This window comes from Nipponia nippon, unplaced genomic scaffold, assembly GCF_047370975.1.
Source record: "Nipponia nippon isolate SJK-2023a ecotype South Korea unplaced genomic scaffold, ASM4737097v1 scaffold_4, whole genome shotgun sequence".
Classification (NCBI taxonomy): Eukaryota; Metazoa; Chordata; class Aves; order Pelecaniformes; family Threskiornithidae; genus Nipponia; species Nipponia nippon.
Window position 1 is genome coordinate 28339254 of NW_028262358.1, and position 243793 is coordinate 28583046.

Genomic DNA, 243793 nt, shown 5'->3' on the forward strand with positions numbered 1-243793 from the left:
CGGGCTTTTGAGGAGCTGATATAAAAATTGAAATTGGAATAGACTCAAAGGCCTCACTTGTCTCTCATTTTTACAAGTGACAATCCAAATTAACCTCCAAATGCCAAATAAGCAATCACAGAGTAAAATCTAGTGTGACGGAAGGCCAATTAAGCCACCTTAAAAAGTTAATTTTAACAGGAGTAGGAACTTAAGAAAAAGCCATTTTCAGCAAAACAAGTTGGTTGTAATAGTATGTTGTTTCAAAACCCAGTAACAATCATCTTTGGATAAATATGCTGTAAATATGTTCACAGAACCAAAAAAAATAAAAAAAACAAAAACAAACAAACAAAAAACAAATGCAAACAGATTTTCTTGAGAATACACTGTGAAAATGGTGTTTTCAACCAGCTGGCACTTGTCAATAGGCAGCTCTACTGTCGGAGCTCAGGCAGTCTTATTCCTTAGGTATGCACAGAGACCAGACTACAGATACATCCACTCTGAACGCTTCCACGATTGCCACTGGCACACGTAACTCTACTGTTCCTTTAGTTCCTCAGGCCGATGTTTCTACAACAAAGTCGCCCAGATAATGCAGAATTACAGTAGGATTTGGTGGTGCTATCCATACTGCATCTGCCATTCATCTCCAGTAAGGAGGCAGGACACAAGGTAACTGCAGTCCAAAGAGGCAAGCTTAGTGGAGATCAAGGGTGTAATGCAACAGAACTGGACAGCTTTTTTGGCTTAGATTATTATTGCTGGCCCTAACAGACCTAGTGATCCTGCTCTTGATTTTTTTTGAGATCTTTGTAAGTTCATCCAGCATGTACTTCAGAGGGCAGACTGATATATACCCAGCTTAACTGCAGAAATCTCAGGATAACTTTCCTTCTTCAGAGGAAAGTTGTAGCAATGCAAGGGGCAATCCCTGGGCTTCATCTCAGCTTCCCGCTTCTTTTGCTGATATATTTGGTGAAAAAAGTGAGAGGGGATGAGAGAAGAGAGAAAGAAAAAATTAAGCTAATGGAGGTCAGATAGATAGAAACTAAAACAGATGTAGTGTTTTTTTCACTTACTTCACAAGTTTTGCTTAAAACTGTTTCACTCCCTTTGGTACATTTTAATCTCAGATACAAGGCCAACATACACAAGCCAGCTAGAAGACAGGAAAGGGGCAAGAGCTGAAGCTTTTCACCCAAGATCAGCGACGATCAGTATCATGGCTGCAACTAGAACTCAGGTTTGCACAGTCCTGGTTTTGCAGTCACGTTTCTGGGACACATTGTTTCCCGAATGAGCCTCTCTGACATTCTCTGCATTACTACCAGAATAGCCTTTTCCATCTACAAGGGAATCTGATTCTCCTGCGTCAAAGAAAAATCAGGGTCACATTTGCTGAAATTAGAGGGACATCAATTTGTAGCAGGTCTTAGGAGAACCAGGTTTAGCATTATTTTTTTCTCTTGAGGAGTCATTCTACAAGATAACAATCTTCTGAAGTTTACTCCTGAGGATTATTTTTGGTCTATTAGAGATTAAACTCAGTTGGGCTAACCTAGAACAAACAGGTTTGGGTTTTTTTCTAGATTGTCTACCAAAATAGAGTAGTACCTGGGTTCAACAGTTCATGAATTTAACTTAAGCAATCGTGCTTGTGTAGCATGACACTTCATAAGCTGTTTAAACAGACTTGCTCCTAGATATAGAGAAGACATTTAGGGAAACGTTGCTTCTGAATGGATTACATAACACTTTATAAACCTTTTTCTTAACTAGCATCTTTGCCAAATAGCACCTCATTGTAGTTCTTCAACCTTACAATAAAAATATGAAGAACCTGTCTGGCCACTAACAGCATTCACATAAGGGGATTTTCAGTCTAGTTCTATATAAGCATCCTCTAAGAGGTTTAAACCACAAACTTTTACTGCAATATAAAAAAGGACTGTGCAGGACTTTCTAAAAACATTTATGCAGAGGTATGAATAGCTGCCTTGGGGAAACTCCCCCATATTAATAGAAATAGCTGTTATTGCCCATGCTGTGCAAAGGCTCAGAGGGAATAATTACAAATATTCTTGTAACTTATTCCATTTGAACGTAGTGGTTTTCAGAAAGACATCTCAGTAAGTGGGAAAGTCAAAAAGCAAGCTGGTAAAAAAAAAAAAAAAAGCAGTGTTTACCAGTGCAAACACTGGCAGTAAGGACTGCTCCCCAGCAACATACACGTTTCAGCCCAAGGGGCCACCAGCATTCTACCCTCCGCTCCATGAGATCAAATTGCTCCTTTCCCTTAGGATTTGTAACTGAAGCAAGACCATTTCTCATTTTCATGGACTGCACTCTAATTAGCAAAGTATCAGCCAAGACCTTAGGATGTCTGAAAAATTTAGATCTAGGATAAGTAGGGAAAAAACATGCAGCCACCAATGTAAGCCTATGGATTCTGATGTTAACACATGGCATTTCTCAACTGCGATCAATTACAGCAGAGACTGCAACAGAAACCTTGTACTCCCTGAAGGCTTCAGCTATAGCATCTTTTCTTGTCCTCTTGTCCCCAAAGGCTTCAAGCTATAACATCTTTTCTTGTCCTATTAGTCGCTCCAAAATAACAAATGACAGTCAGTCAATCCATTTTTATAATGTCTCCAAAGTACCAGGTGTAAGAATGGCAATTTAACAGTGAGGGATATTTCAATTAGCTCTTATTTATCCTTATGTAAAGTTACTGTTGCTACCAAATTTTCTCCAGTGTTTCCTGGACACACATTCTCAGCTTTCTAGAAATTTGGCTAAGGTTATCAACACCAACAAAGGAAGCAGCATGAGAAAGAGAAAACCTGAAACAGCAGAGATTATGAAATATAATCTATTTTGTTTCATTTCTGAGAGAGCCATTCACAGTAAAACTTAATGCTGAACTCAAACTGTGTGCCATTAAATCTCTCAACAGTAAAGCCCTTTACAGTTTCCAGGACTTCTGACATACAACACTGGCTGCCTGGGGAAGAGAAATCCAACTAGTTTTGACACTTAAGTTGCTGTTTACTGATGCTATCTGCTTACATCTTGCACAGCAGTGAAAAGAAAAAAAAAAAAAAAAAAAAAAAGACGTTCTACTGCATGGATATCACGCAAAAATTTTAGTGACCTGCCAGGAAGTCTCCACTTTTTTTTCATCTTGAAGTCGTCCAAAAGAATAACCTTTAAAGTCGCTAGTCTGTTGGGCGCCCAACCTGAAGTCAAGGAGTAATGGAGCTCAGTATTTTATGAGGAAAAAAAATAAATCAAGGAACTTGAATATGACTTTCAGAATACAAGGCAGAGTCTGAAAAGTATAAACTTAGAATTTGCAAATTTTTTTGGGGAAAAAAAAAAAGCTAGGCTTAGAAGATGACTACTTTTAAAAGCTCATGGGGCCAAATGGTCAATCTAAGTACATATACATACACAAACATCCCTCCATCCATCCAATCAGTAACCAAAAGCAGGAAACTGGGATGCAAGAAGGTTTTGTTCTTTGATTTTCTTTCTCTTTCTAGTTTTACTTAGCTTGGAAGATCAGAAGAGATATTTACAACAGTGAAGAACATAGTCCTATCTTTAATTATATCCAGAGCCTTCTCTTTACAATGAATTGAAAACAAATTTCTAATTTTGTAACACTAACAAGGCTGAAGATTTTCCATGCCATGTGTTTGACTAAACCAAATTTGGAGGGGGAAGAAAGAGAAGAGGAGGAAGAAATTCAGTCAAAAGCTCAGCTGTTTCTAAGAATGAGGGGCATCAAAAGTAAATTGGTTTTGCAAAGCTCAAATTCTATCAAACTTTTCTTTGAGCATCCCTAACATTTCTAGACCTTGGAGTAGGAATATTACATTTTACAAGAGAAACCTTTGCATCAAGGATGGGCCTTTGTGGTTCCTGGGTACATTTACCTCAATTCTGCCACACCAAGCTCTTGGAAATGAAAAACACAATAAAGTCTCCACTTGTACCTAGAGATATTTTAGGAGTTAACATTTCCTAGTCCCTCTTCATTTAGCAAGCTGCCATCTCTCATCAGTTCAAGCTGTGTATACTGTTCAAACCAGGAAATTTTAACATGCTCCATTCATTTAAAACTTCTGCTTGCAACTGCCACAGAATATCTGAATTCATTCCAGCTTAAGAAGCAGATTAATCTGGATTTATTTTTTCATTTCTTAATGTAATACCTCTTTCTGCTTCCTTTGCTTGGGAAACTAATGGCAGGGATCTTGTCTGTTCTTGGTAAACCAGTGAATCCCTGAAGGGCTTTAATATGTCTAAAAAAATATTCCTTTGAACTTAAAACAGGAGCATGCTTGGGGGAAGACAGGGGGACACGACCAAAGAAGTAGGAGGTTCTGGTCTGGAGAAAGGATGCCTTTTGGGTCTTAGTGTAGCAGGAGTCCAGTGGTAAAGACTGGGAGGGGCTCAGCACAATCTAAAGACCTGCAGAAGAAATCAGGAAAGTGAAGGTGGACACAAAAATAAGCATTAGACAGTCCAAGGTCTACAACTGACAGGTCCAGGACACAGGAGCAGCAGAGCAAAGGAGGGAACAGGCAGCACTGGACCTGGGTGGGCAGTGCATTTACAATGAGAACACACAAACCACCCAACTGAACAGAAATCCAGGAAGGGATCTGTGACCTGAGAGCAGGCAGAATGAGAAACAAGGAGGCAAGTTGGACAAGGATCTCAGAGCCAGGCTGACCAAGGGGTGGCTGCAGGGACTGACACATGAAATTAGGAGCAAGTTAAGAAAAATCTAGTTTAAAGACAGGAGAGATCTTGTACATAAACGATGCAGAAGAGCTTGGGCTTGCTGAATGAAGCCCTCTCTCCTCCAAAGCCTGAAATGAGATCCCGGGTACCCACATTCCCCCTTGCTTCCATATCCATCAATATTGGCAGAGCTGACTAGCAAGGTTTAGATTTCATTCCACGCTTGTACTTGTCCAGACAGAATAACAACCTGCTATGACTACCAGTTAGTCCAAGGTAGCTCCAAAGCCCTGCTGGTGAGTCATCCAAATTGCCTGCACTAAAAGGATGTTAACATTACAAAAATAATAGCTAAGAAATGCAGAAAAGTATCCAATACAGATCTGGCATATGGAACAGAGATGGCACTCGCCTTTCAGTTTATGCTGATAACACACACCAGTGGCTGCACAGCAATACAGCAAACAACACAGAAGATTCCTGTAGGGAAACCCTGCATCAACCTGCCTTTAGAACAGGGCCTGAATATTGTATGTAAAATAACAATGACTTTAGGTTTAAGAACTACCTCATAATGGCTTTGCATGGATGTAATTCATCCTACGTGCATTCCCTCATTTACCAGGCACTGAATGCTTCCCTTTGCAATCTTGATCTAGAGCCCCTATTTTTACTCAATTATTTGGCAGCAAGTTTATATACATGGCATCTGAATACATACAACCTCCAGTTTTCCACTGCCTGAAAGTCAAGGGCAGTTTCACAAGAAGCAGAAACAAAGAAACCTATGACCACTTGGGCTGATGTCCTGCATAAACTGAGAAGAATTTTACCCAGCAAGTCCCACTGCAAGTCCAAAACATCTGACTAAACTAAGCATATTTTTCAGAAAGGCATCCAGTGTGGAGGTCAATATTTCAACTGATGGCAAATCCCCTACATCATTGTATCAGCTGCTTTTAAATTGAACTTCTTCATTACAATTTTGCACTCGGTATTTTAGTATGAACTCACCTGACTTGTTTTTTCTTACCAACGTTCACCAATACCAATGAATACAAAGCCAGAGATGGTGAAAAATAGTATAGATGAAGTATGTACCATGCATTATTTTAAATATTTTATTTTCTATTAACAATAGAAAATAGTTCCAAAGGAGCAGCTTACCTATGACCCAACAGACCTTTAGTGAGCACCACAGGCCTGATTCTTCTTTTAACTACTTGAAAAATGCAAGTTACATCGATTTTTTTTTTTTTTTAAAGAACTTTCTGCTTTATTTCCTTATTGCTTGGATATTGAGGTTGAGTGTTTAAGAAAATTTTAAAACCAGCACTTTCATTTTACAGTGTCAGAGCAGGACAATAAACAATTATATATGCTTTAAATATTCATTAGAATAAAAAAATTACATCCTTTTATTCAAACAAAACTCCTACTCGAGGTCAGCCAGTTTTGCTCAGCAAAGAGCTTGAGGCTGGCCTACAGGTTTCAAGGGCAGAAGCCTACCATATTTTAGAGTTGCTCAAGGAAAATAGTCTTGTTTCTCTACTGATAGTTGAATGGAGAAAGCTGCCACAGAGACATGTGCTAAGCAAAAGGAACAATAACAAAGGTCTGTTTACACTCTAAGCTCAAGTTAGAAAACAGTAGAAAAACAGGAAGGCACATTCTGAACCTGGTACCCATTTGGTTTCTGTATGCGGTTTCACACTTCTGAGGTAATGGACCAATGTTAAAACGCCATGTGCTTACACCTTGCTGCTCATGGCACAGTCACACTTGAGGAGCTGTGGCGCGCACTGTATAGGCACACGGCGGTTCTTGTACAGTCTCTACCAAAACAGCAATAAAAATTAGAACTGTACCAGTTGGTGGCAACCATGTGGTATGAATGACAGAATATAGCAAAGGTAAAGGTTTCGTATAAATGTTCACACGCAGACAACAGGAGAAGAAATGGAGAGTTGTGGAAATAAAAAAAAATAATATATACACTCAATGAGAAGCCAGAAGTTACATGTTTTATATTCTGCCTTAGCAATCAAACAAACTGTAGTTCATCCAGTGCTGCTACAAATATTGCTGTTTTAAAAAGAATCACCCCATGTGGCCCAAAGCTATTGGTTACTCCAAACTTTCAAATCTTTCCCCCAAAAAACAGAAAATTGAGCAAGGGGATGAGAGATTGGGGGTGACTGCCCCCCCCCAACTCACCCACTTGTCAAATGACAGTGCTGAAATTCTGAGCTGCCTGGGGTACAATCTTGCTTTCATTTATTCATTTGCACAGCAAATAGCACTAAAAATCTCACCCTCTCGGGGATTTTCTAGAAGTAGGTGATAATAGCTTCAGAACATATCATTAATACAAGGATATAATTAAGACAAATATAATCCATTAAGCAAAGCAATTTTTCCATCAGCTTCAGTGGAAATAGGGTCAGGTCTATTAGATGTACACAGATTGAAGAAGGCACTAGGGCACATGGTCTCGTTTCTGACTTCCTGTTCCAATTTCTCTTCAGCTGAGGTTTTGAGACATCCTCACATTGTCTAAAAGAGTGAGAGATCATGAATTTGCAGTTGGGTGCTTATAGACTGCAAAGCAGCTGCCAGCAAGCTTAGCTATTGTCCATCTAAAAATGGATGACAACAGCAGACTGCCATACCCAAAGATCTGCTCGACAGGGACTCCGAAACCCTCGTAATAGATTCATCAAGATGATAATTCTTTTGCATACCGTTCTGCAGTGTCCCAGTATTACTATTTGAAAAGGGGATAAAATACTTGGCATTTTTATATAAATGAATAGATAGTCAGCACGGTGCATAACCACAGAGCAAAGAACCAGAACTCTTACACCAATGGAATAAAATTTACCAGTTATGCCAATACACCCCTTCATTTTACATGATGGAGTGGAGTAACTCCACTGAATTCAAAGACATTACACTTAAAACTCAGGATTCAAAAGCCTTATCCAAAGCCCAGGAAGTTTCTTCAAATCTTTACAGTTAGTGCTTCAGATGAGCAATTTGGATAGAGTTTGGTCTCCAGCATGTCATGAAGTTTCCTCTCAGAGCTTCAGAACGATTTTCCTCAGATTAATCCCTTGGCAGTTTTCTCTACTACCTCCATAAGCAGGGAAAATACAAGAGTGCTCTAACACACAAATAATCATGATGCAAGAGCACACACAAAAAAGCACACAGTCAAGGGAGTAAGCAAGTTTACAGAGCCAACACGTCTTTTCAGAGAGAAATAATAGCCAAATGGGAGACTAAGCAGCAGGGGACAAAACAGATTGCACAGTTTGAAGAAAAACAGGTGGGGTAAAATGAAATTCAGTCCCAATTGTGTCTGGTTCTGAATAATATAGATGAAAACTCTAGACACAGCAGTACATTTTGTACTTGCAGTCAGGTATGCCAAAAGGACATGTGTTTGTCCACACATGTTAAGCCACTCATTATAATGAGAGATTACTAAAGATCTTCACCCTCATCTTCTAACAGTGCCTGAAACCTTGACCTTTCCTCTGTCGTTTAGAACAGCTACAGAAGTTTTTGTGCATTTCCCCTTCAAACACACCATCTATAAATCTATGGAATAAAAGTGTCTCAGCATCTTTTTCCTGCCCAAATCCATACATGGAGACCAAACTTAGCTTGCTATTCCTCTGTTCCAGCCAAAGTAACTCTTTGAAACAGTGTGGGTTAAAACCTACACTCATATTTATCCTGTGACACAAGCTTCTACAGAAAAGGTTTAGCATCATTACCTAAGCCTGATTGACATTTTTATTACCCAAATCACTAGGAAGACTTATATTTTCCAGTGTACTGCTTCTGCTGGAGCTGGGCTTTTGGGCAATACACCAATTACCCATCAGGAAGTGAAAAAGTAGGAGCACACATTATTTATGTATGTTAGCAGTCCTGTCATGAGTACAAGCAGTGATTTTATGGATTTCAAGGGACCATAAACCACCACAAAAAATTCAAGCATACCATGTAACCTAACATACGTAACCCCTACATTAGCCAGATCTTGCAGCAAAATGTTCTGTTCCGAAACGATTGCCTTAGAGTAAGTACAACTCAAAATACTGTAAGACAGATTAATGCAACATAGCATTTAAGTATCCTATTGATTTGGTTTACTTCCAATCATTCCAGAGCATTCTAATGAAAAGATTACCACAGCAAGATAAGAAAAAAGCATACTGTATTCAACATAACACTGTCATTGCAGAGATATGTCAAGGCCCTGGAAGAGCTGAGAGGCAACCTCAAGAAGTACTTAGGAGTCTCTTATTTTAAATTTAGGTCAGTGCTTTGAAACTCCAACTCACAGGATTTGGAGAAAGGCTAGCATATATCCAGGACTTCAGTACCTAGCAACACAAGAGAAAGCATGTAGATTTACAGAGCTTTAGTCTCAGTAAGTGACAGCTGAGGATAGTAAACACAGCTCAAAGAACTATAGCATAGACATCTGCTTAAAAATTATACCAGTTCTCGAAGATTATCACTATAACTAACTCATTGTGTCATCTCAGTCTCAGCTCATAGTCCTGAAGAATGACAATAGTGCCCTGCTCATAGCTTTCCTCACCTTTCTTTTCATCCTGCCAAGCAGAAGTGCCATGCGTATTTTCCCAGCTGCACTATCTTCTGCAGCTCCAGCTCCTTGCTGTGTCAACTGCAATCAACACATTAAGCTTCTATCTGTGGCTGTCTCAGTCCCTCTTTAAACATAACCTCTCCACTTGTTTCAAGGGTGGGAGTGGGGTGATACTAGCAGAATAACCTCTTACTCTCAAAGGCTATCTTTTCTTTCCATCTACCCTAGTCTTCCTTGCAACATCCCTTTACCTTTTTCCCCTCAAGATCTTTGTTCTTTAGTTCTCTGCTGATAGAAGTGTGAGGGCCACCATGGCTGCGGCACTTTCCCAGCCAACAAGAGGCTGAAGAACCCGAACTTGCTCAGTCTGGAGAAGAGCTGGCATTGGGGGAAGCCAACAGGAGTTCCCCAGTGCCTGTGGGGAGGTTGCTGAGGGGATGGAGCAATCCCTCCTCCCACAAGTCAAAATATACTGATCTGTGAAAGCAGTAGCAGTAGTTGCTTTACAAAACAAAAACAGTGGAAGGAATCTCTAACCTCTTTAACCCCAAGTCCTCAGAAGCAGCATATTCATCAGTGGAAACAAGACATGATCTTTTATTAGGTATTAACATCAGTTATTGATGCACTAGGTGGGGTTTACAATTTTGCCCTTGTTCAAAGTTCCTGATAGCTGTCCAAAAGCAAAGCTGTCACCTGGCTAGACTTTGCAAGCCAATGTCTTGCAACAAAGTCTTTTCAGACTGCCAGAACCATGTCATCAAAGACAGGCCACATCCCTAAATCTTACACCAAGCCAGGTGCCCATGGTGATAAAACATTCTCCCAAAGACAGCCTGACCTTGGCAGCCGCACAGGTGCAGTTATCAATCAAGGTTTATAAACACAAAGCCAGTCCAGAGTCTTCGTCCTGGACAGGCAGAATAGGCGCCCTGGTGCCGGATAGGCAGGTGCTGATTGCTTCACCCCCTAGCACCCACTGCTGGCCAGTCCAGAGCTGGAACTCTGGGCCAAGAGAGGAACAGATGCACAAAAATAGGTGCCTTAAGTTGTGTTGCTAAAGGACCAGCAAGGTGACAGATTGTACAGCTGGAGGAAGATCCAGAGAAGAGAAGTGGATCAGGTTGCAATTAGAATTTAAATGGTGTAGCTAGTAAGAAATGTCATCCATTAAGCATCTGCCTTAATTTCTCCTTTAGAAGAAGTAATTAGATTCCTGAAGTATTGCTCTAGAATTTATACAGAAACTTCAAAGTATTTTGTCTCTATGGCACAGGAAGAAGAAAAAAAGTTCAAAGATCTAACAGCCCCATATTGACCTCATCTGTTTTAAGGCAGGTTTCCCATGGCCTAAACTGGCCTAGGTGATTCCAAATTTTATATTTAAAGTGGGCAGCTACGTAGAGCAAAGAGGCCTACTAAAGATCCCATCTTTTTTTAAAGGCAATTAACCTAGAAAAGTGACTTAGCAGTAGTATTTTTCTTGCATACATGGGACATTCCCTTAAGGAAACAGGGACACTTCCTGGTAAACATTTTAATGGAAAAGCAACAATGAGCTCACACATTGTAAGACACCCAGGAATCTGCACAGAAAGGAGACAGTTTATGAACACACAGTGCACAAAAACTTTCCAAGCCATATTAACAAGATAAAACCATAGGGCATCAGGCTTCACTAATCCTAGTGCTCCTAGGACTACATATTTGAATACAATCCACCTCAATGAAACAAGCAGAGACATGGTAGAGTACCAACACTAAAACCAAAACAGAGTATCCAAAGCATTTACAGGTGGTAAAAGCATGTCCATATAACTAATCAGAACAGAGGATAAGAGCTTCTCTGGCGGTTTTGGAAAGGAAGACTTGTTTTGCATTGGCAGAATGCTAAGACTGTACACAAATTGAGAAGTCATTAAAAAAGCCAGAGTAGAAGCAACATTTTTCATTCGCCCCACATCAAAAAGGGACATTTCAAGCAAATACGTTAAGTTTTGATAGAGAGTTCTACAAACATTTCAAGAGTAATTAACAGAATAAATACAGATCTGTCTTTTGATAATACCAAATTTGCTTTTGTTACTGAAAAGCAGTCAAGGCAACATTTTTTGGGCCAATATCTACCTATATTCCTTAAGTATATCTTTGAAGTATTTTCTGTACTTTAGCACATGTATTTCAAGGCTTCAAAGTCAGTTTTAATAGTATTTTTAATATACTTTCATGTTTTTTCTCCATGCCAGTTTGAAGTATTCAGATACAACAGCTCAATTACTCCAGTCTCCTGTTTTACCGATAGATTTCATGTGCCTCAGTTTTCCTAAGTGTATTTCCCAGACCTGGAGGCAGAAAGTTTCACAGAGTCAGGAACAGGAGTTAACTCTCCTGGTTTCCTGTTCAGTGACTTAATGAAGAGGCCATCCTGTCTCTTTTGCACATGTACATTGTATAATTCCTTTGGGGACCAAAGGAAGAGGAGATATGTGTGCATACACGCACCCATCTGCATCAAAACGAACTACTCTATGTGCTAATGCAGACCATTTTTCCATAGGATCCCTTACAAAAATAAACAGTTGGCAGAAGATGTACATTAGTATGTGTTCACCCAAAAATTCACATCTAAACACTGCACATCTCACTGGGCTTTGCAGCCATTGGATTGAGGGATATTGAGAATAGCACCAAGATTCAAATCATAGCATTTACGGAGCAAATCTTGATCCGTTCACAAATGTTCCATTTAACGTCCCACCTAATGGTTTGCATAATGGTCAGGTACACTAAAATAAAAATCAATTTACAAAACAAAAATAGGACCTATAATGGTGTCACAAAGCATTTATTGCAGATAGTTCATCTAGCTCTAATCACAACCAGACCACCAAGATAACCTGTTCAGTACAATACTTTTAAAGGTTTGTAGGTCCTTAAAAATCAGATAGGAACCTAGAGAGCCTACCTATGGATGTTAGTCACCCAATGAGATATTCAACTGCATTATTACATACTAAAACCCTTAACAAAGTTACTTCTTTGTTTGCCTATGGGCTGAATTGTAAGAGGAAGCTAATCAAACTTTTCTAAATCACATGGGTGCTGTCAGAATTTATTAATGTTTCTAGCAAGTGCTTTGAACATGTAAAGCTGCTATTCAAGTTCTAAGTATTCAGCAGGTCTAGGTTTGCTCAGAAATTCTTGAACTCTCAAGGAACCTGATCTGAGTTTCGACTGTAAGAAAACTTGAAACCAGTTGAGATTTGCCTGGTCTCACGTTTCACTGAGCATTTAGCATAACTGATAATGATCCCTTCCGATATATGTTCCATTTCCTTGAATCTTTTTTGTTTACTTTCTAATGGCTGGGCAACATAAGCATGTGACACTGCTTTTGCAAGAGAAATGTGCCCCTAGCAAGTTGCTCTAGGTATCTTACACATTCATGTGTTTCATGTATTGTAAGCCCAGCTAGTTCAGACATTTCTGATACTTAAAATATAGCTTCATTAGGAGGCATCTTAGAGTACGGCCACTGTGTTGAGCAAAAAAGCTTACAGAAATATATACCTTGTTGACTGAAACAGTGATAGAAATGAATTGAGTGCAGAGCCTTTCACATCCTCATTTCATCTGTCTTTCATAAAGGACTTTCATCCCTGAAAAGTCTTGAGGAGTGTGGGGAAACTTTCCAGAGCTCACAGAATTGAACCTACCTCTGGAGACCCAAAGCCAGCAGCAGATTCCCATTGAGTCACCACTTTAGACTTTGTCACTCAGCTGACGGCAAACAACTACATACCCACAGCATTACAGATGCATTTCTGACTGTCCTATTACAGCTAGGATGCACATTTTGTGACCTCCCTCCCCCCATCTAAATCTAGCTCTGTTTAAAAGAGACATTCAGCTAAGCGCTCACATATCTAAGTAAACTCAGAATAGGACCTTGTCTCTTAACTGCATCCATTTAAAACTCTCGCAGAGCACAAGCTAACACAAAGTTCAGCAACGCTTAGACATTAATTACTGAACAGTTCAGTCAAAGCTACATGTCTCTGTCTAAATCACCCTTGTGCACCACAGTCTGAAAAAAAATAAGAGGCAAAAATATGCATTTTTCTTTAGCAATAATAACATCCAACCTAATGCTAGAAATCTTGGCATTATCCAAAAACCACTGAAGTCCAGAAAAGTCAGTAAGGATCCCTTTTTCCATATCCGTTTAAGTTATAGATACGGTGCTTGAAGACATGGTATAGTGATGGACTTGGCAGTGATAGGTTGACAGTTGGACTCTATGATCTTAAGGGTCTTTTCCAACCTTGACGATTCTATGATTCTAATTTTGCACCTCTTCTCAGGTTCAGCTTGTCAGGTCACACCCAAATGCAGTATCTTATAGAACCTGCGTATGAAGGACTTAATATCCAAACAAACTCTAAACATCATATCATACCATTTTGAAGAAATGTCAAGTACAAACACATGCCAAGATTTTCCTTCCATACACCCAGTAATTTTGCTAGTATTTTTCTACCAGTTACAAATATCCAAGACAGCAGGCAAAAAAGTTACAATATTCTGAAGAGTAATTAAGAATGAGCAAACCTCCATACAAAACCTGATGTTTAATGAATCACATGAGTATCTTTGACACTTCTTTTTCTCTACAGGGTGCCATTCCTCAAGCCATGCTTCCTTGGCCAAGCCTTCTCCCGCTAGGAGAAGCCGTCTTCCAAAAAGCCATAAAACCTCAACCTCACAGCACACTTCCAGTCAAACATCCCTCTCTTCCTCCAAAGTCTAATTCCTACCATCAGTTTTGTGGCAAGTAGTCCTTTATTTCTTCCTTTATAAGGTCAGGTCTCCTCACACATCTCCATACAATAGCACCTTCCTGAAAACTTCACCCATGTGATGATGATTCCTTCTCCTCTTTATATGACCTTCCCCTGAGTGTTTTTATTCCCTTCAGCTGTGCTCCTTCCTGCACCTTATTGTCTGCCTTCTACCCTTTCCCTGCCTTGTGTGGTTTTTTTTTTTACCCCCCACCCAATCAGGACAATTTGCCTGTACACAGAATTTCTTCTTTTTCCTTAGATATTTGTTTGCTTGTGTGATTTATTCCTCCTCTCACCTCTAACATTACCAAAGTCCCCGAAGATATTCAAAAAGTGCTGTTGAAAAAGTTAATAGGAATGACCTGATTTGTACTTCTTCCAAAACAAGGTTGATGTAAAGTGGTTGTTGCCATCTGCCATCAAATAGAGGGAGAACTCAACTGCCTCTGAAGCATCTGAACATAATGAGGAAATATTAAGGATTATTAACAACAAAAAAAAGCTATGAACTGCTGCATCTTAGCTATTGCTTTGCAGTGCATTAGCCTTCCCTGCAGCACTGGCAGAAATGTCAAAATTTCTGAAGGGGTGGGCAGACATAAAGGAATATATTCTTTATGAACTAGGGCCTTTTGCTTCTAGCCCCCTACTAAAATTAGGGACTTAACTCAAGACACCTTGAAGTTGCCCAGTTCTCCACTAAGTTCAATCATTCACCTCTAACAAAATCACTACCCTTTTTGGTGTGTCAGTTTGGGGTACCTGAAACAGAGAAAAATAAAATCTGCTGGTCACTTTAAAATCTTTATCCTATAATGACCTGAGATGAGAAATGACTCGCTTGGGTCCCTAATCCTGCAGCCTCTGAAAAACTGAGGTCTTGACTTTGAGCTCCTTAATAACCACACCAGCTGTAGTTGAGATGATTCATAGATTTTTCAACCATTATGATAATTCAATCTGTTTGAGTAACACAACACTTGAAGTCTTACACGGTAGTTCATGCAGCACAATGGATCACAAACCATGCTGTAATTTTACTATTTCTAGAACAAAAACCAATTAAGCAAAGGAAATAAGTTGAAGTTATAAGGCACGTGCATGTACAGTTGTCTTTAAACAGAATATCCCTTGGCAATGGCTGAATTCCAGCACAGGGGTTCATTAACGAGTATTTTTAAAAGTCATCTGACTCTGAATTATCATCTTTTCCTAATCTCAGATTCTAGCCTGCAAACAGTCACACTGGGGAAGGACAAATAGTTTAAGTTTACACACTCTCCGGAGTGTATAATCTTGGTAGGGCAGCTGCGTTGCAGTAAGCAGGCTGCTCTATTATATATCACAGATTGGTCCTGATCTATGCAAGTCCTGTCACGGGAAAAAAACAGTCAAGCAAGAGAGGATGAATGTAGAGCTTTCAGCAGAGGGAGGTATTGACACAGCATATAACTCCAGGGGAGGGGATCTGAGACTGACTGTTTCAGTGCTTGGCTACAATTAGAGGCAATATATCCCTCCTCCAGCAGTATTTTATTTTTTAAAAAGGGAATAGCCTGCCCTTAAACAGCTTTGCTGATGTTGTTTTCCTGTTTGCAGATATTGAATTGCATTCTGTTGTTAGCAGAAAAAAAAATAAATGAGAGGGTGGGGGGAAAGGAAATAGAGACATAAATTTAAAGAGAGCAGCCTTTAGTCAAAAAATAGCCACAGCAGATAGTGTAACTAAAACCTGCCTAGTGCCTACGCTGTCAGCACAGCGCACAGGGCAAAGTTACATAATATTTTCCACATTTATTTCAAGCAGGGCAGCCTGCCAGCTTGATAGATTTCTAGAAAGGGTGGGAGAGAGAGAGTGGTTTGATTCACAGACTGCTGTATTTACAGCTCACCCCACAGCCACTGCCTTCCCCTCTTTGGGCGTTTACCTTTACAGTTTGCCAGACAGCAGTGGGAGCATAACCCTGATATAGAAAGTAAGTCACCCTTCAGACTGTCTAAAGCACTACAGCTGCACAAGTTAACTTTGGTTTTCTTGTTTTGAGGGTGCTAACGTGCACTGATTTGCTGAAAGCTCAGTCATTGTCAAAGTCCAGGAATTAGCAGTAGGAAAAGCGCCTCAACAAAAAGATGAGGAGAGGGGAGCTTCAGCTTCTGTTCCTTTACTGTCCTCACCCTCAGCAACAGAGTCCAAAAGTGGAGTCTTCAGAAAGGAAAGGTTTCTGCAAAACTATCAAAACAAAAGTTAATCCATGGCTGGTTAAGGTTAGAAGTAGGTGTGAATCTCCAAAACAGACCTGAATTTTCTCAGAAAGCAGGGCTGCTCTGATCAAGTGCCTGGATAAAACCAGCTACCTAGTTTCCTGTGAGGAATTGCTAGGAAAGGTGTAATTATATGAAAAACATTCGTCAAGAACAGTCATACAAATGACTAAATAAACAGTTCTGTGTTATGCGTGACAGGACAATCCATAAAGCAAAGCATTGGTCTGCATATTTCCTGCATTTATTCTATATTTTATTTACATGTGACAGGTTCTCCATTGGGACTTCTCAAATACCTCATTAAGATTTTACTGTTGCTGGCAAGCAATAACATTGCAGCTTCCCATCAAAGACAGACAGGAAAAATTACTAGAAAAATGACAAACAAAAAAGTCTGTTTCCTATGTCCAACTTGCAGGATGAGAAAAAGGGGGTGAAAGGGAAAAACTAGAACACTGATATCACTGTAATAAACCCAGTATGTTGTCCATAAACTAGACTACAGAAAACAGAGGTTAAGACTATCCTTCCCTCTCCCAACCATAAGGTATGCACAGCACCATATATGACTCTGTAGGGATATTTGAATGGGAACGAATGGAAAAATGAGCTGGGCCAATTCTCACCAAACTGAAATGTACCTACACAGCATAAAAGTTGCTAATATGTTTATGTAGAATATTAGTGCCAGTATCATTAAATCAAACTATTCCTCCAAAGCAAGTTGCTCTGACCATGTTTTTTAGATGAAGAAAACAAAAGGATGCCAGCCAGATGCCAACATGTCACAATTTTAACCTGCAAAGAAGAGATGTTCCCACACCAGCAAGGAGATAAAACAAAAGTGCAGTTCATGAAACAATGCAATGATGTCAAGTGAGGTGTAATATTTCCTGTTGCTAGTAACATTGTGTGCCTTGAGAGCAATGCCTTTGAGCCTGAAATCATCCTCCAAAACCAACTTTCCTTTTAATGTTGGTCTAATCAATAGTTTACAACTGGAGTTTACTGGCTTTTGTTATAACGACCTCCCCCAAAAATGTAGGGGACAGAACATTTTTAAGATGACTTTTGTTTCTTATGACCATGCTTAAAAGGAATTCTTCAACTTCTTTTCTATCTTGGATGACATTTTATCATTTCCACATTTTTTCCAGTCCAAACTTGGAGAGTCTGCACACTAGCAAAATCTACAAATTTACCCAGAGAGAACTCAGTATCCTCTTCTTTCCCCCTGAAAAGGAGCCTAATTTCAATAAATGAAAATAGATAGTACTGAACTTATGGGATCAATTGTGAGCTAAACAAAACACATCCTAGTATTTGGAAAAGGGTAACCTATTCACAAGCTGATAAAACAGAATAAATTGTCACTAACACAATAAGCAATGAGATTATGTAGCATCATCCAACTGTAACAATTTTTTACACAATGTTATATTGCCATTCATTGAGTTTTCTGCATATTTAAAGATTGAAAAATGAAGAGTGACAAAAAGGGAAAATAGAAGCAGAGGCAGAATTTTGCTGGGGGGAAGAACACAAAATCAGAAAAAAAAAAGGAAAAATGGAAATCGGGATGTTTGAGGAGAGCTGAGTCAGACCCCAAAGAACAGAGAGTGACTAGGACAATAGACTGGGACACCAAGATACTGGTTCAATTCCAGGCTCAGCCACAAACTCTGAAGCAAGTTGTGTGATTTACTTGGAGCCTCAACAAGCTAGTGGTGAAAGGGGACAAAAACCTTCCACCTCAGGGAAGAACTAGCTATGACTATGAGGCACAAAGTGTGTGTACGACCACCATGCTATGAGGTACGCCAGGTACATAACCCATTTGGCTCCAGACAATAGCTGAGGGACAAGATGCAGCATCTGCACAGTTCCACACCAAAGTCAGCCAGCTCTCCTCAGCACCAGTGTTACCACTCCAATACAAAATTATTGCCAGACAGTAATACGCACTGCAAGTTCAGCACAAAATTTGGGGTCACTATGTTGGAGCTTCCTGAACACCCAGAGTAAAGTTTGCCAAAGCTCAGGTTTTTTACTTCTGCTGCAGAAGCACACTAAATTGTGGTTCTCTTTCTGGGAACTGAGCTAATATATCAGCCCTGTGATATACTCTACCATGTAGAATTAAAGCCACATAATGAACCATTCAGCTCAAAGGAGCTTAAAAGTACAATATATACTGTATTATCTCTCAAAGAGAGAAGAATTTATCACCCCAGTTCCTGAGGCACTAGTAAATACGTTGCACATCGTAAGTACACACTTGCCTTTGCTTTTGGCAGTAATTAGACAAAAATTATATAGAATGCAATTTACCTGTTTATATTCCGGTCCTTTAGAGTTCATATTCCTCACTCTTCAGAAAAGGAAATTCAAAAGCTGTAGCTAAATGGAAGGATGCAGGAGGGCACCGCAGTTCCCAGAGGAGGGCATGCCCTTTCACCACATCCTGACCACATCCTTGGGTAGGACCAACCTGGGCACTGCTTTCCTCACCCATCATACGCTCCTACCTGGCTGTCCTCAGAAGGGAGGTGTATGATGAGAGCCATGGTGTTGTCGAACAGGCCCTGGGCTGGACAGGGAACTGGGACCAGCTGAGCTGCAGCCAGTGTGGTTCACTACTGCCCCTTTCACTGCCACAGTCTTAATGCTGGGACATTGGGTACTGGGTTTTGACATGGCTGGATAATGTCATTTGCATTTACTACAATTATTAATGTAGGGCTTTCTAATTTAAGTACAGAAACATTCTGTTAGCCAAAAAAGCCATTACAACCTTTAATTAAATTCTAAAATTGAGGAAACTACTTAAACGTTCACAGGCAGTCTCCTTCTTTTGATTGAGAATGAACTTGGGTCTTCTCAATGGTGTGGGGAAACTCTTTTAAAAGATATGCCTCACTATTGAGGCTGGTTTTCCATTATGTATTTATTTTTATTACAAGGCAATATTGCCATACTAAGATTTATTATTTAAAAAATGCTATAAGGCACTTCAAAAATTATAAAGCAGAGTAGCCCCAAAAGCTCTTAATTTATTGACACAGTGTTGCAAGGTGACAAGGGCCCTGAATTTCCACTGAAACTATTGTGTAATGGGAGTCCTCATCACCTTGTAGGAAATGAAGGATATGCACACTAACTTAAATACACTGCATTATATCGCTATAGCAGGTAATTTCATCTAGGCCAGCCAACAGAATAGTTTACAAAGAGATATGAAAAGTTGTAACTCAGGAGGCAATAGGGGTTATTTTGACAGTTGGGGCAAATTTGCCTTAGACATAACTGAGATGCCAGCAGCTTTGTTACCTCCATGTTTGGCAGGGTGCTGTTAGCACGGCTCCACCACTGCAGAGGAAGTTGAGGAGATCTCTACTGTACAGTCAATCACAGCACAAAACTGCTCGAAACCAGAGTGCTTAACATCTTTAGTGCACAGTCATAATGACCTCACAAAGCAGTATCTGTCAAGATCATTCAAGAGTGGTGTTATCCAGGTAAGGCAAGTGCTATCTACTAACAATGATATTGTACAACTCTAATTTCCACCAGAATTCTGCTAGAAGAAGAAAGTAGAAAAGATGTCTTTTTCTGCAACCAATAATGGCATGACCTGAGATGACACATAACTCATAATCGAGTTATTCCTGCAGCATTATCATAAATGCAAAATATACATACTGTAAGACTGCAGAAAACTGCCTTGGGCAAGGTACCTCTCTGGTCTCTAAATTTCTAAGCAAATGTGCTTTCACATCTACCTCTGTGCTAAGGGTTAAGGGGTAAGGTAGGAAGGTTTGTTCCTAGAGCAATGTGAAAGTTGGATGCCTCATGACATTGGAGGTGTAAGCTGATCCTCTTCACAACTGGTCATAACACACTGTTACAGCGGTCCAAGACAAGGCAATGGTTGGCCTTTATGTGGTTTCACTGCATCACCAGTTTAGCAGGAATTACAGAGCTTTCCACTGCCCAGCGCCTCTTAAGTACAGGACCCAGGCCTTTCTCCTTCTGGGCCTGAAGGTTCCTTCAGATCTTCCTTCAGAAGATCCTTCAGATCTTCTCCCAAAGGGTGTGCAGGCACTGGCACCATCTCACAGACCAGTCTGGACACCTTATGGAAAAGATGTCGCATATATGCAGCTCTTCAATACACATAGAGCATTTCAAGAAAGGGATATAGCAACCACAAAACATAACGGCACAGTCTAGCCTCAGCCTGACTTAAAATGTTACATGCTTTCTTTAGTTAGGGTTCTCTGTACAGAACAGACTAATACGCCAAAAAAACAGAAGAGACAAATGTGGTAAGGAAAACAACTGACAATGGCATAGAAGTATGTGTAAGTTAAGACATAAATCTCACTTCAGCTTTGCACCTTCCCACTAAGTATAACACAGTTATTCTCCCTTCTCCTGGCACAAGCTGAAGGATTTCATACATTAGAAGTATATCAAATTGCTTTTTCATCTATAATCAGTTTTCATTTTCTCTTTGACAGTGACAAAATTCCACCTGGAGGAAGCACTTCACTGCAGAAACGTGGCTAGATTCCTTTTGTATCACAGACAAAATAATTTTTCCAATGTGTCAGAAGATCAGAAAGGTGCAGTTAAGTTTTTTCACTCAGTTGTTCTACTATACATTTGAGATTTAAAAGGTACATATGGCCACACAGAGTTAGGGGATACAAATTAAACACAGATATTAGATTCTCCTATCACAGTTTGCAAATTAATTCAACCTCACTAGGAAAAGAGCTTTGTAACAAACCAATGTAACCACTAAAACTGAAAGGAGATTGAAACCCACAAGATCCAGAGGATGTTACAGGCAGCATTAGAATACATCAGAAGAAAGCACTGAAGAAACAGGCCCCCCTCTCTGCAACTTATGAGCGGCTACCACCTAGACTAATACAACCTCATGCAGCTGAGGAGGTAATTTTCTGCACAGTTCATCAGCAGGTTCAGTGGGCAGCAATAACCATATGGCAGCAACAAGTCCTGGGTACCATCCCAAAACAAATGAAAGTACAGATCCCAACCAGACTCTTATTCCTCTTCTTGGTTCTGCAAAATTGAGATACAATCCTGTAGACCATTTTTGTGGTTCTTCGCACTTAGAGGCTCTCAGATTTCTTGGGAACATGAAAGCACGTGTGCATTTTTTGAGAGGAAGAGGAAAAAACCAAACCAGCCAAGAAAAGAGAGACAAAAACTACCCATATACTTATATTCAAAAAAAGTGTGCAAGAACTAGCATGTGCTGCAGTGGGTAAGCAGGACAGTCTTGGTCAAAACTCTTCTTTACAATGCAGTTTTCACCACCTAAACACTCTAAACTACCTCTGCTTGGATTTAGTGGCAGGTGACCCTTTTCCAGACTGCTCAGTCTGCAGAAAGCTGTCACAAAAGGTTCCCTCTGGATTTACAGCTACATGTGCAAAATGAGCTCTGTGACCTCCTGCCTTTGGGCACCCCGTGAAGTAAGCACTACACCACAGCCCCACATACCCCGAGGCCAAACTACAATGTTACCTTTGTTAAAACTGTTCTTTACAATTTGTCAAAGATTTACATTTCACAGACGAGGAACCCAAAGCAAAACTGGACCTTTAGGTACAGTCCTTTCATTTGTGGCAGCCGAGTCCCATTCCTAAACCAAAACACATTCTCAGGGTGATACACTCAATCCAGAGAACATCTTGCTATAAGTAGTAAAATAGCATGGGTAGGCACATCTACAATCCCTGAGGTAACACTGCTCACACCTCTTTTTCCACAAAGGGAACAGAAACATCCATCCCTCTTCTGATTCCATGTAGTACAAGACGTATTACCTATTGCCTGATCGTGGAGATGGCAATTTTCTAAATTGTGCAGAGAAAAACAATAGCTTGGCAAAGTATTTAAACCCCCATTATTTGTAATTACTGCAGACAGTGGGGAGTGAAATCCTGCAGAAGGCACAACTCCTGAACGCAAATCAGAAAGGAAAGAACACATATCTCCTAGAGAATCATCAATGCCTGCACCAGGGTGTCTGAGAACTATTTCTTGGAGCAGTGGATCATAACTCTACGGAAATGGTCACTACTTACTGAAGATCTGAACAAAACAAATGTACGGTTTGTATGCACCAAATTCAGAGGCAGCAATGAAGCAATGACAGAGGCTCGCTGTGCAGCGTGCAGCAAGTGTGCCACAGAGATCAAACCTCAGGTGCTACTGGAACATGTTGTGCTCTTCAGCCTCTCATCACCTGCTGCTATTGGCTGACTCTAGGTATCAGATGGAAATATCACACCGCAGCTCACCCAAAACTGCACCCACTCTTTCACGGCAACAGACATTTATGACTTGCAGTTTGCGTCATTTATGCCCCCTAACAACAAAAGCCTGCAAATCTGCCTGCATTTGCAAAGTAACCAAACTGCCTTATCTAGAAGTGCATGCTTTCTTGTGGCTCTTAAGAAAATCTTTATTCTGGCATCTTTTTTAAAAAAAGGTGCTTGATTTCACAGCGATGATAGTATTCTTTTGAGAGACATTTTGTTCATAAAATCCTGCTTTAAAAAATCTGCTTGCTAAAAGAACTGGCAACAGCAGGACCGTATTATCCTCAGCATAGATGGCAGTTTAATGGGTTGAGATAACTTGGACAGTTTGTTTTGGCAATATTTGCTAAAGTACTGGAAAAATAAAACAGAAATCTGTAATTTCATTCCAAGGCTAGACGTCTTTAGGCCCTACGTTGCTCAGGTTCTTCTGCATATTTTCTTCCAAAGGTTTTGCGTTTTTGCTCTCATATGCATTCCCAAGGGACACCAGTTCAAAATTTTCCTCCACCTGACAGGAGCTAGAATCCTTCTCTTCTGGGACAAATTACACTTTAGAAATGTAATTTGTAAAGCCTGGCTTTATAGAAACAGCATAAATTAGGTAAGTCCTCCATAACTTGACACCTGCAACATTCACTCACTAGAGAGGGAACCTGTGCTCTAGTTTCTATGTTGATAGGATTTATGTCCACTGTGGCAGGGACTGGGACCTAGATCTTGCTTCTCCCTCCTGTTATGCAATATTAAGAGGAAGTTGCCAGATGAATAAAGCAGCAGAGGCAGCATGCAGAAATCACCTCCAAAAATAGTTTCAGGGTCACTTTTACATAGCATTCGCTGGGGAGGATCCTTCTGAGAAGTGGAGCTATGTGCTGATATTGTCTCTACACACCAGATTTTCAATTACATGGGAAGCTACTGCTGAAAATTTTACATTTACTATCAGAACTACTGCGATCCAGACTCTTTTTAAAATCTGCTTATAATAATGGGAGCTGATTACCTAAAATGCACTCATAAATTCTTCTTGATGCCCACACTTTCATGGGAGGTAAAGGCAGATACCTGATGGTGGGGAAGAGATCTGAGCTGAATTAGTTTGTTCCAAATAGCTCAAGCATGTCATTCAGTTGCTAACCAGCTTTCATACAGCATCTTTCCATGTACTCTGCGCACATGAAATAAATAAGGATCATGCAGTCTTAGAAATGTTTTGAATTCTAAAAAATAAAATATCAAAGCTGTACTGAGTCATTTACTATCATAGATTCAACTACAGACAAACTGTATTTCCAATGGAAAGCAAAATAACGTTTCAAAACTTTAAATATTTCTCTTATAACAGCTTTACATACGGAACGGAGCATTGAGCATTTTGAGCATGCTTGATTTACTGAAATATTTGGCGTCACAGTTCCCATTAGCAATTACTTCTATCTCCCTTTTCACTGGTAAAATATGCTATCTTTCCTAATCCTTCAGGTTTGTAAGATAACAGCCTTATTTCTACTATTGGTCCAGATGTTCCTCTAGGCACTGGAATTCAGTAAAGCAGATTCAGAAAAAAAATGGCTGCTGACTGAGGCCATACTAAGTTTGCAATGTTAGAAAGAGCCCCAAGGGACACCGTTGTGAGCAGTGTGCCAGATAGGCATCCAAAGGTGCAAAATATGTTATCGTATCACTGGATGACAGTGACAGGATATACACAGTGACACCCAAACCATTCTGGATGTTTCCAATACCAGTGCGAATTGCGGAAAGCAAGCTTTATTGTTGGTGAGGCTTGTGTGTGTTTTGCCTCAAAGCACCAGCAGATCACAGGTCCCACCACCTTCTGGAAAGCTTTGACTGACCAGCTGCCACAGCCATGGCTCAGCCTTTGTCCTACCATTGTCCCCCACTTGTCTGTGGAGAGCTGTGCAAGACTCAGGGGCAGGGGGCAGAGCTTTGGCTCCTCACCAGTTTAGAGAAAGCCAGCCCTGCGGTGACACATTCAATCATTCCCAAACTTAGATAAGCCTTTCCATTCTTTCCCTTGTGCAAGAATGGAAAACCAAGCAGGTTCCTTGCACCTTTGCCTCCCCATCCAGTGGCCTCACATGCTGCTGAGCATGCTCATCAAATGCCTCTGCACTGTGTTTCATGGAGTGATCCATTCATTCACAGTACAGACTAAAGCTATAAATACACGATGCCATAAAAGGCTTGCGTGTAGGCCTTTCTCCTGGAAAGAAAATGTATTTTGAAGATGGTTTGGCTGATAAAAGTTTGGCAATTTTATCTGCAACTCTAAGCAAACCACTGTTTGCTAAACCTACAGAACAGCAAGGTGGCAGTCCTTTGGAAGATACCAAGAATTACCCTTGATAAATGAGGAACAATTTTAAAAATCTTTTTACCCAAGACATAAGTATGTGTAAAAAACAGCAGTCTAAAAGTATCCAATAGATTTGATAGATAAGGCTGTGATCTGCAGTAGGCAACACCTTGCAGCACTTCATAGTTTGCTTCTAGGCTTTCTGAAAGCACTGTGTATCAGGAGGATACATTTATATATCCCTATCTAACAGCTTCATGTAACAGCCTTCATGTAACAGCTTTCTGCAGCTCTTCGGTAAGAAATCTGACGAAAAAATATGGTATGGTGGTGGTGTGCAGGACTAATATCATAAGTTTAATATTTTGATATTATACCCTCCTCCTTGTAAATCCATTCCTTAATTCATGTTTGTGCTTTGAAACTGAACTTGTAGCATTCATATAACTCTCTGAGGTGCTGAATATCTCCACTGAAATGCTTGGTATTGTGGCGGGCATGACTTGAGGTGTTGTAATTATCATGATCCAACTTCTCCCTCCTCTCTCCATATTTAGAATAATGGGCCAATAACTACAGGGATTTGTTTCTGGTATATAGCTACTTTTTTGATCTTTTTTAACACAGACATGTAAAGTATTTGTCTTCTGCCATGCAATCTGAATGCCTGCCAGTAGTTCACTAGGAAATTTGAGTAACATACAACTTTTGTTCTCTCCCCTGAAGTAAAAAGTTGCATGTGTTAGAATGCCCTGCCTGGAGGTCTGGGAGGACATCTCCAAGCCTGTGTGTGCTGCTAGAAGGCAGCTTGTTGGGCTATTAGAAAAGTCAAAGGAGGAGCAGCCTGCCTTCCACTGAGACTGGAAGTAAGTGAGCTCAGTCACAGCAAGCAGTCCCTGTGGATGTTTGGTCAGGAGCTTTGGAGTGACATCCAGGAAAGCTCTGTCTCACCCTCCACAAAGTGAAACTCGCAGTATCTGAGGGGTCGAACTGCAACCACCATCGTCACCCCAGAACTTCAGTCAATCTTCCAGATACTGGGCTCTGGCCATAGTAGAGAAGCTGCAGACAGGCAGACAGACCCCCAGTTGCCTTGCTGGGATTGCTTGCCAAGCAGTGGATAAGCTAAATCTTCTGTAGTGTGGCTGAAACACAAACTAACTTATGGGGAATTTGCATTTCTTTCCTTTTCTCTCATGCTGCAGCAGAAGTTGCCAAATGCTCAGGATTTATATGCAAACAGCCCTGGTTGTTCTCTCGTTGCAGAGGAGAAGCAACGGGAGCAAGGACTGCATAACTGGAGCTCATTGCCCCTTTTATCAAGCACAGTTCAGGCATACTGATGGTTAGATACACATCAGACTTTCAAACTGTGGTTTATATAGCTGCTAAAACTCACTAAAACAGCACATACAAATTTCCTTCTCTTCTGTCAAATCAAGAGCCCCTGACAAGAATCAGTGTTAATCCTAGGTTGAGAGATGGTTTTTATCCATCGCAGAGACAGTTTATACTGCAGTCCAGCACTGTGTAAGCCTCAGAGACCTCTTATGTAACGTATCTCTTTCACAGGGCGGTGTGTATTTCGCTTAGGCTTGCAGTGTGCATTGAAAACCCTGTCAGACTGGGACCCACAGGAGATATTGAAGCAAAAAAATATGGAATACAGCTTTTCCTTTGGAAAAAAAAAAGCTACATGCCAGGCAGGAAGACTTTCTGCATGAGGAGACAGAAGATGGTGTGTTCCACCACCTGCGACACCACCACCACCACAGTATCTACTTCGTATAATGGAAAAAAGTCCACCCTTATTTATTTCCTATGGACCCAATAACTGCTAGAGACCCTCTAATACAGCTGTTCTGCCTTTTATCACAATGCAAAATACAGTATAGAATCAGAGCTGGTCAAACCCAGAGCGCAGTTACAAAATCTCCTAGAATTTGGAAAGATTTATTTCTGTAGGTATGCCCAGAGCTATCACCACAGTGAATTAGCCCCTAGACCAAGTATAACTAAGCATATATGAAAATCCATTTCGTTTCTTGCTACTGGAGCTATGCTCCACCAGCATCACTTTCTTGTTCCAGTGGTCTGGAGACCTAATACACTTGTCACTTGAAAATGATTCCCGCATATTCTTTTCCTTGTATTTTTGCACAGAGGCCACCATTGCTTACAGCCTTGGAAAAGAAATTCCTACAGCAGAAAACGTCTCAGGATCATTGTTAGAGCCCATGCAAAGGTAGCGACTGCATGTTGCTAAATTAGGAGTAGCTATATTCACTTGTGCCAACAGCATAGATGGGGGAAGGGAATGGGGAGACTCTCCAGAGCAGCTGAGTTTGGACATAGCAGTGAATACAAGAGCCTTCAGTGCTGACTCACTTTTTCCATTTTTAAAATAAAAACACTAGCAAAGATATTTTTAAGTGGTTACTGTGCTTTTCTGCTGCGAGCGAAGCCTTTTCATAAGTTTTAACTATCCTCACCCCCCTCAGCAGTAACATACTTTAGTAATCACTCCTCTCTTATTAAATCCTTTTAGCCATAAAGCCCAAGATAGTTTTAAATGGAGCAGTCTTCAGTCCATAACTTACTGGTTTCTAAGGGAAAACTATTGTCCAGAGAAAGCGTAGGAGCCTGGGAGCCAGGATCCCTTGGCTCTACCCTTCATGCTTCTGCTGACATGCTGTATTACGGAAAAACGAAACAGAGTCCTGGTTGCGCAATTAGGGCCTGAGCTGTACAAGCAGATTTCTGTGCTCACTGAAGTTGACAGAGGCTCAAAAGTTCAGCCATACAGATCAAGATTCTTCAAACATAGCAGGTTTACTTATGCTACATACCCCACTTTCAAGCATCAATAACAGCAGCAGTTGCAAAAATCTTGAGTCAAATCACATTTTAAATTCACTCCAGGAAAAAGAAAAAAATACTCCAGCGCTTCCAGAAGAAGGACAAGCATATGACAGGATAACACCATCAGACTTGGGCTGGCAAGTTGTGAAGTACTCTCCAGCTAAACTAAAAGGATTTCATCAGCAGTACTCAGAAACTCACAGGTCAAGCCCTCGGGAACACAGCAAACCTGAAGATTAAGTAGCAATGAACCGCATCTGTGATCTACAGTCTCAGACAAAGTGGAACCCAGAGAGTGCAAGAGAGGTTGAGTGGCATCTTTTTTGACATTTGGGGCAAAGAGCAATTTTTCACATGTTCCACCACTCACAAGTGATGCCTCATTACGCAGCTAAAGAAGGCTCAGATTTTTGAAAGTGTTCAGTACCCAAAAGCTTACAGCCAGACACTTAGGGTCTGTCTTTTTTACAAGGTACGCTAAAAGATTTTGAAAGTTTGTCACATATCTTAGGATAAAAGTGGGAGCAAAATTCTTTTGAAATTTGCCTTTTAGTTATGTGGTTGTAGGCTCAGAATTAGCATTTTCCCTTGAAAATAACTGCAAGTACAAAGCAACAGCCTTAAAAAGAGAAATTAAAAAAAAAAAAAAAAGAAGGTCCTGTTTAACGTTCAACTTAGGAAGTCCCCACTTGGAAATCCCCATGGTTTTATGTCCCGTGACAACAATTTTGGTAAAATACTCTTCCATGTACTTTTTAATTAGACAGCATCAAGAAGGCTCACAGATTAGAACAAGTATTTCTCCTGTAGTCTTGAAATTACCAGCACTATCCAGCTGATTTTGAGATTTCTCTTGCTCCCTCTTTCCCCCTCTTCACTTGTGTATTTGTCTCTGTATTCTTCAGCGTCATATTTTTTGGTAATTTGAGAAATTCTCAGCTATTGTTTTAAATAATATCCATTTCATGGAGGGGAAGTCTATTTTTCCTATTCCTCTCTTCCCTTCCACCCCCCACCCCTCCAATTGTGCATTCCTCTGCTCAAACTGATCCTGGAGTTTATTGCACGGCAGTCTGTCTCTCTCTATTTTCCCCACAGTTCCCACAATATTGTATTCCTGTTTCCCATCCTGTCCCAGACTGTCTCTGTGGTTGCCATGTACTGTTTAACAGTTGCCACATTCCACCTAAAAAGTGGAACAATTTCTGAAAACACTCAGCAAGTGATTTCAGTTTGCTCAATACTTCCAAACCTTCCTTCCCACGTGACTGGTTTACAAATGCATTAGATATAGTTTTGTGGTCCTTAGAATGATTAAGGTGCAGAAAATGTATACTTTCTTAAGCTCACTCACCCATTATGTGGCTAAAGGCTCAAGTCCCCCCTGGGTGTAATCTGGCAGAAATGCAGGCACAAAATGTAATAATGAAAACAAAAATCCAGATTTGGGATTAGTTTCTGTCAGGAGAGAAAAGAAATGGTTAAAAAAATTCAGAGTGCATAAATTCAGACTATCGGACTCATGAAAACAGCACTTTCCCAAAGGATTTAACTCTGTCCCAGCATTCTAGATTTCCATTCTTGAAGTAAACACAGAACAACAGCTAGGACTCAGCTCCCAGAAAATGGTGCATCCCCTCTCCAAAACTCACATCTACTCAGCTTTGTAGCTGTAAGATCAGCTCACCTAGTCACAGGGTGCACAGAAAAGCACGATGCTCCTCTCTGCTTTCAGCATGCCAGAGAGCCTAAGAATAACACTGAAGGCTGTATCCTCAGCTGCTAGGTCCCGAGTGGGGCAGCTCCATTGACTTGGGAAGAGCTGTGCCAAACTCGCTGAGGATTTGGGCCCAAGCATGCACAGGAAATGAGGCTGTATAGGCAGAGCAGACAGAAAATCACTTCATTCCTGGCACACCAGTGGATGAGTGCCCTGTAGATGGGAGGGAGAAAGGGAGAGGTTTCCCCTCCATCTCTCTGCTTTTATAAAGCTTTCCCTAGACCCTTTGAGAGATGATGTCTTCACAGTGTTTGCAGGAAGCTCAGACCTTTGTCTGACAGCTGCAGAAGCAGAGGGTCCAAAGGATTATTTTTTTTTCCTCTCTCAGTACTGATCCAGCGACAGTAATGGCATGGCAGACACAGCTGTCTTACTTGGGTTCAAAGCCAGTATCTTTTCCTTTTTTCCAAACACACACACACATACTCACTGTATCTTTTGATAACAGAGAGGCTGACATCATCTCCTACCCAGTTGTATTTCCCTCTCTGTTTCAAGACCATAGAGGTACAAAACAAATACACTATGTGAACCACTGTTGAGAAGGGGGAAGTGAGGGTTCAGATATACCCCAAGTTGCCAAACACCTTTTAGATCTTAAACTTTTTAATTCACAATAGTCACTATTTGGAGAATATGCTTAGCACACAGATAAATTCACATTTTCTTTTTACGCACTGAGAATTACAATTAATGCTACTGCTATGAAGCTCTGATGAGTCTTTGCAAAAAAAAAATACATTTGTGAGACAAATTAACTGAGCCTCTGTTTTATGATTTATTGTACAAAAGCCACTTCAACTGCACATCTCTACACCTCTATACGCGAAGTGAAGAAATGGCAAGAGAAGTGTGTCTGCAGCATAAGCATGAATACATTTTAAGAATGAATCCCTATTGTGTAATTGTATTTCTTTGGACTTTCCATTTACTAAAAAACTTTTCCTCGTATCTCTGTTTTCTACTAAAGGTCATATTTGCTTACTGCTGATAAAAATGTCTCCTAAGAAACATGGGTAATCTCCATCCTGGAGTCAGAGCAGTTCAAGTAAATTTGTACTTTCCTTCCTAGAAAACAAAACAAAATTCTCACTTACCAGGAAATCTCTTAACTCACAATATTGTATATTCTATACCTCACACAAATTCCACAGCCTTTCCAACTGAAGATAGCTGTTAGCAAGAGCAGGAAGAAGGCGAAAGGAAATACAAAGACTGGATCCCATTCTCCACATGCGTTACACCTTGTGCAAGGTGAATCTAAAACAATACTAGATCCAATCAGTGGCATTTTGTAATTATACTGTACTCAGTATACAGTCACTAGAAAAGAGGAATGTATATCATGACTTTTTTCCTGAATTGTTTGCAGACACAGTGGGAAAGAAAGAAAGGCGAGTTCCTTTTGGGGAATGCAGGCCGGGCAACAGCAGCAGTCGTAAAGCTCTAGAAAGATCAAGTATTTGTCCCCTAGAGCTGTCTTAGCAAAAGACAGCTTTTATTCCTCATTACACGGCAATGGAATGAAAACTGAAATTTGAACTCGGGGCCACGCTGCATGGAAACACTCCCTATGACTGCAAGCCTGGAGTCTTGTTCTGATGGGATCTTACGGTGCAATTTTTTATTACAAAATTTTGTTATGCAGCTCTTTGATTTTTTTTTTTTGTGAGTAAATACATATCTATTTTAGACTCCTCCTTGTCATGCATCTTGGCATGACTTCGCTGTCTTTAAACGAAGACAGTACTACCCGACTTTGCAAAAGCACCTTGACATCACAGATAAAAAGTATTATACGAACACAGGCGTAATTTTAGACGTTATGTGACAAGCTAGAGGTGAAACGACCTCTTAAAACCATCTAGTCTACCTCCTTCCTTGCCTTAAAGCTTGGCTTCTTTCAGTATGTTTTTCTGCTATGTTATGCACACATTCTCACAGCTCTGTAAATAGAGCTCCTCTGCTTTCCACTTTTACGCTTACATGAAACTTTCTTATTTCCATTCTGATGGAGCTGAACATACTTGATTTTAGAAGCTTGACCTGCCCTGCTGGAGAGAGGGTCACATAATAATTGATAATGCCACGCCTAGTAAGACAAAAATCCAAAGAATCACAGGAGAACACCAGATACTGAAAAATTGTTTAGCTGAGAAAGGGACAGAAAAGTCCATACTCCTGACGTCTTTCATATGCTATGCAGAGTAATGTTTCTTTCTGCTTGGTATTTGTAGCCTTTAAAAATGTTTTTTGAGCTGCTACATAGTGTCTCAGCTGGTCTTTCTCTTTTACGCCATCATGATACCTGTAATACCTGTGTTATTCCTGTAAGGGTTCCCTTGCGGTTGACTACATCTCCTGTCAATGGAAGGCCCAGAATGGAACACAACATTCGTGGTAAACTGCTTGGATTTGGTCCCACTTAAAATCATTTTTTTGTTCATTTGGGTTTTTTATTTTTATTATTTTTTAATGTGATTCCAGTTATTTGAGTATGTTTCTCCCAACTAGAGTGGTTTAACCAAATGAATGCTTCCAGTCTGAAGTCAATAGCTGTATCTTCTCCATGGGGAGACTAGGCAGTTCAGCTTCTTCTCTCTGAAGGACTGTAGCCTCTCTGGATAAAAAGACCACTCACAGCCCAACATTTTGATTTGATTTCAGATGACATCTGCCTGCTGGGGAAGCAACTGTGACACAGTCAATTCACAGTTCTGGACTCTGGTTTTGTGGGCGGACCAGATGAGCTATGGTGGACATTACAGGTTGAAAACTGCTAGTGCAACAAATAGATTTTATAATTAATAGACATGACACAGAAAATATTGAAACAGATATATGGGAAATTAATCTATACTATACCAAAATCACACTGGGGCATTTCCCTAGGATAAAAGCTTCCTCTAAATACACTAACACTTTTTTTTTTCTTTTTCCCAGCAACAGCAGAACTGTTTCACAGCTTGTAGAATAACCTTTCTCCTGAATTTTACCCCATCCCATATGTCAGTCTGATCTGACAGAAGAGTACATAGCACACAACCGATGTTTCAGATGTAAGGAGAAAATCATCAGAAGTGAAAAGTGGTTATACATTACTCTGCCTTCTGCGTCTTTCTTCCCCATTCTCCTCTTAATACGAAACATCTGTAGAGTTTTTATGAGAAGATTTGGGTTATAGTATGATTAAACTTCATCATAATTACCAGATTTTCAGCCAAAAAACAAATCACAGTGTTCATAAGATGCAGTCACAGGTCCAACTCAGACTGCTTGTTGTGGCACTAAAACAAACAAGTTAAAAGTAAAAGGAATAAAATATATGTTAATGCACATGAGGTCTCTTTATTGCCTTATACAGTGAAGAAGGAATTTCCTACGTGTGAAGGCAAATGTCAGCTGCTCAAAATGCACTGCCAGCTTTGGACATGGCAATAGATAGCACTTTCCACTACAGGCCTTTCTTTTTTAGACCAGAAAAATGTGTTGTGTGTATGGGTATACATATTAAATATAGAGATGCAGATATCAGGACAGTCACATCAATTTCTATCACAGACTACTAAGGCACAGATAAATAGTCACACAGTTTCTTAAAAGCGCATCACATAGTTGCTAAAATCTCAGTAACTGTTCTTATTTTTCAACATCAAAAATAGATTCAGACATTTTTAATACCTATATTGCTTTGACTGACAGTAACCAACTCTGAATTACTACATCTATATTTAGAAATCTCTGTACACACAGTTTACTGCACTGAGAGTCACACTCAGCTATTCATACATGGTTTCCAGAGGTGATGGGTTGTACCAAGTGCTAGGATTCATCATATAAAGTCTCCAACGAAGTTTTTCATTGTGCTTCTCATTGCCCTTAATAAGCAAGTCTCGGAACCCAAGATCCTTATGATATTTTGGGAAGAAGAAATTAATACATATGCAGGCTACATACATACATATGCATACATAGATATTTACTTTCTATGTTTCTAAACATTGTAACTTTCAGCTTATTTTAATTATAACGATACTGACGAGTAACTTGCTGTTTGCAAGTAAATCTTTGCATTCAAAAGATAACTCAGGATATCTGCAAGCAGCTTCCATTCTTGAGACCTGTCTGTGGAGTCTTTCTTACATGTAAATCTAAGAATTCCAGAAAAAATTCTTTTTCAGTTGGAAAGAAGATAATCATAGACCGAAGACCAGGGGACAAGAAAGAGAGTTACAGTGGGAAAACAAAGGCAGCTGGGTTTTCAAAAGTCAGAAAGTGTCTGAAACAAAATCAGACAGAATGACTCTCTATCCCTTATTTTAAGAACAATCCCTTATCAATTTCTTGTCTTTCTCTGTCTTTAAAGATCAAAACAAAACATAAACACTAAGTAACCTTATTTTCAGTGTAGAATTTCACTGCAGGAACTTATTAACAATAACAACCAAAAAATAAAAAATTGTTAAAAATAAATTATCTGCATTAATACAGTAACTTGCACATCTGAAACAAAACTCAATTATCTAGTTTCATCATACAAATTTTACTCTTTATATCTTGATGTTACCCCAGAATTCTATTTTTGTATATTAAGGTACAGAAATAGCACATAAGGAAAAAGAAAACTTCTGGAAATGTTTCATTTCCCCTCCTTCCAAAGAACTGTTGTTTGAAATTCAGTCAAATGTACTCAAATGTTCTCCAAAAGAATAGTTTACACTTTTGCAGTACCTTAAAATCCAAATATTCTAAATTAATTTATTAACTCATTTTAGAAATGCCACTGAAATGCAAAGGAAAACAAGTGTGAAATACATTTCTAGAATAGCTCTAGTCTGCCTTAAAATTAACTTAGCCAGGATTTTCCTGTATGCTTAATCATTTAGTATTTGAAGATTTATCCTGCATACTTTCTGTGGGAAAGATTCTGCATAGTGTCTAGCGTCTACTGGCCCAACGCACTGAAAATACAGAGCAAAGCGATCAGGACCAAAAATTGGCTCTAATTGGAAATTTTTAGCTTACTGTATTCCTTTCACAGATCATAGACATGCTAGCGATTCTAATGATTACATCCCACCAACATCCAATCCCTAAAAAGACAACTTCTTTCCAGAGTAAGTTGGAAGATCATTTCACATAGCTCAATAAAGACAAACTTTTGCCATGGGGCTGCAGTTCATGCAGATGTTTCTCGGTTGTTCACAGTGGAGTCTCAAGGACAAGTATCAGAACAAAGAAAAAAAAAACAGTATAGGCTGACAAAATTCTTCTTTTTTCAAAAATGTTAAATTATGTGAAAGCTAAGTGCTACAAAAGCAATAAAAATATACCAGTTTAGTCTTACACCATTCATACAAACCATTTGATTGCAACAGTAAATTAAGTACTATAGTTCTCCAAGTTTCACTAGATTTAAAATTACATATCCTATTAGAAGAAAGTTAACTATTCTGAGCACTGTATTAGCTCTTCTTTCAGCAGTGTAAATAACTGAAAACTTAGTTTAACAGAGCTTAACTTTCTGTTGAGACTGAGGTCTCCAGTTATAACAATCTCAGTGTAGTTTTGAAAGCTGTTTATTTATATGTATTTGAAAGGTTCATAATTAATTTTTAATTTGATCTTTTTCAGTCAACAATGAACATAACTAAAAACATTTGAAAATATAGCATAAACTAAAATTCCACTTAGTTCAACTTTCACAATGTAGCACCATTTATAGGTAGTTGTATTACTGTTAGCAATTCTGCTCTGCCTACAAATTAACTGAAAATGAGCTTTCAGTTAAATAGCCACCAAGGTGCATTATCAGTAAGTCATCCTTCAACCCTGAACAACGAGTGACAAAAATTTGTCAAAATTATTTAAGTATAATGTGCACTTTACTTTGAGCATGTAGAACTGTTAAAGCACATCCCCACAGTTACTGAAAGAATACTAGAATATCTTCCAGTTCATAGAAATGGCTTATGACTATTAAGAAAGGATACACAATTGTAGTTTTTAAGTTCTATGTGCTGGAGATGATGGAGAGAGTTTCAGTGGTTTTTAAAATGTGCAAAGAATTTTTATAATGCAGTCTGAACTTGGATGTTTTATTGTCCTCACATTTACAGACAATTAAAGAAATGAAGGCTAATTTTTGAAGAAGAGACAGGTGACCCCCTTCCTTGATTTGACTTCAGACATTCTCAGCCACTGAAATACCAATGGCATTATTTCCTTCCTGTAGCTCTTCCAAACACAGCTGATGTCTATGTTTTTCCCCTAATACAGTCCCTGCACTTCAACCTGTGATTATCCTCTTCACAGATTTTCTGAAATTCCTGGATTTCTTTGTGAGACCAGGCATTTCTTTAGTCATCGTTTGTGCCATTTATTCCCAACCAAAGCTAAACAATTTACATAAATTATTTGATCAAAAAAGGTCTGCTATTATTTAAATACCTATCTAAAAAACAAATCAGAAAATTTAAAATTCAGATTGGAACTTTAGCAAATGGCACTTCCACAATCTGATTCAGCAATTTTCTCTAACAAAGCAGACTCTTCATGAAGTTATAAAACTACAGATGGAGCTTTGAAAATGAATAGACATGAAACACTCGTGTCAAGAGTCATGCACTAAGTAATTATGTAGCGGTCACCTTTAAACCTTCGTTCTCTCAGTTTCTTACCACTTGTGAAATGATTGATGTTTTTTCCTATCCAAATAGGACAGCGGAAAGAATATTTTCCTCATTTAAATAGATTTAGGCAGACCATAGAAATGTGCTGAATGTTGATTAGGTTAGTAGTCAGCTTGAAATTAAAATGAAATTCAGCTGTAACTGAAAAGAGTTCCACAGCACAACTTAAAAGAGTAAAGATAAACTGAAATGTATTAAAATAGACAAATATATTTTTTAAAAGAAACTGGAACTAATAATAGTTGAATTGTGTATTTGTCACAAATACCCATAGACAAAAAAACATTGTATTTGCATAATGCAGTACTGAGACAACATTAAACGAAGGCCAGTATATCTATTCTTCAGTGCATCCTATGTCCTTCATAGGAAATTACAAGCTAGTACGGAATACGTAGTAGCACCTCAATGTTCATCACATCAGACCAGAGGAATGATGCCGTGCAGCTCTCCAACAAATCACAGCTAAGCAACCCTGTTTAAAATTAGATTTTCCATGAGCAATCTGCATAGTTAATTTTTTTAACATCATGAATCTATTGAAGAGATTTTAATCTCCACGCACATACTCCACAATTCACAGTCACAAACTATGTCCTCAATGTTACCAGCTAGAAAAACAAAGAAAAAGAAGGGTTACAAGAAGACCTTATTGCAGCTTGGGTCTGTGAGAGTTGTGTACTCTTCTCCTCCCCTCCCAAATCTCCCCTCCTCCTCTCCAAAAAATCCCTTTAGGTATCTGTTTGACTGGGTGCAAAAATTATCAAAGCACAAGTAATTCTAACCCTTCAGGTTTCAGGCCCAACCGTCAGCTAAAACAGAGAGAGCACCGGGTTCGAGTGCCATCATTTCCCTACATTGCAGACGGGCAAGATGTTAGAAAGCCACGATGCTGCAGCACTCAATATGAGATCATTTTCAGAAGCTACAAAATTTACTTTTCTGTTTTGGGACTGCCAGAGCTGAAAAGTTTCAAAAATCAACTCCCAAGAAAACTCTTGCGCTTGTCACTGGTTGTCCCTGGAGGGCCAGGCCCCGAGGGTACCTGCAGCCCTGCCTGCCCCTGCCCGGCCCCCCCAGGGCCTCTCCCACCCTGCCCGTGGCCTAGGACTCCATTTCAGCCCAGCCTGGGGCCATCAGCCCCTGCCAGGGCTCACTGCCAGGGTACTGCCTGGGCCGTCAGCTCCCTGAGAGAATCCCCCAGACAGGGCCTCACCAGCTGGGGCCTGTCCCACCACCCCAGCCAGGAGCGAGCACCCTGGGGGACACTGGGGCAGCTCCCTGGAGACAGGGCCAGGCCGAGGCCTGTGAGTGGGCCCGGCTCAGAGGGACCCACAGCCCAGGCAGGGCAGGGCCATGGGGAGCTGGAGACCGGCCCTGCTGCGGCATTGCTGGGGCAGGGGCTGACAGCCCAGGGGCTGACATGGCGTCCAGGGCCGTGGGCAGGGTGGGGGGAGCCCCGGGGGCCAGGCAGGGACATTGGGGCCTGTTGGTGCCCCCAGAGCCCTGAGATAGGAATCCTGAAAAAAAGGTCATTATTTGAGCTGTACAGTCACCCAGCCAGGGCTTTAGAAACAAGCAGACAGTGTTTTTCCAGCAATATCCCTGGTCTTTTGGCCACTTAACCTTTTTTCTGACTCAGCTGTCCAATTTACAAAATAAGCATAACAATATCTACTTTTGAAGAAATTTAACACCCCTGGTCATCATGTTCTCAAAGCGGTAAATATTATTATGTTGCAGAACTATGAATGAGAGGCCAAAAAGATCATTTTATTTTATTCTGACTAGTTGTGTCATTCATCGGAGATATATTGCAGATGGAGAAAGAAGAAGAACATTTTGTTGTCTTTCCCTTCTCCCTCTCCCAAAATTAATACATTTACAGGTGCTGTTGAAATATAATTGACATCTTTTAACCTCCATCTGTGTCATCTGCAGGAGTTATGATAACACTTCAGCAATCCTCTACTCCCATCCCCATGGAAACTGCCATCAAACTGCCAAAAATGGGACAGAATGCTTTAAACTAATCACTTTTCAATGGAGGAAGGCCTTTTTTTTCTACAGCCGTTTCCATGGGATCAGAAGCCATTGCTGGTTGCCTAATTGTTTAAAATCTTGTCAAGTGCACAGGCAAGTGCTCAGCCTTTTTAAACGTGACTTTTTTTTTTTTAACCAGGCTTCTAAAGCAGAATTTGTGAGCCTGGTTCTTCTCCTGTCCCACCATTTGTCAGCCATCAAAAACCTGAGAATTCAGTAGAGTTTCACCAGTTTGAAACCAGCAAGGGAGAAGTTCCATCATTTAATTTTGGAAGAAAGTTTTCAGTGGGATGAATGAAAGAGAGAATAAATATTTTTTGCATTCCACAAGGTAGCTCAGCACCGTTGTGAAAGGAAGAACTCCTGGGCTGGTACCATCGGCAGCACAGGAAAAGGCTATGTATCAGGAGACAGAGGCTACAGTCACGACGACTTCCTTTGTGACTTTGTGTTCTCACCTATGCCACCTTTATGTTTATTTCCTAATTTACAAAAATAAGAAACATTAGAATATCAGGTTCCACTGAGAAGAAGTGAGAAGTAATACCAACAGGCAACTCTTCCGGCTGCTGTGAATTCATAAGGCATATTTTGCTATGTAGTTCCTTGAATAAGTGCTGCAAGGCAAATCTCTGTTATTTCTAGGTTTATAGATTAGCCCTGTGCTAGGAAATCTCCGTTGGTGTAAATGAGAATTCTCACGTCAATAACACCTTCTGAATCTAGTTTTTGTGTTAATGGTAAAGAGCTAGATTTCAAACCAATTATTAAAATGATATACGTATGCCCGTGAGAATGTATATGATTGGGTATGTCTTTGCTCTGGTCAGAGCATCAGGTTCTGCAAAAATCCAATCATTTAAACTACTAAAGGCACAGATTATCATTAAATTGGACAGTGGTACTAGCCAAGCAGAGGAGCACAGAAAAAGTTCCAACTATATCCCAGTGTTTTACAAAGAAAATATTCTAGGAAAAAATGTTAATTATACAATAAAACTTTAAAAAGATGAAGTTATTTGGAACCTACAGTCCTGTATTCAGAATTATGACAAAGCACGGCACTCCTATTAAAACATTTGGTAACTTGTGAACAGGTCTGTAGATATGCAGCCAACTACATGGTTCTCCCCTATCGTAAGATTATACTGTCTTTTATTCCGAATGCATGAGAAATAGGATTTGAAAGTAATACGTATGTGACTAAGTAAATGCCAAGAGAGAAGAAAAAGAGGAAAAAGCATCCTCACTTTCCACGACTGTTGCAGAGTTACGCCTTGCATGCTCCTGGAAGGATACAGTAATTAGGAACTCAATTTTTCAGAGGTACTAAATATCCCTTAGTGAGACCAGTTGCAATCATTAAAAACTTCAGCAGCTTATGGGGGATGGAAACAGAAATGAGACCAAAGTGTCTAAAACAGTTAAGGTCAACAAATTTTTTAACTTAATGGATATGTGACAGTTTTGTTGAACAGAGCTTTAATCTTGTTGTTTAAGGGCCAGGACCTCCTGAGGTGCAGAAATGGAGTAATCAGGTTGAGAACTTTGCCTGGAGCACCTTGCTTTGAGAGGTTGGGCTTTACATCAGGATACGACTTTCTCCTGTGGATCTCCTGAAACCTTTGCATTGACCTTAAGACCAGCAATTAGCTCTGGCACAGGACAGGTGCTATCCACATCCGAGAGCCAAATTCATTGGAAACAGCTGATTTTGAAAACAGTTCTTCAGAATAGTTCAGCACATTCTTATTTATCCTGGTAGGTTTAATTGTCAGAGCAGTGACTCAGTTAACAAAACTGCTCTAACCTTGGATTGTTTAGCAACAAAAATCAAATCAACTTCCCTATTGACTCTTTTATAACAAGTTTTATAAAGATTTTGTCTTCAGCAAAACCCAAAACACTGTTGTAGGAAAGCACTGTTGAGAGCTTTTCAGATAAAAGCAAAAGAAAACCAAAGAAAGCCAGCCCTGCTTTCTTCAAATTGATATTACATGATCAATTCAGTTTTTCTGGAGATACATGACCACTGGCTGTATCAGGCTCTTTGCTCTCCTCTCTTGGGTCTTTTCTGGCCTTTCTTTCAAAGTCTTCATACCTTCATTCAGCCTCTTCCCAAACTCAAAATACCATGGCTCACTCTTTAAAAACTGCTCTTTTTTTCTGGAAAGTGCACAGGAGCTGACAGAAACTTACACTCCTGACTTATACTTCAGCTTGCCTCTGGATATTGGTTATTTAGCCTGTAAAATGCCACACATCCCAATTCTGATGTACAAACTGCACAACAAAAAGCAATGCATTCTTTTTGCTTTCATGGCTTCCCTGGAGAGGAAAAATAGAACAGCATTACAATCCCCTAGTCAGTATTAAAAGTGGGGTAAATACTGTAATATTTACTTTTCAGTTATTCTATACTACTTCTGTGATTCTGGAAAAGCTGATATTGAAGTAAATTAAAATTTTGCTCCAGGACTTAGTGTCAGAGGTTTTGCTCTTTATATTTCTTATTATTCATCTGTATGCTCCTAGCAAGAATGCTGGTATTGTTTGCAGAAGTCATTTTTCTGAGTCTCATCACTATGAGTCTTGATACTGTTTTTATTAATTAGTAATCATTATGTATCGGGGTCTTACTCATTTGTTCCATCTAGGAGATAATTCCTGTCCTCAGATGCCATTGGTTTGAATGGGAGTCTCTTGCATACATCCAATTTTTTGTTCTTCCTGTTTGTGGGTTTTTGTTTTGTTTTAGTATTTGAAAAAAAAAAACAACAAAAAAACACTCTGGAAAAATAAATTGCACATACATAATGATAGAGTTGCCCCCCCCCCCCCCCAACTGGGTTATTTTGGGTCACATTTCATTTTCACATCAAGAAAAAACTGGATGAATAGTGAATGGGAAAGTATCATTATAATTGGAATCCTGCTGGTTTATGCAGGCCTGCACATCTGGAATAGGGTGGGAAAAGAGAAACAGAAGAGTGGGAAAAGCTGGGTTCGTCTCACTAGACAAAACCAGGGAGTCTGGAATGCACATGTAGTCTGGTTTCTTAAGTTACAGCGAAAGTTAGCACTCAGAAAAGAAAACGTTCAGCAATAAGCCCTTTCTCCCCACATCTCTCATGTTTAGAAGTGCTCCTGTTCTCTCTTTGAAGCTATACCTCAGCCACGTCCATTAGTTACTTTCTATGAATGTGTGGGCTATTCTCCTCCTCTGCAGGCCCCAGTGAACACTGAACTGAGGTGGCAAAGTGATTCTTCTCCAGCCAGCCTCCTAGTTACAGATTAACAGGAACAGCCCTGGTACCATACAGCAATTTAGACAGGCAAACACATTCATTCATGTGACTGATAAAATGTGTTTGCTTTGTGTTAAAGAATCTATAAAAGCCTTTTCTAACACTGCTATTGAAAAAGTTGTGGAGGTTTCATTAGCGGTAAACAACTTCAGTGCCTTATCTGGGTCACTGCAGTGTTACGCACATGGGTCTGCGCCCAGCAGCCTTTACAGCTCTCTGGAGGCTTCATCTTGGACTCCAGCTGAGCCCCCAGGCAGGGAAAGAGCAGAGGCATGGCTAGTCTCCGTAACTGTGAAAATTACCACCCGGTCTCACAGATGAGAAGGATAGCACATTGACCCCAAGGATGCAGGTCTGCAGTATTCTCCTCCAGAGAGGACGAAATGCCTGCTCACTCCCACCTCTCCAAAGAGCTCCAAAGCACGCAGCCAAGCCATTTGTACACTAAAGTCCAGAAGAGAGACAATGCATGCCGTTTACTAAATATATGCTACAGGAAGAAGCCACAAGGCCACATTAGTATTCAAAGACAGTGACAGTGTGGTGATGTACACAGCCAGGAAGTATCACATAACCCAAGCACTATTATTTTTATCACCATTATTTTGTCATCTCCATCTTATTTAGCTCTCCACTTATACTTCCCAATCCATCATACAGCATAATTACATTCAATGAATCAGCTCTCAAGTTACATTACAAAAAGAAACTCATTCTTAGAAGTTTCTCAACTGAGTCGTAAGCAATTAAAAACATCTCTGAGTGCTTCATTTAATTTTCTTGAATGGGAGAAGTCTTAGAAGTAGGTAGAAGTAATTTCCTTTGCGGAAGGGCCATGAATTCATATTATGGCATATGAATAATGCATTGTTCCATTTAAAACATCTGAAGAGCCAGCGCGGTCTGCTGAAAGCTGGACCTACTGGCAATATAAAGCAGGAGACTGAAGTTCTGCAAGTAAGTCAAACACAAGTAATGCAGTGCCGAGGAACCCTGGGGTTGCCTCATCTGTCAGACACAGGGGGCTTACAGAAGAGGGGACCTTGTCTTGTTCCAAGCACAAAGTTGGCTGGAGAGATGTTTAAAAAAGTAATTCAATAAAACTAGTCTATTTCATGTAGGGCAAGTTATTTGTGTTTCAGCCACTTGACCATGAGCAAGGTCCAGATATTTCCCACTGAGAACAGAGATCTGGTGAAAAAAATACTTCCCTCAGTGCTAGTGTCGCTGAAGCAGCATATTCGTCATAGTCACCACTGCAAGATTTTATAACTTACCCTTTCTAACCCATTTTTTAACTAACCCTTTCAGGTCTGAGAACAGAAAACACATCAGGTATATTAACACTGCAGCTGCAATTCTGACTGTAGCTTTACCACCTTTAACGTCACTTTGTCTTTGCTGGGCTCAGTAATCCCTGGCTAACAGGCTCACCTTAAATATATGGCCAAGAGACTGGGGAATTTGATGCAGAAGTGTGTTTAGGACTGTAACGGGGTTTGGGATCTTCTCTTATTTCTGAGAAACAGTGTACTTGTTAAAAAAACTACAGCTATAAAAGCAAAATCTTTGTTCTGAGTTGATGTTTGCATAATCAGGACTGACACTTTTTGGTATTTTTCTGCTCTGGCTAATCTCAGTGCCTTCTGCAGAAAATATAAAGTGATTCTCCATGATGTCTATTGGCTTTCTGGACAAAAGGTTCTTTGTGCACTACAGGACCAAAAACGTTACATACAGTAAATATTTGAGCTGAAGGTGTACTACTGATAGGTTTGTACCCACTATCGTCATTTTTTGTTGTTTATGTTGCTGGCTTGCATCCCACTTTGTGGCACAGTAAAGTAAATGACTGCTCAGAAAGCTGTTGAGCAGGAATGAATCTACTATATAATATACAAATTGCAACAGATGATTGCCACTTTAGACAATAAAAATATTATTTTTAATAGCTAGGAGAATGTAGGTTTCTTAGAATACATTATACACTGTAATGACTCAGGCTATTTTTGAATACTAGAATACCATCTTAATTTACTTCAGCTCCACCTGGAAAGGTCAATATATAAAAATATGACCAATTCTGCAAACAGAAGACGGAATTCTACCATGCTTACAGTGGGGATCATCTCATTTAGCCTTAACTAACTAAAAGGTGAACAAACTTTAAGTTAGTCGACTAGATATTCCTGCGATGGGATGATCAGCTTTGATAGAACACCTATTACTTTGCCTCAATTTTAGAAGTAGCCAAAGCAACTGCTTCAGATAGGTGCAACTTTTAGACAGCTAAACTATATGAGATTATTTCATTCCTTTCTGGTGTTTGTGTTTCACTGCTAAGTACCTTACTACAGTTGGAGTACAATACCATTGAGAATGAGAAAAAGAGGCAGGAGATGGGCCTTTGTTGAAAAGGAATATACTTCATAGAATCATAGAATACTTTGGGACGGAAGGAACCTTTAAAGGTCATCTAGTCCAACCCCGCTGCAATGAGCAGGGACATCTTCAAATGGAGCAGGTTGCTCAGAGCCCCATCCAGCCTGACCTTGAATGTTTCCAGCGATGGGGCATCTACCACCTCTCTGGGCAACCTGTGCCAGTGTTTCACCACCCTCATTGTGAAAAATTTCTTCCTTGTGTTTAGTCTAAATCTACCCTCCTTTAGTTTGAAACCATTACCCCTTTTCCTGTTGCAGCAGGCCTTGCTAAAAAGACTATCCCCATCTTTCTTGTAGGTCCCCTTTAAGTACTGAAAGGCTACAATAAGGCCTCCCCGCAGCCTTCTCTTCTCCAGGCTGAACAACCCCAGCTCTCTCAGCCTTTCCTCACAGGAGAGGTGTTCCATCCCTCTGATCATTTTTGTGGCCCTCTTCTGGACCCACTCCAACAGGTCCATGCCCCTTCTGTGCTGAGGACCCCAGAGCTGGACACAGTACTCCAGCTGGGGTCTCACCAGAGCAGAGTAGAGGGGCAGAATCACCTCCCTCGACCTGCTGGCCACGCTTCTTTTGATGCAGCCCAGGATACAGTTGGCTTTCTGGGCTGTGAGTCCCTACACACTTCATGGTGTAGGGATAAACAAGTTAAATTTAAGTTACTTCTGCCACCATTACTTGCCTAAATCCTCCTTTACCAAATCAATAGCCTTATTGAGATATCAGTGGTATTAGCTGAAGACTTGGGTAAATAAAGCTGGAAGAGTTGACAGTGTGATATAACCCTATTCTTTTTTCAAATACCATGTGAATGTGATTCCTATATTGTTCTTCTTCCAGTTAAATGCCAAAAGCAAGCCAAAGATTTCAAACTTTTATCCTCTCACTCATGACTTGAATATATACCCAACCTTGTACACAGTGAATAAAAACTGAGCCATGTGCATTAGATCATTTCAAGATCCAAACAAAAAGCATGCTTGAATTTCTAGCATGGATTTAACTCAGAGAATTCCTAATAGATATCTTGGAACTATGTCATGCCATTTGTTCTCCTCTTGTAGTTTCTGCAACTTCATTTCTGTAATATAATATAGCATTTCTAAGAATATAAAAATATTTTCCTCCTTGACTTTTGCAGACACAAAAAATTGGTTATTCTTGAGTATTAACCCCTAAAATGAGATGATGGGAACTTCCAGCTGCCAGTCCAATGTATGTCGGAAAAGTAATGTCCCCCATGTGGCCCATAATTCACCCTTATTCTACAAGATGTGTCCCAATGACTTAGCAGAACCTTCTTTGAATAAGAACAAATGACATTGCCCGTAATTTAAGGACACAAACTAAAAACACGGAAATGGAACCAAAGATTGGACCAATAAATATTGTCCTCTATATTGGTATTTCACTTAACAATCAGGGGATTTTTTAATTCTATTTTGGTACTTTTTCTGGAGAGGACGGAGGAAGAGAAGAAAAGCAGAGAAGGGGTAGGAGGTTTTTGGTTTTACTATGAGTTTTGGAATGAAGAGTTTTGAGCTAAGCTGTTATCTGTTTTTTAAACCACAAGCATAATTAACAAAACAGTATAACAGGATAGAATTCTTTAATCAAATAATTTCTAAGAGATGTATGATTCCACTAAAACAAAATGTATCTACTTCCTCAAGAAATTACATGGTAAAGTTCTGTGGTGTAAGTTGTCATGAGATCAGAGGATACTTTAGGTCGGAAGGGACCTCAGGTTGTCTCTAGTCCAACATCCTGCTCAAAGCAGGTTCAGCCATGAGGCCAGACCAGAATGCTCAGGGCGATGATCTACTGGGTCTTGAAAACCTCCAAGGACAGAGACCGCACAACCGCTCTGGGCACTTGCTCCACTGCCTGATTGCTCTCATGGAGAAAAGGTTTCTCCCTGTGTACAGTTTGCTCCTCTCTTGTTTCAATAAATGTCTGTTGGTTCTCATCTTCCCACCATGTGCTGCTGTGCATAGCCCGGCACCACCCTCTCGATAACCTTCCCACAGGCACTGGTGGGCTGCTGTTGGTCCACCCTTGAAGCTGCCTCCACCCCAGGCTGAACATCCATTATTTATTTGCAGCAAATCCATGATCTGTAATACAAATCATCATAAATCCTCCTGCATTCAAGCCCACACAGAGCTTCAGCTGACATTGCCCCTAAGAATGTCAGTCAAGGAAAAGGCTTACCATTGACATGGAAGCTCCATTCTGTCTGCTTCCCTCAGATGGACTGTATGAACCAAAAAAGTACTCTAATTCCTGATTTTGCTTTCTTTCATTGCAGCCTGCAGCAGCACCTCAGGCATGCTGTGAGGACTAATGACTTTCTTGTGCTGCATAAAAACATGCTGCAACTATGAGGCATTATTATGGCTATAGGAGTAGCGAGTTGATTGTACAACACAAACTGTCAAGTATCAGATTGCATTACAGCTGCCGAATACCAAGAATATGCACCCAATGAGAGAAAAGGTAACACGAAAAGTCTGCTAGAGTTCAGACAGGTACATTACCCATGCAAAAATGATCTTTTACTATGAGTGTAGTATAATGCACAATTTCACACCTTTCTAGCCACCTCTAGAGAGACTTCAAAGATCTAAAAACTTTGAGATCCTTTGGAGGATATGAGGAATGTAATGATGAGTTTTCTAATTAGTACAATTTTTTCTAGCCTATTGTACAAGATCATAGTATATATTATAATGGAAATGGTCTCAGTGAATGCTTTTTGACTTGCTCCACCACAACGTCAGCCAGCCACCCTTAGGTAATCAGCTCCCTGCTAAACCAGACACAGGTGGCTTCTGCACTGAGACAGACGAGGCACTTTCTGGCATCCCATTCCACCACCTGGTTCAGGAATATGGTAACAAGCAGCCAGGGATACAGTCACATCTGAATTTGCCACAGCCATTTTTTCTACCATGAATACTTGACTACAATTCAAGTCTAACCAAAATATGGATACACTCATGCACATAAGAAGCACAAAGCAACAGTGAAACAAAAGTAGTTTGCATTCTGCTATTAAGGCACTGACCTGAAATTTCAGTTTAACTCCACATTTCACATTTTTTAGCATGATCCTATGTAAATCATTCAGTCTCTCTATGCATTTGACTCTTACTTGTAAAAGTGATTTTAAAATATCCCTTTTGCTGCCCACTATTTGTTTGCCGTTGTTCTTTTATACTGTCAACCCTTTGGGGAAAGTACCATCACTTTCTCCTTGTAAGAGCTACACAGTATTCAAGAATAAATCCAGTTCAAGTAGATGTTAATTTGGAAGGGCCTTAGATCCTAAACTTAGGCAGGATAACTGCATAGCACTCAGCAGAAACGAACTGCCTGAGCTTCCATCCCGGTTTTTGGGCAGGGTTTTTAGTCTGCTCTGAGCAACACTTCTCACTCTCCACAGCACTTGGCTTTATGCTCATACCTACAGGAGCTGCAGTCACCGTTCAATTGGTGCTCTAGGCAATAATGTTACACAAGGTCACAGCACCCTTTATACCTAAAGCAATGTGGAAACCTGAAGATAAATGTGGAAACACAGGATACAAGCAGTGTAGCAATGGCATAAGTTATCTGGTAAGATTAACTCTACAGTTATAGCCTGTCAGCATTCCACTGGTCACTTAACAAGAAAGGACAATTTAGGAATGTTGTTGGCATTCACAAAGCCATTTGTAGTTCTGGATACATTTTTATTGGAGTTATGAAATAAAGTTACTCTGCAGCAATACTTCAAGAGAACATAATGAACAAATAGGGTGGCAGGAGCAACAGGTTTTGGTGAAATATAACATTTAACACTCTTTTGATAGTCTGAGCACACATAAGGAAAACAGAACTTAGCCAAGAAAGCAATTAAAGCTTCAAGCCAAATCCTCTCTGGGCATAAATCAGTTGCACTATTTTATACAAGGTGAAGAGCTGGCCCTGAAATGAATTTACCCTGCTGCTGTGTTATCAAAGAGCTTCTATTCGCCTCTCTTGCTCACCAGCGCTTGAAAGGAAGCATCCCATGAAGTATATGCCAGAATCCACACGATATATCTCGTTGCATTTCCTCATCATATCCCCTCTGCTGATGACCTCTGGACCCTTCCTTTCAAATCCTCTGTGTTCTGATACCCCCACTGCATAAACATGGTTACCTATTTCCTACAGAAATAAACTTTTCTCAGTAACCATGGACATAGTTTATCCAGTCAGGAAAACACACAAAACAACTGTCCATTGTGAAAAAAATGAAAACGCTCCTGTTCACATTCAGTGACCCCATCCCCACTGACACCAGAGAGGCAATTTTTCTTATCTGAGGAAACATGACCACATGGGAGAAGATTACGCGCTGGAATATTGCAGTCACATTGAGCAATGCCTTTCTTTTTCCTCTTCTGTAATCATAGTACTGAAGGATAGATCTGACAGGATTTTATTGACACAGACTTTTTATAGATCCAGTGAAAAGGTCCCCAGACACTCATTCAGCTTCCTGTACATATAGTACAAAAGCACTGCAGAATCATTGTTAGTGAAAATACATTTTGCTGTGAATAGGCAGGGGAGAAGAGAGGGGAATTCCAAAAGACCTTAACAGACATCACTTCAGTATAGCACACTACCTGTGTTAGTTTGCCATAACCAAACAGAAATACTTTCTCTTATCATTAAGGGAATTGTAAGACATGGCTTCAGGTCTTAGCCTTAATCTATCTGATCTTTGGCATATGTCTCCTTCACCTCATTTCCCTATCTCAACAATAAAGACTGGTTCCTTCACTTCATCTATCTTGTCAAATTAGACATGTACACTAACCCTTTCACCCTGCATAATGTGGTTGGAATAATATGAGAGAGCCCTAAAAGGCTCATATCCAGCCACAAAAAGATTCCTGCAGTGAAAGACAGAAGCCACAAAGCTACTTACAGAAGTAACATACTACATCACGTAATAGCCTGATCTCAGTTGAACCTCCAGAAATACATACACTAATTATATCTTTAATTTTATGTACTTTGAGATCCTTAGCTGAAGCATTCAGCCAACTATCACAGTAACAGCACCAATACTAGTTAAAGTTGGAAAATAATTTCTTCCTTAGCCTCTTGTTTTCACACATTCGTCCACTTTTGAAGCTGATTTTTTTAATGCTTTAGGGTAAAAACAAAACAAAACACAACACCAGTACATCTTGCTAAAATGGGAGCAAATTCCCAACAGCTTTTGTGCTATGGAACAGTGGGAAACAAATATACACACACACTTTTCCCATTGTAATGAAATTCTAACCATACTTGTTTTTGAATAGGGCAACAGCAAAAACAGCTGAAGTTTGAAATGTGACACTCAGCACACGTATTGTCCTTAATAAGAAGTACATGGTGTGCTGTGTTTGAGGAAGACACGGGTTTTGCTTTTTTTCTTCAGTACTAATTGGCTGGAAAAAAATCTCTTCCCATTTTAACAGAGCCTAATAACGCTGTTCCTTTTTGACATCACAACAGTTACCTCTGCCCAGATTGACAAGCTCACGGGCTGCTGAAAAGATTTGTGTGAGGGAAATGTTCATACATGGATAACATCATACTGTCTGACTCATAAAATGATAGAAACCTGAGTAAATTCACCTAAAAGTGGCCACTGATCCATAACACAGACCAAAGATTGGCTCTAGCAGCTCAGACTTAACTCAGCCAAAATCTCAGATGAAGTCAGAACACCCATTTCTTCTGGAAAAACTTGTGATCATCTGTGTACTTCACTGTGCCCTGAATTGCCTTTGCACCCAGCTGGAGGCCTTTCTTCCCCTTCTCCAGTCATGAAAAATTTGGAAATGATGTTTCTGGATGTCCTGCTTCCTTTGTAAGTAAGTTCAAGGCCCCTTTCCTACTGTTCCATGTGGAGAAAAATGCTGGGCTTCACTGGATACTGCTGCTACCACCTTCAACTACACACAGAGTGCAACTCTCCTGCAAAACAAACAACAACCTCTACAGTGCTCTTCTATCCTTTAACATATTTATGGCCACATTTATGCCTTCATCTCTGTGACCACTTTAAGGCCACAGCTGTAATGTACAATGTCTGATCTGTCTCACTGTGGGAGTGATCCCAGGGAACTTCCTTTTCCTTTGGATCAAGGATTTGCATCAGAGCAGCATGGCTATACGGGCCATTTATGTGCTATATGCCATGTGGACCATCAGGATCCCAGGCCATTATTGGACCAAACCACAGGCACTGAAGGTTACATGCAAGACAGCAAGCCAAAACAAATCCTTAAAGGATTTGGAGCTTGGTCACGTGTAATCCAGGAACATGGTCATATAAATCTCACAATTTATGGGCACCTGCAGGAAGCAGGCTGGCATGGCAGATATCCAGGGACAGATATAGTTTTCAGACAGAAATAGGATAGATGCCCAGGGAGTGGAGGGCCACAGGTCCAATATCTAGGACCTATGTATCTCTAGAGAGATCAAGTGCAACTCAGATGAAAAGGCAGACAAGAGCGTTCATTACAATCTAGATGAGTCAGAGCCATCTGTCCAGGCAGAAACAGGAAAGGGGACATATTTACAGGGTTGTGAGTGTATATATCAATCTTCTTTAATCTTGTCTTTTAGTCATGGAAGCTCCTCAAGCCTAGTGATGCTCCATAAATAGTTGTGATTTCCCTCCCCTACCCTGCAACCAGTCTAACAGCACTTCGCAAACTCCTTGTTTCTCCTGGTCCGTGCAGCACCACAATGAAACCTTGACGGCACAAGGGTCTCTCCCAGGTTTGAGTCTCTCACTCCCAGGTTTTAGCTGGTTAAGTTTTCAGTTTAGCAGATTTAAAAGATTACTAATACTCATACTTCAACATTGCAGCAAGCCAAAACCCAGGTTCTAACCACAAAAACAGACACCTCATACACGCTGCCCTAGCTTTCCAGCTCAAATAATTGTGTGTGACTGCCAGCACAGGACACTGGCAATGAAGTGAGTACTGCAAGATCAGTTATCAGGGTTTGCAAGCTTTTCTCAGCAGCAGGGAAGGCAGCCATCATTTTCCATCTCTGCAGGATTTCAGCAGAAACAAGCCTCTTTAACTTCATGAAGAAGAGAGAGCTTTTCAGCCTTACACAAGATGTCATGTATATCATTATAGCAGTGCTGCATGAATGCAATCGAAAAATGTAGAGATAAGTGTGCACTGCCTCTCTCTTCCCCATTTCCCATCCTCTAGTCACTGACAACTTTAGCTAGTCATAGGTGCTCTCTCTTGGTTACCTTTGAAACTGTTTCTAAGAAGGTCATGTCCCATGCCATCATTTGGCCTTGACCAAAATCCTAGCACCTCCATGCAGTCCTCAGTCTTAGACGTGTGGTATTGCTGTGAGTCCAGGATAACAGTCCAAGTCCTGATCCTTATGATGATGCTTTCCAAATTAAGAGAAAAAAGTTTTTTTCTTACCCATAGATCTTCCCAAGCCTTAAAAATACTTGTGAGGACTGCATGTCAGAAAAGTATCAGGACTTGAATCTCTGAGGAATGCTAGAGACAACTGCATTCTTCATCTGCTGAAACATGTCATTCTAAGCCATCCACTATGGCACTGCCCTTAGACAGGCTACAGGTTTAAAGGCAAGAAGTGGTACCAGGGATGCTGGCAGGAGGTGTCCTAAGGCTGTGTCAGAGAACACAGAAACGGCAGCTTTCTGAGATGACAGAGGTGACCTTTGACATCTACCATTCTCAGTCTTCAGCCAATACCAGGTTGGTGGCAACACATGACAAAAATCCTGGGGATGAAATACAGTGCTGTAGCAAGTACCACAACTATCAGTTGACATGTTGATTTTTGCCAGCAAAATACACACTCCACCATGATTCTACAGGTTGTAGCTGCACCGGGGATGCAGAAAAAAAGTGTAGGCAAGGTCATCAAGGAGAAAGATGTAGTCTACTCATTTCTGTGATCTCTACAAGGCCAGCTAGAAGGGATGTCTCCTCTATGCAAGTTTCCATGGCTACAAACAAGTTACTGAAGCTCAGTCATCATGCATCCTACCCTATCTGCCATCACTGAAGGATACAGAAAGAGCAGAACTTTTTTGCAATGGCTCACAGATCGATGAAGAAAAACACTCTCCTGTTAATAGAAAACCTCACCAAGTCTGCAGTAGAGAGAGTGGAGATGTGCATACTTTCAGTTCCCCTGCCTTCACACATCACTGTTTTGCAGATAGTTTGGGCAACTATCTTTTACAGCTTTCTGTACTTCTCAACAGGCTCTAACCCTTGACGTCATGATATTAAGTCTTGTCCATAGACAGTTAGAAGTCAGGAATTGCTAGCTGCTGTTGCTGAGTGACAACTGCATGGTCAATGCCATGAGCACAGTGCTTACCACCATAACAGATACAGAGTAGGCTGTCATGCACATCTTTCAGCATTCTCAGTAATTAGTCCAGCCTTCAAACACAGAAGCAAACTTTACTAGCTAAATTTTCTTTATATCATCTTCCCCGTTCATCTTTACCTGACACAATTAAAAATTCAGAGTATAATAGATCCATACCTATGTTTTTATCCATTGGCAGAAAGCTTAATTTGCTGCACACCTGGAGAGACACATAAGTGTTACAGAAATGGTAAGAAGTATCCTATAATTCTCAGGTCTACTCCTGTTGATGATGGTTAGTACCTCTGTAACACAGACTGAAAGCAGGGAAGTCTCAGTCCTAACGTACTGCATAATCTGCAGAAGGCATTAGTCTTGTCTCTTCCTGGTTTTGCTCTTGTGCTGACTTTGGAAACAGAAAATTGGGCTGCAAAGGCAATCACTTACACTAATCAACCCCAAACTCATAAAGCAGAAGAACACTTCTTCCACCAAGCACTACTGAAGCTCAGATTCATATATGTCTCAGTACCGAGCTCTTGCTGCCGTACCAAGCCTCTTCAGTTCGGGAAGCTGGACCTGTGTCTTGCTTTTAATACCAAAAATGCCCATCGAACTGTACATAAGTCCTTACATAGAGCAGATTTCTCAGAGCCATGGAATCACCTGGGCTTTTGCAAATCAGTATAGCATGGTGTCTTTTTTTTAAAAGACAGCTCCCTCATTGCTGAATGAGAGCATTTTGATAAGGTCATCTTGACAATTCTGAATTGAAAGTTCTTAGAAAGAGATATTAAAGACTAACTAAACTCTGGTGCTTCTTTTTGAACTTAGCGAGGGACAAGGATGCTCACCACTTTGCAGATTTCCCCTTATTGTACAGACACAACTGAAGAACAAAAGTGCGCTCACTAAATGATTGTAAAACTTCATTGTTCTTTACAGAGTTTTAGCATGGTTTTCACAGAGAGGGATTGAGGGGAAGGTTGTTAGGTTTTGGCTGGAAAACCATATTTCAGAACAATGCTAATCAAACTGCTAATGACTATCCCATGAAGAAGCATGGCCAGTATTGTTCTTTGCAAAAAAATGTACCAGTATTGTTCAGAGACACTAAACCAGGATTCTTTTGGCTACAATTCACAGTGGAACGTGTTGGTACATAACACCATTCTGATGGAGAAGGCCTAATGCTTTGGATGTTTACCTGAGCATTATTGGTGCCTCCTCACTGGAAACAAAGTTATCAGCAATGCCGCTTTCTGCCAGCCTTTCTTCCTTCCAAGCAAATAGGATAGACTGCAAGAATAACTTTTCAGTTCTAGCTAAATGAGCAACAGGTCAGCTCTAAGTATAATAACTATAAGCTTTAAGCATAATAATATAATAAGACATTTCTAAACATCCAGAAGATTGTGTTTCATGAATAAGCTGCTTTAAATGCTATTTAAACAAACTTCACCACCACTAATACCAATGTTGACATTGCCCTGGATTTATAAGGCATTTTCAAAGCTCATTAATATTGTCATTACCAAATATCCAGCATTTCTTCTCTGAAAGGAGAGGGTTGGTTTTTTTCTTATATTTGATCTGATAGTATCAAAGAGAAACATTTCAATTCTTTTCTGCAAACACTTTTGACTCTCTGTTCTAATTCAAGACAAAAATAAACTACACATATTCTGAAACCTCAGGCATCCCATCAGGCAGGAGCTCAGTTTTTTAAGCAATCTTCATCTACTGTAAAGACAAACTATTTTGAACGTTTCTAGGAAGATTTCTAAATGCAAGTTAGCCTGTGCTACCGGAACACTTGTTATGAGAAGAGAATACCAAATATAAAACAGGCAATTTTCCATGTGCACCCTTTTCTTCCTTTCAAGATATGGCAAATGCTTCTACTCTCTCCACCATACTGGCACCATAACTTCATTCTGGGGCGTATTCAGCCCCAGAGCATCAAAGCAGTTGCTGGGCTTCTTTTATTTGCTCCAGCTATAAAGGAAGAAAACATTATTTCTCCTATTGATGTCCCTAATGAACACCCTCTAAGCCACCTGGGAGGATCCCAGGGATGCTGGAGACGGAAGCACGGAATGCCTGGAGTAGATTGTAATGGTTGCTATTGTGGCAGGTCTAAGCACAGATGGTGGCATCAGGTTCCTGTAGCCTCACATCAGACTGATCCTGAACACAGACCTATTTATGAAGGCAATATGACTTATTTTCACATCAGTTCTCACTCCCTAATCTAATCTCTCCTCTCTAAGAAGGGTGTTTCCATCTGGAGTCCTCTGACAGGTCACATGGTAGCAAGGGAACATATTCATTTTAACATTGAAATTCTACAATAAACCAGATGCACTGATGAGAGTTATCACTAAGTGGGAGCACCCAAGGCCAGTAACTTAGCATAATTACCCTCAGTACTGTGGGTAGCGGCACTCCCATCTACCTCCATTCTGATCTCTAACTTGTTTACAACAAGTAGTCTTACTACAATTTGAGAGGAGTGGCCGTAACATCTACAGAACAAGACTGGACATATCAAGTATTTACTTTAAAACCATTCTAAAAGGCATTAAAGGTGAGAAAATCTGAATAGGATATCCTAACGACTTCAATAACTACTGAAAAAAATCAGCTCTAAGGGAAACAGGGTTAAAATTTGAAAATGTAAGTTCTTTCCCTGTGTTTTCAGGTTGTTTTAAAATCAAATTTAAAAAAAAAAATCTTCCTGATCACTTTGAATAGTTTAAACCAAAACATCATGGACATCCAAGACTCATGGACATCACCAGTTGAAGACTGGATTAATTTTCTGGTATTTTCCTTGGAACTAGGATGAAGTTGAAAATTAAATGCTCAACAGCTTTGCTCAGGAAGAGAAAGGTCTCTGGGACTTAAAGCCTAAAGCATTAGATGCTCAATAAAGAGTTGTAACTGAGATGCCCACTTGACCACAGACCTTTGGCTCACTCAATGAATACTGGAAAAGGTATTACAGAACTTGCAGACTCTTGCAAAAATTCTATTTTGGAAGGCAAACACCTCAGCCTCACACAAGTTTAGAAAAATAACTAGGCCAGTACAAAAGGATGTTTACTGTATTATATTTCCCTTTTAAACATGAGTGTCGTGGTTTAGCCCGTCAGGCAGCTAAACACCACACAGCCATTTGCTCACTCCCCCACCTCAGTGGAATGGGGGAGAGAATCGGAAAAAAGGTAAAACTCGTGGGTTGAGATAAAGACAGTTTGACAGGTAAATCAAAAGCTGCACTGGCAAGCAAAGCAAGACAAGGAATTCATTCACTACTTCCCATCGGCAGGCAGGTGTTCTGCCATCTCCAGGAAAGCAGGGCTCCATCACGCGTAACAGTTACTTGGGAAGACAAGCGCCATCACTCCGAACATCCCCCCTTTCCTCATTCTTCCCCCAGCTTTATATGCTGAGCATGACATCATATGGTGTGGAATATCCCTTTGGCCAGTTTGGGTCAGCTGTCCCAGCTGTGTCCCCTCCCAACATCTTGTGCACCCCCAGCCTACTCGCTGGTGGGGTGCTGTGAGAAGCTGAAAAGTCCATGACTTAGTGTAAGCACTGCATAGCAACAACTAAAACATCCATGTGTTATCAACATTATTCTCATCCTAAATCCAAAACACAGCACTATACCAGCTAGTAGGAGAAAAATTAACTTGATCCCAGCCAAAACCAGCACAATGAGCTTTGTTTCTTTCATTAAAATAACAGTATGTAAGGGTTTTATCTAGGTTAAGTTATCATCTTATCAACAAACAAGTGCTGTACATCCCGCCTGCCCAACTTTGGAAGTATCCCAAGTTAAAGAAAATAACAGCAATAAAGAAACATCTCAGCTTTATTATTTGATTTTTCTGAAGCGCATCTTTTGTGTAACTCACATGCTTTGCCCATAACACCCGTGGGAGCAGTCAGGGTGGCTACAAGAATCACAGAATCTGTCTCACGCTTGCTTTCACCTACTGGCTGTCTCACAGGCAAACCAAGCCTTGACACACCAAGTATACTCATGAAGTCCAATAAGCTCAAAAGGGCATACTCCAGCCGTTTCTGAAGCTGCTATTCTGGCTTACTTTCAGCACAGCAGGTAAGTCAGGTTTTGATACTATATAGCACAGAAATATATGTTATGTGTGACGTGAAGCTGTTGTTCGTGAAGACACAGAGAATGGCCATCCACACAGTACTTAAGTCATTCATACCGCTAAGCTTTCTTTATTGAGAAAGGTGTCACAAGGCAATAAAACAGGAGAGTACGGGGCCACTTCAGCTAAAGAAAAAGGTAATGCAAAACCTGAAATAAAGCTCTAATCTAAAATGCATAAGTTGGTGTCTAAGGAGCATTATGTACATCCTATTGTACACTATACCAACTGGAATTTTCTTCATTCGGAAGGCTCTTGCTCAGTCACATGAATATATCTCTACATGGTATTAACTGGGGAGGACCACACTGAAGTCAGAGGAACTCCACTGAGGCAATGGAGTTACACCAGTTGAATTGTGGTGTGAGACTGACAACAGGGTCAAGCCTTGTGTTTAAATCAGTCCACCACAGAAAACCTTGTGCATAATAGCCAAGGGTACAGCACATTCAAAATACATTGTGAAAAGATAAAAAATGCTGTGCTTTATTTTGTAGCTACCAAAACCTGCTTTTTCTCCTTTGCCATGTGCAAGTCATTGCTAGAAGAGCCTCTTTGTTCAGGCCAAGAAGGCTGGCATGAGGAAAGGGAGGTGCCTGGTCCCTCAACATGAGATCCCATTAATATTACTGATAGACTATTCTTTAAAGAGATCCATCTGTTTCTTATTTGTTATATTCAGAATAGTAGCTTGTTACATTTTTACGAGAATCTGTGTGATCCAAGAAAAGCAAAACTTCATGTAATGAAAGAAAAAGAGAGAATGCTTATTAAAGAATCCCATCCATGCTGTACAACTTAAATATCCATCTCCAAAATGGCTTCAGCCTGTTCCATTCGCAGCTGTCAAATTTCTTTGCTCCAGGGGGAAGGAAGTAGAAGGCTACTTATTTCCCTTCAATTTTCCAAAATATGCGTAAAAGTTACATCTCCTAAGTCCAGAATAAATCTTCTCTTCTTGCAAGTCAGTATGAAGCGCTGCCCTTCATAGCTGTATTACAAACAACAAGTTCCTTCAATCAAACTCCTAAGCTGCTCCTGCAAGAATTTAAGCTGAAGGCAGGAGCTGAGGTGTGATGAAGTCAGGTCACGACCAATCTATGATAATAGGTATCTTCGTCTGGATAACAACAGCGGCCAATATTATTCTGAGCTGAGTGTGAAAGTATAGAAGACATGCTGCCAAAGGTGGGAAAGAAAAAAAATGTCCCAATGTGCAGACTGGGTCTTTCTTCAAGTATTAAGTATATGATTTCCTAGCAACAGAAAGGGCTTGTATTCAGCTTGCAGTGTATATATATATATGTATAAGCTTGCTCAAATGCCTGAAATAGTCAGGGGCATCATTTCTTAGTGAATGCAGCCAATATAAAGTTATTCAGAATCCAGTGCTTCTGTTTTATCCTAACAAAGAATTAAACCTAACTACTCAATCTATTTATCAGCACTGCCCCTTCTTCTAGCTGGTACTTAAATCAACATTACAAAATGTTATATGCCTTCCTGGTATATAAAGTCATTTAATTGCATTCTCAATTTTGAGGATGCAGATTATCTATTGACAACATCCATGCATAAGTATTTATATAATATTTAATATACTAAGTAAGTAATGCAATGACAGGATGTGGTTGCAACAACCAAACTTACTTCTGAACCAACAGGCAGTGAGAATTCAAGACATAAATATGATCAGAGTAAAAATTTAGTACTAAGACTAGGCTCCTGAGAGGCCATTTGATTTTTAGAGGCAATATTATTTTCAACAAGGTTTCTGTGTACTATGATGCCTACCACTCGTTTTATGCAGCTGTAGGTTCAGGCCATGAGTCAGCTGTAAGCAGGGAAAGTAGATAACACAGTTAAGTGCCATTACCATTAACCTCCAAATAACTGCCTTTTTTTAATTGCCATAGAACTGTACACAAGAAGCTTTCTTCTTCTTTTTTATAAAGATGTACTTATCCTGTAGTTACGAGAAAGATATTAAAACTGACGTCAGATAGAAGCTGCTGAAATTTTCCTGAGTCTGCAGACGCTCCAGACTAACAATCAGCAAAATCAAACGATCATCAGGATTCAGGAACAAGAATTGTCATTGACACAAATTAATTTCGCAGCAGAACCACAAGCTGATGTGCTTTCTTTTCAGTTTCAAAATGAAAGAGCAGTAAGTCACTTTCACAGTGCTCAAGAGGTGCACAAAAACCAAATGTCCTCTGCCTTCAACTGCAAAGGGCTTGTGCCCAACAGAAAGCAGTGTGCAGTCCTGTCCCCTGTCACAAGCCTCCACTCCTGCCTCAACTCCAAGCACAAAGGGCAGCACCACAAGCCCCTGTTGCTCCCTACTCCACTGCCAAAATCTCTCCATTGATCTTCTACAATGCACTGGTGCTCTGTCAGTCCAAAAATAACACTGGTGTTATGCTTCAAATTTAGGACTTGAAACAATACAAAATGAACTGGATAGCAAAAGAGTGCTACTGATTAGCACAGACAGCAAGGGATGAAACTTGGAGTGCTCTGCTACATGAAGGCTAATACATGAGTAGGACATTTAATTTTGGTAATACATTTGGCTAATGGGATATTCCACTAGCTGCTCTTTGTGTGTTGCCGGTTTGCAATATGGGTGGGAAGGAAGTCTTGGCACAGAAAATAGAAAAGAACTCTGGTTTCCTAGGCTGGAAGGGTAATGGGATGCATCTTTCAAAACGATTACTTGGAAAAAGATGCATCATGAAGCACCATCCTTCTCTGGGACTACAGAGAAGTGCTGATGCTTTGCAGAGGCCACTGCTAATTCCTCCAGCTCAGAATAGTGCTCCTGATAATATGCAGGATATACAGACACACTGAAATGGAGAAAATGTATTTCCCTTCAGCTGTCTAGCAACAAAAACATCTTGATCCCAGAGACAGTGTTAATCAGTCTCCAGATGGACCTCAGACTATTTGTTACAATTTCAAAACTTTGCTTTAAAAGAAAAAAGAAAAGAAAGAGTAAAGAGAGACCTGAGAATACATATATATCTTAAAGTTTATCCTTAACGCCATCTGAGCTTCAGAATGGGTTGTACTGGAACTAACTGTGACTAACGCAGTGGAAGCCCCATTGAAGCCAGGAATCCCCACACAAGGCCCACACCATCTTTGATGGAAAACTTGTCATATGAGCTATTACATAAAGATATCATCTGCATTAGGAAATTTCAGCTCTTTCTCAGCTAAGCCTGAAACAAAAGAATAGAGCTATTTTCAAGTCTGAAAAGCTGTAAACCTGTACTTAATTTCAGAAAGCTGATGATTTAAAATTACACTTTTGGTCCAGCTGCGTTATTGTCATACAGCACGCCAGAGTCATGTACTTCAAGTGAATACACTACAACAAAAGTAAAATAAAAGGCAGTTTCCAAGACCTGTGTTCATCAGAAACGCAGTTCATTCCTGAGAATGAAAGACAGCACCTCTGCCATGAGGAGCCCTTTCCTTCTGGAGGCCAGTGCTGCCTCACAAGAATATATTGTTAGAAAAGGCTGCGTTTGCTGTATCTGGACACAATGGCAGTATTTCTACGCACTGTGGGTAGCAAGGGCTCACCACAGACTCTATGTCAGGGTGCCATGCGGGATGGTGGCTCCCTGGAGCAGGGGCACCGGTAGCAGTGGAGGGCTCTCCAGGGGTCCATCAGGGCAGGGCCTCACCAGCCAGGACCTGTCCCACTACCCCAGCCAGGAGCGAGCACCCTGGGGGGCACTGGCGCAGCTCCAGTCCCTGGCACTGGGCTCCTCCCTGGAGAGCGGTACAGGCCGAGGCCAGGCCGGGCTGTGGACCTATGAGTGGGCCCGGCTCAGGGGGGCCCACGGCCAGGCAGGGCAGGGCCATGGGGAGCTGGAGACCGGCCCTGCTGCAGCATCACTGGGGCAGGGGCTGACATGGGGTCCTGGGCCGTGGGCAGGGTGGGGGGAGTCCGGGGGGCCAGACAGGGACATTGGGGCCTGTTGGTGCACTCAGAGCCCTGACACTCTAAAGGTGTACTCATTAGCAATGCCTATGGAAGTATACCTGAGTAAATTATGCAATTTTATGAATAAAACACATTTAAAATACTACTAAACAGCAAGATTATGAGCTATTAAAGCTATTAAAAATGTCAGTACTTTGTTCACATATAAGGTAACATACATTTACTTAACTGGTGACATTATACAGTAGCACTCAGTTAGAGGAGGGAAGGGAAGGGAAGGGCCTGCTGAGTGCAAGGCCTTTTTGGTGCTTATTTGGTAACTTCCTTATTCAATACTTATGAACCAACTCCTCTTTCCAGAGCTCTGAACTTCGATTTCTCTTCTCACACAGGAAAGAAACATAAGGACTTTCACTGGAATAATTTGGCAGTATTTGTGCAGACCTTACCCAGCCCTTGGTGTTTCCGTTCCACCACTGGTGCCTCCTCCATCTCCAGCCTGCAGAGTGGCTCCTCTAGCTGCAGGGAAATTTGTGCCTTAGTTTCTTCCTAGCAGAATAGATGGTCCATTCAGTCAAATCATGAAAGGAATTTATTTCTAGGGTAATGCAAATATACACAAATATTGCCATCAAAAGTGAAAAAAAATCCAGTGTTCATTTCCAGGTATAAGAGCCATCCAGACTTCTTAAAGCAGAGTTCATTAATAATCTTTCACTGAAGGCATCAGATTTTATGCCATCAACACAACCATGGTCATTACTTATAGGAAAATAATCCTCCTTGACAGATGTAATGGAAAAAAGCACTCGGTGTGTTAATAAAATTACTTCCTAGCATACGTGCATCATATCTAATTGTTAACAAATTGTGAACCAATAATTGACATGAAACAGTATGTATGTGAACCATAGAAATGCAAAACGCAGAATTATTACAATCTGAAGTACTTGTAGAGGAAGAAGAATCCCAATTATGATCATCGCAACACTCTCGTTGTTGTCTTATTGTACCAGTGGATAAAGATAGTTGCCCAAAATTTGCGTCTTACTCTAATGCATCAGTAAGGTAACTAAGGCAATCATACCTTAGACTTCTGGAAAGTATTAGAAGACTGGGTTTAGAGTTGGGAGTGAGAACAGGGCTTTCATAGAGAAGAAGAGAGATGATCACAACTGACAATTCATCAAAACTGAAATTATTCCCAGAAGAGCTTCCTGTCCTCAAAAAAATTGGAAAAACAGGTTTTGAAATTCTAGAAATGTGCCATTACAACATTTTTAAAACAAAGTCTTGTTTTTGCGGTTAAAAGCATCTTCTCCTGTTGAAACTTAATTTAGTTTATATTAGAAGGTTAAAAAAGAAAAAAAAAAAAGGTCAGCATTAAAATGAAATATGTTTGTTTGTTTCTTAAGGCACTCATATATTCACTGAGCCCCATGCCAGGCCTAAAATTTCAAAATCAACAGAATCCTTGTGTGACAAGAAAACTGTTTTCTGTATATCCACACAGCAAAGGGAACATTAGCAGTTCAAGCTCTTCCCCGTTTCCTTGCAGTGTGGCTCAAATATTATTTCTGAAAACCATCTTGATGAATGGAAACGTAGTCTAGACCTCCAGCCTTTCAAATGTTTAGCGGCTTCTTATTCCCCTTCCCTTTTTTTTTAATTTTTATTATTATACTTTTTAGAAGAGAGCCACACAGATAGTCTTTAGGGGACTAAAACTGAGGAGTTCCTTCAGCCAAATCAATCTAAAATTGTTCTTGTAGATTCATGAAATCAAAGTATTAAATGTACATACTGATATTTTACTATGGTCTTTGCATGGCAAACAGATTAGTCACTGTTGATGCTGAAACTGTTCTGACAAACTGGTTTGTTTGTTTTTAAAGGATAATATATTTGAAAAGCTTAATAGCAGAGGCCACTCCTGTTTTTCAGCATCCAGCTTTTCCAATTCTCTTTTCTCAACAGTGCAAAACACAGTAGCTGAGAAAGTTGAACTTATTTGAATCAGCACAATTTATAAATTTATGGAACTTAAGACCAGAAAAGACTGCTTGATAAAGCAATCTGAATGCCTATATATGACAAGCTATCAAATTTCCTCTGGGATCTCTTATATTGTGCTCCCTTCATTGTGTCTGAGTGACACACTGTGTTTGGCTAAAGCATGTCTTGCAGACAGCCCTCCAGCTGAGGGACAGTTGAGATATTTATTTAGGCACAACATGCGTATATAGAAGTGAGCCATGAAGAGAGTTTTAGACAATCACAGAAACAAGGGTAACTAGCCATTGACTACAATCTAAAAATCTGCCTCTGGAATTATGCATATCCATTCTGGACACAAAATCATCAGCTTTCCCTGAAACAGTTGAACAGCTATACCATTATTTTTTTTCAGATCTTCTAGTTTTAGTTAGGACATCCCAACTATGCTGTCCTAGCTATGCTGCCAAACCCACCTCTGTGAGTGGAAGACATACTGGCACAGGAGTAATTTTGTTTCATGATTAATGAGACGGTTTAACCATACTGAAGGAACACCTTTGATGACCATTGTGATCGCCAATAACAGCCAATAACAGTATATGTTATACATATAGTCAAAACCCCTTGTTGTGTAGGCTATAAGTTTTTTATCAGAGAAACAGTTCAATGGAGTTATAAAGGTAATGTCTGAGAGCCATCATGAAATGGCAAGGTCTTTCTTCCAAGCATGTAGTCGCTTAATTCCTTCTTTCTTTATAGTAAGAAAAATACATCTCAAAATCGAACAACTATTTCTTTTCATGTCCAGCTGTTCAGTCAAATATAGCTTTCCCAAGCTACCAACTGTCCCACTAGATTTAAGTTTCTGCAGCGCCCAATGCCCAAAACCACTGGAAATCTGGGGAAAAAAATGGTTTAGCTGCTCTCAACTGGAGGACTGCTGTGGGAAAAAAAAAAAATCTTCTTTGAAGGTTCTCTTTTAAACAGTGTGCAAGATCACCCTACAAGGAGGAGAAAATTAAAGTTTAGCTTTGAAATGGCCCACAATAATTGGAAGTGTCTTAGAATTTCCGTCATGGATTGTCTTTTATTTCACTGAGTGAATCTCACTTACTTATTTCAGATTTTAATGACTGAAATACATCAGGTAGGAAAGCAGCAGCATGTATGCTTACTTGTTTATACACTCTTTCATGAACTGAAGTACATTGAGCCGTTTGGGGGAGAGGAAGAGTCTCTTTAGTCCTCAAAAAGGGATTTCCAATATTGTAAAATTATGCTAGTAATATGACTTGTAGTGACAGAAACATGTAGAAACAATACTACAGCCTGTAATTTTTTTAAATACTTTGGAATAATCTACCCCAAATCAGGAGTAGATTGCTGCTATGGTCGTCACTACTTCTGAGGAATTCTTTGCAACGGTATTTGTGAAATTATAGACCTATAGTTTTTAAGGGTAGAAAGGACCACATAGAATATCTCATGTTCCCTTCTCTTTAGTACAACCATATAATTTCACCCAGCTGTGTCTCCATTGTTTGCTAAAGCATACCATCCACTCTCAGTTTGAAGACTTCAAGAAATGGTAAGCTCACTGTTCCTCTTAATAATTTGTTCCAGTGGCTGATAACTTCATTGTTAGTAACTGAGGAGTATAACACTAATCTAGGTGGCAACCAAAAAATACTGGGAATAGCTCTAGCTGTTTAAACAATGGTATTCAAGATAATTAATATCCTTCTCGCCAGGTCTGTTCATCATAAAAGCAACAGGGCTCTAAGAATTTTTTTTTTTTTTTTTAGCAACCACTACTTTTGTGAACTTTTCGCATTTGTTTCTCATCATTTGGGTTTCTAGAAGCTTATAAAATTTGGAGGCAAATCCACATTCTGGTTTCCATCTCCATAGGCCAAAATGCTTTCAAACAATGACTGATACTTTCTTCTGTAGCTTTCCGTGATTTCCATGCAGCCTTTTTTCATGATAGAATGGAAGCCTTCTTCTCACAATGAAATTATTCCCATATGGACTCATTGCTGAAAATTCATGAGAACTCCTGCACATGCACAAAAAAGGAATAAGAAATGTGAATACTCTTTGGGATGCCACAAAACACATTTCCAGATAAAATAATACTTCGCATTTTTGCAGACCTTTCCATCTTCAAAGCATTGGACATGCATTCATCATCAGAAAAGATTAGTGAAATTAAATGTCATAAACATTATTTTACTAAGGTTCTGCTTCACCATTACTGTCAGATTTAGCTGCCACAGTTCAAGGGGTGATAAAACTATTATGTATGACTGACAGACTTAGCCTCTGTAGTGCACCCAACTTTGACGAGTACATCGCCAGCACAATTCTTGGAAATCAGACTCCCTGGAACAGGGTTAGGATATGGAAAGAGTGTGTCGCACAAAGGCTGACTGCTACCATATATTAAGACCAGGTGGTCTTAATGGGTGGGCTACAACCCTCTTATCTGCCCTCCCTCTGTAAATCTGTACTTACTTTGAAGCTTTACCCTTACAAGTTCCGAGTCCTTTATTAGAATCTGAGGCCCAGCAGCACAGAGGATTAGCCTTTATTGTCTCATTCATGGCCAGGCCTGTCTGAAGGCCCTTTTTTCTGTAGGAGGTGCTTATTGATGGCAGAAGTCCTGTGGAGGATAATTCCCAGAATACAGCCATACATGGCAATGGACCACAGTGCAGAGACTCCTGAGCAAACCTGACAGCTGAGATAGTCCCACAGCATACTGCAGCACTATGCAGAGAAGCTGTTAAGGTCCCAAAAGCAGCTCAGCCGTGTTTTTATGGCCCTGCACCCAACCAAGTCATCCCTAACTCTAGTTCAGTGTCACCTTGATACAGCTCTACCAGTTTAGTACCCGTCTCAGCATGACTGCAGCACATCCGTAACAATGACACATGGCTGGGAACTGCCCACTGCAGTGGATTGTTATAGCAGTCAGCACTTCTGAAATGAATGCAGAATAATGCTGAAAAGAAAGCAAGAAAGTACTTTAAAGTTTTACATTTATCATCTGTTCTACTGAAAGAGGGGGAAGCCTAAGTTTGACTGATTTGATCAAACTAAGCAATTCAAGCATCTTCTACCTAATTTTAGGCCAAAGAAAATTGCAGCAATGCAGAAGCAGCTGATAAATCAAAAGCAGAAAAATAGGAATTAAAGCTCAGTTCAAGCCTTTCATCTTTATTACCCTTCTTTATGTGCATATGGTAGGTGTTCAACACTTTCCAAATCTGTATGATATTCCCTTGTGCTTCAGGAGCTGTAGGGCTGTAGTTGTCTATAAAAAGGCAACCTAACAGTTTCCTGTGACCGAGAGTTGAATGTGTTATTTGTTACCAGCTGGTTCATGCATAGATTGAACCCAAGTCTTGGCTTTAAGTGATCAGACTTGCTTTAAACCACTCACTCACAGGGTGAATTCATGTATAGAGAGAATTCTGGCACAATATTTTATTTCTGACTTATGCCATATGACTCTTTTTCTTCTTTCCTAAACCAATATTAAAACCAGAACCTATAATATGCCAAACGCAGACTGCACTTTTTGGAAAGCTGTTACCAAATGTAACAGTAAATGAACCCTTCTGAAAGGTTAAAGTTGCTTTCATATAAAACATTTTCTACCAGGAAATGGAAGTGGAATGTTGAACTAAGCATTTAACTTGAAAGAACTGCACACAGACTCCAATGGTTGCATTATCCTTTAAAATAAAAAAAAGCAAAAGCTTTTTACAAGCATACATAGCTCTAGTTTCATAAAAAGGGTATTATGGTGACAAGGTAAAATGAATCCCAGTATTTTGGATGCTTCTTTTTACCTTCCAACAGCTCTCTCCCTGTGCATTAACCATTCTAGGGTGAGGTTGTGCAGTATGGCTGAATTCATAGAACCATTTAGGTTGGACAAGACCTTTAAGATCATCAAGTCCAACCGTAAACCTAACACTGCCAAGTCCACCACTAAACCATGTCCCTAAGTGCCATATCTACACATCTTTTAAACTGTGATTCAACCACTTCCCTAGGCAGCCTGTTCCAGTACTTGATAACCCTTTCGGTGAAGAAATTTTTTCTAATATCCAATCTAAACCTCCCCTGGCGCGACTTGAGGCCATTTCCTCTCATCCTAAATGTTCAGCTCCTATCCAGGACAGAGTTCAGTTCTATGCAAAGGACATAAAAGAAAGCTGTTGAGGACAGGATCTGCAAAGAAGATTCCCTGGCAGAGCTGATTGCAGGAAACAACACAACGCTGCCAAGAGACGGTTGAGTACTAGCTAGGAGAGTACACTGCTGGGGTCTCATCTTCCCCATGAACACAAATCTCACTCTTCAGCAGCTGACTTCACTGTCCTAGGGATACTCATTACAGAGGGACAGCAAGCAGTGTCCTTGATTAGGAGTTAAGGCCATTTGTGCTTTAGTCCGCAGCTCTGCTGTGCCAACACAAACAAGTTGCATCACACCCTCGGTTACCCTACCTATAAAATGAGAACAGTGACATTCACTTTCCTGGGTAAAGTATTTGAAGGTACATCCCATGACAGAGGCTTCTATTTACAGTATTTTTATTATACGTTTTTTTCCTTCAACTGTTGTAGATAGCTGCTGTGCACAGGAGCTGCTCATCTAACAGTCCTGCTTGCTCTACTTCTCCCTGCATCCTTCCTTCCCTGCCATGTGGGCCCATTCCTTACCTTCCACTTTCTCTGATTTTCACATAGCTCCTCAGTGAACCCAACTGGATTACTAAACCAAGAGAAAACTATTCATGTTTTTATTTTGCTTAGTTTTTTTACCAGCTGGTAAGGTGAACCAGGTCTAGGGGTGATACAGAAATCAGAGCTGGTGCAGAAGAAACAATGGCTGAGAACAGCACTCCTAGATTTTCTTGGGAGACCTCAAACCCTTAAAGAACCCATTCTAAATAATGTGATTGCCTCTTAAAAATACACTTACGATGTTAGACTCTGGACCTGTTGTGCTAGCTTCTGCAAAAAACTACTGAAAGAAAGTAATCATACCAAACAGATTTACTACTTACAGAGACAACAACAATAAATGGCAAACAGATGTACCATAGGGTGGTTGCCCATTCTCAGGAGTAGACACTCCTGCATGAGGGCAGAGACCCATGCATCTTTATATTAAGCGATCAAAGAGTGTCTCTTTACTGGATACAATCTTCTGCTTCAAGGAAAAACAAAACAAAACAAAACAAAAAAACTTTACACAGTTTCCTTGATTCTTGATTTTGATTCCTTCATCCTTTGGCGGGGGGGGAAGCCATTCAAATGAGCTTGGCACATTGAGCTACTGCTGATTTGCCAGATTCCAGTGTCCTCAAGTGTGACACAGCATTATTATTCAGTGTCCTGTATTTAAAATCAGAAGTGATTTAATCTGGCTCTCTGCCATCCCACTTGCTGACATGTTGACACCATGTAAATAATGCATAGCCATGTGACCACACTACTTTCATGCCACATGCTGAGAGAAACAGACAACACCTGCTATTATTATTAGCCACATCTTAGATACCTTGGAAATCTGAAAAACGAACATCAAAATTAATTCAAACATGTTGTGGTCTCCAGCTCCAAATTCCTTCATTAGGACTCAAAGGGAACCTGTGCATCCACTGTGATTAAAAACAGAGATTACTGATTTACATCTCACATCCTTTAAAATTCACCCTTCTAAGACTGTTACTAAATATCTAAGTTTGTTAACTGACACAAGAATTTCAACCAGCAAGTTTTTTCTTTGTACAGTGTTGACTGAAAAGGCTGCCATTTTAGAAGAAAGCTTAAAGAGCAACAAAAACCCAGTTCTAGACTGCAAAATTCTAACTACCTAATTAATTTCAGACACTGCTCCCTGCTAACATCAGCCATTCTACTTCTACTCTTCTGATCATGTCAAAATGTAAACCTAGCAATGTCATCAGAGCATAGTCATTAAACCAAAGTGAAATTGTTGTTTTCACTGGGGAACATTGTAAAGCAAAGATAGCACATCTGATATGTCACCTACTTCTTACATACCTGTCTTTTGTCACCTAAATGTCATACAACCTCAGTCATATTGAGAGCAGACAGCAATATACACTGCTTTTCACAGGGCATTTAACAAGGTTGAAAGTTATTATCTCTATCACTGGTCTCCAACTATTGCTACATACACCTTCCTTTCCAAGCTTATGACTGCCAAGCAGAGAAAGTGACTGATTATATTTTTACCTTTCCATGGTGTACAACAGAAGAAAACTTGCTTGTCTTCTTCGTTTCACTGAGCCTATGCTGTCAGAGCAGGACCGTGGTATGTACTCTTCCTGTGAAGACACACAAGAGTAACCGATAAATCAGGAAAGACAACAAAATACAACAAACAATGGAAAAGAAAGATGAAGTCTTTATAGTTTAGAAGTTGGCATGGCTGTGTTGTTGTGGAGGACTCACCTCAGTCCTCACTCTGGGGCCAGCACTAGGGAATTGCACCTATGTAGATATGCAGTTCTCTAGTGACTTCAGATTCCCAAAGCCTGAAATAAAAGAATATCTGGCTCCAAACCACTGAACTGTGCAACAAGATCATAATTTATCAGGGAAAATCAGATATAGAGCTCAAAATGCCTTGCCCAAATAAATTCCTTTAGAAACTTTAGAAACTAGCAAACATAAAAAAGAAAGGGAGGGGTTATTTTTTTTTTCAGCTCCTATGAGACAGTCAGAGCACACAGAAATTTGGTTTATTTTTGCTCAAGGATGAATACATTGGACAATATTCTGTACTTGTCCACATTGTTCAAAAGAATCAGCATTTTGAGAGTCCCAGACTGAGACCAACTCTTTCTGTTTTCTCCATTAAGAAGACCAGGAATCTTGTGGTCTCTTTTCAAAGGAATGTCTTTGTCCAGAATCTTGCCTCAGAGATTTATTTGCACTATGTTATTTAGAACAGAGAAGAACGCTGGAATGACTTCCTAATTTCTTTAGTAAATCTGTTCTCAATCTACTTTATTCCAAGCATTTTTATAGACAGTTTCTTACGTGATGTTCTACTCTGAAGCTCTGTAATTACACACACACACTGGTCAAACTTTCTCTTGACTGGAACAGGCTTGTAGTAACTCCAGTAAACTGAAAGGAAAAGTTTGGGGGAAAGAGTAGGTTGGTTGAGAAGATAACTTACTGCTCAAGATGTGATTTCTGTTCTGACAGTTGCTATGGGTAATGTAGATGACCCTCATGCAGAAGTGAGAAAGCCTGTCTTGTGGAGGTTTTGTACACTTTTTGTTTTGCCTGGGGTTTGGATTTCACAAGGCTAACTAGACTGCCCTTGTCTAGGAAACCCCGGGGGTAAAGCCAGATGGTGTCTGTGTGCAAGCTGGAAAGAGTGAAAACTGGGAAAGGGTAGTAGCTGAAAACCAGGGAATAAAACCCACTGAACTAGATGAGTGGGTAAAATATAAAAAGTTAACATGAAGTTATGAAGTGGCATGACAAGGGTAATGAAGTGTGCTCGCCACAGGCAAAAACGTGAGTATTTTGAGGGGAATGTCAAATGTATTTGGACCTTTTTTCTAAAGTTCATTCAAAGCCTCTTTCAGCAAGGTTTTCTCTCTCCCTCCTCAATGGAAGTCTTGTGAGAATTCTATTAGCTTCAGAAAATTCCTCTAAATTCTTGTTGCCAGATATATACCTGTACATGCAAGAATAAATTAATTATTCCAAACAAGTCCAGTGCTAGACAAGTAACAAGTAAAAACAGCACAACTTGCACATTCTTACTAAGAGCTAGCTCAGCAGTCAGCAGCACTGCCTGAATAGTCAACTATAAAAGCTCCCGTTATGTGCTAACCTGATTTGACTGTCTCCTCTACCAAAATGCCCTATTTAAGTGACTTAAAACGTACAGGTATGTCTCATTTTGTGCAGCTGAAAGTGCGTCAACACTGAAAGAGCATAATCTGGTTAAATGTGAGCTAGTGACACCAGTAATGAGTCTCTTCAAGAGGAAACGGTGCACTCTTCCTGTCGTCGTGGTTTCTCTCTCGATGGCGGAGGGGGAAAGAACGAGGAAAACAGAGACTTTGCCACATTCAAAGGCAAGATCTTCCGATGGTGAGGCTTTCTTGCATTTTATCTGATGTCCATATTTACAAACTTGAGCACATGTGGTTTCACAGAAACGTTCAGAAGGGAAGATAGAGGCGATGAACAGCATATGCAAGACCTGTTTCCTGTGGTGGCTGAGAAGGGTGTGCTGGATGCCAGGCCAGGCTGGCGGGGCAGCAGCGAGAGCTGTGGCACACGGTCAGTGACGCTGTCAGAGTGGTGGCAACAAGCTGGGTGTGAGGGCACAGGATGCACATACGTACATGAGCCCAGTCGCAGTCCAGTGGCAGTTAATTTCCATGCTTGTAAGTTGTGTCATTCGCAGACCAGTTTCAAGTGACACACAAGATAGCATTTTTTTATATGCATGACTATTATTGCCCCATCCATACAGCATTTTGAACATTTTCTGTGATAAACAGTGCTAGGGTTTTTTTTATTTTCTACTATCAACTTTTTAGTTTTCACATTTAAAAAGCATGCACAGTTCCACATAGAGGTGTAATCTCTGCTTGATTGTTTACAATTCCAGTGTTATACCCTTTCTTATCTGTTCACTTTGGCTAATGTGGCTTGATGATTTCACTCTGTGTTTTCCCTTTTCAATTGTATACATCAGATAGCAGATATTCGTACTTCCCTTCCATCATATGACACATTTTCATAATGCAGAGTGACAACGTGGCAGACTTACTTTTGCAAAGAATTAGCCTTGATCTTCTCTACAGCATTTCTTAGAAACTAGCACTAATTTTTACAGTACAAATTAGGGAATGCAAGGTATGGACGATGCTGTGCTTGCAAATATTAAATTCTATGTGTTACATTTCTGCAGATAACCAGTACTCACTCAATTAGTCTGAAGATTCATTTGTTATTTAAGGCTAATTCCATTTCTAAAACAGCCCCTTTAAACTGTATTATCTGCTTCATCTCTGTGCTAGCCTGCTATCTCTGGTATGACTGATGCTTTGGAAGACATTGCCGTGAAAGGAGACTACGCTTGCAGCAGTATACTTGAAAGCTAACGAACTGTCATCCATCTTCTCTTTTACAGTATGTGCTGGTATGAACAATGGGGAAATCAGAGGCTTATTGAGGCTGCATTGAAAAGTGGTGAATCAGAGTTTCATTGAAAATTTGTTGAGGGTGCTAGTCTATAATTTTAAAGGTGTTCAGTGATCCAGAGAAATGTCTACTTGGCTTTCCGTAAAGAGCTTAGGTACCTGAACTCCACTTACTTCAGCTCAAGATGAGTGCTTTCAAACTGCTCAAAATTGCAACAGGCAACTACTTGAATGTTAAAGGCCTAGATACCCTTAAAAATCTGAACCCCAGTTCTTAATGACCAGTAGTCTTAGCCTGCCAGCTCAAATCAGTCTTGAACACTGTACTGTATGATTGTTACCTACCCACCCAGTAGAACTAGGTCATTACCACCCATCTGAACAGTAACTCAGAAGTAATGAATGAGAAATATCTGTATTTGAAGTCATGACAGAGGTAAAAAGCTAACTATACCATTATAACCATCCTAATCCTCCAGTCTTACCATCCTTCATACCTCTAATTCAGCATGCAAAAATTTAAATAGCTTCCTGACAGTCTTTCCTCAGGCTTGGTATGAGTGATCTGACAACGTCCAGAAAATTGTTATGAAAAGATGTCATGAAACAATCTTTCATTCTAAGAGCTATTTTTTTATCCTAAAATAGATTTTTTTTTTTAAATTTCAATAAAATCTAACAACATTCTAAGCTAGGATCAATGTGTCTGAAACTGCAGCAAAGCCTACACATTCCAGTTACAATAAATATTAAAAAAAAAAAAAAAAATTACTAGTAATTTTGTAAAAGACAGAAGAATTTGTGCTTTTAAGATTATATCAGTGAAAGATCTAGCAAGCCAAAGTGCTTTCCTTTTCCATTCCAACTAAATCATACACTATTTGGGATAGAAAATTGGCAGGGGACTCTGTTGGATCATCCCTACATTGTGGGTGGACTGATTTCTTTATCCTTTTTTGATAGATGGATGTCTAGCCGAGCCCTGAATATCTTCAGTGGTGCTGATTCCAAAGCTTCGTTTGGCAGCTGGTTTCTTGGCTATGAATCCTTAAGTTTATAAACTTTTCCCTAATATATAATCCTAATTTTCCCCTTACAATGCTTAGGGCCACTTTTTTTTTTTCTTTCTTTCTTTCTAACTGATGAGAATAACCAAATTTTTTTCATTTTCATTTCCTTTCTATTGTGGACAATACGAGGTCACTTTAAACTTCCTGGAATTAACATGATTAATTCTGTCAACTTAACATCATACCGTGGGTCTTATTTTGCAAGCCTACCATCACTTTTCTTACGTAGCTCAAGATTTAGCCAACTTCTTTTTAAACAAAATATCTAAAACCAGTTACGGTACTTCAGCACATGACCATAAATGACCATAAACAAGGCCAAAGTTTTCCCTTCTCATTATGTATATTTCCATGGATTGTGCTGTATAAATGGTTACACTAGCTGATTATGTGGACCTTTCATCAGGCTAGAAAATGCAAGAGTTTGTAGAGCTGAAAAATATCAGTGCTGCAAAAAGACTGATCGTTGAGACAACAGTTGGAGAGACTAATTCTAATCAGCAAAGAAATGAAATAGGAGATCAGTATCAGTGTTAGTCCCACTGAATTGGGAGGCTGGTGTCTCTGTAACCACTACAAGACAACTTAAGTAGGGTCAGGGAAGGAGAGATTTATTTTAGAGGGAGTAAAGACAATGTGAGAAAAGGAGCAGTGGGCTGCGAATTAACACTTTGAAAAGCTGCTGAAAAGGAGACTTTTTAGGAGCTCAAGAAGGGCCTACAACTGGCTAAAGAGTTTTGGGGAGCTGTTTGTGCATTGGGAAACTGCAGAAGATCATGTTAGCCATTCAGCGCCGAGCTGCATCACTCAACAACAGTTCATGGCTGAGGGCCCTGGGAGGAAGGAGGCTGAACTGCATCCTGAATGCAGAGAAAGGTGAAGTAAGGTAAGTCCTATCTTTCTTCCAAACAATTCCTACCTGCTATCAGTTGCTTCCTTGGTATGCACAGAGTTTTGTGCATTCCCTCCCAGGGTGCCCAGGCATGGTCCTCAGCACAGTATAGTACATCTTTTCTGGATAAATTCCGTTAGGTGCATTAGACCACAGAAGTTCTTTGGTGGACCTAGCCCTAGGTTGGATTTTCATAAAATCATCATTAAATCAAAAGTAGTAAGTATCTGATAGCTTCTGGCAATTCCACTAAACACCTATTTGCCCTAAGTGTCTTTGAACAACTGACTGCAAGTGCCCTGACCAGGCATTGCAGCTTCATAGATCAGACAACAGGATGTGTGAACACACACGGAAAAATGGATCACGATGGTATGACTCTGGGAGTCTTTTCTATTAACAGGATGAGCACTTGGTTCAGACTGTGTTTGCTCAAGCTTCTGGACACATCTCATTCTCATCAAACATGCTCGTGTGAGCACCTCATACGAGTGCTGGGCCATCTCGTCTAGATTGTGCTAGAAAGGTTGGACCAGATGATCCTCGGGGTCCCTTCCAACCTGGTATTCTATGATTCTATGATATGACTAATGGGAGCTGTACCAGCGTGTCTCCCATGCAGTCATTAATCTAATTTGCCAAGGCATTCTCAGACTACTAACCTAGCATGCATCTTTCTAGTTACCATAGATACCAAAATGTATCATTTACATTTTGTCAGTAGTTACACAGTACCAAACGTGCCAAGACCATTCAAATATTTTTGACCATCTCTCTAGTTCAGTTCCAACCATGAAAAGTAACTCAGCCAATTCCAATTATAAAAGAACTGCTTCATCTGGGCATTCTGCGCTTGTAGTGAAAATTAAATAAGCTTTTTTAGAGTAGGAGTGTTATGGCCACTGAGTATAAAACTCACAATAGCCTCAGAGCTGACCTCGTAGCTTTTAGCCACTATACCATTTCCTCTGAGCTGAACCCGTTAACCCCTACATGTGCATCTGCATCCGTGTGTTCATGGAACACTTACTTCTGCATCTCACTGACCCCTATCATCAAGCTGAGGATTACCAACTTGTTCTTTTCACTATAGGACTGTCGCTTTTAGGACGTGGGAAATGTGGTTCCTTTTTTAAATAAAGGAAGTGTGAGTAATTCTGTAAAGCCACGAAGACCAGACTCTGCATACACATTTATTCCAACACCTTACATCATTTCAGCTTCTGAAGTTCTGATGTCCACAATAACCTTATTAAAATCACAGAGCTTTTAAGCAGCCAAGTCCATCTAGGGTAATTGTTTTCCTGACACTGAGGGCAAAATTCCCCAAATCAGAATACTGCACTTGAGAGGTTTCTTGAGACTATAAGAACTTGTTGTGCCTCCATCTGTCTGCGCAATAGTTTGCTGCTAAGCATTGCTACTGTATACAAACCATTTGGCAGCATTGCTCCCAGGCTGAAGACCCACTAGATTCAGTCTGACATTGAGAAAAGTTCTGCCTTGCTGGAATACTTATTTTTGCATTTAAATTTGCATCTTCCACTGACTTGCTGTAGGATGCTACATACCTAGTTTGCTATCTGGAGCCTGCAACTGCAGTCTTTGATAGAAGTAGACAGACAGGCCTGCTCTCTGGTGGAACTGTTCCCATTGATGTGCAGTCTAGAGGAATGCCACTTTGAAATCATTCCTGCATAAAATGTTTGCATGGCCATTAGGACAGCTAGCAAGGCAGAAGGAGACCACATGTTCTTGGGCTGCTGCTGGTGCCAGTTATCATTCAGGTCCTATCTGCTTCAGCCCATACCAGAACATTGAAGCACAGGCCAGAGCAAGCTCACTGGAGTTCAACAAAAACAAAAGTTGAGGAGAGTGACCTTGAGGAAGCAACTGGGGACTATCTGCATAGCTGTGGCCAACCCTCTGGCCATACAAGCTACCCACCTGAGCCTTCCAAAGCAACAAAGTACCTACTACCACCTTAGAAAGCCAACAGGTGTATAGGAGATGCAGGATCAATTAGCAGGGGGATATAATCAGCTCACCACTGGTCCATAGACAAATATGTAGATGCTGAACCTGTCAAGTCCTGGGACAACCTGGCAGTACTAATTCACATTTCAGGCATGAGCTGCTTTTTTGATATGGCTTTGAGGATGATGGAAGGTATGTTTTTAGATGGATGAAAGGGGAAGAATCAGGCCAACTAAATTAATTGCCTGAATACTTCCTAGTACAGCTCAGGAGAATCAAGTTCTAATCTGAATGAATTGTCAGGGAGACTAGAAACCTTGTTAACATGAATACCTACATAAAGTCACTAATTTAAGTGAAAGCAATTGCTGACAACAATACTTTAAATTTACAAAGCTCTTTATAGCTGGTATTTTAACAGAACTTAGTCTAAACCTAACTCTGACCATTTAAATCTATGGGAAAACTTCCACTGACAACTGCAGAAGCAGACTGAGGCCTCACGGAAACTTTTTTTAAAGAATTTTTAAACTTTCACCTCACTGCTTTAAAGTATTTTGCAAGCACATGCACTTCAGAGTTTTTGTATAGCTGGTAAACTAAAACATATGAGGAAGAAAAAATTTGTTCTAAGCCACAGAGAAATCTGTGTCAGAGCTAGAAATTGGTCTCAGAACTGTTGATATCCTGTGCTTCTCTATGGCATGGGAAAGTCTTCTCACTGAGCTTTCAAGTCCACAGGGCAGAAATGATACTATCAGTGAGTTAAAGCTGTTTGAGCTGATTATGAAGAAAAGTGGCCATGATGATACTTTGTAGCTCAACAGTTTTCATTTCCTTATTACAAAACAGAAGATAATTCTTCTTTAAAGCATCCATTCCAGTTTAGTCAGGCTGAGTTTAAGTGCTTAACGCAGTTTAAGTAGAGACCATAAGAACTGTAAAAAACCTAACCTGTTTTACCAGATCCTTTCAGTTGTCATGGTTAAATTTTTAAGGAAAAAGAAATAATCAATAGACATGACAAGCATACAGAAAACATTTCAAGTTTCCTTCCTATTTTTCTTCTAGAAATCAGGAAGACAAATAGATTCTTCTCCCTGAAATGCTTACATTCCCCCTGAAAAAAAAAGAGCATGTATAACTACTCAGCTGATTTTCAGCATGTGACCTCTGATAAATGTCAGTTCTTTGGGAAAATGAAGAAATGGTGTTTAAAATAATAATTTAAAGTAAAAAAAAAAACCAACCATAAGAAAAACAGAAATTAGACAGTGACAAAATGCCATTGAGGCAGATTTCAGGAAATATATTTTCTTTTCCAGTGTTACATTCCAAGATATTTTTAAATCACAGATATTGAAAACAGATTCCCATACAATTCTTAATCAGTTACAGTAGCCACCGGGGTTAGTGGTTCCTAACATGTGGCAAAAAATATAATATTTCTAACTCAAGCCATGTCATGCTGGTATTTTACCAGCATTCCTCATGCTATTGTTACAATTCCACTAGTTTCACAGCATTTGATTCTTTCCAAATGTAAGAACATAGTATCTCCCTTCCTGATATTAACAGCAAGCAGTATAATCATAATAAACATGGTTCTTTTCATCCCACTATCTCAAGATACTTTGATCCTTACCCCTGATTTTGTAGATGGAGAAAATACAACTTGGAATCACGAGGTGATTCTCCGGAGTCAGCCAGCGGTAAGCTTGCTGTAGAGCCTAGAATAGAAAAATCAGCAAAAAGCAGCACTTCCCAAGCTTTATAGAGCCTATCTAGTCTCACACATAAAAGACGTATGCTTCTATTTGCCTCTCCCTAATTTGCAATACTGCTCTCATGCATCTCCGGGGCAGCATTGCTTCCTCACTCTGAAGCTGGGATCCCAACCCACCAGACACAGCTAGCACACAGCTCTGTAATCCCCTTAGAGGTGACAGCCTCAGGGGGGGATCCCTGAACAGGGGCGACTGTCCCTCACAGAGGTCAGGAAGAGGGATGCTCCGCTGGAAAGCTGACGCCATGGTCCTTCCGCTGCCACTTGAGACTGTGCCCCTGGAGAGAAAGGGGCACAGCGAGGCACAACCTGATGCGGGTGCTCCCACATACAAGCCATGACCCACCATGTCTGACATGCGGCACATGCGAGTCCTTACCCCTGTGATTTACATCAGATTCAGATGTTAGGAATCCACATGCATTGGGGTGGCATATTAAGTGTTTTATTAAAAAAACTATAAAAAGTATTACTCATCTGTGAGACACTCATAATTATTTAGTGAAACTTACTGTTTATACAAAATACATTGAAATAAATCACATTAACAAGACCTACCTGATTTCATAAGCAACTCGTATCCAATAGTTAATATTTTAAAACCCATTAAACAATTCGTTTAACAATGGAATAACTAGAAAATTCTGAGATAAAAGCTATAAAAAGAGACTTGAACTATTCATTGAATGGTGAGAGAAAGAGATTCTGAAAGAGATCTTGAAAAGCTTGCTGCAAAGCTATATCAACATTTTGAAGAGAAACCATTCCCAGTTAGCTATTATAAAACAGAGTTACATATAAAAGTTCAAAACAAGAGTTGCTGTCATAAATGCAGAATATTTCAGAAGAAACTGCAAAATCCTGAAGAGGTGCCATTTACAACACTGGATGGGCTTTCTGTTCTCCATCAACAGTGCTAAGAGTACAAAGTGGCACATCACACACTTCCCCAAAAATTCAGTTTGGGGATGACCAAGCATGATTATAAAACTGGACAGGGAAGATGGTGATGGGTGAAAGACATGAAATCTGGAAGAGCTGGATAATTATGTTTCAAAATCGACATACTATTTTTACACGCACAAAAAAATATTTGAGTTTTTAATTTAATTTCAATTAACCTGAATCTGTTTGCTTGGGTTTTTTCAATAATATCACTTTTTCTTACACTCCCTGGGGTTAGAGGTAAGAAAAAACAAACTACCCCTGACCAACAGTAGGAAAAGGCTCATTCCAGGAGACACAGGGATGGTTATCTGTCTCCTGCATAAGATACAATACAACAGTGGCTAGCAAAGTCCTGCTGACTTATCTGATGCAAATGCTGCAGGCAAGTTAAACATTTTGAAATAACCTTCTTGCCTTACAACAGTTATTAATGCATTTCAAATGCAAATTTTACTTAATCCAGAATAGGAGTTCCTGGAGAGCATACTATATACCTGGATTGAAAGTTGTCAGTTTTATTTATATTAAAAATATATTTTACAATTGAAATGCTAAATTTAAAATTAAACATTTCATTAAGATGATCTGATATTTGCCAAACTTCACCACCACTGTCACAAATACAATAATTTGGCCTCTCTTTTTCAGGTATCGTCTAGGAAATTTACAGAAATGAAACTAACCCTAAACTAACGGTGCCCATTGCCCTTCCAAAAACACTGATGTCCAAGCTCAGTGCATTTGTTTTCTTGCAAGGACGTCAGCAGTATATTTAGCACCAGAGTGGAAATAGGCGAGGTTAGACTAAAAGACTCGGATTACCTATTGCAGGTCTCATATTCCCACTCTTGTGCTGCTCCTGGATTTATGGCCTGCTCATTTCATGGTTTCTTTTGAAGCATTTTGACAAACAATTTCTTCTCTGCCTAAAACTCAACAACAGCTTTAGTATGATATACTAGATGCGCAGAGGAAGCCTTCCCCAGAAAGTGGTATTATTTTTCCAAAAGAAAGTGGTGGTGGGTTTTTTGTTTGTTTGTTTTGAAGTCACAACAAGCAGATGAAGCAGCAAAAGAAAAGGGAATTAACTGTATATACAATAAATGTGATCATTTCTGCTGCATATTAATTCTAATACAGAGTTACGCTGTATGAGAGCAGATAAGGCCTTAGACACATACAGAGTTAAATATAGAGACACTGTTGAGATACTAAAAGCTGAGATATTGCTGCTGACCACAGAGAGCAAATTACAATTAAGTACACATCTTTCTGGGAAGTTTGCCAAAGAAAAACCAGGGAGAGGCAGTCGTCACTGCTGCTTTGCCTATGCTAGGGAAAAATGGGGATCTAGTTGCTGTAACTCTTACCAACAAGCAATCGCAGTCAAGAGTACAAAGCAAATCAGTGCTAACGAGACAAATCAGGAAACCAGCTCCGAGAAGAAGTTCAAAGCACAAAAGTAGAAATGCTTCAGCACTGTCTGCATTATCAGCTTAGCACTGGGGCAACTGCACCATTGCTGTAGCATGGTGTTATTTTTTGCACAAAACCACCTTCACAGACTAAAGGCAGAAAAGCAGGGAAAAAACTTCAGATGTAGAGTTACAGCAGGAGAAACCAGGGAGATTGTAGAAGCAAAAAAAGGTTTGAGTAGCACATTTGCCTTTGATAAGAGGGTACCAAGAAGAATTGAAACTATGGAGGTACAGTGATAATAGCACAACACAATCAAAAATATTAATATAGAGCTGAATTTCTTCAGCAGGCAAAGAAGAGGGAAAGGTAACAACACCAGCCACAGTGTAGCCCATAATGAGAAAAAGATGAAAAGGATCTCAGTCTGCCACTCCCTGTATTGGACTCAAAATTGAGATTTATTCTACTAGGGAACACAAATTGAGAGGAAGGACAATGGTAAAAGCTAATGGGAGCAGGAAGATGTCACATCCTACGCCATTTCAGTACTTCTTTGCTTCCTTACAGTGAAACCGTCTGATCCAGCAAGAAACAGACTACTCTGACTTTTCAATCAGGTCAAGATATCTTTAGATATTCTACCAGTCTTTGCTGGTAACACATGGTACTAATACTTCTATACTTGAGATTCAGAGGAGAAATGGCTGTCACCCGCAGCCCAAGCATGGTCAGCAGCATTGACATATTTCTGCCATTCTAACTGTGGCGGCATCTAAACAGAGGGGGGCTCTTCACCACCCATCTCTCATGTACAAGAAAGCAACTTATCTCCACAAATGCTTTACTGGTTGGACACTTTTGTTCTGGGTCCAATGTTAGTTCCAATCCTCCTCTCTACCATCCTGGTTGTTACAAGATCTCACTTCGGTAATTTCTCATTATCTTTTCAATGTGCAAAGTTATCATTTACTAAACACCCTAAGTTAGACTCCTCTCTGCGCAATTCTTAAGTATATCTTTATGTCTACCACTGGATCAAAGGGCCTTTATTTTTTTTTCTATATGAGAAAAATCCCTTTTAGTGAGAAAAGAAAATACTGGGAGTTTCATCTTGCATGATTTCCTGAGATCCTCAGTAAGCAAAGAGCATTTATACTGCTGTCTCTCACCATCTCTCAGCCTCTCCCAGGGCTGGGCATCCAGGCTGTACCCAACCATGGCTAATCTGAAAAAATTTCACAAGGAACAAAACAACACAGATGCAAAAGCCCAATTTCAAGCATCATATTTCTATATAAGTTAGTAGTTCTCTCCTTTGTCATTTTTGGAGTGATGAGTTGGACCTATGGGTCTTCTCATGGGAGATTTCTCTTTCCTGTTCCACCCTCTACCAAAATGCTGGTGGCGGCACTTCACAGGGGTCTCTGGTGCAAAGAAAGCAATGTCACTCACTCATTCGTTAGTCCAAGGTCTCCTTTTAACTCAAATACTGTTTGAGAATTAAAAAATGTTTGGGACCCAGAATTTACTTAACAACATAAACCAATATTTCCATGTGGTTTCTATAAACTCTTAATCCAAGAACAACATTCAAGGGTTTAATTGCACTAAAGGCAACATCACCAGCCTCTCACTCTTGATGACCTGTATTAACACTGAGTCTCAAATCACCTGCAAAAACAATACCACAGTGAAAAAGTAATCAGTCCTGAACTTAGTGCACATTTGTCTGTGTGGTATTATCAGAGAGTTCAGAAATTTGAACCCTCTCATAAATAAAGAAGGCTTTAAAACCATTTGGAAGCACCCGAAGTACACGAGGAAGCATGGGCTTTGCTACTTTCTGGGTGTAACCATTTCCATGAGTCCTTTGCCAGTCTGACCATGCACAAGGAAGGCTGCAGGACTGAAGCAGAAACTGATTAACATATGCATGGGCACGTGTGTGTGTGCATGTTTATATGTATACACACACATTTCTATGCGCTAAGGAAAGAAAGGATGCAGGGAGGACTTTAAAAAAGCTTTTATGCAGGGCAAGCTTAAGGAAGTCAGGGACAACTGCTCTCGGTAAACTGATCTGAGATTAAGGAAAAAAGGAAACGGTCCCTTTTGATGGAGTTTAGAATAGGTACAGCTGCATTGTGCAGGAACAGGAACTTGATAATAAAAACACTCTGATGTGGCATTTACCCCAAAACATCAGTGAGTAAAAATAAATACACATCCACAGAGCTTAGGCTATTCTGGTGCAGCTTAAATCATTTTAGAGCATCACAAGAAGATCTGGGACCCTGGAAATTAGGCTTCTAGCAGTTATTTAGGGTTGCTGCAACAAGTTACTGGACATTTGGGTCTTTTAGGTAGTCGTGTGTAACATCAGTGGGAGGCAGCATCTGTGGGCGAAAAAGTTCTGCATTAGGAACCAGTTATTTGAGGAAAATTAGTGCCCTGAGCCAGGACCTAAATCACACACGTTCTTTGTTGGGTTCATCTCTTTTGCTTATTAAGCCTGTTCGCATGGATTGCTACTGTCCTAAAGTCACACAAACTGAAGTCCTCTTGGTCTTACTCATTTGGGCTACTTTTTTCCAGTCCAGTACAGCTGACAGTCAGGGTGCGATCTCTTTGAGAGCAACAAATGAGCCAGATGCATAGTTCAATGGCCAGACACTTCAAGGCATAACAAGCTAGTGAAGCGAGCTAATTTTGCTTGCCTTTATTAGCCACTAATACCACTTTTTGCCCTGCATAGCCCTTTAACCAGCTGCAGCTCCATTGACATCACATTTTGGAAAGATTACTAGTGGCACATCTGGTAATGGAAAGCTTAGAGGGCTTTCTAGAGCAGCTACCACTTACTAGGACAGCAGAGGAATGAACTTCAATTACCACACTGTAGGCATTCATATGGGATAAATCTTGCCATTCGGACCACAAGTTCTGCAAAGCATTTTTGCCCATGTCTAATTTTTATCATATGTTTATCACATGTATAGATACATAGTATAAGGCATGCATATTAGTAACTTAATGAATTGAGGCCAGAGCTGATGGAGAACATGTACAGAATTGCACATATACATATATATATATATTTTATATGTATGCTTATATAGTTCATATAGTCATATATTTGTGTTTATGTCATCATGCTTAGTCCTGGTTTTGGACACAGTGATGGAATCACCAGTACTTTGTATTTTTCTATCTTCTCTATTTCTGTGGAATTTAGGAGAGTCAATAGCCTAGCTGCACTCATAGACTCTAACTTCAGATATCATTATGATTTACAAACCCTGGCTAAACCCACATTTTTCTCCTATGGAAGTGTCGGACTGTAGTGATACCTTACAACTTTGTGATACTGCTGTAGATAAAAAATCACAAGTTAACCTGCTGATCTAGAGGATTAGGCAAAAGATCAAATCTATTTTAACCAGCTATGGCACTTCCTACACAGAAAAACACTATAAACTCTTAAGATCCTAACCAGCTGAGTACAGGCAAACTCACTTGATTTCATTTCAAAGGGTTCAAAGTCCAAGTAAGGATCAAAATTATTTTTTTACTCTGAATAATGTTTAAAGATACAAAGTACAAGGAAGCTGCACAAGTTGCAATGCTGAGAGGGAGAAGAGAAAACAATCTCAAAAAATAATAGTGTATTAAACAAACCACCTGCAAGTTTTCATTAATCATAGTCTAACTTTGAAGAAGAGGGAGAACGACAAGTATCATAGGTTCTTGGTCAAGCTATTTAGGTGGGGAACCCAAACCAGCTGTATTTTGTAGTAACTATAATCATAAAAAAGACCCATGAAGGCAACCGATGCCTAGAAGTAGTAAAAAGGTCAGTAAAGGAAAGGCAGGGAGATAACCTTACTTTCAGAGTTGCCTATCTCAAAAACCTCAGGGTGTGGGCCCCTGCTCACTGGGAACATGCCTCAGTCACTGAAAGTAGTAGTCCTGCTGTGTCAAGAAGCACAGGATCACCATGCCAAAGGATGTGTTTCTCTTGGAATATAACAGTAATAACACCCAGCAGCAATTAACATGTTCTGGTGTAGCTAGGATGCTCAGCACACTTTAAACTGAGTAAAAAGAACAAAGGAGGTTGAATTAGTTCCTTTAATGTAAGTGATATTTTCTGTGGATCAGATGCATGGCTAGCAGCATTTCTAACATCAACTTTTCATCATTTAGAAACCTGTAAGGAAGGCCTCTCTGGGACGAAACTGGAAATTCTGATAGACATATTTCAGTATGGCGCAGCTGAAACATGGAATCAAACCATGATTTAGCATTCGCAGGTAGGATGTATGAAAGAAAGGGAGCCTTTTCTCACCAAAAGCATACTTGAGCAGAGGGAGGCAATCCAACCAGACTTCAGGCTGTGCCAATAGAAATAATAAATGTATACCTGCTTTGGACAGGATGAGCAGTGGTGTTCTCCCTCCTTCTGTCACACGCCAGCATGGCTTTAATAAGAAAACTGATTCTCAGCCTGGAATTTATTAGTGAATGCAGTTGCCATCACCCTCTTTTTATGACTAGACTGGACAAGTTCCTACACAGTATGTAAAAGGGTAGCCCCTTAAACATTTCTCTTGCATGGTATAGGAAAAGAAAAGAATCCAGCAGACAAAATCCCAAACATCTCATGGAAATGCAACTCCTCCGCCATCTTAACACCACCAATTCTCCTCAGCAGTGCCACAAGCAACATCTACCTTTGCATTTTTACTTCACTTATAACCACAAAAATACCAACATGAATGCAGGGCTGGTCTTCTAAATTGCTGATTGCTTACACCACCCAAAGCAAATCTGAACAACATGGCAGTTCATCTGGCAGCTCTGCTGCTCCCTTTACTGGTGCTACCCAGAGAGAGCAATAAGGATGGAGAAAAAATGTTGTGCAGGAAAGGCTGCAAGGAAATACCTACCTTGTCAATTCCCCTTGCAAACAAACAGTAGCTATTAAAAAGTATACCTGCTTTGTACAGCGTACAGAAAGAAACCGAAATATTTTAGAAAGGACATCTGCTGCAGAGTAGCAGGAGCAGATATTCCTGTCAACTCCAATGACGCTGGCTACAATCTAGTGAAAAAGGAAAACATCCTTTTAGGAAAAGCAAAACAACAAGCAAACCCAATAACATGGTTAAAACTAAGGTGAAGACAACGCTTCCTGTCGGTGCAACACGCTTACAACAGAGGGGAGGCAGTAGAGAAGCAGGGAAGCCACGCTGATACCATGCCCACAGCAAAGACTGGCCCTGAGAATACATTTGCCATGTACCACAGTCAAAATAAGTGTCATCTGCGCCGTGTGGTGCTGCCAGGGATACTGACAGTCTCAGCAAGTTCCTGGATTTGATGCATCAGGCATTGAGTTGCCATTGACCCACATGGAAAGGACAAACCTGAAAGGAGGGATTATGATTGGCACAGGCAACTTGGATTAAATCTGTATGATGGTAAAAATCAGGCTCAGATTTTTGCTTATATTTCCTCTCCCTCCCCCCCCCCCCCCCCCCCGAGCTCTTGTGATTAAAGAGTGGAGAACAATGTCAGATCTCACACAGAGTCAGCACGGCATGAGACGGGGAGTCTGCGCTAAAGCGATTTTATGGATATATGCTTTCAAATGAAATCAAAACTTCCCTAGCACTGCAGCCCTTCTGCTCCCAAGGCTTTCCCAGCTTCTGGGGGTTACTGGCAGTTGCCTAAGGACTTATTTTAAGGAATAACTGGAAAATTGAAGTAGCCTGGATCTGTCATAAACAACCAGTCACAGCCTAATGTGGGACACTGCACTGCTGGGCATCTAGGCAGTCTGGGAGCACAGAGGCTCTGCAGCAGAGGCTGGAGCAACAAGGGGGATTTTGCAGTCCTCTTATCTCCCGTGCAGTCAGCTCCTAGCCACAGAAAACACGCAACTGTGCTTAAATTGGGGACTTAATTTGGGGGGATTGCAGTTACACGAAATCTCTTTAGAGAGGGATCTTCCCTGCCACCTCCCCCAGGAAACGAGCGTTCAGAGATATTTGTCCCAGGTCAGAGCAGATTGGCTATCAGTTGCAAGGACGTTTGGGGGACTTATCAGATTATACAATACTGAAGTGTGATGATTATTCAGCAAGTGCCCTCTCCAGTCACCACAATCATCATCTGTGGCTTACCAGCCAGAAACTTTGAGTCATGAAAACAGAGGCTGTTGACTAGTGAGCCACGTGTGCTCACCTCCAGCCTGCCCAACTATGCACCACAGCAGAGCTGGAGCGCAGCACCGGTGCTCCTTAACTTTCAGTGAGGCATATCAGCCAGAGGCTGTTATATCGTGTTCATCATGCATTACCTTGATGCTTATGCGATGCAGGCTCTTTCATAAATTGTTCAGTAAGGGGTTTTGGCAATGGTTTCACGTTACAAGGCTTCTTTTTATATCCCCCGCTGCCTCTTTCAGGCCCTATCCACCCATTCCTTGCAACTATTAATAAAGTATCCCTTCCTCCAGCTGTGAGAGCAGGCTTTGCAGCCTGTTTTTAAGCTATTGTTGTGCTTTTAACAATTAAGACTTCACAGCTTACACTTCATTATTTTCTTTCCTTGAATCCAAAGTGCATTTTTAAAGGAGCTATGTCAGCTGACATCTAGTCCTAAAAATAGGCATTCAAACAGGTAAAACCTGTAGAAATGCTTCCAGGACTTTTTTTTTTTTTTTTAACTCCATGCCAATATTTGTTTTAAATGAACTTTCTTCTACAACCCAAACAGTACTGCTCTGTATTAGCAAGAAAGAATTTGAGGGAAAAGTTAACCCTAAGGCAGCTATCCTAACAGCACCCATGCTCATGCTGTCTTTTTAAAAAGCCTGTCCTCTTGGTGCCCCTGCACTGGTTAGATTCACCCACACGACAGACAGAAAGATGGAATACATAGGTTATATATGTATTATAATATATATTCTGTTGCTGTTACATCTATTCCCCATATGGTACAGTCAGCACTGATCTCACCACCATCTTAGCAGAAGACCGCATTGAAATCCTAGGTAAAGCCCTAGAGCAATTAGGAGGTTACGGAAGAGAAGCGCAGAGCCGGGGTGCTGTCACACTGCTCAGCTTTGCTTCCTTCAGCCAGGACCGCAGCAGGGTACACGTTCTGGGTTCCAGCACAGCAGTACCCAAAGCTGCTCGCCTCGATTCAGCAAACCGAAGATCAGACACTGAAATGATGAAGAGTGAACAAGGATTTTGATTGCATCCGTTTTTAATTTTCATTTGTCCGTGCCATATTGACACACCCCAAACACAACTAAGTTTTAGAAGATGCATGCTCTGCACTCCTTTAAAGGTACCATTCTGTAAAATTTCTCAGTTTTGGACCCTTAAAAAATGGAGGCATTCAAAATAAACAATCACTTTGAAAATCTTGGCCTATATCCCAGTAGGGAGAGAATCTAGTCACGTACGCAACAACCTTCAAACTACACAAAAATTAAGCATTAGAAGAGTAAAACCACAACAAGCAATATGGAAACAAAAAACTCAGTATAATGCAGCAGCTAAGATCATGTAGCTCTCACTTATCTATTTAAATCATAATTGATCACTATTTGGTTTGTTAGTCCTTGCCACGAACCAGAACCCCATTGACTTTCTGTTCCTTGAAAAGCAACCCAAAATACAGTTCCTATACCATCAAGTTTAAAATACGTGCAGTCAGAGCCAATACTCTGTGTTATGTTTTACCTGTGCTGTTTCCTCTTCCTTACTGAATGCCTGACATGAAGAAGTCCCAGATTTCTTTTATTGACTGCTGCCATTTCTGTCTTTTTTCAGTTGACTCCATCTTTCAGTGGAGTTATTACCTCTGCAGTTCTGGTGTCATTTTTGATTTAATGAGAACGTAAAGCTGTACAAAAGGTATATACTTGATTAGTATTCTTCTTCTTTTGTCTAAGCATACTCGTTCACAAAATCAAAACGCATGGCCAGAAGTAACAGGAAGCATCAGTTCTTGAACAATAAAACCACTGAAAGAAAAAGTTTTACAAGCCAGCTCTGGTCCACAGACCACAATGTAAAAGCTGTTAGATTAAGTTATTTTCCTTGTCTAGTGTGGAAAAAGGAAGAACAGAAAGAAAGAAAAAAAATAATCCTCATACATCATTATCATAATTAGAGCTGAAAAAAAGATAGGAATTTAATACTATAAAATACTTTGATATTCCACATTTTTTTCCTACACTGGGAAGAACAAATAAATATCCATTTAAAAAAAAAAAAAAAGAAGAAGAAGAATTTCCAATAAGAAAAAACTTTGGGATTATTTTGGGAAGAAATTCCAATTTTTAGTATTCATGAATTGGACAATTTTGTTTCAATTTGCTGGACTCTTTTCCTATTCCATTTCTCATGAGAGCTACAGGAGTGACAGTGTGCATCCCTCATCCTTTTCTACAGGATAATGACTGCCATAATGTACCAAGCTGCTCAAAAAGAACGAGGATTCTGCTGCTTTAGTAGCAAATACCAGTTGGCCAGTAGGCTCAGACCAGCAAAGAGACTGGGAGCAGTAGGCATGCAAACTATAAATTGACTAAAGAAATACACCACAAAGGGGAAATGAAGAATTTACTCAAAACTAAATAGTCTTAAAATGGAAGGCTCCATCTTCTTTTCTGAAAGAAAAATAAAACAGCAGAAAGTTAAAAAATTAAAAGTTTTTTTTTTTCTCATAACATGCTAATTTTTCAGAAGTTGCATTATAATGTTATCATGATGGCGGATTCCTGCCCTGTCTGGATTTGTCCCTTTGAATCCCTGGTATTTCATATTCCCTAGAAGATAATTCTGTTGCCAAAATCACCTTTGAATATGAGGCAAAAAGCAGGTTAGGGTACAAGTGGTAGAGAAGCTACAATAATATTTTCTTCAGGTCTATTCAGGAAACTCTCTGTGTTAGGGGAGAATACAAAGCTTAGGCTTCTGAAGCGTAGATATCACAATGCCATTGTAATACAGGGAAGCAGGTCAGTTTGCTAGTTAAAATATACAGAATTAGCCAACACGCCTCCTAACTTCTTTTCCAAGCTCTGCCACTGATACACTGTAGTCTTGCAGAAGCCATTTTGACTGTATTGGAAAGGTCTAATAGATATCTATTTTCTTCCACAAGATGCGTTAAGACATAACTCATGTCTGTGCAATACTATAGAGATCCACAGTCAGAAATGGACTGGGGAAATGGAAAGTGGAAACAAATATAACAAATGCATGTTTGATGCTGTTCTCTAACCCTCTGTTTGATTAAATAACATGCCCTTCCTCCTGTACCTGTATTGAGTGGTTCTTGCTGCACACTGTAGGAGTTCTGTCACATTGGAGTTGCTTTTCTCCAGCATGACTTAACATTATTTTATTTTTAAAGCAATTTTTTAAATAGATAAAATATCTCATGAGAAAAGCTTTCAAAATAAATATCCCTCCTGGGTTTTCTCAGGTATTTTCTTCATACAGACCAGATTGCTGCGCTCCCCAATTAATATAGGAGCTGAAGAGAAGGACAAGACACAAGACAGCTTACACTTTTGAAATGCCCACAGTTGTCTCAGACAACCTGGAGGCTTGTCTAGGCTCAGGGCCGCTTTATTTTATACTTGGGTGAAAATGCTGCTTGAAGCTGGGCAGGAAACAAATTTCATGAGCCCACACCACAGATGGCACGCTTGCCTTCACCATACAATTCACCAGGGGTTGAAATCTGGGAGACACCATTTGGAAGAGCCCACGATGTCACTTCCGAAGCACAAGCTGTGTTGTCCGCGGGCAAATAGGCAGCCAGGGTCTCTGGGTGCCAGCGTACAAAAAGGAGCCTGCATGCATGACAGCTCTTATCACTGGCAGATTCTAGGACTTGCAAAGTCAGAGCAATGAAGCCCAAAATACATATATATGCAGAACGAGCCACAAACTTTCCACCCTGATGAAAGCACAATGAGGAAAATCTTTCCGACAGATTCACAGCTGGTTTCAATCTACAGCCTAAGCATATCTAATGGGCCGCCTTTATCAGAGAAGGTCTCATAGGGTTCTGGCTGCTACTGAGGGCAGTTTGCCACTATGCAGACCCCTCAACAAAAGTCAGAGAGGACACTATGTACTCCCTACACGAACTGAGGCATGGGGTAATAGAGACCATCTGCTACAAATTCTGGCCCTACTTGCACCTTTATTAATCCATTCCAGCTCCTAAGATCTTACTGCAGTTAATGTAGCTGCCCTATTAAAGTATCGGGGAAAAATGCAAGACATACCTCTCAAGAATCTTATTTCTTCTTATATGACTCTCGGAGGTAAATTAAAGGGTTCATACTTATGCAAAGACAGAAAGGAACACCTGGTCTCAAATGCTCCTGGGTGAAACTCTGGCTTCTCTAGAGACAAGAGAAGTTTTTCTGTTAGAAGAGGTTAAGAGAAGCTACCTCGTTCAGTAAAAGCAGGACCTTTACCTTCTTTTACAGCACGCGCTACTTACTAAAAGAGAAAAAGTTCAACACCCCACATCCATTTATGAAGATTTGCACGCTAGGGACTTGTTGAGAAGTTATTGTGTGCGCGTCATGTAGTAAGTAAAAAGTGCTGCAAATATACATGACTTTATTTTTCCCCCAGTGGTTTACAGATTTGTCCTGGGACAATAGAAGTTTACAGGGAAGGGGGAGATGTCTGTGATTAAGGCGGCTTTCAGCTCTTCTTCCTACAGATACCCCGTGGATATTGCTGTATTCTCCAGCATCTAAGCTTCCACTTAAAAAACAATGAAGTTTCTAGCCCATCTGGGTTTGCGGAAGCAGAATGTAAACAGATGTACTGTTGTCTTATTTTAGAAGCTATAGCAAGCCAGACTGAAACAATAGCACTAAGAAATGTCAACTGCTCCCATTCATCTCAGTGGGGTGGGGTGTTAACTTTGAAGCCTAATTGTGACCACTTTAAAGCCAACCTTTTAACCATTTCACTACTATTGCCACACTAGAAACTCCAAAGTAATGAACTTACCCAGCCTCTGTATTTGTATGCATTACTCTCAGATCTTCCATTCTCTTGAAAAGGACACTGCATTACAATCGAGCTAGTTTGAATATTCTTTCACTTAAGAAGTTAGCTGAATTGTTTGCTACTGTCTTTCAAAATTAGGGTTAAAAGAAAGTCAAGGGTGAAAGGTTAGCTTCATTGTTGATGCTCTCAAAAGTGCAACACGTGGGATTTCATGCTCTTTGCTTTGATCAGGGTGCACGGATGGCAGTTCATTTCAATAAACTGACAAGCAGCTACATACAAAACTGAAAATAATTACTATTCAAATAACAGCACCATCAATTAGGAGTAAAAAAAAAAATCCTAATGACATGGTAACATGTACTTCCAACAATAAAAAAGGGAAAGAGAGTGAAAAAGGATCTTCATTTTCAAGAACTTGTGACTCTCATTACCTTAAACCTAAGAGGCATCGGACCTGGTTCTGACCATACAGAAAAACCGCCTTTCTGAAAATGTTTTACATCCAATTTCCAAGAAGTTGAAGCATTCTTCGTCATTAGTCACTCTTAAGTCAACACGTGAATTTTCCTCTGGGACCAACTGTTGAAGACGAGCAGCTTTATGCACACATTTCTGTAAACATGACTTCAGATGCTGTGGGCATGCATAGTTGAAAATCATTAGGGTGAGTTACCCTCGCTCACGTTTCTGAGCATCCAGAAGCCCACTGGCATGGAGCTGGATGCTGGGTTGCAGAAGCAGCGGTGCTGCAGGGCACAGCAGAGATGCACTGATCCGGTTTGGTGAGGCTGTTTGCAGCCTGCCTGCTGGCTCTCTGCTCAGCCAGCCCTCCTGCCCATCTCCACTGTAGGACTTTTCTGCAGTGTCTGTTACAGGTCACGGACGGCACAGGACTGCTGCAGAACAATTTATGCGTTATGTTAGTAACTCTTCCTAGCTCCCATTTCTACGGTTACATCTGCAGTGATGATCCAGCCACAAGCCTTTTCACTTGTCATTTTCTTCCTAACATCACACATATTAGGCTGAGAAGTCAACACTAACATGATCACAGCACTACTCTGGCCATCATTAGTACTTCTATGTTAGGTACCTTAACTAGATAATGCTGACATGCATCAAGATGCCCCCAATACAGCTACAGCCACCAGCTCAGTGGGAGTGAAACAAGAAAGGGGGTATCATCCAAGTCAGCTACATGGCAGAGCTAAGGGAATGCTATCACGCAGTGAAAGATCTTGAGCAAGCAGCTCAAGAGTAACCTCCCTAGCTCACAGAGCAGCAACTGGAAGGAGGCAAGGTGGAAGAATCTGCATAACCCACGCTACCTTTACAGCAAGATAACTTCTTGAGTGGACATTCTCCTTCCTGAATAAAACTATCTTCACTTGGGAAGGTCTTGAACTGGTATAAGAGTGCCTACGTGTGGTTAGTAATAGGGTTATTTTGGTAGAAGGGGGAAACTTCTCTGTCTACACAATGCCTAGGTGTTTGTGGAAACAAAGCCCTAATTCATGCAGTTCAGGTTCTTTCGCCTGCTGCAACAGACAATACCCTGACGTTATTAGCACATTATGAATGCACAGTCCTTCCATGTGTAACTTCCACTGTATTGTGGGCATTAGGGTGTTTGGGGTTTGCCCTAATAAAAACAGCAAATCCAAAAACCTCTATTATCAAGCATCTGTTTCCTAAATCTTGATCTTTAAACCACAACAGAATATTGATAAAATACTCATGATAGAAAATTGAAAATAAAACTCTGTTTTCACTCAAAAGCCTGCAGACACTGACTTCACATGCAAGAGGCCTGGAATAGAAAGACAGACAGACACCTTCATTTTCTATTGACTTCAATCAGCTGCAGCAGGGTGATCAGTTCTCTACAGAAGGGGCTGAATAAGATCACATATTATTTCGCAGAAGTGTTTGAGTGCTGTTGAACACGTTTTCTGCAGATGCTTAGAGGTACAGAACAAAGGCAGCTGAAAACAGACTTAGTAAGTTTACAGTTTTACTTTATCACTGTATTAAATTCCCATTCAACATCAATAAGGCACCACACACTTGTTATAGAAAGAATAAACAGCCTCATAAAAACTAGACTCGCCACTCTTTGCTTTGCCTCGCATCCTTCTTCTTTTCAACTGCTAACAAGTAAAACAACCCCCCCCCACAGCTGGATGTGCAGAAGCCTGTGCCGGCGGTGTCCCGGTACAGAGCAACACTGCGAGCTGGAATGCTGACGCTGGCAGGGCTGCCACTGCGTTTACTTAACACTCATTTCTCTCAGTCTGCTTCAGACCAGAAATGCAGGCAATGAAAACCTATTCAACCTTTGAGAACCTCGGCCGTAGCTGTTAGCAGAGCGGGGTCTTTGCAGGTACATGAAAGAGGCATTCAGAAGACGCTCCCATTCAAGGGAGGTAGAAAGAGAGCCCCCAGCTGTCTCTGGTTACCTTTTATTGGCATGAAAAGGGGGAGGCAGGAGGGGCAAGGTTTCAGGACAAATGAAAAACAAGCTTTCTAAGATTCACTGTTAAACCTCGAAACAAAAGCTCGGCGAATTTAAGCTAAAGGAGCTTAGTTCCATTTCTTTCAGTTTAGCAATTTATTATAGTGAAGAGAATAAAAAAGCTGTTTCGAGTAGTCGATTAAACATTACGCTGAAACAGAAGTAGAGTGGAAAAAAATATACATTATGAATTCAGCAAGTTTCTCGGGCAAATAAATAAAAATTAGCAAACACATGAGAAAGTGTACCATATTAGTAGGTATCCAAGGATCTTTGGGTGAAAACATTTACATCATGATGATAGCTGGACAAAAACAGCTGCCACAGAAGTATTAAGTAGAGGGTATAATCTGTAAACACTCGACACTCAAATTAAACCAAGGTCTGTTGAAATGGAGGAGAAATGCCTTGTTTCAGCAGGCAGGTGCAATGGCTGCGGACAGCCCGGTGCTGCCTTCCCAAGGAAACCAGCCCAGGGCCAGGCGAGGGCACAAGAGTGGCACCAGCAGGAGTGTCACTCCTTGGAAAGCCACCGGCAGCTGGGGGAGGAGGCGCACTGGCCAGCAGACACCCCTGCCCCTCTCAGCCCATGGGGGCAGGCAGCCCGCAAAACCCTGCACTGTCCCAACCTTGCGAACAAAACTCAATTTTGGAAGCCTTACATGGCAGACTCTCCCCCAGGCCTGGTAGATGTCCAGATTAATTCTGGGTTCCCTCCACACGGCACCTTAGGAGAGAAGGCAGATGGGCCAAAGCTTCCCCACAAGTATTAGAAAACCCACTGCCTCCCATGCAACCATGAGCAGTTCGTCTACCGCCCAGCCATGCTGGATGGTGGGGCATAGTGCAGGGACCCCAGGAGGGCTCCAGGCACCCGTCCTGCAGCCCATAGCACAGCACGGCACCGCACAGCAAGCATGGCATGGTGCCGCACCAGGGTCAGCACGCACACTCGCTCATGTGGCGTGAGGAGTTAAGTCTCAGCACAGCATCAAGTCTCAGTTCTTCCTATTAAGTGAGGACAGTACTGTGTTCCTGATTCACAGGATCTTTGAAAGAAATATGAGGTCCTCAGACGCTGTGGAAGAGGGAACCCCACAAGTATAAATCAGGAATGCCGGCTAAGTACGTTCAACAGTGAATTTAACAGATTATGTCAGTCAGGAAAACATAATTCATAACCATAATGCCTGATATTTACATACTTCTCTATACAAACCTGTTATTTTTCTGTAGAGGTGTACAAATATTACCTAATCAGTCACCTGAGAGCACATGGCCAAAGCTTTGGCTTCTTGATGAACTGCAGAAGTCTTAAATTGTGACTGCACACTCCAACGTTTGTTGCATTGAATCTAGGCAACGCAAGTTTAGCTGCACTTGTGTAAATACCTTGAGATAACTCAGAGTCCTTTATAAATTTAGGTGGTCTTCATGCCACCTAAATTGAGGTGGGTTTGTGAAACCTGAAAAATTATACAGACTAAGTTATTAGCAACTTTAATAATTTTTCAAACACCAGTATTTTGCATCTAGGTCATAAGTTTTTGCTACAGTTTTAATTTCATGTTAGCACGTCTCTTAGAGCTAAGCTAGCCAGAGGGCAAACTATGTGGTTGAAGCAATGATCTGGATCATAGCATGCTAGCTGTCACCTTGATACATGATGAGATATAGAAAAACAGGAAGGATTTATTTGGAAATTCATTTGGCTGTACTGTAGGATTTGCTGTAAGGGAAAATATCCAGGAATTTATGTAATTCCTTAAATCTTTGAAGAGATGAAATGAATAATTTAGAAACAGTTAAGAAGAAAAATATTTTACTCATTACAGTAACTTCTTTTTTTTTCCAGATCATTCTTTTAGTCTCTTAACATATCTTCAAGCAAACATAGCCTGACAAATATTTTAATCAGACTACTTCTGATCTGTAATCTCTCTGAGATAGATCATATCTTAATAAATCATTTCACAGTCTAGAAGAGCCATTAGGAGCAAACTACAGCACTTGCAGACAGGGCATACAGTAGCCACTTGGCATTACTGTAGGTGATACAAGAGGATAGAAACAATGGTCAAAATTCAGTGATTCCTGAATATTTAAAAATTGGTGGATAAGGCCTTGATTCCTGTGATTTATCAAGCAATGCTACTGAAGCTGACCTTAAAAGCTAACGTTAAATGTAATGAGAGAATATGACAAGGTGCATTCCTATAGAAACCTTACTCAACAGAACAGAAGTCATCCCACTGACATGAATAGGATTTGGTCAAATCCTGGTGTTCAGTGGCGTAACATGCAATCAAGGAGCAAGAAAAGGTCAGAAGTACAGGATTTTAATCTCTCAGGCTCAAAGGCTGGATTTATTCTTTTGTCTCGGATCTTCTTGCAAGACACGCGATATATTTTGGACACTACGTTAGAGGTAAATGAATCAGTATTAGTCTTATTTTCCTAAAAACAGCACTTACTGGCACCATCCTTTCATCTCTTCTCAGATTTTACGTTGGTGGCAAATCGTGCACTCTTTCTTGTGTTTTTGGTGGCATTCACTGTTCTACGTAACATTCTGCTTTACTGGTATCCCAATACATATGTCCCAATCAATAACCAGCCCGTTTTTCATCCAGATCGTCCTTGCCCACCTGACTCCTCGCTTGCAGAGTTTTTAGCACTGATTTGGGCAAGCTACACTTCCCTTTCTATTTTAACTATTACAGGCAAATGTATGATAGCCCCTTGTAGAGAAGGGACACTGTGCCTGCACTTGAGCTCCCACCTCCATAAACAACATTGGCAGAGTGTTTAAGAGAGCCTTCTGGTTCACATTTCTGTTACTGGGCCAAGTTCAGTTCTGTCATGTGCTACTCAACTCCTCCTGTTTTCTCCTTGATCCCATGCCCTTTCCTTCTCCTCCTCATCCCCTGTGAGCAGAAAAAGGAGCTGGTCTCACTGGGGCCAGCGAGAGCCTGTCCAGAAGCTCGCTATGAATCTGGTCCCTCACTACCACAATAGCCCTACCATTAACTTGGAAGTCCTAACCATTTCTGGGGGAAGTCTACTGCTCATGTAACACATTGGCTCAGCAGACAAGTAGCAGTCTTTAAGGGGATTTAGCTTTATTCAAAATAAAACTTTGTTTGCCCATTTAAACATATGAACAGCTGCACCCCTGTTTTAGCATCCCCACTAGCCAGGGCAGGAGAACAAACAGAAAGCTTTCCAAGAGTAGCCTTCAATGAAGAAAACAAAAGTGACTTAAGAGGCTCAAAGCCACACAGACAGACTCTTCCCTTCCAAGAACTGGAATAATGAAAAAGAACAGTCCTTGCAGCAGTATTATTTGCTAGTGAACGCATCCAAGCGCTGTGTGATTCCTGACACGTAGTAGTAAATGCAAGAAAAGACAGTGTCTTACTTGCAGGAAAAACTAACTGAAGACTGTAGTACTAAATATGATTAGAAAACACTAAAGAATTTGAAAGCTTTCCTTCGGATATCATCACCATTCATTGCTGATTGAACAGGGAACTTGCATGAGGGGCTTGCTAGGAAGGTTTTATAATCCAATTCCCAAGGAATTGCAATAAAAGGCCAAGAAAAAGGTTTGAAATACTGAAATAAACCAAGTTATCATCAGTAACATTGCATGGACGTTGAGCAATAGTATTTACACACCATGTGATAGTGTGTATTTAGGGGTGTTTTGGTAAACATTTTACTGACTCACTTCTCAAGGGCATTTCTGTTAGAAGGAGCTCTTGAAAAGGAGACAGCAGACATATTTTAGAAAAGCATGCAAAGGTAGTTACAACGGAGGCACAGAAACAGAGATTAATGAACAAGATTAATGAAACTTCAGATATCATCAGTTGTTTATCCGAATGTCTGCAGTTTCCTTTGGTTTAGAAATTAGGCTTACAAGAACACGTAGTATCTGTCAAGCTAGACCATAACCACCAAACGCTCTCACTGTACCTTGACTCGTCCTCCTCTTCTCCTGGATTTGAATGCTAGGCTGTACGCAAATAGAAAACTATTACTACATTTTTACAAATCTTGGGAAAAAGTGTCTCCCAGTTTGGGGAAATCCTTTTCTTATCTGGACACATTTACACAGCATCACTAAAATCCAGTATGAATACACCACTAGTACTTTATGCTGCTGCCACTGTCTCACAGAACAGACTGAAACTAACTGTGTACACAACCTTAACTCCTATGAAGTAAACACAGGTTACACAAAAAAATTCCTTTCCCACCGCTGAGACAGAATGCCCTACCAATCGGACAGTGCGTAAAACCAGAACAAAACACTTTGGAAGAGGAAGCAACGGTGACAGCATAACTATTTGATGCTGCAGGGGGAAGAAGGCATAATTTAACTTGTTCACAGCATCTGGGTGGAACACCTTATTCTTATCGCTTATTCCATGTAACAGATCTCAGTCAACTGATCTTTATTTGGATAAGTAAATTTGATGACTTCCGGGTCATTAAAGCATTTCCCCCTTCTATCTACCATTGCGCAAGACTGAGGACTGCGAAGTTTTATGAAGTTCTTGGAAAGGGGCTTTCCTCACAAGTTCTAAAAGCAGCCAAAGGATTTCATTTTCAAAGAAGGTTCAATGAACTTTCATGAGAGACTTTGTCTGCTTTCGAGGGTTGTGGCTTTTTTTTTCTGCAAGGTGACACTAGTAGGATCAGTTTCTGGAAAAACATCTGAAAATGCTGTGAATACATAATATAAAGTAGGTAACATGGAGGAACTCAGGAGATTCAGCTGCACACAGGATTCTGCACCTCTTTACAGACTTTGCTAGGTTACAACTAGCAACTAGAGGTGGAGGTCTGCATGGTTTCTATTTATGGTTGTCCAAAACCACACTGGAAGATAAAAAGACACAGCTGTAAGGTACAGTGGGACTGGGTTTCAGAAAAATAACTCCACTTTCATATCTCAGTTGGGTCATGCTTACACAACAGGAACAAATGGTTTGTAATTGAATCAGCTGCACTGGACTTGTATAAACAAGACATGCTGAAGTTTAAGTTTTGTCCTACAATTTCCAGTATTCATCTGCAGCTTTTTCTAAGAATTTCCTATTCCTGGCAATTACAACTCTTTCATGAGGCCTCTGATGAACTGTGAGGACGTAACAGGAGATTAGGTGATTGAAATTAATTCCTATGTCCATTTTGGCACTTAAGTACCTTGGTTTCAAACCAAAATGTGCTAAAGGTAAGGTACTCTAAACACTAATTAAACTATTTGTAAATTGTTCTAGGATGTTTTAATGTGTTTATATGCCTTGTTCACAAATGTTTCCAGGATTTCAAGTAGTTTAATTTAATATCCCCAGTAAAGACTAAGCCTAAAGGTAATACATGTTGATATGATCAAAGTCTCTCTCTTCCTGAATGAATATACAACTCAGTGCAATATAACTAATACAATGAAGTAAGTTCAGTAAAGTCATATAGGCCAACAAATCACAAACCCTGGAGAAGGTCTACAGGCAAAAGACCGAGCCATTCCTCTTAATATCATCCCACACTTCTGACTAGAATTTCCAAAACTAAAAAAAAAAAATTTAAAAAAAATCCACCTTTTGCCCAAAACAAAACAAAAAGTAGTCAAAAATCATTATAAGAGGATGACATGAATGCAGTCATCCATCTATCATTAACACACCTACCAGACTTCCTAAGCAAAATCTCATTTCACATGAAGTCTCTCCTTTTTTCTTGTCCACAGTAGCATTATTAACCTAAGTATTATGGATTGATTTTCTAGGGGAAAAACACACACACTAGAAAGTAAATGTCAAAGAAAAGTATTTCAATATTTAAACTAAGAAGTCTTACTATCTATATTAATAAAGTCTTGCCTATAATCTCTCAGGTATCCCTAGAAAAAATATGCATATTTAAACTCCTGGGGGCAAGGAAGGGGTGGCAGGTGGACAACTGTTGGAAACAGAAACACAGACTTTGCCCTAAAGGTAAGAGGAGGAAGAGTGAGGATGTATCCCAGAGGCTCTTCCATTTCCTGCCGCCACTATAGGAAAGGACAGGAATTAAGACCGTTCCTGTCTGCTGCTGGTGTACTTTATACATTCGTTGGTGTTTCACTGCTTCAGCCTGGGCCTTAGTGAGAGCTTTCTCACCCAGGAGTCTGTAACAGTTATTACCAGCAACACCACAGAGATAAAGCAGCAGCAGCAGCAATGCAGTTCTTTCAGCAGTACAGGAGAGAAGCTATGGAAGAATGAGGTGCCAGAAAATCTCAAGCCACCTGTCCATCCACAGCAAAAAACATGGTGGGGTGTGTGTGTAAGCGGCCATTTTTTCCCCTGACAGAATACACAGAACGTTTTCTAAATTGAAACATTTCTGACATCATCGTAGTTGATACTGCTGTGTTGAAAGAACGAGGCCGTGAAATCTGTCTGTGGCCATTTCTGAGAACTGTGGTCAGCTGTCCTGCAAATAGCCCGTGTCTATGTTAGCAACCTCTCTTAACCTGTAGAAGTGGGTGGCTGCCTGCAGCCTGCCTATTGGGCTGGTCTCTGGGATGGCCTACCTCCAGGGAACGCTCTAACGGGTCACAGGCAGAGATGACCACCTCCCAGCTCCCGGCACATGGGAATGTTCTCAGGCACAGCTTAACTAATTAACGGTACTTATACAACGCTAATGTCTTTTTAAACTACCATACAATACCTTCCTCTTTCACAAGTGACCAGCAATCCTCTGTTATTAAGAAGTGATGTTTGCAAGGAAAACAATAGGTGTCCTCTCTGTTGAGCCCAGGGATAAGTTGCAGTTTTTGGGGGGATACCTGAGAAGCAGTTACAACTCCACATCATCACAACGGACAGACACCCTAGAATGGACTCCCTATATAGCATCTTATAATTTTGTGTCATAGGGCTTCGTGGTAACAATCCTTAAACGTTTTCAAGCTCTAACACACGCACGTGCATTACAAACGGTCTCTCACCAGCTAAATTGCATTCATTGTTACTCCTTAACCTGAAACCTCAGGTTTAAATAACTGCCAGCTGATGTTATCAATGTTTGGCTTATGAGTCATCCAGCCAGCATGATGGGCCGAGGAAGAAAACAGAACCTTTACAAACTTGTCCTAATTTTTCTGCTGCCATGGGGAGCAGGAGAAACAGGGAGAGGGCACGGGAAGGATTTGCAGCCTGAACCAAAATATACGTCCCAGGCCAGGATTATACCTGTTAGGTACATGTAAATTCATAAATCAGGTCATGAAGAGAACGGCAGGAAAACAGCTCTGGGACATTAGACCTAATGTTTCAGTATAGTCTCAGGTTTCAGCAAGAAACTTTCTGCTAACTTGCTTCCTATTTAAATTTGCTCCTTCACATAAACCCCAGATTTCTTTAAGTATTTATTTTTTCCTCAGCGAGGCTCCAGAAATTTGAAAAGAGCGAAGGGAGAAAGAAATCACTGCTCTGGATTTGGCTTTACACAAAGGAAGGTAATTTAAAGAGGAACTGTCCCCCCTCCCACACACATGCTAAGAGCAGCTTTGCTAAAATCAACAGAGCAAGCCACTGACGGAAAAGCACAGAATCAAGTTGTTCTCATGAGTCTTTTTCTTCTCAGCAGAATTCTGCACTGTCCTGGAGCCCAGCAGTCTCAGCCTTGCCGGGTGCTGAGCACCTTGGCTGGCCACTGGCTCCAACAAAAGCAGCAGAGACCTAGCAGCAGAGAGCAAGATGCAGTTGCCAGCCTCACTCAGATTGCACAGATATGCAATATGCCCAGACTGGAATCATCTGGGATATGTTAGGCTGAGAAATCTCTCGTCTCTGCTAGCATACCTGCTTTTTATTCAGAGCGAATGTCGCTGCAATGGGAGTTCTACGTTAGTCTGCACTGATAAAATTGTCAGAATCTGGGTTGGTCACTGTTATGTCAATACTAAAATTAAATATTTCTATGAAAATTAGCCTTGACTTTTGTTGCACAAAGTAAATCAAAAACCATTTGTTTTGTTTAAACTGGTGGATTACAGATATCTGAATAGAACATAAGGGGGGGAGTGGAAAATTTTGCATTATGGCACTAGGTGATTCATTATGTTTTATCTGTGCTGCAAAATAATTTTCAAGGGTATCACATTCTCTGTAAATTAATATAGCTTCTAAACCAGATCACAACTTCAACAGTAACAGACCAAAACCAGCATGCAAACACTGACTTGATGTCTTGTGTTCAGATCCTTCTAGCAATTGTTCAAGTACAAACATATTTAAATCACAAGTGTTTTTCTTATCTGCATCCTTTATTCAAAGGTGTGGACCCTTACACTTTTGTGATGCCTGGTTAATGTTCAGGGCTTCAGCCTGAGAACAGCAAGGTAACAGCTTCTTTCATATATTTTCCAGTACTTCCTTGCTTCAACCAAATCAAGAACATAGGCAGCACTGCATTACTCAGACTTTTGCCATGGACAAAAAACAGCCCCAGAAAGTTGCCTGGCCTCCCTGTGCGGTCAGCTGGAGTAGGCAGGCCCTTCCCAGGGGCACTTATTTCCACCACCCCCACCCCAAATTAACACAGGTGGGATGAATTGCCCTCTGGACATGCTTATTTAGCCTCACTGACTATAAACAGGGCTTAGGTGACTAGATGCATTGCTCGAGATAAATCTGTTACTGGAACCTAAGCCTCAAGAAGAAGAAGAAAAAAAAAAAAAAGTCAAGTTCAGTAAGAATGTGTGTGCCTTTTCCTTTAAAAGCAGTAGCCCTACCCTACTGATGTCTCAGACTAGGATCATGTGGCCACTGGGAACTCTGCAACTGCCCTGGCTTCCAGCTATTTCTGGTGCAGGTCTTGGTGTTGATGTTTGACCTTTTGGAGACCTCTGTGTAAGGTAACACTGAGCACTCACTCTCTCCCCAAAACACACAGGAGATTGAGCAAAGCAGGAAAGTGAAAGCAACAGCAGCATTCCATCAGGCAGGGAAAGAGTTAACGAGATGAGGATCAGGAAAGCTGACTTTCTTTAGGAACTCCTACGGTTTCAGTCACTTATTAAAAAAGGATTTATATTTCTGAAGTAGGGATCTGTACTTCCTCCCTCTTCTGAAGCTATACATTTCTCTGCCAAACTGTGATGAAAAGGGCCCTCCCAGCCCATGCTTGAAGTCATCCTGTTATTCTTTTTCACCTTGCACACATGTTGAGGCTTCTCTGTGGCAGTCTTGCTGAGACACACATCTCTCATTGTCTCTTGTTCCTCTTTGCTCATGAGGCCTTTTTTTAATCCCAGATTTCTTTTGTACATAGTTCAAGCAAGAATGTTTCTGGGATTTCAATGAAGGGGGATCCATAGGTGGAGACAATGCTTTTTTCTAACTGCACAGGATCATCTGTTAAAACCAGAAGTCATTTCTGTGAAAAGGGTAAAGAGCTCTAACTAGAAGGTCTTGCTTACCTCTTGTTTGAAAGCTCACCTGCTGTGCCTAACTACAATTGATCAAAGCAGTAAGGTAGGGAAGATGGGCCCCTTTTGCACCACAGTAGGGTTTGGTAGGTTGCTGCTTTTGGCATGTGGATGTGGAAGCAGCCACAGGGTGATGTGGCTGCAAGAGACTCCTCTCCTGCCTGCGTCACTAGAGAAATGCTGCAAAGGCACAGCATTGCTCACAATACTTCTCCCTGTTGGAAGTAAGAGAAGCAGAGACTACCTCTGCTCTCTATTTTGGGTAACATTCATCCTTGAGGCTGAACTTGAGGACATAGTTAGGGACTGTCTATATTTTTTACCTGCTGGTATGCATTCTGGGCCGATCTGTGCATGTCAAGGCACTAAAGGGCATACATTGCTGCAGAGGGACTCCAGCAGCCACCTCTCCTTGCCTGACCAGGTCACTTCCATGTATCCAGTCTTTCCTCCCAGTAAAGAAAGGGTCTTTCATAAATGGGCATCACCATCATTTGCCAGAGAGGTAGAACTCACAGGCAATCTGAACTCCGTGCAGCAAAGACATGATGAGCACTGCAGGCTTCAGACCACTCCCAAGATCAGTTCAGATATGATGCAGGTGTAGCCACAGGCTTTCCTTGTGGGAAGGAGAGAAAATTGGATAGCTGTGTTATGTATCTTTGGGGCTGTTAGAGCGATGAGAATAAAGTGAAGCAAGATTAAGAGGTGTATTAGGCCGTCTCTGACAGATCTTTTCCACTTGCCAAGAAGAGTTTCCCACTGAGCTCCTGGGAGGTGCTGAGCCCCTGAGGACTCCATGCAGAGGCTGGAATTTGCAACCACAAATGGCACTGTTTTTCTGTGCAAGGCTGAGCTATCAGGGAAGGTATCAGTGCAGCCTGTTGCTACTGATACTGTAAGCAGAACACAGGAACAGTGGATCTTTTGTTTATCAGCTCTCTACAATGTACAGCCCCTTTGTGAATAATAAGCCACCTTTCTGCAGCTCTTGTATAGTGCAATGCAACATTTTCAAGTCAGCTGAGCTAAACTGAATCTGCAATCACCTGATATCAGTGAGTTAAAACAGTTCTGATAAGAAAAATGTCAGTACAAGAAAATTCTGAGGAGCATGGTGCAAAAATAAGTTAAACCAGGGAGGACGTGTTTTTTCTAATAAATGCAAGTTACTTTCGGTTGGTCTTTGCATCTCAGATTTACTACTCGTACTACGGGAATCGTTGTATTGCCTCATCACAGGGCTCATGTGAAGCTGTGCTTACTCATGCTTGCAAAGCACTTTAAGATCAGAGAGAGCAGGGTCTGTAAAACCATAAAGAATACATCGTTACCATTATTAGTTGACCACAGCAATGGGGAAATATGCTTTAAAAATGCTTCAGTTCATTAGTTCATGACTATCTTTTAGTAGCTGTAAGTTTAGCCGAGAACCTAAAAAGCAAAAACTAGCATGCTGCAAGGTAGCAGGTTCAGACTTCATACACCTCAATATAGGCCTATTTCTTTGCCTCACCATAGCTGGCACTTACTTTTAATCCTGTCTTTAATCCAAAGGTAACAAGTAAATGCAAAGGTAAAGTAAATGCAAATGAATCTGGGACTCACCCTAAAACATCTGTCTCCCAAAATGTTACCCTCTGGCCCACATCCCGAGTTGCTATTCTTCTCCCTGCATAAGCTTTTGGGGTCTCATTAACGCACCGGGCAAGTCTACACAGCAAAAGGCTGTTAGAGATCCTGAGGTAGCTTTGAGGAAACTGGCTTGTCTACACGGTACATTGCAATGCCGTGCATGGATGCTAGCTAAATCCCAGAGGCAATATAGCTGTGTCTGTATAGCAAAGCACCCACGCTAATTAGCCTTGCCCCTGAGGATGCTGCAGGAATGGAGCTAATTAGGTATGCTGAGAGGCACCCCTGTTAATTAGCCCAGGGAGAACACAACAACACTAACAGAGCTTCCGATCATGGCATTAGCTCAGGGATCTCTACAGCGTACTTGGCTGTGCAGCATAGCTAAGCCCACGGGCTCTTTTGAGCATCATCCCGAGAGCCTAAAATATCTTCTTTCAATCCAGTCTCACCACCTGACCCTGCTTTTGCAAGTATTCATAGGAGCTTTTTCTTGATGGTAGGAAAATTAAGTAAATAAATAGATTCAAAAGAATGAAGAAAAAAGCCAATATAAACCTCACTACAATAATCTAGTAATATATGTGTTATTAAATTCACCTACAGGTAGTGACATGCCTGTAGGGAAGCACTGGATATTCCTAACCCATCTTGATAAAAGGCATGCTTTGGCTAGTGGTGATGTTTTGCAAGCAGTGTATCTCCAAAGGTACTGTTAACTCAAGCCAACTTAGCCATAAATACAGACTATGGTATATTAAGTTGTAATCATGCAAGATTTTCCATTACAAGTTCAGGGCTGAATGAAATCATTTAGGCACAGGCCCACACCTAGGAAAAACGGAGCTCCCGAGAGAGCAGTTTTGTCCCCTTCCTTCTCCCCTGGTTTCACCACGCAGGAGAACGGGGCTGTTCTGGCCGGTCCTTCTGCCTCCTCTCCATCAGACCCCTGGCTCAACAAGTGTCACTGTCCGTGGCTTTGCACAGCATACGTAAGACTCCCCCCACCGCTGCCACTATCTGGCCTGGCTGCCAATGCTAAGCAACGTACGCAGTTATGCCTCTGACTTCCACGGGTTGCTATACAGTGACGCTGGGGTAAATAACAGTCTGTCTCCACTACAGCCACCACAGATACGAGGACGTATTGTTAAGGAGTGCTTCCAAATGCCATTCCAACCACCATATCGTAGGTACGCATGAAAACACTAAGTTAATGCCTTTCAAAAAGAAAACGTGCCTCCTTCTTGTCGTTCCAGGAGGGTTGTTTTTTCATAGTTCTTATTTTTGAAAAACAGATCACAGTGATTTCCAATTATCTTCCAGGCACATGCATGAAAGCACCCAGTTCTTTCCCATATCTTTCAGAAAAATGCTTTTGCACATGGGTAACTTCTGAATAGGACCTAAGCCCTTAAGTTCTGGCTTGAGTTCTCTATCACACTGCAAAAATGCATGGTGAAATTTTAAATCAGCCTCAAGAGCTTATAAAGTGGAGCTACTGGAACATTTGAGACAACAAAAATTTTTAAGAAAGTGGATATTATGAAATGATAAATACCAGAGAAGACAGAGGTTTCTTCTGGAATTTATGTGGTTCCAGTAGACGTAATACTTACACTTCTGTTAAAGATGGCTACATTTTAGGTGTATAAAAGCAAAAAATTTCAGGCTCTTATCTTTTAGATTCCCAAGAATTTACTATTTAGGATGGGGGGGGGGGGGGGTGTAATATATCTGAAAATCAAAGTTCAGTATTTTATCTTTACTTTGTAAGCTTTAGGAAAAAAAAAATCTTAAATGTGTGGTTTCTGTTTACATAGCTTTATAATACTTGTCAAAATAATATAGTGCGCTATAGCATTTACTAACGCAAACTGGGATATCTCAGGCAACCTTGACTTTACAACAGGGGTTCTGGATGTATACCAGACACACAAAATAGTCATTAACTTGATATGATATGAGAAAGGTGTTGAAGTGAATAACTTATATAGTAGTAATAGTGGTCTGTCTATGGACATTTTATCTTGCTCTTGAACGGCAAAAAAATATTTTAACATGCCTTGTCTCCAGGCAAGTTTAGAGTGACCTAGAGACTTCTCAGTTGCAGAGTTCAAAATTTGCCCCTCCATTTACACTTAGCCAGTGCTCAGACCAAAGCTGCGATACAACACGTCATCTTACAGAGACCTAAAAAATAGGAGAGACTGAAATTCTAGGCAGGAGCATCTCCTGACTCTATAAAAGCCAATACTGTGTGCCAAAATAATGAAAATACCCCAACTCTGTTTCCAACAGTATAAATAGCTCAGATTTTCAGCTTTACTGCCAGAGCTTGGCTAATATCCTTCAGTTTGTCCATCCAGTTTTACATCTACCAATAACTATTTTCTCCTCTTCTATCTATCCAAAACAAAAGCTGAAGCACAAAGGTTATCAACTTCCAAAACCTCTTGTGTATAGACATACCCATAAGGTCTCTGTCAATGAACAACAGCTCATCATTCATTCTCATTATACTGGCACATAAATCTTCTGAGTGACCAGGGAAACGGGAAGCTTGCTATGCTCGTAACATTCCTCACGTGCCTGCTGAAGGCGTTGTGTCTATACATTGCCCGCGATTCCCAGAAACACAGAGTTAAGAATAATTCAAGACACATAACAACGAATAGGAGGGAAGGATGACCTGCATGTAAACTTTGTCAAAAAGTCCTCAAAACTAATTGCTTGAGGTGGGTTAGGAAAATGAGAAAAAAAACTGTGATGGTTATCAGTCTTATTTCTCAAAGGCTGACTGGCCTTAGTACAGTTTTGCACGCCATCCGGGGAAAGAAAAAAAAAAAAAAAAAAAAAGATAAAATTTTGTGGTTAACACTAGAGCTGAGGCTCATAGTTTTATTCAATTTGGAAGCCCTTAAAAATTTTCTAATGGAGGTGCTACGTGGACAACAGCTTCACGTTTCTGTAGTTACCCTGCAGTGACCTCTTCCAACAGTCCACAGAAACGATGGGTCCAGCAGGAAAAAGCTGACTGACACAGAGCTACAGAGTCGTCTGTGAGACAGAAAGGCTACCTGGGTGAGCAGCAGTGCGTCTGGGTGCAAACATGGCATTTCCCAAAAACAGCACACTCCAGATCTGTCCGACGTGTCCATACAGACATAGCCCATTTCTTCTGTACAAAGGAAGAGCTGCCATTTCATATAAAAAAATAAACATCTGTCTGCCCTTCAAACTCCTACAATTATAAATAGTTTGAGTGACAAATACTTCTGTCACAGTGTTCAAGATACCTTCAAAAGATATCCCTAGCACTGTATGTGATCGCCTGGCAGAGTTCACCCTTATAAATATATTCTGGATAAGCTTGTTGGTTTGAACAAGAATTTGTGTGTCTGGTCTAAAGGAAGAAGAGAAGAAGCAGGAAGGTAGGTTGTGTCAGTCACTTGTACACTTTTCAAGCTGACTAGTATAGCTTGATATCTGTGCTTTGACAGTAATAAGAGCATTAAATTCCTAAACGTCGTGTACTACGTTGCTCAACAGGTTTTATCACAGAAAAACTGAGTAGTCCTGATGAATGAAGTTTCATATAGGATAATGCTAAAAAAAAAATTTAGACATTATTTGCATAGATTGCATTAAGTTGCTTGTTTCCCACCCCTCCCAAGCATCTCAGTAGCTTAGAAATAAATTATAGTCAGAGGGTTATTAAAATAAAATTAAAAAAAAAAAAAAATCAAAAACTTGAAGTCAATGTCAAACCACAAGACAAAGCAAACAGTACTGCAGTCTATTCTCAGACCTCCTCAAAGTTATTCATATTCTAGTTGTCAAACAACCATGCACCTTCCAGACGTCTTTTTTCCTGAAATTCTGCTATGGCATCTTCCACAGACACATTAAATTATTTCCTCTTCAATTTGTTAAGAAGAGAGAGAAAAAAAAAAAAAAAAAAAAAAAAAAAAAAGCAAGCCACCTTACAGTCACATGTGTTTCTCTTTAAGAAAAAGGGTCTCCCCAGTTCAACTTCATAAGGAGAGTAGTCCTCTGTTAATGAAGTCATGCTGTGATTTCAAAAATACCTAGGTTAGAAAACAGTAGTATCGGCAGCAATATCATTGTCACACAAGGTAGAAATATTCCTTCTAACCCTTTTTTAATTCCAGCCTTCCTGGGACAGTGTTTCAACCTGTACAAACCAGATTCTTTACCAAATTTATAACTATGTTGAGACACATGTCACTTCAGAGAAGCACACGGAAAGCTGTATGAAATACTAAGGTTTAAATACTCTTTCAAAAATATTTGTTGTCATTCTGACCCAACTAGAAGAAAAAGGGAGATGAAAGGTTTGCAATAGCAGCTTGCCTCAGTTGGTAGAGCTTGAATACGGGATTTTGCCTGGTTTATTTTAAGTCTGAGCAGCTAGCAGCTGGAGTATGTCCCACATACTAACACTTGGAATTCCCCGGGGAGAAGGTTTCTTTCAAATGTAACATCGGCCCTCCAAAGCTGGTCGTCTTTCTGCTTTATAAAGTTTACGTACTCCATCATTGCCTCAAGTCTCGACGATAACGCATGTATTCTGAGCGATTGAACCTCCTCACCTACTTCAGATGAACCGTTTTTTGATTTAAATGCAACCTATTAACAATATCTACTTGCACACACATACACACCCGGCCAGATACTGAACAGACGCAGTCTTGCAGACTTACACAGCAGCTGTGACAACAACTGATGTCACCTCCTTTGCAGAAATTTCCACAAGCGTCTTCCAAAGGCCAAGTTAAACGAGATAGAGCTTATCAGTTTCTTTAAAGTGCTCTGGATGAGACCAGTCCATGTGACCCCCTTCCTGGCCGCGGGGGTGTGGTATGTCACAGCTCCCCTATCAGCTGGCACAGGGCGGTGGGAGATATGAGACAGCAGAAAAGTAGTAGTAACAACATCACCCAGACCGCCAAAGACAGAGCAAATACGCTGAGTAACTTCAGTGTGTGCGCACTTACTTTCTGAAAACAGGTGGAGGGTTTTCAGCCCTGACTTCTGCTTGCACATCCCACTCGGCGCAGATGGGTGGTAAAGTTGCCAGCTACATGGTGGAAAGGCTATGGTTCCTTAGCGTCATATTAACGCCTTTAGCAGTGAGTTGCAATTCTATTTTTTTTTTTCTTCCCAAAGTTTTCCCCTCTTTTGGATATTCCATGAACAAAAAAGAAGTTACTAGCAGGGATATTTTTCCAAAACCAATTCCTTAAAATAAATTCCCTGCCTCTGTTCTTGCATCAGAAATATTAGAGAATTTCAGGAGATAGCCTCCTCAGTTTAGCTGCTGAAACTACTGAAAGTTTCAGGTTTTCTTCACTGCCTTTAATTATGATTAAATGATCAGTTGCAAAGAGTTAATTTTTAAAGCTTTCACAATGATTAATTTTATTCAAAATATTAACTAGCCAATAACATATTGAGAAAAGCGTATATTTAAACATTTGCAAAACATCTAATTTAATGCTTCATCCTTGCTAGGAGAAAAAGGCACCTTACCTGCAGCAATTTAAAAACATAGCCATAGTATCGAACATTGCATTCAGCTAGCTTGCAATTTGCACCCCAAGGCTCTCCCAGTTTCCCTACATGGGCCTATTAGCACAGAGGATAGCCTTAAACTCTTACCTCCAGCTAGTTATCGTATTTTAGTGAACAGATGTTGGTAATGCACCTTTTTTCCTTGTGAACGTACCCCTTCCATTCCTGAATTTATCTGCACTTACCACTCCTGTCACCATTCCACTGGTCTTCATTAATAGTTTCCCCACAGTAAACATTTCTGATTTTAAAAAGCTGGAAATACTCAGGGGGAGGGGGGAAGGGGAGCGAAAAAAGAAAAGAAGAAAAGCCACTGAGCAAGGTTTGTTGTTGGTTTTTGGTTTGGTTTGTTTTTTTTACATTTCAGAAGTTAGGGGATCGCCTTTTTGCAGCACAGCCATTAGCTTTTTGCAGTGCTGTACCACTGGACATACTGCATCAATATATTCTCCTTTGTTCTTTTTTCCCCTTCAGGTTGTCACGCCAATCTGCTTCTACAAATTCATGCTCTGCACAACTAAGAATTCACCTTATATGGGGACTTCTGGCACCAGCATAGTTACAGTCACACTACTTCACTTGGGCATGCCCCTTGTGAATTGTGTTATTGGTGCAAGTTTAACAGATTCTGGCGTACAGCAGTGCAAGGTATAAACTCTGGGTCTTGCACAGCAGTGAAAGGTTTTGTATATAGGTACACAAGAATTTGGTGGCAAAGACAGTAAAAGAAGCTGAAATTCAGTCTTACCCTTCATTCCTGAGGTCCTTCCCCTAGCCCCGCTACTGAGTGTGGACTGACACAACTTTTTTTTTTTTAATCAAATTTTCTGCATTTCTGCCAGATTGCTCCAATCTTACTGCAATCTCACACCTGTTACGAATCTCACTGACTGGTCTAGCCAGCTCATATTGGATGAAAATAACTAGATCACCTTTACCCATTTCTTCTTTCAAAGTTAAGTGTCTGCAGATAGAAAATAAGCTTTCTAGGGCACGGACAGCTTCTCGTATTTCAACTATTTTGTGCCCAGGGCTGGAACCTAGATGTTAATGCCATCTTAAATAACAATATTTTTTCAGGTGCTGGCCAGAGTTTTAAGAGATAGTTCCAGCAATGAGCATATTGGAGCAGCCAAGACACAGCTGCTGGAAACAGCAATATGCAGCAGTTATATATGCAATGAAAAAAAGACCTCCTTCAAGAAAGCTATCGAGGACAGCTGCAGATCAGTCCTCCTCAGGGTTCATTAGTTTTTTTTCATCTTCTGTAAGCCAACCCTGGGCATGACTTTAGAAGATGATTAAACCGAAGATTTGTGTGTCATTACACTCTCTCCAACTCCAGCTGCAACTTTTTAGCTGTGAAAGCCCCAGGATTCATGATGCAGGATAGCAGCCTTCCTATCTCTGACATTTCCTTCAGATGCTGGTTACAATAAATTCTCCCACCATCACCTATTTCTGAACTGTCTTTGGTTAAAGATCCTTAATCCTTGCTGGAACTTCTGTATAAACAGAAGCATGGATCACCAGCCACCGAAAATCACTTGTGAGCCCTGGGCTATGGCAGACAAAAGGCCTTTCAATATTCTCCGCAGCAAGTCTTCAACAGAGGTATAATGACTTCTGTACCCAAGTTCACTTTACTTTTACGCTGTAGGGATGCTCTAAATGGTCCTGTTATGTACAGGACATATATATTTATATGTAATCCTGCCCATATAGATGGTGAGATGCCAGCTATGAATCAACAGAATTTATAAAGCTCTGCCAAAGGTACTCATAGCTGTGAATTGCACACATGGGTGCTTTAAGCACTAAAAAAGGCCCTGCTTTCTTCACACCTGAAATATGGGCCCATAGCCCCTACACCTACACAACTGACAAGCCAGTGCACGATAGCCCACGCACAGTGAATTTTAAATGCAGACACATGACCTCAGATTCCGCTCATAAAGGGTGATCTGTACTGCAATGTTTGAGACTTACAAGTGCAAACATAGCAGAGGTACTACAGGGCTTACGTGGAAAAATAATTATCCCATGTAGAAAGGAAGTTGGCTTGCTTTGAGCAGAGGTGTTAATAGACTAAGCTTTTTCCCCAGCACCAGCCTGCTTACCTGAAAATACGAAAACATCTACTGATGCAGTGTTGTGTTTCTTTGAGATGGGTATCATATCCCACACATGTTAAATGTCTTGCTGTATTTCAGTCTAAGATGGTAGTTAATCTGAATGCCAGTTATAAGAGTCATTTACTGAAAAATAAGCCTTGGACAACTGTGCTGCAATTTTAGTAATTTGGGGGCAGAGAGGCATGCAGATCATAGTATACAAATAGGGCTGAATTTAAAAGAGCAGCTTCAGAATAGATACCTTCCCCCCTTCCACCAGGTTCATGGATAGTTAATAAAAGCTGGATCTTGAATGACACTATCAAGGCAGGGACTTGGCACAGAAAAGACTTGCTTCGTCACAGAGCTCCACCAAAGTAAGGATAAAACCAGCAGCAACTGGAGCAGGTGAAAAGGTGGAAGGATTACAAAGATCTGTGGTAGAAAAGGTATTTGGGTCCCTCTCAAAGGCAGCATAACTTTGTTCCCTAAACAAGGTTTCTTCTCCTCCTCCTGTCTACAATATGTTTCAATTGCAATCAATGGTAATTCCCTAGCAGTGGCAAAAGTGAGAACACTTGGGTAGATGTGGCATTAGCAAATTAAGCACTGGGCCATCAGCTGTTCTGGCTACACCTGAGTAACGTCCCCTAGCCTTCTGTCTTCCTCCATTAGCAGCAAATCAGATTCCTCTACCAGCATAGGCATGCATGTAGTAAGTCCCTAACCCTATCACAATGACTCAGGCCTGGAAATGGGGAAGACAAAAACCTATAGAAAGTGTTTAAACTAAGCCAGACCCTACTGAGAGAACAAAGCAGTTGCGCAGCTCTGCCTGCAGGCTGGGTGGGATCCCAGTGACACTGAGGGTGTGGGACAACCTCTTCACATGCTTTCCTTCCAGCTGATACTGCAATAGGCATGAGCCAGAAAACACCTCACCGACAGCAGTACAAATGTTAGTGTCTAGGAGTGAAGCTCTGTTGATGCAAAGTAGGCAGCAGTGACCAAGCACACTTGTTCTCCCAGCAAATCCCTCATACCTCAGGGAGATGCAGGACTGGCATGGATGGGCAAGACATAAAAGTCTGCATCTCCTACCTTGCCGTTTAAATATGTAGCTACTCCTGCTTGGTTCTGAAGTTCTTTTGGATAAACTTTGGTAAGGATAGGAAAGGATAAACTTTGTTTTCTCAGGTTGGATACACCCTCTCTTACATTTTATTTCCAATCTACAGTGGTTTAGAAGACGGGCAGTGTCTAAGGTCATACATTTGTCTCCTAAAGTAGGAAAGTAGACATGAAGCTGCTAGGACACTCAGTGAAAGATGCTGCTGGTCAGCTGCTAATCTGTGAGGCAGGGGCTCCCTGGACATCCACACCTCAGTGGAAGTCCTCCCATAACTGCTTCCCTCAGGACTTTATTGTCCCTTGTTTTAGCATCTCTGCAATAACCCAGTGACACAACATCTAGAAGAGAAAAGGAAAAAATTGGCACTTGCATCACATACTCCTATCTATGTATATCTTACATCTGCTTCCATGAATTTACCCATCTACTTTGCTCCCAGAACTGAAACTGACTGCACTTGAGGGAGGACTTTGCTTTTGTCTGTTTGTGGAAATGGGTGTGTGTATTTGGGTGTGTTTGGTTTTTTAGTGTGTTTTATACGCTCTAAAATAAGCAAGTTGCAAGGTTGCTTGCTTTGTGGAGCTACACAATGTAAAGAAATAATTTCTCACCAACAGCCCAAGGCAGATCATGCAAGGCCATTTGCTAAGGTGTTGGAGTGCTAATATATGGCATGCATGGGCACCTTTTACATGTATCGCACACACCTACTTGCCTGGAAGCAAATCAATAACTCCCTACACCAAAGCTTGCTTTCGTCTGCTTTTATTAGAGGTGGGATGGCGCCCTAGGGAGGGCCGCAGGCATTCCATTACTTAGGATCAGCGACTGAGCAAAATGGAAAGACTGCTAAAAATAAGCAACATTTGCTCATTGGTATAAATAACAAAAGCGAGAGAGAAAGAAAAACAGAAAGAGAACAAGACGAAAATGAAAACTGGCCCCAGACCAGGCCTTGCAGAATGACTAGTCACCTCCTCATTGCCAATTCTGTCACCATCTCCAGTATGGGCAAGATACTTTCCACTGCCAAGTGCCCTCAACTTCTGTCCCGAGAGGACCATTACTTGCAGATTCACAGTGGGCCTGAGCATAGGAGGTAGCTCTCATAGCACAGATGTCTTTCCCTAGGAGCTTCAGGGCTTGGGCATATTGAAGCAAGGACGCAGCACTTCACAAACCACCAGACAATGGCAATGTGATCCCTGCAGTAGCTTGTGAAGCAAGTATTTGGTTTATCTCTGTTTTGTTTATAAAGGGAATTGGGGGGCTGGGGGCGGGGGGAAGGGAAAGGGTTGCACTTCCATAAAGCTATCATCATTAAAAAATGTATCCTCCCTTTATTAAAATAGAAATAACTTCTGGATTCCCATTTTTCTAACAGACTTCCCTAGCAAATAGTTCCCAGAACACATTCGGCTGCCTGTTCTGAAGTACTAAAGTTGAGAAAGCTAAGAAGTGCCTATCTATATTTGGAGGAAAAAAAAAGACAAGTAAGCTAATTAAAAATTCACCCTTGCCCTATATTCCTAAAAGCATTGTACACTCCCATGGCACCAGACGTTTCAGGGTGGGCTGCCTTTTTATACAACTGGAAAGTTTAAAGCCAAGTATGCTTCTGGTCAGTTTTCATTTTCGACTCTCGTTAATAAAAAGGAAAAATAATTGGGAGCCAGCTCTCAAGTAGCACACTCAATTTTTCCTCTGCTTCTATTTCATGTATTCTATTGTAATAAAGCACACACACACAAAAAAATCTATTAGCCCTACAATTAAACAAATAATGGTATTAACAACTCCCACTCACCGCCTTAAGCAGGTTTAGCTGGGAGAGCTGAAGCAGCTGTCTCTGTCCTGTGTCTCTGCCAGAGGTCACCATCCTGCACCGGGATCAGCTGATCCTCCTGGATAAACTCCTGAGCAAGTGCAGTCTACAGGCTGCAGCATTAACATAAACCACCTCCAATTTCAGTTTACTCTGGCAGTAACCTCCTAGAAAAATAAAAGGGAGGAAACCTAAGGCTGGTAACTGTTTCATCTCTTAGTATCAGATAAATCCACCTTTGATTACATTTCAAAGCCCTAAAAAATGGAACAGTCAAGAGGTTTATAATAATGTCCTGGCTTGCCATGAATTAACATGAATTCTCGTAATGAAAAAGGTCACTAGCAGAACCATTGAAAGACACTGCTAAAATAAGAGCTAAGAAAGGTCCTCTAAAGCTTATCCAGGTATGTGCAGACTTTAAACATTTTCAAAAATAGCTATAGCTGCTAACTCTATGAAAAGAAGCTATTTCCAAACTTAGGACTAGGACAAATTTGGGTATATCCACATGGCTCCGATAACATTGCAATATCCAGACTATCATAGCTACAATACGAATTCTCAAATAGCAGAAAGACAAGAGAAGGACAAGGTTCCTACTCCAGTGAGGTTATTTTTCATGTCAGACCAACAGATGATTGGCTCAAAAGCTATCAGTGTGTCTTTGGCATCCAAAGTGGAGATACAAATACTTATAGTGGATTTGCTTACTGGTAACTATAGAGAAAACAGCAGGTGGTTACAGTTAAGTTTCTGGTGCACACATTTCACACTGTCAAATTCACACGAAACAGAAATGTCAGGTTTTGAGTAATGGTATGAATGAGGAGAGTGCTAAACAGTAGGTATACCTTGAAAGCAGGAAAATAATACAAAAGGAATGCCATGGTCTCCATAGCATGGGGAGCGTGTGCAGCAAGAGAAGATTAACAAATGAGGACAAGATTTATTATGCTTAGTCTAGAGTGCGATGCTAAGGAGCTTGAGGCTGGGAGGTGGGGGAAGACTGAAACAATGAAGAACTTTCGAAAGGAGAATGATTTGTGATATCTGGAAGGGTTTTGCTTTACAACACTTGAACCACACTTACGTAGCTGCAATACCACAAAGTCCTGGTATAGGTGCGTTGTGCTGAGATGAGAGGATCTTCTGTTGTGGCTTTCACCGCACTTGTCCTAGCCTCCTACATACGGTTTGCACTGATACAGCTCCAGCTAGCCCCAAGACATCAAACCCTGACACAACCACATCATGCACCCCTCTCATGCCACCCTTCCAAACAACACAGGCAAGCCCTTTTCCTCTAGGTCACGTTTGTAACTCTGAGCGCTTCCCTGCAGCTAAGGCAAATTCAGAGCAGGTATATCTGTACAGAGAGGAATAGGATCTGGTGTCTAACAAGTAAACCCTACCCAAAGTCAGCCTCTAAAACTGCCATGCTACGTTTTCAGGACTATCTTATTTAAATGATACAGAAACACTGCAAGTACGAAAGAGGAGGAGAGAGAGTGTGACACCGCTGGCTGGAGGCACACGTGGCAAGGGCAGGCACGGAGCCAGCCCCGCTCAGCCCAAAGCAGCTCTCCCTGCTATTCCTGTCACGGGCCGCTCCGCAGAGCCTCTGCCAGCCCGCGGAGGAGGGCACAGGCACGTGATAAGGATAAGCAGGAACTGAAATGAGATGGCAACGAATTAATTTCCCTTTGCGTGACCTATGTGCTAGATTTTCTGGCATCTCAAAGGCACAAAGAGAAACCCACTGGAGTAAGCAGGGCCCTGTTTCAGCAAAACACTTCATTTCTCACCTGAAACACCCAGGCTGGCAGAGCTGTGAAGGTAAGGATTACTCACTGTTTCCAAGAGTGGTACCACGTGTTTAAGGGATGATTACGAAGGGGCAAGAAGAGTATTCATCTCGTTTTCCTTTCTTCCTTCTTTAAAATAACTTATAATGCATAATGAAGATGTGAAAGCTGCCTTTTTCTGGTCTCAAAAAATCAATACAGGAAGAGAGAGTCCACTGGTTTATTACCAGGCGACACGTCTACTGTGAAACACTCTGTGGATGACCAAATAGCAAACACAATGACATCATCACAAGCATCATAGTAGTAAAAACTGACCAAGAAAAAGATTTACCTTCAGCTTACCTAATGTAAGTAATTCAATCAAGCAAAGAAAAAAAATCTCTCGACAATTGTATTCAGTTAAAAACTAAGTAAGGTCTGAAAACACATTTTAAAATAAAGGTCACCATGTCTGACCTTCTGTATTGTTCAGCCAATGAAATTTCTTCCACTTACACTTTTGTCCATGAATTTTGCTTGCTACAACTTTTTTATTAAATATTTCAGCCAACAAAAGGAAATAACAAAACCAGAAAGGAGACAAGACATTCTTTTTCAAGGAAACTGGAAACTAATTTAGCAAAGTGGGTCAAAGGAAATGCTGAAAAATACAAATCCATCCTACAGTTTAACCTAAGCCAGAAAGTACTAGTCTACATACAGTTTTTGTAGCACTTAATAGATAGCTTAAATTTGGTTTAGAAATCGAGAGAGAGAAAGCAGAACAGTCACCCAATGTGGATAAATAGGCCAGCATTTGGGACTCGGGAAAAGGCTGTGCTAGTAAAATAATATAGTGGCAAACACATGTATTTGCTAGAGATCATACAGGTCCTTTCCAACAAGAAAGGCCTGCATTAAGAAATGCAGGAGCCCATTATCCGTTTATCCACTAAAGGTGCAGGTCAAAGAGGTAGCTGACAGGAGGGGGCTGGAGGTCAGGAGAGGCTCCTATGACAAACCATCTCCCCCCTTTAGATGAGGCTGATGGTGGCTTGAGTTGCATTACAAGGGAGCAAAGCAACGGAAGAAGCCTGCCCTCACATCGAGATTAAGAGAGATTGTAAACAAGATGAAACTGTGCATCTGTGTAGTCCTCAGAGGAGGAAATAGCTAAACCAGGAGAAAGGAAGCAGAAGAGAGCGGTACCAGAAGGAAGTAGAAGAGGCTCAGGAGTGTGGAACAGGGATTGTCAAGTCCAGGAACATACTGCTGGAAAAGGTTCCCACTGGCTACGAGCATCACCACCTACTTGCAGGGTGGCTGTTTTGAGCCAGACTCTCCTGGGGAGCACTGCGAGCAGCAGCAGGTGCACTAGAGAGGTGGGGATCCCAGCTTCATCACAGGCCGTTTTGTCGACCTCTGTGACGCTCCACAGCCACGTCTTATGCCAGGTTTCTCCCTTGCAAAAAGTGAGAAAAAGTTTACAGCAAGTAAAACCTTTGAAGTGAAACCACAAGTATTGAGAAGGATTGTTTGCAGCCATCAGACTTGTACCCTATTTTATGTCTACAAACGCAAAGTAAATGAGAGGTGATTTGGCAATGGTGTGAAGAGGCTGTCCCTCTGAAACTCCAACCTTTCCCTCAGTTTCAGGCCATGCCATGCCTCCTATTTTACTTTCAAACAGCTAACTGGCAGAGAAATCCATGATGTAAGCTAGTTACTACACAAAATTAGCTCTAGCCAACTGTGAATTCATTTGTTCTTTCTATTTGCAGTCTCTCCTTTGCTGAAACATAAAACTTGGTAGAGTCAGCATATTTCGCCACATTTAAAATTATAACAACAAGGGCAAAAGCACAAAGAAAAATATCACTAATGCAAAAGATGAACAAAAGTCCAGCCTAGGGACAATCATGGCAGCAGAGCAATTTAGTATGCCTGAATACTTTACTGCCACCTTTCCTTTTCTAGTTCTAGTCTAGCCTTTTTACTCTCAAAATAATATTTAAAAAATTGTAATCTCTTCCTGTGAATGATAAAAAAAAAAAAACACACCAAACAAACACCCCAGCAAACTAATCATTCTTCATGCTGATTTGTGAAGTAAGACTTTTTCTGCAAGCTCTAAGTACCTCTGTATAATAATAGCAAAATAAACACCACTTGCCAAATCCATCTGCACTAATCTAATCTAACAGCATCTAACCACTCTCCGTGTTTCCCTATTGTTATACCCCTATGGAACGATTTTGCTAGCCCTCCCCTAAACCCATTGCTTCCTGTACCTCCTGCATCTCAAAGGCATGCAAACGAATCCTTAACAGCTTTTCCCCCTTCTTTGACACATACACTTTTTTTTTCTTTTTTTCTTTTTTTTTTTTTTTTTTTTTTTAACAAGCTAGAAACAAACACACGTATATTTATTTACATTGTGATAGTCTCCAAAGGCCCCATCCAGCACTGTGGTTAAAGTAAACAATCAATCAGCAAAGCAAGTCCAGAGCTCAAGCAGCAGCAATCGATGCACTGAGCTCATACGCTGGCAAACTTCCGCATGTGGGTACCCGCAAAACAGAGAAGTGCTCACCGGACTCCAGCAGCACTGCGAGGTATAAATGCTTCCTCCACTAAATTGTTTGCTATTTGAAGTATGGGAATGTATTTCCTCTTAAGTAGGGTTTCTAGCATTTACGTTGTCGTAAAAACTGGTTTCTGTCACCTCTGTCAGTGAATATGAGCTATTGCGATAACTAGGCACAACCCTTATTCCCAGTCAATTAAATCTACGCGGGCAGGGTCAAGCATTATTAGAACAAAGCCAAAAACTATGCAGCCAAATGGAAGTATGGTTTCTTGACTTGGATAAGATAAAAAAAAAAAAGTCAAGGGCAGCATTTTCAAACATAAGGGCAAACAATAGGCCTCTAAATCTGTACTGAGACACACTAATTAATGCCCCATCCCTCTGTAGAATCTGTTTCAGTTAAATAGGATCACTTGGGTTTAATAAGATCTATTTTAGTTAAATCCCAGGCAACATACCTATGAAGCAGTCTGCAAACTTTTAACAGCAGAGCACAGCCCGTAGTTCCACGAGGACTGCCCACCACAGGAAACTACGGGGCTGTCCCTGTTGACTGAAATATACTTGTGTCCCCTTGCGACGCAATTACTCCAAGCAAGCACAGAAAAGGGTTCATTATTTGTCACTCTTGCCAGCACTGCCTCTGGCAAAACTTACTGCAATAATCAGCCTACACCGTTTACCTTGCTGCATAAAGCGCATCCCTACATCTGTCTGAATAACCATTTTTTCTTCCCGGTTGTGTGATACAGCTTCTGAAAATGCATCACTTCAGGACAGAACGAAAAACAAACTGCAAGGCTGGCTTTAGCACAAACAAGAGGACTGCCGCTCCCAGGCTCCACATCGTCACACTTAGCTGTAAAAGGTGATGGTCAGAACAGCAAGAGCTGTCAAGGGTTAGTTTTTCCATGGGGTTTACCTAGCAGGAACCTTTAAGAAAATAAATCCAGGCTTCAGGTAAGGATGCCAAACTGTGTCAGTGATGTTAGGCAGGGATCACTGAGGTGCCCTTTCCACACTTAAAAGAATTTAAGTTTGCATTTGTATTGGAGGAGGGAAAAGGTAGGAAACTTACAGCTGAAAATAGCAATTATTCCTGAATTTTGGGACCAGGAGATGTCTACCAGCTGAAAACAAAAGACCTCTCCCCTTCCTTAATCAATCAAAACAGACATTTCAGGAAAAGTGGGCACCTCCAGATGTTCTCCTGAACTACCTGCAAATATCCAAGTGTATTTAGGCTGAGCTTTAACCAGATGACTGGCAGAGAGAATCATCACGCTCTTGCAAACTATTCACTGTGTGGCCTTAAATAAATCACTTGCATACAATCAGCACTAGAGAAGAAAGTTTTCTACTCCTTTTCTTTTCATGTATAGAGGCATTATATAAAAACAGGCTTTTAGCCAGGGAAGAAAAAAAAAAAGAAAAAAAAAGAAAAAAAGAGTTGATACTTCTTTACAGGCAATCTTCACTTTTTAGTTTTGGAAAGAGATTTTTAAATGAGATCACTGTACCGCAAAAGGCCATTACAAGTAAGTGAGAAAGGGGAATTTGCAGTTGGACCTGGTGACGGGTATTAGGATTTTATTCCAAAATAACACAAACATCTGAGAAAATACTTGAAGAAAAACTTTCATTAGAAAAAATTGGGGATTGTCATAGCTTAGAAAGAAGAGAAATAGCCATCTAAGAGCTTGACAGAAAAATGTAATGTTCTTCTCCCTTGCCTTTGAAGGTCACCTTTATTCTTGGTGAGATTCTCCCTCTGCAGAAGGGGTGAACAAACAAAAATGCATCACATACATCTGCTGGTCCTCTGTACAGAACTAAGTTTCCCATGAGGTTCCTTGGTTTTTCCTCCCACTTCCCAGCTATTGATACTTCTCTGCATGTCCAGAAACTAGTTAATTTGTACCAATAGAATCGGTATGTGTCTCCAACCTGATCTAACTAGTAAAAGATGGCTCTGCCTGTAGATCTGCTTTTAGGAACTGCTGTTTGAACTAGGCAGCACCAAGGATGGATTAAAAAACCCTGGGGGAAGCCCAAGGTACAGCTGGATCATAAAACGAAATTCGATTTTCTGCGGCCCCTTTCCACGCACCCCCAGCCCTGTGCCCCCCAGGTGCTGTGCTCATGCCCTATAGATACGCATGAGCCGCAGTACAAAGCACAGTTGGCAGCTAATTTGGATTTAGCCATTTCGCACTTGCAAGCCAGGGATTCAAAGCCAAATACCCGGGCCCCCTCCTACTTTCCAACACAGAAACAATTTAAAACAGATCTAACACCTATGTAGTACTGATTTGGTTATCTTCAAAATCCCCATTGTTCTGTTTAAAGAGCATATCCTCCTAGAATAGCCTCCTTTTGATAAACAACTCCTTCTGCATGTCAGCCAAACAACAGTTTTGGTCTTTATCACAAGTGGACCAGCAGCAGAAACAGTGTGTGGCGAAGCAGGGGAGGAGGGGGTTTTAGCTGAAAATAGAGTTCATTGTCAGCTGGACTTTAGACTCAGGTTTTTAAATAGGTTTTGGAATGTGGATATGAAGCAGTTAAAAGAACCCTACCTCCAGCCCTTAAAGCAAGAAACGTCTATTCACACGCTTAAAAGCATAGTAGGACCTCAGGTAATGGGGTCGTTTGTGTGTTGTACACCGAAGTTTCTTGTATGAGAAGGTCAAAATATAGAGGAAACAAAACATTAATTCATCAGGAAACAAACAAAAAAACCCTTTCTTAAATAGAAATACTTGGTTTGAAAAAAAAAAAAAACGTTTCAAAAAAAGGGATGATGAAATTTAAATGCATATTGGGAAAAAAAAAAAAAAAATAACAGATATATTTTTTTGAAGTTGTGTAGGCCAGAGATTTCTGTGCCTTTTACACGATTTGTAGGAAATGAATGGAGGTGCTACAAATTATTGACTTTTTTTTTTACACTCGATATGCGTTTGTTGGAATGTGACCATTTCTGAAGTGTTTACTTTATGAAAAATATTAACTCTTTTCAGTAGAATATCATTGGCATGAATTTATAATGGCACTACATAGTTTGATTGTATATTTTACTTCCAATATCCCCTCAGCATGGCTGAAAATGGTTTTACTTCTTCAACTCTTAGGATTAGTGGGTACGCGAATGCAATACATGTGCTCTAAAATCTGCCACAAGGAAATGTTATTTTGTGCGTTCCTTAAGAGCAAGCTATCCTAAGAAAGTTGATCCTTGAAAAGCTGATATGACTGATTTTAGTAATCATCAGCACGTGTGTGAAATAGTAAAATGGAAAATTGTACACTCAAACATGAAAATAATGACTAAAGCAAAATACAAGCTAAATACCATTTATAGTCTATCTTCTGGAAACCATGCAACTCTTGCAATATCCATGTGTTTTGCTAGCACCTGCATAAAATGTTCCTGTAGTCAGAGAAGAGGCAGTATTCCTACCGTAGTCTTATGTTAAAAAATGCTCTTAGGTCAACAAGCCGCCAGGGAAACCACATCACTTTGTTCTAAAATGTTTGCTGAAAAGCCGTAAGTGGCCTAAACAACACAAACTTCAACATCTTCAGCAGTGCTATCTCCTGTCAGGGCTAACTGACAGCACACCCGGGCCATGGGGTGATCCCAGCTTGCACAAACAGGCTAGACCTCGGATAAGACAGTTGAATTTGGAAAACACTGGTGGTTGGTGCTGCCTGGTTTCTAGGTTTCCCACAGATAGAGCATCTGGGCGGCGTTAACTGTGGCATCCTGTAAACACCGGCTGGATGATAATCGAATATAACGCAGGCAACAAAGTGACTGTGTAAGACTGTTTTCCTCTGTTTCGGTAGTAATCAGATGGCATAGCCAAATGTTGTGCCTGTGGAAACGAGCTCTGGAAGTAGTTAAAGAAGTGTTTACAGCACAGTCTGCAACAGATAAGGAGACAAGATGCTCTTCAAAAGTCAGGAAAATCCATCTGAGCATAAGGTTTTTTTCTCCTGTTCAACACCAAGAGCCACAGATACCTCAAACACAACTCCAGCCAGGAAACAGGACTGGCTTTTTGGCAGATTTCCGGTGTTAGGGGCTAGCAACACTGAGCAAAGTCTTGGTCCACTAACATCATATGGCACAGCTCCCCACTGGTCAAAGAGGTGACAGAAGTTCTCAAAAAAAATCTTACGTATAAGGCAATAAACTTTTCATTACTTGCCATTACTATTTAAATAGGCCAACCAGCCTATATGCACATACATATATGCAAATCATCAAATCAGATGAGAAAAACTGGAATATAATTGTGCAATTGATAGGAAGGAACTAACATTGATTTTCTTTTTACTAATGAGTTTTTCTGCATCTCGGTGGCAAATGTAAAATATTGTCTCAATTGTATTTTCTAAAGAAATACAAGTTAATTCCATTCATTCAAGGCTCCATACTGAGAAATGAGTAGCAGCAAAGATTCACAATTGCTAAACTGATCTTCCTCCCATTTATGACCATCTAACTTCCTTGTAACAACTCCAGTAATTGCTGCTGCAGAAAAACAACTATTTTAAATCCATTTTGGCTAGCCTTTGCTGCAGTTCAGTGGATGAATGGAAGAGGATGACTTCATCTGACCAGTCTCCAGAAGTTCTACCTGGACTGCTGACGAGCATTCACTCACAATATGAGAGCCTGATCTGTGCAGCTCATTGAGAATTTCTTGTTATAAAAAAGATGCACCAAAGAAAAATAAGTGACTCTTATAACAATTGCTTATGATTGTAAAAACCTAGAAATCTGCTATTATAATGAAGACACTTAGCATTTCACGTTCATCTCAGATTCAACTGCAAGAAAAGAGATACAAACTATCTGATCTTGCGGAGACTTCGTTTTCACGAGTTTGGGGGTTAGGTTGTGTTTTTGGTTTGGTTTTTTTTTTGTTTTTGGTTTTTTTTTTTTTTTAAACTGTAATAACCTACATTCAAATAAAGCATATGGTTGTTCTCCATGTAAAGAAATAAATGCTTTCTATCTTTTAAAGTCAGCTGCAACTGAAAGGTGCTTAGAGACCAAAAAAGGAGAAAAGCAATAGATTTCTTTTTAAGCAAAAATAATGGATTTACCTAGTAAAGGAAAGATTTAAACTTAAGGACTTTGAGCAACATTGCTGGAAAAAAAACAGTCCATGCATTCATGCTGTCATGCTGTGGACAGAAACACTTGCATGTAACAATGACGTGCAGATATGTCACTGAGAGAAACTAATACTGTGTTATGGAATTAAACAGAGATGAAAATTAGCTGCAAACTAAAGGTGGGGAGGAACAGAGTCCAATTTTGGACCTAGAGCTCTAAAAACATGCTTTAAATATTCAGAATACACGCTCAGGATCATCAAGATTGCTGTGAAGAGAATCCAGGTTCATTTCAATGACACAGAACAACTCCTTTAAGGAAATCAAATCATACCACAGAAACGTAGAGGCCCATCAGATAGCAGAGGGGGTTACAGCAAAAAGAGAGTCCCCTGTTCTCAATGCTCCTTGGTGCAGCTTCTACAAAATAAACATTTTTCTCCCACTTTCCCTTACTTTTCTTTTTAACAAATTTGCAAATGCTTATGAAAAGAAAACAGAGACGAGATTGCATCTGGTTTGTCTATGGCGCCATTTGTTGCTATAGGGAGACTAGTTGGAAAAGGTGATGAGTGGTAAGTTGGTGAATGATATTAATAGAGAAACAATAGAAAAATTGCTCCCAATGCTGTGGTTAACCCTTTAGTGTTCACATTTTGGTTTCTCCCTCTTCTTCAGGAGGCCCAAGCAGAGGATAATGATTATATCTCCCTACACAAGCTGCTAATTGTTTTCACCTCCAAAACATTAGCATTTTTCCCCTTTTCATGTCCATGAGCACTGTGTATGTAGAAACATTTTTGGAAGCCGGGGGGAAGCAACCCACTGAACTGTTATTTTTTTCCTGATTCGGGTCCTTAAGCAGAACTGAACTATATTTCAGACTTTAATAAGGAGGATGATTTGTACCTTCAGCACAAGCCAAACACCATCTATATGTATTTTTTCCCTGAAGGTGTAGGTGGAGAATGCATAGGTTTAAAGGAAAAACTCCACCACTGACACCTACCAAGCAAACAAAGAGCTGAAATGTGCAAACCACTAAGTACTTATTGTAAAGATATAACTTTGTTGAATGCAAAGAGCATCCCTTCAAGTGCCTTTAATAAAGGAAAAAAGGCCACATAGAAATGATTTGCAGTTTCCCAACGAGCGCATCAATTTACTTAATTAAATATTGTTTTCAGAGTTTCAGTCACAATAGCTCTTGTCCCTTGCCAGTTGCAGTAAGAAAGATACATTGAACAAGGATGTCAGCTGAACACTAGCATTGATGTTAAAGCCAACTGTCCAAAGCCTTGCCAAGTTGCTGACGTTTAGAGCGAGGACTCCCTTCTTTTCAGCTCTTTTTAAGGCTTTGTCAAAGTACTGAAATTCTAAGAGCCCATTTTTGCACATTTTGCAGAGACATACAAGACCTTATATTTTCAAACAGGACAAGATCTATCTACCATGATGAGTTGTTGTTTTTTTTTTTTTTTTAAATGGAAAGTGTTTGCTTCACAAATTATTTTTATTTTCCTTGCTGACTACCAGATTTTGGTCGCATATTTTGTTTCATTAGATTTAAGCTCACTTTGCAAGTGCGCTCTTATTTTAATTCAGATTTAAAAAAAAAATCTTCCCTCCCCAAAAATGCCAGTCATTCTCTGAAACGACTCTCCCACATTCAGATCGCTATAGTGTGACACCTACATTTTTTTCTTGGTTTCTCATTTCTGCACAGGACCTGGAAACTCAGATGCATTCCATTAAGTAGATTTCTGTAGTTTTGCCTGCATTCTCAATTAAGTCCAGCCTACTCATTTTTAGTAGAAGAAATTTTCTCCTTCATCTAAAAGCTGTGCTTCTAAGTAAAGAAAGAATCCAAGAAGAAAACCAGTTTTGAGAAATAGTGTCATTCTGCAGTTCCCTGAGCATCAGGATTGAAAGGTAAGATCATAAAAAGAGCAGTGAGAACAGTGAAGACAAACCTTTCCCCCTCCTCTGCCTCCCACTTGCTTGTTTTCCACTTTTGGTGATAGATGCATAAAAAGCACCAAAAGGATTTGTCCAGTGGCACTGGAGGCAACACATGATATACACACCTATAGAACCTGTTCAGTTACCAGCAGGCTTAATAACGACTTCAATACCTCTGAAACCGAAATTGCTTCGATGAGATTTCTTCAAAGTGGGTGCTTCAGTCCAAACTCTTGGTGGGGCTGTCTTGGTCCGTGGACTTTAAGGTGAGATGCATAAATAATTGGTCACTGACACTGCCTAATCACTCTTTTTGTTGTCAACTTCATCTCAGAGGCAACTGCATTTTACCTTTGACATGCTGAAGACATGTAGCTAAGACTCACCTCTTCTCAAAATTAAGTGAATGGAATTTTGACATTTTCCCCTTGACATTGTCAAAATCCGCTCTTGCACTGTCATTTCGTCCAAAGTTAAATGCATGGGGAGCATACACAAGGTACAAAACCTTGGCCTTCTGAAGTTACATTCAAGGACTCCCCCTTTCTTTCTTTTTTTTTAAGACACCCTTAGTTAATCCTACTTTAATGCGTAACACCAGACAAGTGAGCTTATTATTTGCTTGGGCATAAACCAAATTATTTTGTATCGTAAGGTCTAAACGATATTTGGAAATTTATATGTTAGGACACATCACTTGTAACTCATCGAAAAAAGGTTTTCTTTAAAGAGCAGTGACCTCCTAAAAACCATGATGTGTCAAGACTCATTTATAGTCAATTATATTTTAGCGTAACACAAACACAGACCATGCTCAATAATAACCCAACATTTTCAAAAAGGAGTTAAAGTCCCAAATTTAGTACTGAATTCCTATGACGCACACATAGGTCTTTAAAACAATATTTCCACTCATCTGAAGCAGCAGCTTATCCTCGTAGCCTTATCATCTGCCTTGGAGTTAGTCTTTTAAGCAGAGTTAGAGACTTGGATTCCAAATGTTTAATCTAAATGCCATCTCTGGATTGGAACAAATGTCACTGTGGTATACAGCCATGGGAGGGGAGGAAAAAAAAAATAAATCTGAACTGTCACTCTTCAGACCTACTGTCGTCAGAAGGAGCAGAGGGCACTGAACACCTCGTAAGCCCAAGTTCTGCATTTTAATTTAATTACAATTGTAATTTTACTCAGAAAACAAAAAACAATAACTGAATGTCTTCTTCTTGATTCCCTAGTGCATAAGTTGCACGTTGCATGTTCTCTCCATTGCTTTGTCCAGGCCTCCAAAGCCTTAGAGAGACTGTTGCACCATTTCTTGAGGCATTTGTCCCAAAGTTTCAATGGCAAACCAAATAAGAGGCAGAAAATAAAAGGGACTATAACAGCGGAGGGTGATTCTCTCTGTTGTGTAACATCACAGCTTGAAATTATAATGAAATTAGTCATACAGAAAAAAGCAGTCTTCTAAATCATATTACATGTAAAAATGCCTCATATTCTTAAAGAACTCCTCATATTCCAGTGAATACATGAGCCAGTTTTAAGTGACTCCCACCATGAAATTTCACCCACAGAACCAAAGAGGCTGGATGAACAAATGTGGGAATGAAGGACCAAGTGTTAAGTCTTTGAACTTACAGGTGTGAGCTTGGTGCCTTCAGCATTATGAGCATCACCTGATAGGTATATTGGGGTCTCTTTACTGCTGCATTTTTGCCACTTTCCTGCAATGCTGGCTAATGTCTGACTGATACATTATTTTACAGGAAGAAACAGAAATCATTCTCATCCTGATAGCCCAGTGTGCTGGTTTTGGCTGGGGTACAGCTAATTTTTTTCGTAGTAGCTAGTATGAGGTTACGTTTTGGATTTGAGCTAGAAACAGTGTTGCTACTACAGGGATGTTTTCCTTATTGCTGAGCAGTGCTTACACAGAGTCAAGGCCTTTTCTGCTTCTCACCCCACCCCACCAGCAAGCAGGCTGGGGGTGCACAAGAAGTTGGGAGGGGACACAGCTGGGACAGCTGACCCCAACTGACCAAAGGGCTATTCCACACCATATGATGCCACGCTCAGCATATAAAGCTGGGGGAAGAAAGACGAAGGGGAGGACGTTCGGAGTTATGGCATTTTGTCTTCCCAAGTAACTGTGACGAGATGGAGCCCTGCTTTCCTGGAGATGGCAGAACACATGCCTGCCCATGGGAAGTAGTGAATGAAATACTTGCTTTGCTTTGCTTGCACGTGTGGCTTTTGCTTTACTTATTAAACTGTCTTTATCTCAACCCACGACTTTTCTCACTTTTACTCTTCCGATTCTCTCCCCATCCCACCAGACGGGAGTGAGAGAGCGGCTGTGTGGTGCTTAGTTGCCAGCTGGGGTTAAACCACGACACCCAGCTAACATACCCAGTGCTCAAATCATTCTTTTGCATCTAGAGTTCCTTTTATTTTTTTTTCTGCCAACAACTATGAGACTATAAAACCATCTGTATGGTTTTCTTTTATAAGTAAAAGTCTTTCCATAAGTCATCAAATCTGCTTTTTCCCCTGAGATTTACATACAGCCCAACAGATCCTAACATCTGGCATTGCACCATTTAATCAGTCCTGGAAAACTGCCCTTTATTGCACACTGAAATAGAGAAAGACTAACAGCATTTATTCAATATAGTGCAATTGGTCACTATTACTTACTTAAAGAGTCTTTCATGTGCTCCAAACACTGTTCACGTGCAATGCAACTGCACTGTGTAACATGCTGGAAGGCAGCAACTAACTGCACAGTTGTGGAGAAAGAAGAATGTAGTGACTCAGGACAAAAACCCAGCTCACCCAGAAAATGCTGTGCGCTCTTGAATGTTTACACAGAGCAGACAGACCTTTTCTACTTTGTTGTTTTCAAGGACACATCAGATGCCTCATGCCACGGCAGAAGCCAGAATTTTCTCTCTCTTCTTCCAAAGGATAAAGGGCTGAATCAACCATTGCTACAGCTCCTGCAGTCCCAAGGAGTCTGTAGTTTTTCAAACCTAAAACTGAGAGGCTTTCAAGTAGCAGCAGTGTCTTCACACACACACTTCAAAAAAAAAAAAAAAAAAAAGCAGCTCTTTCAATATAAGCTGCTCTTGAGAGCTCTACATTGTGCTACACTTTTTCATTCACCCTTCTTGTTTTTATCAAGCAAGGATGACTAATGTTCTATTGTGATGCACTTTTCTCAGAAATGTGGCCAACTGAGGCCGCTTCCACCGTAGTTCCATGGGTGTTTAACATTAAAAAAGAGCCCTCAGCCAGGCAATGGGTAAGTCATTACACTCCACTTTAAAACAACAGGCCCCATACATAAACCATGCTCTCATGCAAATCTGACCTACATAAAGTTGAAATCTTCCAATGTCAGGAAGATTTCACAAGTAATCCCATGTGTCCCATAGCTGTAAAACTGGTGTTACTTTAGCACCACGGGAAGCACCACATTTGCCTCAAACAGCTTATCGTGGCATGCTTCAGCCCTCTCGCTGCCCTTCTAGTTTCTTACAGTTTGGCCAGGAAGTTTAGACGGGACAAACGTCTGCAGAACCATTCATCCTGTGTCTAGAAATGCTCTTCCAGCTCGGTGTACACACAGTTTAACCACCTGGGAAGGACTGTAACAACTCTCTATGGCTCCAAAAAAAAGAAATACTCTAGGCTGTATATATGAGATCAACATGAAACCACTGACTTCAAGCTGGGCCAGGGTTTTACTCCTTATCCCTACAGAACTGCTGAATATTTATTTTAGACCCTAAGATACAAGGACCAAATGGCACCCCGGAGCACAAGCGATAAGGAAGATAGTATTGTTTTGCTATGAGAATACTTCAAATCTTTCCTTGAAAACCAGACCCTCAAGCAGAATTATACCACATTGCTGACCTCATACACTATGGCCAGAGTATTTTAGATAGACTCTGCTCCAGCAGCTTTTACTGAATTTAAATGCTTTGGTTTGAATGAGGCCTTGATTTCTCTAGACTGAAACCCATCAAGTCTTTGCTGTGAAAGAAAATTAAAATGGGTTTCAACTTTTTAAACCATTTTTCAGCCCACAATAATGACTTTTCTGGAACACAAGAACATGAAAACATACATTTTTAAGATTAGCATCTATCCCAAAATCCATCTAGTCTTTTCAACTGACCATGTAGGTCAATAAAGTTTGTTATCACACGAGCCATTAGCTCTCATTTCACATTTCAAGACCTACAATTTTTCACTCTTTCTGCCAAAGGAACCCTTGTCTTTCCATTGCTTTTGCAGAAGACTTGCAGTTTCAAACGCAGCTCTAAAACTGAACACTTCTGCACAGAAAAGGACTCCTTACTTTTCACATTCACATGGGCCTATGGTTATCTGCACAAAAGGGTTATTAAAAGAGCATTTTTGAATCGCAGTACTAGATATTCTTAAATACATTGCTCAGCCACAGTAACTACAATCACTTTATTCATCTCTTCATGGAAAGCTTACACTTATTTATGCCTCATTAACCTAAAAATCCTTCCAGCATACATATCATCATTCACTGTCTGAATTAAAAAAAGAAAATTTTCTTACCCTAATCAAAAGGATGATATGCTCCTCCGAGTCACGTTATGAAACGATACATGCTTCCACCTTATAAGGATGCCTTATAAATCTCCTTCCTTATAAGAAGCAGGAACAAAAGGAATAAAAATGTTACATTAGATTAAGTTGATTAATCTCTTGGGCCCAAATCAGATGTATCTGATACTTGGAAATATACTACTATGTCACAAGATAAATGTTTTAAAAGCGGACAATCTTCAAAACAGTTGGTAACTAGGTGTGTTGCTCAGAAAATTAATAGTGCTCTTGAAGTATCTTTTAAACAACAACAAAAAAGCTTGAAACTAATTCCAAACACAGAATTGGTTCCTCTATACTAGGAATTTCCATATGATATTTCCCACTTGTCCTAAAACAACGCTTCTTCTGACCTCATTGAAAATTCCTTGCATTGGAAAGAATATTGAGAATAACAAAATCTCCAGGATATATCAGTGGAGAAAATTTTAGCAGCAGGAAGAGCTTCATTCCAACTATCCAGGCTTGAAAAGAACAAATTTATAAGATCCTCCCTAATAGTATTCAACCATGTAATGCATTTCTCTGACACATATTTTATGCTAATTCTTTGCTGCAAATAAATATATCCAGAAATACTAAGTTTTGTTTTGTTTTTTCTTTTGCTCCAACTTTCACCTAACTATCTCAATCTGAAGCAAGAAGGCACTAAGAAATATAGAAACTAGTTATTTATATGGTTTTAAATTTGACTGTATTTCACAGACTTCTCTAATGGCAACATGGAGAAGGTTAAGGACAAATTATTTAATAATTATCTTGGCTAAAGAGACTATAAATGTTTGAAAAAGTCCTTACCATGCTTGCTGAACAAACATACAACTGCTCCCTTCGTGGGCTAACACTGGTCTGAAAGACAATGTCATTACTAAGAAAAAAACGGAACCTAAACCTGTTTGCTTTATTTCCCCAGATTATTTCATTAAAGGGAATGAAATCATCCCTCTCATTAAGATTATTTGACAAACAATCCTATGTACAGCAGGTGAAAAAGTAGGCATTGCATTCAGCCGTGAAAAAACGCTAATTGTCCTGCTTTTTCTTTTCCATGACTGAGTTGGTGCATGGCAATTTTCTAATGCTCTTGCTAACAATAGCAGACAGGAAGAGTGCAGTTCAACCTAGTTTATGTTTAGGAAGAGGAGCACTGACTTCCCACAATTACTCCTTGAATACAGCATCGAGCCAAAGGAGCAGCAGGGGAAACAATGGAAGGCTTCCATGTGCGTAAGAATATTGTTTCTCTCCTTTGAAGAGCTTGTCATTAGACAATCCCACAACATAAAGGAGACTTTAGAAGAAAAGAAAAACACTGATCTGTATCTAGTGAATAAAAGCAAAATTACAGAACAGTTGTGCTACACTTATCACCATGGAATAATTTCTCTCAAAGAGTTCCTGGTTGTTTCCAGAGACAAATTTAGGCAGAGAATCAGAAAAGTGGAAAGGTCCGCATAAGGGAAATTCCCTAAGCTTTTCTTGAACTGGTCATAGCACTTGTATACCCCCTTACCTTAACAGTTTTGTTCAGTAACGCACCAAAAACTACCCAGGACCGATCTTCTGTCACACCAGTGGACTGAATGAGTGTAGCACACTGTCCTACATACACCAGAGCCAGCAGCAGGGAAAGGGAGGGACAGGCCCCTTTTCTCAAAGGTGAACAAGTAGATCCACTCAGCTGCGCTCCTCAGCCACAGCATCCAGCAGCTTCTACCCTCTCTGCCACAATACAGACTGCTGGGAAAAAAAAAAAGTTTACATTTCCCCACCAGATATTCCATATATTATCTTTATGTCATGCATTGTTATTGGGACTATCACCATAAAGTGTGTACCAGAGATGAGGAAGAGCAAGAGAAAGGAAATGAACAGAGGAAAGATGCTCTTTGATTAACACACCGATTGGAATTTGGGAGATCTGGGCTAATTTCTGTATTTCTTACATACTTCCTGCATGACTGCAGGTCACGTGTGACCTAGTAACTTTTCCTGTTCTGCATAAGTAGCTTATCTGGCAAGAATATTAGCATTCTTATACATTAATATAAGCTTTTCAGGGCAGAGTTGGCTTATTGCTAGATTTATATGGCGAGCAAGCTTATCTTTAGTGAATGGAAGTAATAATAGTAGGGTTGAGAGGAAACATCAGAATGGGAAGAATAAGGAAGCATGTTTTAACTCCATCGCTTTAGGTAGAAACATGCTTCTAAAATTTTATTCTGTGTATTACACGTGCAACCAAATCTTATTTCAGCTAACACAAAAAAGGCATGCAGTCTAGTATAAACAACCTCTGTTAAGTAATACCTATACACACAGAGAAGAACATTGTCCTTCTAAAGCAACGTTCTTCTGCCGTATTTCCCATCCAAAGAGATAATTCACTTTATAGAACCAGAGCACTAACGAAAACCAATATATTGACTTTTAAGATGCAAGCCCAAACAAATTGCACAACACACAGAGCGGAGTTAAGCAGTGATGATGCACAGACTGTACAACACAAAAAGGGAAGCATCATAACACACAAATATACATGTACGCAGGGGCTGAAAATTAACTGTCAAATATTTAGATGTTTGTTCTTTCTTTACATTTTTGGACTTTGGACCTAAGCACTTTGATGTTTATTAGTTTATTGTTTTTATCAGTTATAAAATTAACTAAGCAGGCTGCAACAGTTAGGATCTGTTATTTTAAGCAATCTTCATGAGAAGTGCAAACAGAAAATCCAAACTCTGTGGCTGAAGTGTAATGGCATTGCATATAAATAAGCATAGAGACTCATCCGTGTGACAAAACACTACATTTGTACCAAAGTATGTCAGGAAGCCAAGTTGTCCTTACTTACAGCACGTAACAACTGGGGCCTATTGGGATTCCTCCTGACTTTGTATTTCTCCAGCACTGGGGCTGAACGAACACATTGGAAGGAGAAGAGATCCTGATCGAGACATAGGCATGTGTAAGTTGATTAACGATGAATGACCAATATACGGCTGATAAACTCCAGACTCTCTGGCCTTTTGATGTCAATTGTAAGAATGAAGGCGTCTATTTGTGTGTTTAAAATTGCAATAAAAGTCCTAAATTAGAGTTGCTTCTTTCAACACTTTTAAGAGCAGAAGGCTGAAAGGTTCAAAGTAACCAGCTTCTCCTTCCAGAGATCCAAGGTTAAGCAAATAAAGTTCCTCAAGTCTCAATAAGCTATTATCAGCAATAAAAAAAAAAAAACCAACAACAAAAAACCAAAAAACACAAGAACCGTATAGCAATAAATACAGCAGCATAAAAGAAACCAGGCTGAAGAAACTGGAAAACCTTATCAAACTGAAGGGAGGAAAGCAATACCTGGTCTATATCAGCTCTGAGCCACGACAGAAACCTTCGTCCATTGCTTGTCTTGCCTTGTCCTTTAGCCTACAAAAGGCACAAATAACTGGTACGTTACTCACGTACAGAGTGCTCTGGATTCTAGTCAGGACGATATAACTGATTCCAAGCTGAGGTGCAGAAAACTTAGACTTGTGTTTAAATGATGGAAGATTCAGACATGGTTATAGCAGCACACTACCACCAGCAATAGCACTTTACTTTCCAAGGGGACTCTCCTGCAAGTATCTCAAAAACTGTTATACACATTTGCATGAACCAGTGAGGCAGGCAAACATTATTGCTCCTCTTTATAGTTTACTTCAATGAGGAAGAGAAAAAAATGAAAAAAGAAAAAAAAAACAACCAAACAAAAACAACAAAAAACCCTCACAATACTCAGATCTCCTGAATCCCAAAGCCTCAGCTGTCCTTCCCCAACAAGGCAGAGATCTGAATCTGAGAGAAAAAGGAAAAGTTTTGAGACCTACCCATAATAGGCTGTGCTGAGAGAAGCAGCTGAAGCAGAATGGGAAAGCTGCCCAGGAGATACCAACATAAACACAGCTAGCCAGGGCTTATCTGAGGGAGAGGAAGAGCTGCATAGCATTTTATACCCTCGAGTCTTCCAGCACATCCATGCTGGTCAGGCATGTCAGCAGACATGAGCCACTTCTGCAGATACACAAACTCAGCTGAAAACGCTGATGTAGCGAGAGATACACCACTGCTGCACAGCTCATCTGGGTAAGCGTGAGCAGCAACTGAGTCAGATGACCCCATCACAGCCAGGAAAGAAAAAGAAACAAAAAACACAAAGCTTGACTCATCTTTCTTGTGTAGGCAGGGTGTTGCAAGCAGTGCAGGGCCTCAAAGTGAAGTCCAAATTTAGGCCTAATCTCACTAGATTTTGAAGACCACTTACACGGGTGGTTTTATCCCTTTATGTCATTACTTATTTTGGAAGGAGGGAAAAAATGGTTTCTAGGACTCTTTAAAATTGTATCTGGAATTTGTTCAGTCTTGCAGACATTTCCTGTGCGGACTTGCACGCTGACCTCTATCCACTGAGGATTTTAAAATTGTCTAATTGCCAAGGGGCATATGGACAATGACGAAGAGTCTATAACCTTTAATACTGACTGAAACATGAAAAGCCAATTGCATTATCCGGTTACAAAATGCGTCATATTCTGCAAACTTCCAGAGGTTTCCTTCCTGCAGGAGCTGGCAGAATTCACTATACTGGGATGATGGCATACATCGGGTTCCCTGTTGCTCCAAGAGTTAATCATTAGACCATTACCAGTAATACTCAAAATACTGAGAACAGAGAGAGAGCATTTTCTGTCAAAGGTCTGGGAAAAAGACATGACGCAAAGTCCAAGCCCCATCAGCATGGGGAGATGAAAAATGCTAGTCCAGTCCCACTGAGATGGCCTCCAAACATACAAAGCAGTTTCTAATTTCATACAAAGCAGTTTCTAATTTGCTTGAGAATGCACTTTAAGTTTCGTTTTAATAGGTGCTAAGTACATGCAAACAGAAATACCTTAAATAGGATGATCAATCTGCAAGGAAGAAAGCACTTAAAAAGAACGCACATACTTAAAAGGGTTAAGTAATCATAATAGTAATTATTAATTGCATTATAATTATTAATTATAATGTAATAGATCTCTGGCTGTTCTTTTGTAAGGAGCTTAAAATAATTCCCAGGTACTACATTAAGTTATGCAACAGAAAGGCATTCCTGAAACAGCTTTTGAGAAACAAATCCCACTTCAGCAAAACCATTTCTTTCCACAGAATATCAAAACTCCAGCGAAGCGTTTGACTGTCTCAATATGTTGCATTATGACTGAACCTTAACAAACCTGGAGAAGAGGAAATATTCTGTAATGAAGATTTTAATGATTTGGGTTTTCATCATGATTAAATTGGAGACTAAATTTATATATTTACATATATGTATAAAGTTATGCTCTATATAAACGCACACATATGTACATATATATAACATTTTAATCTCTATAGTTTTTCTGGGACAGAAGTCTCTTTTCCCACCAGTTTTATTCTCAAATACTCTCCAAGGCAGACACTACAGTTGCTAGTTATAGATGGGCAACCAAGAACCAGCTTGCTTTGCTTTCAAGGGGCAGGAACTCTCAATGAAGTCCACTGCAAACATGTCAGAGACGGTGTGTTTATGTCACGCTGACCTGGTGTTGTGCAGAGTTGCCTGCATGCAAAGGGCAGTTGGGCAAACGCCACCGCTTCGCCCCCCCCGGGGCTGGAGGTGCAGGTCTGCACGGGGGCAGTAGCAGAGGGAGGCTGGCTCTCACAGACAGCACCCTAAAATTGATTTTATATGAAGAATGCAAGTATCAGGCATGCTGCCTGCCTCTTACATAGATTTTAAATCTCTTTTGAACACTTTCACACACTGGGATGTCCTTACAAATGCGGCCTAGGTAGCTGTGTCACTTTTGTGATTGTCTTCAGCGTGCTGCAGCCCTTAAGCTCCTGGGACTTCGTGCTGCTTTTCAGAGGCCGACTCTTCTGTAACACCTCCCAGCAAATTGTAACTGATGGGATGCATACAATGTTATGTTTCCTAAAAACTTGTTTTTCTACCCTATGCTGCTTATTTGTCTAAATTAAAAACTATCTACACCACAAAGTTGTGCATCTATTCTTTTTAAATGACTAAACAAAACAGATAATTTTGGAAAGTATGGAAAAGAAAAATAACTTCACTAGTAGCATGGGGCTCACATTCCACATTTAAACATTGCCAAGCAATGAAGCCATTTGGTATATCTTATTCCATTGAATTTGATCATGTTTGAATCCACTGGGAAACTTGCCTCAGTAGCTTAAAGACATGGTCTGCTTGGACCCTGGAGCGGTCCTCAGAATATACAAGCTACATCTAGGAGGAGCTGCATCAGAAGTATTTTCTCCACTTCACGTATTAAAGGAAGAACGAGGAAAAGAACATTTTTATATAGTCATCTGCAACTCCAGCTTTTTCTCTCAAAGTCATAAAACCACACAATATGCTTACATCACTGCCAAAATTCAAAAACTATAAATAGGTCTATAACCTTTTGGTTCAAATTGGCATGTGGGATTCTTTTGAAAAGACAGAAAAGAAAATGGAAAATTTATTACTCAAAAAATAAACAATGTCCCTTCTATACAGGCATTGTAGCGCATATGTTCAACAGTAACCAAACATGATGTCAAAAAACAAAAAGAGAAAACAACCCAGAGAATTATGATTTTTGGGTGAGGATATAAACAGCAGGAACAGATGAGCATTTAAAAATAAAGAGTCTATTATATTCAAATGAAACAGAAGAGAAGAGGAAAATAATAAGCTATAAAAATACATCTGTCAGTGAAGCTGTTTTGGGACTGAACACGAGATTATCAGGAAGCACCAGGCATCTCCAGGTTTAAAGCTTTCATCCCTGGGTGCTGAGCTATATTGGTTTCCTGTATAAAAGGAATGGAGACAAGAAGAAAACATTTGACCAACTGCCCCAGCAATCGTACAGTGTTTTATACTTTGTGGAGCACTGCCTAACACAACAAAACTGAGTATTGTTACAGAGGACTCAAAGAGTCCAACCAATTATGTCCCTTCATGGGCACGGCTATACTAGCCTTTGATCACCAGTTCTAACTACCAGCAGTAAAGCAAACACAAATCTGCAGACAGCATCAATAAACCTTGCAGTGGGAGAGAAGAGAGATACTCAGTGCTGGGTTGGCTTTATTTTTTTTCCCCCCTTCCCTAAAACCCCATCAAAATCATTTGCTGGTTGTCTTCTCTAACTCACAGGCAGATTCAAAGCAAGTGAAGGGTAGCTTGGGTAGCTTTGCTCACTTTTTAAAGCCAGTCACATGGCATCAAGCAGAAAATTTAATTTTAAAAAAGCACACTTCTTCAGCAGAATTCTCTAACCAAGGCAAATTTCAGTCTGCTGATTACCTGGAATTCATCTGTGCTTTTATTAAATTCTGGTTTTACACACACACATATGTAATACACGTATGCGTGATCAAAGAGTTTGTAGAAACATTCTTTACTTCATCATTTGTTTACTGTGCAGACCCTTTCCCAAAGATTTTCCTGCTAAACACAATCTAAACACTCCAAATTTTCTGGCAATTTGTGCTATTATTTCAGTATGATCTCACAGTGCAGGATTCAATCAGTGAAGAGGTCTGGGGTGAGTGTGTGCTGACTGTTGCTCACCCAGCACTGTAACTTGGGCTTTTTGTTCCCACAGCACAGAAGTTCAACAAAACAGACCTCCCATACCCAAGAAGCACATAGTCTTTTCAAGCTCAGAGGCGCAGCTTCAGCGTAAAAACCACAGTGGTTTTCATCATGCAGAACAGACAGGTTTAAGGCAGAGATCTGAACAAAAGATTAGGAAAAGCAGTCTGGTCCAGCAGTTAAGCCACTAGCCTGGGACCTAGAAATCCCGGCTCTGCCAGCGCTGCCTGCCACACAGCCTGTGCTGCTGGTGTCACATTGGCCTCGAGCCTCAGAAACACGCAGGGCCTGAACGCCCTTGAAATCATTTAGAGTCGGGCATCAAAGTACCTTTGAGGGTCTGGGCCTTGTTTACTTTGTGCTGCAATAACTGTCCATAACAGGAAAGACAGTAACATTTCCCCATCTCACCCAAGTACACCGAATACCCACTGTAACAAGGGCACCTAGCATACCTGCTGAAGATGGGTGATATACCGCTTCAAAGAGGCATGAAAATAAAAATGAGGTTTCGCAGCAGCCTTGGTGCTGCACTTCTAGCCTGAAAGAGACATGGTCTAAGTAAAAGCACGAGGTTGCAACCTCACAGACTTGTGAGGAATTAAATAAAATCCAATTCTGTCACCCTCATGTCTGTGGTCAGATATTACTTAATAACTGGTGGATGCTAACTGGGCTTTATGCCTGCTGTCTGCTTTGTCTGGCACATGATTCAGCTCCTGCCACTGCATAAAGCGCTCAATTTATTTAGCCGTGTCTCCCTAACTGGCAGAGCCAGTCCTCCCTTCCCTTCCAGCTCTGCTGCTTTAAACACCTCGAAGTGCAATTCACTTGGGAGAAGCGCTGCTCCCATGGCTGGCTGGCAGGAACCCTGTCTCTCATGTGCAAATAAAGGCAAGACAATGCTTTTTTAACCACATCTCCCAGAAAATAAGGAGCTATTTAAAATTTTCCATGTCATCTGCAGGTAAAAATTTACATACTATTATTTGAAGTACTTCGTAACAACCGTGCCAATCCAAAATTTAGGGTGGGAGAATCTGGAGGAAAGGGAGATAATTCTTACTCGTAATGCTCTAAAACAGGAACAACGTGACTTCGATTCAGTCTCCAACTTACTGTAAACTTCATATATGTTCTCACCGCGTCTTCCCAATATCCCTGTTCCTTTTGCACATGATCCAGATGATATGGCATCTTTTCTCTCATCATTTGTCTATGTTATCCATTCAGAATATAATCTGGAGAATAACAAATCGCTTTTGCTAGGAGGATTTACAGCCCTTAGCACAAGAAGAACTTGGTGAAAAACATTACTGTAACACAGCCACAGCTTTTTCACTTTAGTAGCACTACTTACATCTGGATGAAAAAGAGTTGCATGCCAAATAGGTAGTAAAAGCCAAAACACATGGGTGATAGCCAAAAAGACAACTCCAGCTTTGTAATTTACAACCTGTTAAACTCATGCCTTTATGTTTTTTTAAAAAAATAGTCTGCATAACTTCTAAACAAACCCTCATAAGAAAAGAAGAAACAAAGCACTGAGAAAAGTCAAAGAAAAATCAAGCATGGAATGAAGACTGAACAGAAACTAAAGCCAAGCCCTTATATAGAAATGCAGTAGGTAATACAGTATCTATAGCAAGCAAAGCTGTATTTAAGTAATTACAGCCCTATAATGAATTGGAAACACAATAGATGTGTGAGCAAAGACACAAGGTGAAATTGCATCTAACATGGTGATTCATGCCAACTCAGAAAATCCGGTTGTTACTATACTAGTTGATGCCAGGCTGCATTTTATTCAAACCAATAAAATCTTTTGTGTGGTCTCTTGACCTCGCTAATTATCTAATTTACATTTAAGACAATAATGTTGCTTAGTAATTTAAAAAGGAAGTGTTCCCACCCCGGAGTGTTATCCCTGCATCTCCTCTAAAGAAACTTTAAACCGGAGAATGCTGCAAGTGAATGGGAGTTCGCTGCAACCCAGTTCGTCATTCTCTCTCTTAATTGGTTGAGCTCTTGGGTGTTTAAGGTTTTACATATCAATTCTAACCAGCATGCTCATAGGAGACAAAATCTGGAGTTATCCAGACTTAGCTGATTCTGTGGAGGTTAGAGGAAAAGTAAAAGTCTCTCCTAAGCAGGCTCCAGGGTACCAGGGTGCCATCCAACAATGCACAGACACCTAACAACTTTCCGTAGCCTTGCATTTAAAAGACCAAACCCATCTTGATATTCTGGTTACCAAATGGCAGTACAGAACTCAAATGAACAGAGGCTGGGACCACTGCGCATCATCTTCAAACAAACCTTACTGTACTAGAGGTAGGAACTGCATAGCCTGGGAGAAAAAGCATTATGCCTTGAAAATCATTCCATCTTTCCTATACAAGTGAGCAAAGGGGGTGAAGAAATGCTAAGAGATCTTCAGAAGAAGCTGTCTCTGTCTATGTTGTAATAGTCTTTTCTGTTTATGTAGCATCTTTTAGCTTCAGAGCCAATAGTCCTTTCCAAAAATCTAAGTTGGCATTACTACTGTGGCACGAAGGAAGAACTTACGCCACTAAACACACAGAGATAGAGCTGAAGTCAGCAGTCTGTTTTTTTAACTTCATATTTTCCTTCCACTGTAAAGGGTCCTGTTGAGTTTGGTTTTTATATATAATACAGTTGTTCCTATTAAAAGAGTCTGTGAGAGGCCACAGGTTCTTTCTTGCTAAATATAAAACAAGTATAAAACCATCTCAGAATGACGTAGATCCCCTAAATGTCATGTTTGGTGAGTAATACCATACTGACAGGTAGTCCACCAGCTGAGGCCACTTCCATCTGCAGTCTCTGTGTGTGCATATGAACTGAAAGCAGAAGCTGGCTCAGCCCACAGGGTGCATCAGGAATTACCAGTATCACTGGTTTACGCACTTCTGTTCAGTCTCCTGTTTTGCCACCGATTTTCCCTGCATGCAAAGCCACCCACCTCTACTCCATGCCACAGTCCAGTGCCACTTCACTTAAACTAGTGTGACTTTGCACAGGGATGTGTATAAATAAAACAGAATGGATCTACAGATCTGAGTTGATAAGAGAAAAAAAAAAAAAAAAGGTTTTGTGCTTGATATTTTTGCATATGGAGATGTTTAACCTGGATCATTTCAGCACAGCCCCACAAACTGCTGCATCAGCACAACCAGAGCAGCAACAAACTGCAGTGCAGGACCAACCACGAGCACCAGAAGTGGCAAGCAGGAATTTCTTAGAGTTTGTCTTGTGCCAAATCCAATTTATTTAACATCTAATTACATCCTTAGAGTTGCCAAAGAATGGGGGAAGGAAACGATCATTAGTTTTTAAGAAAAGATCTGATGTAAATTACTTTATATTACTTGTCCTTACACAGGAAACAAGACTTGAACATACTGCATTCACTTTCTAGTTCTGTTCTGAATTGAGCTAAGGGAATTGTTCCTTAAATGATTCCTGGGAGCCAAGTGATCATAACTGATGAAATCCTCTTAAACTTGCCAATTCCTGAAATGTTTCCCATTTTTTCCCTGAATGATGCTGCGTTCATCCAGCAGTAAGGACACCAAGGCACCTGCAGCAGCTGATGCAGTGTGCCCCTGAACAGATGACACACTCTGAGATGTGACCATGATCCTCACAAAAACAGGGCAGCAGCGCACTCCTTTAAAGCTTGTAGTTCACATACCTTACTTTTAAATGGTTCAACAATAAAGGATTGACAGCACTGGTTAAAAAGGATACCAGCCCCTGCTGGTCTTGCCCTTCCCCCCAAGGGTTGCTCCAGGGTCATGGAGTCTATATATATCTGTTCCTCAACTGTGGTTCACAGTCCAGGGTAATAACATGAAATAAGTGGTAGCGAAGTTAAAATGCCAGGTGCTAGGCAGTGGTGGCTGAAAAGCTGATACGCACACTCACTACAGAAACTTCTACTGCAGAGCAATGTTTCAGCAAGAGAGAAGTACCCAATAACACCTAAATCCAACAAAAAAAAAAATCCACAATATCGCTGAATCAAGTCACAGAGCTAAACCTACAGCAGTGCCTAGAGGAATTCCTCCTTTAGTTTGCAGCATGTAACTGCAAACGTACCTCAACTCTCAGCAGTACTAAGAGCAGATCACACCATGGGAGCGGTGAAGACTCAGCCCTTTTATAAAGGAGACCATACAGTTCCCACCCCTATAGATGCAGTTTTCCCCCAACTAACAGCTCAGGTCATAAAAGGCTGGGTTTCCTCTCACTGTAAAAGTTTAATATAGTTCAACTTACACTGGTTGACAAAGTTATGAATGCTGTGGAAAAGATAAATGAAAAACAAATGTTCATCTCATCTTTGATGCAAGAAATAAGGAACATCTAGTGAATTTTTAGGAGAGCACAGTTAACACTGGATAAGACAGAAACCCACTGCAATGGGTTGTTGCAGAGGCAGTCAAGACAGGACTTTTTCAGTTCAGACAAGTTCCTGTAGGATAAAAGTCCCTCAGTAACTGTTATGATATGGAGACAACCTATAGCCCAGAAGTCCTGCTTCCCTGCAGCTGTGAGGGTGTACCACATATATATATGGCACTATACATACCATATTTCCGGCACCCTCTCCAAAGTTATTGCCCTGTATTCTGTCCAACAGGGGCAGGAGGGGTGAGAGGGACTTTTTCTCAGGAACAGCATCGCTCTTCTGAATGAAGCACGTTTGTATTGCCATTGGTTGTGTTTGCCTGTTACATCTATGGAGACTGCAAACACGGCGCAGTTTTCCTCAGGTGTGTACACAGAGCTAGGCACAGCACTGCCGCTATCATGACTGCAGCCTCCTGATATTACTTACTGCAGGGCAAACACGGTAATATTAACAATTAGTCAGTGACTCAGATAAGACTCTCAGTTATAAATTCCTCATCCAAATCACTGAGGTTGTATGCAGTATAAACTCTTCCAACACACAGCTAGAGCTCTTCCCTCGCTCTGGGATATGTATTCCCACTCTCTCCCACAGGCCAGCACTAACACTTACACGACCTCCTAGTGAGCTTGTTCACACAGCTCATCACTTCTTTTTCAGGTTACTTTTTGGCTGGATCAGCTCCCTGAAACAGCACAGCAGAGTTGCATAAGCATTGGTGCTGCTGCTGCAAAAGAAGGGGTAATCATGTATTACTGCAGATGGGAGGCAAGGAAAGGATGAGACTGATGCGTAGCCTGACCTGGAGCATATCCTGAATCTTGACTATGGCTGAATTGCATGGTCCCAGCCTCAGCGACTGCCATCCTGAACTTCTCTGCAAAAATTCAGAAAAGGCTCCATAAGTTTGTGGAGAGATGGGCAGATCAGAGTGCCCCGCTGGGCATATACTTGGCAGACTGCAGCAACCCCAGGCATTTACAAAGACAACGGCAACTACCAGAAATTAACTGCTACACATAGGAGTCCTCCTTCCAAACATCAAACAGTGGAGACTACGTTTGGCCCCTAAAAATTAGACATAGTCGAGCGTTCTCCGACAACCCCATCATCTCACGCACTGCTCCTTTGCACTAGGAGCTGTGCCCGTGGGGCCTGGGGGCAGGAGCCAGCTGGAAGCACTTGCTGTGCTGGTCAGAGGTTCACATTACATACCAAACTGATCGAGACACCGACAGAAACTGATTTCTCTCAGACATCTTTGGCAATTCACATTACTGCCAAGTGTACTCCAGGCTCCAAATACAACTCTCTTGTCTGCAGAGCCTTCCCATGGCCTTAGCATACCAGTCACCCAAAAAGAAAATTGGATATAATTTTACTGATAGGCTTCTCTACTCAGAGACAGTTTTCATTTTTCAGATATACATAAATTTGTTTGGTGCTCAAAACACACCTCTTAGCAGAAATAGCAAGAGTAGACAGCAATGAAAAGCTGTAAGCGATACCAGGCTACAATTTATATTTGCCAAAACACTTGGAGCTATTTACGGAAAGGCTCCAACACAAGGAATTCTTCCTTCAAACAATGCTGGGCCCAAGTAACACTTCAAGAGGTTAGAAAATCCACCCAAAACATTGCCAAAGCAGCCCCATGATCAGAACAAGAGGGAGCGAGTAAGTCTCTTGGGACAAAAGGCTTATCTCCTTGCTCCAGGTAGTCTGTCCAAGCAGGTTCCATTAGCGCACGGCAGAAAGCACGAGGTTCAGCAGGCACGCTCTGGAGGTAGCAAACTCACCGAGGTCAATGGTAAAGGGCTGCAATGCCTTTCTCCGGGGCACCTCTCAACTATCCACCTTAACCTAGCTTTCTATTTAAACCGATTTACATTTATTTTACTTGCTAATGAACTTACCTGAAGGGGTTTGCAAAGCCTGGGAGGATTCCCAAGCTGTCTTGGGCTCAGGCCCTTTGCAGAGCACAGGAACACGAGGCCCAGGGTTTGGCTGTCACTTGTATTTCAACAACTATCGATCACACCATTTTCATATCACAGAAACTGTTCCAAATAGTTAAAATATTCCCCCTGAAACCACTCAAGTTTAATTTCTCTCATGGAAAAAAAAAATAAAAAAAAATAATCAAAGAAACACTGGCGTGTTTCTTCAAATCAAAACACCGTCAGATCAGACACTGGCACAAGTTCAGACCTAGTGTTTGTGAGGCTGGATCAAAGCAGAGCCCCAGACCTAAAACCCAAGAAACGAACAGGTCTAGATATCTGTGCTGTGTTTTTTTGGAAAGCAATGTCTTTCCTATTATGTACATTTCTTAAAGGTAACGGGTTAGGCATTTCCTAACGTAACAGGAAGGTGCAGAAGTGCAGCACTCCCAGAAATCACACCCAAGAGGAGCAGAGACCACGAAGACGTGAGGCAACCAGGAAAGCACAGAAGGAAGAAGTGTAAAGAACCGGTGAAGGATGAGAGCTGGGAGGAAAACTGTTTGTACAAGTATTGCAATGCCTCAAAGCGGGTGCTGGGAGCCTCAAGCAAGTGCCTGTTGTGTTGGCCAGTAAACAACACCCTGTTTTACTACTAAAAATAATGATTTGAAGAGAGCTCCCACTCCTATAGTCCTGAGGACTACCTGCACAATACTTGCTCTGAAAGTCACCCTCCTCCCCTGCCACCTCGCACACGTAACATCAGTACAGTGCTACAAAATGTGGCACAGGGACAGCACTTATGGAGGCCTGCCCAGGTATTTTTAATCACAGTGTTGTCTGAAGCTGCTCAGAGCAGATTATATACGCAGATATAAAAATGCCTGGGGTAAAATCCTGGCCCTGTCACATTAACGGCACCCATGTTCAAAGGCTCGCTGGAGCTTTGCACAAAAAGAGGACTGTGCATGCAGTTTTGCCTGTATGCAGAGAAACCAAGAAATTATTTCAGCCTATAGCCCCCAGATTCTTAGTCTCTGGCCTAAACCACAGGTAAATAATATCCATCAGGGGGCTGAGATACTCAGGTCTACAACCTGGCCTGCGCCTCCACCAGAACGGTTGTAGGACTCTGCAAAAGGTTGACAACAACTGAGACTCTGTTGACGCTCAGTTGTCAGCTTCCCACTATCTCTTTTAATGTCATTTGAACCCTGTCCCACTGCTGAAAATGTGTGTAAATGTCAGAGACTGAGGGCCTCGCAGCAAAGTCGAAACCACGTGCCAGCGATGCTGAGCACTGGGAGTTACAGCCCGTCAGGATGGAGCAACCTGCCACTCTCTCAGAGGCTTGGGGACTCTCACCCCAATGGGACCTGTGGGAGTCCCCAGTGCTCAGGATCAGCTTCTCCGGAGGCAACAGGATCAAAGACTATATTGAACCATCCCTCCACCATGGTCCTGCTCGCTTCAATAATTTATTTCTCGTATCAGGAAAAGCAGAGAAAGTTCTCTTAATCTGTGTGGACTGTTAAGGGGGGGGAAATCTGTTTTTCTCCTTTTTCTTATACTTCAGTCAGTCACAATTTTCTTTCTTCCTGTAGAAATCCAAGGGTGACAGCCTAGACAGTGTCACAGAAAGCATGCAGGTCCAGGGGAAAGTGACTCTAAATACCTAAAGTGCTCTCTATTTAGTTTGCCTGAGCTCAGACAAAACAGAAAATGGAAAGAAACTTGTAGAGCAGAAAAGGAGAACGGATCATTTTGGCATCTGCAAAGAGGTGTGAGGAAACACTGAAGGGTCCCCATCCAGACTGTCACTCTAAAGTCCTCTCTAACAACGCTGAAGAAAAACTTTAGGGTATTTGGAGAAAAGAATATCAGCATATGTCACACGTTTTATAGCGATTCTTGGTTAAATCAATCTGCCAGACTCAAAATCCCATTGGGCTCTACATCCAGATTTTGTGGATACTTCCAGTTCAACACAGGTTTACTCAATTTCTGGCTTCAAGATACACCAATCTTTTAGGAAGGCTCAAATGTAGAGACTGGGTGGCCTATGCCTGAGTAACTCAGCTAGGCCAGTCGTCAATCCCTTCACAAAGATGCAAACATACCACAAGTTTGCAGCACATTTGCCTTACCCTGTAATGTCTGCAATCAAAGATGACCACAGAAAGCATGCCAGGCATTTCCATCCAGATGCTAAATTTGAACCATTTTGCTTATAGAAAATCTGCCAATTATAAAAATAGCTTAAGTCCAGGTGGTTAGCAGTGGGGTGGGGGGTGCAACAGAACGTTAGTACTGCTGTCCACACGAAAACATCATGTTTTAGCCAAGAACATTTTAAAAAAATCTGGACGACACATGAGGAACACCTACAATTTTCTGTGCATGATCCACTGAATGTATTGCTCCAGCTGATCTGAATTATATCCTGCATTTGCAGATTTATTTCAAAGGGTATTTATAACTAACAGAAAAAAAAAAACCAAACTGAAATAAGAGTCTTCATTTCCACAGAGTCCTTCTCCTGTGAATAAAGGCTATTGCTTCTTTTGAAGAAAGAAGAAATGACAATGCCAATACCAATAACATGTGAAAGCTAACAGCCAGCTCAGGTCAGATCAGAACTCTTGCTAAGACTTGATGAACTTTTCAAATATGACTAAGCTGCGGCAAAGCCCCAAGCTTCCTAAAGCTACAGCAATATCTGAGGAGACACTTAAATCCTGAAATTGATACAGATCACTGTATCAAGGACAACTGTATGGTATCTGGCTCTTTCGGATATCTCTACCCTAAATGCTCCAGTTATTCAGTTATACTAATAAATGTTGCAACTAAGTTGGAAGAGTATTGAAGATGGGCTGGTTTATTAAAATGAACAAAAACGTATGTTTCGTTTTTGAAGTTTAAGGGCTATCGCCCTGTTAGTACCAACAGGCCTGGTTTATCCAGGTAGAGTTAACCCCAGCCCACAGACTACCCCATCATATTCACACTGCACCGTACCAGAGCCTTTCCAAAGAAAGGTGGCAGGAGTCCTGCACCTCTCTGTGCAGTCAGCCCAGGGCTGAAGCACTTGCACTTCTGCCGCCAAAGACCACACAGAGTTGCAAAGGAAGCACAGCGGTGTCAGAAAGTATGTGGATAACACCGGGTGCAAGCTGTGAAGGGAGAGTCCCACAGTTACAGACACATCTGAACGTCCACAATTCACTGTCTACAGAATTTTACTACTTGGAAAATGGTTGACTTTACATTGTGAGCAATGAAAACCTTCCAAGTAAAGCAATATGTTCATTCACTGTTAACTTTAGCTATATGTTTTTCATTAAAGAGAGCAACAAGAAAAAAGCATGCAAGGTGGGGATGAAATGACAAGAGAAAGACATAAGGGCAAAAAGCTTAAGGGTAAAATCTCTAACCTTTTTCCTTTACTAAAGGAACAGAAAAACTTTCCTCTACTCATACTATTTACATTCATTAGAGACCTGATTGTTCAAACTCACTGAAGCTGTGAACACACTATGAAATGCAAACTTTCTCCTTCATACTTTTGATAAATTAGAACATAATTCTCTGCCCAAATTCTTGGGTCGCCTTGTGAGGCAAAGGTCTCAGCCCTGACCTCCAGCACAACACAACTAAAAGGAACTTGGCTAGCTGATGTGAAACAGAGCTTCCAAAACGCTTGTCACATGAGCCTTAATAAAGCTGTAATAAATGCTTTTCAGAACCAAAATAAATGAGAACCCTGGAGTACCCTGAAAGTCCAGTCTAAGCAAGTTAATCTATGATTAACGCTTTTTCATCATATTCTACAGACAGCATGTTTCTTCTTTGGGAGGATGATGCTTTCATGATGGTTATTGGGAGACTGGGAATAAATCTCCCTTCATCTTGATTACTTATTTCCCCCCACAGTAAGTTCTGATACAACCTTCATCTTTACAGTGCCAGAGTGACTTCCAGCAGTGCATTCAACAGTGTGACCGACATCTATCATGTGTGCTTTGTTCTGTCTCTGAATGGCTTTGGGAGTCCTGCATGTGCGCTGTAATCTCTTGTTTTAGCACACATACCACTGACTCTTTATGATAATGACAGGCGATGGCACAGCTTGGGCTAAAAGCAGTTCCTGCTTCACAGTCCTGTATTAAGACCCTTCTGGGGAAGTTACACATCAGAGTTGAGTCACTCTCACAGTTTGTTCATCATTGCCAGAAGTAGCACGTCCCGTGCTCCCACCCTGCCCTTTCTTCTCTCCAACCCAGTCATGCTAACGCACCGTTTCTCTTGCATCAAACTAACATTCATCAGAGCCTTCACTGAGCTGATTCAGTTCATTAACCCAGGAGCAAACAATTAACTTTTTTGTCACGTTGGTTTTCTTCCAGGCCAGTGAGTTGAATCCATTTCACGCAGGGCCTGATGAGCGCTAGACTTGCTGCCAGCCAGGGGGAGTAGGCAGCCAGGAGCAAGGAAGAGGAGCAATAAGATGAGGACAGGGCACTGGCTGTCCCCAGTAGAAAGAGAGACATGATCTGCTGCAGCATGTCACTTTACTTTCAGCAACCTGACCCTTACTGAACAAGGCTTCTTTGCAGCCAAGAGGTGAAACCGCCAGCTGCAGTTCTCCTCCTCAAGCTCCCTGCAATCTGCTGCAAACCCTTACTCCAGGCCAGTAAGGACCCCGACAGTCAACAGGGAGACTTCGAACCTAATCTAATACTTTTTGCCCTAGCTTTCCATAGGGTAAGTTTGATGCACTCACAACAGCTGCCATCACTGGAGAAATGCATACTGCAGCTTTCTGTGTTTCCCCATGGCTAACAGTTTTAAGACTGCTTGTACTGACTAGGCATTTCATCACCTGCAACCAGCTTGGAAAAAATCCAGGTCTGCGCAGAGTGAGTGACAAAGGAGATACTGGAAAGGCACAAAGTTTGTGATATTCTTAATCCTAAAGGCTTTCCTCCTCCTATGCTTACTGCAGATCACCTGCTCCTCCTTGATTACTCCTGCTCCTTGCCAGCTTTTTATACAACTTCTTCCTATTTGCCTGCCTCCTCATGAACAGAGACCCTCCCTAAATACCTCTACAGCTGCTACAGCCTTTTCCTTTTATAAAGCCTCTAAGAACATTCCTCTGCCATGTGTGTTTACAACAAATCAACTACTAATTAATACCTGGGAAGCAAAAAGTTAACACTTATATGTTTGTATTTGCACATGAATATATATCAAATGCATATATACTTAAACATTTACAGTATATTTAATAACATTTTTTCCCCTCTTCCCCCATTTGTTGTATGCAAGGGCATCTAAGTTGCACTGAAGCTTAATTCCTTTGACTTGTTGGGAAACCTCAATTTAACGTGCAATGCTTTAATACACTGGAGGTTCGTCTAATTCCATCCAGTTTATTCACATAAAAAAAATAACACACATCACTAAACCTGACTGTGTGAGCTGATTCTCCCTTCCAACAATGAAAGCAATTTGTTACTTTTCCTCTAACAATAGCTAGGAGGGAAAGGTTCCTTCTCCACAGCTGTTTCTTGAAAACCTACCAGTACACTACAATGACTGACAGACCTTTCAATAGAGTAGGTTGGACGCTTATTCATCATTAATTGATCCAAGCCCTTGATAACCTGATAAAAGATGCAGTTGACTGCTTTGTAAAACAACCAGGATTTCAAAGACTGTAAAACAGTGGATAGCATAGTATTTAACCAGTTTTCTTAAAAGCAGAGTTAATCTGCATAATTCATTTGTTCAGTGATATTCATCTACATATTAGCCTTACACACACAGTCTGACCTCTGTTACATGTAAGGTTTCAGTTCAATTTTTGGCTTCTCTTTCTACTGTATTTTGCATCCCAAATACATCGCTTGTAATTTCCCAGCCAAAGTAAATGGGTTCAATTCATATAGCAGTTAAATCTTGTGCAAGCGGCTCCCTTGAAACCTTTCTCTGCCGCCACCACCACAGCACCCATGATACCATCAGGACCAGCTAGAGTTACCATCTCTAACAGAAACTTTTCCAAAAGCCACTCTTGCCACCTTTCAACTCCACAATGAGTTGAAGCACTGCTGCTGTGCGGGGGAAACCCCTGCTGGAAAGGCAGCTCTGAAAATTATGGAGGAGGAAAGCAGACAGGTCCCTTTAGGTGGTAAAAGAGGTTACGGTTTCCTTCCAATAACAGTTACCATATCCTTTGATATTCTATCTACTTTATCATTTTCCCTGGTTTTGCAGAATAGCAGCTGCGATAACACAGAGCCTGTCTTCTGGACTGCCCATCACTGCACAGAGGGAGATCGGTGAGGACGGAGAAAACACTTGTTGGGAACCTTCAGCTTGCCTCAGCTAGGAGGCAAAAGATGAGCCACCCACCTGACCCAGGAGTCAGGGGTCAGCCCCTCCGGGGAGCCACCACGTTGTTTGGCCGGTTTGCAGCTAATCCCCAGAGAGTGGCTCTTGCTAAAAGATTTCTTTATCCCCTTGGCTGAAGAAAAAAAAAAAAAAACAAACAACAAAAAAACCCCAGAGTTAACAAGCCCAGTAAAAATCCATGACTCAGGCAAATCCTTAAGGATCAAGTGGGGAGGGGGAGGGAACATAAACTAATCCAAGAGTCCAAAATGTCTTTTGCCAAAGCCTTTTAAAAAACAAAAACTTCACTAGGGTCTCCTCCTAAGTGGCGATTACAGGGGAGGCATTTCTTTCTTTCTTAACTTAGAATCTCTTTCTAAACAACACAAACAAGGGTGCCCATTGACGTAGTGCAGTGCTTTCTAATCCATTTGACCAGCTGGCTTTGTATGTCTTTTATACATAATGCGGGAGAAAAAAAGAAAGGCTTCTCAGGGAGAAGAGCCTCCGTCTCCTCAGCAGAAATACTGGTTTTATTGCTGGATGGCCTGCAGTGTTCCTGGGGAATAGATACAAATTTTTCTTTAATAGAAACATTTACAGTACATGGTGTTGAATATCAGCAGTGACTCACATAAGTTATAAATGATCATTTCCTCCTTTTTCCCCAGAGAAAATTACACACATCTTAGATATTGGTGCTGCCACTAGTTTCCAAATCTGAAAACATCAGCCCAGGTTTCCTGAGGTTAAAATAAAAGCATTAGTGATGTCACTAAATTTCAGTAGATGCCTCACAAATGAACATGAGGACAACACGGGACAGCACGTACACAGCAGAGAGCAAAAGGTACATAGGAAGGGCCTGGAGGGACCTGTGAATTGCCTGCAATTCCAGCTTGCAGTGCTCATTTGCTAGGTCGATTTCTGGAGTCAGATGTGGGAGAGATGAACCCCCAGCTGCTGTCACCCCTTTTGGTGGTTTCTAGCTTGGGCCAGCACCAACGTAACAGCTCAGCACTGCAGAAAGCGAGCGCTTTCCTCCATCCGCTATCCCAGCCACATGGCCCAGTCCCCTCCCAAGGGCATCATCTCTGGCATTCACTTTTCCTTTCACAGAGCCAATAAACCAACCAACCAGCCAAGAAAAAAGAAGAGCTGTCAGTACCACAACAGCTGGGAATGAACATTGATGTGGGGGCAGGATCTTTCCCTTTTTGTAGCATCACTATTCTGTTTTGGCTCAATCTACCTTATGACACCATGCCCCAGGTGGTCGTATCTTTACCTTCCCACTCCAAGCCCTTAGTCCATGATCACTCTCTTTTCTCAAAGCAGTCTCTAGAAAGCACTTCGGCTGTTGGCTTTCCTGTCCTACTGTCCATGCATGTTCTCCCATTCTTTTTTTCCAAATACCAACACACAAACTGTAGTAACACTGCTAGACCCAGCACAGCTCTTTTCACAGAATATTAATTGTTGTAGAAAGAAAATTTACATTTCACTTCCAAAACTTGTATATGGATTCATGTGTCATGAGTTTCTACATAGCACATTTCAAACTCAGGAATGTTCACTGAAGGCTGGTACAGAGCCCTGAACACACCTGAAGCAAATTAATTTGAAATTTTACACTGGACAACATAGCTTTTCCCTACATACCTTCTACCCAGCTAGCTTCAGCTGTCTGAATTTTTGATGGCTTCAATATTTTTATTGTTTTATATGATTCACATCAAATAACGTGAGCATTGTCTCCCTTACACTTCATTTTATTTCATATGCCGTGTCCTTTTAATTGAAGAAGTTGTCTGCATTTTGCGTCACATCTAAGAGCAGAAAAGTTTCCAAACCATTGTTTCCCTACCAAAACTCCGGGCCCTAGCCCTAATTTGAGGGAGTCAGGTGTAGGTGCTGCAGCATTGCAGAGCTCTGTTAGAGCAGGTGCAAGATGAGGCTTGGAGTCAACAGTTCACTGTTTTGTCACACACTGTTGGGATTCACAGCTGTGTTTTGACCAGCTTCCATAACCTCATGCCTCCATGGGAGCTCTGCTCAGGCACAGCTTCCACTGGACCCCTGAAGCAGCACAAAGCCTTCGATAGTGCACACTTGGCGGGGCTAGTGCAAATACGGCCTTTAGGAGCTCTGAAGGGGTGAGTCAGAGCTCACCTCTTTCTGCAGACTCCTTCCCCTCCCCCTTCACATCAGAAATATTTCCATCTGCCTGCTGGTGAAAGATGTCTTCTAAAGCAATTTATATTCAGATGTTTGGGTTACATCTGTAAGGACTATTCTTCCCTAACATTAGAAACAACACATAAAAATTGTTTTGAAAGGTGCTAGCAAAGGAAATTTTATCTTTCTGAGCAATTAAAAACTCATGTGGTTACTGTTCTGTGTTTTCAAAGAACATATGTGCATATCTGTAACAAAACGCTTGGGAGGCATGTCTGAGAACTAGCATTTAATCGTAGAAACTTTGAACAATAGTTTAGTCATTGTTCGGATGGTCCCAATCCTTTCCAAAGTTGACAGCTCTGAGAGTAAAGTCACTTAGCCTTGTACAATGCAGGAATGAAACAGCACGGGGAAGCACTGTACGAGGCAGCCTAGATGAAGATACACATCTACTGGGAGCAGTCTAGCTATTCTTTTCCTCTTAAGCCAGTTTCCCTTCAAAGCTGTGAGTAAAGGAAACAAAAGGCTGGATACTTAAGACTTTTTAAACATAACTAGGCTGCTTCATTTTTCATGTCTTTCATTTGCCAGGGCTTTGCATTTTGCCTCCAACCTCCCCACTGTGAAGTCCTCAGTCAAGTCAAACCTGTTTGCCATTTGTGTGTGTGAGTGCCCTTAGACCCAAACCCAGCCAACAGTTTAGAGTAAACAGACCTACCCAGGGAGGAGCTGGAATTTGAACTGCAAATCATCTGTGTCCCAAACGATTACTCCCTCTCCAGGTGAGGGAATGCAGCAACATTTCTGGTGTCTAAGCAAATTTCTCTGCAGCAGTTCAAAAGATGGGAGATCGGCCTTTTTTCCATCACAGGCGGGGCAGTGCCTTAGAGAGACTCATCAACAAAAAAACCTGCTTAGCTAACTAGTCTGCTCCTTTTGCGTACCTACTGCTGATTTGTTGAGCTAATATTTTAAGAACAGTGGATACATCCTGGAACCACCCTCTTACCTCAATGATTATGTCTAAATTGTTCTGCCGAGTATCTTACATAAGACTTGCATAAGTAATGCATTCTGCTCCTGGTAAATTCGGTTGCTCGAGCTAATGATTACCACCACACGGTGAACTTCCCAGACTGCAGAACTGTAGAACATCCAAAACTGCACTGCTCGACACAGTGCTCATCCTTCTTTAGCACAAGACTGACCTTTCAAAGAAGATTAAACCTAGACAAACAATTGAAAAGCCTGAGCAAGCTGAGACCTGGCAACAAAGGCAAACACTAGCACAAAGAAACCACAAAGGGGAAAGAAAAGGATAGGAATAAATAAGGGAGAGTGGTAATCACTCTCCATCTGAGAGAGCAGGGACCAGAGACGGACCTCAGCATGGAGGGGTTTTGGTATGGAGCACTAAGATCTTCTTGCTCCATCTCCCCCTCTCACCACCACCACCACTGGTTTAGGGATGCTCAGATTCAGACCTGTGAACTCACCTGCTGCATATGCATGTTCTAATTACACCATGTAGTCCACTCACCTCTTGACCACATCACTTGAAATGTAAATGACAGGTCTCAGATAAAGGCTACCTGTTTGCAGGAAGAGTATGTCCCATGCAAGACTTGCACATCCTGCTCCCCACTGGAAAACATCTCACTTCTGGATTGACTTAGAAGATTCCTCTGAAGACAGGTCAGGGTGGTGGAGGCTGAGGGCAAGCTACATGATTGGTGTGGAGGAGTATCAATTCCAGGCTGTAAACTGGAAGAGTAACTTCAGAGAGCTCCATTAAAACACTAAGTATTACTCATGATTTCATCTTTTCTGTCTCTTTTCCCAAAGCCCAAGAATTCAGGCTTTGTATATACAGAAATGGAAGAGGATAACATGCACAAAATACATGGCCCACATTTGTCACACATATCCTGTTATTCATAAATGAGAACCCATAGCAAATTAAAAGATAAAAAATTGATACCAGGCAATGATACTTTGATAATCACATAGATAATACACATGATCTTCTGTATTAGAGAGTACGTACACTATTATTTAAAACTTACACTAAATCTGTAAGGAAGGTGGCCAATGGGACTAAAACAAAACAAAAAAAAAAAACACCAAACAAACCCACACACAAAACAAAAAAAAAACTCAGTGGTTGGGAAACACACTAATGAAGGTGGATGGTGCAACCATCATTTGCCTCCCTTGTCATTATGAGGCAGTCCTTATTACATGATCACACACTGGTTTTGCCTAGACTCCTGCCTCATTCACTGCATAATTATAATGAAAATGAAGGTAAATGTTCTAATGCTAAACGTCTTGGAAGCTTAATCTAGGAGTCATTTCAGCTTTGCTTATAAGACACATAGCATCTGTTTCCATCTACACTGAAACACAGCCAAAGCTAAAAAGCGTGCATTAAGCATCAGATATTTCATTCGGTGTGATGAGCCTGGTTATATAACACAGGTCCAGCCTGGGAGAGGAGCGAACTTTGAATCCCGATTCGCTTTGTTGTCGGCAGGTGCTACGTTGTGTTGTGACCTGTTCCAGCCACACCTATAATCACACAGCGAGCTACAGGTAACTCCTGAGATTGCCTTTTATCTTTAATCACTTCCTGTTCACGCTTCATTCTGCCAACACCTCCTGTCAGGATTATTGCTGTTTATTTCCCATGAATATCCAAGAATATCATTCATCCCGGCAATAAAGTTTTCCATGCAGTGAGGCATGCTTCAGAAGCGACCTGCAGTATTTCCTAAAAGGTTACTTGACTGACTTGTTGGTTGGGAAAGTAAACAGGAAGACCTACATTGTCTGTCATAAAAAGCAACAGTGTTAGCAGGCAGAGATCACCGAAGCAGTTATTCCAGTGTAGCACTCTAGAAATTAAAGTCTCGTACGCAGATTAAATCATCTACTAGTAGCATCAGTACTGTGGGTCTGATCTAGAAAGTTCTTAGTCAGGTTGAGTTGTTTCCTCTTACAAATACTCAGATGAGACACAGCTGCGGATTTTAGATAAACTGCGTTGGTCACCTCATATCCAAGATTTCTAAGAGATGCTGGTTTTATTTAGTTTATGATCCTGACTGCACAGTACAACCACCAAGTCATACCACAGCCTCTTAGAAGTCCACATCTCTCTCTCCCAGCTACACATACCTAAGCGGTCAGCTTAACCGCTTTAAAGATAGACCTGAAGAGCCTGGTAACTAACTTTTCTCTTATGAGGACCTGCAGGTGTCAGCAGCAATAAGTCCCATCATCCTTGCTACATCCCACCACAAAACCAACACAATAGAATGACATCACTGACGTTCTAGAAGCGTTGTTTAACAAACACTTTAAAATATCAGAATCTGTTTGGGAGGCCACATGGCAAACCCATATCAGGGTATTTATGCATCTGAAAACAAACCATTTTTTACTGCAGAGAGAAATAATACGAAAGTGAGGGCACGCTAAATGAAACTATCAGAAGGTTACTCTGAAACAAAAGTCTCCATCCCTGGAGGTATTTAAAAGACGGGTAGATGTGGTGCTCAAGGACGTGGTTTAGTGGTGGACTTGGCAGTGATAGGTTAACGGTTGGACTCTATCTTAAGGGTCTTTTCCAACCTTAATGATTCTATGAAAAAGGACTGCTTCTTGTACTAGTTATTATTCATCTGTGAAGCACATTGTCACAGAATATTGCAGACATCAGGGTTGAAAGGGGTCCAAAAGCAATTGCACAAAGCCGTGTAAGAGAGATCCGTCAAGGGCTACTAACCTCGATGATATCAACTGTGGCTCCAGAATGCAACACACTACTGAAAACTGGGAGGGTACACTAAAAAAGCACCACTAAGCCTGTCCTGCTCTTTTAGCTCATTACTGACCACTATCAGAGGCAGGACAACAGGAGCTTATATTGGAGTTCTTATATTGTTACTGTTACATTCCCTATTAGGCAAAGATTTCTAAGTAGAGCTCGCCTTTCCTCCATTCTTCACGTGCCTCCTGTTTCTGCTGGACAGATACAACTGCGATAACCTCGGTTCGGACACGCTGCCCATGCAAAGGACTGCCAACAAACTGCAGCAAAATGATGGATACTGAACACACTAGAGCTTGCAAGTCTCAGCGTTCAGCCCCTGCTCAACATCTCTGTTGGCCCCACAGAGTCTGACCAGTGAGGATTATTCCGCATCTTCCATTTCATAAACTCTCGCTCTCATTCTGTCTCTCAAGTCACAATCTTGCCTCTGACCAGACTCATCTGCTCCCCAGGATGACAGAAGTAACACTTCAGCCTTACAACAGTCACACTTCAGCCTTACAGCAGCCATGGGCACTTCCCAACATTGCTCTTTTCTCCCTCTGTTTAAAAACATTCTGCTTTATATTCACTGTAAGTTGGAGTGTTATTCGTTGCTGTGTGGAGCTTCCCCTACTACCATTACACACTTTCATAATTAAGACTTCTCTGCCTGAGTCAACTGAAAACTACTGAAAATGTCAAGCGTTTCAGAACTAAGTATTGCCAGAAATAGCCACACTGCTTCCAGACAATCTTACTTCTGGCAGGCACCCCTTGAATGCAGAAACTAAAGCAATTGTTAAGTCTCCATCTATCCTCCACACTCATTAGTATTTGATAATACTGGTTTCTGCATAACTCAGTTAAGAGTTGCAATTATACCTTTAAGAGGCTTTCAAAGGGCCAGTCCTCTCCCTATAACATTTGTGCATAAACTGACTATGTTCTGCCTTATCCCTTGCAAAAATGTACTTAGCATTTACTTTCTCAGTGACTCCATCTTCCTTATGGTCCTTGCACTTTGTGATGGGGATCAGCATTCCACATATGCAAGAAATAAGGAGAGCTACATGAAGGATCAAAATAGAGTCCTGTCCCATTGGATGGATTGATTTGCCACAGGCCTCAGGGACCTTCAGGCTCCACGCTGCCCAATTTAATATCTGCTCTGTACTTGGCACTATTGATTCCACTACCTCTTCACCTATAAATTATGGCAACTTCCCCCGTGGGTAAAAAACCAAGCATGCTCAGCTCTTCCTTCTCTTAAAAAAAATCTTAGAGAGCAGTTAGGAGGTGACTTCATGGTTTTAAGTAAAACAATATTGATTTTTATAATGAGTCTAACCACAGTCTAAAGATAGCACATCACCTACTTACCTTGACTTCATGAGTGACATGTTGGTATTCTCTTTATCACTACACCATGAATGAAAGACACAAAGTTTGCCATATCCTGTAAATTATGAAGCCTTGTTCTCTAGTCAGATCATTTGTCTAGTCGAGGAGCTGCTGCCTACAGCTGCTTTGCACACAAGAAAAAGATATCAGACTTTGCTAGTACTTGGAGAAGAAGCAGAAAAATGACAGCCAGCTACTTTAGAAAAGCATCACTCATTAATCACTGAGTGGTGGTTCTTCTGGATTGCCGTTGAAGCAAAGAGCTATCTACAAACCAAGTATGGAGAACCACGACGAGTCAGAGTACACCAAACACTTACCCTTTAACAGAAGTCAGCCAGCCAACAAGACTCTAAACTGAAGTCTTTTTTCTTAAACTTCCCTCTGGAAAGAATCTTATAAAATGGTGGGAACTCAGTAAAGCTTGGAACTTTGTCTAACACCTCATGGTGTAAGATATCCATAGAGATTTTTAAAGCCTGCAAGTATCTGAAACTGCAGGAAAAAAATACTGTCAGTAACAATATTGTCAGCTTTTGCCTGGCTGGTTAGTCCAATATTTTGGCAGACACATTGGACTTCCTCAGTGTACTCCCTACCTTGTCTCATGCAAGAGGAGTTTGAAAACCCAGAATGTTTAATGGTTTATTTTAACTTATGTCACCAGGTATACAAACACCTCTTTTAAACAGTGCCCGAGGAACAGAATGAAATCAATCCTTTCTATATGAACACTTGCTTGTTTAGGTCTTCCTTTCAAGCAGCACAGTTCTTGTGTCTTCTCCCTACAACATGCAGAAGAAAACAACCCAAGCTAGACGCCATATTGCCAAGCATGTTTCCTTTCGTTTTGGGTGAATCCTTCCGACAGGCTTTTATACGCTCTAGAAAATGTATCCTGTTACAACTTTGCAGCTGCTGTTGACTGTAGCAGTCCTGTCTGAATCTGGTCCAATGTAGGTCACCAAGAGTCAGTCCTAGAACAAGCACTTCTTAGCTGTTAGCAATTGCATCATCACATCACTTCCCAGCATAGCATCTTATCACTGATCATCTGGGGACAGAGATTTTTGTTAATTTGCCAGATGGAGCTTAGTAGGCCAAGTTCTTTCTGGAATACCTGAAGGAGACAAAAGCTACATGTGGCCTTCTTTCTGATTTTTATTTTTACCCAGAAGTAAAGCAATCAGTGCTAGCTTTGCAAGAAGATCCTCAGGGTTATCCACAAAACCAGAGAACCCCAAAGTAAGTAAATGGCTAAAATAAAACAAAAACCAGTAACAAATGCATTGTTTTCTCTTGCTTCTAGCACAATACATCCCACTAAGCCCCTAAAATCAATCCTGAATATATTTAATTGTGATCATGCTGAACACAAGATTACCAGAGCCAGAAAACGTCTTGGACTTGAATCAACAATTGTTTTCCATTTTGAAAACTTCACAATGAACATGGCTGGAGTCTTGGCTTCCACCCCCTGAATGAAACCCAACATCAGCTCTGGGTCCCCAGAGTCCCAAAACTGAAGTGACCCAGATGCTGCAAAGGTCAGCACAACCAAGAACCACCACTGAATTTACTATTTTTGCTATCATAATGCCCAAAGCCTTTAGTCCTGAGCCAGGGCCCCCACTACATTAAGCAATGTGTAAACAATCTTGAAGAAGTAGTCCCTGCACCAAAGACCTTACAGTACAAGTTTTAGCAGGCTCCATCAGCAACATAAAAAAAGCAAGCGGGGCAGAAGGGGGACCTGGTAACCCAAATGCAAACACATATTCGCACAATGAGCATTAGTCATGGCTTACCACCAACTAATCTCAAAACAAAATATTTTCCAGTAACAGTTCTCACTTTTACCAACAACGACATAACAGAGCATTTTTTTCCCCTCTCTGGGCTCTCAGCACTGAACCACCTACAGATAGAAAACCCTTCTCTTTTTTGCCATTTTGCTGCAGCTTGTGCACTGTGGGGGGAAAAAAAAAAAGCAACATCAGCAAAAAAAGTAAACCATAGCAAGCCAATTAGATGCAGGCTGGCCTTTCTTTTCATAGTGAAAGGGTTTTCTTTTTTCCCCTAAAAGTAAGAAAACTCCAAAACTTGGTCTTATAAGGAGGTGCCAATGAGGTCCTTTATGTAAAACCTTCATTTAAGAGGGAAAACTCACAGTTCTCAAAAGCACATTGCTTTTTCCTCCTGTGTGCTTTGTTCTGAGCCTGCTGCTATACGTGTATTCACCAGACCAGCTTTTATTAATAAGATTTGGTACTCTGCATGATAGCTCAGAGAGAGTGGCTGATCTTCTATGCGCTATTTATTATTTTACTAAACTTGAAGGGTCCTAAGCTTACATATTTATGCTCTCAAGCGTCCTGCTGGGTTGGAAAGGCAAGCCACTGATGATGGTACAAGGTGCAGTTTGACTCCAGAGGAGGGGGCTGTAAACACACCATGAGGGCTCTCTTCTGGGGGGACATGAGCTTGGGAGCTCAGCTTTGCTCAGCCAAGGATTATCCCATGTTGTCAAGAGGCACTATCGCTTTGTGGTTCAGTCCACCACTTTTTGCTTTCACGTTGGGCTGGGAAGTGCAGAAAGGGGTTTCCCTTTAGCCCCTCTAGCACAGAGGTGGTTTGGTTCAGACCTCTGGAATTCCTGGATCCTGAAGGAGACTTCAAACATGCAGGAGAGGCTGAACTCGCCTTGCAAAGCAGCACTACCACAACGCACACGAGCCTATATTCTATATTAAATTAGGAAGTGCTTTCTCCATTTCTCCCTAAACTGAGCAATGCTAGGTAAGCCAAGCAAAGTAAGTGGATTCATGTGCTCTAAAAGCACACTGTCCAAACAGACATGAAGCCTTCTTCCATTCAGAGCAAGGCATTATTTATGAGTTAACTATATATTCCTCCGTAGTCACAGTGCAAGAAAAACATTCATTCTCTCCTTGATATGATACTATAGTTCTCCAAGCCCAATATAGTGGGCTCAGGAAAAATTCCCCATTTGGCCTGCCCTTACAATTCCCAACAAATGAGTCCTAGAATGACAGAACACCATTTTATTGAACTAACTAGCTGCTTTTGGCTTTCTTCTCATTTTTCCCCTATAACACAGAGCCTTTTATCTTGGGGCTGCCTCCTCCTGGGCATGCCTCCAGCTAGCCTTAGCGCCTGCTGCACATGAGCACTGTCTACGCAATATCATCATTGCTTTAAAAATGTACCAAATGCAGGAAAACAGTTTCTCTCCCCCCCACACCCCCCTTTTTTAATAATTTTTCCATGTGGTTAGAGAAATAACATCTGGAATTACTGAAGGCTGCCAAAAGAAGAGAATGAAAACAATGAGTTGAGTCACACTTGAACCTGCCAACTTCATATAATTTAGACCTTCTTGAGACAGTTTGAAAAGAAAAAAAAATATGGAAAATGGTTTAGTTCGCTTTTTATAACGCAATTTTTTTTTCTTTTTTTTTTTATCTGCTGCTGTAAGTTGCAGAGTCAGCCAAGACGTAGCACCATGGCATGGGCATTCATCCTTGCAGCACTCTAATATCACAATCTTTCTATAATTCATCTCTACATATGCAAGAGCAGATTGAGGTTTCTCTTTCTGAGCAGAGTCCCACTGAGCTAGTGAAATTTCTCCCAGGAGCAGATATGAAGCTGCACTGGACCAGTGCAGAGAATTTGAAAGTTTCCTAAATGCCCCTTCATTTTTCATACCCATGAACTGAACTTGTATGTTCTGGTAAATTTTAAAATGGTTGCATACTGTCACAATGCAGTCTCTGTAACAATTGCCCTAACCCTAATCAAGGACATTATATTTCTCTGTCTACTCTAGGAAAAGCCATCTAGTGTTTCCATGGTCTGAATTTTTCACCTCTTTTCACCTTGAACAGTTGTGCCATGCTAGCACACAGTTGGTATGCCTACTGAAGCTGGTGACTACAGTGCTAGTACAGATAAAGAAAGCAGTTAAACTATCTAATGAAAGAGAAAACTCAGGTGATAGGAACCACCAGCAAAATATTCCGTGAAAAAAGTCACAAATAGGAACCAAGCCAGGCACAGCCTGAGGAGTTTTCTGTGGGATTTAAATGCAAACGTATGTGTGACAGGTGGAAAAGAGCAAAGCTGGAGGCTACAATGCTGTTTGCTGGAGCCTTGCACATGTGAGAGAGAAGACCAGCAAAGCACAGTAATCAATAGGCAGCAGAGAAAGATTTGTGGCAACACTTTCGGAAAAAACTAAGAGACCTCTGGAGAACAGGCTTAGCTAGAAAGCCAAGAAACTTTCTCCTACTGATTGATACACAACATATCTAGGGATTTATAGGTATTGTTTGTAAACTGTCTGACTCCAAGATATACCCAACTTCATCATCCATTTTTTCTCTTTAAGGAGACCACTCAAAAGACTTAACTGTAGCTAACTGCTAGCATGAGCAGGATTGCACGTTCACATCTCGGCAAAGTACGTGAAATTATTATCAATCCCATACAGTATCATCTGACAACAGAGAAAAGGTGTTGTACAGTCATGCTGTATGACCACAGGAGATGCTACACTCTCCTCATGAGGGCAACTGTATTATGAACTCTTTTACAAGAGTGCTTTTACTGATATTTCAAAAAGCCCTTAGAAACAGCCATATTAGCCTTTATACTAACATCACTCTTGTCTGACATTATCTTACCACCTCTGTTACCATTACTTTTGTGGGAGGAGCAGGCGACGCTCACAGTAGCTTCCACAACAGTGTCCCAGCGTGATAATTCCAGCCTGGCTTCAGCAGCCCGTTACCGGCTCGGGCGGAAGGCACCTACTCCCCTCCTTTCATTTCACAAAAGTTGACGTTTCATCAGGCTATGACAAACCGCTTTCTGCGCGGCTATCGTAGCTCCTTTCCCTCAGTGCAAAGCTACTGGAAATTCTTATCGAGCTTGCCCACCCCATTGTTCCACACTATCACGTGTTATCGGAGGAGTCACTGCACACTTAGCACATGTCGTCTTCTTTCTTTTCACCAAGTCACTTGGCAACAGTTGCAGTAGCTCTCCTTGCCTCAAAGGCTTTAAACAATCCTACCAATATGGCTGAGCAGCTAGAGATGCATTAACACAACTCCTTCACGTGGATAGACCTTTGTTCCAGGATAAGGCAAGATAAGACTCACTATTTAGTTTAAAAGCCTTTATAAATAGGAAGCTAAAATAACCCCATCTAGTTTAATACCAAAACAGGAATGTCTATAAGATGTGACTACACTGATTTAGTTTTACTAGTTTAGATTCACTCCTTATCTTATACCAAGAGCTTTCCCATTCAGACAAAGTGTTAGCCTGCTAAACGCTAGTTAACCACTCACTATTTTGTACTTATTAACTTACTGTCATTTAACACAAAATGTTTAGGCAAACCATTCTGATCCTCATATTAAAAAGAAAGGGGCTCCAGGCGTCAGATTGTGAAATATGATTTCCCAGGATATATTAAATTCTGGTTTTATGTTCTTTTTGATATCACAGAACGTCAAAGCTCATTTCATAAGAGGGCACTTCATCATGCTTTGCATACAGCATACACTCCCTTGATAAAGTCTCTGTGCTGCAACAAACCTGGAATTTGATCAGAACCTCTGGAGCACCCGGCAGTGGGAGCAGAGAGCAAAACCCACACCGGGAACCTCATCTCACAGAAGTTCCTTAGTTTTACAGCAAACACAAACAAGAGGAATGAGCCAAGGGGCTCGGCAGAAAGCATCACAGACTTGAATTATGCTGCAGGACAGACTGCAGATGCAGAGCCTAGCTCGTACAGCAACGCCAAGTACAGCACACATCACATGTGTGTCTGCATGTTGACTATATTTCTGCAAGAGTCATAGCAGAATGACAGACAGAATTATGCATTTAGGACCATTTGTAACCAAAAGGGTACCAAGGCCTGAACTTTTTCACGTGGTAACTGTCAGTCTAACTATAGAACTGTTGAGAAAAACTTATGACCTAACCCTGGTTGCAATATACCTGCTGTGCCTCGGAGATTCTCACAGAGTTTCAGAGGGAAGTTCCCCTCTGTCCTCAAGGTCTTGCACAATTCTTTCATATGCTCCTTTAGCTTTTGCATACTTCAACATGAAACAGTGGGTTGAAACCCAAAACCTACCACAATTGATACCATTAGAGGAAATCAGCAGGAGGCTGCATAGAGGAGGGAAGTTTGGAATGAAATGGAAAGGGTATCCTAATAATCTGGGGTACACAATTTACTGCAAGACACCACCAACCACTCTCAATTTCTCTTCCTTCTCTGCTTTGGCACACAATTCTCCAGAAGTAGAAGATTCCTGAAATTAATGGGCGATACCCCAAGGTCAACAGAGTAGGTTTTTACCCAACAATTTTAAAGTGAAGGCCCACCACTGGCAGCCTATCTTTTAAATTTCCTACTTTGATTGTGCCACATTCTGGACTTACTCCCTGTATAGGTGGCTGCCGAACATGCAGGCTGATGCAGCCATGTGAAGCATATTAAGCCCCCTCACAGGGCCATCCTCATCTGACTGCAATTGCTTCATGACATCATTTTGAAGCCATGGGGGCAGCCAAGCAAAGGATGAGATGGTCAAGAGCCTTTAACCATTCTCCAATTTGCCCCAATTCCCGAGCATCCTCTCTGGTACACACTGCCATGCTATCTGCGCATTAGCAAGATGTTGCTGTCAGAAAGCAGTAAGTTGCTGTCCTGTGAATATCTGCTATTCTTTTGCAGAAAACCTCATCATTACGCGACTGAGTCTTGATCTAATGCGATGACTGTGGTTGAGTATTTGCTGTGCTGCTCCCAGACGGTATGCTTTCAGCAGACAAAAGTGAATTTTCAGGACTTTCTTAACAGCAGATCATGACTCATATCATAAAGGAAGGTTTCCATAGCAGACTATATGAAAAAAATAAGTGATAATGCCAGGGCATGGCTTGCCCAGAGGCTAGCAATAGTAACGGTTTACTGCACGGCACTCAAAGTGGACAACGTTGTTTGGAGTCACAAGCAGTAGCTCTGAGTAACTAATTAGCAAAAGATCCCTGTATCTTGTATATCAGTTTATATGCTTATAAAAAACTCCCACCAGGTAATATAGATAAAAAGCAATAAGTGATTATAAGTGGTTGTTTATATTTTATTAATATCGATTGTTATTTAACAAACTTCATTGTGTTTCATAACTGATTAAGACTCTTCCATATTAATTCTTGCAAAATAAATTGCAAGCCTTATCTCCAATGAAATTTTATCCCCTTTCTTCACCCTCCCACACAGTAGGTGCTTTGTAAATTGTGATTACCTTTTATCACACAGTTCTTTTATTTGTTATAACTCATTTCGATGGATATCTTGTTGACGTGTGATTTAATACTTTTTTTTTTAAAAAGACAAGACACATGCAGTGTCAGAAATTTACTTATGTTCAGTTGCTTCTTCCTGTGTTTCATGCTTCCCATTGCCCTTCCCCAAGACCCTCCCTAAATTCGGAGGGAAAAGGAGGGGAAAAGGGAATATTTACGAATATCATCAGATTCACTATTCTCTACAAGCCTATGTATAGTCTGAAAGAATGCATGAGACAGTTTAAAGATGTCTCTCCCTCTTCCTTTTAGCAGTCCCCACCATAGAAAAAATAAGAGTGTTTTCCAGGGAAAAATCATCATGGCCAATTGAAGTAGGACCACAGTTTTGTCAACTGGATGAACTACTCTGATGTAAGTTGTGCTGATCTAGGAAATCATAACCTACCTGAAGGTCTTTGTTAGTGGAGCTACAAAAGTTTACGTGTGCAGAAAAAGGCTACATTAGCTACAGCAATAATTTCTGGGTTTTAAAATCTTTTTTTAGTCAATATATCTGCCAGGTCTTTCAATCCAGAAACCACTCAGATGATGGAAAAATCAAATCTTTCAGTAGTGGGCAGCAATACTTACGATTTTGTTGATATATCCTCAATCTTTCAAAAAAACCAACCAAACAAACAAAACACACACACACAAAACAACCAAACATGCCTTTTTTTTTTCTGTGCAGGAAGATATGGCTTAGCTTTGACATAATCCTGTTATGTTCCCTTCTTAAATAACAATGCAACTAAACAGACAGATCTAAATAAATAGTAAACCTTTGTAATTTATTTTAGCACAAAGTATTGATGTTATTAATCTTTAATGCAACTCTTCCTGTAGCAAATGAGTACATTTCGTTATGGAATGGCATGCTTATATATCTTAGGAGCTAAAATCATGGCTTATTTCACAGAATATTTGAGGCCACATTGCAATGCATTCCAAAGACACTTGTGTTGAAGGAAATGAAATTGAGCTTTAAAACGGAAAAAACTTTAGGGAATGTAGCGCTCAAATCCACTGTCATTTAACTTATTCATTTGAATTACTGATTTACTATACACATTCCCCAAACACACAAACTATTAAAAAAAGTTAAATGTATCTTTGGGTTTATGACTAAAGCAGAAGAGTTAAACAAGAATGATGTCCACATTTTGTTATTTTACTTATTCTCGAGAATATTTTCTTTTGTTCACAATTACTCTGTTTAGCATAGTAATTCTTACTTAGGAAATGAACATCAAGAAAAAATTAGACCTCTTTAGAAATAAAAAATTAATAGGCTTATAACGCACTTGCTCTGTTGATACATGTCCTCCTGAGTGCATTAGCAAGGGATACCAAATTATGAGAGGAACTAAATACCAAATAACTATTTAACAAAGAGTTAAATGAAAACATTTGAACAAACCACAAAGCTTTTAGCTCAGTTTTTGTGCACAGTAGCTATTCAGAGAGAGTAATGATGCAATGCAAGATTAAAAAAAAAAAAAAAAACAAACCAACAACTCTTCGAAAAAATATTCCTGCTTCTACCTGACTTCATGTAAGAATATTTTTAAATGATCTTGCAGGCTTTACAATCCATTAGCATTATTGCTTGTCAGGGCCTTCACACCAAACAACAGGTGTTTTGTCATGAACTTGAGTACAAATCTCATTTCAGTTACCCAGTTTTAGTAATTCTCATGTTATTCCAGGAGTTTCTTAAAACCTTGCATCCAGATGACGAGGTGAGCTATTCAGCTTTCATTTGGGGGGGGGGGGGGGGGATGGATGGATTTTTTTCAAAACAAATACATCTCTAGCCTTTGTAGTTGTGGCAAATAATTGAAAAACAAGAGCAAGAGCGCACCCCCACAACCTCAAATATATGAAAAAAATAGAAAAAAATAATTGGGTTTTTTTCTGCTATTTAATTATATGGGTGGGTTTGACAATATGAGGACATAGGGAAAAGAAATGAGAGAAATATGAGCAACATGAGAGAATTTTCTGTGGGTAGAATACAGCTAGAAACCAGAACCCCTCAAGCCCCATGAAGTGAAGCAAACTGTAGTTTACCTCACCCTCAGCCTGATGCTGCAGCCTAGAGATACAACAGGCAGCGGCACCCTATATCAGCCTGGCCCCGCTTCATGGTTAAGCAATCCAGCCCTTTCCATTCTTTTGCCTAAATTCTTTTCACTCTCTTCAGCAGACAGCTCAGCTACAAGACACTAAAACAAAAGAGCAGGGATTATTACATTAATCCTCGGCAAATAGGCTTTTGCCTCTAAAGCTACACATGAGCTCATGTTGAGCATATCACACTGCAACTTGCAATAGTTTCTTCTCCATCAACCAGTACGTCACCTTCATTTACCTGGAGAACAGAAAATGCTATTGAAAAAAAAAAGGGGGGGGGGAGCAGAATCTCTTTTTATAAGGTCCTTTCTTCTTTTAGACAAACAGCATACTTCTGTTGCATCTAGGACAATTAGGGAGCTTTTCCCAAGATATTAAAAATAATTCAGCTATTATCTCTGCATCATGGTTAGTGTTGTGTAATTATTACTGAAAGGTAACTCTGCATCATTGAGGTGACAATCTACAACAGTATCAGTTTGTGGACTGTCAGGTGTCCAATGTGCAGTGTCAGTAGCTGCTTTCACAATAATGGAAATAAGAATAGAAGAATAGCTGTCATTATCCCCTGAAATCAAAGCTCACAAACACCTTAAATGCATGCTAGTTTAAGATTCAGGTCAGAGGTTCCTGGACCCCCAACTTCCTCCTATATCCAGTGGTCAACATGGTCCTCCTGGCTGACAAGAAGTTTGAAATGTTTTGTAAGACTGATGAAAAAAGTGTCTGGGAGGGTTAAAACAGATTAGCAAGGAACTGCGAGGTGATGAATGGAGCCTGCCCCTGCAAGCCTTCCAGGTTATCTTCATCTTCATGCCCATTGGGAAATGACTCACAGGTGTTTTAGGAAGAAGCAGCTGCCTACTTTGTGACATTTCAGCTTTTGCCTCCAGGTTGAGAAGGGTTTGCAGGATAAGATACACAGAGAGGAGACGGTCTGCTGGAGATATCAAACTGCATTTGCTACATCCAACATAGAGCTCACCTGGCAAGTGAGCAGAAAGGTTTCCACATTTCAAACTCAAAAGGAGGCTGGTCCCATCCCATTGACAAAGGGCAGAGACTCTGAAAGGGGAAAAGCATTTAAAGCAAATTAACACCATTAGCAAATTTAGAGCTGCTGAAAGCAGCTTGACATGGGCTGACATTTCTGGAGACCAACATCCTCCAGCTGCAGGGCAGGCAAAACAGGAGGAGGCATCTCCTGGCTTCCCCCTCCACAGGTCCCACGGCAGAAGTGGAGGGTGGGAACCTGCATGTGCCGAAATCCTGCCCAGCACTGAGCAGTCGTGTTAAGTAGTCATGCATCATATCACTCCTGCCTTGCTCCACACCAAGCCCTTCAGCTCTTCCTCCTGTGAGTAAGAGGTGCACAAGGAAATTGCGCATCCATTGAGAATACTTATTTTCTCAGTGCAATTTGAACAAATGAATTCAAATTTAAACATAAATTTAAAGCAATGGATCAAGAAATCAACACAACTTAAACTGAACTCTTGGAGTTCTATGGGTTTCTAATAAACAACAGTCTGTCACCAGCAGAGTCATGGCAGCATTTATCTAAGCCATATCACACTTTTTGATGGAGTTTTCCTTTTCACAAGCATAAAACAAACAAACAGAATCATAGCATATCTTTTAGTTAGAAGATAAGCCCAGCAGATAGGAATCTCTAAGGCTTTATCTCGCCTTGTCCCAAACTAATTAATATGGTATTATCCTGTCTTCTAAGAATCACCAGTGATTTATAAAGTAAGTAAAAATTGTCATTATTCCTATCTGACACATGGTGAAACTGAGGTATGCAGAGGTTAACTGGGAAGAAAAAGAAACAGCAGCTTATCTTTTAAGACAGTAGTGAACTATTGATATCTGCACCCATAGTCCATCCACTGAATCCATAAAGTTTGCTAGTTACGTGGTTTTGCAGTTTTACTGTAACCTTTGTCCTAGGAAGATTACTTATCTGCAAGTCAATAGCAACACAAATTTTTATGAAGCAGGAGACAAAATCTGAGCAAACTTTTTTTCTTTCACTCTTTTTATTTTTTTTAACATGCAACTTCAAACTCCAAAGTCACATTAAGTCCAGGACCACAGTAAACCCCCCGAGAAGCGTGCAAGCAAAGAAGAAAAAGCTGAATGAGCGGAAAAGGGGCGTTGCTTGGTTCAAAGAGTCACCGAATCTATTTACAAAGGAGGCCGAGAGGTCGGAGCGGGGCCCACGCAGACATCCAGAATTACCCCAGCCAGAAACAGACGCTGCACCACAGTGCACAAACCTTGTTCTACCAGTGAAACTATAGTAACTACATGACCACTGGGGATTAGCGTGACCCTGGGTCATAAAACTTGATCGTGGTAGATTAGCAAAAGATCAGGCCAGCGCTGGAGAGGAGGCCTTTTTTCTTTCTTTTAAAGAAAGAGCATCGCAAATGAGATGTTAATTCTGCTTCGGATCAGGAGTAAAACACACACATGACAAAACAAATGTGTGCTTACAAATATTTTGTCATATTAGATTAAATTATAGCACACAGACTAAACAGAGAAATCTGAAATGCAGGGTCTTGTGTTTGGGATATCCTTGGAGCTTTTATACAAAGAAAGAGAGAAGTTTATACTTCGGCATTGCAGGGTTCATAGTCATCTCATACCTGCTGCCTAACACAAACACAGCTTGCTGTACGACAGCTATGTATCTGTCAATGCAAGAACACATCAGTTTAACTGTCAAAATCCTTCTCCTTGCTTACTGGTTTGACTGTGCTGCCCTTCTGCTTGGGGTGCTTCTTGTCCTTTCCTGATAAACGACAGCCTGCCCTCTCTTCCCCGAGACTCGGTTTTGGGTCCATCTGCCCTTATTTCCACTCTGATTCCCTATTTCTTTCCTATTTTTGTCTCATTTTATATCTGTACATGCTGCAGAGGTCCTGTCTAATAGGTAGAGCAGACTCCCACCTTCTACCTACCTCGGTCTCCTGCAAATACCACTCCTTTTCATGACGCTTTCTTATGCCAATCTCCTCATCAAAAACATTTCCACATCTTCCTACCTATTGTTACTCTGCACACCAGGTTGATCTGAGTCAAGGGGAAGCCTGTCGGGGCAGAGAGCTGGTGGAGGCAGCGACACACGAATTCGGTTGGCCAGGAGGGAGTCAGCTTGGCCAGGCAGCAGGCACAGGGAGCAATGGGTGTCCGGGCACCAAGTTCAGCTGGGCGTGTGGCAAAACAGCTCCTGGAGGCTGAAAGATAGCAGGGTTACCTCCGTCAGGCAAAAGAAACTGCAGGACATTTCTGATATTTGATGTCAACTGGATAGAGGGGGGGTTTTTTAGTCTACAAATTACAAGAAAGGTACTAGTCACTAGGCTAGTCTAATGGCTTCCATGTAGCGTTCTAGCTCAAAAAAAAAAAAAAAAAAAAAATCACATTTGGCTTTTAGAAGAAACCTCATAAATTCAAGAAAGGGATCGCACAAGTGCAACATGCTTGCTGAGACAGGAGTGCCAAGACTCATTAACCCAGGAGGTCCTTTCCAGTTCTGCATGTCTTTGTTTTCCAGGAAGTAAAGGGTGAGGAGTAAAGGAGCTTGTTGGACTGGTGTAATTTCCACAAGGTAGAAGGAGGAGGAGAGAGCAAAGCAGTGCCTGAGCCTCAGAACTTTTTTGGAGAAGGAAGTTTCAACCTTTTCTTCTCCTTTTTTGAAATACTTAATGGCCCAGCTTTCTGTTCCCACTTATCCTGCAAAACAGTATGCACCAAACTCCTGAACGAGTCCTTTGCTCCAAGATGTCTTCTGTTCCTAGGACTGCTGAAGGCTGAAGAAGAGCATGGGGGAGCTCAGCGGGGCCAGCACATCCAAGGAGATAAACTGGGCAGTCACCCAGGCTGGCAGAACTGGAGGGGCAGCATTTCTGGGATGCTTTCTGCAGAGCTGCTGACTGGTCACCATGGCTTACTATGCAAACATGGGGGGAATAGCAACAAAAATTCATTTTGCCAGAACCGCAAAATAATTAGGACAATTCCTGCCCTGCAGAAAAGGTATCTAGGAGAATTTAATTGCAGCAGCGGAGGGCTGAAAGCCTGCACTAACTGTACTCAGAACAGCGTCAGCAAGAAGAGGAGAGCTACACAAGCCATAGGTGTCCAGAAACAGCTCCTCTTATTGCTGCTACCCACCACGCAGAATACCCCTTCCTACCTCACCTGCACCCCCTCCAGTGCCTCCTCCAGGAGAAGAGGTCCTCTTCTCTCTCAGCTCCTCATCAGCCCAGGCAGTGGCCCCACTCTTCCACACAGAAAAACACTCTCCATGCTGATGGCACAGGGAGGGACACTTATGGGCAGCCAAGAGGCCTCTGGGACTGCAACACTGATGAGACTTTTGATCATCCCCTAGAGAAGAAATAACCCAGAATACATGGGTTTAATAGCTTCCTGTGGGAGGCCCTGGTGGAGTCTCAGCATCCCTTGTCAGCATCCAGCAAGGACATGTGACTGCAGCATGCACCCCTTCCTTGACAAGATATTCCCACAAAGCAGTTGCATCAAAAATTTTGTCACACCACCATACAATCTTTCTCCTTGCCCACCCTGGCAGCACCTCCTTCGGTCCTCAGTGTCTTCTCCGGTCCTGCGCTGCTGCCCCCCTTGCTCAGCCAGGTGCTCAGCAGCACGCATGGTAGATGGGGCCCTGCGAGTCGGGGTGACGACAGCACCGAGCACTGGTTCTGGCACCTCTCACAGCTCTGCCATCATGGCCCAAAGCACTGAGGCCTAGGAAGGTGCAGGCAGTTATGTTAGCAGAGGTGATTTCAAACCTCTACCTGCCAGCAGCACCCAACACAGCCACCATTACTGGGTCTGGGTCCTAAGGACGACGCTGCTTCAAACCCCTTCACTCCTATTCATAGCAACATAAGCCCAAAATGTCATTAAATCTGCCACTCTCCCCCCTTTACCCTAAAGCTCCCTGGATGGCTTTGACTTTCACAGGGCAGGCACCAAACCTGGCTCTCCTCACTGCACTCACCTCCCCAACACAGCCAGCACAAAATACCTTCCCTGCCTGGGTTTCGCTTTCATTGTATCAGTTTCAGAACTGATCCCTGAAATAGTCCAAGAGTTAAGGTGCTGATATGCAGACTAGTTTTTGAAGGGAAAAATATTTTTGTTTTTTTAATATCCATTAATTACCTAAAATGCTGCTTATAGAGGAACCTCACTCATCTATAAGGAGAGAAAAGGGAGAAAAACTGACATTATCTCCTATTTCAGATAATAAGGATAGCTAAACTCCGAATTGAAGATAAGAGGAAAAGGCTTTTCCAGCTGCAGGGCAATGCCCCACATTCGGGTCTGCGCTGCTGGCTGCCTCGCGCCGCGCAGCTGGGGTTTCCAGGCCCCAATGGAGGCACTCGGCACAGCCCAGCCCAAGCCTCCTCTAGCAACCTGCTTCCACCTGTAGAGCTGAGCCCACCATGAGCATCTGGAAACAGCTCCTCTTCTTCTAGCCTCTGCTGCCCGCAGTCACAGGCCCTGAATGCCCATTGCCTATAGAGGGGATTAGACCAGCTGGGCTCCCACCTCAAGGGTACCGTACCCACGCATGCTCCTCTGCAGAAACAGATAATATTCATTTGACCATGCAGTCTCTGGTGCCTGATAACTTAAAAAAAAATAATCCTCTTCCTGATGTCTGTGGTTGAGAAACATTTGTGCCAAGTGCCATTCATCTGGTAGTTACAGCTACATATATATTTATATTTGACTTGCACTTCACTTAATAGCACATGAACTGGTGAGAGTAAAACGACATTGATCTCTGCCTTACTGCTTTGCTTCACAACAAAGGTGCAGGCACAAGAGGTGGGTCCACCACAGAATACTCATGGATTGCAATTTGGGCAGGAACAGTTTGTAAACATCAGAAGAAACAGCAAAAAAATATTTGTGTTGCGAAACAGTAACATGTGTCATTAAAAGACAGTTTACTTTTCAGACATGTACAGTGCTCCACATTGTTCCCATGCTTTTCAAAGGAAATTATTAGTGTTATTAGCACAGCAGACCTCTTTTACAAAAGCAACTCCAGCCAAGGTTAATGTTTAAGAAGGAATTAAATATTAACTCAAAGGAAAGCACAGAAGTCATAATGGTCTCAGATCATACATCAGACACGAAAAGAAATATCGCTATGAAAGCAAAAAATAAAAAAGCAGGTTCAGTTCCCAAAGCTAAAAAATCAGGGTTCTCCTGCCTCATTGCCTTCAGGTTCCCCGAGACAGAAGGACAGCGTTGCCTCTCTGCGTTTCACCCCAGGACAAGTAATTTTCCTGCTGCATTTGGTTTAGCAATGACTCCTTAACAATAGAAGGTGGATCACAGTGACTTAGCCTGCTGAGGAGGGCTGCAATTTGATTCCCAGCCTGAGATTTGCAGGTAAGATAAAGTGCAAAGGTGACTATACACCACAACAAGCAAGGTCTAGCCCCGTGGCTTTGCCTGGAAGGGAAAACGGATTATTATTATTATTATTATTATAGCAGCAAATCTACCAAGATCTGTTCCTTTTCTCCTGTTCCAGCTCCAGTACATGAAAATCCTTGCAGCTGTCTGAAGATAGTTTTATAGTGGCAAAATGACTTGTTATATTAGTCCACAACATGCATTTTGCCCTGTTTTACAATAATCCCTTATTCTCGTTCCCATCTTTGTATTCTCACTGCAAACTTATGAGCTGAGAACAAAGCCATGAATATTAACTAACTGCACCACTATAAATGCACTTTTTTATATTGCACGTTATGCTGAACTTCCAGAATAATACTCTCATTAATAAGAATGTTTGGTCCTAGACTTTTAATAGGGCTATATCTGCACTATACTTTTCACCTTCAAAGCATTTTAAAGATATTAGCTAATTGATCCACTCAAATCCCTTTGGGGGAAGCAAGTTATCATCACGTTGTTCTTACGTTTTTACAGATAGAGAAACTGAGGCAGGGGAGTAACTTATTCAATGCCTCAGAGGGAAGGAGTGCGAGAACATTGTCAGGACTTGCTGCCTCCCTGTCCTAAAACCAAGCTACTACTGTAGCTCATCTGCACCTCATCACTTGTCACTGTGGCAAGCGTACCTTCCTTCCACACTCACATAATTTTACAGCAACTCTTCAGCACATGGTCTTTAATAAATTGCAGACACCAGATAAGCAGACTTGCAAGTCCTGGCCATTACGTGAGCAGTGTGTGCTCTAATGAGCAAGTGGATGAAAACTCCCCTTCTCTAGGGGAGCAAAGCAGTATGAAATGAAATCTCAATTTTGAAAGTATTTATTCACAGGAATGGCTATGCATGCAGGCTGTCTCTGGAACTCAAAAGGACTACTAATGTGTATAAACAGAAAGCCTACACATTCCAGTTCGAAGGATAGAGGGGAAAATCTTCCCTAGGTTTTGGTTGCTCACTAAATGAATGCCTCTGTGAAGCTCAGAACTCTTGGAAGTCTGCTCTGAAAGGCCTGTCCCTCTTTCACCAGTGGGTCCATATCACACTTTTCAAGTTGCTTTTATCACTTTACTTGTAAGGGAAATTAGCAACACTATGTGGAATGGTTTCTGCCCTACACTTCATCATCTGGAAGCCAGTACATATTGGATCTCAAGAGATGAAAAACTAACTCAGGCCTTAAAAGCTAATCTTTTAGGAGTCAAAGTCTAAATAAATAATGATTTTCACAGGGAACTACCACAGGGCTCTGAGCAACCTGATCTAGTTGAAGATGTACTTGCTTATTGCAGGGGGTTGGACTAGATGACCTTTAAAGGTCCCTTTCAACCCAAACTATTCTATGATTCTATACAGAGCCTGGAAAGATAAGTCTAAACAGACTCTACAGAGCACCAAGACAGGATTATTTCTCAGTTTTTGCAGGCTGCAGGCTGGAGCAATAGGCACCAAAGTCCGACCTCAACGTGACACCAAATTTTGTAGCAGGATATTCTTATGTTTTCTCTGAGCGCTTTTTTCGGGCAAGAATAACTTTCCATTTATTTTCTTTCTTTGCTGCAGCTTTGTCTAAGAGAATTTTAGCAACCTAAAATGCCGATTTAGTCCCACCACTTGAATGGTTGTGGAATGGCAATAATGCTTTACAACTGATTTCTCTTTGCCAAGTAAATCGTCCAAACTCAACACAAGCACAGTGAAATCCACCAATGGAAACTGCAGAGTCTGGGACACCACATTACCTGGAAGCATCATTGCTCTGTCCACAATGGTCACAATAACAGCTTCTAACAATTCAACTGATTTCTCAAAATCCAAGCAGCAATTTACAACAATGAGGCAATTTGTATGGCTTCAGGTGAAAAGGTCTCCGAGGCCGTTCAGAAACGCTGTGTATTTCTCTATCTTTTTTCCCTTGGCTTCATTGCATCATGTTTTACAACTGCTCATCAGGTATTGGCTAACTGGGGTTATTATGACAAGAACATGATATCGCTAGCATTTTAATCTGTTGCTTCATTATATCTTTCTTAAATATTTTCTGCTCTCAACAAACTGATCGAGCTGCTTTCAGATGATGTTATCTTGGACTTTTTGCTCATTTCGATAACTCTGGGAGATAAGCGTGACTCCTCCCCTGCATCCGTCCCTTCTTACATGTCTGTCTGCATTGAGCAGCTTGTTCCACAGTTCCTTCCAGTCGCTGCCCACACACTGGCCCGTATCTGGCTTGGCTTATTCTCTCTATCAGGCCGAGGATCTCAGGATCTTACTCAGTTGCACAATTTCTTGCTACAAACTCTTTACATAAGGTTGTTAATCATATACTCATCTGTCTCTTTTATAGTACGGCACACTTTATTTGAAACAGTGCACTAAAAGACTTGTAGGGTTACTATCAGAAGTTTTAGTGACACATTTTCCTGTGGTTCATGGTCATTTTTTGCTCAAATGCCTTCGCTCCTTTTCTACGGCTGGGCAGATAGCCAGATCTGCAGCTAGACTCACTGAGATAGGAGGCTGCAGGTCTTTAAAGGAGTTCTGACAGTGGCATACTGCAACACCATACTGACCACTGCAACCGAGGTTTGAGACAGGCACGTGGGGCTGTTTCTCAAGCAGGTTCCCACTCACGGGGGAAGCGCCAGGCTGAAGCAGGAAACAGGTACTTCCCAGTAAAGACTTTTCAGCGGCTCCTTATAGAAAGTACAAAGTTGCCCAGTTCAGAGGAGGCGTTTCCGCCATTAGAGTTCACAGGGCTTAATTTCAAAATTTCCTCAGGTGCTTACATTTCCGATAGTCATTATGTTTACATTACAATAGACTGCCTCCATATAGGCCAATGTAGCACCATAGTGGGCAAAGGCAGCTGTCAAAATAGAAACATACAAAGATTTAAAAGCCTCAGGATGCAAATGGTTCGACATCTCTGTACCCAAAATTCACATTTCTCGCACAAAACTTATTACCAAAATCCCTTTTGAATACGATTGACTCTTATCTCTGTTAATCAGAGTGGTGTGACATAAAAGCCACTAACTGCCTTTTTAAAAGAACATCTTAAGAAGTATCTCACTGGCATCATGTTTGATATCATTTCCAGAGAGAACAGTGGGATCACCAGCACATTTACACAAGTGATGGCTGTGCCACCGTCTATGCGTGGCACGCCTGGAAAATATCCCATGCCACGTGTTTGTATCCAGATCTCCACATGGCTGCTGAGAAGCTGGGACTAAATACTCTCAGGGAGAGTTTGAGAACAGGTAAGAGCTTAAATTGATCAGGGAGGTAAATACCAATGCACTGCGGGCATCTACCGTAGAAGCGGCACTACTGGGGTCAGGACATCGCAACCCAGAAACTGCATTCTAAATACAGTGTTGCAGACAACCACTGTTTTTCTTACTGCCATTCTGCTATGGAGTTACTTCCCTGACTGTTTCCAACAGTTTGATGAGTTTGAGGTTTTGATTTGACACCGCTTCCACTCCTCTGCCCTCATATCAGTCCATGACGGTATCATCAGTAACAGACCCTGTATGTTATATATCTTACTGGAAGCACTGATAATCTTCATTTCAGCCTTGATCTTAAATGCCATCCTTAACCATCTCTGTTTACTTGCTGATGCCCAGAATGTGGTAAGGTAGGTGTTTTCCGCATCCACTTGCCAGTACCCTCAATACTCAGTGCCAAAGATGGCTGCTTTTCATTTTTGCCACTGGTTCCTCAATGACACACACTTTGTAGTGAGCTCCAAGGTGCTCAGCTTTGCAAAATCACAACTTGGTTGGCTTTTCCATGATGACCATATGCTGATTCCCTGCGTAGACTTTGCAACCGGCAAAGTTACCTTTTCCCCCACCTCAATATCTCTATAGCTCACATTTTTTCCTCCTCATACAGCAATTACTCTGCGGGGCAAGTGCTATAGCAGCCAAATTCTTTAATCTTTTTCCAGGTGCAGAGTGCCTGGAAGAAATCTCAGACCTTCAAAAACATTTTGATAATCTTTCAGCAGCTTTGCTGTAGGGATTCCACAATATATGTCTGCTCAGACTAGATTTCTAGAGTTCCTTGTCTCTCTATTATATGAATCACTTGTCTGTCCCATCCTGCGTGTCACTAGGGTTATGAATTTACTACTATTGGTGACTAGCAGTGACTTTGTCATTGTCAGTATTAACTGCACCTTCATCTTGTAAAGCTCCTCTTGGTGCCTTCCCCGCTTTTATATTGGCATCGTGGAATGCGGATGATGCACTATGAAGATTTTAATATGTGAAGTGCTTGATTACATTTTCACATTATTCCCTTTACTAGTGCAATGTCTTTACTGGTAACGCACCCTCCACATGGCATACGGTTTCCTGTCTGCGTGCAGCTGCACTGTGCTGGTGTTAGATTGAGGTTTACAACCATTTCACGTTATTATTCTAGGGTTGGAGCACTGTATTGTACAGGCATTATTATATTTCTTTTTTTTTTGTCTACATATGCTCACAAACTTTTCAATAATGAGATCGTCTGCCACAATCAATGCAGGTGGCTCTGTACTTGGAGCATTTTTCAATACAGTGGGATTTTCTTCTCCCCAGAACTTCCTTCTCACTTGTTCATCTTTTCCTGCTTTCTTCTACACATTTGTTCCTGCACAAACTTGGTTTATTTTTATACTTTTTCTTCTCTCTGTTTACACTCTGTGTTTGGTGTGAACTACCTCACTATCTTGGAACATAGCTGTCACATTTGACAGGATTATTTCTAGCTTTCTGAGCAGCCCTGTTCAAAATTACATCATTTCTGTCCTCATTGCTAAGGTATAGTTTGACTTTTGAGATTTGACATTCACACAAATCGTCCATTTTGTACCACTGGCATTAACCAAGCGCTTCTCAGCGACGGATGATGAAAACATTTTGCACGTGATACTTCCTGCATTTTCTGCAGTTTGAAGATATTTCTGGAGTGCAGCTGGAATTTTACAAGGGCTTCTTCAAGCCGCTGCTCCTGGTGCTTCTGGAATCTACGGCAACTATTGATCACCTATGGTTCAACAGGATCTGCCCTTTTCTATCTTTTTTGGTATCCTTAGAGCAATGTCACGGCCTTCTTGGTTTGTATTGCTGGCGTTTGGGTTCTTTGCTTGTATGTATTACAAATATTCTTAGGTTTCTGATTTCATGTATTCACAGGAGGCCACTTGTTTCTGCCACCAAGTTCAACATTTAAGCATGAAGAGATAGGCAGAAAGCCAAAGCTGTCTAGTGTTTATTACTTCCTCTGCATGAACTGTCTTTTGTCATTAGCCTTTTCCTGAAAGCAGCATTCTCTAAGTTTCTAGACATTACCCTATCTATACTCAGTGGTTCAAGTGGTCACACAGACAACAGAAAGCTACCCTAGCAGTTCTCCGAACACCAGCCTACCTATCCTAGCACACTTCAGAGGCAGATTGTTGGAGAAATCGCTTTAATGCTGGGACTGCTAAATGTTCATGTTAGAGTTTCAAAATTTCTGCTTTGACAAGTCTCTCAGTAACAACAAGTTACTTTGAAAAGTCTGTCTTACTGTAACAACCCATACAGGAGTAACAAAGATGTGGAAGAGCAAAAGATATAACCCACAGTAGACAAATTTTAAATAGGTCTTTTCAGTGGCGTACAGGATGTGTCTTCTCTGCCTTGGGTAACTTGACGGTTTTATATGTAAAGGCTATAGTCTTGCTGTGAAATGCTATTTTAGTTCCCGCATGCATAGGACCATGTGTGAGGGGCAGCTGTGCATGTATATCCTGAGCCTGGTCTGGAGAGACCAATAGCATCATCAAGGAGCCATCCTCACAACCGCAGTAAGTATTTCTATATTCCTGTTTCAATTAATCTAACGGCAGATCTGTTTATCTGCCTTGAGTAGATAAGGAAGTGAAACCATTTGAGTAGAAAATGACCATAAACCACAAGAGAGCATATCGTAAGAGTTATTGATAGCAACCCCAAAACTTTTAGAGTGTATTATAAGAGTTGCATGCATACTAGGCCATGCATAGGTTCAATGTTACTTCTACCTGTGCTAGTAGAAGTAACAGACAAAAAGGAAGAGACATGCAAAGTTCAAAGTCTACGCTATCTGATAAGGCCTGTCAGAACGAAAACCAGGAGGTACTGCCAGAATTAAATTATTTCCTCAGGACAAATCATGCATTCAGAATCAAGCAACATGGGCCGAACAGATAAAGCCCATTTGTATAACGTAATAATGGATAGGCATATATTTCACCAAAATAGTAAATATATATACTCTCTACAAACACAGGGCAAAACCACAGACACAGCAGACAACACAACATCCTCTCTGCTGAGACTTGAACAGCAAGACACAAAGAAAAAAAAAGCTAAAAAGCAACAGACTGATAGATATGCACATACTCTCTGAAAACTCTACACCTCTGAAAAAAAGGAGTCTGTCTCCCCTCTTGCAAAAAGGGATTACACTTGCTCCAACATGAAACCACCTTCAAAGACTACGCAAGAATTTCTAAAATGCCAAGGCATGAAAAAAACCCCAACATATAGCCCTCCCCAAACTAGAAAAAGAATTTTTTTCAGGTAAATGAGAGTTAGTCAAAACAAACAAACAATTCAAGCATAGGCAAAGTGTGTCATATATGCGACGAGACAAATTTTAAGGGACTACAGTATTTAATATGCAAACAGGCTTCACTAATTATGCTGAATTTTCCTATCTTGATGAAGACAAAAGGAGTGCTGTAACAGACAACCCTATGGGGGGGCTTTATGAACAAACAGGGCTACATGTAAGAACTTGGAGCACTCATTTCAGAAAATGCCTGATAAGGACAGGAGCCTTCCTGGGTGAACTGTCTCTGTTCAGGAGCGTGGACTAGTTACCAGGACAGCGCTACCACCCCTATAGCCCGACCAAACAGCTCTCACAGGCAGTCTCTGTCATTAACCAAACCAGGCGGGAGGCCACGCTGCTGCACCATCACCAACACCGCTCTCTGCTTCAGGACAGATCACATATGCTCCAGACTCTACTCCTGTTTTAACAGTACAGAGAGGTTTTATTTCCAGTAAGCAATGGTGTGGGACAGGCAGAATTCACCCTGCTTTTTACCCTTCATCTCTCCGCAAGGGGCTGAGCTTAACAGTCCACAGTTCCCTCTACTCTACAGCAAGGGTTTAAGGAATTATTTTATACTCAGCTCACAAAAACATATCCTTTCAAGTGATAGGCGATGAAGGTCATTTTTTAAAAAAAGATATAGCTACTGCTTTTGCCAGCATATTGAAGAAAATAGTACATCGGGGGAAAGGAGAAGTATTTACAGGTATTTGTTCAAGAAAACCCAGCAAATTCGTGGTGTCAAGGTTCCTTTTCATGAGCTTACTGCAAACATTCATAGCAATTTAGTTCCATCTTCCAGAAGGTTCACAAACATGGATAACACTGCAGGTTCTTGTGCAAACATATATCCATTAATGAAGATATGCTAAAAGACTGGCACAACTATTTGCATTGAGAGCATTTGCAGAGCTAATGTAAAAGCTTCTTGTGGTTTGGGAATTCCCAAGGCAGGTATCAAAAAATGAAGCGGGGGGGGGGGGGGGGGGGAGCACACTGCAAGCAACCAATGGAGGCAAAGCAAATAACAAATATTCAAATCATGTACAAGTACCCTCCAGACTCAGCTATGCTCCCTCTAACCATTCACTCACTGAACAAGATGAAAAGTTGGTTAAAAAAATAAAATAATCAAAGAATGTTTGCATAATGTTTGTAAACAGAAAGCGTATATCTGCCAAATGCATTTTTGCTGCACTTAGTTTGCTGTTCTTAGCCAGATTCTTTATACTTCTGCCTACAAGAGCCTCTGCATATTCTTTTTTGCTCAGCTCCACACTGGATCCAGGTTTGTTCCAGGTAAATGGAGACAAGGCTGGGCTAACGGCACAGGGTCAGCTGATGCAGGATGACACCACAAATACGGCCTTCAGCACTTCACTCCGGCGTTTGTGTATTCTGCTTTTATTTACTTTTCACAAAATGTCACCATAACACTACGCAACCAACAGCAAAAAGGATGAAGGACGGACAGCAGAAATCGTTGCTGCCTAGCCAGACCTTGGCAGAGCTCCTGGGAGACCAGGAACCCTTCACCCTCCGTGCTGGGGAGAAGGAGCACACACTGCTGGCAGAGCGGCCAGCTCTGCAAACGCTCACCCCCGCATCCGTTGTGGTGGACCGGTTCCCCTTCTACATCGCAGCTCCTCACGCTCTCTCCTCCTCCTGCAGACCTGGGGGACAGGGATGATTTAATTCAGGGTGTTTCTGTGTGGTACACTCACCGCCACCACTGTGCAGACTGCCGGCTGGCACGGCTGAGGGAGCAGTGAAGCCTGGCACAGGAGCAGGAGGAGGAGAGGGTTGGGAAGTGTTTTCACCCAGGTCTACCGCTGAAGCCAACACATTGTGCAACCTCATCCTGCAAGGCTGAGGTAGCTCAGGGTTCCTGAAGAAATCATCTTTTGCTGCCAAGACATGCTTCTGGTAGGGACAGGGAATTTCTCTTTCCTGGGAACAAGTGAAGCTCGCTATAACTGTTGCTTGCTTATAACCTGCTGTCCATTGTAGTTCCTCTAACAGAAGCACTCATTTTTATCAACCGTTCAAAAGTAAAGCCAGGGCCAAAACAATCATAGTATAACTTCAAGTGAGGGGTCTTTTTCTTTAAAATTAAAAGTTTAAAAAAATAAAGCCAACTAACAACTCTGTGTTTACTTGCCTTTAGATTAAACCAAAAGCTGGCCACATTTGTTTAACCTCGGGCTTTGGTGGACTGACATGCCTGAACAGACCTTAACACTGCCAGGGCTGCAGATGCTGAGGTAAAAGGAGAAGAGGAGAAAGCTGTAGCCTGTTGTAAGATCAGGCAGCTTCCAAGTCCTAACCATGACCACAACAGACATCCCGTTTGAAGGAGAAGCACATACGAAGGAGAGAGTGGCTGAGTTTATGCTGGATTGTTCACCAACACTTCTAAATGCAAGGAAAAAAGAAGGGTGGGGGACGGATGGAGACAAAGGGGTCACAGAGAAAGCTCTGGGGAAATTTCATGTTGTTCTTCAGCTGGCAAAACACCAAATATATACGCCTACAGTGACCTATGCTGTTAATCACACACACAAATAAAATGGGTTACAAATATCAGGAATTTAAAACATTGGTCAACAAAACCAATTGGCTCATAATCCTTAGAGACAGTTATGTCTCCTTCCCTAACAGTCTAATAGCAAAAATATTTGCAAAAGCCAAGCACAATACTAAACACAGAACCATAAAAATAAGAATACAGGGTTGAGACGGAGCTGTGCATACTGCAGGAGTTACCATGACCAGCCTCTGCTCTGGGAGCAAGACAGGTACACGGAGAAAACGTCTGTTCTTCAAAACGCCTGGCTTCTGCCTACGCAGCCGACAAGGTCAGTCCAGAGGCAGTCAAACCTGACGACAAGGTTATCAACACTTAGAGCTGGTGTTGAAACAGCACCGGCAGGAACTATTTTAGCAGAAAATGCAGGTGGGAGAGAAAAGGAGTTCAGCTGAAGGATCCCCTCACCCCGTGGAACTGAAGAAACACACCCTTTGTGCTTAGGTGAGCCAAACTCAAATATTCTTCTCCTACTCAACTAAAACTATGTAAATATTTAACCCAGATGGGACACCATTTTTCTTTTTTTTTTTTTTTTAACTCCCCAGCCCTCCCAGCCATGTGTACATGCACCCCCACCCTGGATTATACAGATAACAGGTAAAACTCTCCTAGATACCTGCCAAAAAAAGAAATCAGGGGTGTTTACTGTTACCCAAGCTTGGGATTTCTAATAGCTAAAAAGATAACCAGCTTTCCTGCTTCTCTTCATCTTTTAACTGTACTGGATTTTACCAGGTACAAAAATGTTTACATTTAGGTGGGGGGAAAGCAAAACTCATTAGACAAATTCAAGTAGCAACATCTGTCCCCAGCAAGCGCAGCCCATCCAGTTGGAAAGCGTAGGGATGGGACGGGACCCCGGCTGTACCGGAGCAGGGAGTTTGCCGAATCGCACACGGCGAGTTGTACACAAGCTACAAACGACTCCAGTGTGCTGGGTCCCCAGGGCCCACAGCTGCAGCCGCTGCGCCCGGCTCGCACATGCCCGGCGCCCTGCCAGGAACTCCCACACACACAACAGGCATCGCCAGCACCCGTGGATGCGCGCGGAGGATGATTCACTCCTAAAGCCAAAAGCATCGCACAATTAAACAAGCAAGCCCATTTAACTCGTCATTAAAATGCATGCTTGTGAACAGGACTCGGGCAGAATGAGCACTAACCTGAACGCTCAGCCAGTGATGCTGCGCTGGCCTGATTACTTCTGCATGCTACCTTCTTGCCCTTAATTTTGGCTCTCTGGAAGGTGCCCATGCCACACCTATCACTAAGTTATTAGCAAGCTCACTAAGCCAGGCACATCCCGTCTGCATCACAAAACCAAACCAGATCTGAAAAGGGCTAAGGAGACAACTAAATTCTTCCACCACTGTTAAAACACCAACAATTTTATACATCTTTAGGCCACAGCTACAATAGAAAAATAGCTTTATTTTTACTAGTCTGTGTTTTGTAAGTAGCAAAATTTTGAATATATAGTATACCTTTTATCAAAAGGGACTCATCATATTCAATAAGTTTTTAAAAATGCATATGCATACTCATTGTTTTAAATATTATTTTAGATAGATAGACTGAACTTTTTAAACCAGCATTAATTAAGCATGCCAGCTGACACATTTAAAAAATGCTCTGTTTTTGTGATCTAAACATGACCTGCAGGAGAACATGTCTTTAATATGCTTTCTGATGGTGGTTAAACCCTGGCTAAGATCAAATCTGCATTAGACAAAAGAGCGTTCCAGGAACTCGGGGAACTTCTGTTCTACCACCAAAGCCGTTCATTACTGCGGAGTAGGTGGGTCGCTGCACTTGGGTTTTGCTCTTTCTCTTGTAACAATGCTGTAGTTACAAAGGTGGCTCAGCAGGTTCTTCTAATATCACAACTCATTCCTACTACCCGCCTACTTTCTTAGCAAGCTTTTCATATGCTAAGTGACAGCAAATCAGATATAATCATCCTACGAGTGTATCCCCACATCTTCCTATACAACAGGCATCGTCATAAAATATTGTCCTTGTGAGAAGCAGGAATGCTTGGCTCAGCAAACTGTGCTACCAGACTTTCTTTTTTACTTTTATTTCTAAAACACATGCTTTGTTTCCCTTCTAGACAGAGATCTCAATGCACGATGGGCCTATATGCGTTTTTCATGCTTATTTCTCATGCTAATTTGCGGACAGGTCAGCAGCAGCTGCTCATACAGACACAGGTCATTTCCCTGCCTGTGGCCCACAGTCTCCACGCTATTCCTCATTACAGCAATAAAGGCATGTGTTTATGTCTCCAGGTAGCTGCTAAACCTGCGTCTCTTAGCGAGGGCTCTGATTCATGCAGGGAAAGGGCTTACCCTGCAACTTCTGCAATAGTTCCCCAGGTTTCCCTCCCACACCTGTACCAGAGATTTTCACCCTTCCTGCCAAGACAGCTCTGCGGCTCATGAAACAACAGCTGATCTGCCACAGTTCACAGCCCAGCATACGACAGCAAACCATTACTCGCAAAGGTGCGGCATTAGAGTCCTCATCCCAAGCTAAGCTGTCCCCATTTTCCATCTAACCCCTCCAGTACTCCACCTCCACTCTTCCAGCAGAGTGGTTGCAAAGGCTTACTAGCGCTAAAACCTCCTGACTTGGAAGATACAAGTATCACAGCTGCAAAACATCATACCTATGTTCTTTTGACTAAGGAGCCAAGATACAAATCTCTCTTGAATCAGGTCACCTGGACACTTAGACCTCTGTGGGCAGAACACTGTATGCGCCGTGGAAGCGATACAGCAGCGTATGAATTCTCAGTCTTTGCTGACCCCAGGCAGTTAGCCAAAATTGTTTCCATTAAGCGGAAAAACTGATGACAGAGTCTGTTCTCTCAATGATGCAATAATGTTCCTGTAAAAAAAAAAAATTTCTAAGTCCTACTTTTCTTGAACAAAGACTCAAGAGATAGTTACTTTGCCAAGCTTCAAGCCTCATGCAGTGAGTACTTAATGCAAAAAAACTTTTCTAGTTTTTCTATTCCTTTAGGGCCATTTAAACAGGCTTCAATAGCTATGTCTGGCCGGCATTTACTGTTTCTCTCTGGCTCAGTTTCCCTGAGCAAAACCCCACACAGTTTTACCCCTGCCCCCACCCAAGCCCTGCTTGGTTGTTCCCTACCTGTATTTTAAATGAAAGTGGCTGTTACTCATCTGGCTAGAAGCCAGCCTACAAAAAACATAGCGCTTTTCATCCTGCTTTCCTTTTCTGCCTCCCCGCTTTGTCCTGGCTGTAAGGAAGCACAGTGTTTTCTAGCAGTGCTCTGGGACGGTCACCCCGACCAGCCAGAAATCACAAAGCGAGCCCCACAGGACCACGAGGTTAAAATGTACAAATGCCAGTAACGCAGGCAGATTCACCCTGCTAGCTCCTTTCAAGCTTTGAAGAGTCCAGACGCCAAGTAGGAAAGCAAGTCTGCTGTCCTATGCCATGGGAAGGGGCTGTGGCCAGTTGGGACCATCCTCCTCTCTTGGTTTTCAAAAGGCAAACCGAGATCAAGAAAGCCATGGGGAAAGAGAAGCTCAGGTGTTTCCTGATGAAACCCAGTGACAGACTTCACTGGCCATCAAGCAAGGGCTGAGCTCTCACTGAAATACCCCGACAGTCTGGTTACATACGTGCAGTGCTGGGTGCCCTGGAGATCCTGCCACCCAAACACCTGGTTCAGCATCTGCTGTAGGTACCATTGTACAAGATTTTCTCTACTTTCCTGGTAGACTTTTCCCTTCAGTTTACTCTTGCTCAACTACCCTCTCCTTATAACTGGCTTGCATAACCTAACTATTTTTTTCCCTTTGTGGGAAAAGCCAGCATTTCTTTAAAAAAAAAAAAAAAAAAAAGAAAGAAATCAAACACCCCTAATTAACAAATCCATTCTGAAAAAGAGCAAAAGCTAAACAGAAACTGATATTCCCAGCCAATCAAAATTTCAAAACAGACTGAATAATATCAAAGACAAAACTGAAGTAATTTCAAACCTTCAAAGGTAGACTGTAATGTTATGGAAATGGTTTTCAATCACTCCTTCTAAATAAGGTTTATTTGAAATTAACACCTTTTTGCAAAGGGCTGGATGAATCAGCATTTTCTGTTGGAAAAACCTTCCACACAAAGATTTCCAGCTCGTTCTACAGCTTTCACTGAGCTTGACTTTCTTGCCTTTCCTGTACCATGTTTATTTTAGCATCATTACATCATATTTTGTCTCATTCTTGCAGTTCTCCTTTCTGTTTCTTCCCAGCTTGACAAGGCCAACAGTTAAATAAGGCTTAGCCAATATAAAAGTGAAGGGCTACTAGAAGTAGCAGACAGCAAGGCACAGAGCTCAATGCGTTCCCCAGTTACGTGGGTGTAAATCCCATAAGAAGAGAGGAATGTCTACAACTGTCCTACTTAAATCATTTGCCTTCTGCTGCTGACTGAACATGTAGTTTGATTATTTTACTAAAAACTCCTTCCTCTGAATTAATTTTATATATCGGTCACAGGAATTGAATAGTACTTTTTATTTATATTACAAAGGGAACCAGCTAGAATATTGTTTGATACCATACAATTGTACAAATTAAAACAGACTGAAGCGCTACAGTGTGCTAGATGAAGGAGGAGAAGGGGAAAAGTAAAGCAGAAAGGGATGAAAGAGGAGCGATGGCAATCTAGAAAAAGCAGCAGGTCTTGGGTATGATGGGCCAGTACCTTCTTCACATTAATTATGGATGTTCTTCCATCTGCTTGCATACAAACAAGCTTCTGTTTCTTTCTAGGATCCTGCTAAGACCTTGAGCTGTGTTGATTCCTTGTGGCAATAAGATCCCCAGCCTTGTTACATGTTGTAACTTGGAATCAACAGTAGTCAGCCCTGAGCAAGCTAAGGTCAAATTCAGCTCTGCCAAGTGCTATTAAGTCAGAAGTATCAGGCACAAGCAAGGGAGAAGGATGACCCTGAAGACCACTTTCTTCAAAGGTACTGCTGCTCAGGCAGGAAAGGGAATTTCTGTGGCAGGCAGAATATGGTAATTGCCCCTATAATACTTACACTGCAAGATTTTGGGCACAATATGTAAAATAAGAAAGTGACAATGTGATCTCTGTCTTACAGAAATTCTAATCTAGATCCATGATTTCACAAGGTGCTTCACAATGGCAGCTCCCGGTGCTTTACAGAGTTTCGCTAAAAACAGCAGTTCTTCGTAATCCACCCAAGGCTCACACAGGGCAGTACAGACTAGCACCATGGTGGCCTTCGGCCAGAGGATGCATTTCTAGTGAAATCCTGCAGCTGTCCATGTTATGCTCAATATACTTCAATATCCATATTAACAACCCAAAGAAATAAGTACATATAAAATAACTGCAGGTAACACTAGAAAGTGACAAAAACATGATAAGCAGTAACAAAGACTGAACAGTCTTCTGGACTTTCATAGTAAATTCATCTGAATAGCACAATGCAAAAGCAGTCTTACATTTAGAAACATTGTAAAAATGGGGCTCCCTTTTGTTCCCAGATCTAATGAGACCATTATTGGCCAAGTGCAAGTCTGGAGATCTGGAGAGACTTGACATTGATAGAAGTAAGGGGATCAACATGGTACGTGAAAGTGAAAGTTAAATACGTTTTACAATTTCCAGTTACCAACAGGGAACGTGAATAGTCATAGAGGTTGTATAGATCTGTAATTTGGCAGAAAAAGACAGTGTCTGGAAGCTGAAACAAAAATAAAATTCAGACCAAAAGAGGGCAACAAGTTCTGAAGTTAAAAAAAAAAAAAAAAATCAGTAGAATAGCTTAGCTTGGTGTGGGATAGCCCTCCATCACCTGAGCTTCCTTACTAAGGCTGATATCTTTATAATTGTTGAAGGCATAATCCTCCTCTTATAGAAACAGCTGAGTCCCCTTGGCCTGCATAACACAGCAGTTCACAGGAGGATGTGGTTACGGTCCACGATATCCCCATTTATAAGAGTGATAAATGTTCCAAGCACAAATTCATCACGATATCAGGGCTAGCACTCCTAGTGGTCTCCTTAACAATTACAAGGATCCTTTACAATTACAAGGCTCTAACAATTTAAGTTTTCACTATTTAAATTTGATGTTTCAGTCAAAACAACAATAACAAAAAAACACCCCAACAACCAGCATTTTCCAAAAGCAAGAAAGGGAAAAACCCCAGCTGATGAGTATTAAATATGGTCAGAATAGCTTTCTGAAAGTCTATTTTCATAAAACCACAATTTCTCCTTAAAATTCAATTCATGCTAGGAAAAGCCCCACAGGAAAAAGTATTTAAAATTTAATTGAGGAAAATTAAGAAAAGTAATTTAAAATCCCATTATATGACCTTTCATGTTTCTTATTCCTATATTATTGCCTACAATGTGAGCACAGAACAGCTGAATTACTCGGGGGGGGCAGGGTTTGTTTGTTAGAAATCCTGTTATGACTTCAATTCATCTATTGATTGAAACACCATTCCTGTTGTGTTTGGCACTGAAACACCTTGATGCTATTTTGAACATCTAACAGGCAAAAATTCAGAAATTAAAACTTCGGGAAAATGACGGTGAGAGAGGAAGTGTCGAAAATGGTAATACTCATTTTGACTGCAGATGAGGAACAAATTTCAAAGTGGCATGATTCTTCACAAAACTGATATTATAGGTTTGACTGGCTCTACATGACAGGTTTGGTTGTTGGGGTTTTGTTTGGTTGGTTGGGTTTTAGTTTTTAAGAAAAGCTGCCTGTTGCAGAGAAAAATAACATCATTTCCTACTTGATTAGGCTTGAAGAAAGATTTGCTCCAGTAATGGCCAGTCCACACCCAGTTAGACTCAGGAAGATTGCTCAAATTCTACCTCCTACAGAAAAGACATCTGCATCTGTGCCCACCCTTTTAGCTCCTGTATCTGTGAATCAGCAAGAGAAACGGTGCCTGGCCAAAGGACTCCTTTCTTATCTTACACTCTATGACCTGATCAAAGACCTTTTGTTGAAATAATGTTGAGTGGACTAGCAGACTCAGAAAATTCAGACACCTCTCTTGTGCATGCCCAGGAATGCAAAGCTGGTTACTGTCCGACCATAACCACAACCACATAAACACAACTTTCCATTTGAGGGTATGCATGTGCTCAGCTCTCCCTTTTTACCTTACTGTGCATGTTGGCTAGGGAGACATAATTGCAAATAAAAGCACCAGCCTCACTATTTAAAAGGGCCTTGCTGCAATGAAATATTGCTGATTACACGGAGGTAGGAAGCACATGAAAACTGCTCCTGAGAGGAGAGACAAGAAATCCAGATATATGCGAGCAAGGAGGCAATAAAAAGAGAAGCGGGTCATCCTCATAAGCATTTATTTTAATGTCCTGCACCCCAGACTTACTGAAGAACACAAAATACATACAGTTTCTTTAACCTGTACTGTCCCAGAGGATAGTCCTCCCAGTACGTGAATTGCCATGGGGGTGGCCAGAACCTTAGACCTCTCTACTGCATATATTGTGTCTAATTACACACAAAAATGGAGTGGGTGACAAAGAAAACACAGGTTTTTTTGTAACCTCCTGAAATATTAAAACATAGACATTTTGTTAATTATGGCTATGTAAGGGGACTTTTTTTTCTGTGTGTGTCTGCATGCACGCCTTCCCTTAAATCTCCTACAGACATGTTTATAGAAGGAAGGATAAATATTTTTCCATAGCTTCATGGAAAATTACTATGAGAAACCTTGGAGGAACACAGCTGTGGGGTCCTTCAATTACCTCAGCACGAGCCGAGCCTTCTACGCACTGAAATTTCATTGTGCCTTGCTGGGTATGGGCTCCCAGTTGTATGCTCAGCCCTTCTGAAACACCACACCAAAAGGATCAATATTTTTCAATCAGGTTAGTATTTTAGAGGGAGCCACCAACCAGGAGGATTACTTTCTGACCCAACAGACCGCATACTGTTTCCCAAACCTATACCCAATTTTGTAACATGAGAAAAGGTGTCGGGGAGATGCCATCTCTCAGATAAGACTCAAGCTAGTACCTAAACACACAGAGCCCTTCTACCTCCTCTTTTAATTCCAGAAACCTAACAACATCCTAGAAATTCACCACCCTGTGCTCCATGCTCCGAGTTCAGGCAGATATTTTTTTGTCCTACACCTTGTCCCAAACTGGAAAATGAACACCTTCCTCCTCAGAGGTGGCTGCATTTTTGCAACATGTTAAAAATCAGTTTGGTGCTTCTCAGTAAATCCACTAAAGGTGTCGGGGATTCTCTGCAATGAAGGGCTCTTTATAGAAACAACAAAAAAAACCCAAACCTATAAACAAAGCCATGCAGTAGAAAAAAACAAACCACCCAGAAACTGAACAGTTTTCATTGCCTCTGATCCCTTAGATGAGACTGACCAAGACTGGCAAGAAGCTGATGGGCAAGCTGTAGAAATAAGGAAACAGGAAAAAATAAAACAAAATCAGGATAAGAAAATATTTATTATTAAGGGCTTGCTGCCTACTGAACAGTTGCTAATGCAGATAAAACCACCCTTCACACTAAAAAACACTCGAGCCAGTGTTTCTTCATACTGTCTCTGTCAGTGCACATGTCCAAACAGCTGACTGAATAATTAGGAGGACAGTGGGGTTTATATATTAAAAATTTTATAGTGTGAATATTTTCATTCTGTATAAATATTGGTTTAAACGGAAAACCGGAAGCTTGAATATACAAGACAGGCTAGTGATTTTAGAAGTGAATAAGACCTTGATATCTACCTGTAGCCTTCTTTAGCATCTTTGTATGTGTTCACTGATACATCAGCCCCCCTCACTGAAATACTGCATCTTAATTCTGAATATTTCCAGTTCAGTAATCTTCTAGTTCCAAGCTGTCCTATTGACAGTGACCTGCTGAATTTGAGAGATGGATGCTAACAAATAGAGAATTTTTTTTCCCCATATTTCAAATTAACTGGAGAAGTGGGCAACCTGAAGCTCCCTTTCATGGTGCAGTTGACATGCCTGAGGGATGGGATGCCATTCAGAGGAACCTGGACAAGCTCGAGAAGTGGGCCCATGGGAACCTCATGAGGTTCAACAAGGACAAGGTGCAAGGTCCTGCACCTGGGCCGGGGCAGTTCCCAGCATCAATACAGGCTGGAGGATGAAGGGATTGAGAGGAGCCCTGAGGAGAAGGACGTGGGGGTACTGGTGGATGAAAAGCTGGACATGACCCAGCAATGTGAGCTCGCAGCCCAGAAAGCCAACTGTATCCTGGGCTGCATCAGAAGAAGCGTGGCCAGCAGGTCGAGGGAGGTGATTCTGCCTCTCTACTCTGCTCTGGTGAGACCCCACCTGAGTACTGCATCCAGCTCTGGAGTCCTCAGCACAGAAAGGACATGGACCTGTCGAAGCAGGTCCAGAGGAGGGCCACAAAAATTATCAGAGGGATGGAACACCTCTCCTATGAGGAAAGGCTGAGAGAGCTAGGGCTGTTCAGCCTGGAGAAGAGAAGGCTCCAGGAAGACCTTGTAGCAGCCTTCCAGTACCTGAAGGGGGCTTATAAGAAAGACGGGGACAGACTTTTTAGTAGGGCCTGTTGCAACAGGACAAGGGGGAGTGGTTTTAAACTAAAGGAGGGTAGATTTAGACTAGATAAGGAAGAAATTTTTTACAATGAGAGTTGTGAAACACTGGAACAGGTTGCCCAGAGAGGTGGTAGATGCCCCATCCCTGGAAACATTCAAAGTCAGGTTGGACGGGGCTCTGAGCAACCTGATCTATTTGAAGACGTCCCTGCCCATGGCAGGGGGGTTAGGCTAGATAACCTTTAAAGGTCTCTTCCAACCCAAACTGTCCTATGATTCTTTCTCCTCCTGGGTGACTGCCTAAAATTCCTATGAACTTTACCTAAGTTAAATATGTGCAAGGTCAGAGGAAAGAAGTTAGTGACACTCTGTATAAACTGATTTTTTTTTTTCCTTTGGACTTTCAAGATGCTCAGTTTCAAAAGCCTCTTCTTGAAGAAGAAATTTTTAATCACTCCTTTCATTCCTTTCCTTTTTAGCTTCTTAAAAGGGAGACATGAAAAAATAATAAATCAGAAAGGTAAAACCACAAAAAATTCGGTACTGTTTTTTCAATTCAATCATTAAAAGTTTTCTAAAAAAAGTAAGCATACTTTTGCAAAAACAAATGTTCTGGTTTTAAAAAAAGATAATTTGTGAAAAGAACAAAATTTCCACTGACTAGAATTAATTGCAAGGAAAGGAAGCAGGGCTGGCCAATTGCCCTCCTGCCCACCGCCCAAATTCTAAGATATTTGTGGAAAAAATATCTTGGCACTAAAAGACACAATCCATTAAGTTGAGCAAGGTTCTGCTGTCTTTACTGGAGCTTGGACTAGATCCTACATGAGAAAAGGACAGTAATTAAGCACACAGCTGGTCAGACATGTCTCTCCAAACATAGCCAAGTTCAATGATTTGGTTTACCCATTCGAAAGCAACGCACTTGATACATCAGCCCAAGCGTAGCTGTATGGCAAGCTGCTGCCTTTCCAGCCTTCCCTTCCCGCCCCATAACCTGTTGAGGTCCCTCCGTCTCACAGTTGGTTAGGACCTCGCCTGGGGACATCCTGCACCACCCATCTTGTTCCCCATCGCCTCCCATGCCACAGGCACCCCACGCTCCCCCCTGCTCCCAGCAGGAGCTGTGCAAACCTTCCTCCTCCTCTTACCACCCCCATGGCAGGCAACTCTCTCACTATGCTTCACGCTGCAAAGGCCATGTGCAAAGGGGGCTGGAAAAGCCTCTCGCACCCCTCAGAGAGAAACCACAGTCTGACCTAGGGAAAGCGTCAGAGATGCTCAAGGCTGCAGCTGTGCTGCGCAGGTGCAGGGACCCTGCCTGGCCTCTGGTTTTCCCCTCCTGGGCAGTTCTTCTGGCTCTGCCCCAGATCAGAAGTGCATCAGATGCGACTGAAATTTTGGAGCCAGCCAGATGAGGCCGTCAGACCTAACGGCCAAGCATACGCACGCTGACACGTCACCAGCAAAGGAGGCCCTTGGTTGCACTGAGCCAGCAGATGTAGCTACGAGCTGCTTCTGCTTCCTCCTCCTCCTCGCCTGCACGCAGCAGCCTGTGACTGCGGACTTGCTGCTGAGTTTCCTCAGCTTTTGTTGCTCTAAGCCTGGGTCACAGTGCTTCATGTTATCGTTCCCTCTTTTCCCTTCCTTCATGTATAAATAGCAGGCAGCATTAAAATGATAAGATTGTCAGAGAGAAGGAAAAAAATGTTTTCCCTAGAGCCTCCCATTTCAGGCCTGTAATTGAGAAAAGCAAATACATATTACATTACTGTGATTAGTATTGAGTGAAACAAGCTCCCATCTTCGTTTCATCTAAGTCTTTCCATGGAAGACTGAAGATAAGCTGTTTTCTGCCTGCAGAATGCGCTCAGGCAGGTTTTTTTTTTCTATATGCAACTAGTCAGTGCACACCTTAACAAGAGGTCAAATTAAAACGTTAAAAGAAAAAAAAAAATTGCTGTTGCTCCTTATCTTTGCAGCAGAGCTGTGCTGAGTGCTGCTGAGCCTTTTTACTAACAGTGCTGTAAGGCAGAGAGATAGAAATCCTGCCCCTTCCCCTGGCAGAGCCTGGGTTAGAGGAGCTCTCCTGTCACAGGCATTGGGTCGCCTCGAGCACTTTGATGATCTGGAGCTATAGCTACGGTAACTAAGCAAGTGTTTAAGGCCTGGACTCTGCTAACAAGCTCATTGCCATAATTTATTACCAGCACAGTCCTATTATAGGCATCAATAGCAGAAGCTGTTGCTTGTTTGAAGCCCCGGTGCTTTCTTTGTTAAATGACGGGGTTGCAAAAAAAACCGAAACAAACCGAATGCCACGCGTCTTCCCTTTTCTATAGGTGTTGACATACATTCACACACCAAACGCTCACAAACCAGTGGTTTGAAGTGTTACCCATTTTCTGGTCCCCCTTCCTTCCCTGTTTCTTACTGCCCTCACAGCAGAGCTGGGAAACCAAGTATGCGTTCGTGCCTGCGTTGCTTCCAAGTCTGGCAGTCCAGCTTAAACCCATCTTCTACAGACATTCGAGGCCCGCTACATAAACCAAGCATTAAACTTTGATGTGTTTATGGGGACCTCTCTGACCATTTGGCTGCTTGTTTTATTGCCCTTTGCATATGCAAAGGCAAGTCCAGCTCCCACATCTCCTTCAGTGAAACCACCAGGAACATCTGTGAGCAGATCCCCTAATTCTCCTTGTAGGACAAAGGGAATTATTTCCATAAAAATCTTAAAATTCAAGGAATGGCTTTCCACCTCTCTGGCCTGTGGGATCTGAAGTGGCTCAAAATTACCTACATGAATTTATTTATTTACTGGCAAAAATAGTCATCTGAACTGGCAATCTTTGCCAACTTTTTTTTTAATCTGTGTAAGTCTTGTTTTCCTATTCAAACAAAAAAAATACCCAATGAATTTAGTTGCATTAGTCACTGAGCATAAAATTTTTGTCTGTCAAGATTTTTTTCTTTTTTTTAAAACTTTTTTTTTCTTCTTCTCTGTGGTTAAGGAAAAAATGGAAAAATATACAGCAAAGAAACTATAAAGGGTATTCCATAAAAATAAGAGACAATTAGCAAGTTTTAATTTGTGCATAGAAGTAGATTTCTTCCTGGCATTACAGATGTGCAGCTCAGTCTACGCTCTGCGGCATTCAGAGAAAGGGAAAATGCTGAGCATGCCACAGACTTTGCTGTTTAATTAGGCTGTGGTTGCCACCGCAGCTGAGCTTGGTCTAACAGCTACTGTTGACTAAAGGTGCAATCCTCTCTTCTCGCCACTCCTACCGCCTCTTTGCATGGGCTCCCCTGCTTACCAACCTCCCAGAGCTAGCTCAGCTCACTAAACCTAGAGGAAAAAAAACCAACAACAAAACCAAAAACAACAACAAAAACCCCACAGCCCCCCAAAAAACTAATATTTTTTTTCTGCTCATCAAATGAGCTGAACCAACAGATGAGACAGGTGCTACTCCCTGTGCAAGAAAGGGGCAGGACCACAACAGCGGGGTGGGAGCGAAGAGGGAGGACATCCCTTTCAGTGGTGAGAAGCTGCTGGATTGACACAGCTGTATCACCACTGAGAAAGCCCCCACGCAATCCGCTGACGAAGGCTGCCTGAGCCTCTGCTGCTTGCCCAGAAGCAGTTGAGATGCACACACTCATCCTATTCCATCTCCAGCTTTACCAGCCTGCAATCTCCAGCGGAAAAGCAGCAAGAAACAGCTGGAACAGCAACTTCTTCCACTCTCCCATGACATTTCTTAGCATACTCTTTGCCCCAGCCACACCGAGGGATGCGTGTCAGGCTTGCTAAACCCATCACATCAACAGAGGCTGCAGACATGCACTGTGATTTATTGTTTCTGTGCAACTTAGAGGTATTTGGAGAAAGTCTTCAGGGGAAAGGCGGGGGGGGGGGGGGGGGGGGCAGGGAAAGAGACCACAATCTCTTCTTTGCAATATTTTTACCACTGTTTGCCAGAGGAAGAGTTTATGGTTGTGTGGTGTACCCATCGCACGGGGCCAAGTGGCAGTGCAGGAGCAGTGAGCAACACTCACAACTCAAGGAGGGCTTGCCAAGGGAAGCCCTCACATGGGAGGAGCAGGACGAACATCTGCAAGGAGCCCTGAGTCAGAAATGCCAGCACTTTCTCAGGGTACAGCTTCTCTTGCTTTCTGCAGGGAAAAGAGTCAGCCTCAGCACTGGGTAAAATTAAAAAGCTGCCAGCAACACACCCATCCATGAGGGAAAAGGATATCTAAATTTTTTCTTTTTTTTAAAATATTAAAAAACAGGTACCTGGCTCCAAAGTGGACTTCAGGACCATCGTTAAGCACCGTGTCTCTGTGACCATTGCACAAACAGCATCCAGCACCCCAGTTTGTAGCTGCTGCATGCAAGCAGCTCTGGCTGATGTTGGCACTCTCCATAACAAGCAAAGGCGGAGGGCAGGTGGGCATTTTCCATGTGCCATTTCACCCAGTGTCAATGAAGCACGCCCTGAAGATACCTGACTACTCCCTTTCCTTCAAAAGTTGCCCTGGACTTCATCTTTTCAGCTAATACATAGCCAATGATACCTTCGCTGATTCATAAAATAAAGGGGTGGTTGAAGCACCACGTAGAAATGGGAAATGCAAGGTCAGAGATTTCAGTCTTCTGTCTCCTACTCCCAGGGACATGCCCCAGTGCCCAGGCCAGAGCCTGTTTGAAGGGAGAGAAGAGATTTCTATGCCTTTCCTTCCTAAATAAGCCATTGTGCCTTGCATAAGACAACATTCACTAGGCCAGGGAAAGAGAGCAAGACTAAGCCATGCTGTCTGCCCTCATGGCTAAAGTACGTGGAGAGAAGGGTTTCTGTCCCTTTTCCAGGCAATCCTGCAGAAGCATCCTCTGGATCGGAAGCGGGAGTGAAAAACTTTCCCCTTAGAAATCAGATGAGATGAGAAGAGAAATTGGGGCAAATGCTGTGGACATTGAGTGGTCTCATAAAGAGGGCATTGCCCCTTCTCCCTCCAGCTGTATTTTAAAAGCTGCAGCTGCCAAAGCACTGTGTGCAGAGTTGCAGTACATTGTAGGCAGGGCCACCCACTGCAGGGGCCAGGGGTCCACACCTGTGCCAGGCACCCGGCTATTTCACCCCACTGAGACCAAGGAACACCTGGGCAGAAAGGCACATGCAGAAGAGAGCTCCCAGTACCTGGGGAGCTGAGGAGTTTAGACATCAGGCGAGCAGAAGTTTTCATAATTACAATTTTTAGCTCCCATCCAGAGTTTCTTCTGGCTCTGGCCCAGTCTCTCTAGAGGTGCCTCACCAGCAATTTTTCCCCAGGTATCTTTTACACATCCAGGAAAGAGATTGTGTTCTCTCTCAACAAAACATAACATATTCTAATATCCTAGCAGCCGGCCCTGGGACATAATCTGTGGGACGCTGGTTGCTTATGGCCTAGTTTACAGTCAACTTCCCAGAAACATTTGCATGCTTGGGTAAAGTTGAGTACAACGGTTAATCTTCAGTTCCAAATAATCAGAAACATTTAGTCAGAGGCAAACTTAATGATGGACAAAAGAGGCTCCAGGACAGTCAGCAAAACCAGTATGAATTTCTGAAATATCATGTATTTAATATTCTCCATGATAATTTCATTAAATATGTAAAACAAGAAAGAGCATATCCATTACCAGGAAAAAAAACCCAACTCTCATTTAACTGTAGCCAATACTTCAGAGCTCAGAAGCACTTTCTGGATTGTCGTTATCTGGTTAGAAAATATTTTCCTAACTATAGCTTATTTCCCATTTCACTGAAGTATTTTGCTTTCTAAATAACTTTTCTGGATTTCAGAAGGGAAAATGACCAAGATTAAAGGTCTGAAGCTTTTTGCTCATTGAAATCTGCCTCTCATTTTCCCAGGAATAAGTGAACTCAGAGTTAAATTTCCAAAGACTGGTCCTTCCTGCCAGCAAAAAGAAGCCGTTTGCCAGGCTGTCTTTGGAACATCAGCAACACCACCATGATCAAACATTTGGGAAGGAAATTGGCCCATCTATAAAGGATTTGGCCAGGACACAGAGAGCTCAGCTTTGCAAACAGCCGCTCTCCCTCTCTTTACAATAGCAGCAAGGTGCGAAGGAGATACAGGGGAGTTCACAACTCCATGATGTGAGAACTGTGATGGCCCTCACACCTACCAGATCCGATGCTAAGTATTGGCAGATTTTAGACTGTATAGTAGTAACGTGGAAGTCATAATGTAGTACGATAGAGGGGAAACTGTCCTTCAGTTTTCCTGAAGCTGTTTGGAACATAAGCCTTGTCATGCTGTTACAGAAAAATACCATACTGAATAACTTCACCGCACTGTGGTGAAAAATGCATTCTCTAGTGCAGTATATAAGCCAAATGCCTTCTATCAGAGTAGCAATTAGGAAACTTTTATACTGGTTTAACAGTAGTATCCAGCCTGGGGCTCCCATGACACAGAAAATGTGACTTTTTGAAATACAGTTGTTGAAATTTTCCCTTAAAAGACATAAAGGAACAGATTTTCATCTGCCATAAGTGTGTAGCTCCTGTACAAAGCTACACCCATTCATACCAAACAAGAACACATCCCCATGTCTCCAGATTAGAAAGGTACACCATTTTTCAAAAGGAATTAAATATTACCATAAAAGTGAAAAAATTCTCTCACAATGCAATCAACAATTTTCCTAACAATTAAAAAACATTACAAGCTTTCCCCTTTGTTCCTTTTCAAACTAAAAATATCACTTGACATTTTTGCCATGACAAACATCTTCCTTCAGATGTGTTTTACTGCTCTTTACTCCCTTTTTCTTTGAAGGGACGAGCCCTGTGCTTATTGAAGCCCATGGTCAGATTGCCATTAACTGCAGTGGAATTCAGGCCAGATCTTTCTCAGCCTGGATTACCCACTAGCCTCTTGGGAGTCCTCAGATCTTGTACAAAATTCACATAAATTGGAAGAAATTGTAGATGCCTTAGGTAAGAATGAAGGTAGGTTACGTGGAGACTACTTATGCCCATGTGCTAGTTTAAGTAATGGTAATACTCAAGTCTAGCATGCATTAAAGCTTTAAAACAAGACTATAGTGATGATAACTTATGTCTAACACACCATGAATTATGTTGCTTAATCTCACCATAGTCTGGCCCTCTCTTTCTGTTGGACTTCCCCAGAGCCCCTTCAGTGAAGTGGCCACTGGCTATAGCAGTTAAGCTGACAGGTGCAGCAACCATCTCCTATTCAGGGGCAGTGTTAAAAAAAAAAACAACCAACAACAACAAAACAAAAAAACATTATTGAAGCTACTTTAGGAGACAGATAACCAAAACTAGAGAAGTCACCGCCCAAAACACAGGCCACGTGCAGGGCTGGAGTGGGAGTAGAGCTGCGCTGTGGTGTCTCAGGGGGTTTCTGGAGGGTTTGAGAGTTGTTGCTTGGAGCTGCGTGCATGTAAGAGATAAGCAGCAAAAAATACCACACAAGCACAGAAGGAAGGCATCAAGGACACATCAGATACAGCCGGAGAGGCACTTGCCCAGGAATACCAAGATGGAAACGATGTTTCCGCTAGAAAGCAGGCAGGAACTGTGAGAAAAGTCACTTTCCCTGAACACAGTGGGACTCACACAGCAGGAGAAGCTGGACTTTATGTACATCCTCTACGAAAATAATCAGACCTCAAAGATACTTGACTAAGTCATCAACAGATACAACCCACAGAAGCCCCAATACTAGTTAAACAGAAAGTGTGACAGCTTTTTTTTTTTTTTTTTTTTTTTTTTTTTTTTAAATCAGCTTTATTGCTCCAATAACCATGAACCTTGGTTGAGGAAGAGTGGAGTCCAGGCTGGCAAGGACAGTTGGGTTAGATTTTTGTCGGCAGCCTCATGGCTATCTTTATTCTCCAGACTCTTGAAAAGCACTTCCAAAAGTCTACATGGTTACATTTGTCCATCACCACAGCCACAGACCAGTCTGACACACACAGGTCTGGGCACCAGTGCCCAATTCCTCTGTAGATCAAGTCAGAGGAAACCTTCCTCATGGAAAGATACTTTTAATGAGATTCCCTCATATAAGCCAGTGTCTACAGGGAAAGAGGAGCCAATTCACCACAAATAGAACCATCCACCACCCAGAAAGAGATTTCACTAAGAGTCTTTGCCTAGACACTGGGGTAATGATGACAGGCCAGAAAGAGTTGCCAGAATCAGGGCAAAGTGGTTCTTGCCAAGAACTGTGGTTCCTGTGAGCAGTACTTCCTTTCAGCAACACCCAGAACAACAGTTTGCAAGTTCAGGGCAGCTTCATCGTCACACGGACCTAGAGACAGCAAGAAGCCACGGGCAGGAGCCAGGCTTGCCCAGAGCCGTACATGGTCTCTGGTGCACCCTTTGCCTACCTGCACCCATATGAGCTGCCTTTCAGCTCCTTCTTGTTCTCCTCCTCGCATCTTGTTGCTTCAGTTCCCACTTTATAAAACTGAAAGCTTAGCTTTAGTATTTGGGCTCCCCACCACAGATCATAACCATAGCCTGCCTTCGTTCCAAGGCATGTTCTCCCCTTTTCTGTCAAAGGGGACACTACCTGAAGCAGCAAGACAAGTTACTTCTGAGAACTTGTCCTGCTGTACTGTAATACCAGTAATGAACTCCAGTAACTCCAGTCAGCCTGCGCTAGCGTTAAAGTTGGTAACAAAGCAAAGCTTAGATCAGCAAACTCTCTAAGCACATTTATTAACCATGTGTTTAAGCATTCAGCTAAAACAGGAACAGAGGCGCCATCGTATCATCTAAGGAAGCTGGGTTTTTTCCTCTTTTTGGCCATTTGGAAAAAGCATAGTCATAGCTAGATTTCATATGTTGCACAATAATTGAAATTTTCATAGAGAATTCCAGAGTAAATTGTTAGCAGACTGTACTGCCACCACAAGCTTGTCAGCACCTTTTTTTTTTTTAATTTGGTTTAAATTTGTGTTCCATCATCTTCTTGTTTCATAATTTTTGTGTCATAGACCTTGGTCCTCTTGTGACCCTCTGATTTGAGAAAAGAAAAAAAAAATTTCTAAAGTAAACAGGATTTTCCCCCTTCACTATTCCAGGAAACAGAATTTCTTCCCAAACCCATAATTAAGGAAAAGTCAGAAAGAGTTCAGATTTTACGAGCAAAGCAAATAAGCTGTTACAGTATTAAAAACATTGTGGAATTCAGCTTATGAAGTTCTAGATCTCATTCTAGAATAGAAACCACTGGCTGATAGTGTTTCCTTCTCACGAAGATGGAGTGTACTCAAAGCATTTCAAATAGCTTTTAGGTAGATTTACAATTAAAGGTATAGAATATAAGTCTTTAGTGCTTGACTTTGTTCTTCCCCCTGTTATCTGTAATCATCTTATCTGAAGGCAGATGTTATCTTCTTGATGATTTTTGTTCTTGTCCACTTGAAGTGGAGATACAGTCTCCCCCCTTTGGGCTGTACTGACCCTTCACATTGCCATGCCTCGTTTGCTTATTTTCCTGTTTGTGGACCAATGCCCAAAGCGAGGTCTTCTAAGGAAAATTTGGAGGCAGATTGGGAGCCAGCAGAGGGAGCATCACAATAGCTCCCATGTGGGATCATTTCTTGCAGAAGAATCCAGAGACTTCAGCGAGTCTCAGGACCCTATTGTGTTAAGAAATATACATGCCTACAGCAAGCACGCTTACATTGTTTTACTACATTTTCCATGCTAGCAATGGATTTTTTTGCAAAGGTCATTGGATCCAGGCCAGTCACCACTGGGAATATAAATCATGCATTCTTCATGTTGAATCATAAAGGGGTGGGGGGAGACACAGATTTGCAACTTTCTTCTTTTACTTATTTCCAATTAATATGGCTATTTCTTTTTATAACATCGGTATTCCTGTTCGTCTGTAATGGTTGACAACCAGCAATCTCAAAATATATTAGAAAGGAAACACTACTGTCCTAGAAGAAATCAAAGCCCAGAAAAGCAAACTGATGCATGTGTAACCATTTGTATATACCAGGAGAAAGAAAAGTTATTTCAAGAACAAATGCTTGGTATGCCCCCAAACACCCGAAAACAGCTTTTGCCCTCCAGTACAACTCGGGATGCCCTAGGGAGAAATCCAGACCTCCACCACTGGGAACTTGACTTCAGCAGAGTTGCCATTTCATAACAGAGGGGTCTACAGTTTCTGTAGATCTCTCGGCTACCTCAGTAACAAGCTTTTTTTTTTTTTTTCCAGTGGTTCCATCTATTTTTTGAGCCTCACCTACCCACAGAGGCTTACAGGCACTAACTCCCACTCCATTTCCCTCCCATTGGGGAAGTCAATGGCTCCAACCCCAAGACCAAATCTGCCACTGGGAGGAATTTGTCCCCAAGAAGTGTTGCCATGAAGAAGCCTGGCCTGCAATGGGATGCAGAATGGCGATTCCACCACCCATTCAACAAGCTGAAAGCCTAGCTCTTATACATCCATCAAAGTCCATTTTAATTGGGAGCCTAAAGCTATTTTACTCATCAGTAATAAAGGAGCAATTAAGTTCACAGCTGAAAATGAATTAATGAGATACTGCAAACAAGCTAATTAACTCCTTCATGGGTATTCAGATAGAAACCACACAAAAAACCCACAGGGCACGCTAATTACTTCAGGGGTCTGACTAAAATGAAACAAAAAAACAGAAAACCACAACATTTGGAGCAAAGGCTACAAGTCTGTCATTAAGCCGTCACCTCTCATGTACAGCAAGCATAGGAAGCTATATATGACACTGTGCACATGGAAATGCCTGCCGTCTCCACTGTACAATGGATCAAGAACAGCATCGAGTTTGGTAATGCTAAAATTGGACCTATTTGCTCCATTTCCCTTGGCAGATGCTCTGGGTGGCACTTGTCTCACCGTAAGCAGAAGAGTTTGGCAAAAGAGTTGGTCTGTTTAAACACACCCTGAGGCAAAGCAGAGGTTTTGCACAGACAGCCAGCGTGAGGTATGTGACGTTGTGCAGAGCCTGGCCAAGGCTGACTTGCATGGCACAGTTTGAGGAAGAACAAGAGGGTCTCTGTGTATATGTTAAGGAGGTTAAGCTGTCATCCTTGATGATCTACATTAACTGTACGATACTTCATTGCCGCTAGCTCAGGAATCCATAAAATCATTGGGTCTGATTTGCTCATCCCTGTGCTTTGGTCATTTATGGCCATGAAAAGGACCAGTAAAATTCTACTGTTCAGGCAGAGAAGAGTTTTACTGAAGCTTTTTTGCTCTAGTACAAACATTATGCTTGAAATCTAGAGAAGCAGAAGAACAAGCTCTTTCCACAAAGTCCATGTGGTTGCAAAATACAGCTGCTTTTCAAATCTCAAAACCTGGGCTATTTTTAATGAAAAAGTGAAAAGTTCCCAGTGCTTGCAGTGGAGTCTCAGCCTGCAGCATTCAATAACCAATCAAGGAAACCCATTTCAACATCGGGTTTCAAAGAGGTTATTGTAAAGAAAGAGCGAGCCCACAGAACAATATGATGCTTGATCCCCGTTTAAGTAGTAGGAACACAGAAAAGCCTCAGAAGTGGAGACATCTGTATTTATGTAGAGTGTTTTCCCTGCCTCTTTGTACTCCATTAAATTGCAAATGGTGAAATGGAATTTCTTTTTTGTGTAGATTAGCCCTTGCATCTTAAACCACCCCAGCTACAACAATGCCACCACTAAAATATGAGGACACTTACTGAAAGCTACAGAAGCATTAAAATATTTGTTTATAATATCACCGTAATTAAGCCTGACCTCATGGCAGTTCACAGCAGCCACTACCAGCTTTATTGGAGTTTGTCTGAAGTTACAGAGGAATGAGATCAGAATCAGGCCCTGAGGACAGCATTTGTATATGACAGCTTGTCCAGAACCTGACCTCATGAGTCTTTTTCTTTATTTGGATTCAGTCTGCAGTGAGACCTTTGCTTCTCATTCATATACACACACATTTCTTACTTTTTCCTGTTAAGGCAAGCTAGAGCTAGAGGCCATCACACAAAGCCAGGTGTAATAAGCAACCGGACAATGAGTTCGTATTGACATGATTAAAAAAAATGTTTTCTTTTTTTCTCTCTGCACATGCTTAGCTAAACAAAGGTTACCAAGCCTATAAAAGATTATTTTGCAAGAAATAGAAGACGTAGCCATCATCTTGACAAGACGAATCCCAAGCTCTATCTGCCTGTCAGCACAAGTATTAGCCATAGATTGACAGAAAGCATTTGTTAACTAACCTTAGTATAGCAAAAATATTTATTGCATGCAATGTGCTTTTCTACAGGAAATACATTAATGCTTATTGTGGTCACTAAACCCATCTATCTAACACTAAGTAGGTTGCACTTTAACAAAGATGTATGACACTTAATGCTGCTAATCACCTTAATTCCTAGCTCAAAATCATTCTGCTTGCATGTATTTATTTTTCTTTCTAGTTTATTTTGGCTGATTTAAGAGAGAGGCTCATGAAGTCACCAGCACACACAAAGCTCATATATGTTTTGAATACCAGACTGTGATCCCACTGTTTGCATGTGTGCGTTACAGCTATAACTTTGCACTGTCCCAGTGAGTAGTTTGCTGCAGTTTGCCCTGGGGAAGATAAGCCAGAGCATAATCTATGCATCCCACAGGTCTTGAGGCTGTTGAAATGCATATGCTATCTCTTGGGGGGGTGGGGGGGGGGGGCGGGGGGGAAACCACCCAACAAAAAACGCAAGACACACAGGGCTCCAAACTGATCTTTAGCTATATCAAAACAAAAGTAAGCAAGGCAAAATAATTGACTTCTGGTTTTATTATTCCCAAAGTTTCTCATTCAGTGCTACAAGAAGAAAAAAAGCAAGTCTTTCTGGCTCATATAAAAAGAATCTGTTATTATTCTTCATTTATTTATCAAGTCACAAGCCCATCTAATGGTAGCATCAGACTTATTACTACTCTTCTTGGAAGCGGGACAGAAGAGTAAGAAGTCTTCCCTTCTGCTGAGAGAAATATCCATGTGGCTTCCATCTTTGCCACTCAAGGAGGTGCAGTTATAAAAATATAACATCACAGTCACGCTAAATACAGCTTAGTGGAAAAACTGGAAGTGGAAGAACTAGATTCAGGGGCACCTGGATTTTATTCCGGTTTGGTCACTGACTTTAGCAGGATGAAGTGACTGGCTTTTTGTCTGCTCCCCTCCTCCTCCCTCCAGTAAATAAATTATAGTCATAACTTATTATAAATAGCATTTACACTGCAGGAATATTACACTAACCTGCAAGCCTACTGTCAGGTCTAACTAACATTTAAAGCACACACTAAGCAGGGCAAAGTACTGTTAACAGTCATAAAGTGCTGGGGTTTGAGCTGTACTGATACGGTAGTGCTTTGGTCTCAGTTTTGTATTTTACAGCCACACTCTTCTGCTCTTATCAAAATGTGGTCTCTAACTGCCAGCTCTGAGGAGTTCCTGTGCACAAGCTCCTGCCGAGCTTATGCCACATTCCCCACACAGCAGTTTCTCCTAGGCTTTTGCTCTGCATACACTAGATGGTGTGGACTTTGACAAAGAAAGCGTTAAGGATTATTAAAAGTCTGCAAAAAAAACTTGCTTTCCCGGCAGTTCCTTTGGGCTGAACATCACTTGCTTTTCCTGAAAGCAGCAAAGATGTTCTTCTGAAATTAGTTCCTCCTACTTCTCTGATTAGTAAATACATGTATTTTCCAATGAGCTTGTGTTTTTCATAAGAAAGAATCTAAAATCTACACAGGAGGTACAGAGCGTTCTTATCAGCAGTCAGGGAGAATAGTCTGCTTTTCTATTGAAGATGTAGTATTTCAATATTAACACAACATAGCTACTGGAAAAGATCTAATCCTTATCTATTATCAATAGCAAACCTTCCCAGCATAGGGGTGAAAAAAACCCAAACTTAAATTAGTAACAGAGACCAAAGCCCAAGATGGTTAGCATTTTTTTCTTTTCTAAATGAAGCTTTTTAACAAAAAAAAAAAAAAGCATCCCCACATAATTCTGGATTTTTCCCCACTGAAAAAATAGAAAAGTTTTAAACAAAACAGTTATTCCAATGGGTTCACATTAAATATCCTCTTAATTTTCATTATTATACATGCTGATCTTAGGCCATGAGAATAAGGACCTGCGCCGAGTATTTCAGTTGTTTCTAGGGGCAAGCTGCTGAAGAGGGAGAACAAAACATTGGCACCACATTTATGTCAAAACTTTGTTAACCTGGCTTATTCAGCATTTTCTTTTCCTGCATTGTCTCACTTTATCTGCCGTCAAAAAAATTTTTCAGCACCATCCGAGAGAGATCTGTTACTTTTCATAGTACAGGACCTTTGCTTCTGATGGCTCCTTGGAGGATTTTTCACACATTGCAGCAGAGACCTGTGAATCGATGATCCCTCTCTGCACTCCCTCAGCTGTCTCTTGCTTATAGCAGCTTAAGCAAGGCAAATCTCTCTCTGCCTCCCCTACAGTAAAGGTTTGTTTACATTGACTGTCTGACACAATTTAGACTGGATTAAACCGCTGTGCAACCACATCTCAAATTGACTTACACCCCTACGTGCTTCCACTCCTTCCACCACTGGCACGCTCCTGACCATACATAGAGCTGCATCAAGCAGCCTCCCTAGCAGAAAGGTAATTCTCAAAATAAAAAAAAAAAAAAAAAAAGAGAGCTTTCAGCTGGCTTAGTGAGCTAGATCAGCTCCACACATGGTCCTGGGGCAAGAGCAGGGTGGAAAGGAGTGACTGGGAAAGAGCCTTGTCAGCCCCCAAGTTAGATCAGCTCAAACTGAGATGGGTCCATATCCTTAGGTTATTTTGAAAATCAGACTATGAATTTAAGTGCCATCGTCAGGAGTGGCCAGGGGCACAGACACAAACCAGGTGCTTCCAGCTAATGAATTACACTGCCAGATCATCCATTGAGGCAGTCTGCTTGCGCACTTCGCCCACAGCAAGTATAAGGTAACCTGAGCTATCCTAACCTTCAGGGTTCAGGCTTAACCATGCTGTCTAAATGGCATGGGTTTAACCCTTCAATCCCTGTAAGTTAACTGGAGATACCTCTCATTTGCCAACGGTGTGCAAAGACACCAGCTGATATGGTGGCCTGTCACATAGCTGCATAATACATCTCGGATTTAAGGAATACCAATTATTAAGCCTTCTCAATAGATGACTGAGACCCATCCCTTGTAGCCTCCCTGGTGGGGCTGCAGAGCAGAGACACTGTGCTGGTATAACAGGAGCAGGTCTTCAGGTGAGACACATACCCAGAGACAAAGCAGTCTGGCTGAACTTTTCTTTTTTAAGCTGAATTCAAGCCTTAATAAGTACAGAAATTTATTTAGAATTATTCCCTTAAAAAAAAAAAAACAACAACAACAAAAACCACATTGAGCCATTCCAAGCAGTTCCCCATGAAAATTTATAAAAGTTCGATCTTAATGTTCCCAAACAGGCCATTATAAGCAGGAGCTGAACTATTTTAATCATTGAAAGCAGCAGTAGAAAAAGTAGCAGAGGAATAACATGTTTCACTTGTCATTCCAGAACAAGCCTCTTTGCAGTTTATTAAACTAAAACTGAAATACACTTTTTTTTCAAAACTATTTTGTGATCTCACTGAAGAAACAGACAGTTGCAGTTCAACATGCCACTAGAAAAAACAGACACGTATTGCTCATGTGCTCTATCAGAGTATCATGTTAAATTCACTTATAGCCTCCAAAGAAGAAAAGAAAAAATCTATTAAGATTATACAAGCTGGTACAGTGCACCACCCTGTAATTTTAAAGAAATCCATCCTTACTTGAGCTCAAGGTGTCAGAGCTGCCCTTTTCAACAGTTCCCTCGTTGTGGTTTGCAGCAAGGAAAAAAATAAATCTTAAACAAAACAAACAAAAAAATCCATATAGCAGCCACCAGACTGGGGGGGGGGGGGGGCGGAGAGAGATGTGGAAAAAAAGAAAAAAAAAAGAAAAACACATCCCAGAGAGCATTACATCAGTTCTCCTCCTAGTTTTATTTAAAACACACGTGCCATCACTCACAGTTCTGTGGTTAGTGGAAAATATGACTGCAACTTCCATGGTGTGTGGGTTGCATTAAAAAAAAAAAAAAAGGACCTTTCTTTGGCACAGCTGAATTTGGCTACTGATGGAAGGAAAAAAGGGTGGCATATTTGTACAAAATCTTTGTGTTTTGGCAGGGAAGATAGTCCTGGCTAAGCCACCTAGCTATGTTTTGTTCTTTAGCAGAAGCATACACACCATTTCCCTTCAGTACAGAGGATAATACAGAAGGAGCACAGCATAAAGCACAACATAGTATGTTTCCACCCCTACGCAAACAATAATTTAATTATATTATCAATGAAAAAGCAGTCCTTATAAAATAAATTACTTAGGTCAACAAATATTTCAGCTTTGACTACCAGAGCAAGGGTAGGTAGTGTGAAACATTCATACCAAAACCAAAATATTACCTGGGTTTATGCTTTAAAGATGAGTCAGCAAACATCCCTCAGACTGGTATGGTACAGGCAAGTTGTTCAAAATTGAAGCCAAAAAACAAAGCAGCATTCAAAACTCCAGCAAAGCCCAAGCACTACCCATTCATCAAGGACTGAATTTTGTGTGTGTATGTGCAAGAGGAGCAAAGATACAGAATGAAAGACATCTAGATGATTTTCTGGGCTTCTGAATAGCTCTACACCATCTGACACTGTGCAATTAGTCACCATGTCAGTTGAAGTTTGACTTCCAGAGAAGAGTATTTTCAGAAGGGCCCAGAGTTACCATTCAAAAGTCATTAACCAGCTATTTTGAGAAGGACTTAAAAAAATCTTAAGATTTAAAAAACAAGATACAGCGCTTTTCTTCTGTTTGTCTTGTAGAGGTTTAGGGCTCACATTTCCAACTTCTTCTCCAAAGTCATTGTTTTTAATCAAAAGGTGATTTTTTTCCATGTTTCCAGGAGACCTTCTTAAGAAAAACACCAGACAGCAAGAAAAAGCAGTAAACTTGGCAGCCCTGGGACTCCCCTAACTCCAGTTTGCAAGCACGGTACACCATCGCTGCTCTTGTAGGTTCCCAGGGGCTCCCTATGTCAGGAGTTCAAGCCCAGCTCTGACACATGAATGAACTCATACCCACTAGCAGCAGCATTTCTGGCCTCTGCTCACCACAGGCTGAGTCACAGTGGCCCACAGAGCATCCCGCGCTTGCGTTCCCAACACCAGGACTGCACAACGCAGAGGGGAGGATAGAAAGCGGCTGGCTGCTGCAGAGGGGCACTAGGGTGGACTTTTCCCATGGGATGCTCCCTCCTGGGGGGTCATGGCCAACCTGCCAGGCTGCCCACATGCACCACCAGGGAGGATGGGGGACCAGGTCTCAACAGGCCTTCTTCCAGTAATGACCCTCCATTTCTGCAGCTGCGTTTTGTTCTTTTTCATTCTTTTTTCAGGCCACAAATTAGGTGATGTAAGCACGCAGCAAGAGCTGTGGCGTATGATTATCATTTTTCCTTGGTGAATGGGTAGCAGTAAAGTCTAATTGAAGGAACAGCAACAGCAATGAAGAGTGAGGCACAGTGAAGCCACCCCTCAACCTCCAACCTCATAATGCTCTGCATGGTCAAAAACTAATGGACCTACCACACCAAAAGGTGCCTCAAGACAAGCCAGCATTTGCAATGGTGGAAGCCAGGTGCAGTTACTATCTTCAGTCCAAGGAAACTCCTAAATGACTCACTTTACCTAGATACCAATTGTTGGATGAGAAAGTGAACCCATACATTAAATCTGCAAACACCACATTAAGCACCAGCAAAGCATCAGTAATAAAATGCTGCAGCTGCTTGCAAACTGTCTGTCTACACCAGTGGCAGTAAAAATATTTAACTACGTTAGACCTATGAGTGAAGTTGTCTTGGTGACAAACTCCAGATCCAAAAAAATGGTCGTGCAAGAAAGCCTTATTTGGTTTTTATTTAGTATAAATCTAGGATGTCAGTGTATTTCACACAGCTCTATTGCTGCTTCTTTTATTATTATCCAAGGACATCATACAACAACAGACAAGACACACATCATTTTTAAAAAAGAAAAAACAACTAAGAATGCGGTTGTAAACCCCCCCCCCCAAATGCCAGATCACACACTGCTTTTCAGTTGCGTACTTTTTAGTATCTGCAAATATGATCAGATTTCAAGTCAAGAAGACCCATTAATTACAACTGAACACACAATCCGAGTTTTTAAACAACTAATGAAAGATATAAAGTTCCAAGACACAAGGAGGTTTTTCTGTTTGTTTCTTTTTTTTTTTTTTTACACTTGCCCCCTCCCCCCCCAAAAGGCCCGTTCACTCGAGGCATTCACCATTGGACACTAAACCTTTGATGAGCGTCAAGAGGGCAATTATCTCTAAAATAAAGACTTTTGTATATCATGGGTCCCACATTCTAAATTCAGTCTGAGAAGCAGGAGGAAAAAACGATTCAGACGTCAACAGTGAATTGGCCAAAGGTCTCTGCGTTACAGATATACCACTGTTACATTTTACATGGCATTAGGAAGCGTGGCAGTCATTTGACCTACCAAACAGCAAGCACTTTTGATGCAAAGCCTAATTGTCACTTATACTTTGTCACGCCATTTAGTTTCAATGATTTCCTGAACTCTTCAAGGAACTATGCTAATGTTCCAATTTTACTTTTGTCAGTATCAATGTGATCCTCCTTAAAACGAAGCTGTCAAAATTGTTTTGATGCCACTTTCCTTAACAACATCTGCTCAGTTTCCCCTGTTGTCACCTTGACTGTGGGAAATAAGATTAAAAAAAATCCTCACAAAAATCTCATGACCACAGTTTATCTGTGAGAGACATTATGCAGTGATGGGAATTGAGGTTTAGAGTCTGTGCTTCAAGAGCACAATTCCTTAATGAGGATGAATAAAACGTTATTCCATAAAGAGTCCTACTAGCTCTAAACTAGATTTCCTCCATCTCCATGCTGATTGCAAGAATGGGAGGTAGTTATCAGGGTAAAAGTTCACAAATCATATCCTTACTCACCTTGTTTTAGGGACCCAGAGTATTTTAGTTGAACGTTCTGCTTCCCATTTCCCCCAATCAGTTTTGGGAAATAGAAAATTGACCTCACAAACTACTGCCAAATGCAGTAGAGGTTAACATGCATGGATGTAACTTGTTGAGGACTGGAGGCACATCTCATCGCTGTGCTCATGGTACACTGACTGAATCTCAATGACAGAGGCACAGCCCATTGGGAGGGATAACAGCTTCAGCGGCTCCAGCTAAATCCACTAGCAAACATAAGTTGGGCTCCTAAGAATGGGCAACTGGGAATAAGGCTTTAGGTATAGTTTGCTTTTCCAGTAATGACATTCACCAGCATTTATAAGCTTCTACAATCTCTTAACACTGCCTTGAGCCGTGTAAATTTAAGAATGATACTAAATTTCTAGAGAAATCTAATTTCTAAGATCTCTTAAGTGAAATCAGAATTCATTATTTTTACAGTACTTGAGATTAATGTAATGAAGTCCATACAACAGGAAAGCTTGCACAGAATCACTGCAAGCTTTCCTCATTGTAACACCCTTGAGCCCCAACTTGGAGGTGGGGAGATTAAGAAATCTGGTGTGCTATATGCTCAGTCCCTAGTTTCTGTGCTAAGTGCCAAACGTGGAAGCCTGTGTGCTAAACTTAAAAAAAAAAAAAGGCATTTACAGCTCAGATAACAGAATTTTAAGCATGGTTCAATCACTCATGGTTTCAATTTGAAGTCACTTCGTCTAACTGTGAAATAATACTGGCTTTAAAACAATACCCTGTTCTGTAAGTATTCAGCAGATGTTAAATTTACAACAGAGGGGAGTCTAAACAGTGTTGCTCTAATAAATTTGGCAGAAAGTTTGGATTAAATGGTTAAGTCACCTAAAAAAGTTTCGAGTCAGTAAATAAACTTTCATTTTCAAAGGAAATTAACTGCAACTGCCTTTTGTTAAAATCCATTTGCATAAGTGCTACCTGACAGATTTTCTGGTTTTCAATGGCCTTCTCCAAAGCCATGTACACCAGTATCCAGCCTGATACATTGGCCAGCTTTTTTTTTTTTTTTTTTTAAAAAATGGGCCTGAAGCTGGTACTTCTTTTCTATTTGAGTCCTAACTTTTGTATTTTTGTTATTGTTTGAGAATCTCAGCTTTCATTTAAGATATAGGCAACATTAATATATTAGTCTATTTAAGAGTCTCAGATAAAAACCAGGAAAATCCCAAAGGTATGAACAGTCCAGACAACGACACCCCATGTCAAACTACCAAGTTTTATAGTACAGCTTCATGATTTCCAAATGGATGAAATTGGCAATACCAACTACTACAGCCAGAAGTCAACCCTAACCCTCAACGTGGTAACAGTACAACACCAAAACATTTGTGAATCACAAGCCAGCACCCAGCAGAAATCTTTGCCCCATGTTTTACAACTCCCTTACATCTTCATTTGTATCACATAAAATTGCAAAATGCTTATGGCTCTGATCTTACTGCTTCCTACAATACTTTTTGCCAAACAAAATTAAATTTCTATTCAAGTTGACCAAATCATTCTTGGATAAAACTAAAGAGGATTCTCATAATGACGATGCACAGTTACTTTTTGTTATACATAGGCATACACCTTCAACCATCTCACCGGCAGCCCTACAGTGGCTGAGAGGTAACACGGGTACAGCCCAGGGAGAGGGTTACCTTGTACGTGGGAGATGACTGAGGGGAGATTTAAAATACAGCAGCTTCCGACCTGGGCTCATTCAGCAATGCAAAACAGCCCCAAGACTCACAGCAGTACATGTTATGAGGATACCGGTTAGGACAAGTCTTACAGGGAGCAGCATGGGGCTACTAGTGACAGTGCTAGTGCAATGCTTATGCTGTGGAAATCCACCTGACTGTAGGGTTTTCATGGTCCCAGTATGCTGTTGCATTGGTATGTAGATTACACCAGAGGAAGGTTTCCTCCTACTGAATGTGAACAAACTATTATTACTATTAAAACTTTGGTGTTTTGCTACCTACCTGTGCAGAGTTCCAGGTGAAATCATTCTGCCTTCAGGTGGCCTTAAGGGTGAATGCTTTTAGAAGAACAGACTACTATTAAAATAAAAAGGCAGATGAATATGTATCTACATGTCACCTGGTCACACAAACACTTCACACACTTCACAGACAGTATGGCCTATAATTAAGGTCACTCAAGGCTTGGCATCATAAAACTCCACCAATTAAAAACTTTGCTAAATTCTTGTTGTTAAGGCAGAAATGCTCCATACCTAGTATCTGCCTTTGGTTGATATTTCTGTCTTTCAGAGAAAACTTTGACTATAACAGCTTAACTCTTTCTGAAAATGTGATTAACAAAAAATTCATAATCTCTTTCCTCCTTTCCTCAGCCTATCATAATTCCTATAGCTTTTTCTTCAAATAGTCCTAGACATCTACCAGCTCTGAAGTAAAGAAATGAAACCTGCCTTTGCCTCTTCTCTAGTAGTTCAATCAACTAAAGAAAACAGAACAAACTAAATTCATAGAAACCAACCCAAAGTATCCTGCAGAGTCATTCAAAACATATCCTGATTTCCTGGGTGAACAATTCAACACTATGATGCGCTTTGCAAAACTACTGAACACTTGCAGTAAAAAATAACAACAACAGGTAATGGGCTTTGACAATATCCTAGGCTTACAAAATGCTGACAGAGCACAACTTCAGTCCACGCATTGGATCCACCCAACCAGTACAATTCATCCTTCCCTTTGCTTTCCCCATGTTAATCTCTTTTCCAAGCAGGCTACCACGGCCCCTTGTCACAGGCACATCTAATCCAGTGGCAGACATGAGGCCGAGATGTAGCCATAGCCTTACTGGGACTAAGTTCTGTTACCGGTTATGTGTCGGCATGGCCAGTTCTAGCAAATAGGAAGCACAGATCTAAGGCAGCAAAACCCCTGCTGCAGGGGTTGTTATCTCAGGTGAGGGAAAGAGCAGGTAGGCAAGTCACTCAACTGAGAGGTGCTACAACACCCATCTATTCACTTCACCCTCTGCTTGAGATTATCACCCCTGTTGCAGAAGAGAAGCAAAGAACAAGACCTTGCTTCCACCACTCTGACTGAGAGTCAACTTTACCTGCCCTAATGGGATTCACTGCCTCCAGATACCTACGCCACCCTGCCACCCAACATAGCTGCTTCGTAGCAGACACAGCAGAAAGGGGAGCATATTCACCTTCCACCATCGCAGGTCACAGATTAGCATCTTTACTCAAACTGCTGGGAGCAGCTAAAATTTGGCCACATGCCGCCTTCTTGCCACCTCTACTAGAGGGCAGCAAGCCACAGCAGAGGAGCAGTTCAGACTGCCAGCAGCAATACTGGTGGTGCCCTTTCTTATCTAGGCAGCAATTTTGTACCTGCCTGGGGCAGTGGAAAAACCTTGCTCTGGCCCTGCAGCTATGCACTGTAACAAAGTGATATACTATAGTGGTGACATGAATTATTTTAGCTGCTCTGAGCAAAAGCGTGAACTTCTGCAATGGCCTCTAGTGACAAGGAGATTATTTTGCTACAAAAGCAATGGCTGCCAGAAGTAACTACAAAATGCAGCCATCCTACTCCCTAAGAAAGGAAAGATGCCATTGAAAGTGAACATATATTGCGTATATAGAGAGGTTATAGACACAGCCTATAGTATGGCTCCTTGGCATTTCCTAATTCTTTCCTCTCAGTACCATCCTGCTGATTAGAAAGTATTCATCATAAGAAGATAATGAACAGAAAAATAATCCCTTTGAAAATGCTCTCAGGATTAATTTCTCTGGACAATTTTTAAAATGAGTAAAGCTGTGATTTTGCCTGAGTTGGAAGTGTTTATATCAAGGACAGGTCAGACACTAAGTCAGTACTTGCTCCCTCTGCAGTGCCTCGGCTGAGCCCAAAGCTCACCTTTGATGCCAGGACTGCTCAATACAGAGCTGGGAGGCAGAAGGCAGTGAGGGAGCAGGAGGGTGCAAGTTTCTAGCAGAGTTCCTGAGAAATCAGGGGGCCTTGTTCATTTTGAATGAGTTATTCACCTTTATGACCAGGGTGAGGGTGCGGGTTTTTATTTAAATTATATTTTTATACTATATGTTTAATACATGTTTTTATATTAACATATCTGTGTGTGTGTATATATAATCTGCTTGGGAGAAGTTTTCTTGCTTAAGTTACAGAGAATAATTTTTACATCATTAACTCAAGATCCAGTTTCTTCTCTTTGAGGATCCTAGTAGTAAAAATTTTTTTTTTTTAAATATCCCCCCCCCAAAAAACACTGGGGATGCTGGCTAGGAGCTGTAACATCTCCAGCCAACACAAATGCACCTAGAAAAGTATTTACATCTGCTTCTTTACACCCGACCTAAAGCTACACCAACTCTGCACAAACATGACAGGCTAAAATAAAGGTCAGCAGAAGGCACACATTTTAGACTTCTGACTCTGAGGATACCTCCCTCCCTGTCTCAACACTGCCTGCAAAACTTTCCTCTTGTACTGCTAAAATACCACCTCCTCAGATCTTACTCAATTGCCTGCCTTTGCTAAGAGCCATACATTTTTGTTCAAGTACAAAGCTCCGCCTTTCAACTTAATTAATAGACAAAACAGGGGAGTACTAACCCTAACTTCTCACCAATCTTCTTTAGGGGCTGTCACACCCTTTCCCCTACTTGCTGTCGGCATTTGGTCTACTTCGACCATTTCTCACACACAGAAGTAAATGACTTCTAAATCTGTACAGTAACACATTTATCACTGATTCCGTATACACGCGTCATCCTTTCGTCGAGGCCAAAAAATCCTCTTCCTTGGCAGAAAGCAGTCACCACCCCCAGACAACACTACTCCACTCACACATCAGCCAACAGCATGAGCGCAACATCCAGCAGGAGCATGGCCTGGGAGCATCTGCCTTCAAGTCATGCATATGGCAAGACTTCCCAAATGTTGACAGGCCTACAGATTTTAAATGCACCTGAACTGTTCAGTGAAGCAGCTACAATCAACTGAGTGCAAGCCTTACAGAAGCATGTTGTTGATTAGGTATATATTGGTACAAAGAGGCAGATGCAACTTAGGAAAACCGATGCTGTACTCTTGGGGGGAAAAAAAAAAAACCAAAAACAAGACAAAAAACCCAACACACACCAAACAAACTACCCATGGTTGAAGGCAATGCTCCCACAAGAACAAAAGCACCTGCTGCAAAGAGGGCCATGTACACTTATAACCAATATAATTCACAGTCAAGACAGGAATGGGGGTTTACCAAGAGAGCACACAGGGACAGTAAACAACATGCCACCTACATACTCCTACCCAAGGCTTTGCTGCAGACTGGCACAGGTAAAAATACAAATGCACTTACTGTTACGTACACAATACATGCCACAACATCAAGGTGTTCCTGCTCAGGTGAGTTTAAAAAAAACCCCACACCTCACTTTATTATTATTTGTCTGAAAACACTAGCCTGACCATTGAGAGGAAGAAGGCAAGGGTGTACGCTCAGTTTTCCAGCTGCATCACCCTTGCATGGGAGCCCACCCTGCGAGGGGAAAACGAAAGCAGGACTTGCCACCGTCACCCCACATGGTGCCTCCGTACGCACCTCAGCAGGCAGCCCCGCAGCAGCGGAGCTGGGCTGGGGGCAAGGGGAAGCTACAGCATGTAACCATGTACAGACATATACTCAGAATATGTAGGGCAGAAGAACTGCACAGAAGTGTGTTTGCTTTGCAGTTTTCACTGGTGATGAGACACCTGTGACAGGAGGGACATACAAGACTCCCTTATAGTCTTCAGGAGGAGACAGAGAAGGGACCTTTGGGGAAACAAATTCATTAAAAAAAAAATCAGTATCTAGATAAACATCTATTCTACGTGACACATTCAATGTCTTTAATACAAATTGCTTTCTGATGGATGAAACTGACAGATAAAGAAACAAAGGGAGAGGTTTTAAGCACATAAAATGCAAATGCCTTGTCTATGAAATAGGCAGAGAAAGCCTTGTCTTCCATTTTTTCTGTGTACTTTGAGATTTACAGTGGGGGACACTGTATAAATGTAGCATTTTGTGTACTTTGGCTGACTTAGTTCAGATCACTCCTACGTGAAATACACTTGCGAGCAAACCACATTTGATTTCTAGGGAACATAGACTTTCCTACTGGTTCAATTTTCTCAACGTTTCTCATTGGATAACACAGGTTGGAAGGGACCCCAAATAAGGTTTCTTGTCCAACCTCCCTGCTCAAAGCAAGCTTTGCTGTGAGGTCAGACCAAGTTGTTCAGGGTTTTATCTAGTCTAGTCCAGGACAGGGGTGCCAACATCTCACGGTAAAGCAAGCAAACACCCAGGACTTATCAAGGAGAAGTCTATCAGACATGGTCCATTCAAGCAGCTAGGCAGGAAGACACAGTGAAAAGGGAGAGGGGAAAAGGGTTCATCGCCTGGCTGTACTGAGCTGAATAAAAACAATATAAGGGGGGGGGGGTTGAAGTTTTAATTGCCCTGGGACTTAGAAAACAAGCAGTTGATTTTGAGTCTGGGAGTTAATGCCAACACAACAGCTGGCCTTCAGAATCCATTTACTAATATAGCAACTTGTAATTAACACAAGGTCATCACTAAAAATTACCAGGCCTATTTGCTGTTAAATAGCTTCCTCCAGGGTATGTGTCCCTGTTGGAGTACAAACTACTGCATTGTGTCCATGAAGACAGACAGCCTGGGCAAAAGCCATGTTTCCCTGGTGACCCTGTCTCCCCATACGGGGCTCCCCATGCCCCCCACATCTATTCATGCCCAGGCCCCTCACTGCCCAACAGATCAAAGTGGCCTTCTGTTCCCTTGCAGACCGACGTGCTACAATACCCGCAGCATCCAAGCCCACCAGAGGCCTGTCTCAAGGTTGACAGCAGTGAGCCAACACTTGTAGAATAAAATTGTGCAACAGCCTTTGGGCTGGTTCCACCTGCATTCACTTGCCTAGACATCACAGCCATATAGAGATAGAAACTGTAACAGCTGTATCCCTCACACAGTTCTCTCCGCAAGGCGCTTCCCACTGTGGTTCAAGGTCTTCCCAAACAACCTGGTCCATAAGTCACTTTGTCCTGGAAACCTTCCTCTGGGGTGAAGTCCATGTAAATGGAAGTTTCAAGCAGCCGGTGGAGGGGAGCATTTTATTTCCTGGGCAGAAGTTTCTCCCTTCTTTCAGATACACAAATTTCTGTACCTAATTTTACAGAGGACTGGGATGGCATGTCTAGGCGAGTGCTACCACTTCCCACACTTGTCCCTGTTCTTCCTTTGCTTGGGAGAACATGCCTCACTCTCCACATCCTGGATGCTTGCCTAAACCTTCTCAACCTCACCTCTGGCTTCAATGCACAGACTAAAACATCCGATTTGTCACTTATATTCCAGAATTCAGAAGAACCCTCTCATGAAGTGAGCCAGCAAAAACACTCCTTTATCTGCCCCAAGGACAGAGGCAGCTTGTGCTGATAAGTGCCCTTTGCCTTTCACTGTCATTCTTCCACACTTCGCCTGAGGAGATTTCCAGCCCTCCCTGCCGTGGTAGGCAGTCTTTGCAGTCTTCGTAAGAAGGCAATTGCCAGAGGCCGTTCCTAGTACCAGGGGGTAGATGGATGCTGAGATACTTGATCGCCATTCCCTTGTGCTGCATCAGTATGGAGGCAGGATAAAAGCTTCCACAAGTGGTTGCTAGATGACTTCTGCTCCTGCTGGAAGATGTGGCAGGACCGGTACCTGCTGCTCGGCCTGACTGAGCGGTCTACCTGATGGCAGGATGGCAACAGAGGGAAGGCAGGGGGAGAGACAGAGCACTGTGGAGACAACTGGAGGGGTTTCATTCCACCATTTGGGGGTGACTCCTACCTCCAGGCTCTTACCAGGACTTTCGCAATAGGAAGGAGCACATTAACACAGCTATAAAGCTAAGCAAAACCAAGAGGGGAAATACCAGATGAGAGGATATCCAGAGTCCATCCACTAGTGCCATAATTCCAGCAGTAATTGGCCTAGTAATCTTCTTCTCAGCCTTGCCTCAGCATCTACCAGTACAACCACATATCAAGGTACAGGCTCGTTACCTCTGTACACCCTTATGCACAACAGAACAAATAACAGATATTTCATATCACTTAAATACCAGCTTCACTCATGTCTTATCTGACTTCTTCCTCTGTGCTTCACTTAAAGGTTTTAAAAAAAGGAACAGGATTAGCAGTTCAAAAGATAAAGTTTAGAAAAAGTCTTTTATGGTAAAATAATTAATGTATAAATTGGGGTAGGCATGAGGAACTGGGCTACTCGAGACCAAATCCTGCCTTGTACCTTTCCTTAAGCAAGTCAGTGGACTTGCCAAGGCCTTTGACTCTAGGGCAGCAGAGTTTTATATTTTCCAGTTTTGCAACATACTTCACTTTAGGGGTAAATAAGCTCCTTTTCAGTCCTCATTCAACATGCAAAACACCCCACAGTGATCTTGCTAAACAGTTCTTCATAGGGCAAGCAAATAAGTGATTCTTTTTATCCTTTCTGAAAATTTCATATTCTTGAATCTCTTACAAGTCTGGGGAGGTGGAACTCATTTGTAAATAAGGTCCTGGGAAACACACGTGGCCGCGGCTTGGCAGGACCACAGCCCTGAATGAGCTCTTTCATTTTCAGCATTTGGTAACTTGGGTTAAAGAGCAAATGGTGGTTTTGATAGAATATTTCAAACACAGAGCAACTAGAGTGCTACAGTTACCTTTACCTAAAAGAGACTCATATAATACTAACAACTGATTTTTCAAAGCATTCCTCTCCATAGCTCCTAAAGTAAGCAGAGGTGCTTCAAAAACACTAGGAGCAGCGGTATAATTTGGTGTGGCTAAGTGCAAAGTTGAAAACAAGTGGGGAAAAAAGAAAGAGGTTTGCAGCAGATTAAGCAGAACAGAATTCACACATGAAGGTGCAAGTGGAAAGGTGTATTCATTTTCTGATTTCTCCCTGCAAATTACCATATAACACTGCTGCTGTGCCAAAACTGATGCACCTACTCATGATCTGCACCAGATCTACAGAAGTTTGTAGATTTATGATCTTTATAATGAGCCCCCTGTACATTCAGAGATAATCAGGCTACTCTTGGGCATTTGGCTGCAAGAATTCAGCTGTAGCATTGGTGTCTGTATTTGGAAAAATTTATAAGCAAGAAACATATAAGGTGATAAAATACTTCAGACTGCAAATAAAGCAGTCTGATCTCATCTTGTGAGCGTGCTGATGGTAAGCTCACAGAAGGAAGTGATGGATTCAGGAGGGTTTGGGGCATAACACACAGCAACAACCACTCATCCCCCGCAAGTGCCAAACACCCAATAAAAGATTTGCAGACAAGCTGTGGTCATTCCCATCCTTCAAGGAACATCTTAGAGCATTATTTGGAGAACAGTCTCCTTAATTTAATGATGAACAAAATGAAATTTGATCTCAAAGAGCCTAGAAGCAAAGCTCACATACTAAGAGCTGCAAGTCAACCCACCTGCCCTGTAATCTGAACAGAAAGAAATAGTATTTCCTGAAAATTATTAGCACAAGCTGCAGCATGAAGTTGTTAAAAATATCAGCATCAAGTTAATGATTGGTTTGAAGATTCTGTTCCTTATAGGGTCATGTTATATACTCTTCTTCAGGGATTATTTTTATCCTAGCCTCAACTATATTTCTACAATTTTTTTATTATTATATGGTATATTCCAGGTCAGCTATTTAAACTGTCATATGTCTAACTGAAGCTTAAACTGGAAGGAAAAAAAATGAGGTGAATTTAACTTTTTCTGGCTATCTCAGGTAATTTTTCCCAGAATGTTAAAGCTGGAGAAGACTATTAATAAATTTAGCACCAATATCCTGTCATAACTGTTTATTCTGGCCAGATAAAACCACATTTGGTGGGAAAAACATTGATTTCCGTTCAGCATCGTAGCCTGGAACAGCAAAAGCTTTGTTTATAAAAATCCAAATAGCTTTTTCTCTCCAACCTGCCCAGTTGGCTTACATATAACAACCCTTGCTGTAGGGGACAGAATGACCATTTACACTCTGAATTGCAGACCATCCAATGTTTACAACTAAGCTACACCCCAAAAAGCTTGACTTATACTTGGATAAAGATTATCAAGGCTTCAGCATCCTTCTTCCTTCTAACATGAACTCATTAGATTATTGACTTTTTAAAAGATATTTACTGTCTTTATGGGAAGATGCTTTCATGAGATAGCTCAGAGAAACATTTTTTTGTTTGTTCAAAAGGCAATCTATATACAAGAGAGCCACTGGAGTTGGGGCAAGACCAGCTGCCAGGCATCTGGCAGGTTTGTCAGCATTGGCACACATGCTGGATATCTGGCAGTTAGCTTTTGCATCTGTTAGTTTCAGCAAGAGCCATAGCTACATCAAAAGCCACAAAGGCACGTCCTGGTTATTTTTCATGGTGTCTGCATTGATCTAACACATTCTAGGTTCACCGCCCAGTTTTTTGTTGTTTTTGGGGTTTGAGTTCCCCCCATATCCTCCCCCCCGCCAAAAAAAAAAAAAAAAGAAACTGAAATAAGAGGGCAAATGCCCCAATTTGCCTGGGATGGCTGGGTGATAACTAGAAGAGATCCACCATTAGTATACCAGGACTTTGTACACAGATGCATATATATATATATATTTGTAAAGGTCCTCTAGACACTAGAATGACTGTCTCACAGGGCAGTGCTCCACACCACCTTCTCATGCTGCACTGTCTACCAACAATAAATAATCCACATTAAAAGAAATTGTTCCTTTTATTTTTTTTTTTAAAATGTAATTCCACATGGTTTATTTTGTCGACTTTTTGTTTTGGGCAATGTTACCCTCTATGGTAACATAAATAATAAACCTGTAGGCTTAGTGCTGTGATGAACATTGCTGGCTAGCCTAGGACCACTAGCACTCTTCCCTGAATACCAAAGAAAGTGAAGACTTCACTAAAAAACAGGAAACCACATTTTAGCAAGTCTAAAGTCTAGTTTCGTGAGCATCTTGAGAGGGGTATAAGACCGTATTGATCCTGAATGCACAGTCTGACCCTGTCCAACTGCTCACCCCACATTGAGACCAGCACAAACAACCAGGAGGCCACACAGCAAACCAGAACTGGGAAGCTAATCTCAGCAAAAGTTAAGTATTTGGGCTGTATTTGCTGAGCTGGTTTCATTTGGGTCTGTTTCCCAAGCTGGCTTCCAGGTACGTCAGTGCCAGCACACACTGGGATGTGTTTAGGGCAGGGAGATGCTGGGACAGCTTTTGGCAGTGGGTGCAGCTCAGGTGCTGAAGCAGACCCAGGAGTGCTGAAACCCGACGTTGTGAGGGGGACGTTTACCTCTGCGGGCTTTGCAGAGGTGCTAGGGACCCTGGCCCTGCCAGCACCTCCCTGCTAGCACTTGCTGTTAGCTTTAAACTGTGCAGTGCCCCTGTGTGTGTCTCATTCCAACAGGAAAGTAGTGCCATGGCTCCAAGTCACACCAGCTGCACACCTCTCAGCAACTGATGGCTGTCCATTTTCACTAGCACAAATCCCGAGTTCACCACTCATCTGGTGTTTGTGCTTAGGCACTCTCAGACTGAATAATCCTCACACCACAAACAGTGCCACAGCTTGAGCAGACCAAATCAAATCGGTTAGGTTGTGAATTAGCTGAGGTTTACCTTCTCGCCAAGGCAAGGTTTTGCACTGCTTATTTCTTGCACAAGCCTTGTGTGCAGAAGAGACCCCGCCAGGAGATCTGGGCAGAAGTTGTCCCTCTACCCACACCAGGTGTTTACAATGCATGCAAATTTTACCTTTCCAGTTAAAGGCTGCTTTCAGAAACACAGACTTTGTTAACAATACTTCCTCAGCATATATAATCTGTCAGAGCAGCGTTTTTCTAGTTCTCTCTCCTGGGAATCTGAGGTTCTTCAGACTGTGGATCTCTCACCCATTTCTCCCTCTTCACGACCACCTTCCCAAGACTTTGAATAATGGTGATTCTTCCCTCCAACAGCCTCGATCCGATCACATGCCTGAACAAAGGATGTTTTTGCCTCATCCTAGTGGTTCTGCCATACACCTTCACCATCCTCCAATCTTTGTCAGCCTGGGAACTGGGGAAAAGCAGCTCAAACCTCCTTTAAGTCAGACAACAGATAGCATTCAGGGATAGCTGTTTACACTAGCTAGAGCCTTACAGCTGCAAGGGAATGAGTCTCGGGCAAGAAAAACAAGGCTTTTAACACTAAGCCACAGTAAGATCACACTCAACGGCTCAGGTTTCAAAACCTGCTCCTGCAAAATTGTGTGCACAGGCATCCACTGCAGGTGTCCCACACCATTTAACACCTAAAGTGGTGCCACTGCTATCACCTCACAAATAGCCATCACGTTCATTGTATGCCCAAGCCTGTGGGGGGATTTCTCCATTCCTAAAGATGCATTTTCAAAATCCTAGGTATGCCCTCAGAGCCCACCGATGAAAGCTTACACAATAGCGGTTTTCAAGAAACTCTGTTTTCGGTGTCATGGGCCATTATACACAAGCGATGGCAAACAATGAAAGTAGCTGGGAGAGAGTTCATTTACATTTTGCCACTTTTCATCTGTCTCTTCAGCGCCCTATAGTTAATCAAACCAACACCCCTTCTTTCTGTGTCACAAGCGCAAGAAAGAAGTAGGCACTGTACATCCTTCCCGCTATTCTCTTGCAAATGGAGCCACAGCAGAATTCAAAAGTAGCGCACAGAGGCCGAGTGAATTATGCATTTGGCTCCTCTCAAAAGCCAAGGAAAAGCTCAAATGCCAGATTTTCTTAAAAGCAAAGCATCCCGTCAGCAAAATGACACTGACTGTCTGTATTGGGGGCAGCGGGCTTTTTCTTTTCAGAAATAGCACCCATTCATCTGTTGTTTTAATTAGAAAAACTGATAAATACAAAACCAATGGGGGAAAACAAATACAAAAATAACAAAGACACATTTATCTGCCAAAGGGAAGTGGCAAAGAGCAGCTGTCCTTTCATGATCACCAGGCACGTGAAATTAATCCACATCTTTATTACAAATTTAAACCTACAAAATAAATTAAAACTCAAGTCAGACCAGGAACCCAGGTGGGGAAGGAATAAGCAAAGCTCAGTTTACCCCCGGCCTGGCCAGTCATCTCTACAAAAGTAAGTACCTTTGTCTGCTGCCACCACAATTATTCTCTCATCATCACTGCTGAAGATGAGATAGGAAAGCCACTGCCCCGGTCTGAACAACAGGCGCTTTACGCCAGTGCAGTAAATGAATAGCTCCAATTATTCATAGGGGCTACAGAGACATGTGGTGTACAAATTTAATTTTTAAATTTCCATGAAATACACGCATTTAAATATAGCATAGGGAACAATAGCACATTGATCTAGTCCTTCCCCCAAGTAAGTCTTTCCCATTAGTGGGATCCAATCTTGCACTGGCAAAGTTCCCATCGAGTCCAGGGAGCTCTGCACAAGGGAATATTGCATTGTTCAGTTACTCATCCCTCTCTGCTAGCTCCTGCGTGCTGAGGAGACAGAGCAAGGGGACAAGGCGTTAAACAAGGTTCAAAGCAAAGGAATTACTGCTGGGATTGAGTGAGGGAAGGCAATACCCTCCTCCCTGCTCCCAGTAGCCCTGTCCTGCAGATGGAGATCCCCCCACAAATGCTGCAGGGAGCATGGGGTGCTCTAGGGTTAGAGCTGCTTCCGCATCTTGTGCTCTAGGCTGCAGCTACAGTCCAGCCTCCCCTTCCGCAAGCACTCATACATCTAGGATCAGTGCATTTTTTCCCCCCTGCACTGACTGACGACACATTGAATTCACACTTAGCAAAAGAGCATGGGCCACTTGAATACCATCCTGCCAAGGCTACCACATGATTTTATTATTTACGAGTTCCTTAGTTTTCAAACATTGGCAAAAGAAGCTTACTAAAGTTTTTATTACAGATTCCACTTGTGCATAGAAGTCAGCTGAACATTTAAAAATGTACTATATATCTCAATTCAGAATCAGCTGCGGTGGGGAAAGGAATAGGATTAGCTTTATTTTGTGAAACATTCCAGAGGAGATTCATGCACCCAGATGTTTTTGTTCTTTGAAACAAAAAAAAAGTAGGATCACTTATTCCTGTAAAAAGGCTTTTATTAAAACATAGAATGTACCAGGCACAAAGGTCAGTTCTATAGATCAGTGATTTTAATACACTTAAAAACACACACACACAAAACAGTAGAAAACTCCTAAAGGCTTTTCTTTTTTTGGTTCCCTTGTAACTTAAGAATCAAGCTCAGGAATTCATATTTCATTACAAAAGCCCTGACTTTTATTGTAGTACAAATGGCACTTGTAACTTCCATCTTGCATTTTTTGCGTAAGCACAGTTGAAGGCAGCAGGACACATTTGCATATGTAGAGTGAATGAGGCAATGAGAGGTAGCAATTAGCATCACATGGATCATACGCCATTCTGCGTCTCTCAGTTTTCCTTGAAATGAAGATGTCCACTCCCGCAACACACTTTTTTTTGTGCAGCGGTACCCCCAGCTCCTAGTCAAAATCAGTGCATCTTATGCTCAGCACAGTAGAAGCACAAAAGAACAAAAAAAACAACAATTAGAAGCTAATCCCTATTCTGGTGGGGTTCCAGTCTAAACTGAAGTTAGAAGATAACACCAGTACTCCATTTTACAGAAGTGGAGCTGAAAAACAGAGATTAAGGGTTTGTATATGCTAAGGCATTTCACAGTTTTGCTTTCTTCCATGTTTTGTGTAGCTTGTTTATTTAGATTGCAACTCATCAAAACAGGATTATCTCTCATTTGTGTTTATACACTGTCTGCCACAAAGCAGCCATGAATAACTACAGAAGAATGGCTTTGCAGACGGTGGTAGCTACAGGTGATTAATAATGATGCAACTCCAAGCATGTAGCTGGCAATACTGTTTTCTTTTCTGGGTTAGAGATTAATACTTCGAGTCATGATCCACCGATACTTACGTAAACAACCTGCACAGACGGGGAAGAGAAATGGTACATCTCTGCTCCTGGGAGCAGTGGGAGGACCGAACTACCCGACAGAGCTATTTTTTGAGAAAAAGTAATAGCTCAGATGAAATCCCTTTCTGGAAGAAGGATGTGTCCACCAACCCTTGCTTCTAGACTTATTCATCAGAGATATTAGAAAAGGAAAGAGAGAGGAGGAGTGGAAAGGAAGCTAATACTAAGTTAACTAGCACAGATAGCCAAGAAGCAGAGACTACCAATACCCCCTTTCTACAATACATACTTATATTGTCATCATCAGGGGCTCTTAGACCCCATCTTCTACCAGCCTGCTACAGCTATCACACATTACCTACACAAAATGCCAAAATGTAGGCATTTAGTGTCATTTGAGCTGCCCTGATGTGTTTGGGACATTTGCACAGGGTTGATAGATATGCCATGAGAGCTGCAGGAGACCTGGCCTTTCTGGAGCAGCAGCTGTAAACCAGCTCTACTAGGTTTGGCTGTCCTCACCCCAAGGTAGATAAATAGCATTAAACACCTGCACTTAGGAAGCTGCATTGCATCGCCATGTGGTATCTAGGTTTTGGCTATGCAGCACATGCCAAGGGATGTGGTCTCAGGCAACGAGTCCACAGAAAAAAAAAGCCAACTGTCAGGACAGTCCACATGGCCTTGACCCTGCCCACCCTGTGGGGTCCCGAGGACAGGGGTCTGTAGCAAGGAGGCAGCATGTTGGGGCAACACTTCTGCCAGCCTGGACCCACCCCACAGGCCATACAGTCCCCACCACCAGCTCCGTTGTGAGCCCTGCAACAATTCAAAAACCTTTGCTGCACTTAAAATGCACAAAATGAATGCTCAGAATGAGAAGGATCCCTTCTACAAAGCTCTTGGAGTGTGGGGAAAGTGGAGTTTAACCAGGAAAGTTGTACGAAATGCAGATTATTAATCAGATTTAAATGGGTAACTACTCCAAGCATGTAACTGGCAATACTGCGTTTCTTTTCTGGGTTACAGAGATTAATACTTCCAGTCATGATCCACTGATACTTACATAAACAACCTGCACAGAAGGGGAAGAGAAATGGTACCTCTCTGCTCCTGGGAGCAGTGGGAGGACTGAACGCTGATTACAGGCATACTACGCTCCATTATGTAACTGGACTCGAAAACACTGTAGCATCACCTCTGCTAGGATTTGTGTCTCAAACTCCCAGCCTTTGCAAGCAGAAAGCTTTGAATGGAGTGATTTATATAAGAATTGAGATTATAGACAAAGGGAATATATTAAAGAAAGCTATTTCTTATTTACGACCGAGAGATCATTTACTTTGAAATCGGGACTTGGGGCAGATACTTCACCATGAGCACAGCCTTGAGGAATGCTGAAATCAGCCATCAATAACCCTTTTTCACAAGACAAGCTCCCCGAGGGCAGAAGGATAATACCAAGCTGGGTGGTAGTTTTTAAGCAGCTGGACACAAATTGGGACTTGTCGGTTGTTGTTCCCAGGCACTGCATGTCAAATTGGAATAACCTGTTGTGCTCTCTTATTTTTTTTTTCCATGACTGGCTGCAGAATGCAGAAGAGGCACCTGTTGACTCCTGGATTAGTTTCCCTGTGATGAACAGCTCTTATCAATCATCACTCAACAAGATATTTCAAAATAATAGTTTCTTCTCATTTTCCCCCACAGTGAGAGACATTCAGTGCAAATGGCAACCAAGCTGCAACCTGCTTTTCTGACATCCGAGCTCTGCTGAGAAAGTTTCTTTGCCAACTGGTTTTGGAGGCTTTTTGCTGTTTCCAGTGCGATTTACAAAAGCCATTCCAGGAACCAAGCTCAAGAAGCTGCCTAGAAGGAGCATAGCGGCCCAAGGCACACTGACATTGGAAACATCCATGGCACGTCTAGTCTCCCACGAGCATTAGGCCCTACTGGGGGGGCCCAGTATTTGAGCTAGCTCTACTGCAGCTCATAACCTGCAGCAGAGAAGATGTAACTGCCTGGAAAGGCAGCGGGAAACTGGGAGGCCCACTAAAGCAGTCTATGGAGAGTGCGATGCTCCATGCTGTGTGACAGGGCACAGGATGCCTTAGCCAACAGCTCGCCTCATCACCACTGACTCAGGGATGCCTTTGATTTAGCATTTTTGTAGCTAAAGGCTCCCTAGGACAGATAGGGACTAGATGACACCTTGAGCTCCAGTGCTGCCAACGTGAGCTAACCTCAAGCTACCCAACACACATTCCTGCAGTCACATTTCTAATCGATCTGTGCACACATCAGCAATGTAACCACTAAAACACAGTGGAAACCAAGCCCAGCATCTTCCCCTGTTCAACACTTGAGGATCTTTTATCTAGCGACCAAAAATGGACTTTCCCTTCCCTCTTTGCAACCCAGATCCACCTTCAACTTGGTCCTTGTCTCTTGTTCTGCACCTCCAAAACTCCTTCACTGAAAACAGGCTCAATGTCATCTTCATCTGCTGGGATCTCCCAGCTGCCTCTGTGGAGATCCAGGATGGCTGAATAGGCAACTGCTAAGATGATTTTCTCATGTCCACTGTTAGCAGTTTCTCACTGGTTTGTCATATATTTGGCAAGGTAAACATCTTAAGAAATCCTACAGAGCACGAGTTTCCACGATAACTTGTGAAGCTGCTTTTAACAACTGCGTTACAACTGAGGGAGGCTGTTGTAGCAGACAACCCTTTTCAGGCCTTGAGCCCCAAGTCATTAGGGGATGCTTTGGCAGTACAATTTTCTCCTTTGAAAATGTTATTTTGCTGTTCTGGTTGTTGGCTGCAAAGCAATATTGACTGTAGATCGGCTTCATGGGAGGCAAGTCAAATTATTGCTTGTCGTCTGAGTTTAATAAACAACTAAACTATTGTCAAGAGAGCAAGAAATGGCAGAAAAAGTGAAGTAGGCTTTAGCATTCTATACATCTCAAAGTGTAATACAGAATACATCTCCAAAAGGCCAGAAGAACTCTCCATTGAGAATGAAATTAAAAAAAAATCCACATAGGTGTACTCTGACAGCAAAACATGCCTAAGAATATGGGCCCCTCATATTTACACATCTACTAAATAGATGTTTCTCCCAAGCTGAAAATTCCTCTCTAGTGACAAATTAGGAAGCTTTGCACAATTACGTAACTCTAGCTAAAAGACAGCAAAATTGCTATATGAGGAGCCAACACGTAGTTTGACAGATATTTTTTCAGTGTCAGTTTAAGCAGCCTTTTCCCACACACTCACTCTCCACTGGGTCCCCTTGGGTGCAGGGCCATGCACCACATCACGTAACTCCTTGCAGGCTGTTCCAGTTCATTTGGTTTGCCTTTTTTTTTTTTTCTTTTCCAGGGGATGGGGAACATGCTACCACTGCACTGGGCAGCTGTTGCCAAAATGACATGGGAAACGGTGGTATTTCTCCTAGCGGATCTTCCCCAAGCATCCCAAGAGCTCCTGTACCTCGGGCCAAGTCCAGGTGGAAGAGCTGTGCCAGGGACACGTGGCTGCTGAGCAGGGGGTCTCCAGCTTGGTGGGTTCCTCCTCCAGCTTTGGCTTGGTCTGAGTGCTATTTCACTGCCTGCTGCACCTCACCTCTACTTCCTTGAGATGCAGGTATGGCAACTTCTTCCAGCATTACATACTTTAAAACTGAATTTACACTCCTTTGAAACTGAAGCTGGAGGGACTCAGAGAATTTAAAGGAAGAGAACAGTTTTACTGCAGAAACAACCTACAGATGGAAACTGCCCAGCATGACAGAGAACACGTCTTGCCAGCCACTGATGGATGCACACTAATCAATCTCTTAGCATGAGCAAATACGTCTATTATTTGCATAGGTGCAATCTATACCTCCTTGACATTAGAGTAAGCTCTGTCAGACAAACGTGAGCTCAAACGAGATCAGGCTAAATACCCCCTGTGGGTTTTGCAAATAGGAGGAGAACAGCCACTCCCTTTCTTAATCCTCCAAGATCTCATGTATAAAACATAAGCTTTAATTAAAAAATGACAAGGAAGACAAAATATTATTTGAAACTGTAAAAAAGGCTCAATCACTAGATGTAGCTTGCATTTTAAGTACAATTGTTCTGGGTGGTCTACGAAGCACTAAGCTTGCTGTGCAGAAAGGAGTATTTTAAGAACAAATCAGTGGGGTATCAGAGTGTTAGAAAAGACGAATTCATGTTAGAAAAACACTTTGTGAAGTCATACACAGAATGCAAATGTTGAAAAAATAAATAATAGCTTCCCTTACCTATTTATTTTCATTTCTTAGGCCAAGGTCATAATTCCTTTTTATGTATTTTGAGGATAAATATTAAGATTAATAGATCGTCAACATTACGAAGGCTTAGTCTCTGGGACACAAGGTCATTGGGAAGCAGAGATCTACAGTCACTAAACACAGTGGTAATAAAAGCCAAGAACTCAACAAGTCACTTTCATTTCAGATGCAATCAAAATGGTTTCACATCCCAAGCGTGCAAGACACGGCTTGATCTCTGCCCTAGAGTCCCCAGAGGTTTGAAACACTCTTACCACGGCTTTGTAGACTGGGCTTACTTTCTGTGCTAGTGGGTGCACATATGTAGACCAATTTAGTGATGGGGGGGGATAATTAAAAGAAAAAAAAAAATCTATTTAGAGGGTTTTTTTCAACCTCCTTGCCATGGGAGTGCAGCCACTGCAGCTCTAGATGAGGTTTCCTCTCCCAAAACTACGCTACACGCCTCTTCTCATCAAAGTCGTGGCACAACTGTCCCCAATAACAGCAGTTGGCTACTCCTACCTGGAAATGCAGTTCACAAGATTTAGTTGGATAAGACACTGCTGGAGGTGTACACCTTTAAGAGCTGTACAAATGAATATGCCAAATATGCAAGAGAGATTTGCCATGCCAGAAGTGTTCCTTTTGTCTGTAGTTTTCAAAATGCTTCGCAAAGCAGGTATGCATTGGGCCGTCTATACTGAAGGGAAATAAACATAAAGAAGGACAAGTCTGTGCAAGATGACAAAAAAATATATATATATATTTAGCAGCCTAGAGTCAGGGCACCTGGGTTTTAACACCACTGTCCTCTCCACCAGGCACACAGTATAAATTCTGGGGAAGTGCAGATTCTCACCAGAACTGGCATTAGAAATATTGAGGCAGCAAATGAAAACATGAGCTATTGTTTTCCCATTCTTACATTAAGTGACAGCCACTGGTTTTTAAAACGATGCCTGCTTTAACACAGCGAGCATTTCAGGCGATGCCCCTCATAGCTACAGACCAAAGGCAACTTCTGGTGCAATTCTAATGCAGAGATGCACCTCCTCTATGCTAAGGCCCAATTTACATCCATGAGGGCCCAAAGCACCCTGCATACGCTAATTGCTCCTGGAAGCAGCAAGAGTTTCCAGCGAGATATAAATTTTAGCAGTTAAAAAAAAATATTATTTTTTTCTTCAGGTTGCCAGCACATAAAGTCCTGCACCCAACACAAGTCATCCAGCCCAAACCAACACACTGACATACAGGCTGCAGATGTCACTGAATCAGAAATTAGGCTCCCTCCTAGAGCAAGTTCCCAATAACTGCGAGGAAGAGGCAGGCATGACGGTCTCTTATTGGTTTCTGACATCTGTATATCCTCATAAAGGACTACTCTCCCAAAACATGCACCAACTGAATAACCCCTTATTAGAGCTGGCATCAATAGTAACACCTGTAAGCCCCTCCATAACCAAGTAAATAATCATTGACAAACCACACACCAATTATAACCACCAAGTGTTGTGTATATGAGACACTAACCATCATCAGGTGCCAGGAATGAGTCATTTTGGGTGGAGGGAAGAGGAGGGAAAGAGGGGAAACAGTGTAATGTCGTCTTAAACTAACCTTCTTTTCAGTATCGCTCCTCATATCGATAGGCAAATATTGTAACCCTGCCAGTGGATACTGGATCCATCACATCCATCTAGGAACTGCCATATAAGAGGCATTGCAAGGTCACCTCATCTCAATAATGACACAGGAGTGATTGAATATTAACCACGTCAACCACCACAGCTTGTCCAAATACAAACACACTTAGATCTAAGCATACACCCAGTCTTTCCATTTCTTTCAAGAGGTCAATGGAAAATAGGGATATAGCCTCCCTGGCGTCTAACAGAAAAAACCCTGCTGCTAAAACTCTGTCCTGACACAAACTGACATATGAAGCAACCTTCTTCTCAAGGAAGCCTTCATATTTGTACAGAGTAGTTCTCAGCTTCCCACACTGATGGAGGAAAGAAGAAAGTCAGGACTGAACCCCTCAGTGTGTGCCAGTGTGAGCCAGAACAGCAAGACAGAAAACCAATTCCTTGAGAGCTATGCAATGCCAAGCAAAACCCAGCACCCCAGGTTAAATAATTAGGAGATCAGGTAATCAATCATTTTGGGGCACAGTGTAAATTGAACTAGCCTAGGAATAAGTTACCTCAAGAATGGCAAAGCTGCCACTCTAAATGACATCTGGACAAACAGAGTGCTATGAAGTAGAACGGGATGCCTGGCAATTCCCAAATTATTAATATATGTTCACTCATGTATGAAAATCCAGGACATAGAAAGCAAGTACACACTGTAACACTTTTCAGTCATGGAAAGTTTGCCTTGGAACTGCAGAATCTCTTTCCTATGTCTTTGTCACAAATGATGCAAGCTCACTTTAAACAGTACCTCAGCATCTGCTGGAAATTCTGCCAGTAGAATATAATATAATGGTCAAGAATCTCGCTCACTATATTGATGATTACTTTAAAGGGGGCACAGTCACAACTGTCACATTCATAGACCTGTCATGTCACGTGTTACCCATCAGCAACATAGAGGGCACAATGAAAGATCATCACGCAGCACAAATAAAATGCTCTATTGGAAAAATGATTTTACATCAAGTATTTCAGGAAACGGAGCTCATGGTTGAGGTAGTGAAACAGCCTACCACAAGTCACTGACTTGTGTAGGTATTATTAAAAGGTGTCATAAGTGACCAATCAGTCTATCCTCACACAAGAAATTCTACCTCTACGAGTATCTTGCATGTCGTGACCAGCCAGGGTGTTTGCCCAGATTGAAGCCAAACGGATGGCAGGATTCTTATGTTGCTATTATTAAATACATATATATTATAAATACACATTAAATAAGTATACACCTATATTTATTTAAATATATAAACTATAAATACATAAAACACATATGCATGTGTAAATGTATATAGCCACACATACCACACACCAGCCCAGCTAAAACACAGGCAACTCTTTCATTTCTACAATCACAAGATCAATAAACAGCTTTGCACAACTTGGAACAGGGTGCAGCTTGCCCACTAATGAAATCTGCTGTTCCTGTGACTAACGCTGGGCTGCATGTTTTCCATGATGGAATACATAGAAAGACAAAATATAAGGTTAATGCTAAGAATAACATGTTGAGGAAGTTGATAAGTTTTAAATGGGAGGCCAGACCAATAACCCTACAAACTGCAGCAACTGCACTCTGTTTTTTAGCAACCAAATCTAAGTCTGGCATGGGAAAGTTCAGCCAGTGAATGCAAAGAAATACAGCAAATAAGTGTCAGTGCACTTATGCATATCTTGGATCAAAAAAAAAAAAAAAATGGTCCTGCCTTGGTCCTCCAGACATCAGAAGATCGTTTTTAACTAAAGCAGAACATACACAACAGACATACAAGGCATCTACTCTATGGCTATACTATTGCCATTAGCCACGTAAAAATTGTTAAAGCAGTTTTGCTGTAATGCAGAGGGATTTACAAGGCCCTTTGGAGATCACATATTTGGAAACACAAAGGTCATGGTTCAATGTGTTCAGTGATGGATCAGAAGTGACCAGTGAAGCTGCTGAACATCCAGTTGAAGATACAATTAATCTATTCTCATAACCGTGCCTGAATCAGAGCTGGCAAGGCAGCAATAACATGCAGGAACAGAGCATACCGGCACATGGCAATGAAGGAAACCAGCCAGCACAGGACACCTTTAGGGTACAGGACCCAAGGATACCAGCAGGCTATGCACTTGGTTGGAGGAAAACCACATAGGAGTGGTGGCAAGCCATGAGAATCGTAGAATCATAGAATTGTCAAGGTTGGAAAAGACCCTTAAGATTGAGTCCAACCGTCAATCTATCACTACTAAGTCCATCTATACCATGTCTTCAAGCACTGTATCTATCCGTTCTTTAAATACCTCCAGGGATGGAGACTCAACCACTTCCCTGGGCAGCCTGTTCCAATGCTTGACCACCCTTTCGGTGAAGAAGTTTTTCCTAATGTCTAACCTAAACCTGCCCTGGCACAGCTTGAGGCCATTTCCTCTCGTCCTATCACTCATTACTAGGGAGAAGAGGCCGACCCCCACCTCACTACAACCTCCTTTCAGGTAGTTGTAGAGAGCAATAAGGTCTCCCCTCAGCCTCCTCTTCTCCAGACTGAGCAACCCCAGTTCCCTCAACCGCTCCTCATAAGACTTGTGCTCTAGACCCTTCACCAACTTCGTTGCCCTCCTCTGGACACGCTCCAGCACCTCGATGTCCTTCTTGTAGTGAGGGGCCCAAAACTGAACACAGTACTTGAGGTGCGGCCTCACCAGTGCCGAGTACAGGGGCACTATCACCTCCCTGGTGAGAAGCAGCAGCTGAAGGCTGTACTACCTTATTGGGAGATGGACTGCACATGAGAGAGGGGATGATGCACATTTCTCCACATTGCCTTCTGCTTTAGTGCTACCAGCCGCTATGTCAGCCCTGCTCAACACAACCCCTGCAGAACAGGGCATTTCTTCCCAGGCCCACCAGAAGAAGTTACAGCTTCCCGAGCAAGCACCGGGACAGGACAGTGGCAGGTCAGGGCTGGTGTTTTTCCAGGAGCAACAATCTCTGAACATAGGCAGTGTCACAGTGACACTACTGAAAACTGTGGTGGGTGAGGAGGACAAACTCAGGAAAGGACCATGCTCAAAGGAATGTACTGCTTTTAATTACAAGTTACCCTTTTTTCCCCCCTCCCTGTCATTCATATTCAGAAAGAGAGATTCTCCAAATAGTCCAGTGGCACTAGAGAGAAATAGGAGCTCCAGCATACACAGAGGAGAAGGTACTTTTAACCACAGCATAAAATCCAATGTCACCAAATGCATACAGACAGTAAGTATTGTGAACAAGGACAGACAGCACAGGCAGCATTCACAACCTTAAGCAGGCAGGGAGAGGCAAGCCATACAGAATCAGGCGTTCACCTTCGACAAACACCCCAAAGTTTAATCTTTATCCAGCCTTTGCCAGTTGCTTCAGTTCGGGTTGAAGAAAAGTCTCACCACAATCAAGTTTCTCCAGTATTTCCAGAACCTTCTAATTCCAACAACACCACAGCCCACCCAGGCCCTTCCCATCCAGGCACATTGCAAACTAGAAATTCATTTCATTTTAGAAAAATCAACTAGAGTTGGAAAAAAAGAAAAAAAAAAGGAAAAAAAAAAAAGGCTAAACTTTTCTAAAGGTTCGGGCCCAAGTCCCTATCAGTACTCCCAAGGAAGTGCCAGCAGCATGCTTGGGGCTACAACACAACTCCTAGCTCTCCTCTGAAGAGCTCGCTCTTTGAAAGCAGTTTTTCTCTCATTTCACTGAAGAACTATATTTATCAGGTGTCATGATATTTACCAAATAAATTTGGATTTCTCTTTCTTACTTTTCTTAGCCCTCTCCAAATACCAGCTGCATACTTCTCGTGCTGAGCAAATGCAGAGAACCCTTTACAAGAGGGCTTCAGGCTGAAGGAGAAAACTTTCCTGAAAACTCAAATCCACCACTGCAGCACAGCTTTGGTCACTCTCGGTCTTCCACACCAGAATTCAAACACAAATTCAAGAAGCCAGAAGTACAGCTGACATTATGAAACACCAAGGGCAGGATAAGAGAGCTCCATCGTTACAGACACCAGCATTCCCCTAAACTCCCCACTCATGCCAATTACTACAAAGAATCATTCAAATAAAATCAAAACTTCCACTCCTGAGAATTCATAAAATTCTTTAGAAAAGAACTACTAAAAAAATCACATACTTACACATTTTGCTGAAAGTCACAGCATGGCAGTGCCTGGGGCTTGTAGGCACAGGGCTCTGCAAAAACACAAGGGCTACGGAGCAGGCTTCAGGAAGAACCTGACCTTCCTTTCACCCAGAGCTCACTACGGCTGCTGGGTCTCTGCAAGTCATTTTGAAGCACAATCATTTCCACCTGGACTTAATTGGGCTCATTGAGAGAACTGAGAACAAAGGAATTCAATGAGATTGGGTTCTGGTGGAACATTTTAGTCCCTGGGAATTGTTCAACTTATAAAATGATGGGTCGTTTGCATCATAAAAGCTAACTATACTACGAGGTTGTGGGATATCGAATGCTTTAGTGAATTATTTCTTCTGTGTCAGATGCAGTACAAGGGGAAGTTGCACACAACAGCATTTACAGTTTCTTTTACTTTTCTCCATGCAGCCAAGGCAACAAGGCTACTTACATGCTGTGGTTTCTAACTTACAAGATGCTGTCCTTTGCTTGCGTAATGCCGGCACAATCATGAAACATTAAGTTCTGCCTTTTTCTATGTTATTGTAATACTAACTGGCTGATTTTCACCCTCCCTTTTTCCTTTTCTACTACTAGTTCTGGAGTTACAGAAAGTACATTTCCTGTAATTTCAAGGAAACTTTTCCAAGACGTTTAGCATTTGCTTTTCCATCTGGATACCACTATCTGCTTGATCTCTATGAATTCCACACTGCTTGAACAATTGCTCTTTCCGATCAGTTTTTAGAGTTGTAAGGTGAAAACACTCCCTGTTATAAAGTGCTAGTAAACAAAAAGGCAAAGAAACCCAGACAGGTCCTTCCCCCTTCACATCTCCTGCATTAGCAGAGGACCAAGAGCTTTACCTCGCTGATGTTTTTCCTTGTTTTCTCAGTACGCAGGCCCCTGATTAGGTACCAAATTGCAGCCCAGGAAACAGCTTGACACAAGGGGAGCATCACACCTGGAACCACTGGTCCCCCCCTTTAGGGCAGAGGGGTAAGCAGGACAGCCACCTGCACCTGGCAGCTTCCCAGCTGTTCCAGGCTTTACGGCGCTCACTGGGGACACCTGCTACACATCATGGTAAAAACTATGGCCAGCTGAGCTGTCAGAGCCCCTGCTAAACATCTGAGGCAATTTATAATAAAATACTAAGTATTGGATTAAGATCCCCATGTCAATGACTGCAGGAGCAGTCTCTGCAAGGCTAAATAGTATTTCTGAATAAAACAATTAAAATCAGCGAAACCAGAAGCAAATATGTGTCTGATGTGCTAGACGAACACTCACACATCTGCTGCAAGGGACTGAGCAGGATCCTGCCCCTCTTGGCTTTACCGTCCCCAAAGGGTGTCCTCCAGATTAAATCCTAGCTATACTCTGAGTCAAACTTCCCAGTTTCAGGTGGTGAAAGCAAGCTGGGGGCACAGACCCTTTCTGCTGCCTACCACCGCTCTTTGGCAAGGGCTGCAGGTCCCTCTGACAACAGGCTGTACCTCTGTGAGAGCAAGGGCTTCTTGAGGATACAATGACACACCTAAACACTGTTTTTCAGGACGTGAAGCATATGTAGATATTTCCGTGTTTTCGGTAACACGCATTTTAAGAAATAAATCTGTAAATCTCATCCTAACTTACCATCTTTACAGTTATTAACAGTGAATCCATTTTTTTAAAATTCATTATCACATTTTATTTGTTCCTACCAACCTAGCAGCACCTATTCCATGTTAAACTATATAAACAAGTGACTGCTCCCCGGATCAGAAGTTTAGTATTGCCTAATGTATATACCATTGTATATATATTATATATACCATTGTCTATAGTATTCATGTGACCTCTTTGAGAGCTGGTATCTACCAGTGGTTTGAAAGAATCCCTTTCTAAATCTCTAGCCATTAGTCTTGCAACAGTAGATTGTACTCACCAGTCAGGTTGCATTTCTGCAATTAGTTTAAGAATAAGGATTATTTCCACCAAGTCCTACTAACTCCCCAGCTGCTGAACTTTTGGGACATACTTCTTTCGGTCATACCAACCCAACCCACAGTTGTCCCTGATTGTGTGCCCATACCTACTATTGTATGGGAAAATGGAGAGAAACTTTTTAATGAGCTGCTGTCATCTTTTTTGGTAGAGCTGGAGGTTTCAGGTGTATCATCCCTTCTTATGACTGTTCATTTGTGAAAGTCAAGAGCTGTATCGTTGGAAATATTCACTGGCCCCATGATTTGTGCACAGTCATCAAAAAGCATCTGTTGCAAATGTGACAGCCATTAAATGACAGCCTCACATTTTGGCTTGCCTTATATTTGCAGATGGAGATAGACCCCATAAAATGAGATGTTTATTACTTGCTTTGCAATGCTTTTGCAGCAAAGAGTTTAGTATTAACTTTTGTGCTACGAATTCTAAATTCCGTCTTGAGTTTCATTTCAAGATGCAGGTTACCATAGGAAATATTTTGAGTAGACATGAGAGGTCATGACTTGGTGTTCATGTTGACACTAGCCCAGAGCATCACTTCAAGGGGAAACAGCTTTTCCACGCTTCCAGGCTTCCCCTTCCTCGACATCATCTCCCCAATCTCCCCAGCTGCACCTCCCCAAACGCAAAACAGCCAAACTGAAGCAAAACGTTCAGGTTCAGCTCCAGAAGGCTCAACACAGTTTGATGCTCAAGGTTTTGCCTCCCCCTATCCCCTGGAGATCATCTGATACATCCTGGGATTTCAACCATGTATGCAGAAAAAAACCCAGAGAACACAACTTGGGCTGTGGTTTCACAGGCAGTTCGAGTCAATATAAAGTTGCACCGATGCTGAAAGCGGAGGTCCGAGCCTCACGTTACTCACATAGTCCTGCCCTCGCTCGTGCTTTTGGTCTACAGCCACGAGGCCATGGGATGAGTCCAGATCAGAGCACTAACCTAGTAGAAAACAAATTCCTGTCTTTTTAGAGTTAGTGTTCATTTGGATTGGCAAATTGCTGCATTCCTCATCTAATCGGACCTTTAAAAAAAGTATTTGTTAACACTGAATTCATCTCCTAAGATTTACAGCGTGCTGTTCAGCCCTCTTAACACAACAGCAGCACTCTGTATCAAACCCTCCCTGTTTACGCCGCTGTGCCACTTCTGCAACAGAGCCAAATGGCATCCAACACAAGAAACAATTTGCCCTCATCCAGGTGCAGGCGCACGACAGGCACAAACTGACCCAGGCTCTGCTGCCCGAGAAGGAGATATCTGGGCCTTCCCTTTGACGCACGTCCACCATTTCCACCGCGCTGCCGGCCAGCAGCGAGGCGGCAGACCAGCTCATAGACCCTCCCAGGGTGGGCAGCTGGAGGGGCCAGATTCCTCTTCTCCCTTCCCCATGCTCACTCTCCCATGGGAAGAGTAAACCACCACCCAATGTCGTGACCTGGTTTATGGCCTCTACTAAGAAGAGGAAGTCCAATTTCAGATTTGATGGTATTCAGGAGATTCAGAGCTGCACATGCACCCCTCCCCAGCCAGAAAGATCTCTGAGGCCACTGCAGGGGACAGAGCTACCTACCGTCCACAGCCAGCAAAGCTGGAATTTTAAAGCAATTAAAAATAAGGGTGAAAAACGGTCATCCATGGAAGAGTCAGAAGGTTCACACATATATATGAATACAAGAAAGCCTTAAGTTCAAAAAAGCCTTAAGCAAAAGCCAGTTGTTAGTGCTCCTCTGCAATGAGGGAATGGTGCTCACACTGCTATTCAGGTCCCTTTGCGTACAGTACAGGGAATCCTTTTCCAACATTTAGGTGCAGCTGAAGGCTAATCAAGATCTCATAAGTTACCAGGCCTCTTACTGTTATTGAATTTCCCTCCATTTCTTATCTTGAGTAGCTATTACGATTCCAGGTATTCAAGTGAACGTCACGTTCAGAAAAGATAAGGTAATAATCCATTGATATAGGACCCTCTTATTTAGATTTCAGCATATCCAGCTCCCTGTTTATTTTATTAACCATGGTAGAAAAAAGGGGGTTTAAATTACCCTGTATTTCCTTCTCAGATGGTGTACAGAATAGAAATTACTCAGCAGATGTCATCTATCCCTCTTCAGCAACAGAGAGGAGATTTCAGGGTAATTTCGCCTGCTTTCCTCAGGAATGCCAATTTTGGAGGAGTTCACTCCAAAATGCCTCCATTAACACATCCATTATACCTCTTTGAAAGGAGAGATGAAATGACTCATATCTGTTTGCCTAAGCTTTGAGACAAAAAAATTCTTTTTTAGAGGCAAGGTCCTCTAGACCTCAAGGGAGGAACCTCATTCTTCCACCCTCCTCTCCAATATTACATTCTTAATATTAATAAAGGAATTAGACCTACAAATCAATGTTCTTCAGTACATATGCTGCAAAAATTACACAACCCGCTGAATCTATGCCAGCTGATAACAAGCGTTTCCTTTCACACTCAGAACTTCTCAGAAGATGCAGAGCTTTGCCACACAACCATTATTTGATTTCCAGTAAACCAGACAAAGTAACTACTCAGGGATACATTCACATTAATTAAGCCCTATCTTGCTTTGAGCCTTCCCTTAAATGTCGGTATCTTTTCAAATGGCACAAGAAATACCGAAGGTCCATGTGAGTCATTTATAATCACCAATATAGAAAGGCAGTTTTAAAATGGGCATACCAAGAATTTCCCAAAGAACTGTGGAGGAAACAATGTTTCTTCAAATGGAGCAAAACCCACACAGGAGG

The 243793-nt window shown here is 41.4% G+C and overlaps 1 protein-coding gene and 1 long non-coding RNA gene across 55 annotated transcripts; one reads left to right on the plus strand and one right to left on the minus strand.

Moving 5' to 3' along the window:
• Window positions 1-61446: 61446 nt before the first annotated feature.
• Window positions 61447-240648, minus strand: LOC148053234 (uncharacterized). Of its 47 annotated transcripts, XM_087776431.1 has the most exons (17): window positions 239037-240648; window positions 173336-173524; window positions 172177-172368; window positions 170106-170185; window positions 135075-135143; window positions 133234-133460; window positions 131670-131758; window positions 127190-127323; window positions 87963-88125; window positions 87231-87436; window positions 85199-85631; window positions 77695-77779; window positions 69385-69467; window positions 69166-69257; window positions 68465-68564; window positions 65399-68298; window positions 61447-64940 (listed from the first exon to the last, which is right to left on the minus strand). In XM_087776431.1, the coding sequence occupies exons 1-4, from the start codon at window positions 239038-239040 to the stop codon at window positions 170142-170144; spliced, it is 429 nt and encodes a 142-aa protein (XP_087632557.1). In that variant the 5' UTR covers window positions 239041-240648; the 3' UTR covers window positions 61447-64940; window positions 65399-68298; window positions 68465-68564; window positions 69166-69257; window positions 69385-69467; window positions 77695-77779; window positions 85199-85631; window positions 87231-87436; window positions 87963-88125; window positions 127190-127323; window positions 131670-131758; window positions 133234-133460; window positions 135075-135143; window positions 170106-170141. The 47 variants fall into 47 exon arrangements, 1 of the variants encoding a protein (XP_087632557.1); XR_015708661.1 differs by lacking the exons at window positions 85199-85631; window positions 87231-87436; window positions 87963-88125; ... (6 more) ...; window positions 173336-173524; window positions 239037-240648 and adding exons at window positions 108911-109011; window positions 109648-109772; XR_015708656.1 differs by lacking the exons at window positions 85199-85631; window positions 87231-87436; window positions 87963-88125; ... (6 more) ...; window positions 173336-173524; window positions 239037-240648 and adding exons at window positions 108911-108993; window positions 109648-109759.
• On the plus strand, window positions 109870-124965 carry LOC148053235 (uncharacterized). 8 transcript variants are annotated; one of them, XR_015708706.1, is made up of 6 exons: window positions 109873-110076; window positions 110993-112132; window positions 117044-117747; window positions 119824-119994; window positions 120722-120837; window positions 121711-124965. It is a non-coding gene; the product is annotated as an uncharacterized LOC148053235 (long non-coding RNA). The 8 variants fall into 8 exon arrangements; XR_015708705.1 differs by having other exon boundaries at window positions 110993-111166; window positions 111599-112132; window positions 120722-124965; XR_015708702.1 differs by having other exon boundaries at window positions 109874-110076; window positions 117044-117428; window positions 117557-117747; window positions 120722-124965.
• Window positions 240649-243793: the final 3145 nt, after the last annotated feature.

Coding starts and splice junctions, on each gene's coding strand:
- LOC148053234 (XM_087776431.1), bottom strand. Junction 172,369..173,335: donor AGGCACTGGAGGGGGTGCAG/GTGAGGTAGGAA, acceptor GCTATCTTTCAG/CCTCCAGGAGCTGTTTTGCC. Junction 170,186..172,176: donor GGTGTGCAGAGTAACAATAG/GTAGGAAGATGT, acceptor TTCCCCTTTCAG/AGTCTCTGCCCTTTGTCAAT.